Source organism: Lytechinus variegatus, chromosome 3, assembly GCF_018143015.1.
Source record: "Lytechinus variegatus isolate NC3 chromosome 3, Lvar_3.0, whole genome shotgun sequence".
Taxonomy (NCBI): domain Eukaryota; kingdom Metazoa; phylum Echinodermata; class Echinoidea; order Temnopleuroida; family Toxopneustidae; genus Lytechinus; species Lytechinus variegatus.
In genome coordinates, this window is record NC_054742.1 from 39,786,879 (window position 1) to 40,075,236 (window position 288,358).

At 35.6% G+C, this 288,358-nt stretch overlaps 5 protein-coding genes across 7 annotated transcripts in view; 2 read left to right on the top strand and 3 right to left on the bottom strand.

Annotated features, from left to right (window-relative positions):
• Positions 1–5,199: 5,199 nt before the first annotated feature.
• Positions 5,200–22,911, top strand: LOC121410998 (A disintegrin and metalloproteinase with thrombospondin motifs 9-like). Its single transcript, XM_041603452.1, has 3 exons — positions 5,200–5,588; positions 6,742–7,097; positions 17,749–22,911. The coding sequence occupies exons 1-3, from the start codon at positions 5,495–5,497 to the stop codon at positions 18,034–18,036; spliced, it is 738 nt and encodes a 245-aa protein (XP_041459386.1). The 5' UTR covers positions 5,200–5,494; the 3' UTR covers positions 18,037–22,911.
• Positions 22,912–67,798: 44,887 nt separating this feature from the next.
• LOC121410999 (A disintegrin and metalloproteinase with thrombospondin motifs 9-like) lies at positions 67,799–204,535 on the top strand. Its single transcript, XM_041603454.1, has 35 exons — positions 67,799–67,952; positions 71,822–71,999; positions 76,149–76,232; positions 77,816–77,940; positions 106,887–106,927; positions 117,460–117,565; positions 130,853–130,999; positions 139,750–139,888; positions 150,542–150,649; positions 151,875–152,084; positions 152,430–152,547; positions 156,437–156,573; positions 157,273–157,390; positions 158,047–158,142; positions 160,245–160,411; positions 161,318–161,444; positions 162,409–162,535; positions 163,632–163,839; positions 164,681–164,845; positions 165,628–165,792; positions 168,101–168,418; positions 169,155–169,319; positions 169,787–170,017; positions 171,005–171,166; positions 171,784–171,951; positions 189,622–189,789; positions 191,565–191,732; positions 192,269–192,460; positions 192,863–193,051; positions 193,683–193,821; positions 195,565–195,751; positions 196,362–196,498; positions 197,002–197,198; positions 198,267–198,370; positions 198,852–204,535. Exons 2-34 carry the CDS (start codon positions 71,919–71,921, stop codon positions 198,363–198,365), a joined length of 4,989 nt encoding a protein of 1,662 aa, XP_041459388.1. The 5' UTR covers positions 67,799–67,952; positions 71,822–71,918; the 3' UTR covers positions 198,366–198,370; positions 198,852–204,535.
• A 4,745-nt stretch (positions 204,536–209,280) lies between these two features.
• On the bottom strand, positions 209,281–233,830 carry LOC121411000 (nischarin-like). Its single transcript, XM_041603455.1, has 14 exons — positions 233,724–233,830; positions 233,460–233,598; positions 222,990–223,250; positions 221,351–221,495; positions 219,595–219,662; positions 218,834–218,929; positions 218,123–218,218; positions 217,115–217,258; positions 216,256–216,510; positions 215,403–215,570; positions 214,783–214,863; positions 214,246–214,321; positions 211,720–211,900; positions 209,281–211,492 (listed from the first exon to the last, which is right to left on the bottom strand). The coding sequence occupies exons 2-14, from the start codon at positions 233,556–233,558 to the stop codon at positions 209,389–209,391; spliced, it is 3,774 nt and encodes a 1,257-aa protein (XP_041459389.1). The 5' UTR covers positions 233,559–233,598; positions 233,724–233,830; the 3' UTR covers positions 209,281–209,388.
• A 6,747-nt stretch (positions 233,831–240,577) lies between these two features.
• On the bottom strand, positions 240,578–255,283 carry LOC121411001 (alpha-N-acetylgalactosaminide alpha-2,6-sialyltransferase 1-like). 3 transcript variants are annotated; one of them, XM_041603458.1, is made up of 8 exons: positions 255,024–255,283; positions 250,883–251,032; positions 247,418–247,622; positions 244,869–245,046; positions 243,441–243,603; positions 242,472–242,589; positions 241,381–241,532; positions 240,578–240,957 (listed from the first exon to the last, which is right to left on the bottom strand). In XM_041603458.1, exons 2-8 carry the CDS (start codon positions 250,999–251,001, stop codon positions 240,693–240,695), a joined length of 1,200 nt encoding a protein of 399 aa, XP_041459392.1. In that variant the 5' UTR covers positions 251,002–251,032; positions 255,024–255,283; the 3' UTR covers positions 240,578–240,692. The 3 variants fall into 3 exon arrangements, with proteins under 3 accessions (XP_041459392.1, XP_041459391.1, XP_041459390.1); XM_041603457.1 differs by having other exon boundaries at positions 254,916–255,283; XM_041603456.1 differs by having other exon boundaries at positions 254,912–255,283.
• Positions 255,284–287,230: 31,947 nt separating this feature from the next.
• The window catches only part of LOC121412207 (tripartite motif-containing protein 45-like), a 2,776-nt gene continuing 1,648 nt past the window's right edge, over positions 287,231–288,358 (bottom strand). The window contains exon 1 of the mRNA XM_041605115.1: positions 287,231–288,358. This exon is cut by the window's right edge and continues 1,648 nt beyond it. Coding sequence (XP_041461049.1) covers positions 287,563–288,358 — 796 coding nt within the window. The 3' untranslated portion in view covers positions 287,231–287,562.

A 288,358-nucleotide genomic window follows, 5' to 3' on the forward strand; every position in this document is an offset into this window, starting at 1 on the left:
ACATATTTTCGCTCTCGAGCGACTTACAAAACATCCAACATTCGCCACGCGGTGCCTCTCAGAAAATTGGGCTCATTACGCCATTGATGACGGTGTATAGAAACAAGCACTTCATTAAGAAAACTATATTTGAAGACATGGATTACTGTACAAAAAAAAATAATAACAAAAATAAGAAAATGAGAATGAGCAAGTGTCACCCCTACATTTCATGGATTAAAAGCTGATTATCATCATTCTGTGCTACAACAATATGATCACTGCACTCTTCGAAAAAGGGTGCGCATTGGAATAATTTTGTTCCATATCTAAAGCCCTCGAGAAATGTCCCAAAAGGTTATTTACATTCTCAACAACCTTAATGATTTTTATTAAAAGAAACATAAAAACTGTCAAAGTGGCTTTTTACGTGAATTTAGAACCTTTTGGGATCCCTTTAAATGTTCCCAAAGGTGGAACAAGCATGGAACATCACCTTTTTTAAAATTCTATTGGTGTAGATTTTTATCATAAAGACTTCATTATGAAAAACAACCAATGTAGATTCAGAATAAATAACAAGTTTCACTGCTTATTAGCCATAGCTAACTTTCTGTTTAACCCCTGCCAATGTTGTTTCATTTATATATTTAAACTGATATGTGATTAAACTCGACTTCAAACTAACTATAACTAGTTGATCGAATAAAAATATCATTTATTTCCCGTTTTCAAACTCCTCAAAATCGTAAATTAGAGTGGTTTATCTATCGGCATGGGATTTGAAGCGGGGGTGCTGTGCTAGGGGTACTGGGTCCTGTCGATCGGCATATAGGAGAAAGGGCGTACGAAATATATAGATGTAATAATTAATTCAATTAGTATAAGTTTGGGATTGTCACTTTTTTTCAAGCAATCTGCTTATGACAATCCTCCTCCTGCAAATTGTGAATATCATATAGTTAATCATTTTTGTCTGGAATTATCTTTTTAGTACTCTTTATTTATGATTCATGCCAAGATGCTAACATTATGTTTATTATGTTATGGAAAATGTATTATACGAATGTTATGGATGCAGAAGAAAACAATATATCAAATCAAAATCAAATAAAAATATAGGCAAAGGTTGAAATAGGAAGAATGGAAAGATTGTGTAAAATGCATTTAGGAAAACGGAGGAGGGGGGGGGGGGGTAAACCTTTTCTGATGAAGAACAAGTGCCAGGGGGGGTAAACCTTTTCTGATGAAGAACAAGTGCCAGGAGGGGGGGGGGGGTAAACCTTTCCTGAAGAAGTACAAGTGCCTGATGTGAGAAATTGGAAGAAGAACGATTCAGTTTTATTATGCTTATTGCTTATTATGTAGTACTTGTATACTTTACTTTTTTATTTATTTTTTTTTAAATGAATAATACGCATTAATAATAAATCAAAATTCATCCAAGATGAAATTTATTGTTGGTATATTCATTGAGAATTATGTAGACGCAATCATCATTGTAGATGAATAGGCTTCACTCGTGCAGTTTTTTTTGTACTTAGTAGAGTAAGAGGCTATAAATCAACTGCAGTTTAAACGGAGTCTGCAAAATATGCCTAGACTCTGTATTGTTGGTAACGTAAAATCAATGATATTTGCACTTTGTTCAAGGAAAATTACACATTTGGAACAAGAAAGCTTGTGGGAAAACGTATAATAAAACAGATCAACGGAAATTAAAGAAAAATTGAATAAATAATAAGATAATAAAGAAAGTCATGAGCATTTGAAGTTTAGATCATTATTGTAATGTAGATCATCCAATTGGCAATGCGACAAAGGTGTGTGATGTCCACTGAGGGGAGATTAGTGGTGATGTCACATGTGAACAACTTTCCCATAACTCATGTATATATTTCACTTAAACTGCCTCTTTTATCACATACATATCAATAGATAATGTATTCTTTCTATAGGAGGGCATGTAATACAGATTTTTAAAGAATACATTATCGATGGAGAGTTTCTATCACCAAAGGAAAGAGCAAAAAGATACATTTTGGAGGTATTTTATAGTCCAACAAAGGGTAAGTTGTCCCCATGTTTTTCTTTGTCGCATTGCCAATGGGAGGTTCTCCATAATAGCATAAGTGATCACAATGTTCAAATGTTCATAACTCTCTCATTATTTGTCAAATTCTTATCAAACTTTCTTGATCTTATTCTTTGATTTTTTTTCAGTTTCAACACAAGCTCACTTGTTCCAAAACGTTTATTCCCCTAAAGAATGTTGATAAACTGTTATCTAGCGCCCTCTTGAGATAGATCTTAAAAAACATGGTTCTGTTGTCCTTGCAGTGGTCATGGTTCAAGAAGTTTTTAACTCTTAAAATGATGAAATGCCTCCTATCCCCCCAAAATACAACACGAGAAAAACAATTTAACCCCCATCCCCCCAAAAAAAACGGTGGGAATCATATCTAAAATGCATGTCGTATTCGAGGCTTACTTTATTATTAGAAATAATGTAGGCGTATAATCACATGTATCTCTTTCAAACACTCTTGATTAATTTGATGTCATCTAAATTTGAGGAGCAAATGAATGAAATTAAAAATAAGAAGAAAAGACCACGCATATTGTTTTTTTTTTTGGAGGGGATAGGCCACAGGTGGTTTGAGTATGTTGTCAGTTTCAGTAAGTTTTAAACGACCTTAATGTGACGCAATTTTTTCTAAATTGGATACACAATAGAGGCCATTTTATACCCTTCTTTTTCCTTTTTTAAGCCCCCTCACCCCCTCCCCGTTGTCTCCAGGCCTACTTGAAAAATCACAGGGGCCGTTGTCCCCTTTTGTGACTCCGCTTAAAACCTTTCTCATTCATGAAATGAACAAAAATATTCAGGTTATTTATTTATTCATATATTTATTTATTTTATAAGGCAGGGTAGGCCTGTTCAGTTAAAAGCGCCCTACTGTTTAACAAACAGCTCTACATCAATAGCAATTCAATGTATGTAAAAAAACAATAAAGTAAGAACAGAATATTATTATATACATATAGAGATCATAATCTTCCATACATTTTGTTAATCCACCTCCTCTCCTTTCTCCCCTCCCATTTTTCGTAACTTGAAAAAAAAAATGTTGTCACCCCTGCCCATCTCTAGATCTTCTATGTTACATTCAAAACCCATTGCTACTACTTCACCTATTTCGTTGTCTGGTTGTTTTGTTGTTTGGGTTCTTATACGGTGCTCTCATTTCAAAGAAGAAGAATATATTTTTTAAAGGTCAAGTCCACCTCAGAAAAATGTTGATTTGAACCTATAGAGAAAAATCAGACAAGCACAATGCTGAAAATTTCATCAAAATCGGATGTAAAATAAAAAAGTTATGACATTTCAAAGTTTCGCTTATTTTTAACAAAATAGTTATATGAACGAGCCAGTTACATCCAAATGAGAGAGTCGATGATGTCACTCACTCACTATTTCTTTTGTTTTTTATTGTTTGAATTATACAATATTTCAATTTTTACGAATTTGACGATTAGGACCTTCTTGCCTGAAGCACAAAATGTTAAAATAATGGAATTCCACGTGTTTAGGGAGGAATGAAACTTCATTTCAATGACAATGACGAGAAAATAAAAATATTTCATATTTCATATAATAAAATACAAAAGAAATAGTGAGTGAGTGATGTCATCAGTTCCTCATTTGCATACCGACCAAGATGTGCATATCACTGTTTTGTGAAATGAAGCAAAACTTTAAAATGCCATAACTTTCTTATTTTACATCCGATTTTGATGAAATTTTCAGTGTTATGCTTGTGGAATTTTTCCCTTTTTATTCAAATCAAGTTTTTGTTGGGGTGGACTTGTCCTTTAAGGGAGGGGGGGGGGGATGGGGGCAATGGCGGATGACTCTCCAATTTTCCTTCATTTGTCAAAATTTCGGGGAGGGGTGCTCCCATGCCCCCCCATCGGTGTCGCCACTAGAAAGTGGGGGTGGGCAGACCTAGTAAAATCTGAATCTGATGAGGGGAAATGTGGTGCGGATGGTGGTATTTGTGTGTGTGTGTGGGGGGGGGGGTGTCGCATAAGACGCCAACGTTTGTCGTTTGGACATTGTATATGCTCAATCTAAAAAAAAAGTTGGATAACATAGTGAAGCTCACAACTATTAATAAAAAAAACCTGTTAAACGAACGGGACAAAAAGTAAACAACAACATTTTATCGATTCGTATATTCTAATCATAATCATATTCATAATCATAATCCTAATCATTATCATTATCATAATTCTAATCACAATCACAATCCAAATAAAAATCACAATCACAATCGTAATAATATTCACAATTATAATCATAAGCTCAATCATAATTACAATCACAATTATGATGATTATAATAAGGAGAATCATAGTTATAATGATAATCATAGAAAAGAGATGAGGAAGAAGAGGAAAGATGGGAGGAGAAAAAAGAAGAAAAAGAAGAAGGAAGAAGAAAGACTTTGAAACCCTGAAACAGAGGATCGTGGGTTTGAATCCCGACCACTGCGTAATTACCTTCGGCAAAAAATTTACCCACATTGTGATACACTCTACCCAGGAGAGGTAAATGGGTACTTGACAGGAATTTATTTCTTGCCACCGCGCTGTAACAGGCTGCGGGGCTAAAGCCAGACAGTGTAATAATATCAAATTGAGCGCATAAGGACGCATTTTGCAGTGATAATCCCGGGTGATAATGCGCTATATAAGCATGTTCGTTATTTTCATTAAATAAAGCCCTAACATTATTTGCAAATCAAATGAATAAAACTCTAAGACTTACCTTTCAACATCTATATTAATGCATTTTATCTTACACAAATTTAAACTAGATTGTTAAGTAACTTTAGGATTTCCTTGTATCCAAATGTAGACCTGAATGGGTCTACATCTACACAGTTATTTTGAATAAAATTATTAAAAGTTTTGTGCCACGGGGGTTTGCTTCAATTTGCTTGATGTTTTTTTTTTTAACTTCCAATTTCTAAATATTTTGTTACCCCTTTTTCCACTTTTCGTAAATCTAGAATCTGATACCAGCGTCATCGAAAAAGTTTGGAAACTTTTTTCACTTCGGGCTTGTGATTGGTTACGTACCAAGTTAGAGGCGTGGTTTTGAGTTATGCCACTCCCCTTATTCAGCCATGCGTTTGTGCACAGCGAAGCTCTGAGTCTGGTCATGTTTGCATGGAGCACTTTGTATACACTCTGTACGAGGAGTATTCCCCGGGATCGTCGCAGGCGATATGGGTCCTTGTTCGGTGTGAATAACCCGGTACCGGTGAAACAGTTTGAGAGCTTCTCTATCGTTTTCTTTGGAGAGTTGCCATTAGGATTTTCAGGAGTGTAGTAGACCCCGTTTTCTTGGCTCTGGGCCTAGCTAGCTCTATTACCTCAGCTGATTGGTTTATGAATGGATGGATTTGTAGTGTAGTATGCAGTGTAGAAAACAATTCCAACAATCATGAATGGAAAGCAATTTGTGTGGTGTTGGATGCTAATGTGCTGCGCTTGTGTACTTTTTGATGCTGTCTCTGGATCAAACAAGAAATTTACCGGTAAGTGACCTAAATCCAGGGGGTACCTTGTACTTGTATGCAACGTTTATCTAATTAATCATGGACTCTAGATTAATGTGAGCCATGCATGACCAGGAGATAATTTTGATAACTATATAAACCACACAGTGTTTACTGAGCTATTTTAAGAAACATTATTGGAGTTGATTTAGTTTTGGGTGATTTATCAATATCAATACTAGTGCATGAGCATGATGGAGTGTTATCAATGCTCATTTGAATGACTTTGTTCTCAAACCCAGCTGGATTAAAATTGATGAGGTGACTAAAAAAAAAAAGATGATCACAATAATTGGTGACAGCATTTTCAAACCATGCATGTATCGGGGGAGGGGGATCATGTGTCAAACTCTAAGTATGAAAAACTCTGTTCAAGCTCGCCCAAGCTACAAGTCTTGAATTGCCAAAGGCACAGGAGAAAAAGCAGACAAATACTTTGCTTACAATTGATTTTCTCTGTTACCAGTTAAAGAAATTTGGTATTCTTGATCTGTTCATTCATTGACATGTTATGGATTGAAGGTTCACATACTGGTCATATGTTTTATTGCATGCGAGGGGAATCGTATACAAGCGGCCAATGATATGGAAGACAATATTTTGTTGCCAGGGTGGACGTTTCCCACATTCATGCTTTATCATTATACTGGGAATGACCTTGAGGTCTAAAGTTCCCAACAATGTACACAATAAAATAAGTATTATGATCTTCAGATGTCATATTTGACTGATCAAATAGCACCAATCATTCATTGTTTTGTCAATAATCTTGCGTGTCAATATTGCCATGTTCCATTGCATGACCCTTCCTATGCCCTTGTTTAATTGCACACAATCGGTCTACAGGTCGTCTGGATCTGATTTATGGGCATTCATTCATTTTCTTCAGTATTATTTACTTTACTATCATGACGATAGCCTACCCTTTTTGGAGATTGCTGTATGGCTTGAGAATACCTGATAATCTCAACACATGAAATTGCTGTGAGTTTGTAAGTCCTTGTACCTGTACTTGATATAGGCGTTAAAGATAAAGCTTTATTAATCACTGTCACACGAAGATAAGATTGGATTTCTTTGATTCGTTACCTTTTTAATTGTATGTCTTTTCTTTGTATTTGTTTGTATCCAGGATTACACCCACCGTCATGGACTTTGTCAGAAATAGTGACGCCCGTCCGCTTGGAACATGGCGACGTCCATAAAGGGGAGCGTCACTTTCAAAAACGAAGTGCAACGTTGCCAGAGCAGCATGAGGCACGTGACAGCGAACAATCGACTCAATACCGTGTTGAAGCATTTGGAGAAGAGTTTATATTGGATTTGAACCATGACATATCGTTTCTATCACCTTCTTTTAATGTTCATGTGTCTGGAGAAGCCAATTTGGATATTCATGATGAGGATAATAGCATTCATTGTTTCTATGCAGGGCATGTAAATGGACACTCAGAATCCAGTGCTGTGGTCAGTCTCTGTGGTGGTATGGTAAGTATCTATGTTGGTATTAAGTGTCTGACAAATGGTCAATAGAGTCCTCATGGAAAAAGTCATTGATTTACTTCCAAAGTTTGCACTCTTAATTAAGCCCATCCTGTTTATTCATTTTAACAAGTATCCATGCAAGAAGTTAAAGTATTTAATCTAAGGGAGGTCAACATAAGGGAAATATTTAGGTGTTCATGAAGAAGAAACAACAAAAAGTCTAATTAATATTTTTATCAGTTTTGATTGATTGGTAAATGTTTTTTAAATAGTTCAGAAAGTGTATTCCTTCAGAAAATACCCTAACTTAACATTTGACCATTTTGACCCAAACAACTCTTGTGACATAATGAAAATCACAAAGTGTGACGTTTGTGGGTCTTTTTATCCATAAGTGACAGTTTGCATTGATGAATGATATTAGAAATTATAAATTTGAATTGGTAATAGACTGACAAACATCGACTTGCACGGCAAGTGGCAATAGAAACTAATGTTCCTTGGAAAGACTCTTTCATGAAACTGGGACCAGGTTGCTGAAGTTGATAATGTGTTCTTTTGCAAAATAAAAGAGATTTGTAGCATACAAATCATTGCAAACAAAGTCTAAACGTATGATATTTTATTTCATGAATTGCATGAAGTGTTGATACTGGATACTGATACACCTATGTTGTTAGGCATGCTTCGTATGGTAAAAAATAGCTGAATCACTTATCTCTAGGTTTCTGATCTGTGCATGTTAGTCAGTATTTGGATAGGCCTGTGTCATGTACATGTATGCATGATACTAGAAATATGTCTGAGTGGCGAATGGGGGGGGGGGTTCCTCACAGATCTCCAACAATAAGATATTGAGAAGAAAAAAAATCAAGTAATCTGGTCTGGTGCACACTTAAGCTGGGAATTTTACATTTTGTAAACATGCTTCAAATGTTTTTATGTCTCTGCCTATATGCACCTCCATTGGAGGCCTTTTTCTATCAAGTGGAGCGTGATATAGATAATTCCCCAAATATCGAGAGGGATGAAATAATGTAGCCTACCTTTATATAGATTTGTCTTCGTTTTATGTTTCAGTTTGAGCCTAATCATTTATCATTAGCATAGTTATTCAAAGTTTGCTCAGGATTTGTGCTTGCATACACAGAGATTTACACACCATTCAAATAGAACCAAGCTCAGCTCTGACCACTATTTGACCCTTCACAGTCTGTTGGGTAGTCCTTCTGTTGGACCAACTTTATGTAATTTCGATCTCTACCCTGTTCTCTTGTTCTCCTTTCTGATCTGTCTCGCTGTTTCTTGATTTACATTTCCCTTCTATTTTTCTTTATCTCTGTTCCTTTATCTTTCCTAATTTAATGATATATCATTTTGAAATTTTTATTGCTGCATATCATCTTTTCTCCCATAGGTATATAATTGAGTCTAAAAATTAAGATCAGCATTCTTTTTTTTGTATGGTAGAAGGCCATGTAGAAAGTAGAAAGTGCCTACCTTTTGTTTTGTTACATGATGCCCTGGATTTGCACTAGATCATCCTCCACTTTAATTTCATTTAGTAATGAGGGTCCTTTGTAAAAAAAAAAATCAGGAAAAATTGTTCCCTGAATCGTTAAAAACATTTATTTGCAATAAAATACTAATTTCAATAATTAAATAATTGTGATTGTTTGCCATTTGGTATTTTGAACAAAATGCACAATCAACTGAAGTTAGATAGTCATTGCAAGTTTTCTGTTTAATTAGGCCTACTACTTTCAGGTTACAGAGCCTTGGATATAGCAAATCGAGTTTCACTTGGCAACATGCACAGATGATAATATGGAAGTTCATAGCTTGAGTAATATAGACAGTCCATGTTTAATACCTATTTCTTGTACTTATCTTTTTTTTCCAAATCACAAGCAAAATAATTGTGACTATTGTCCTACACAGTCATTTACAATGTAGGTTTGAAATAAGAAGGCACTGACTGTACAACTGTTGCAAGATTGTCATTCGTGTGAAGGCCCATTTAAAATGGCTGGAGGAGAAAGCAACTGATTAATGGTCTAATTTTGCTCAGTATGGTTTCTGGCTTGTCTTGAGTTTAGCTTACAAGTGTTGTCCAGATGTGAGCATATCAATCAAGGAGTTCTACATCTGCAGTTCAAAGGAGTGAAATATTAGTCTCTTCCTATAGACGCTAATCAGTAGTTCATTGCTACAAGTGCATACATATTGTATATAAAAGAATAGCAGGCCCAATAAAGTATCCAGACCTGAGTTTCCACTTTTCATCACAAACTTAAAAACAATGCATCTCTTCCACTACTTCCCTGTATTATTTCCTATAATTTCCCCCATTACCTTTACCCAAGTCTCTGGAAGAAAAAAAATTACAGCACTCAGGCTTCCAGTTCTGAATTCAGTGTCATCTTCTATCTTTTAATTGGATTGATGTGCTTTTAGTATCTTCCGGCACTGAGTGGTAGTCTTCTGATTCAGTTTTAAAGATGTTTTAAAAACAATCCCTCATGATCCAATTCCAAATAAATAACTTTAAAGATATGTTTCAGATTATTTGCAGGTAAATGAATATGTGCAATGGAAAGAGGTGGAACATAGATGATTGTGTATTCTGGACTTGCCTCTTCTTTCACCCACAAACCCAGTGAGTCCTACCGGGCTACTTTTAAACAAAAAATGCTTTCATATTTTCCTTTCCTCTATACATTTTTGTCACCTCCCTGGTACTTGGAGTTGGAGAGATCTATGTGAGAGTGGTCCCCTACTTGAAGACTGTGATATCGAGGGCAAAAAGAGGTCAAATAGGAAGTGCTGTAGAGTAGGTAATAGCTAGCTTGCAGCAGCACTGAAGGAACTCTTTTTGTTTTCTATGATAACAGTTCATATTTGCTTTTCTCCAATGATCACTACCATACAGTCCATAATAGCCCCCTTGATTCCTCCTCACCCGTTCCCCAATGTACCCCTCCCTCACCCCCTTGGAGGCATGTCATAGCAATGAGGAAGGGGTAAGAAATTCCCCCTTTGGCCTATTTATCGCCAGTATACTACTTATAGGCTACATGGTATATAAAGCCTAATCACTATTCATGGGGGAAGATTTCATGTGTTTCAAACACAGGAGGTCCATGCAAAGTTGGCCAAGGTTGAAAGAAAATGAGAAGTGAAACCCAAGATGTATCCTAGTTTTCTGCAATTTGCTGGAAATTGGAGCAAACCTCATGAACCTTAATATGTATAACACTGGCTTTTATTATATTCTTCAGCCAATTCCTACGTTCTGGATTGCTTCATGTGAAGAAGCATTATATTTACTAGTATTAATCTGTCTGATGTGAATATTGGAAAATTGTAAGCCACACAAGATTTAAATGTGGTCTTAAAATTTGGTTTGTGAATGTTATTTACTTAAAGAACTGATTAGGCATGGTCAAATCATGGAAAGAAATCCGCCTTTCTCTATGAAGATAGTCAATGTCAACATTCTCAATGTCTGTTTTCATATTGAACATAGGTGTAAGTATAGTTTGACACAATTATGTCATCTATGAAGGATCAGACAATGAAAAAATGCAACTTTTGTAACTGTGCACCTGACCAACAGCTATCGGCAAAGATGCAATTTCAGTTTGTTTTGGTATGAACTTGGCAAACAACTCCAGACACAATCATTCTTTTGTGCTTGGGCAATATCATGTTTTAAAGAAGGGTTTTATTCTATTCAGGTGGAGTGCATTGCTATGAGAGGAAAGGTTTTTGATGTTAAGTCCCAATGGGCAAATTGATCAATGGGATCCTCTATATTGGATTTATGTGATAAATGATGAAATCATTTTTCAAGGTGATTTCTGATATTTTGTTTTTAAAGAATACAATGCAACAAACAATCTGTTATTAAAAGGCTCGAAAATAGTATCAGGCATATTAAAATTTGCAACAATGAATTTCTATCATTGCCATACACTTATATGTAGGCATGCCTATTGTAAAAAAGAAGACACAACTCGTATAAAAGGGGAGTCACTTCAGCTATAAGCTGTTCTTTCAGGGGGCTCTGTAATAGTAGGCCTACCCTTCTCCAATCTAACACTACGAGGGCTTTTTGAGGGGGAAGTTCACCCAAAAAGTTCATTGTAAAAGTTAGTTTTTTCAGGTAATCATTTTGCTTACAAGACTTAGCTAATGATTTGTGTGAATAGTCTATCTTGAATATGTACACAAACAATTTCATTTTCTATTTTTCTATGAACCATCCTCCTGTGCCTTCTTTACACCCAGATTTATTCTGCAGGAGTCTTAATACTGAACAATTATTGATATTGTTTAATCACAAAACTTTTTAAGTTAGATTCAAGATTCAGATTCTAAAGTCATCACTTAACGCACCGCAATAGTGGTATCACTAAAACCGTGACATTGATATGTGCTAGTTTTATTTCATGATGGCCTTACATTTGTACATTACAGGAGTGAATAGTTTGATTGAAGCCATGAATGAAATTGACAGTGGGGCCTGTCAACACTGTAGTTCTCAATCATGAATATATGTTCCCTTGTAATACATGAAAAATCAGGATTTTTCTTCCAACCGCGATGGTTGGTCCATCTCTTCCTGTCTGATGCAGCTGCTCAACTTTCATACATGCGTAACTGCACTTGCCGGTACCATCCAACCACCTACAGACCTGTGACCACCCCATGACTTGTTCTACCCAGGGCTCCCAGGCTCTCATGATGTCAAAGGTCAAATTCATGTCACTTTGGCTCAAAACTTTCTACCTTTATCTCCCCTTCGCTCCCTGTCTCTCTACTTGGGAGAGGGATGAAGAATGACTCATGGTGGGAGTGACGTCACAGATTAACAGAGGAAAGGCTGGATGAAATTGGATAGAGAAGGAGAGAAGGAACAATGAGACATGCAGGAAATTGGGAAAAAATCAATCAGGATGTATGCTTAAATGTAGGCCGTGACAATTATTTCTCCTAATCATCAGTGACCTTAGCATTACCTGTTCTCAATGAAATATTGAGATGAATTGAGAGTGGACACTATTGCAGTTTGTTTTTACTATTCTGTCACAAAAATTGCAAACATTTTACACACAAAAAAAAACCATGGTCACAATGACAGCTATTCCGTTATTAAAATGACCACATTTAAGAACTTTGAAGGTCTGAGAGAAATGATAAATTTCTATAAAATTATTTTTGACTGATTTTTATATTTTCTTGTCTGCTTAAACCCCCCCCCAACCCTTTCTGTTTCCACCTTTCCACAAAGATATAAAAAAAATGAGGAATCTTCTGTCTTCATTTGTGTGTCAGCTTCTTACGAGTTTTACCTCACCCCCCCATCTTAACCAGGCTGCCCCCTATTGACCAGACACATATGTAGGTGCCTATATATATCTACACCTATCTCGTTTCCACACCTGGGCAATATGGTAAAGGACTGTGATGGGTTACAAATGAAATGAGGTTAAACAAAATAGGAGGTCTGAGCACCAAAATGGATGCCCTTGGTTATGTACATGGAGACAGGTAAGGAAGGAAACAACCTTCCATCGGATGTCAATTGCTCTCATATTTAAGCACAGATTGTTAATATTTCCTGCTGAAGATGATGAGGGCCATCTCAATTTTTGACGTTCAGTTGAAGGTAAGGCAAGAAATTGCTAGGTAGAAAGTTTCAGCAAAAATCCAGATTCACTTTAGATGATTCCACACCCGCTCAATCAGGAAAATATTGGTAGATTTGAATTTGTTCAGGCTTCAAAATAGGAATGGATAAAGGAAATCCATAGTTCGGAGCGGCAAAATAGGCAATATTCATTTCTGCTTTCACACATGTAGTAGGCCTATACCCTATAAAGTTATTGTAGTTTTGAGCTACCAGGAGCTACTAGGAAGTGATGCACTTTCTTCTTATTACTTCATAATCAAATAAAATTATTCAAATTTTGCTTTCACATTGGAACTGCAGATATCTTAGTAAACCCCTGCAAACTTTGCAAAACCCCTACAAAGTTATGCAGCATTTGTAATTGAGAAAATTACCTTTTTATTTATTGGTACTGTCGCCTTCAGACATGTTACAAGTAGGCCCTACATGTACTTTGCTTTTATACTGGGTAACTGATTTTTTTTTGTGATTGGGTGGGTCGAGAGCAGCTTCTAATGTTCTTGAACAAACCTGAATTGGATTGTAGAAATACCAAAAAAGATATATGGCAAAACCTTCAGAGTCCTAATAATTATGCTTGAAAATTCAAGTAATGGAAATAATCATGAAAACTTTTTAAATTTTATTGATTTCATATTAGAATTCTTATGGAGTATGGGATAATTGCTGTTCAAAAATGGAGCTTATGATTACATTTTCTACATGTACGTTTATAGTGGATAATCCTTGTATTTCAAGTTGCAAATAATCAAAATATTACCTTCTCGAATAACTTATTTTCATTTGATAAGAAACAATCACTATGAATGTAATAAATAGTGTTTGTATATTATCTTTTAAAAAAAAATCTTGATTAGATGGTATGACATTTGTGTGAGTTTCATTCACATCACCTTTCCTGCTAATCTAGGGCAACTTGATTTTCCATACTGGTTATTTTTAAGATGAAAATATGAAAATGGATGAAACTATTCTTAGCAAATAGTTTGAATTGTATCTTTGTGATTGTTTTCTTCCATGGGAACATCTTTTCTTTGCTACCCTTACCTTCTCACTTGAATTTGATCATTCAGATTTAGAGCAACAATGAGAAATATTCGTACTTTTCAGGAACTAATGCACTTGGGATTTCATTGTGAAGCTAGTTGACATTGTTGCCATTTGTAGTATTATCCTTATATCAACAATGTGCTTCATTATTTTTCTGAAGAGATGCTTCTATTGGTTGACCTATTGGTTACAAGAAAAGTTAAGACAATTTTCAGAATATCACCCCTGGTTTACATTGTTGCCATTTGTAGTATTATCCTCCTATTTGAAAGGAAAAAAACTGCATCCATGCTTATATCAACATCATGCTCTGCAGTAAAATTATATCCTCACAAGTGCTATATATATTTCATAAATGCTATGCATTAAATTTAGTTTCAAGTTGAAAGACCATTAGGCCCACTAACTTCATCAGCTTCACCTTAATGTACTTAACTGAAGAGCTTTTCAAACATAATTTGAAAATAGAGATTATCATTAGCCTACCTAGTGCAGGCTCTTTTTTGTTAAATAAATATTAGGCCCAGGTGTATTTCAACAGTTTACAATATTCTGTACACTGAAATAGCATTAAATTATTTTTGGGGAAAATAGTTAACAAGATATGGACTTTATACTAGGTTTCTTGTTCTACGATATAGGCTAATGCCATCATTCTTTCTTGGAATTTATACATTTTTTAATAGATTGTTGTTGAAGTGTATTGCTGGAAGGAAAGGGTTAATTACAAAACTTTCGAGAAAAAACAAGAGACAGAGTTGCTGAGGGAATATTAGTTTTCTCTCTCGGGCAAGGATTAAAGTTTGATTCAAGATTTACCTGTCAGCAGCTTCTTATTTCTGCAGTTACGACTCCTAATATGGATATAACTATCCAGCAAGTACTTCAACAGGCAAAGATCATCTTTGCTACCATCATAACTGTGATATGTGACAATAACCAATGTAGGATGATTTAAAATCAGGCATTAATTTTACACGTTGCAAGATTTTTATTTTATTCATTTATTTACGTATTCATTTTATTTATTTCATTATTATTATTTTATCATTATTATTATTATTTTGTTGGGGGGTACATAGTGATAATACCCACTGAAAAAGATCACACAAGAAAATTGTAATAATTCAAACCATAGCCGATGGACTTACTTTTCAAAGTGAGTTCAACACAAAGTTGCACTCGCCCCCTCCTCCCTTTTACACATCCTAGCTTCAGATGTCATACCTCATTTTCATTAAAAAATTAGTTTTAGAAATATAATGTTATGTAGGCCTAGATAATATTTTGTTCACTATAGTTGATACCAAACAATCAGAAATATCCTCTGATTTTCAAGGTAATTTGATTTGCTAATGTGAGAATCCTGCATAATTATTTTCACATTGGATTGATCTGTGAATAGATTAATTTTAAAAATCTGATTTGGGGGATCTTATGATACTTTCCTGGAACCATTTTCTTTCTGGGCCAGGGTTTTATACTACAAAGTTATGTTTGATATGGAAGTCAAAAGGAGGTTCTACTAACATGTATTACAGTATCTAAACTGAGGATTGAGACCAGAATCTGACATGGGTAATGTTGCGATAGACCAGAGCTATGTAATCTAGCTACTGTGGCAGAAATAATTGTGTTTAGTCTGAGGCTAATTGTCTTTCACCAAGCCTTGATAATCACTTTTCTTTCTCTCCTTGTCTGAAATGGATTGAGTCTCCAGATTACAGGGGCCAAGTTTATCCTTGCACACTGCTCTCATTATCATGGCCTTGGGAAGTATGCTTTCAGAAGGGGGCAACAGGATGATAATCTTTTTCAATATTTCATGAAGTCCTCTGTACATTGTATGATGATTCTGGATACAACTTTTGATGTATATGGAACCGTTCCTTACCTCTTACAGGAGGAGGGGGGGGGGGCAGATTGTGAAGTATGTTATGAACTCTGTTTTGATTCATCTTTGATTTTGATGTTTTTGGTATCCGCTATATCCTTTGTCATTCGTCTAGTTTGTTCCCATCCCATGCTGGAGGCAAACCAAACTTCAAGCCATGCAGAAAATATGATTTGTTGAATATCGCATCGTCATGTTACTAGAAGGCTTAGGGCCTGGAGACGGATTGTCTCATCTTAGACCGGTGCCGCCCATCTCGAACCCCCAATGTCTTCAAAGAGATGTTGAATGAAGGATTCACTTGATTAGTCTGTCTAGGTCAAGAAGTTTGCCGCTCTGAACTATGGCTTTCCCTATATCCATTCCATCGTATCTTCTGGATCTTCATCTGTGCTGCTGTGTAACCTTCCCTTCAGCTCACAAAAAAGATCACTGATGACCTAGATCTTAAAAAAATTCAGTCCCACCTATTGTAATCTCTGTGACATCACTTCCAGTTGATGTTAGTATTTACTGAGTACCAGTACCTCCTTGTGAACAGTCCATGTAGGATTCTTACTTTAATTCAATGTAAACTTCTAACCCCACAAGAATAGAAGCAACTATCCCCTCATTTTTGTATTTGATTGTTCCTGTTCTTTGTAGTATAAAGCAGTGTTACCCTATTCTTTCTACACTCTCTTACCTCCAGTGCATATGACCCCGAAGCTTCGGTGACATGCTACTGATTAGGATTGTAGAGGTTGAATTGCCTTTGAATACAAACATTTTGATGATAGAATTAAGAAATTTAATTTGAAACCTTCTGAATAGTAATTGCTTAAGGGTGGAATCTGATACAATCACGATAAATGAACAATTACTGAACGTTTTTGTAGTTGAATTATTGGTTCATTGAAAGCAATATATGGTTTATAATCTTACTTCCTCATCAATTTTGACATAAATGCATTGAAGAATGAATTACCACCCAAGCATCATAAAAGAGTCTTTGTCGACTTTCAGAGGTAATAAAAGCCAGGTGAAACAATTTGTAGGAGAAAAAACATGAAGAAATGAAAAAAGGCTCTCTTTTGAAGTGACCGACTTCGACTTGACTTATGAATAGGCAGAGCACATGTGGGTAGCCCTCTGGCAATCACATCACATTCTATCAATCTTTATGTTTGGTGATCTGACAATGCATGTTATTTTAAGTCTTTTGTCGTTAAGCCGTACTGTAGTACGTAACCTCAGACAGGATACCACTAAAGGGTATTGACACAAATGTGATGCTTGTATACACACTTGCGCCCAACAAATCGGCACAGAATCCTGACTCTGAGCTCATTTAGACCCTCCCAGATCTACTTTGCACAAACTCCAAGATAGTCACACCCCTTGAGCAGAATTAATGACATGTGTAATGTGATATTATTGTCGGAATAATCGGTGGTTTTGTCAAGGAAGTTCTGAAGAATATGATTGAAGGTTCCCATGAATCACACTTGTAATCTTTCACACTACATGAATTCGAACATTTAAATTGTTTAATTTTCTTTGCTAAGTCATGCAATGAAGTAAAAATATTCATTTTTTTCATACCATTATAAATTTCTGCATCTCACAAGTCATAATATCTTTAAATGTGAGTGTTCCTAAGTTAGTCTGTTTTTGCACTTCTGGATATATGTGTTTGATGTTCTAGTGGTATTGTCTTTTTATTTAATGTTACCTAGGCCTTTGTGTAGGCCTACATGTAGGAGATCATGGTCGTACATACTAACTTTCTTTATACAAGATTAGATAAAATAATTATTAGACTTCTGAGTATTGAATGGTAGAGATACAAATGATTGTTTCTCCTGTTGTACATGTATAGGTTGCCATATATGAACAGAAATAGGCCAATTGTATATTTTCTATTATAGAATCCTGACCGGATGTAAATTAATTTAAATGAAGAGAAAATTTAATAATTTTATTTCATGATTAAAATGGTTTTATATCCCTCCATCATTCTCCCCCTGCAGTTTGGTCTATTCCACACTCACAATGGCACCCAGTTCTACATAGAGCCAGAGGGTGGGATCACCCATGGGGTAGAGACCAACACTAAACCCCACATCATCTACAGCAGTGGAACCCCACCAGACCACAGCACCCCGACCAGCCCCTCAGGTGGCTGTGGAGTCACAGGTAGGTCAAGCCAGGAAGACTTTGAACTTTTCAGAGCGTGCACAAGGGCAGAGAGTTTAAAGAGACAGTTTGTCTTAGCATTGAGTGTACATATGTACTTTCTGTTAAATCATGTAAATTGAGAAGTGGGTGCATGGTACCGATGTTGTCTGGTTGAAGATGTTAACTTTGTTGAATTGAAATCAAATTTGTATTGCATTAGTCATAAATATCTGGGAATTTAATAGGGGGTACAAGTATTAGAACAATGTAAAATAAATTACTTTTTACCTTTAGAAACTCTGAAAGACTTATGCCAAACTTTAGTATTGTTTCAACCGAGTGTCATTTCAATACCATTTTTTAAACATACATTAGTAATGGGTTATTTTCAAATCCTTCTAGTAACACTGATTCATTTTGACACTCCTCTGATAACCCTTTTAAAGGAAACAACCAAGCATCTGTACAATTGAAGTCATCATGGACGACTTTTCACTTCTTGTCAATTTGTCAAGTCAAGCAACTGTTTTTTCTTTCCATAAAGTTCAACTTTGGTATTGCTGTTGACCTCTTCAATCATAGATCTTATATGATTTCATGGATTAACCAGAAAGCAATTTTATAAAGCCCTGACTTTGTTCTAAGGGAGCTTTCTAATCCACTTTATCCTGCATCACTCATCCATTGGGATGTCCTAAGTTGATAGGCTTGTCTTCATCAGCCATAGTTTTCAACTTGTATCCTGTTCTTTCTCATGCAGCAAATGATTGTTATTAGGCTATTTCTTGGGTTATCCTCATCAACTTGTTGTTGTTGTTGCTATTAAATAAATGTCTGTTTAATGGATTATCCACAAACCACAACTGGCCCCCGTTGCATAAAAGTTATCATAGTAACTTTGCCATCCAATTGTAACTACCATGGTAATGCTGATCAACAGCCAATCAGAATCAAGCATTCCATGCAAGTTACCATTATGCAAACTCTTGTGCAACAGGGCCTTGATTTTCCTTAGGATGATTTAGTTATGTTGAATAGGTCTATATGCTTACTGTACTATGTATGGTACATGATGCTATAGTCCATAGTCACATTCTATACTTGCTACCCAAATTACCCCTATTGGGCTGATAAAAATAGGGCTTCTTGAACTTCATGGCCAGAATCGTGAGATAAACGAAGGAAAAGAAAAAACTCCTGGTTGATGAAGAGCTGACTATTGGGATGGGATGCCTTACGTTGCTGTGACTCATCACACTGTTTTGTATCCAGAAATGAATGGCGTCAGGTTTTTTACCTTGAAGATAAATTTAGCCTCTTTTAAAATTCTAATCCCCACTTGATAATCCTTCACCCCTTTACCCCTTCTCTGACAGTGATGAGGGGCATCTTTAATCTTAATCCCTGTAGATGGATGTGGGGAAGAAAGATTTCACCCTATTCTGTTGCTGTGATTCTGTGAACAATCGTACATTGTTATCTGGGGCTACTTGTTTCAATGCGTTGAATAATACCATACAGTGGCAAAAATTATAGTACTCATGGCTGGAGAGAATTTAACATATATGATTCAAGAATTTTTATTTTCACTATCACTTCAGTCATAAGTGATAATTTATTTTCCACTTTTGATTTCAATTAGGTGTTATTTCTGCAAATTGGTGACATTATAAAACTTTGATATAATTGCATAACCATAAGCTGAACAACCTTTACGAACATACTCATGGTAAGTTTGGAATATTAAATAAGAATGATTAAATGTCGAAAGTCAGATTGGGTTGGGTGAGATTTTGCATGATGTTTATCTTAAGTAAAGCTTTTTAAAATGCTATCGGGCATGACAGATCATTCACAAAATGCTTTAATGAGAATGTATGAGGAAGAAATGACGCTTCCATTCTGTAATTGAGTTTATGTCTTCACATACAAGCAGCAGACATTGCCCTCACTGAACCTCAATCAAGGAGGGCAAGAGAGACTTAACTCACAGCGTGTCTCATTACAACGAAAGCCTATTAAAACATTGACACTGCCAGACCTATTGCTAAATCGGGTTACTCGCTTGTACTCGGCAAGTCAGCGTGGGATACAGTCTTCCCCCTCCCTTATACTCCTGTATTACCGGCTTCCTTTTTCATCATCAATAGAAACTTTTGTGTCAGTTTAACATGGTTCATTCGGTTGGGTGAATCGGAGGAGAAAACTCTCTCTTTGGTCTGTCGAATTCGCTCACAAACGAGAGAGAAGTTATCTTTTGGTCTGTGAATCTTCTATGGATGTTTCTCAGTATTTGAATAGCTCTTCTGATTTCCACAAAAGGCCCATTCATAGGAAATGTATAGGTACTGCCTTAGAGTGTTACAGTTGATTGTGTAGGAATAAATATGTGTGCACATTAGGTGTGTATGATAATTCTTTAAATCTTGGTTAAGGGAGAGGAAGAAAGTACAGTGCAACTTCTCAAATTTCTATCAATAAAAGGTACCATAGGCGTAGCATTCCTTGTAATAAGAACAAAAAGAAGAACACTGTGCTAATAGTCTTTGAAAAATCAATAGTACTTTAACAGCAGTGAAAGAACGTTTTGGTACTTCAGAGATATTAGACTTAAATAGATGTATGGGTTGGTAATATAGCATTTCAACAGGTCAATACATTGATTTTTCCCCCATTCTCTTGTCTTCTTCTCTGACCTGCTAGTTCTCCTTGGAAGATGATATCTGGGTGCTCAATTGCAGTTTTGTGATGGTATTGGATTGAAGTTGACCCAACAAATTAACCCATTGAACCCTTTCTGACAGCATTGATTGAAGAACTCTGACCATTCAATAAATCTTTATATAGTTTATTTCTTTGATTGCCCAGGGGAGGGGTTGATATTGTGGATTTTCTCTCTATAGGTGCTTTTAGACCACCTCATGACATGAATATTTGTGAATTTCCGACGCTTGTTCAGGCCTCATGATACCCAATAATCCATGCATTCCTGCCTGCCCAAACCAAACTAAGTTTCTGCACATGTAGTTATCACGCTGTCTGATACAAGACTACTGCATAACAAATATGACCATTCATTCATTCTTTAGTGAAAATCCACTGTACTTTAGAGAAATTGGTGCAAAAGTTCCTGGAATGAAAAGTACATTTCTAACCTGTAAATAGGAAATATAAGACTATCTTAATAAATCAGTAAGCTAATTTTATGTTTGCTAAAATAAGGTTTAGCTGAATAGACTTAAGGTTTATGTTTCGGTTTATGTTTGAAATTTTGTGATGACACAAAATGTTGATTGATTCCATCTTTTAGTGTGACTCTGGCCTTTGTAATCTGTATCACTACATGTATTTAAACCCATGATCTAATTAATCAATAAAGTATCTTCTTTCAAGAATTTGATTGATTGTGTATGGTATGACTTTTGACTGCCTGATTCCATTAATCTTAGCAGTCAAGAGAATTCACAATTATAACTCTTTTGTGGTTACCCCCCACTTATTTATAGTGTTTAATAATGATAAGGGATTTGGAAATAATTAATACAATACATCGGCAATAAAGATTATAAGTGGACATCATTTCTGAAATAAGGTATAGTATAATGGGAATTTATTATCTATTTAAAAACGAGGGAAATAAATCAGTTTGATTATCTGAGATGAGTTAATTACGATTGTCTGGGTAGCTTTAGGATGGTGGTTAAGGGTGGTCTCAGGGGGGTCTATTGTATTTGATCAATGCTTTACAAACAACCATTGAAAGGCACAGGAAATGCAAATGACTTTTCTCAATCGCAAATTGATATGTTTCTAAATAGTATTCTATCATTAAAGCGTTCCCTAGGGACAAGAACTCTAGCACAATTGGGGTAGAGTTCCCTGGGTGAAACCAAGCTTACCCATATTTTGGTTGGCTAGACCGCAACAATTTTCCCCTTCCCTCCTCAGCCCTAAAATTTTAAAAATGAGGGCTGTTTCTCTCTCCCAGGTCACCATTTCACCTTATGCAGTACAACACGGGCTTTGTGGAGCAGTGCGTGCCCTTTCAAAGAAAAATTTTAAGAGCTCACTAGGTCGCAGTCACAAAGCAGTGAGGGAAAGAGGACAAGAATTGCATCCGGTCCTAACTTTAATTTGTTGTGAGCTGTGAAAAAGGGAAGAATGGATTTAGGAGTTATTTACTTGATCCAAATTGGAGAGTGTGTTCTACAGAATATTAGAACTTTAGGTGAATTGAGAGCCACATTGCGTCACTGTTCGACATGCGAAGACAATTTTTCCATCTATTTGTCTTAGGGTGTGTTCAATGTTGGTTTCAAACAGCAACATAAATCATGATTCAAAACGTGATTACAAATCACGGATATAATGAGAAACAAAGGGTGTGTTCAATGTCCTACATGTATATTCCTTGTTGTTGAAGTAAACGTCTTTAAAATCATGAAAATTTAAGCGTCAAAAAAGATGTGTTAGTAAACACGATCAGCTCAAATTTTACGATCGTGAGCATCACAAATGCGGCATTGAACACAAGTGAGTTTTGAAACGTCTTTAAATTTACCTTCGCAGTGGAAGCCTACACAAACAGGTGCCAGAACAGACTTTTCTTGTGATGGGTCAAACTGCGCACTAAAGCTGCGCTTACAAAAGCGGGAAAATTTAAAGATAATCGGCATATTATTTTTTTTAACGGCTTTATATTTTTTTACTCTGAACAGTGCACCACTGATCGCGTTTGTGTTCGGTGTTTTGCGATTGAATTTTCAATCACGATCCATGTTGCTGTTTAAATTTGGAAACCGACATTAAACACCCTTAGTGTGTTTTTCAGGGGTTACAATAATCTATTTTGGCCTATAGTCTTGCATCTCAACCTGCAAAGTTTTTATATAGGTGAATACTAAACAAAGGATACAGATGAATGAATGAAATAATTCATAACTAAATGATTTAATGAAATGAATGACCAAAGGGTTGAATTGATGAATTAATGATTGGATTTATGGATGGATGGTTGAATGAATGGATTGATGGCCAAATGAAAAAAAAACGAGTGAATATATAAAGTAAACAAATAAATATTGATATGCCCTGCAGGCAGTGTCTGATATAATAATATCCAATATGTTTATACCCAGTGTGTCTGTGATAATTGTATAGTATCTGCTTTGTTAAACATGTTGTTTTTGTGACAGTTCACTTAAGTTGTATGTTCCAAATGACAGGAATAGAATGCAAAATGCCCAAAGTGATTAGTGCTCTCATCAATCTAGTGGGGTACCAGCCAGAAGGATAGAAATGAACCATGAAATTAAGAAATGCTAGAGAGCTTGTTGGTCATAACTGGAGGTCAGTATCGATACTATCATGCATTGACATCTTTGGGGACTCAAATGCTGAGATAAATCTCTTTCAAGTTGAGACTCTGGGAGTATTTCTTGAAATCCAAAATATAATTAACACATTTTTTGTGTGATTTGTCATATTTGGTGAAAGTACATTTTATATCATCAAGGCTGTATTATTTGACAAGATCTTTGAACATATTGAAATCTGTTTTGACAGAAAAAAATGGAAACTTTGGGTCTGAGTCTAAGAATAGATTTCTTTTTCTTTTTTTTATTTGTGGTATCCTTGTTTTTGTTTATAAACATAAGGCTGTATGGTTATCCATCCATAACTTACTGCCTCTGTGCTGGTTTTGCCGCCTTTCGGTTTATCACGCTCTAAAACCTTGGGAACTGAGCTTTATTGACCGATTTTACACAAACTATTGGTCTGAAAAACCATTGAATCTCTAAAAAAAATCTTGGATGTACACAATATTCTTGTAGTTAGCTCTGGTGCCTTTTCAAGGGGATGTAGGAAGAAGTATGAAAAATGGAGGAGGGGAAAAATGTAGGGCCGGGTTACTTGTCTGTCATGCTGTGGATGGTGTTTCAACATCAAAGGCCTATTTGTTGACATCAATCCCTCCAGAGTTTTTTTTCTTCTCATCTTTGCATACTCCTGGGCCCCGTCTTATAAAGAGTTACAATTGATCCAATCAATCGTAACTCTATGGAAATCCATCAGTGTCATAATTTTTTCTACAGGAAATTTGCACAATGTCTTTTGTAAGCAAAGAGAAGGACAGCAAATTTTCAAGAGAACAATCAGTGCATGAATATATATCATAGTTAGAAAATATTTTGAACAAACATGCATAATAGATGTTGATGTTGCTGGCTTTCCATAGTTGCAATTGATTGGATCATTCGCAACATTTTGTAAGACAGGTGCAGGAGTGTATTTCTGAGCTTGCTTTCTTTCAAACTTTCCTCTCTTCTCTCTCCATCTCATCCTCTTTCTCTTTCCTCTATCTGTTACAATATATGTATTCAATATCTGGGGCTCTCACAGTACATGTAAATGCTTTGTTTCCTGTCTTCTTTATCTGTTTCTTTATCCATCTCTCTCCCTCTCTCTCTTGTTCGTATTCTCCTTCTGCATCTTCTACTTTACATTCTTTTCCACTCTCTGCCTCTCATTTTCCTACTTGTATTGATTGTTTGTGTGATGCTTGTCTTCGCTTTGAGTGAGTGGAAATCAAATTAAAAGGATAAATAAACTTTGTTGAAATAAAAAAAAGTTTGCAGAAGAAATGGAAGTCAATTCTATCTTAAAATGTGACTGAGAATACAGACATACCAAATAATACTAGAAAACCTTTTATCTGTTGATTTGCACTGAAAAGTAATAAGAGATTTTGTTGGGTTGATCGATAATCAGATCGATCAACCAAAGTTCAACAAAATTGATAATCAAAATAATTTAGAAAATAAGTTTTCGGTTTTCTTTTTAAGGGTTATCTATATCTTGTTTTGAAAATTAAGATTATTGACCTATACAACTATAGAAACATGTCTAAAAAATGTATGGGGATTAAAAGATTCACAGTTGAGTTAAATTAATTTGTAGTATGTCTAGCAATTGAGTCTTGGAACTCTTGTTGGAATTCTCTCTAGGGAGTGGAGAAAGTGCTTACATTGTGTGCGGGCATGTCAGGATCCGATGACCAGGGTAATAATAATTGCAATGTAAAGCGCTTAGAAACTAAGTGTAATAAGCGCTGTATAAATGTAACTATTTTTATTATTATTAATTAAAGCCTTAGCATATTGACTCAGGAAAAATATGGATTGATACTGTGAACTTTCATTTACATGTACTTATGGCACACCTGCACATTGTGTAGACCATTGGAATGTAAAGACAAAACATATGCAAGTTCAAGGATAGATTAGCCGGTGTTTGTCTGGAAGTTTGTTTGATGTTCACTTAAGAAGGGTCATATTACTTCCTTAGATAAAAAAAAAACTTAAGCTTTAAGTTCAGACCATACCTTCTACAAATATCCTTATGTAGACACTGATACCCTTTTCATAAACCTATCCTCCAATTAGCCGCCTAAGAGTAATGCGGATAATTCAATAAAAATTGCGTTCATAAACTCCGAAAATAAGCCGCATTATTTTTACGAGCGCTCGTCCTGAAAAAGGGGGATAATCGCCATGACAACTGGACACGCCCCCTCCAATGCGGTTGTGTTGGAAAAGGGTGACCTTGTGACCGCACCATGGCAATTATCCGCATAATTTGGAAATGCGTTCATAAACTCAAAATCTTGTCCCGATGCTGCTATTATGCGGATAATAGCAGCATCAGAGTAATGCGGATAACTCTTGTCCTCCTCCAATTTTACGACCAAATTATGCTGCTATTAGCCGCCTAATTCATTTTAATGGGGTTTATGAAAGGGGTATGAGATGCAGATGACAAATTCATAGGCTATTAGCTATTACATTTGATGTCACCAAAGGTTTTTCTTCAATGTGTTCATATAGTCATAAATTGCAGGTGTGGTAAAGAAAAACTAAAAGGAAAAGTGAGCAACTGAATCTAATTTGTTGGCTGCTGTGTCTGTCTGAATGGCTTGGTGCACCTACATGTATCTGCACAGAATACCAATTTAGCAATGGATATTTCTCGTGCTGTGCTGTAACTTTATTGATGGTTCATTTAGAATTCAATTTAGTCAATGACAATTTGTGCTTCAGCATTTATTTATGACTTGTGATATTTAAGGACATTTATGATTTTGCATTTTGCAAATGAAATGAAATTGGTCAATCCTTAAGTGTGTGGGTGGGTTTAGAGTAGAGTTCAGTCAACTTACATCTTCAGGATGTGATATGAAATAGGGTATAGTTCACTTTAGCATGCGAGCATTTGTTTTTATTTGAATACTTGCACTTTTTGTTTTCTATAGGTGTTATAGAGTTTACACAGCCCTTCCCTGTCTAACTAGGGAGATGTAAAAAAAATCACTTTTGCCTGCAAACTTAAACTTCAACCCATTCAGACTATCAAAATTCAGTGCTTTGTTTCTCCATAGATTTTTTTTTTTGGGGGGGGCTCATGCAAGCTCCTTCTGCAAAGCAATGTTTAGTGATGTAGGACTTGTTTTAATTTTGCCTTTGTGAAAAGATTACTAAACCTGTTATTAGTTTAAGAAATGTACCTGTTCTTTTTTCTCTCTCAAAACTGTACGTGACAGGTTTACATGTGTGTGTTTAATAGGGTCATGGGAAAATATTGGAAGCTGTTTTCAGGAAGATTGCCTGAGGATATGTCAAGTGTACACTCTCTCTTTCATCTAAAACCATCGTAATTGGCAGATGGTGGTGATTCCTTTGAAATAATGGATTGTTTACTATTAAAATGAATTGGATACCATTCTTCTCTTTGGAGGGTTTCCTGCGACTTGATACACACAGCTGTAACTGTAAGCTGTGATAATATCGAAAATCAACTCCATAATTTGTGATATTAGCAAAAACAGCAGGAGCCCTGCTCTTGTATGATTCAAAATGCATTGAGTATGACCATCTATTTAGTTGAATTTTGAATGTTTTTCATCAAGTCTGAACTCGAGAGAGACCACAGGTCAGCAAATGGGGTTACAGTGTGTAGGAATCTAGTTTTAGTCATTTTATATTGTTATATTTATTGAGACAAGTGTGCCAATACCTTGAAACATTTTTTTTGTCTTCAAATTGTTAGTTTTGTACTTGTTCTCTGAAAATAGTGACAACGTTTTCTTTTTCATTTTTGTACCTTTGGCATAGTTTTATTAATTATTTGAATTATTAATTTATCTAGTTTTACTTCTTGATTTAAAGTTTTCTTATGATTCTCTGCAACCTTACATGCAGGATGGTGATCCAGTGGTGAAAATGGTACTCAAATGTAATTATCTGTACAATTCAAAAGAACAATTCACCAACACTAGTTTGCTAGCATGAGATCAAAGGCCACGCTGGACTCCATGTCACAAGTCTCTGTTATTGCATTTACAAACAGTGATTTTGTGTACATTACTGCTTGTCTCTAGTAAACCAAGCCATGCCAGGCCAGATTTGCCACTTTCAGACTGATAAGTTCTGATATTTAGATTTAAATGAAATTTCATATAATTTAAATGTATTTCATGCAGGCTTACATATACCATTTTTTCGACCAAAATCACTTTCATTAGTAATGTAATTCATTATGGCACATGTATTTTCATTGTCATTTTGATCTATCCATGATCCAGTGTCCAAACTTATATGATTTTTTTTGTTTGGACTGTAAAATGTTTGAAATAAACTTGTTCAAATTAAAGTAAAGAATTTGATTTTAAAATCTAAGAGTGACAAACATTCAAGCTTTCTTTGAATTTCATGTTTGATAATTAAAAAATATATTCAAATTGTACTTCAAATATACATGTTAGAAATAAATTTGAATATATCATTTATATATATTTCAGAATCCTAAGCTGTATTTCCTGAATATTTTAAAGTCTGTAGATTTTGATAAATTGTTTCATTATTATCAATGAAAATAAATATATGGATTAAAGTTAAATTATGAAGTGGGCTTATACTGCGTTTCCTGACCAGGCCAGGTACTGTTGCAGTTTGTTGACATACAGTTTAGTCGTAAAGGGGCCCTTAAAATCACACCTGGGGCACTCCTATCTCCAGGTGTGTGAACATAAGGGTTCAAGTGATGAGCTCGCATCAATTCCACCTCATAACTAATCATGTCATGTCTTGGAAGTTGGTTCTAATGAGGAAGTATATATTTGCATTAGAAAATTTGGTTAGTTTGATTTCTGATAGGATTCTCAAATCAATTGATTGAATAACGGCTTTATTCAAGTTTATCTAAATCTGTAGAATTTGTGTGGGACATTATTCAAGTTGCCACATATTCAATTTTTTTTCATACCCGTGGACATGAACAGAATGAGGAAGTTTAACTGTTCATCTTTTATTGCAACAACACGGCAAAAGATAGATAAAATGTGACTTTGTCACATTTATTTGTGCATCAGTTGTTTCAAAATTTTATACCTACCTATTTGAATGAACAAGAAATTAGATTATTTTGATAAGGTTTACAAGAGAGAATGAAATGCATCTGTAACCATACTTGCACATTTGGAGCTCTTTGTTGCATATACCATAGAGAGTGTTAGCCATTTTGCGTAACAATAGTTTTCTGGTTTGTCTTTGATATATGAAGCAAGCTTTGACTGTTTTTGTATAGTTTGTTCGATGTGGTTATATCATAATCATACTTAATGGCAATGATGATGATTGTCATGAATAGTGGTTGTATTGTTATCAGGCTTTTTCGATAGATCTACTCTGGTCATGCTGGTCAATGCGACCAATTAATCTTCCATGTTGGTATTGGATGAGAATTGTATGGAATACAGCAGCAGACAAATTGAATAATTATTTTCAAAGGTTTGTGCTCCAACTCGTAATGCCCATAGCCACAGCAGGTCTGCCCCAGTTTCCGGTGTTGCGGATGAACAATGAAGGGGTGGGGTTGGGGCGGGATGAGACCTCTCTCATTATGATCTACTCAAGCCTATTGGTGTTGTGGATAGAGTGGGGATATTTGAAAGGGTCCGATAAAAAGGAACTGACAGATCAAATTATCACGCAAAATAGGATACTGTCGGTCTACGTGATATGGACGCACATTCTTCATTTGACCTTCATGATTCGCTGAATTCGGTGTTCTGGGCTAATATCCCAAAGTTCCTGCATGTTAATTTTGCATGAAAAATAATAACTGTCCATATTTTGAATAAAAGTTTGTAAGCTACATGTAGTAACAGGTTAACAACTTCAGATGACATTGACATGCATACTGTTATAACTCTTCCATAATTATTATATTGACATTCTGGAGATCAATACCAGGTATATTGGAAAATTGTGTCTCATTTGGTAGTTCCTTCTACCACTAAACTGAATCATGCTTCACTAGGTGGTTTCAGACCGCCTCGAAGTTCGTCAGTTCCAGGTATTCTCTGATCGGGAAATTTACCCCGATCAGAAAATACCAGGTATTTTGGTAATGTGAAAGCAAACTACGCGTAATTTCCCCGAAAGAAAATACCCGCTAAATAGTAGGTACTTGGCGAAATTACGAGAACTTTCGCGGGGATTTTTCCAAGGTCGCAGGTATTTTGGCGATGTGAAAGCAAATTACGGGAACTTTTAGCCCAGCGTGTCGTTGGGTGCGGCGGCGTGGGTGGCTGCTGGGCTAGTGATTTTGAATCTCGCGCCTTGCTTGCTTATCAGACCATAGTGCGCATGCTCGTAACTTCGGGAACTTATCCCGAAAGGGTATGTTTCAGGGCGGTGTGAATGCAGGAATAATTAATGGGTATTTTTTAGCCTAAAAAAGTTCTCGTAATTTAACGGGGATTCTTGTGATCGAGGCGGTTTGAAACCACCTATTGATATCCAGGATTATTGTACCTGTGAATCCATCCTGGTACCTTGACCAAAGAGCTAGGGGTCAGTGGGGCGTGTAATACTACAGCCCCATGCCAAGTAGCCAAGAGAAGGCCAGGGTGTCCCCTAAGCTGATCCTACCAATCTTTGGTTGATATGGCATGCCGATGTGAAGACAAATCTAGATAGAGAAGCACACGCACCTATGATCGGGCTAATTCTTTATTTGCTCTTTAAATGTTGACAAGGAAGGAGACATTTAAAGCCTTCCTGGTTAAGAATTAAAGCTCTCTCCTATCTACAGGGTATATATTACTCTTAAATCTTGTAAATGGCCTTTTTGGTATATAATTTTCCCCCTGCTGAATATAGGGCCTATCCTTTCGGACCTATGGTTATTTAAAGGACAAGTCCACCCCAACAAAAACTTGATTTGAATAAAAAGAGAAAAATTCAACAAGCATAACACTGAAAATTTCATCAAAATCGGATGTAAAATAAAAAGTTATGGCATTTTAAAGTTTCGCTTCATTTCACAAAACAGTTATATGCACATCTTGGTCGGTATGCAAATGAGGAACTGATGACATCACTCACTCACTATTTCTTTTGTATTTATGAAATATGAAATATTTTGATTTTCTCGTCATTGTCATGTGAAATGAAGTTTCATTCCTCCCTGAACATGTGGAATTCCATTATATTAACATTTTGTGCTTCAGGCAAGGAGGTCCTAATTGTCAAATTCGTAAAAATTGAAATATTGTATAATTCAAACAAAAAACAAAAGAACTAGTGAATGAGTGACATCATTGACTCTCTCATTTTGATGTAACTGGCTCGTTCATATAACTATTTTGTTAAAAATAAGCGAAACTTTGAAATGTCATAACTTTCTTATTTAACATCCAATTTTGATGAAATTTTCAGCATTGTTCTTGTCTGATTTTTCTCTATTGATTCAAATCAACATTTTTCTGAGGTGGACTTGACCATTAAGAGAATAAAAAGAACTCAGTCCCAGCATTTCTATATTTGATGTTCAAATATATGTCCAAATTAAAAATATTTGGCATTTCATTTTCAAATATTTTGAATATATTATCCATAAATTGTATATCATATAAATATGGACTACTTCGTAATAAATTGTATTTTTTTAGAAATCTGGATGATATGCCCCAAATTGAATAGATGCATGTAATAAATATTTTTTATTCTTCATCAGCTGAATACTATTTGAATTTAAATACATTGACAAGTATTACCTTCTACAGTTTATTTAGTTTATGAGCATAACATGTGAATAAAGAGCTGCTTTGGTATGTTTTACCATTTTTACTGGGATATTTTATGATGTTTTTCTCTGAAAAGGGCATAATACCCCAATTATTCAACTGGAAACAATACATTTGGAATTAGCATGTGGTAGGCCTATATATCATTTGTGATATTCCTTTCAAATTATTTTCAGGCTGATTTGGTCATTTTCTGATATTCCCCTCCAATTGGGGACCTGTGACATAAAAGCTACAATTAGGGGATGGGGGGGGGGGGCAATCAACCATAATGTTGTACAGATGCAACCAGAAAAAAGTACAAAAACACATGTGTTTTTTAAATACATATATCAAGGGTGGCAAATCCCCCCATGGAACAGGGTTTGTTTGTTTGTTTGGTAAGGGGCATACAGTATATATATCGAACCGGGGGGGGGGGGGGGGGGGTTGGGAGTAAACTATAAAAAAAAACCAACATTTGAAATGTATGAATGCAGCATGTTATAACAAATAAAGAATACATTTTACATTTGGTTAGTTTTAGAGAACCTGTGGTCAATTAGTAGAAACATGAATACAGTCAATGGGTACCATTCTAAAACCGCTGTTCCATGTATGTTGAGTCTTGACATTTTAAGACAATGTCTCTTCACAAAAAATGTCTCCGTACCAATTCATGTACAAAATTTACAATTGTAAATATTTAATATCATTGATTATGTAGGTCTAGGCCTTCATTAATCTTTATCTTACTGTATAGCATGTGTTCATATTTCAGATTTAACTAGCCGCAAATGCTTTTTTTGGGGGAGGGGCGGTGAAGACACTTAAAATTTGTATGATCTTTAATTTGAGAATTTTTGCCTGGCATACCTTCCCCTTTTCTGCTCTTATTTGATTTTCTACACCAGAGTTTGTTACTTGTATTTACATAGAGCATTGTAGATTGTATGAAAAGAACTGTTTACCTCATGTATACACACATTCTTCAAGACTAAAGAATATATAGGTTAAGCAAAATCCAAACTGGTTGGGCATTCTGAAACAGTGTCAAAAGTTCACAGGTTCTTCGGAATACTACATGCCTGTTTGAAGACTTTGGTCAAGAATGTGAAATTCTCTCAGCCTTTATGGTTAAATAAACATTATAGCTGACTATTTCTCAGAAGGTGCATTGATATTTGAAAAATGTTTATTCATCCAAATACTGTATTTTCTGTTATATTGAAAAATAATACATTTTTAGTATTTATTTAGATTAACAGTATAGGTACATATCATTTTCCTACCATGATCCCTCAAAGTCCTTCAACCTTTACTATTTGGAGTCTATTTTATGGTGATATTTATAACTGTAAATAAAAGAACTTCCATGCACCAGAGTGCTATTGCTAGTACTAGTTCTATGAATTATCTTTAGAAAAAGGAATTCTTCATGGAGCATGATCCAGTTGAAATTGCTTAAGCCCCTTGAGATGATGTTTCTCCCATTACAAATGCACTTTTGGGTGTGTAATTGGTTGGGATGGCATAAGGACTGGGAGTCGAAATCGCTGATAAAATGTCATTATCTTGATGGCGTAACCTGGTCATGCAGGTTCTCAAAAAGGTCAGGCAAACAGAGACCCATCTGTGAAAGTAAAGTAGAAGAAGCGTTATACTTAAGTGATTATCAGCGTCCAAGCAAATACCATGGACTTGATAACATTCTCCCCATTACATGCTGTGATATCGTCATCAAGCCTCGTCTGCTTCAAACCGTTCATTCAGATCACAAGTATAGCCGTGTAGTCACTCGCTCCACCATTTCATAGTCTGCAGTGAGTGATCTCATTTTCTAAGCATTATTTCACTTAAGAAATGGATACTAAATGAAAGTTTTACTTTTTTGCCATCTTTACGGCACATTCATATTACTATTTTAGCAACTTCAAACAGCTCATAGTCACCATGCATTGTATGTTGGTCAATCATCAGTTGCCTCAAGTTTTATTCAAAGGGAGTTTCTTGTAACATCATTATTATATACAAAATTGTTGTTTGAACACTTTATTGTAGAATAATTGAGTAAGTGTTATTTTTACTTTTATACATGAAAGTTCATTGTAGGCTGAACAATTTATCAGTCTGCTGGAGCCCACTCCCTTGTTGGTAATGCAATGGATGTATTTGATAAGCATCAAGGGTTATCTACTGCAGACCTGGGAACTTGCAGGACGTGCGATATAGTACGTTCATAACGAAATAGAGAGCAGCAGGTACAGTTCTACGCTAGCTCAGCAACATATTTTTTTCCTAATTTATAAAGTTTATGAGATTCTGTAATTCCGTTTGAGTATTTTTATGATGGACTCACTTATTTTACAACATTGAAAATAGGATTTTTAAATTATTGGTCATTATCTTGTGTGCTAATTATATGATTCTGTATACAAAGGTGATGTATTCAGTGAAACTTTAGGAGTAAAATAATCCAGAATCTAGAAGCAGTAGGCCTATGAACATATTAATTCTGAAATTGAGCTGTATGCCTATGTAATTGATTGCAGAAACTGAGCCATGACCGTTTGACCTGAACCATATACAGACATACATGTGTTTTATTTAGTTTATCACAACTTGTGATTTCCTATCAAAGGATTGATGGAAGTCCATGAAAATAAGAAGAACTAAGTTTCCTTTGTCTATTTTAGAGTTTTCTTCAAAGATAAAAGCCCTGTACGAGAGTGTCTTACATTTGGGAGGCATTCCCATAAAGGATGCCAGGGGGGGGGGGGGGGGGGGTTAGGGGTGGGGAGGGGGGGGGTTGGGGGAGGAAGAGTTTAAAGGCAAATAATATTGTCTGTAAAAGTGAAAACTTAATTTCTATAGCTACTGTGGTCATCTTGATTCCTGGTCTTGATTGCCAACCTTCAGGTCAGATCATTTTATAATATACTTTCTATCAAATTATTTGCTATGGAAGTTTAAAGTAGGCAAAGCTCTCTGTGTGTTGGCTGTTGCATGTCACTGCAACGGCCAAGCCACTGGGCTCTGTTAGGCAGATTGTTTGGTGAACCTCAATTATTAGTCACTGATTAGTTGGTTAATGACTTCAGTTTTATCTAAACTTTTAGATATTGTTCTGGGAAATGATGTACCTCTCAATTTGTCTGAAAATAATAAAAATTCCTTTATAATATAAAATTCACACCTTTTTAATGAATTGTAGAGGCCTATCAGTTCACATTTCAAGTCATAATGGTCAATTTCCAAGGACCTGTGCTAATGTTAAAAAATATGCATTGTTCAAGTTTTGATCAATTTTTCTTCATTTGCTTTTGAAAAAAGGGGCATTTTTATGAGAAAATTTCTCATAAAGACATGATAGAGTACAAACAGAGCAACAGGACTGGTGTACCTTTTAAAAAACTAGTGGCCCCTGAAATTAGGAACTTCATCCCCGATTTATGTATTTTTGCCTTTTCAAGTTCACCATTCAGTATGAATAAAGATATTATAACCATTGTAGCTGAAAAGCATTAAAATAATAGAAGACATAATAGAGTTTATTAGCTGTAGTTATATTGCTGTGCAGTATGACTAGATCAAATTACCAAGAGCCCAGCTAAACCCATTCTCATGAAACTGAAAGACATAAAATGAAGTTGAAAGACAAATTTATTCTTTGACGAACACAGCATAATCTCCCATGATGCACTCGTTAATTTTTTAAGGATATTTGGTTAAGATGTCAAGTTAATAAATTGGTGAGTAATGACTGGGAGCTCTTTGACAGTTTCTAGGAATATACAGGTCTTTCTAATTGGCAGCACAAACTTTATGTCCGTTTCTTTTCTATTTGATTTAGATTTTATATCAAGAAGCCTTTTTGGAACTTTCCAAATCTAAATGGCACAGCATCACATTATTTTTTGGTTCACTTGAGTCGAGACAATGAATAAAATACGGCTTATAGAGGTTTCTTCAGCTTGTCTGCTGTTGATTGTCACTTAATCCTCAAATTCTTCATTGAATTCCTTTTTGTAAGCTTATAAGAAATAATTTCAAGACTAGCCTCAGTATCTTGTTATAGACCACCATGACACAAGATTTGATAATTTGATTTTCATTGAGTTCCATCTTTGGGAAACCTTATGATTGAGGCAAGAAAGCAACCTTTCTCAGTGAAAGTAAAGCTGCTCTGGTCTCTGGCCATAGCTGGGAGCCACTTGACTTTCACAAACTAGAGTACATGTAGTAACCTCAAAGCTTATACTCGATACTCACAATCGACCAATTCACTTTGAACAACTGGGCTTCCTTCTTGTGCGGTATGATACATGAAAAGATGTTGGACACAACAATAGTTGGAATAATATATTCTCTATCCAGTACCTTTCTTTTTGTGTTACACTTTTGAAAATAATTTTGTCTTTCAACAGATAGAGAGCAAAGTGAGTTGTTTTTTAAGTAAGGAGATGAACGAGTTTCCATTCTGCTATTTCAGAAGTTTGGAGATTTATTGCCCGATTGTTAAGCTTTTGAAGGGAAATTCATGGTAAAATAATAAAGAAGCTTTACAATGAGACAAACAGCCATTGCAATGAAATTCAAGAAAATAAATGATAAAAAAGGTGTTATTGATTATTCAATCGAAATTTGCATTATGGCATGATATGTATGCCAGGTCAAATTCAATTTGCCCAGTGAATAAACGTGACCAAATCTTGAGAGAAATGTGTATATATGGGATTTGTTATTCCATGCATGGTTTGTAAAGAAATATATGCAAAAAATCTGTTGGTGAAAAAGTTTATATAAATGATATGCTCAGGAAGACTTGAACTTCTGATTTGTTTGTACAACTAAAAAAAGAAGCTAATTAGAGATGAGTTCCTCACTTCCTTCGTTACAACAGGGCCCAACAGAATTGGTGTTTTCTGTTTCATTGAATGCACTGTAAAATATCATAAACACGGTTGCAATAAGAATTAAGCTACATCTTTCACCTTTTCATTCTTCTCATTTATTAGAAACATACTTATTTTCAGCATGGACTTTTCCTTTAGTACTTTTGAAATGGAGTTGATGTACTGGGAGAAAAAAAATGTAATTGAGAGCATGGACTAAGTTGGTTTAAGTACATGAAAGAGAAATAAATGAAGTAGATTGAATTGATAGTGCTGCTACAGAGTGTGGGTCATGCGGAGTCCAAGGAGAATGGAAATATTGCTTCATTGCCATGGGTATTATAAAAAACCTTTTAGCTTGTCAAAAAGTCAAACTGGAGATGAACTTCACCAAATGCATTTCATGTTTTAAAATGTAAATGTTCACCAGTAACATTGAAAGAAACAATAAAAGTCATTCTGAAGATGTACTTTTCTCCCAGTATTTTATGACCATTGATTTTCAAGATTTACATTGAAATGTTTTCATGATCCTTCACATCTCATTTGATGAATGCAAGATTCAAGGGTCTGTGACATTTAAGGTGATTTGTGATGAATCGAATAAGTTGATGTTACTTTCTTAGTATTGTTATTGTAGCTTCAAAGTGAAAGATGCAGTGTCATTTCATTAAAATTTTCCCACATTTTGTTTGAATGTGGACTTTAGAGGAAAGCAACATATTCGGGAGAAACACAATTGGTAGCAAGTGCTAAAATTTTGCCCCTTCCATTATCTGATATGTCTAGCTTTTAAACCATTGACCATGTCTTCTAGTAGCATGTTTTTTTTCTTTAGATTAAACTGTCATATTAATTTTCTTTTTTCTTCTTTTCCCGTTTCATACCCACTGAAAGGAGCACCTTAGACACATGCCACCTTGCCTTTCAATGCTCCTTGATGTGGTAAGAGGGGTGAACTATGAAGGGTAGGAGCTGACTATTTAAAAAAAATTACAAGGTAGAACCTTTTTACAACTTTCTGTTTGTTTTAAGAGTTCTCACCTTAATCACATAGGTGCGTGCCTCCCAATTACGATATGTACATGCTGTGACAAACTACCTGTAGTATTATAGACTTGTTGGTTTTTGAAAAGGGGGAAGAAGAATAAAATGTCAGGCAGCCAGGGAGAGAGAATGAGATTAGCTTATTGTGGGAATGAAATCACTGGAAGAATTTACATGAAAGGAGTGACAGGAATAAAGTTCAAAAGTTGAGCTGTTGGAATAAAAGTGCATTTGAAATGCAATTGAATACAGTGTCTCGAGGCTTGGGGATCATCCCATCTCTATTCTCAAATGTCTTTACATGTTAGGTCTTTGCTTGAGGGAGATATATATATTTAAGGAGACAATGGGTTTTAAATGAGCTCATATGTCCATTGCAGACTCGCATATATCAAGTCAATTGAGCTTATTTCAACCCCATAAATCATCCAGTTGTCCTCCCATTGATTTTTCTATGTATTAAGATCCTGTTCACATTCACCTTCCTGAGCTGGTCCATGCTGGACCAAGCCAAGTTATCAAGTTCAGAGGTTCACTTCATTTGGTTTATTTTGTTAGAGTTTGTGATACTCCAGAATTTCCAGGATATCAATATGTACTAAATAATGACTGCTATTTATATGTAAGTCCTAGAAAATTGGAGATTGCAGCAATTGATTTGATAGTAAGTCTGTTTTCCACTGTTATACATCGTCATTGATTTTTACGAACTGGCTCTAACTGGTCTAAAAACATGATTTCGAGATAGTCACGTTCAAAGTTTGGATGTTTTTCAGGCATTCATAACTTTGCGCTTTGAAAGAAACCAGATCAATTATTTATACCAATTCAAACCATTCTTTCTATTCCTTTAAAATATCCAATATTTTGTCTGCAATTTGTATTCATTCTTTCAATACTTGAAATGAAGCACATTTTAGAAGCCCCTAAATTTGACAGAAAAACAGGATTTTAGTCAGTTTGTAAAATCAAGCGCACCATGCGCACTGTTTTTTAAGCGGTACAAACCACGGTTTGAGCCATTTTTGTCCTGCCCACCAGAGATGAAGGCGAGACTTAGGGATCCAAATGTCGTCCATCGTCCATCCGTCGTCCGTCCATCACAAATTTAATGACACATAACTCCACAACCGTAAGTTGCCTTTCAACCAAACATGGATGGTAGATGGACTTGGGGGGACCGGCATCTTATGCTGCAGTCAGAGTTCACATGGTAAGGTCAAAGGTCATTTTCAGGTCAACGTTAAAGTTTACATGCAAGACTCTCTTATGACACCTAACTCCGCAACCGTAAGTCGCTTTTCAACCAAACTTGGATGGTAGATGGACTTGGGGGACCTGCATGTTATACTGCAGTCGGAGGTCACATGGTAAGGTCCAAGGTCATTTTCAGGTCAACGTTAAAGTTTACATGCAAGACTCTCTTATGACACCTAACTCTGCAACCGTAAGTCACTTTTCAACCAAACTTGGATGGTAGATGGACTTGGGGGACCTGCATGTTATGTTGCAGTCGGAGGTCACATGGTAAGGTCAAAGGTCATTTTTTAGGTCAATGTTAAAGTTTACATGCAAGACTCTCTTATGACACCTAACTCCGCAACCGTAAGTCACTTTTCAACAAAACTTGGATGGTAGATGTACTTAGGCGACCTGCATGTTTTGCTGCAGTGGAAGGTCACATGGTAAGGTCAAAGGTCATTTTCAGGTCAACATTAAAGTTTACGTGCAAGGCTCTTATGACAATTCTGTTGCGTGCCCTCGCAAATCACGATATTTCTGGTTATTTTCATCAGTGGGCGAGATACAAAAATCGCTTTTGCCTTGTGTAAAATCATTTATGCAATGGGCATGTTTCATTAGAGGCACAACTCACATACGCGCAGCATCTAGGTCAGGTCTTTGACCTGTGCGCGCCTTTCCGGAAACTTTTTAGTACACAAAGAATGGTTTGAACCAGTTCGCAAAATCAATGTAGGGGGTTGAGCCGGTTCGTCAGAAATTTGAATATGCTCTTATTTAAATTGCATGAATTTCCATATGGAATTTTGCAAATCAATAGAGTGAATGACTGGCTTTCAGAATATGCAAAAAAAAAATTCTTCGAAATTTAGGTTTGAGGTTTTGTACAATGTACAATCAATCAATTTAAGACCTGTAAAGAGGATGCCTTATCATAATTTGTAAACGCTGTTTTTGTCTAAATTGTTGAAAAATTCTGTTTAATAAATGTTTCTTTCCAGTCTCTAAAGTTTCATATTCTCTTTGCATATTGAATTATTAATTTGGATATCAACAATTATTGATAGAGACAAAACAGGATGTGAAATTTAACTTTCTATCTGTAGGTTTTTTCAAATGTTAGTTAAGATGATGTTATCTGTTGAGATTCTGAAATTTTGTCTGTGTGATATTCGTCAACACACTTTATATTCTTGGTTGGTAAATGCCAAGGAGAACATGTCCTTCAATAAATGTTTTGATGGTATCATTTGGTGATATCTTGGAAAAATACTTGAAAGATCTGTATCAAAATAAGAAATCAACAAATGAAAAAGCGGTTTGTGGTTGTCCAGCCATCCAATTGTAGTTTGTCATTGATCCAGGGATATGTCTTGGCTCTTTTCACACCATCTTTATCTTTATCATTATTTATCTCTTTATGTATTTATTTATTTATTTATTATTATTATTTTTTTTTGGGGGGGGGGGTATTAGGCCTGTCATAGGCTTTCTCCACCAGCCTGAGGTTTTTTCCCCAATCTTGAGATTCAAGAAACCCCCATCTCCATCAGTAGAGGTTGTGTGCTTTGTGTTATGTAGAATATTCACTCAGGCCTACATATTTAAAGTGATTGTATTTTCTAGACTTAATTTGTCATGCCAAACCAGTGTGTGTCTTCACTTGAGAATTAGTTGAATAATTTACCAAATGTCATGTTATTTTGCAAAAAAAGTCTGAATTTGTCTGAGGATTTTAATGAAAGTCATGGAATAACCCACTTATTGCATCTTCCTTATGTGTGTAATCTTGGCTCTCGAGTTTGTTAGGCAAGTTTGCATGATCAGAAAAATAATTCATAACACTTTGGCTGATGGAGACACACCTAATAAAAGTGGTTCATCCAGAAATCAAGTCCCATTTCAATAGCATCTCTGAATGGAGTATCTGCTTGTTTGCGAAGTTTCACATTTTATGGAGTAGATAGACCTTGCCTTTTATAGCTGGTTCTTTCTTGGTAATCCCTTTTTAGGCACCAGCACATCTTCAGGGACAGGATATGTGAAGGATGATTCTAGTATGCCCCATGAAAGGGATTATATGGGACTAAGAGAAAAAAAATAATAATACATGTATCTCCTCATGTCTAGACAACATTCACAGAGTCCCCTTTTGTACAGGCAATGTCCAAAACTTCCATAGATAATCTCTATCACACTGCCCTTGAGTCATAAATGTGAAGGTCTCTGATACAGAACAAATGTGTGGTGATCTGAATATTTTTTGAGAGAGGACTTGAAAAAGTAAAACATTTGATATCTGTCCATTCTTTGTTATAAGGTTAAGTCTACATGTGTTCTGGATATTGCTAATTAGCAGTGTATATTTTCCTCCAGCAATTCATAACATGCTACATTGTAGATATTTTTTATTGCAGTAATAACAAAAATGAAACGTAATGACAGTACATAGAACCTCTGTTTACCATAGCTGACATTTAGGCCCTTTTTGTGCCTTTTCCAAGGAATGGATTACTGCTCAGTACCTGTGTACCTCACCTGGGTTCAGTGAGGAGATTATGTTGATATAGTTTGTGAATATGCATACTGGATGCCTGTAAGTTGTAACCAGTTAGAGACTGAGCCTGCATGTGCGTACTGGGGTCTATGGAAAGTCTTTCTTATACTATAGCATCATCAGCCAGTCATGAATGGGGAAAACGTGCCTGAATGTAAATGGGATGGACTTGTTAATCATGTAACTACCATGTCATAACTGTAACCTCTTAGGAGAGCAACTTGATGCACTGAAAGATTTCAAGAACTTCAAGAAATGAAGTACTTGCATGTCCCAGATGCATATATGCGCTCCTGGATCAAGAGAGGAAGGTAGTTATAAACACTGTGCCCAAGATAGTGGCATTATCCGCTGTGCACAGTGTTGTATTGAACAGACCTCTGATACATTGATACTGTCTGATCAACACTCAGAAAGGCACTTCAGAAGTAAAGGTCGGCAGTGTCTTTGAGAGGAGCAGTATTCAGTGTATGCTACAGATGGATGACACTCATAGCAATGTTGGTCATTTGGATTAACAAACATGTTTCTTTATCTCATTGGGGTACTGATTTGAGGATTATGTTTCCAACAATGTTTGCAGTCTCCTTCACCTGTTATTTACCTAGTTAACTCTGGTTTCTCCACATTCATGTAGATCATGGACCATGTGTAGATTAAACTGTCAGAAGATAGGGGTATACCTGATTCAAACAGAACCTCATTCAATCAGAAGCAGTCACCGTCATCTATCCATAGTTTCATACTATCACAAATACAGTTATTACTTTCTTGTATGTTAGGTGTATTACTTTCTTGTATGTTAGGTGTATAGGGGTATACCTGATTCAAACAGAACCTCATTCAATCAGAAGCAGTCACCGTCATCTATCCATAGTTTCATACTATCACAAATACAGTTATTACTTTCTTGTATGTTAGGTGTATTACTTTCTTGTATGTTAGGTGTATAGGGGTATACCTGATTCAAACAGAACCTCATTCAATCAGAAGCAGTCACCGTCATCTATCCATAGTTTCATACTATCACAAATACAGTTATTACTTTCCTGTATGTTAGGTGTATTGATAGTAATGGAACAGTTAGTGTAAGGTCAAATGTAATGAAGGATATTTTTTATGCATTCTTCTTTTTTTATCCCAGCAATTATCAGTGGCTGTACTTATCAGCATAGAAAGAAAGTACCTATTACAAGTGGATATGCTCAATTACATTCTAATCCTACAGCTCATAAAGCCCTAAATCAGTGAGCTGGTACATTGGATGCTCTTGTATTTTTGTGAAGATTTCACCCAGCTTGTGTAAATACTGGCAAATAGAGGAGACTCGTGATACATGTAGATAAAGGGAACATGACTGCAAAGATTGATGATCACAGGAAGTTTTTTTTATCCAAAATACCATTATATAGTGAACCAACCCCATTGTTCAGACAGCAAAAATCATACTCGAATGGTATGAGTATGTGAATGCTGACTTAAGAAGCATATAAGGAAACTCAGGTCAGAATAACTGATTTAAGTGGGGATATTTTATGAACATTAATGATTGTACATGGCCTATCATGAGCTGTGTATGTCATGGACGAGAGCAAGTGGTGATCATGAACATGTGCTGGAAAACTGGACAACTATTCTCCCCCCTCATATATTCGTGTTGGATAAGATATTCATGTAAATGGTTTTATGGTATTATGATGAAATATTTTATATGTTTTTGTTATCGAGTTTAGGTTCCATGTCTGAATTGGCTGAATATTTTATTTGATACACCAGATAGCTCAGGTTGAATTCTTGAATCAACTTGATAACATTCCTTGAACGATTATGTTTATTCTGCTATTCAGTGTTGAACTGTTCATCTCACCATCAATCTTTCTACCTCAATTGTTCCACCTTTTTATCCACCAATTTTTCAAACTTTTATATCTTTCTCTTTTGTCTCATTAAAAAGGGTTGGGTTGAAAAAGAAATACAAACAAGAAAGGCAGTTTAGCCCGGAGCGATATTGTTATTTGCTTCTCCATGCAACTAATTGTACACTTTATTCACGAGATTGAAGTGTATTCACAGGCAACTGCAAAAAGCATGGCTGAGGACGAGTACAGTGAATGCAGAGGTACTGAATCACAAGAATTGACAATTGATGTAACATTAGAACAAACATAGAATATCAAGATTATAGCCTACTCATCATCACCATGATTTGGCAGTAAGGACAACTCTCCTGGTAAGATGCATTGAGACGATAGAAATAGAAGTATTTTTTTTTTCTTCTGGGCACAACTAAAGTTGACAAAAACTGATTAAGATACTTTTGTAACTTTTCTATTCATGAAGACTATATATATAAAGTACCTTTGGTGATATCCAAATAATGTCTGTCAAATATCCAGGTCTCATTGATCAATTCCCAGGTCTCAGTTATGTTCTCCCAAAGGGTTAATCAAAAGAATTGTTTTAAAGCCATGAAGAATTTTGTCGAGCAAGCATTTATTTTGCGATAAAAATATTACCAGAAGTGTGTTGTAATTTGTGAAGTTATGTATGTTGATGTCATAGGATCAGCGTGATCCTCGTCTTGTGCCATTCCTACCTCAGCAGTCCGTCTGAGATGGGTGTGGTTCTTAGTGCATCGATCTTCGACCCGCTTTTTTTTTCTCTTCAATGATGGTCGTAGTATCCTATTTTGAAAGGATATATCCTGCACAATCTAAAGAGATAATATTAGTAGAAATGGAGTTTTAAGTACGTTTTATTGCAGAATTGCTCCAAAAGGATTGTTTGATTTCATATTACCTGATATAGCAACATATAATCTTAAAATATCTCACAAAATATCACCAGCACTTTACAAATGATTAACATCACTTGGAGATAAGATGGTAATCATCTCTGTTATACAGTTTAAAATTTTTTTTTTAGCAAAGGCAACTTGTATATATTTATGTAGCACAGCATGCCTGCTGATGTTGGTTCATCACATGTGAGAAGGTTGTAAAAGTTACTAGTGTAGATAAAAAGTTATTAAACTTTTCTAGAGGCAGTACACAGAAATAAAATTTTATATGAATCAATGATACATTGTCTTTTTGATGGCAAACTTTAGTTAGAGCTTCATTCACAATTCAGTGATATAATTGAATTAAATGCCTCTATGGGGTTCTAGACAGAAATAAAAATAAAAATTATCACAGATAGGAAAAATCACACATTAGCAATTTGGGCATTTTGATACTTCTTTGCACCAATTATTCATTTGGGTTTCATTAACATGTTTTTCTTGGACTGACTTATAGCTATTTAATGAAACTAAAAATATCATACAGAGTATAGGCCTAGTTGAATGATATGTTTATTCCAAAATTTAATCAAGCTTTGGGAAACTTAGCATCCCCATCTCTGTATCTTGTGATTTGGGGTAACCTGCTCGAAAATACATCTATTGAATTGAATTGAAAAAAATTGAATTGTAGAGGAAACACATTTTAAATGGCTAGAATGAATTTTAGGATGAATATTTTCGTAAGTACCTATCATGTATCGGTATAGGCCTACATTTCACACACACATCATATGAAAATATTATTTTCATATGCCTCAATATAGTTAGGTCTCTAATAATTTGTTTTGAACCCTTGATAGTTTGTGGAACATATTCTCTGCTCATTGTCATCATGCAGAGGAAACACAGTTTGGCTAACCCTATAGGATAAAGGTCAGGCTTGGTCAATTTGACCACTTTAGGGTCATCCAATCTCAAGAGGATTTCAATCATATAGGAATGTCAGGTGAAAGTCATGGCAAAGAGAGATAGCATGATGAGATAACACACTTATGAAGACATTGACTGAAGACTGTTGGTTTTAGTGGAAAATCAGTGGAACAAAACTTTCTTAAAAGTTCTATATGGCTTCAGGTAGCAGCCAATCAGCGAGTGTATCATTCGCATCAATGAACCCTGTATGACCTCGTACCACAGAAGTGAACGTTCCTGCGAATTGGCGCATTGGCTTGGTCATGAATAATCCATACATTCATGTCTCCTCCAGGTTTCTAAACGCCTCGCGATTCGGTTAACGTTGCTCGTTCTTGCGCTCACTTGGGTCGCATCGATTCTCTTCGTTAGCCACTAGCCTTGTCTTAGCCTCTACTTGATGAGAAATATAGCCAAGTCGCGAGGCCTTGTCAAAAGGCCACGAGACATATTTTCAACATATTTGCAATTTATTTTGTTTATTTCAATTGATGCCATCTGTGTTATGTGTTTTTAATAATCTGAAAAAAATAAACAACCAAATAAACAAATACAATTCCAACTCGATGAAATCTACATGCAATCTCAAAATTGAACTAGCTATCCACTGGACACAATGAAAAAAGTAAGTGTGCATTTTCTGTGTTTACATCTAGAGATCACTGTTGACATTTATCCCAGAGTTGCAATCAATCATGCGTTTTTCAAAGTTTGTTTTCATATCTTGACTATTTCTTTAGTAAGTTCGGAAGGGGAGGACCATTGAAATGACCCTGTGTCCCCAACACCCCACCCTCAGACCCTCTATTCCCCATATCGTACCACTCAAGTGTTTGTAAAGAGGAGGTGATGTGGGTTTGACGATATTCTCCCATATGAATGAAATCATATTGATATTACCTAATGAAGTGGAGAGGTGCATTATGAATGGTTGACTGGCCAACGAGAACAGTTGTTTAGACGATGTACTTGTAGATCTGGTGATATGGTTGTAAGATTAGATTGCATGCAGAGGATATGAAAAGACTTCCTGAAGTTATGATTACAATATAAAAAGGTACCTTCTCAGTCACATGTGAGGTTTGGTACCTGACAAATATGAATTTCATAATGAAAAAAAATCGCAATAAAAAAATGAAACACTAAAAAATTATTTTATGCATGTTGTTTAAACTTTTTAAACTGTTTAATCTTTTTAAACAAGTTGTTTAAAAAGTTTAAACAACTTGTTGTTTGAATGACAGGCTCAAACAATGCTATTTTTTTTACATTGCATGTACTACAAATAATTCATATTAAAACCAATCATTTTTACTATATGCAGAGCTGCCAATTAGTAGGATTTTAAAATCCTACTAAACACTCAAGGATTCTCCCCTAGAAATAGGGTTTTGAAACTTGTAAGAACAATTTTGGTATGTTTAACAAAATTTTAAAGAAAAATAGGATTTTAGATATGAAAACAAGATAAAAAGAAACAGAGAACAGGATTTTTTCACAAATTAATGTTGGCAGCTTTGTTCGTGTGAGTACTATAGTGGCACGTTGTTAAAAAGAATGTCTATTAGTTTGATTTTATTATGAAAAAGTTTTTGAAAATGACAATTGCTACATGTTTATGATTAAATAATATATGTTTTTGTTCATTAATACTGGCATTGGATCTATCTATCTATCTATCTATCTAATTTATCTACCCTTCATACCATTTTTTAGGGGGGGGGGGAATATATTAATGTGCTAATGAATGTGATTTATGCATGTTGTTATTAAATTTTGAAAATAATGTATACTAACTAACGGATGAGAGAGGGGTTTGCGAGTGTGTGATTAGTGTATATGTGGGTCTCGGAGAGAGAGGGTGTATTGGATGGGAAGGAAAAGAGAGAGAGAATTCTTACATGCATGAAGTGATGATAAGTGTGCATTGTTATGGGTTAGGTCAAGTTTGAGGTAATGGCTTGTCCCCTGTCAACATTAATAATTTGATTTATTCCACCTGCACACACAATGGCCTTCTAACTACAATCTTCATTCAATTGTTACAGGAACAAAAACTTTTTCAACTGATCAACATTCGTAAGAAATAATGTGATATTTGTACTTGTAACTTTTAACTTGTTTGATTTTGATTTTCTACTGATCAACTTTTATTGAACGATATGATTTTTTTCTTTTAACTATTTTTCTTGTTTGATTTTACTTTTCACTGTTTTTATTACAAAAACTAGGACTTTGCATTCATTTTTATTAGTGGGATTAAATTAAATAAAATTGTGTGTTTTACTTTCATGGGGGAACCTGGGTATGAAATTAAGACCATGTTTCTATAAAGAATCTCATTTAGAATAAATGTATTTTGTTGACTAAATTAGATCCTTAACCTTGGGGACTGCTGCAAGCTAAGGGGATTTGATCTATGGGCCTGCTTGCTACTGTTGAACAAACTCTGAAGTGCTCGAACCAATTGTATTTCTATGCTGTGAGATTATGTAGGGTATATAATCCTTCATTCAAAAGATGTCCATGCTTGAGGCCAACCAAATTTCTTTTGACTTTGGCTTGCTGTAGACAGTTACGTGGGAAGATGAGCTTCAATTCTGAAATGAAATGCCTTTGCACTTCAGGAGGGTTGTAGTAGGTCCATGATCTGATGAAGATCACCAAGTTGCAATAGTGATGTACATACTGTATGTGCTCATCCTTTATTTTTGTTTGCTTCACAGGATGTTGTGTGTGTCTGTTTAGAAGAAAATTTTGATGTATATCATTTTATATGTTCTAAATACCAATATTTTTTTCTACATCATTTTATTCAGGGTGGCTCAAGACCCTGTAGTCCAAGTTTTTTTTATTTTTTTATTTTTTTTTATTTCTGTTCGATGTCATTGTGATTACTGTTCTTTTGTTTTGTTTTGTTGGAAATGAACATAAGCAAATTTGAATTTTCAAATCCCAGATCTCAATATGAATAAAACTACTACTATGTCACAATAAAGGAAATAGTAAATGCATCAGATGCTGTGTTCCGGCACTAATGTATTCTTCTTTCTCCTGGATTCTTTGAGATTTCAGGACTTTTTGCCTAAGCAGCATTAAGATAAAGCTGTTTATATTTACCTTCATTACAATTCTGGGATGAAATTAATTTGTTAGAGTATAAAGTTTTAGATGAATAATTTATTTTTTCCAATTATAAACCTATAAACGGGGTCTAAAGACTTACTTTCACTCATGTAATCTTGTACAAAAGCATTTGTTGTGTGTTTGTATGAAATATAAAGTTGTGGATGAAAAGGTGTTGACTAAAAGAATGACTTTTCTATGACACAGTTGATCCTAGGTGTATATCATGATCACCCTAACTGTCCTGAGATGAGTCAACCATGATGAATGTCTTTAGAAAAGCTTGACCATTGTCAGCATGCTAAATGGGCATCTGATTAGGTGTGAGGGGGATTGGACAGATCCTATAGTTCATCTGGTCAGGGCCTAAATAGACTCAAAGAGAGGGAGAGACTCCATGAATAGGAGGAAGAAAAAGAAAGAACAATGGGTTTTCAATAGGATCAGTGAGGAGCGGCATAGTGGTCCAAAGACATGAGGACCACACGCAAGATAACACCCTGGATGTGGAGAGGTGTAAAGGGATTCATCGAGGTCCAGTCAGCTCCAGGGATCGGTGAGGTACTGGTGGGAGGGCTGTAGGTCAATATGTGTCCAGTAATCTGCTTATGAGACTCTTGAAGTATCTTCACAGAGTTCATCTTCAAGGGATAATCCATAAAATAATTTCTACAAAACTTGAATGTAGCTATAGCTGTTGCTTTGTCCATCAACAATTGCTTAAGTCTTTCACTGAACTCTCTCCATAGCCCCATACCATGCACCTGACATCTGGTATGTGAAACTAAAGAAACACTGCTCTGTGCTCTGATAGAATCCATATACAGTGACCATGGTGACTGTAACAGAAAAAGTTTCAATTTTCTACCTAACATCTGAAGTTTGTAAAATGAAAGTTTGATGAGACTTTTCAGAGATTTTTATAGGATAGAGATCATAATGAGGCACAGAGAGAGATTGTGTGGAAGAGATAGGTAAAGAGATTGGAGATCAAGAGCAGTAAAGGGGATGATGGAGTGTGGAATACTATGTGGTGGAGCCATTTGTAACGGAGACGAAGATAGAAGGATGGATAGATAGATGAAGAGACTAAGAAAGAGAGAGATATAGAGTAAGAGCATGAGAGAGCAAGAGAGACGATGGAAAGATGGAGACTACCAGACTGGAGGACCTGAGGCCAGAGTAAATCTTTAAGAAGCTAAAACTTCATCCTTTCTACAAACATCCACCTCTGGGCTCAAAAGAAGTATTATGACATGTTTCTCTTTCAACATTAGTGCAGTTTACACTGCAGACTGTATAAAGTTACTTGTTGGGACTGTGGACGAAAATTAATTTCTGGTTTGCCATTCAAGCCATCTCAAAATGATTAAGAAAAGTTAATTGTAACCCACTTTAATAGACAAAGGAAATGTGGCATTATTTTTGGAATCACCTAAATGATGAGATATCAATTGAAGTCCACTTAGAGTTGCCTGCATCAACTTGCACATTTTAGCTGTCTTATGGCATATTTTGAATATGCCTTTTTTATAAATAGACTTTTAATTTAGTTAAAATATTTATTTCCTAAATTTCCTGAAAAGAATTTATGAAAAGTTTATTGTTCTCACCTTTCCCCATGAAGCTAACTCTTCCTGAAGACTAAAATATCTTTTGTGTATCTTGGTGTGTAGACTTGAAGAAATCAAATACCTCACCATTTCAATAGGTTTTCATTATATCCTTGACTTTGTTTCATGTTATCTGGTGAAACATGATCTCCTGTTGAGATTCTACAAAAATTTTAATGGAAATTACTTGATAAAGAACCTTGAGTGATCCATGTATCAACTTGTTATTTTCAGAGATTTACTTAAATCTAACATTCCTGTGTGAATACATCTATGGCTCCACTTTGTTTTCATTTGGTCTTATTGCATATATGCTCACATAAGCTGGAACCAAGTTTATACAAAATGGAACCCAGCAAATATTCCCTAACATAGTGCACAGCCTGAAGAGGTGTATTGAATTCACTGAAGAAAGAAGTAGGTTTTAGGATTTAGATCATGTAAATAATTACATGAAGACTGAAACTTGAATTTGGCGAATAATAGCTAGTAGGATGTCTCCATAAATATTGGAAGTTGACCAAAAAAGTTTCTCTCCCATGGCATGTTCCATTAAGAATTGTAAGCCTCAAATGGATCTTTATAAAAAAAAGATTAGTAGGAAATCTTTTGCATACATTATGTGCTACAAAGATATAACTGTTCCCACAAATTTACAGAATTTTTTTATGATCTTGCCCGGTGTGCAAATTCAGACATATGTAATTCTTGTTTATAGAAACAATTTGCAACTCGGGTTTGGTATTTTTGTACCTTGATGTAGTGAGGTAAGATTCCAGTACTACCCAAACATACATATAAGTGTATAATTCAATAGAATTATCCAGCTATGTATAACAACCTATAGATCTTTTTTAATATTATCTTATTACCTATTCTCAAGTTGGTGACTGGTGCCAAGCTTATCGACTAATCAACATTGGCAAAGAGCAAATGCCCATTATCAAGGGCATAAACATGTTCATTAAATGCTTTCTGGCTTGGATGATAGATAGGTGCTAAAACTATAAAACAGGGTTAATGAAATCAGTGGTTAGTTTTGTGGTTTTGAAGTAAATGATCCAGACTTTGAAAAGATATTAACTGTCGGGAATTTATTGAAGTCATTGATTGACCATGTGCATTTTGTTGGTATCGATCGAATTTACTTATTTCGTTCACGCACTTTTTGAGTAAGTAGCTTGTTGACCAGAAATAGCTATTGAGCCATGAATTTACCTTTAAAAAATTCTCGTTCTCATGGAGAATCCAGCTTATCTTTTTTAAATACAGTTCAGGGGACTTAAGTATCAAGGAATATATTTCAAACTTTGTTTATGATATCTTTATAAAATGAAAATAATAGAAGAAATATTTTACCAAATCCTTCATCTTAGTCGTCACTTAGCCACACATGTTAGTCATGTCTGATGTAGAGCAAAGTGCAATCCAGAAGCAGCACTTGATGAAGTGGTACTGTCCTTATCATAGGTTGCAAAGGATTACCTGAACTTGTGTTTGAATGCTGCACAGAACATACTCTTGATATAGGATTAAAGGCTTTTAATATTGGATTAAGGACATGGTGTCAAATGGAAATCCTATATTACATGTACTAATAGTCATCCAGATGAACAGTCTGTTATTCTCAGTGTTGTAAGATGCTGGTATACCTTTCTAAGGAGCTAGGCTCTTTCATTTCTTGGATGGGTTCTCTGTGCCAGTCATTGGTTTGTTTCAGAAACCAGGTCCTCCCACAAACAAACTCTAGCCATACAACCTTTAGAAAAAGATAGGAAGTGGCACAAGTGGACAGAGAATACATGCTAATTGGCATAGGGATCTAAATCCTTAATCTTCAATGGATTTTATTTGATGATTGGGGAAAATTCTCCCCCTGTTTGTGGTCTATTGAATATAAGAATAGACCATGGCTGATGAGGACAATGGGATAGAAACTAATCAGTCCCCTTAATTCCATGGGATGTTGAGACTGGCTCTTCATGGTGGTACTAAATAGAAGATGCTTCAATAAAGGAAGAAACCAATAAATCAATTAGTGGTCTTTTTATTGGTATGATTAAAGAAATAAAAGAGACTGGTTGTAAAGATAGTGTTGTGAGTTTGTGACTTTGAGCTTCAGGGGTTGCATTGGTTGTGATACCTGGACAGGGATTCTTATGTTTGAGTCATGTTAAATACAATGAAAGAGATCAAGAAGAGATGGAATGCAGAAGCCATGGTTTGTGAAATTGCTTGATAAACAGCAGATGTATTTTGGTTTTGTACATGGTGCACATTGCATTGAAATATGATTCATAGAAGGTTTACCTATGTAGAGTAGTTTGCAAAGACATCTAGTTTAAAAACAGGGATTCTTTCAATCAATTTTTTTATGGCTATGAAAATAAGTGTCTTTCAAAGCGGCAAACATGAAATACATTAAAGATACATTTTGAAATGTGATTCTGTGAAACCAGTGTCTTCAAAATGAACTGAATGCAACTGAGATCTCAATTAGGACATCAGACAGATACCCTTTTTAGACAGGCTAAAATTTCCTTAACCCCGTACTATTGGTGGGGCTAAATGACAATTTAGCCCCACCTATAGTACGGGGTTAAGCTTAGCCCACTTTCGTTTTACACAGCGTTTTTGCAAAGTGGGCTAACCCCACCTATAGTACGGGATTATTTGGCCCTGCAAAAAAGCAGGGTTATCCCACCAATTGCGGTGCTAAGAGCAATAGTACGGGGTTAAGATCGCATGTGTAAAACGAAAGTGGGCTAAGCTTAACCCCGTACTATAGGTGGGGCTAAATGGCAATTTGGCCCCACCTATAGTACGGGGTTAAGGAAATTGTAGCGTGTGTTAAAAAGTGTACGAGTGAAGTACTTGTACTACGAATGATCGACAAAATCTACTAGTCCGGGGTTAGCGAGTTTCGTGTGTAAAAAGCAAGCATTCCTTATCCGGGGTTAGCAATAACAATTTGGCATGTGTGAAAAGGAAAAAAAATAGTACGGGGTTAAGGATAGTACGGGGTTAGCGATAGTCCGGGGTTAAGAAAATCCTGTGTAAAAAGGGCAAGAGTGCACTTAGTCTGCAGGTGCAGACCCTGATTGAAACTTTGATGAGCAAGTGGGTCTCCATGCAAAGACTAGGACATACAAAACTTGCTGTTTCAATCGAGGGCCTTCAGTATGCAATGCATTAATAGGCTGCGCATTCAGAACCTTAACTCGAGTGAAGGGTTTGCACAGCAGACTAGACTGCAGTGGCCTGCTACTAATTAAAAAATGCACTATGGGCACTTCAAGTTGACCAACATTTGTGTACCGTTTTTTCTAGGTCGTGTTGCATTGTACAGTATGCTATGGATAGGCTTGGAATGTTGGATAGAACAGCTTTGAAGAAAAGTCATGTCAACAGAATGCTTTCAAATAGAAGCAGTGTTTTGATTTATGATTCATGTGTAATATTCTAAAGAAATGAATAAAAAATACCCCTTCATACAGTGCTGTTTTGGCACTTGACTAAAGAGTTGTATCTTTCATGTAGGATTCTTGCAAGCATCTTGTCATCGCAAATCCTCATCTTAAGCATGCACAAACTGATAGGGATTGGTGGAAAACATGCTTCTAGCACCTTTGAATCCTGCTATAAGTGTGCTATCGTGACAGCTTCCCTGTACATCCAGCGTGAATGTGAGGATGAGCAATGAAAACATACTTGCAGGATTTGTGGGTAAAAGGTGTGACTCCAGCTTTGTAACGTCTAGGCCTGTAGCTGAACCCCCATTCTGTATCTGCTGTGAATACAGAATGACAACCAGTCTTTAGCTCTGCACAAGATGATCATTTTAAAACTAATGTTATGCAGTCTGCATGGTATCAATATTGTGACTGCCGAATGCAGATAATAGTTGTTTCCAATGATTTCATAACACCTTCTTTTATAAAGACATGAATGGGAAAATCATACAGTCTTTTTGATAAGAAGCATTTGATCTTGTTCACCTTTCTATTAAGTGTTGGCAAACTTACACCTGTATGGTACTTGCATACAGAACCCTGCTGCGAACATATATTCTGTATATTGAAGAGGACTATTTGGACATATACAATAATGTGGATGATTTAATCCTTTTATGATGAATGAAACAAGTGACCTTTATGGGGATTTGGAATCAAAAGAACCGGAATAAATTTCTCTATCATCAAGCCTTAGGTTTGTGTAAGCTGAAGCTATGAAGTGTTTCTAAGAGGATTGCGATTAGAATGTCAGAAACAAGAAAGGAGGGAAAATAAAGAGAAGAAGCCTGGGGTTTCTTTAGAAAGGAACCCCTGTAATCACTGGCCAAGGATAGGACATTGAGGGTTTAGTGAGGATTTGCGTCGTTACATTTTAAAATTTTTAAGGAGTTCACCAACCACGAGATTCAAAGTGTTAATTCTACCGTAACATTTAACAAAGCATGAAGGTGAGGAAATGGTAAACTGAAATTTTTTATTTTCAGTTTCCAGTTTCTGCAATGAATTAGTATCCTTCTTTCATATTGTTGTACATTGAGGGCCACAGAACCGAGTGAGGGTGGGCTTCAACCTCCACTTTATTCCAAAACAGTGCCCCATAACATAAAAAATGACCATCTGATTGTGATTTCTTGCATGGTCAGCCTCCCTCAAACTTTCAAAACTATTCCACAGCCTCTGTTTATGCATGTAAATTTATCCCGAAGTGATTTAAAGTTGATTGATAATTGTTAGGCTATATAATGTATTGTGATCATTTGCAACGGCTGAAAGTTTTAAGAACAGGCCCTTTGGGTTATAATCAAAGGAAGTCACATTAAATGGATATCATTCTTCATTTCAGTTTTACCTTATACCTTTTGATTCTGATTTCATTTAATCATTTAATTTCACACTTGTCATTTTACTTTTGTAGAACTGTCATTGTAGCGCCCTTACTATCATGTCACCATCGTCGTCTATCGTTATTCATCTTTTCTTCTGTATACATTCACTTTCTTTCTTAAGACTTTCTCTACCAATATCAGAATCCCATCCTTCATTCCATCCTCCAGCAGCCATCCTCTTGCCAAGCCCCTTTGTGTCCCACATCTGTCTGGGAGTTGATCCCGAAGCTCACCTCCCTGTGACCCACCGATCAGCTCGCCAGGTCAAGAGGTTTTTGGCGTCTTGCCATCTCGCTCATGTTTCCCACCTAACTTACACAGGGTAAGGTTACACCTCACATTTTTCACATTTGCAAGGTAATTTTCCTCCAATATTATACCAGTAGAAAACGATCAAATGTTCAATTGGTATGTGATGCCGGCAAATGTAGGGCATCATCGATATCCCTCCATGCACCACACTGTCCGGCAGATCAGAGTTTGAGTCCTGGGAACGTTGCTTTCTTGTGCCCCTCATTGAAGCAGCACCTTCTTCAGCGATGTGGGTCTGAAACCACAGCAGACAGTTGATTTCTAGTAGGTCCATGATGGTATGAATCAGATGGGTGTGAGAGGTTTACTTTATAAAACCGTTTCCAACCTCTAATTCACTAAATAGGGCTCATTTACATGTAACTACCCACAATTTGACTTGTTAAATGCATGGCAACCACAGTGGTTGAAAGAAACTATGACAGAATGCAGAGCTAGGTGCCAATGCTAAGGAAGTGGGATGTCTGGTCTACCTGGCTGGTGTACCCTCATTGCTCCACCAATGATCTCCAGGTCTCTGATGTTGATGATGACTGGCATGTGTTTAGATATTCTAATGGGTGGTATGCACATGAATGCATTAGCACATGTGTGGCTTGATTGTAACTCAACATCTAATGCTGAAAGCAGCGGCATGGAGCGTGGGGTCGTGACTTTGGCATAGTCACAAAATGTTATCCGTGGCATGGATTACTCTTGGGATAAATAGACCATTCTTTTTATAGCGGATGTTATTCTGTTAGATTTGTTATTGAGTAGAATTGAATTGGTGATTCCCACAGGTAAAATCAGAAGAACATAGGATAGTAACTTTTATAGAATGGAATGTTTTGGTATCAAGTAAGAAGAAAAATGGCAGGGATTGAGGGGGGGGGGTGGGCCTGGGCCTAGAATATAAGAATGAATAGAAAAGGAAGGGGGAAGAAAAGTAAGTGAGGGAGTTACAAGAGAGAAGATTTGCAGTGGGGTAGAATACAAAAAATGACAGCTAAAAATAATAAGTGAAAAGAGGAAGGTGAAAAATTATATGCAAATCCATGACATAAAAAAAGAACAAGAAAGAAATAGAATATATCGTCGGAAAAAGGGGATACAAAAAATTGCTGGCCCAACATGTCAGAAGTTCATGAGTATGTCTGCCTATTACCAGTGGACAATCCATCTCTTTCATCAGCATGGAGGTGAATGCCCAAACCAACTGGCAGCGTGTCACTACCTGGTCTTTCGCTCATCAAATAACATGTTTGACTGTGGCTTTTCTCTTGAAAACCCTTCCGCTCTTTCTTCCCATCTCCACCCATGTCCTGGTCCATAAAAAGAGGTTGGGGTCGGAAAAGACAAAGTGATGCAGTGTAATGTATCATCATCTTGTTGGTCTTTGCACTTGGTGTTCGTGCTTTAGGTGGAATGAGGATGACATGCACTTGGCAGGATGTGTTTTGTTTACCCAGTTTATGGTTTGGGCATGCTATTCTTGCACTTGGCCCAAAATACGGTTACTTTTCCAAGGAATAGATCACTTCAATTTTGTAGGTGATGAATGTTTGGTTATGACAATGGTAGTTTGTGAGGAAGTATTGAATGTTGTCTGTGCGTGAACATATCAGTTGAATTACTTCAGTCTACATGAATGTTTATATTACTGTTTACATTACTTTGAAAGTTAAACAAAAACTACATTTTCAGAGGAATGAATGAATAGTGAGCTTGAAGGCTAGTATTTCGAAGTATGAGAATGGTCTCCTTATTCATGTTGTCATTTGGAATTCAGTTGTTCATGAAATATTGAAATAACAAAAAACAGAACAAAAGAAATCATTGGTAGCAACACTTTTCAATCCATTTGAGGCAATTATTTTTTAGTTCAAGGGGGGGGGGGGAATCCATAGTGGAATTAAAAAGTCTTTTGAGGTTTGTATGTTTATTTTAAATGCAGAAGTTGAATAACGCTAATGAGATATTTGTCATAGGTTTTAGAGGTTATGGTGAGGACACCCAGTTAGGATGTATCTTCTTTGAATTGTTTTCTGAAGTGTTTTGGTGATGGGGTATATGCAGTTTGTATTTGCAAATACAAGAGGCTAATGAAATTTAACCTATAGGCATACCTCATTTTGCTCAAAGCAAAGATGGATATCCTTTGTTCTCCTCTTGGAGTATTACATTTACAAATTGACTTTAGTGCTGGAGGATTAGGTCTGTCACTCATGTGATTTGGAAATAATGCTTGGATTGCTGTTTAACAATTAAAAAAGTTAATTTCAAGCTTATTTATGAGAGAGTGTTCCCTTCAAATTGGTAAAAATCCATTGCTTTAGTCAACTGCTGCTGGTTATGACTTCTGGCTAGCTTTTAAAAAATAAATGACTTGGATAATCTCCATTACTCAAGGATGAGAAAATGCTTCTACTTGTAGTGAACAATTTGTTTCAGTGATTTAAAATAGTGTTTAGTTACTTTATATGTTAATAAGTAAGTTGTTAAAGAGTGGACCCATAGCTATATTGTATATGAATGGTTCGAACCAGAAGGAAGAGTGGACCCATAGCTAGCCTATATTGTATATATGAATGGTTCGAACCAGAAGGATGTTGTGACTTACTGCTTTTTGCTATGAAGAGGTAATGCAATTCATTTATGGTTTCTGTCTTATCAGTGGCTATGGAATCAAAATTGTTTTTTGATGTTGTTGAAATATTACTGATATAAATTCACTTTCAGGCAAGTAGACCAGACACATAAGCCTATTTATTTGTTGTGTCTATTCATAGGTTTTTGCAGACATTATTTGAGATTTGTTCTGAGGCATACAATTCTATTACCAACAAATAAACTGTGTATGCAATCTAATACAATATCAATGGAAAGTAAGGAATCAGTTGCAAGAAATCCTACTAACATGAATCTCTATATTAGTCATAGTGTAGATAATGTAGAGTTTGATTTATCCTCCCTGTTTGGGATAATTCCACAAGTGATGGACTTCAATGAAGCCAGATGATGTATATGATATTAATAACTCCCTGTTTGGGATAATTCCACAAGTGATGGACTTCAATCAAGCAAGGTGATGTATATGGTATTAATAACTCTTTACCCCTCCCCAATCTCTCCCAGTCTGTCTTTAAGTAAGCACCTTAAGTGGATTATTCTACACTTTATCCCACCTTTATGTTTGTTAGATTTGGGGGAAAGGGATGGGGTATGATCTGGCATGCTTGGTGAGTTTCATTCAATTGATGTTTGATGGAAGCACGACCTGTCAAGGAGTTGGATCTATATGCCGCTTTCCTTCAAAGGAAGGTTTCTTGAAGTATGACATCTTTATGACCCCTACTGATCTGATCAACAAGTAGAAACTGTCTTATCCGGCATGTCCACTTTTTATTCATTGTAATACCAATCATTAAGCCAATATGATTTGAAGTAGTTTCAGACAAGCCTTTTAGTTTGTATTATTGCACAAGGATTAAAAAAAAAATGCTTTAGAATGTTTCATTTTCGGCAGTATGAAGACCAATATAACTGCCATACCTATCTACAAGTCAATGTTATAATATAGGGTAAGGGGGACGGTCACATAAGTATGTATATAACAAAAATAGAGGAAAACTGGGGTGGGTCTTAGATGGGGGGGGGGGGGAATATCCTGGTTAAAATCCTTTGATTACATGGTTTGTCATTTGTATCCCTTCTAACGGCAAACCAGAAACGGACTGGTGATTGTAAATTTTAAGGTGGTCAAGTTGAGAAAATATTTGCATCCCGGCATCCCTCTGATGGCTTATAAACTTTGTCTTCTTTGTAAGCAAAGTTTACCCATAAATCCAGAGGGATGGGTCTGGAATGGAACCATAATCACTTTGTTGAAAGGATCACACTCTTCAGCTGCAAGTTCACCACTATGCATTTTGAGTAGCGACTCATGATGATGATGATGATGATGATGATGAAGCCCTTGCAAAGCACAGTCCTTGTGGCATGACCTCCCAAAATGGAACAGAAGTTCCTGGGTTCAGAGAATGGATTCCACATTGCAACACTTACTGACTATATGTGATCATGCTTCAGAGCTTGAGAAAAATGGATAATTATGTTAGGGCATTTTAGGATGTTCAATAGTTGTTTTTCCCCTGACCCAAGTTTCTTTGTCGTTTTTGTAATAAACTTGCATAAAAGAAATACCATTTATTTGGCTTCACAAGATATGCTCATTAACATATTTACCTGTCATGTTACATTCTTTAGTCAGAAAATAACAGACTGTTATTCCTTTAGGTGACTTTTGTTAGATGAAATATCAATTTGGTATGATAGGGATTCAGCAAACGGCAAACAAAGAAGTGTAAAATAGATTGATTATATATATTTTTTAAATCTCAGCATGTATGCAAACCCAGTGCTCCTGTATTCTGTCAATATAGTAATATTACTTGGGAGGGACGAAAATAAAGGCATAATCCTGTGAATGGGGTCAAAATCTTCAATCCACAAGCCAATTTTTCAAAGGTGTTGACAGTTTGATTGAAATAGGAAAGGGACAAGTAGCTGTGATAGAGAAAAGGAAGGTGTCTTTAAAAGTGAATGTCCTTTCTACACTTGTTCATTCACTGCAAAGTTTGATACCCCTTTTATAATGAGTCCTTCCCCAATGAACTTTGGTGGGGAAAGGCTGTAGTACATGGTGAAAGGCAAGGTATGACAGGCAAAGTTGAACACAGAGGAACAGTTTTCCTTTTTGAACTTTGCAGCATGAAAAGGATACTTAGAGATTCATTACAGAATGATCAGAGATAAAATCAACCATGTACTGCCTTTAAAGGGGAGGTTCACTCTGAATTTTATGTCAGACAAATCATTTCACATCCACTCCTGAAAGAAACAAATTTTTAGTCATCACGAACCATAAGAAAATTGAAATTTATGCATCTGATATTACATAATATATGGAGCAGCTGCTCACATCACAAATCAAAAAATAAAATTCTAATAACTTTCTCAATCTTAAAAGATTTTCATTAAACCTTCACCAATGTATTTTATTATTTTTTTGTATTTTCACAACGAACTTTTCATCAGTGTGAACTTGGCCTTTAATGATCCCAGCTTTCTGTACTTCTGGCAGAGCTAAAACGCACGCCTTGTATTTACCAGCAAAGAAAAGGTAGTCTGAAAGGGTATGCTTCTAGTTTTACTTCACTTGTGATGTGAGGACACAGGACGTCAATGGCCAATATGGAATAGCCCACTTTGAAAGGTGTATGAGAGGAGAAGGGAGTGGAGTGAAAGAGAGAGGGATTGATAGGGAGGAATTTTGAATGCTTGCTTGTTCAAAAAAAAAGAAAAGAAAGACAGATATGATCCCCCTTCTTCAGTAAAGGTACAGTTTGAAGCCATTAATACTAATAGTTGAGTACCCCCTCCTCTGAGTTTGAGATGCTCTTTTTACAGGTTGAAGAGTAGGTTATGTGAAAAGTGTATTGAAAAAGTAGCCCCAAGTGGCTTGTTCAGTGTGAAGCATTTTGTGGTCTCTTTTGGTCATTGATCTCCTAAAAATTTGTTCAATAATGTCAATCACTGAATAAATCCCTGGTTCAAACATTTTAGTCCCCTGGCAAATGACCAGGCTAAGGGTCTTTTCCAGGTCCTTGGGCGTCTGCCCTCCACTGACTGAAACCATGTTGGGGCATGTGTGAATGTCAGTGGGGCTTTGTCATCTGAAAATGAAATTAATCTGAAATAGTGGCCTATTCATATTTGATTTAAATGGAACTGAGAGAAATATGAAGTAAATGATAAATAAAATAGAGATGAAGTGAAACTGTACCTGAAGGAAGAAAGAATGTACCGCAGAGGGAATGAGCGCACCATAGTTCAAACAAAAGTTTTAACGGGGAAAGAGGTGAACAGAACAAGCTCTTTAGCTGTGAAAAGACAACAGGGGCTGGGGCAGTGGCGTCTGAGGCTAGTTTACTCTTCTCATGTTAACACTACTGGCAAACATTTGATCGATTGTGTAAAGTTTACTCAGACAAAATGTGACAATTGAAGATTGGTCTGCAAAGGATTAGTATGTCAGGGTTGTTGCCTTCAAGATGGTTCAAGTCAGGTGCAAGGCAAAGGGCAGGTCTTGCAGTGAGTAGAGAGCCAAAGGGAGGCTGGGATTTTGGAGAGGTGTCAAAAGTCTCATCCAGACAAAAAGACGTGTGTTCTTATAAAAAGGGAAGATGGCTCCAACAGAGATATGATATTTCTTTGTACACTCTCTACAGAAGTACATCAAATATTGATTGAACTATGATGAGTGAACTGTGAAATCTGATCTGATTGCTTAAATGCAAAATGTAATCTCAAGGGGAGGAACATGCTCTTCTTGTAACACAGAAGACTTTTTTCTTATACCGACCAAATGAGAAAAAATAACTACATAGAAATAATTATTCTCTCCTTGAATTAATTATCAATATTTATTTCCTACATTGATGCATTTACACATCCCTATAAAACATCAATAAGACTTTTTATGTTATGAGCAAGTGGGCATGAAAGCACCTTATGATACTGATCTATCAATAGTATGCCTTTGTCCACTCTTGCCAGGTGAATTTGCAATAATCTGTAACCAGATATTATAAATTTTAGACTTTTAAATAAAGAAATTGAATGAAGATGCTTCATCCAGGATATTACCTTGTTCCCACTTGATAGTGCTTGATTGCAATGACGCCAAAGGACCTATTAATTATCTGACTACGCACTTTCATAAATACATTGGTATCCCCGCAACACCTGTCTGGATAGGTTTTCCTATTTTTAAAAGAATTTGAGCTCTTGTTCCAAAAATGTGTTGAAAGATACAACGTGCATGTGGGCTCAATATTATTTCCATCCTGATCTACTTTTGCTATAGTTGGATAATAATAAATTGTCAAATTAAAAAAAAAAAAAAATCACATTCCAAAGTACAATTTCTTAAACTGGTGAATTTGCTGAAGTTTTGTTACTCCTGAGGTATATGAAAAGTGGAAAATTAGATGGTTTTATTTTTTAAGGCTTTTTATTATGTTTTGTGTGGTGCAGAATCAGATAAAATGACAGTAGTTTAATAATTAAAACCTTGTAAATGGTTGATCTCATTTGAATTCATTAGTATTATATCATTTTTAGTGCATACTATCAGCACTTTTGAGCTGATCGAAGATCATGAATGTAGACTGTTGGAATGAAGAGACACCTTGGGGGTCAAGCCAAGTCTGATTCAGGATTATGTTAAGGTATTCAGGTAGAGCCCTCCAACCTTGTCCTCTACCACCTGAGTATTTGACTTGCCAAGTTCACCTGTTCCTGTGTTAAGGGGAGATGAACATCCAAGGCAACAATAATTTCATTAATAGAACAACAGGCTCGATAACCTCTCTTCTTCTTTTGATAGTTAGTGAATCGGTATCTACAGGTGTACTGATTCATTTGGGATTTCATCAAAATAGCTTAGAAGTACGTTGTTCACAGTAATTTTTCTGGACTGATGTGGTCTAAAAAAATCTGCTATAAAGGTGTATTAAGCCTACTGTGCTTTCGTTCACAGTCGCATTGTCAGCATACTGGGAAACTCTAGACTAGTTGCTATGAGAAGATTTTGATTGTTGGGCAGTGGGGTCAAATATTTTTTGCACATTTTGACACTGTACTTATTTGTGTCACCCTTCAATACCTTTGAAATTTCCAGCAAAGTACACAACACCTTCAAGTGAAAATCCGCAAGCCCAAACCGTTCTATGAAATCTTGTAGATCATTTCAGAGGATTGCTTCCTGGATTAAATTTGCACGTTCATAGAGACAGAGTTGCCTTGGACTGGTCCTCCTAGATCGGCCTGGGGAAAGTGACTTAATGTTTGACTGCCCTTCAATATGGAAGATCAATGCAAGGTGCCCATCTTTAAAACAAATTAATTTGGCACAATGGCAGGTGAAAAACCTGATGTAATCATTGTCATTGAAACCGAACGTACCAAGGAGTTGCATACCTTGAGCCATGTGTCCTCCAGCATTACTGTACTCCAATGAAATGCCTTGTCAATATTTAGGGTGCAATGCTCTCTCTTTACTCCATTCATGGCTGCTGGAGGATATAAAGAAGATTGTTTCAATCATTATAGTATATTCCTGTAACTGAGCCATGACTGCTTGATAAAAGTACATCTGTAATCAGACACTCCCAGCAAAGCAGACACCCCAAATTCCCAAATTGTCATCAAAGAAAAGAAAAGGAGAATGTACGTGAGGAAAAAATGAAATAATAGGGCAAAAGGTAGAGAGGTGTCAGACTTAGTTTGGCAAAATTTCTTCTGACTGTATTACAACACCATGCAAATCCTCTTGGGTGATGCGGGTTGAACGTGATGAACACAGAAAAAAAGCTATGGAAACTTGATGAAAAGTAGAGCAAAAGACCACAGTAATGTCATTAGAGGATTAGATGGGCCTGCACGGACTGGACTTGACATTGAAAGAATGGGTACAAGTGCACGGTCAGAATGTGAGTAAGAACAGGAGGTTTATTGTGCATGAGTAATAGTGTGAAAACTTTTAAAGTGGCCAGCATGTACACTTTCTTTCTTCTTCCCCCTCCATAAAAAGAGGGGAGGATTTGAATCCACACTGCACTAAACTTTTAGAACCTTTTGGTTACTTTGAATATTGTTTGTTTGTTTGCTTGAAATTTATTGTGAAAGTGCATTCCCATTATTTCATCAAGGTGGAACATTATTTGAAACAATCCTGTCCATGATGTTTTCCACTTTCAAAGCATGTCCTTAACCAAATGACTAAAAAAAATCAAATGATTATTTTTTACCCTAATTAATTTTTTTTTGTATGGAAGAAAATAACTTTCGTGAGAGAAGTGAGTCGTTAGTAATGATTTGTGTTATTACACATCTAAATGGTTACATTTTTATAGACGTGAGCCTGCCTGTCTGAACTTTTTACGATGCAGAAGTAGTATGCCTAATTACGGTAGGAAGGGGGTAGTCTTCTTTTGATTGACATTTCCTGACATTTGCACTACAGAATCTCAACATACACCTGATGGGACATTACAGTGGTTAAAAATCTTTATACTTCTAAAGATGTTGACCAATTGACTTAGAATGAACTCTCTACATAATGTTTGCATGCTTAGGGTACTAGTGATTCTGTGTGAACTACTGATGATGTATGTATGTAGCACTCTCGTTTGTGATGACATACAAGATTTTCACCCGTATTTCATACCATTCAAACCCTAAAAAAACCCCTTCTTATCCAGTAGAGGCCTATTCGTAAACTGTTTATACCTTTAAGTTTTCAAGTTTTCAATGTATATCATTGGTCAAGCTACTTATACCCTTTTTAGACAGGCTAAAATTTCCTTAACCCCGTACTATTGGTGGGGCTAAATGGCAATTTAGCCCCACCTATAGTACGGGGTTAAGCTTAGCCCACTTTCGTTTTACACAGCGTTTTTGCAAAGTGGGCTAACCCCACCTATAGTACGGGATTATTTGGCCCTGCAAAAAAGCAGGGTTATCCCACCAATTGCGGTGCTAAGAACAATAGTACGGGGTTAAGATCGCATGTGTAAAACGAAAGTGGGCTAAGCTTAACCCCGTACTATAGGTGGGGCTAAATGGCAATTTGGCCCCACCTATAGTACGGGGTTAAGGAAATTGTAGCGTGTGTAAAAAGTGTACGAGTGAAGTAATGATCGACAAAATCCACTAGTCCGGGGTTAGCGAGTTTCGTGTGTAAAAAGCAAGCATTCCTTATCCGGGGTTAGCAATAACAATTTGGCATGTGTGAAAAGGAAAAAAAATAGTACGGGGTTAAGGATAGTACAGGGTTAGCGATAGTCCGGGGTAAAGAAAATCCTGTGTAAAAAGGGCATAAAGGTGCAGTATATCCTACTGCTTCATGCTTGCTTTATGGTGTACTATACAGAATTCCATCCTGTCATGCATTTTGATCATAACCTTGTAAACCCCGTACCACCTGAGTGACCTTGTTATCAAGAACATGCAGGGATGGTTGCTAGACTAGACAGGTGAATGGATCTAGGAACTAATCCCCATGCCACCCTGAGGATTCCCCTCTCTACAGGTGTCCATTCCCACTCACACTGCTACGTGGGGACACCAGCATCAAAGACCTGATGAAAAATGAGGTTGACAAGTAACCAAAGTATGAATCATCCACCCTATCAAGTTCAGTAGGACTGCTGTCCGTTAAAGCCTGTCTAAAATTTGGTAAAGGTTTATCACGGAATTATTTTTTAGCATGGTTCTATTTTCTTTTTTTCTGCCATTCCACTCCTACAGAAGTGTGATGGCCATTATATCACCTTCCATTGACAGATTCATTAAAAAATTGTATTTTCCTGTATACCTACTTTCCTGTTGAAGGAATTTATTTGGGAAAATATTTTTTTCATTAATTTCCATGGTTCAGACATGAATATAGGACTTATAATTCCTTGGTTGAGAAATAGTTTTAACCCCCCCCCTAAAAAAAAGATGATAAGATATCCTTTGTTGTCTGGGAACCTGGTGTTTGAAATAAATTGACATTTTAATCATCGATTTGATTGGTAAATGTTGTAATATAAATCAGATCTTGTGTTTTATGGCATAAGTGCTCTCTCACTTTGTCTGACTGTGAATTCAAACTTTTGAAAATGAATAATCTTTAATGTGGCAGATGTGCCACTTGTTGAGGAATAGAGAGTTAATGCAGTTTAGAATCATGATCTTTCTTCAGTTGGTTGCTACATTCAGGACAATCCCTCACGGAAGTTGGAAAGAAATTCACAGTTACATCAAGATGTACTGACTTTATGATGGGGCAGTAGATTTCATATGGTACTTGGTAATGGCAGCTATGTAGATTGGGTCATTGCATTTGAAAATGATCAACTGAAAAATAACTTATGATAAAAGTGGCCAGACTGAATGAAGGATTACCAATATAACATCAAAATTTTTTGTTCAAATATTTTTTTTCATACTTTGCTTACATCATTGAAGGTCATTTAGTAAAAAAAAATGCTTTATTCACATGGAGATCCTTATTACAAATTTGAGTTACAATGAAGAGGTAAGGGATAAGAATTGGCACATCATTCATAGAAGGTCACCTTGTCAAACAACACCAAGTACTGACACAAATTGGAAAGCATTTATCTGGTCTGTGGTCATTGCACTCAAGTTTTCTAATGAACATAATGGTTTCAAATATTGCACTTATTTTGACAGCTTATTAAACCTACAGTGTAACTAAATACCTTTATTTTAAAATACTGAAAATTTAAACATCATGTCAAGGAACAATACACTTCAAAGTTAATCAAATCACCATGATTCAAGGTGAGACCATTCATGTTGTGGTGCCAGCCACTCCTGGGGAAAAGTAACATATACCCAAGTTCCTCATAAAAAAAATCACCTTTTTGATTGCCAGCAGAAGATGAGTAAGGGGGTCCCTTCCTCTGATCAAGTTTCGTGTCCATGGTAACCATATGATTCTTTTCTGTTCTCCCTTCTCAGGAGCAATGGTGCATATAAGAATGTTGACAGAAAGTGTTTTAGATTTATATTGAATTTGAGTGTTGGTCAGGCCTAATATTTGTATTTACGAATATATTTATTTTTGTACTAATGATGAAAGATGATATGATATTTGCTGTATGAGTTTGTGTGTTTTAAGATGTTTTGAGTGAGTGTTTAGTATTTGAAATGTAAGATTTTATTCTTTTGTTTTGTGGAAAATATTTACTGATTTTAACACTACATAGCACGACGGTCTTTTTTAATGAAAATGAACCAAATTTGAGTTAGTACATAATGTATATTTTCTTGAATATGAAAATAATGTTAGCAAAAGATGCTGTGTATGATACATTTTGAGCTGTAGATTGACCATAACCACTTCACAGGTGTACCCTAAAAAAAGTATAAGAAAGTTATGAATTCTGGTAAATTCTAGAAGAAAACTTGAAATCCACAGTCTCAACTTTCATTGGACCATAAATTTTCAATTTCATTGGCACCTAGGAGGTACAAATCACAAACCTGTTGTGGATGTTGTTTACAATCATAGTAAGTCCATGAAGTGAAGGTTATATAAGAATGATTCAGTCTTATTTTCCCTAGGGTACATTGAGTATGATGTCTGCATAGATAAGAGCAAGTATGAGGTGTTGAAATTTAGAGGATAAAGGATTAATTAGATCTGTCAGGAGCTAATTGTCAAAATAAACAGATGAAGAAATAAAGAATAGTAGGACAAATCTGAAGAGGTTTCAAGGTGATTAGCCCCTAGCCAATTTGAATAATGGGAATTCAGAATATCCAGATCGCCTATTGTTTTTAACTCTAGATTTATTTTCAATCCTAAAGATATAACTCAAAATTCTGAATGATTTAGATTCAAATTTTCAAATTATTAAGGATATCATTTATATGATATCCATGTTCAGCCGGTCTCTAACTACAGCTTATTTCAATATATTTTGAATATAAATGTATGAAATTTATAATAAGGACCAATAGGGCCATCTGCACCATCCCGAGTTTTCAAATTAGCGCGCTATTTCTGATTTGGCAAATTATCCCGATCTCGAGATTATTTGCAATGCAGACGCATTTATCGCGCTATTTTGTAGGATTAATCTCGAGATTGCAATCCCAAGTCAACTTGGGATTATTTGCAAAATAGCGCACTATTTCACGAATTATCGCGCTAATTCGTAGGTGCAGACGCTCTCGGGATTATTTATACACGGCAATGCATCGATGCCTCGCTCAAGAAGGAATCGCTATTCTTGCGATGGTGGAGATGGGGGTTCTTGAATCTTGAGATTAATCGCGAAGAGGGCCGATCGGGCTAAAATCTTGAGATTGGGCAAACTCGGGATGGTGCAGCACCGCCTATAAAGACTTTGGAAATTTAATAGCTAGCAAAACAGTGAAGTGACAGTGATGCAATAGCCCATAATAAGATATTACATTGACAATTTCTTCATTTCAGATTTTCCTGGATATTCTTTTATTCAGTTTAGGTTCATATGTTTTGTCAAACACCAAGTTGCAGGGAGATGAAATAAAAAAGAAATAAAATGAAATGATACCCTACATAATTTTTTGTGACTTAAAAACCATTCATTTTGGGGATAAAGAATAATTATACCATATTTCTGGTATTTACACAAAGATAAAGAAGAGAGGAAATTGGGGATTTACCATTTTTAACTACAAGTATGAATATCAAGTTGACTTATTTGCAAAAGGTTCCAGGTTTACAACTCCATTATTATACCTAATCCAATTCTATATGTTATTTTATTTTTCCTTTCAGATGATGAGCCTGTGAAAGCTCCAACTTCTTCATCTACACAGGATGGTCTCGCAGGCCAGGTCTATGGACTTCTTCAAAGCATACAAAACAGGTAGATTACAGATTCAATCCAAGATTATTTCCTTAATTCAAACTAATTCATTGTTGTCAGCATTTTAAAGTGTCAACTTTATGTCATTCATATGCCAGAGCTTTGCTGGTTTCCTTTTGGAATTACAGTTTTTGTGGAATATATTGATATTTAATCATGGAGTTATAAACATTCATTTCCAGATAGCGGAAATAATTATAGAAGTGTAAAATGCAAATTCCCCTTGATTGTTTGCTTCTGATTAGAGTCACCTTCCCAGAATTCAAGGACAGGTTTGTTGATTATTGTTGTGCTCTAACAAAAGCAGTGTGATATTGAAACTTCATGCAGAAAGAATGCATTCATTATGGAATATTTTCATGTTTCAATTGTCCATGTAAATCCATGATTATCACTTACCATGTTCATTAAAGTGTTCAAATCTAGAACTGAATTCATTGTGTCTTTGATTGGTTTGCACTCCAAATGTCCTTTGCAAGGTCTGAAGCTATTTGTAAATGTATACCTTTTTTGTTCTACAAGGTGTTGAAACTATTTAATAACAAGCAATTTTGTTTGCTAATGGGTAAATGCCTCTTGATCATGAAAGTTGATAGCATGCTTCTCCTTGTAGCATCCAGACCAATGAAAAATAAGCTGGAATGCAGGACAAACATAATTTGTGTGAGGAAATCAAAAGGCAATAATCTACCGTGATAAATCAACACTTGACTCCTGTGTGTTATGTGAACTTTGTTTGTATTGTGCAGGGTCCTGTTTTCACAGTGCAGACTTATAATTAATGTTTGATGTTGAAAGAGTTGGTTGAATTTGAAACAGAAAAAAAATAAACAAAAACAAAACAAATGCACATATCCTCCAAATACTACATGTAGCCTATGCCTTAGAAGTAGGTCTAAATTATGATACACCACTATAATTAATTGATTGGTGGTAGTAATTGATTGGATATTGATATACTGCTTTATATTATATTTCATATTCAGATATAGGCCTATATCCCATTTTCTCAATTTTGGGGTGCACAGTGTGTAAATCCTAAAACATTGTATTATATGAAGCTTGTTTGAGCCAAAATCCAGGGACCCCACTGCAGTTGCATCAAGCCAACAACAGACATATTTTTTCATGCCATAATAAAGTACATGTAAAAGTGCAGCTTTGAAAGGAGTCTTTCTGCTTGGTATGATTATGTGCTCTGCTGAGTTTAATTCAATCATTCAAGATTTAAAGCTAGTATGATCCCACAGTTTTTCTAGTCACTATACTTAAAGTCAGTCTGAATTCATTTTAAATCTTTTTTATTTATATAGGCCTATATCACTTTCTAAAACTTTTTAATATTTCTTAGGCTTACTTGAAGATATTTACTTCAAAAAAGTATTTATTGCATTTATAATGATGTTGAGCCATGCAAGGGCTATATGCTCCCCTGCTATCGTGAATAGAAAACAAGTTTGAAGTTACATTTTGCTACCATATTGACTTTTTCATGGCCATTTTTATTATTTAACTCTTATCAAAGAATTTCTCCTGACATTAATGTATACCTATTAGAGGTGGACTCTTTGTAGAATTGAAATAAATATCTGGTATTTCAAGTGTAAGGTGAAGGAAAAGTCAAGTCATTGTCAGACTCGGGAGGAGGTCTTTCCCATCAGCAACGCTTCACTTCCTGACAATTTCAAAGTTAAATTCTCATCTTTGTCATTTTTAATCTTTGCCAACCCCTCCTAACACTCAAAATATAATTGGGCTGTGATTAAGCCACTGTATTTCTCCCACCTCGTGACCACTCACTTGCTGGTTGACATTCCCTGTTGTTCCTGCATTTGTTGCTTTCTTCACTGAAACGCTCATTCAGTAGGGTCATTCTCATTTGCAAATATTACTAAATTTTTCAACTTAAAAAAGATTTCTTGAAGTCAGCATTCACATTCACTCAATACCAGTATAAATCAGCTTGCCAGGAAACTTTTGATCTTTTGCGTGTGTGCTACAGATGTGCTGAACTGTACCAACTTATGATAGACAAGAGGAAGTGTTGGATGTCATAATAAATATTCATGCAGTTAAAACTACTGAATTTACCAAGAAATGAAAAACAATGCTAGAGGACTTGTAAGTTAAGTCCCTTGCTTTATTTAATACGCTTTTTATGTCTCTATTGGAAGAAAATAAATATATCTTCTTTACAGCAATTTTTCACTGTCGGTGAGAATGGTCCCTTGTGTGGTGTCAACAAAAATGTTGAATTATGGCATTGCAATAACAAAGCATTTCTTTGTATAAAATATCAATATTTGGCTTTAGCACCTCAAAACCAATGCCAGGATAGGCCTATATATCGTTGGCGGTCTTCCAAACCGATGTATCAGTAAATTTTGGTCAAAAAAGTTGATTCAAGATTTTTTCATGAAATGAAAGTACAAGTCCTACTCTATTTATAACTAAATTTCTAGGCAGCAATTTATTCAATTTTCTGAGATCTGAGAGGATTTTCACCACGATGCCATACAAATCTTTAAAAAAATGCACAAATCCCATTAAAAAATGTGTGCTGTAACAGAGTGAGACAACGTTTTGACTGATCGCGATTTCAATGCACCCAGTCAGCCAAACCGTCATATAGGCACTAGGAACTGCATTGACTTTGCGCGAGAAAAGCGATACGAGGTTTTGACCAACCACGCGCATTGAAATCGCGGTCAAGGTTATTGTATTCCCTATGGCGTTTTTGTAAAGGGAAAATCTAAACCGCTCAAACCCAAATAACACGTACGTAGCTCTTTTGCGATATTTTCTGGGATGCTTGGTTTTGTGTAAAATAAATACACTAATGTCAGGCAACTGTCTTGGTCCTTCCAACCATGTTTTTTTCTAGCAATGAATACGTTGTAAGGCTGGGAAATTAAGTGTGAAAATTATAATTAACTTTGAAGTCGATTTTCTCTAAAATGGGTTTGCTCCATCCGTATGTGTGATAGGACACGGTTCGGATGACCGCCGACGATATGTTATTTAACAATTTGTCTGCCTTTGAATAGAAATCACAATGAATAAATTGAATATATTTTGGCTTCTTTGTGCATTTTATGAAGTCATTTATTTTGAGTTTTATTACAAGCTCACAGTGCATGTTCTCAACTTCACAAGTTCAGCCAAGCTATCAATTTTAGTACACCACTAATAATTTTGACACATTTTCAACACACCATTTAGATTAATTGGATAGCCATTTTAGATGTTATTTTGTTTTAATAGATTATTGTGATAGCCATTTTAGATATTATATTTTGTTGAATTATTTAATTTGATGTAACCTCTAAATTGTAGTAACATAAACAATATGAATAGTAAATGATTTTATATCTGAAAAAGAAACTGTTCCAACACACCTTGCCAAACCGTAGAAAATAAGCAAGTTTTTGGTAATTGATTACCAAACATCTGCTCCTGAAAACAGTCCATGACCATTGGCATCAAAACTCCACAAGTGTTCAATGAGTCTACACTAAGCAGTTTACGCCAGTGTAAAATTAATCATGCATGGTGTTATTTGTTATTTAAACTTTATTTGGTGTTATAATATACAAACCCCATAGTATATTTTGTACACTTGAGGTTGTAGTCCTCTCAGCACATTGACTGGTGTTGTTATTAACACTGTGTAGCTTTTAAAGTGTAGCGTTATCATCAGGGTTATGGTTAGGGTATAGCTTGTTATTGTATTTTGGTTAATCAGTATGTGATTGGTTAGTATCGGGTATGAGGTCAGTATCTATGTTTGTTTTGATAGCAATTGTCACTGTTTCAATCATGGAATCCATTAATCAGAAATTTAAACCTCTTACTTCGTTTATTTTTAGCCTCAAATGGAAAGAAAGAGATGCAGAGGATGCAACAGATTCCAGCCGACCGCATCATCGAGGGAAACGTTTCATCTCTTATGAGAGATACCTGGAGATGATGGTGGTTGCCGATCATAAGATGGTGGAACATCATGGAAGAGGAGTTCAACTCTATGTCTTGACATTGGTTGCAGTGGTATGTTCCACTTTTGTAGACATTATATTAATCAATGCACCTTTTGCATGATAGATCTTTATGAGCTCTTGTACATTTGAAAATCTATTGCAAACTTTTTGTACTTCTCCAATTATTTCATGCTGGCATGGACATTGTCCATACTGGCATGGACAACACAAAGATCATTGCAGTGTGACTTTGATCACATGAATTCCTTCAAATTATGACAAGTGCTAAATTGATCACGCTACAGCTTGTCAGTTTCAGTTTGTCACTTGTCAGTTTTGTCAGAGACTTAAGAATACCTTTTTTTATGATTGTGGAAATGTCACAAGAAAGTTTTGAATAATGACAGAATCATTAAACTGAAACTTTGTAATTCTCATTAATCAACTGCTAAGGTTAAAGGTATTGTTTAACATTGTGAGCAGCTGATTTAAAAAATTACAAGTACATGTATTAGAACTAATAAACCCTGAAAACAACCATTATTGAGAATGAAAAGCTAAAACTGCAATGCGAACCCCGATTTTGTAAATAGGCGTCTTATAGACACATAAATAGTACACATAAGTGTATGGGATGAAATTGAGATGGTGTTTCTGGTCACTTTATTTTTCAATTTTTGAACCACTAAATGATTATTTTCGAACACAATTTTTTCTGGGCTTCATTTTTGTAACATATCACAGACACAGGTGACAAGTGTGACCTTCTAGCTTAGATTTTTTTAAAGTCAAACCAATGTTAACCAATCACTTTAATGTTAAAAAATATGAATTTTTAGGAGTCATTTTAGGGTAATCAAGTATCAATGATAGCACCCAGCACAGGTGAATTGCAAAGAAACCATTAGTCTTTAAAATATTGTTTTATTTTATGTCACAAATTGATAAATTTGTGAATTATTCACACATTGAGTTGATTAATACATTTCCTTACACAATAGGGTAATTGTGTTGGTTGGTTGGTTACCATCTCCAAAGAGCGTGTCAACCAATAGTGAATGAAACATTCCTCAATTGACCTCTGTCAAGTCATTAAGCTATAAATTCTCACATTCTCATGTGAAATGCCTTCAATATTTCAATATTTTGAATGGCATATCATGCATGATATTTTACCTTCCTAAGGTAAGAACCACTTCACATAAACACTTGACCCCCTACCTTGCATCTTGAGGCTTCCCCCATCTTCCCTTGGTCTGGGACTGCATCTCTCGGGTCATCCAAGGCAAAATTCATCCAATGGGATGTCTTGTATACCTGGGCGATATTTTTGTTATTTCCCACCCCAAACCTGGCTTTAATTTTTGACACCATTCTTTTCCGTTTCTCCCCTTCAAAGCTCATGTCTGATGTGGCGAAAGGAATGTGGAGTGAGTTTAGAAAGAGATCAAACTTCATAATTTGTCTAACGATGTGTCAAGTGGGGTCATCGGTCTTGATTGAGATTGGTTTAGGTAGTGTTTTAGGGGAGGGTGAGAGGTACCAAGCAGACCTACATGTGGGAAATCAGATACCTGCTCTCTGAGGACACACTAAGTAGGACATCCCTCAAGCTTCCACATTGTAGTCTCTTCTTAGCTACTTGGTCTCTTCCACTGTCATTCACACGTGTGCAGCTCAATTTGAGATTGTATAGTCTTGATAAAAAAGCTTTTGAAAACTTGTTGAAGTGAGTAATAACTATTACAAATAAATATTTGCACCAGAAAGGAAAGAAACCTCAAAACAATGGTATTCCACAAGGTGACAAGGTTCTCACATTAACCTAAATTCAGGGCAATGAGTTTGTAAAATATGACAAGTATTTTATTATTCTTCTACGAGAAGAGAAACCCCCCCAAAGCCTGTTTTCCAGTCATTTTTTTTGTAGTTTGTTGTGATCCGCCACACATGTTGAATTGATGACCCAGAAATGAAAATCATTTTTAAGTGGTTCCATTCCCATGTACTCTGATTACAAACAAGTTTGCCTATTGAGGGTGTTCTCTGGTTCACCCACGGTGTCAGTAGACACTGTTTGGCCATGCAGCGTAAAATCAAAACAAAAAAACTTGGAAGTGTTACAAAAGTTGTACCTCACAGTACTGGACAGTGACAAAGTCATTTATCATATATCAACAAAGGTGGATAAATGAATGTCGACAATTTGAAAAAACAAAGTCTGGTGGTTAGATTTCAAATATGGAATCTGTAATTGCTGTTGTAAAGATTTCCCAAGCGACTTGTCCTGTCACTATACTCAGTCTTAAACATTTAAATGGGTTGAAACTTATTTTCAACTTTATATTGGTAAGCATTTTGTCAAAGTGTAATGTTAGAGCAATGTTTAATTTGAACCAGGATAATGGAATGTACAATATACATATATGTATAGTTTTAGTAGGATAGGATCCTTTGTTTTCACAAATTCTATTTTGAAAATTCCATTTTGAACATAATCGACGTGTTTCTACAGAGAATCGTTAAACAGATGCAATGCGGTTTATTGATAACCGTATCGCGCAAGTACGGTTTCTCATAACCACCTCTGTTAGGTGGTTATTGCCGTGTAAATCCATTTGTTTGCAACGCGGAATGTGAGTTAATCAGATTATTCCCTCTGTAGAAACAGGTTAGTTTAAGGGCGATATGGTTTTTTGAATCAATATTTAACGATTCTCTCCAGAAACACACCAAATGACTGCACCATCATCTTTCTAATTAAGGTACATCCTGCAAGTTACACATCTATGTCAAAATAAGGACCGTTATGGTGAAATCTTATGTCAAACAATATCCCAAGAGTATATTCTCCTGTATGATTTTTAGTCTGCACTGCAAGTCCATAGGACTTTTCATAAGTTAAGGTCTTAGCTGGTTTGATGAGGATGGACGTCTTGCAGAGTACGTTTCCTCGACTCGCACCATGTGGCTCCGTCATGCTATACCACCTGTTCCAGACCCACATGGTCAAAGCTAACACAGATCTTGACCTCTAGGATTAACCCCTGACCAGCAGGGTGACCCCCAATCCTTTGACTCCCTCTATTGTGCGTTCAGTAATGACGAATGATCGCAGCAAGAGAGAGGGGAAGAGGGCGAGAGTAAAAGAGAGAAGTGTTGGCCTATCGATACGGATTAATGAGCTAAAGTGACCACAAGTTAACCAGACCAATTTAATCCTAATTTGGGGCTATTCACGAAAATGCCTTTGCGGTGGGCGAGGGCAGTTCTTTCTGTACTCGAAAATTCCATATATCTGTCAAGAAATAAGCATTTATCATTGAACGAGTATATGGTTTTCATCCATGTGTTTTATTAATGATAATTCCAACTCCTGGTAATTATTGGTGAAGTCCCTGGGATACTCCAAATACTTAAAGACTTCTTTTTAATATATAGCCAATTTTTATAAAGCGCTTTTCCCAGAATGCCCAAAGCGCATTACAGCATATTATTACCCCGGTCATTGGATTCATTTCAATCAAGCATGAAACGTGCACAATTTCCACTCCCTGGGGAGCATTCTTTGCATTCGTCACAGCCACATTATGGCGCTGACAAAATCAAACATACAATATCTTTCGCATCCTACCAGGTACCCATTTAGCACCTGGGTCGAGAGTGGCAAAGTGTGGATTAACGCCTTGCCAAAGGACGCTAGACTGCAGTGGGATTCGAACACACGACCCTCTGTTTACAAGGCGAGAGTCAGAACCACTACACCACGGCTCTTCCACTTTTTTTTTATTTCGTCAATATCATTTTGCATTAGGCCTATATCATCAAAGGCCCTATAAATCACCATGATATCAAAGTTTGGTATCTCTTTGTAAAGGAATTATTCGAGATTAGATTGGCAGATATATGTTAGGTATATTGGAATTGCTGTTCACATTTTTGTTACAATGCATTATTCATTTTTGAATAAGTATTAACTTTTTATATACCGTTATACATATATATGTATATACTCACCGCTTTTTTTTCCTTCAGTGTTTTTGAGATGTAGATATATATCTTTAAACCCCAATAGCAACAGCTTAATGGCAGTTCACATTCATTATTCAATTTCAAAAGGAATTATATTGACTGATTTGTATTTATTATTATTAATATAACAATTATTTTTAAAGGTAATATTATCTAATCTCTGTTTAATGGATTTTTCTTATGACAGGTCAGCAGGATATTTCGTGATCCCAGTATAGGCAATGCCATCAATGTTACATTAGTGGAGCTCAGAATACTACAAAGTGTGAATGTAAGTTACCATGGTGACCATTAAAATGGATGATTGAAGCATTGTGTACATAATAATCCTCAATAACATGATGTAGATTTTAATCCGTCCAATTACAGTTTGATTGCAAGCTTTACAATGAAATTCAATTTGAGTTAGATTAATTTTCATTCACAAATGACTTAACGAAATGATATAGAAAACAGAGCGGTGAATGACTTTTGCCTGGGTGGTAAATGAAAGTTAATCGTTCACGGTCTTAATCATAAGGAGGCTTTTTTGTAAGAGACTGGCTGAGAATCTGTATCATGATTAGTTTTTTGATCACTTTTTAATGCTACTCATTGGTTATCATACATTGGAAAAACATGACTCACCTGCATTATTTTCTGCTTTTCAGAGAGAATTTGCCCAAGGTGCTTTAGATGAAATAATTACATTAAATCTGTTAGAATAAGATATGCCATTATCCTGAAAAATGAAATTATTTTAAGTTGAGATTTATATCGATCGCTACCTTAGGATCCTGTTTTTTTTTTTTTTTAGATTAGCCTTGATGCTCTAAGGTATAATGCCGCTGACATCAAATTGTAAAATGTAAAAAAATTCAGATCGCATGATTTAATCAGTGGATCCGCCTCTGCATGTCTCTCAAATTTGGTAACCCACATATCCCATTGGCAGTCCAAATAAAGTTCAAAACTTTGATGAGAGAGATAAAATTATGTTGTGGTGAGCTGACGGTTTCAGCTTCGGGCATGAATGAGATTATGTACTTATGGGATGCAGCGATATATCTGTCGCTTGAGTCATGATATTTCTTTAAAAATGTGAAGATGTATTTACAACACCTCATCCCGTTCCCACCTTGCTGGTCGGAAATTGAGAGGCATCCATTGATTGTCCAGGAAACTGATGTGGTATTTGGGCCATCACTCATAGAGGAAGGTATTAATAACTTGAGGAAAGACAGCAAAGTTGAGAAGAAAAACGATGAGTGTATCAGTGAAGTTCATGAACAGCCCCATCATTGAACATACTGATTGAAAGGAAAGAACAAAGAGATAATAGCATTAGGTCCCCCTCCTTGCAAGACTTTCAGGGATCACAAAGAGTACTTACAGTATCTTTTCATTGAGGAAGAATTTGGGGTCTATGATAAGAAAGGTTGGATATTAGTTATTCCTAATAAGTTTTATTGAAATCAGATCACATTTAGTCATCCTAGGCTACATCTTTCTGCCATTCAAACATCTGTGAGGAAACATTAATCCATTCAAATATTTAGGATGGTTACTTCATTTAGCAATATGATATTGAGGAAAGACTGAAGATATATCATATTATAAGGAATATAGATTCATCTTTGTGAATATGATGTAAATTAAGGTAATGGGATAGAAATGTAGATAGAGGGGTGAACTACACAGGATACCTTTTCTGAGCAATAGCTACTTGAAAAAGAAACTTTAAAGAAAAGAAACAACAACAACAAAAACAACAAGAACAATAAAGAACAATCAAATTATCTTCAAAGTTCCTATATGCAAGATTGTTCCCATCTTTTGGTGTATCATTCTTTATATCTGATGATCCTTCTGCAGGATGGACCACACATTTCCTCCAATGCTCCTGCGACCCTCAAGAACTTCTGCACCTGGCAACAGCAGCAGAACCAGGCAGAGGACAGTCATCCCCATCACTACGACACTGCCATCCTCCTCACCAGGTATGTCATACATTGTAATAGAACAGCTACCCTGTGAAGACAAAGTCCTTCTGGATAGGATTCTTGTATGAAAACAATCTTCTGGAGCATATCTCAACCAGAGGAGAGCCTCCTGAAAAATTGTTTGAGGAAAATTGGCCAGTCCCTGGATTTGTTGTAGGGGAGTTGTCCTCAAAACAGATACAGATCTTTATTAAGGCTTTGTTTTCATAAGAAATATAACCATTAGTGAATTATAGATAGAAGACATTGAAATTGACTCCTTTGAGACTGAATCTTTCATAAGATTATAGTTTATGATGATGTCTTCGAGTTCAATGCCTTGATGAATTCATCTGTTGTCATATGATTCTGTGATGTCTTTGTGATGTGAAGCAAATCATGAGAGCTATTTGCATAAATGTATTAATGACATGTTGTGCATTGTATAGGTATGATTGTAAGTATTTCCATATATGTTTGGTTATGATGTCATGAAATCAATGTTTACGTAAGTGTTAACCCATTGCCGACTGAATCAGAGTGGTCCCTGTACAAAGACTATACAGATGACACACTTGATAAAGTTCTGCATGTGTTCAAGAGTCCTCTAAGGATACCAATAGCTGGAAAGCCAAGAAGATAATTAGGACACTTGTGGAGTGGGCAGTCATAAAACACTTGAAGACACCAGATAGGAATGTGTGAATGATGACACTTTGAAATGAATGAAGGTGAAGGGTCAGGGCTATTGCCGCAGACACTGAAGAGCGATGAGTTATTTTGAATTGACTGTTGGTGAAAATTGATACAAGTTGTAAGTAAGAAGTCTAGGTGAGACTTGAATAAGGGGAATGTTTCCTCTATTGTGTGATGCTTGCCTATCTATGTATATCACATTAAAATCCCCAATATAATCATGAGAGAGTCAGAAATGAAAAAAATTACAGTGTCAAGTTCCACAATCATATTGTTATTCCGGAGAACTTTGTTTTCTTTAAATGCAATTAATAGGTAACAATTAACACAAAGCAGGACATAATACAATCCTAGAAAATTATGAAAATCAAATCTTGGTCAAAAGAGCACAACATTAGATTTTCAAGATTGTTTTAATGTAGAGAATCTTCTTGCCAGAATGTAAAGTGGTTGTTAAGTTCAAGATCTTTGAATGTTCAGAGGTCTGTAACATGCCATAGGATACATGCAATTTTCTTCTAAGCTCTTCGCGTCATACCCTCTTCTATAATGTCTTTGTGGATTGATGCCTGTTTAATCTTTGTCAAATACCGTGGCACCAAGGCATCTTGGATGCCAGACAGTATCCGTGATAGAGAGAACCGGTGCCGTGGCACAAAGTACTAATTGCATTATAACGTGCATACTTTATTCACCTGAAGATGAACTTGAAGATGAACGAGTCTGATTGAATTTCCCTGTGGCACCGACGTGACATTAGCGCGCCTGTCATCAAGGCTTACTCATGCATGCAGCGATCGTCTGCCTTGGTGTGTGACTATCCAGGAATGTGACAAAGGTGTTGCCGCCACCGTTGCGTCTTGGCCAGACCATCAGGTTGAGAAATGATAATGGATATTACTTGGAAAAACTGTTTGACTTTTTCCCTCTTACATCTAATGATGGACTTTTGAAACTGAACTTGATTACATCTGCACATTAATCTTCAAGTAACATCAGTCTTGCTGTCAGTGGGCTGGTGATCATTGAATTTTGTTAGACATGTAGGTCTTTGCGTCATCTGAACTTGCCTCAGAGAACATTAAACGTAACTTCCAGGTCTGGTAATGATCATAAAATGAATTAGAATATAATTCTAGCAAAATGAACATCAAGTCTTTGTATTTATAAATAATATGTCACCAAATGATTCAGGTAGAAAATGAGTACATTAGTTGCGAGAAATAAGCAAAATAACCTTTTCAATTGATCAGATTTACATAATTTTTATCCAAGCAATGTAAATACAAGTGCCGATGTGTGCTTACTACTTACCTTTATTGTTGATTTTCAGTGTACACTCTTTTAATTCAACTATTTCACAGCTTTGAATGACTTGTAAATATCTTTCTATTGGTATTGATTTGTCGTTTACATGTTATCAAAAGTCAGAAGAAATGCTAGTTGAAAATAATCAAGCTGTAGTGCTATTGTAAAGATTCAATATTTTTTTTTTACTGTGATTACTGTGTCATGCAGGAGATTTGGTAGCATTTTCAATGGTTGCTGTTTTACCCTCTTTGTACTGCATTTAACAAACTGTACCAGGTGTATTTGTCCAATTGTCTTGTGGTTTCTTAGTATTTTATGACATTTTTTGTCACAAAGAAGCTGCTGACCTGTTACAGGTTAACCAGCTAGGTGATAACTGGTTGATTAATTTGTAGGAGTAAATAGGTAATTAGCACCCACCATCAAGATTAATGAAGAAGGTACACAGTATAAGTATGGATAATGCGGCAATGGAAGGTGTGAATGATGACTCTGGTTTTGAATTCCAGGATATCATTACCTTCTTATTAAATCCATTGCTCATTACTGAGATGACTCACTCTATGATCCCTGGACCACAAATATTTGTTTATTTGAATTTTGAAGTAACAAAAATGCAGCTGGGAATATAGAGATGTTGATTTAAGAAAAGGAAATTTAGATTGTTGATTGGATTAATTAACTTGAATTGATTAATTTTATTCTCTTTATCTAATGCTATTCCACTGATTTCGCTATAAAGTGCAAAAGGTAAATGTATGAAATACTAGTTTTGATCTTTAGAATGCGTGGAGATTCTTTTCTTAATTTCATATTGATATTTTTCTTGAAGGCATCTTTCTGCAATAGTGTATTTTTATACCTTCAAACCCTCTAGTCCTTTAGTTCTGTTGACCTTTGACCTTTATTCCATCCTACATTTTGTCAACACAATGGAGATAAAATCTGTAAGCTCATTTTGGAAAGGGGAAACTTGAGTTTATTTTTTAACGAGGATGAATTTCTGTAATTGTTCAAAGTTTTGGAAACGACATACCTGGAATATAATCCAAACCATATTTTTCCAAATGAACCCCATTGCTCTTTCTCTCTCATGCCTGGGAGATATATTGGTTCTGTTTTTGCTGCAGAGATTGTTTATGTCCAATACATGTTGGCCTGCTGATGTTCTTGAGTAACCCTTTCCATTGGCTTTACTTGTTTCCATGGTAACTGCACATCTTCATACCACCAGTGAACCGATAAACAGGTTCATTTGGTGCCCTGACCGCTGTCCTACTTTTGATTTCTACACGTTGTCTTGGTGGTGAGGGCCTTTGAGCTGACGTTCGTTTGTCCATCCCTCTGGCCTGTCACGGTGATGTAGGACGAGGCTGCCTCGGAGGGAACATTCCTTCACATTAGGGCTGTAGGTAATATTGAACAATCCAATAGGGAAAATTCAAAAGGAATTTCTCTCTATTCAGTCCAATGCAAACAGGAAACTTATCCCAGTACAGCTCTTAATCGTCTCCAATGAATAAAGCCAAGTTTGTATTGTGCCTACTAAAGGGTGTGATTCAATACATCATTATCCCTAGCAAAGTACACAATCTTGTGATTGATAATTTTACTTGATTTTTCTGAAAATTATATTGAAAAAGACGAATGTATGCCTATCAGTCAATTATGTATCCCTCTGATACCTCTGAGTCTTTGGATAATTTCATTGTTGCAGTTCTAAAGATAATATTTATATCAATATAGAAAAGAACTGTCAGAATATTTTCTGAAGATTTATTGTGCTATTTGAAGAGATTCGTGAATGAATGGGTGAAGAGCAAGTGCCAATCTGTCTTGAGTGATTTTATTGGAATTCAACTTATTACACCAAGTTGATATTGATACCCTGGATAATCGTTTTTAGTTACCAGATATGTATCATTAATCAAGCGAAGAGATTGAGTAGTAGTAGAAAAGTGTGAGATATGTAGGCCTATGTATTTATAGACTGATTGATTCATCTTTCTATCTATCTATATATCTATCGATCTATCTATCTATATATCTATCTATCTATCTATCAGTATTGATAGAGAGACTGGAGAGATTGATGAGAAAGAGAGACATAGAGACAGGGAAATGAAAGAAATAATTATATTTGTGTTCAAAGTATGAATATTTCTTTAAAAATAGTGTGGGAAGAGCCCACCCAAGCAATGAGGCAGGCTCATTCAGCTAAATTGACTTTTAAGAAAAAAAGAAAATGATTTGTGAGTGAACAATTGTACAACATGATTTGCAAGGTTAGGTTGCTTCAATGCAGTTGTAATTCATAAAAATCTGATGTAAATTAGATAGGTTAGGGACTGCTTTGATTTGAAAAGGACATTGCAAATGTGTGTGTGATTATTTATGTGCTGCTTGTTTGCCTTTTGTTTTGAAAAAGTATATTCATACTTATACTACAACGCAGTATAGGGTCCTTTTCTCTCTCTTTAAACTATTCTGTCTCCTTCCCAAACCCCTAATTACCAAAGAAAATGAAGTGATTGAAAAAGCTCTCTATCTTGATGAGTGAGCTGACGTATTGAAGTTTTATGAGTAGGAGTTCAGTTTTGAATATTCATTGTTGTGGTAAAAACAGAATGGAGAAATCTCATAACATACATGTATGTAAGTAGATGTGGGTTCACAAACTGTGATATTGATATATGATAGGCCTACATGTAAATGGATAAGATTGTATATCAGGTATTTTATCCAAAATTGCTGCTTGTGTGTGTATATATAGGCCTACATATTTTGTAAGGGTGCAGAATGTGTACTTGTGTGTGGTCTCATCAATTGTCTACCATTTTGACTGTTGATTGATCAATTCAATAGTTGAAAGAAAGGGTGTTAAAGAATATTAAGTTGATGTCCATGAGTAGTGTTTGTAATGACCCTGAAACTTGTTTCAATTGTCTCAGCTCCCCCTTAGGATGTTTTTACCTCTTATGCACTACCAAACATCTTGCTCCAATCAAAAGAAACTATTTTACAGACCTTATATAGCACACATTTCAAAGAGTCTGTTTTTACCTATTTGATGTAAACACCCAGCTATCAAAATTACCACTTTGGGCATGTTACAGATTGTTTTTTCAAATATGGAGGAGAATCAAATATATTTGGAATGAAAACAGAACTTCAAACACATTCCTGCTTGTAATTGATGGAGGAATGGAAAAGAAGTCAGATATGATTGTTTTCTTTTGTACTGCTTTGTGTGAATTTGATTTGTATGAATGTTGATGTCTGGGAGAGCGTGTGTTCAGGAAATATTTACATCGGACCAGTGACAGACGGGCATTCTCAGCTCTGTTTGAATTTCGCACCAGGGTTTATTGCTGCCTATTGCTTAAACCATGGACCTATTATGCAGGGATATCTAAGAGAACGAGGTAAAACATGCTAAAGCTAAAAACATGAAGGCGCAAGGCCTAAACGTTATATTATTCAGGCCTGTGCTAGACAATGCTTGATAGTTTCAAAATATCTAGACTGCTACCCTCAAATTAAGCTGCACATACTGAGTTCGGCTCCATACAATTAACTTTAAGCACAGCAATACTGAGCTGTGAGACCGTGGTATAAGTTAAATATTAGTTTTTCTTGTGACCAGAACTCTATCCACCTTTCGGGCTCAACTGAATATATAATTTTTTTTGATTACCTTTTTCTAGTGGTAATATTATTTTTCTCAATTTAAAACACAAATAGATATACATGTATTTTGGGTTTTTTTTAGTCACATCAGCACCTTTGATTAAGCAACTAGATTTTGATGCTGTAGATATCCCTGGATCATATTGAATAATCTGAGGTACTATAAAATGCAAAGAAAATCTGACCCCTCGATTGTGTTTATTTAGAGAAATAGTATGAGTTTTTGGGCTGTGTAAATAAGCCTGGTTTTTCATTCAACAATCATTTTGCTAAGTTTGCTCTTTTTAGTCCATCTGAAACAGCACGCTATATAGAACCTGGTTTTCAATGTTACTTCTGACCTCTTATCAATCTGCGATTCAAACATTATGTTTCCTATTGTTGTTAGAAGAACATGATTCTAGTTAATGTACCTTGAGCGAATTTCCTGTAGTGTACCTATTGCATTGAACCACATATGTGTGTCTTTCTGTTGAGACACTCCTTTGACTATATATTGCTGTCAAAAAAAGACCAGTGTGTGTCCTAAGATAAGAACGCAGCGGGATGCTCTTCTGCATATTTAGTCCATTAAAATCAAGGAACTGTAGATTTATCTAGTTCCTAAAGCAATTGAAACTACATGAGTAAATGTAGACCTAGGAGCTACCTTGTAGCGCCAAGCATTGCAGGCAGCTGGCGATATAATATCCCAGCTTGGTGTCATTACATTCTAATTGTATCTGATCCACTATATTAAGTTGGCAACAGTAGCTAAAATTGAATGGAGAGTGGGTTTGTCTACTTTTCTCATCAGTACTAATGCTGGCGTAATTAGAAAAAGTTAAAAGGTGACTATAGGGAATGATCATCGAAACGTCTTGTTTGAAATACCTCAATCTGTTCTGTTAGTGCATTAATTCCAGTAGGTATTTCAGATCCTTGTAATACTATCTGCTTTACTACCCTGGTACCCATGGGTGATATTAGGGTAATACTCCATAGTACATGTAGTTATACCTCCTTGGTAAGACACAGATAATCTTCCTCTCCTGATGAAATAATAGATCTTGATGCGACCAACACAATATTTTTGGATCATTGCTTATATATGCTATTAGCCCATGTCATTATACTTGCTTGTCTTATCTAGTCTTGACATGATTACTTGCATCAGAATGAGATTACATCTTATTAAGGGAATCCTATAGATCATTCCACTTGATCAATTTTTCATTGTAATGACAGTTGTGCCTTCAAATTGTATGAAGCTCAATCCATACTAAGCAAGCATATATGTTGGATGATTGCTAAATGCAGGCCTATATGTTTGTTAACCATTTCTTATATTTATTTACTTTAATCCTGCTATGTCAGGCAACTGTATTGCCATTGGTCTCATTTGACAGCTAAGCTGTGTTGTTCTCCCATGTGATATTTATTTAGCTGTTTATCGTAGGTCTTTGCATTTTACCAACTTCCATTGACCCACTCCATATCTTCTGCCTGAGACTACTATAGACAGTAGAGACCTATGGTTTTTATAGAGCTCCATCCAATGGTCTTGCTTGACCAGCTTCAAATCATGAGGATGACAATGAAAGCAATGGAGCTTATTTCCTGTTAACTAGACGAGGCTAGAAAACATAATTCTTTGACATGGAAAGCTACATCTTGATTTTTTCCATTACAAACTGGTAAATAATATGGAAAATAAGGAGCAGCTTTAAAACAATATAAAATAGAAATAGGAGATACATGAAGAGGGTCTGCTACTGCATGAGAGATATTGTAAATAATGCTCCTTGTAGTGCAAAGAATTTTGTTAAAAAGTCACTTTCCCATGCCAGTGCTCCTGTACATCAAGACAGACATAGATTTATGGGGGTTAAGACTGAGGCTTTAGTAGGGCAGTAATCCTCTTTTAGGTTTTAAACCTAAGAAATGATAGGTGGGTTTTCTTGGTTTGACTGCAGTCAGAGAAGCCCCCTTCCATCTGGGAGAATGAGAGCATTGGGGTAGAGAGGTTAAAGATGAAATATACTTTTGGTAGGTCCTCCCAAAATGGATGATGATGATATCATACTTACTGATCAGTAGCAATACAATTTAGTAAGACTATTGATGCTGTGGAAATTTCCCTCTTGGGTTGAATGTTAGGGGCAAAAGGTGTGTTAGGCTAAGAGCTCAGTCTCTTCAGACTTCAGATAATGTTGTAGTTATTACAATGCTTAGGTGGTGGTGTGATGGTAGTTGCAATGCAGACCATGTGGATATGTAGGCATATAGTTGGATTTGACTTAATTATTTAATACAGTTCCAATCAGAGCCTGGGCCTGCAGACTAGCATAACCAGGCACAAGTTTGGGCCAGAAAGACTGAAGTTCACCTGAATTTATGTAAGAAGCTATTACACATTCATGAATCTTCTTGCATTACAGACAATTCGGACTGCTGTCAGAGTTGCTAATATTTTGCTAGTACCAAAACAGAATATCAGCTTTAATATTTGACTGAGAGAGATCCTAAGAATAGCAAAAAGGAAGAGAGAAGCATATAAATGATGGATAGGGATAGAAAATCACCATTGAAGGACTCAAGATAGTCTTTTGTATTCATCATTAATTTTTTTGTTCCTTTATTTACACATCATTAGCCTACTACAAGAAGGCCATCAGAACGATATATCTTGTGGATGGAAGAAAGGCTTTCTTGAGAAGCCATTCATATATCTTCATGCATGAAGTAGGTTTTTGTGTAGAAAGATAGTGTGCTCTTCTTGTTAGAGCGATAAGGTCATAGCATCAGTGATAGATTTTGTGGCATTCTGATTTTAGACATGAGACATAGAGATAGGCCCTATGATACAGTAATTACTGAATGTTATGTATTAGAATAGATTGAATTATTGCATTGATCAAAAGGAGCAGGATCATGTGTTATTCCTTTCACCACCTTTCGTTCATAGCACCCAGCTACTGACTGAAATAGTTTGAGTCATATACCCCTAGAGCTAGGCATGCAGGTGTCAAAGCTGTTTCAATAATGTACCATGTGTCGCTTCCTGTAACGTTGATCCGTCCCGAGCATACTTTGGCAGGGACCAACAGGAAAAAAAGGGGAAAACAAGAATAAAAGCATATATACCCGGTCCAGAAATACTGTAACCATTGCCGATTCTGGGTCAGAGCAACACATGATCAAATCCTGATAATATTTTGACAAATGCCTTCGTCTGAGCCCAACCTTCCCTCTTTGGGTATCGGCTTACCTTCTGGCACCTGTACCTGCAAGGGAATGGCATGATATTCAGGTGCGCAGGGGCAACATTACACAGGCTAGCTGGAGGTCTATTTTAGGTGTGGTGAAAGGGGATCGTGGTGTGGAGGGGAGGGGGCTAGAGTATATTACAGGGTTTGAGGTTTAGGGTGGTGCATGATTTAGTGAATTGTGTATGATGGATGGTTGGGGTGGGGTTAAACCTGAGAAGGTATGATGTTATGGCAAGGGAGGAACATGTAATCAGATGGAGACAGTGGCCAGGTACACATCTTCTTGATATTCAAAATATCACCCATCCATGACTATTTCAGTTTGATTAAACCAAATTTCCCCCATTACTGAGTATACAACAAGTTTTCAATGAATCGGTACTAATGGTCCGTATCAACCTATAGGCCTATTCTCCTGTCAAACTGACGGTTTTATGACAGTTATATAAAATTCATCTTTCACCTGATTGATTTCTGTTGTTTATCTTTATGTATTTTGTTCAGTGCATATCAGTCTCTATCCATGTAGGGCCTACATCTTCATCCTCCTCCAAGGTTGATGACAATCCTACAATGACTTTATATACTCTTGCCTGATTGATTATATAGGCCTACCTATTACAAGAACTCCTTGTAAAAGGAGGGAAAATATATATGCTATTTTCAGAATCATTTTCAGAGAAGAAACAACATGAAATTTATTGAGAATCAGAGATTGTATCCTGGCAATTCATGTGAATTAAATGCTTTGTTTGGACATTGATCCTATATTGTTTGGAGCATATAAGATGTAGGCCCTTCATTTTTGTGAGTTGGGTTGTGGGGGGGGGGGGGGGTATTACCTCACACCATCCAGGTTGGTATTGCAATTGCCATTGATTACAGAAAGTAGGTTATGAACCCGAGGCACTCCTAGATGTCCTAAATGAAAAGTAGACAGAAATATGTCATCCTGATAAATGATTTTCAGTCCAATAACCATACTCAATGACTTGCACTTCAAGATGAACCAATGTAGTTTACCTTTTTATTTCATCATTCATCTTGGCTTTAATGACATTCTGAATAATTTGAATCAGTTTCCAGTGATGTTTCTTGCAAGGTCATGATGGGAAGAGCACTCTGAAACAGACAACCTGCAAATCGTGAAAATGAAGATTTTCCTCCCAGGAAGATTGGTTCTTGGATTGAAAATATTGCAACACTTCCCTAGAAGGTTTTATTTTGGATGAAGCATGAAAACTAAGTAATTGATATTCTGAGGCAGGGAACACTGAAAGTATGTAAAAAAAAAAGGTATATGATCCTTTTTTTTTCAAAACTCACAACATCCAAAATGTAAATACATGTATCAGTTTATCCAATGAGTTTCACTCATCTTCTCTCTCAATCACTCTCTGTCTTCATTTATTTATGTCTCTTTATCTTTGTCATTATCTCTTTGTCTCTGCTCCCATTCTCAACCATATAATTATCTTTTTACAATTTTTCTCTCCTCTGCATTTCATTACCACCCCCTTTTTTTAAAGAAAATAAATTAAGTTCCTATTTAACTTTAAGGAAAATTTCAATATTCACAACACCCTTTCAATTTTTGTATAGGATTGTAACATGGCACTGTTATTTTCCTATATAATTACAAAAATAAGGTTGCAGTGCATAAACTCCAAATCTGCCAATGTGATGTCTGAAATTAAAAATGACTTTGCAAAGTGGGGTAATGCATGCAGCTGCAATATCCTATGTATCATACTTCCTATAAATCAGGGTTAGTATTGAACCCCATGAATGGGTTATTCATCAATCAGTTTGTATTAATTCTGATAGTGTGGGATATTGTCTCTTCTTTGAGTTTCTAAGAAAACTAAAGGAAGTTCGGTCCAAACAAAACTTGTTTCTTTGAGTTGTGTGAACACCACAATTGGCAGAAATAAATGGATTTGTGTCAGACCATGGGCAATAAAATATCTGTCAAAGGTGACCCTGGTCATAAACTACTCCCCATTACTCCCATCTAAATACTAACAATTTATCCAAGCAAGAAATGGAATAATGCTTTTATTATTGGCAGAGTTTAAAAGGTTCACCGCCAAGTTCAGTTCGCAGCTCTTGACAGAGATGTGGTTTGGCCAAATCAGACATTTATTTTTCCTCTTTCATATTGATGTGGTAGAGCTGAAGGGAAGTTTCTGGACTTGAAGATTGAGCCCTTGATAATCATGTAGGCCTTCTTGTGTATAGGCCTTCTTTACTCAAGAGGTGGATGATAGAGTTTAACCTTTAGTAACCCTGAACTTAGCCTTGGGTATGAACTATTAATAATCTAGTGAAGAGTAGATAGAATTTGTATTGAGCTTTGCTCTATGAAGTATTATGATTATCACTTTTGTGATACCTGGATAGAAGTAGTGGTTATGATCATGTTGTATTATTAGTAATGGAAGAAGTAGGCATATTAGTTTGATTGGTGGTAGTAGTAGTAGTAGTAGCAGTAGTTGTAGTGATCACATATTCCTAACAAGAAAATGATAAAAATTATGAAATAATGAATAAAAAGCCTACATTATGAGGACAGTGGTTTGTGATTGAGTATAACTTCATGCAAACAATGGTATAGGCCTTTATCATTTGGTCTGCAACAAAATTAGTATGTTGAACTTCTGCTATTTTACAAATAGCTACGTATCAAGACTTGCATATATATGCATGTGCAGTCCAACCTGCATAGTCCATCGTGTATGGGACATCTGGTCAAGGTATCACCATTAATACCTGTCACTCTCTCAATTCCATTTCGGAAACGGTATTCTGTAAAATAATTGATGAAATGATTGGCAGGACATGGGATGGAAGTCCAATGCTAAAGTGACCTCCATGAATGCTTCAGCTCATAACTCCCACCTCCACCAGCCCAAGTCTTCACATATCCCGGCCGTTTACTGGTCGGGCAAACTGTCCCAATGAGGATGAAAATGCAAATGGTGATGCTGTTTAGCTCATCTTGATATCAAAATCCTGACTTTTTAATAGTTGCACGTTTATGGGTGACAATTTTAACAAATTTGCATGTGAAGATAGTTGTTTTCATCTCTACTATCACACACTACTAGAAAACAGGAACCCATACATAAGTGCGGATTCTGTCATTTGGATTGATTAGGATGAGGGTTTCTTAAAAGAGGGCTTGCCAGGCTAGAATCTTGAGATAAAGCAAAGTCAGGGCTGATAGAGAACCAGTTTCACATTGGCTAGACTGTTCATTTCACGGTCATCTGTGGGTCAAGACCAGATCAATTCTTTGCTACATGATCTGTACATATGGGTTACCTGGCTAATAGACGAGGGCCCCCTGTTGCCGAAATTAAGTACTTCCTTCAAACATAGTGCCAAAGATAAAAGTTGAATGTCAAAGTCGGTGGAAACATTCATAGCTACAATATTGCATTCTGTAACCATACAGGTATGAAAATACATGGAAATGAAGTGTTGGTATTTGTGATATGAATAGATGTAAAATAATTTTATTTTTTTCATTGTATTTATGTGCCTGATAGCTATAGAAGCAGAGGTTTCTAGATTGTCCAAGGTAGGTTTCCACAAAGTGGCATACCAAGGAAATTGATGCGCAAGGAAATGGTGAACTACCCCTACCCTTTTCCAGGTCTAACATCATCATGATAATCTGATGCTGAAGTCACAAACCTTCAAAATTCTGACATTAGGTGTGACTTTTGTTAAGATGAAACATTTTTGTACCCCACCTGAAAATGGGGTCTGGGGCACATGCCCCTTCTCCCCACTTTCTACACCTCTGTCATTTGGTATATCTAGACTATATAAATCTTGTTCAAGTTTCACTGTTTTCTCACCAATCATCAAGAAGGCATTGACTCCAGACCTAGGGACCAATGAGCAGGAGTGGTAATAACTTCCTTGCACTTACCCTATTTCCTATACTTCTGCTCTAAAATAGAGCATTCACACTTGAACAAAAACAATGATCGACTCTAGGTAAAAATAGTTTGCCATTTTGCAGCGATAGAGTGTTCCATATATTTGTTTTGGTGTGAGCTGTGGAGCTCTGTGAAGTAAATTTTGCTTTGTTTGTTTGTATAAAATCTTGATTAAATTAATACAGTCCAAAATGACATTTAAACCATTTTCAGTCTTTTGCTTTCTGCTAGGACCAAAAGTTATGAACATATGTTTTGTTATATGGCTGGTGATCTTGAGCAATTTGCATTACAGTCATAGTATTTGGCCAGCTAAATCCAAAAACATCATGATAGCCAAATAAATACTAAACAACTGGTTAACTAAAAAATCAGGTTGCTAAAACTAAACAATATCCAGATACTATGACACTACATCTCGCAAGGTAAGCAAGCAGCAAATGTTGCTGGAACATTGATTCCCTTTTCCACCACTTTTATCATTTAGGCCTGCTCTAGGCAAGCCAAAAAGTAGGCCTAAAAGTAAGCCTACCAGTTACAAATATTAAGATTGTCTTTACTTCTCGACCAACCCAATTGCTTTCACATGAAGGATTAAGACATCCCAAATGATCTTGATTTGAAAGTGTCATGATTGTTCCTACCTAAATTTCCTAAAAGCCAATTTTCTAATTTGAAAACCTGACTGATACCCTCAATCATTGATGTTTACAATAAATTATTTTGACTCCTTCCCTTTTTTTCTCTTCATACATGTACTTTAAGTCACCAGATGGATATGCTTCCTTTGTTTTTAAAACTATTTTTAGTAGGATTTTAATTAGGACTGGGTGGGTTGGTTTGGGAATTGGAGTGATTGTACACATTGTGGATATTGATGGCTGCTCTCTTTCATTCAACTCACAAAAGAATAAAAGATTAGAAATATTTTGACAGTTGAGTCATTTTAGGATTGTTATTCACAATGGTGATAAAGAACTTTAGCCTAAATGTCATTTGATTTACACTCCATTGCAGTCACACACACAAAAAAAAACTCTGAATAGATATATTTGAACAAAGCTGAATGTTTTCCTATTGTGTTTTATATTTTAAAGGTAAAACCCTGAATATTCTATATATTGAAGGGTAGTAATCAAATTTGTGGAAACCTAATGAAGCCCTTGGTTATGGGGAAAATGTATTCTGCAGAACTATTCTACAAAATGATGTGCAGTATATATTTTTTTATTTTAATGACAAACATCAAATCATTATGAATCATGGATTCAAGTTCTATTGAAACACTCTTTCAACTTTTTTAAATTTCATATATAACACAAAAATTTTTAATACCATAATTGCAACGGTCAAAGTAGTTTCCTCAAGTCAAGTTTCTTCACAAGAAACCAGATAATAAAAGTACAGAGAGAGAGCAAGAGCTCATGGGCGTGGGTTGAAGGCCGAAGCTTGTAACAGGAGCCCTCACTTGACCTAAAACATACATCAAGGTAAATCTGTCAATTTCATAGTGCAATCAATTATACTGAAAGTATATTGAGCTAATGATCATGTCATTGAAATCAATTTTTGTTTTAAACTTGTCTATATTTCACACTCCTCAAATTCAAGTCTACAAATCTTAATGTATTGGTAAATTATATGTATTTAAGATAAATGATAATTCTATGCACTATGCTATGGGGGAAATCTATGATTTACCCCATTGACATTTCATCAGTGAATGCAGAGTGTTAGTGGGTCATGATTTGTAGAAAAAGCAGAAACGATTTTGATGTTTATATCTGAAGAGAAGTTCAATTTTTAACCTATAGAATTGATTTATTGTAGATTCTATTTTGTGAATTTACCATTAAAATGATTGTTGGTGGGGGGGGGGGGGTTAAATTGATGACTGTTATTGACAGTGCAAGGTGTTAATTGTGATATTTGTAGGGTTTCTATTGAAGAAAATATCAGGCTTATCACAGCATGATGTCTGTTGTATTTTCCAAACTTTGTAGATCATGGCCAATTTAGGTACTCTCTTCCGGTTTTGACTCTTAAGCTTCAAAACTATGCGACGTCATTTAAACAATGGGTTTAAAGAACTGGATAAAATCCATGTTTTGTAAAATAAAACTATTGTTTCTCTTGTTTTCATGTTCAGCCTGCATAAGAAAGTGTGGTTATGCTTGTGACATGTTTTTCTTCACCATTGTTCTGTAAGGTTCAAATGTACTTTCTTTTGATTCAGTAGTCAATGGACTAATGGTATTAATTCATTGTTCAGATTAATTTTACGTAATAAAAAAGAAAGAAAAAGATGAATTTTAACAAATCAATGGAAGGTATGGGGGCAAAAAAGGCAAAAACTGTTTGATAAGTACCTCAAGTACCTGAAATCACCCAAACAGGCATAATGCAAGGGTTGCCTTGCCAGCGCATACACTACACACAAAGACCATATGAATTGGAATGATTTTCTCATCCCTCCATTGTTGATATCTTGATGAATAAGTGATTTGCTTTATTTTGCTTGGCTTATGAATCTCTGGGCATTCATTTTTTACCTAAAGAATTGCAACTCTGATTTAGTTATGAGCTGAATCAGTGAATTTGATTTTGAATTCTGGAAAAGGTTGCTGAAAACTGCCTTAACTGTCCATGAAACATGGGAGCTCAAAATTTCAAGGTTGAACCACGCAAACATTTCCACAAGTGTTGATGCATAAAATCTGAATTAAGCTGGAATGAAAACAGAATTAGTCTAAATGAAGGTAATCTGTAAATTACTTGCAATATCACTGATGTTTTTAAGGAACAATCCATTGGCTTATCCCCAGTATTGGTCCTAATCAGATTTCTTAAACACTTCTCCACCATGTTATTTGCTGTAAATGCATTTGAAATTAATCTTGCTTTTTGTTAATACTTTTTGTTTTATATTGTTCATACTTTTCAGATTTTATCGACCATAAATCCTTGTGGAATTCAGTAAATGAAAAGTTTTCAAAGATTTTTGTTTTGGCAGGATTTAATTCTGGTGTTTTTATGTCAGGTCTAGTCAATAATGGCAGACTTGTCATTTTGAAGTTCAGGCAGTGATCAATAGGGGATTTTTTGTAGTGGTTTCCTGCTGCAGACGAATGACATGACATCTTTTCTTGAATGAAATAGTTTGGGTTTTTCTGTAATAAAGGTTTTCTTGTAGAAGAAAAATGCAGTGGCATGATGAAAGAGATTTGTTTGTATGCTCCAAAGTCTCATGGAATCGAGTTCCACCCACCAAGCTGGTATTCACCAAACTGCCATTTTGGTCTCTTTTTATCTCGATGACTCATGGTCTACACAAACACTTTAGAATGGAATACCCTCTGTTTATGTTTACAGTCTGTCAAACAGGTATGCAAATGAAAACCTTAAAAATAGCTGAAATTGATTAGAAATATTCATAAAAAGTTTTGTAAAGAGTTTTGAACAAGAGGGAAAATCGCTCGTGTTTCATTCTTATTAAAGGAGTCATCAAGTCGGCAGAGCAGGCTTTGTGAAGTTGATTCTTTATACTGAGATTTCAACCACAGGATAAGGTAGAAAAGGGATGAATAAATGGAAAGACAGAAAATGACATAAAAGTATAACCACTAAAACCACAAAAAATGTTCTTTTGTGATGACGATGATCTATCACATTGTAAATCTGTGAACAAAGAACTGTCCAATAAATGACATCCCCAAAAGAAATTATATATAGTTTTAAGAGGAGTGTTTTCATTACTCCTAAATCTTTTGCATAGTAAAACTTAGAAGGCTTGATGTATGATATATATTTTCTATGGAGTAAAAGTACAAAGATACTTTTATAGCTTTAAGCATCCAAAACTTGCAACTATACCGACTTCAGTAAACCATGACAATGGCTTTGAAAGACTGGAAGTTTTGCTAGAGCTTCATATGTTGACAGAGTCACATGTATGTTTGCTAAGGTCCCTTAAGTCGGTGTGGAACCAGTGTTGCAGGTGAAAGTGATACGCCTCCAAACAATAGACCTAATCATTACCTCTTTTGGTTCCATCAACCGCCTCCCTGACATGCAATTCCTTCAATACTCTCAGGCGAAAAAAAAATAGGATTGTTTAGTGTGCACTCAATCATTAATTCCTGTTCTCCTCTAATAAACTTGTGCTCAAATCTATTAGACTTCAAATTACATCTTTATGGGGAAGTTGTTTTCTTGTCTGGGCAATTTTATAAGCCTGAAAGTGCAAGATGTGGAAAGAGTATAAAAGGTTTCAGATGTCGATTAGGATTAAAAGGAGAGGGAACTACTGCTGCCAAGCTAAGTTTGGACTGCTTGTGTTCCGTTTTTTTAAATCTGGATAGCCTGTTGAAGTTGGTCGATGGTATAATGCATGTTTCCTTTACACCTCAAGCAAGTTTCTTTAATGTCACTTGACTTGATTGATACTAAATGAATGAAACAAACAGCCACTTAATTCATTTGAAATACTGATTGTGTGTGGCCTGATATATTTTGGCTCAATTTTATTGAGTAAGGCCAATTGATTTGACCTCCCAACTCCCTGTCTGATATTAAATTTTCAAGAGCTTTAAAGAGAAATTCCAGTAGTTGCAGTTAACACTGATTTCATGAGAAAGTCTGTAAAACAAGGCTTAATTGCCAGTATATCATCGAGGATCTAGATCTGGTACAGTTACATTAACTGGACTTTGTGAAATCTTGAAATCTACGCTGAAAAATATTCACACCGAAATTCCCAACACAGATAAGCGCACGTGGGACAATGTATAATTATTGCTCAGGGCGTCGGGCCCGACGCCCTACCCGAATCCAGTGCTTATTTGCTGATTTCTCAGCAATTACACAATTTCTTCCAGAATCCTTTGGCACATGCGTTTTATTTATACAAACGGACACTTTAGTGGTCATTTCATTGGATTCTGTACGAACTCATTTTGATATCGTTACCAAAACTAGCATTTACCTTTAAGGCCTGCAAGATGTGTCCCTTCTCTTGAAATTAACGATGGTGTGAGTCACCTTTTCCCTTAATGAATACTTTGCAAAAGAACTAAAAAAATGCATGTCCCCCATTGAAATTAGAAATTATTTACAGTAGGTTTTACCTTTGGTATTTTTGTTTATCCTTATTAATGATGCCAAGGTCGTTCAAATCCTCTTACATCTATTTGCTTCTATAAGATGAGGCTCAGTTTATTGCATATTCTGTTGGAAATTGTGATAAACATCTTTAATACCAACAAAGTTTTTTTCCCTACAGGCCAATAAAGTCGATCAAAATCTAATGTTTGATAATATAACTTTGAGTAATCACAAAACAGATTTAAGCCTATAGGTATGTGATGTTGATTTTTTTGGTGAGATTTATGTTAGCGGAAGAGGTAAGCCTGGAGACTTACAGAAACCGATATTTTAAGGGGGTGTGTCCATGCACCCATGCCCAGCCGCACCCAACAAAAAAAGGTAGTGATGGAGGATGCCATTCCCCCTAGTTAGCTCCTTTACCATCCTAATCATTGCAGTCATAACATGCCCCTATGTTGACCTCATAATGGTTTCTGGTCTAGGATGTGGATATCTTCCCCATGATGATTTTGGCACAATGCCCTACCCTGTCTACCAGCCAACCAACCAGGGCTAAGATCCCGTTCACAATTACTATCCTGATCCGGGCCCCCACTTAACCAATTTAGTGTGAATTGGTTCAGCCTGACTTGCCAATACTGGAAACGATCTTAAGTGATCTTTGAAACCTGTTTATACAAAACAACTCGCAATTTATTATTCGTGATCGCTTTACTTCCCTTTGAAAGGTACCATTGCAGGAAGAAACCTTCACCCAGAAGTATTTCAAGCATGTTGTGCTGGTAATATGTGTATTTCGAGAGGCGAGACAAACATATATGGCTTAAGATTAAGCCTGAACCTTTGACCCCACTGCCAGGCACTGCAAATGTTCATACAGCATCAAGATTGATCTTGGTGGCAATTTGATTGTGAAGAATAACAGAACAATCTTCTAAACTAATTCATTGATTTGGTTTGGTGGGAACGGGTTTAGAAAAGTGAATGTGAACAGGTACCTAGACTCGAAGATCCAGCTTATTCCAAGTTGGTAGACAAGTATGCCCTCTGGTTGCATCTCACTAGTCCTTCAAAATTGAAATCTTTATCCATCCTGAGGAAGTTGATAGAACTTTATCCACCATGTGATGGAATGCCAAACCGGAGCATGGGGTTGCTCTTTAAAACCGGTGTGTTGGCTCAGTTGGTAGAGCGTCCGTCTCACAACCAGGAGGTCGGGGGTTCAAACCCCGGCCGTGTCAGACCAAAAGACGTTAAAAGATGGGAGTTGCTGCTACCCTGTTTGGCGTTCAACGATTAAAGGGATAGAGCCTTGTCGATCTGGCGCTGCACAGTGGCTGCCGGGCCCACGATCAATTGGGCAAAGCAAATTTTCTGAGTATTTCATGTCTATTTCGAACAATAAATTATGGATTTTCAGTTTCAATACACGTGTGATCATAGTCATAGAAAAATGAGGGTTATAAAGGTATTCATTGGTCTATGCACACCATCCAGTGGTAGTAAAGATGAAATTCTGATTCCAATTGCTTTCAACCATGCATGGATGGGGGGGGGGTGGGGTCAGACAAAGGGGGCATGTCATTTTATCATTTGATTAGTGCCCCCCCCCACATTTGAATGAGAGCATGGCCTTTTGGAATTAGAGAAGCAAGTTCCAATTTGTGTGGGATTTTCATTACTTGTATGGAATTTTTTGGAGATATTTATTTACTTTCTTTGCTTCTAATATAATGACACTATTGATCTCTTCTCAAACTACACCTTGTCAAACTTTTAGATTAAAGTTGTATTAAGACCTATTTATAGACAGTATTTAGTTTTAGATAGAATGTTTGTTTAAATTCAAATGAAATGTAAATGAGAATCAAAATGCTCTGTCCATGGTAGATGTCAGAGCGTGAGCTTGATTAAAAAGATCTTTTTAAAGAAGATTATGGGAAAAATAAATCAGTATAGCAAGTCATGACCTACTTTCTATTACTTTTTTTACTCATAATATGAAAATTTGAGAAGGAAAGCTGACCCATTTCTCATTCAAATGGGATAAGTTAGAATTACAAATGAAGAAGGGTAGCCGCCATCCACGTCTGTGCTGACGGAGTAAGGTAGTGACGCCTCGACAATGGCTGGAATCCTGGCTATGTCATCTATGTACTCAGACCGCTCCTACATGTCACTATCATTCTCAACATCGGCTTGATTCCTGCGTCACACCCCCCTTCTTCATGTCCCGACATCACTTCATCCAGGCATTAATGGACCTGACGAGTCTGGTAGAGCCATCAAACAAGACCAGTCAATTAACAAATGTACATCATCATCATCTTTAGCTGGGGATATACATGTGTATCTATGTTTATTAAAGAGAGCCCCCCTGGAAGATGTCACTGTATTGCCATGTCAAATTCAGTCTAATGCTACATGTTGCAATGCCAATATAACAATAATGGTCATTAATAAAAAGTTTACAAACCATTAAAAAATCTTATAGGATTTTAGTGAGAAATAAATATGTACCAGCAAACAGATCGTATATACTGCATTATTTCTTTTACTAGTTTTACACTTTTGATTCATACTTTTTAAAGAATATTCATATCTGTTACTTCATAGAGCATTCTTAAATTTCATCTTCCATTGGAAGGGTACTCAAAGTGATCTCATTTAGAGATGGATGTTTTTCAGGAACTTTGTTTTATTTTGATTCACTTATTAAAATAAAGCATTAGAAAGAACTAAGTGTGGATATCTGAGGAGCCTTTCTTAAATAATAGAATTACTGATCATCCTACAACTGTCTATATTCATTTTCTAATCCCACAATTGAGATCTATCCTAAATCCATGTCTGCAATGTGTCTGATTCATAGAGGGTATGACTGAATCATGGTTAATATCAACTCACATTGTGGTTAATGTTCTATTGTCCGACATCACGCACATCTGATTATTTTGTCGATGATCCATGCTCTGTGAGGACAGGGAACATGAGTGTGACCATGTTTTTTTTTAGGTTGTGAATATCATTCTGTGCAGAAAAACAGGTCTGGCCTTCATTTGCCAGAATTTGTATCATATGAAAGATAATTAGAACTTTCCGTGTTTACCCTGATATCGTGATACTTTCATTGTTCTGTAATTGACTTAGGAAGGTCTTCCATGTGTAATTGGGGGTATTCATTACAGGAGAGTTCAATAACAAAGAAAATCTCCTGGGGTAAATTCTTTTAAATCAACAATTCTTTTTATCCATGTGTACATATTTTTGTAATCTCAAAGGCCTTGTTTATTTAGAATCTAAATCAGATTAATTCAGAATTTGTGTGTTTGTGTGTTTAGGTGATGATATTCATTAATATCTTTGTGTTGTAATTTGTAAAGGTTAATTGCTAAATGTTGCCTTCATTGAAGGCTAATTGGTAATAATTTTAAAGAGATTCTGACCTCTTTTGCAAATACTCAATGTCAACCTTTGTAAATTCCACCGTATTATTTGTAATTCAACCTTTCTATTCGCAGACTTGAATAATGATTATGTAGAAATACTAATAAGTTACAATAAAACGATTTAACCTGCCTTTGGGACTGATTACGAATGGAGATTACCACCATTTATAGGGCTGCATTCAGTCAATGGTTTTTAACCCTAGAAACATAGTTTTGGAAGATGTTTAACAATAATTCAAACCACAGTTTTGTGTGATCAATTTTTCAGTGGTGAAAAAGGATCTTTCAAAACACAAGCAGGAATCTCTGAAATGATATGGTTTTGAAAGGTTTGATTCTACAGCAGCAAGATTGTTAGAAATCATTCAACACACACTTCTATGTATCAAGTTGAAATTAACTTTGTGGGTTTATAAAGTAGAAAGACCTGAATTTTGGAGTTGATTAAAATTCACTCAATGCTTGCCTGAAGTGAATATGATTTGTGTTTGCATATTCTGTACTAGAGCCTAGCAAAGGTGATTATTACCATCCATCCATAATTTATTGTTCAAAATAGACATGAAATGAAATACTCCGAAAATTTGCTTTGCCCAATTGATCGTGGGCCCGGCAGCCACTGTGCAGCGCCAGATCGACGAGGCTCTATCCCTTTAATCGTTGAACACCAAACAGGGTAGCAGCAACTCCCATCTTTTAAAGTCTTTTGGTCTGACGCGGCCGGGTTTGAACCCCCGACCTCCCGGTTGTGAGATGGACGCTCAACCAACTGAGCCAACACACCGGTCAACACACCATTACATACATTTATGCATAGGTATGTGACTGGGAATGATCCGATGAAATGTTTAGTGTCATGGATAAGGCCTAGTCATGAGTTCAAAGGTCACAGAGGTCTTGACATACATGAAAATGTCTTGTTTTTGCGATAAGAAAATAACCTGTTGAAGGATGAACTTAAAACTTGACTTGCATGAATATTTACATAATAATGATCTGATTAGATTGTTGGGTCAAATGTCAATGGTCAAAGGTGATAGACATATTTTTTTTTAAGGTAGGAGATGGGTAATAGCCCCATTTATCTGGCAATGGCAGAAACATAAATTTTGGCATAGCAGTAAAAAAAAACCATCTAGTCTTATTTGATTTTCCATCTTAATGTATTTGATGAATAGTGCAATAATTTCTCTGAATATATATCTAAAAAACACACTGATACTTGAAACATAGGATTCTGGAGGAACTCTGATATTCTTGCTGAGAACTTACTATGGCACTTAGCAAACTGTCAGTCACTCAGAAGGAGAAAGGCTGAAAGGGTGGAGGAAGGGGTTTGTGAAGAGCGGAAAATTGGAGATGAAACTTGGGAAGGGTCACTTGCAGAGAGGAAGAAGAGGAAAAATATTGCGAGCTGTGAGATTAGTTTACAGGAGGCAAGTTTGAATACTAGGTCATCCAACTCAAAATGCGTGTGAGATAAAGAAAAAGAGAGGGTAAAAAGTTTCTTAGGTGATCATGGTGATTGTATAAAAGTTGAAGAAGAAGCTATAGAAATTTTAGCACATTTAAAAAAAAAGAAGCAATTGCAATATTTGTCATATACCCTAATTTTGATTGCCCTGGGAGTCATAAGATTAACTCCGTTTAAGAAATAAGCTTAGTAATCCAGTTGTAATATTGTAAGGCTTCAGAACTTTTCCATTTCTACCTGTAGAGATAATTTTCTACTTATCCACGTTAAAGACCTATGGTCCATTGTCAGAAAGTAAGAAGAGATTATTGTAACATTACCAGCCAACAATGATGTAGGTTGGGTTGAATGAAATTAAATTTGATTTATATTGATGAAGTCATTCTCCTGGCTGTGATTGCACGTAACTGAGCTTGTTGATTTGAACTGGAATGGTGTAATTATACTTAAAAAGTCAAATGAATGGTTTTTCTTTTCTCACTAGGTTAATATAGATCTACATGTGTGATGGTAGTGGTGGTCTTCAATAGGCTCTATACCTTTACATATGGAGTAAATGTCTTTGTGATTACTTCTCTGAATCTCAAGATAATCTGATGATAGCTTGACTCTATTATCGCATTACTTCCATGGACATTAATACCTTCTAGTATCTAGTTACTTTTCAGGTGAAAATTGATGTTCAGTTTCTAGAGATGTAACTCAAACAGTATTTTCTTCACCAGAGAATGGGCCTACAAAATATAGGAGAGCAGACCTACATGAAGGTTCATGCATGTTTTGTCAATTTTTAACAGCTCCAGAAATAGTGTCAAATTCTGTATTCTTAGATTTGACGGTTATAACAAACTTTCAGTTACTCTTGGTCAATAAAAAGGTCATGAGTCTCCTCATTTTGTCATCCATTTTTATACAGGCCTTTGGAAATGATACAAACTTTAATTTACATAAATAGATTATTTTATTTGATTTCTGATTTCTTCCAGTGTCGTAAAATGTATTTTATCAAAATTTATAATAGCAAAGATTTCTGTTAAAGACTTCATAAATCTGATTATAACTGTAGAACCATGGTCATGGATTTTACAAATCTTTTAAAAACAACAGAGATCTCATTAATTTAGAACATCACTGCATTTGTCTGTTTTTGGTCTTGACATTCATAGCTACATTCCAAGATGACCTGTACTACCTGGGTCACATTGTGAAATGAGAAATATTAATTATATTATAATTGAAAATCTTAGGAAGGTTTGAGGAAAGTTTGTTAATGATTAAGAAAGTTATTGGAATTTTAAGTTTCAAATTTGTTACATCATAAACGAGCAGCTGCTCCATATGTTATGGAATATAAAATGGATGAATTTCATTTTTCAAATGATTCCTGATGACTTATCTTTGTTTTCTCTTCATGATCGGGTGTGAAATGATTTTTCTATCGATATACCAAAAGGTACAGTACATTTCATAGATTTTTTACTATTTCTATGTAGGAATGCTGCTCGCATATGATGTAACAAATGAGATAATTTGAATTCTAATAAATTTTTTATTCTGTGATGTATTTTTCTCAAACCTTTAGCAATATTTTTAAATGATCTTTCCACTATTTTGTTGGGGTGAGCAGCGTTGACCATTTAATTGTTTCTAAATACTGTCCACTGTATAAGATTCAGTTAATTGATGAAAGAAAGTGATCTGGCAGTGTATGTCCACCTTCAACCATTGATTTGTAGGACGGCAGGTCACAAACGTGAAGATTTGCCCTGATTCATTGATGATCTTCTCCATCCTAGTCGCATATGTTAAAGATTGTTAGCAGTCTGAAGACAAGGGTATGACCTCTTAAGATCCTCCAGATGAAAGATACTCATTATGATACCAAGCATCCTGAACTCTCATTCCTTAAAGATAACGTCCAACCATGGCAACAGAAAGAATATTGATCTGAAGCAGACTAGATAGAGATGAATATACATGCATGTGTAAGATTTTACTCTGGTGAAGTACAGTGTACATTTCTGAAATGTAATATGTAGCCTAATGGTCAATTTTGACTTTTGCAAGGGTTTTTAAGTTGACCATTTGGATCATTTGATTCTCAGTGCTTTGCTTGAGGCTTTGAGCAGAGGGGTCTCTCATTTGTTTCTTTCTACGCCGATGTGTATGCATAAGATCTGGACATTAATGGTAATGGATACATTTATTGTAGACTCTATATCTGGACAGCAATGATTTTTACTGATTATTTGATATTAGCTATTGAAAATATTTGTATCAGATTGGCTCAGAGTGAATTTGTCGGTAAAAATCAATGATAATATGCTTCATCATAAGACACTCCTCACCTCTTGTTTGTTGAATATATAATGGTAACTATATCTTTATTTTATTTGCTGCAACTAAGAATCTCCTACAAATCATTTTTGAGACTCGACCAAATCCAGACTTTGGCTTTAACCAGGACCTTTGTTGGTAAGATGTTTATCTTCATTTAGCAAGAGATTTAGGGTCTGGAGACAGGAAGAGATCTAAAGAAGGAAATCTTTGTGGACCGCATCTCTCCAGCTGATACCTGAAGCTCTCTAAATTGAGGCAAATCTGCTGTTGTAGTGATCATTGTGCATGGCAACCCATATAACCTAATGGAGTAATACAGAAAATAATCACTCCTTGTTATGTCTTTGTTGTTTGAAAGATTAAGGGTAGGAAATGAAATTGTAAAGTCTTTAGAACAGAGCAGGTTAAATGTGATGTCTTTTTTTTCATATCCTCCATTGGTTATCATCATCTCAACGAATGTCCTCTTAAAAGTGTCTTTCCAATATCATTCATTGATTATTGTAATCACAAACACATTTGTCTTTTTAATATGATCTTTTTAATATCATTTATCGTTTATCATCTCCTTTCTCTTTTATGATTTTAAAAAAGAAAAAGAAAAATAAGATGTTCATTGTTTGACCATTCTGTGTGTTCCTTTTGTTTCCAAAGAAAGGCTAACTCTAGTGCTTAAAGCATAGTGTAAAAACCTTTAATTTTGCTTTAAAAAACAAACGACATCTACTTTGCCACAGAGCAAAGTGAGTACATACATGAGGCAGACGGATCGCGGCAAACTCCTCTTCGACCGATGTCAACAGGAAAATGAGTTAGCATTATCCCACAAAGTACATGACAAGGATAATCCAGACGTTGTGTCAGGTGGAATAATGTCTGAGGTTTATGTATCAACTACAAGGAGACAACATGGTTGATATATTGACGTAATTAGGGGTATGAACTTTGTGAACTCTTAAGATAAACTGATCATCCTTCTTGTTAGTGCCTGGTGAGGGAAAAATGAGAAGTAAGATGCATTAACGGATGGTTTTTCTTTATTTAACATTTAGAAGGGAAATGTTGGGAGATAGAAGATTCATTTATTTTCATTTGATTAAGAGAAATATACACACATGCCTACCGATAAACTGCATTAAAAAATCAATGCATTCATTTGCAATGTGAGTGCCTGCATGCAATAGACCAAAGACAGTGTTACTCGGAACATTTTTGTTTGCTCTGTATGAACATTATGAGCAATTTATGTTTACCTACGAAATTGATATAGGGTGTTGATTTCCTAAATAAATAGTTGTTGAGAGAAAGGCATATTTACATTTCAAATCAGTATCTACACCAGTATTCAAGTAATGTTATCTCTCAAAGGGAAGAAGTACTTTGCATTGGTCTTTGAAAAGAAGCCTCTCTCTTTCTCTTGGTACTGTCGGAAATGGTGGGAGCAGATTACTTCCCTCAGAATGCGCAACATTCTCAGCATGTAATTGGCACCTTGTGAGGTCATGCCTATGTTACATTACTACCGACATGTAAAGCTATGTGTGGGACTATACCTCACCCCACATTCCTGTGATTAGGTGCAGAATACAGCTGCTGTAATGCTCTCAGCGGGATCTAGTCTATCGCTGAAGAGCTCAACCTCACTCACAGTCACTTCACATCAAAGCCATGGGTCTTGTCTCCTCATCTTATATCTTCTATCCATTGAGCTCTATCTACATTACCAATAGCACCCACAACATGCAATGTTGTTGTTTAACATGCTATTAAGCCTCCTGTCCATTTAACCTTGGATCTGAGAGGTCCCCAGGAAATATTGATGGTATCCTTGAGAAGAGTTTATTTTCCTTTCTTAAAAAGTTTAGATTATACTTGCCACATTCTCTCTTGAATCCTTGAAACTAAAGACATCTAAAAACTGGCCTCTAGTGAACTTTGTCTAGAATTTACACAGATGTATAAATATTCTTACTGATAACCACGGTAGTTGCATAAGGAGGGAACATCAATTTGCATAACAATGAAATTAAAAAACAGTGTTTATCATTCATGTATTTCCTTCCCTCACATTTAAGCTACAGTATGTACTCCTATCACAAATGCTTCAAGTCAAATAAATGACCATACTGTGATTTCTCCTTAATATTAATGAAGCACTCTTACTCTGTCTTACAATTCTGACACTCCTCTAAGTTTACTTTTCTGTGTAAGTGATTAAGACAGAAGGATAAACGAGGAAATGAGGGGGCCTGCTCACTTGAGGCCCCGCCCTGCTTATTGACCTTCAAACTTGACCCATGAGAATGAAGTAATTGAACTCCCAGTGGGTGCTGGGAAACTTGTGGTTACCAAATTAGCACCAGTGGTTGATCCCTATTCCTTTTCTTAACAAGAATCCATACCTTATGGTTGAAACATGTGGTTTTGTTTGATGATATTCAAGCAATTTAGAGAATGCCAAAACAAGAGTACAGGCCGAAAATTCTTTAGATCAAAATTATTCGTTTGCGTAATCATTCAAAGATTGTAATATGGATATAAATGAATTAAATACGAACATGTTTAATTGGTTGACACTTAAAAATTAGTGACTGAGGCAGTTTGGAAATTTGAGTGAGAATGTTGCTCATTGAACAGATATACTTTCAAACCCCTTTTACACACTTCTTGGCCTTGGCAACTCAAAAATTGAATACAGATTTGATTAATTATTGCAGTCAGTCATGAAAAACAGTCCTGTGATCAAAAGTGGGGTCTGTTTAAATGGCCATGCATGGTTTAAAGTGTTCATGTACATTGCCTAATACACGATCTTCATTAGATGTTGAAGAATTGTATGCTTTCGTATGATGTGCACATTACTGGCTGTGTACTTTCCTTGATTATGGCAGTCCCTTTAAATTCCTGAGGAATCTTCCCAAGCAAACTGTGGTCTGCCACTGGTTGGTTTGTCGCCATGATATATGATTTTAGGAGCAACCCAAATAAACTTTGCCTTGCTAGTTTGAGCCAGTCAACCTGGCCGTGGCATGCTAACAACCCCCAACAAGAATGTCTCTGGATTTCAGCCTGACCCAGATCAGGCGGTTGAAAAGTGTCACAGTTACAGGCTCCCCTACACATCATACACATCCCTCTCATCCCCTATTTCCTATTTTCTTTCTATCAGTTTGAAGAATGTGTTCATGTTGTGTGGGTTTTTGTGGGTGTGTATGTGTGTGTATGCGTATGAAGAATTAAATGACCATGCTTTGTGTCACGTAGCCATGTTTACAAGATTCCAGAAGACAGCTCCAGATTAAGGAAAAGAATAGTATAATCTGAATAAGTCTCCCCATAATGTCAAAGACAATGTCTCCGGAAGCTGATATGATCATTTGTATTGTAAAATCATATATGAGCTTTGATTTCTATAAATATAGGTGAAGTTGTTACTACTCAGAGTGTCCTAGTGCTCATAATTGTGATTTTTTGTTAAATTAAACCTAATGTCAAATATTTTCATTTCACTATGCGAAATACCATATACTGGCATTTTTGAGCCAAGATAAATAATTTTCATTGTTAATATATTTTTTTATGAAATGAACTTTGTTAATTTCAGAATAGTGATGATATGACTGCAGTATATTATGACCTACAATTCATTGTTTCATGTAATGATATTACTATCATTTTTCTTGTCTACTTGCAGGGAAGATATATGTCGCTCAGGGCCTGATTGTGACACGTTAGGTAAGTTGTCAATACCCCTCTGCATTTTCTCTTCAGAGGCATAGAAGTGGCATACATGTAGTAAAGGAAGGACCATAACTTTGACATTCACTATGATTCAAGTCTTGGAATTTTGACTTCAGATATCATTCATGCTAAGATTCTGATTTCGAGATGGGAATGAAGTATATTCATGCCCTTTTCGACCAGTTGGCGACAACTTGACGCTGTGTGAATGGACTGTCTCTTTTCAGTCAGTTGTATCATATGAGTCATGTGATATCTCATGCCCTCTCCAAAGGTGATAATAGATTAACAAAGTAATTACCCATGTTAAATCAATTGTTACATTTGAGGATTGGTCATTCAGTCTAGATTGATAATGAAACTGTAAAACCTTGATCATTAGTCTTCCTTTGTCGGCACTTTATGAATTTTGATAAGCAATTTAACTGTACCCTTGGTAGTAAAAGCAATGGGGACAAATTAGATTAAGCCTGATATTATTAGTAGGATCAGTGTTGAATTATTTGAATAATGACCATGAAAGTCCTCTTCTGGCCATGATAAAACAGTGTGGCAATAGCATATAAGTAAAGAATACAGAGATGATTACACCAATTATGATAGTGTCCTTGATGATCAAAGTGTAAAGTTAATTCACAACCTCCATGTATATTCCTTTTGAAATATTTATAGTATCATTACTTTGAGCTTTTTGAAATAAGTGGATTTTATTTTGAGCTGTATTAATCTGCTGATCACCAAATCCTGGAATTCCCATAGGTTATGCAGAGAAATCACCGGTTCCAGTTGACAATGGGTTAAAAAAGGTTATCTTCATCTGATGTGAAGTTACCATTCTATTAAATGGGAGTCAGGGGGATGTTGTTTTCTTTTTCTCATTCCTCTGGCCAGTTCAAAATGTTTGTTATGTTTTTCAAGTGTTGATCAATTGTAAGGACACAATTTTATATGAGGTGAGACAATGTCACTGTCTCATTGTAATTCAGGGGGATGTGGACACGTTCCTCATTCATCCTGTGTTCTGAATCTGTCACTAAATCTGTCACTAATATGCAACGGTCTGTTCATATCGAGCATTACCTTTAATAGGATATCCAACAGGGAGCTCATTAGTGTACTGTTAGTTGCTCTATGTGGGTTATAATGATGTTAGGAGGGATGGGGTATGGAGATTGCAAGAGATCTGCCTGTCGCACATTGCAAGTCATATAATCCCTGCTGGGGTAAATGCCTAGAAACAGTGGACCTATGTTCACATTTTACAGATAATCGTGCTCCAATTCATGACTAGAAATAGAGGAGCTAGGTTCACATTCTACAGATAATTGTGCTTCATTTCATGCCTAGAAACAGTGGAGCCATGTTCACATTCTGCAGAATAAAATAGTGAAATGAAGATCAAGTTTTCAGGTCAGATCGACAGTACCAACATCAAATTATCCACGTCTGACAAGGGTATCCCTTTTAACTTGGCGGAGTATTACTTTAACTGTTTGTCAAAGTTCCTCTTTGCTGGCTTCAAACTTATTCCTCTAGTTAGGAGGATCCTCCCCTAATTCTGTGATTTATTGCTGAATCATGACTCATGCTTTCATATATTCATCACACTTTGATTCATGTGGTTATGGACAAAGGATAGTGTATGCAACTGTGACATTTGTCTATCAGAACAGATGTCAAAGAGGCATTGAAAACCAGTAATGACTAAAATAGGGTTAGGGGGAGTGCACAAGGTTATCATGTGACCTTATTGGTGTATGGTAGATGGGTAATTGTAGTCTTTTCAGAACCAGATGGTAAATTTATCATTTTATACTAGCTTATGCCTTTAAATTAGGCCTTGCAAGAACCAAATCTTGTATCAGCTACATTATATAAGTTTTGGAATTAGATTTAATAGCAATGTGACTAATTACTATACTAGTTGGTAGGCATGGGTTGGGTTATGAAAATCATATACTCCCTTTGTATAAAATCCAGTTAACCTAACCCATTGTCTTGAATAAATTTCCTATTTAATCCAGCAATGAAGATTGGGGCATTGGAATACCTGGAAACGCTAATCTAGGAGCACTTTCCCCGTTGAAACCTTCTGACAAAAACAAACAAAAATAAAAACAAAAAAGGCAAACCCCCAAGTCATCAGATGGGGGGGGGGGTATTTAAATTTAGAAAGAGAGTTATGATCATTGTGAATTCTGGTAATATAATGAGAATATATGAAGACCCTGGGAGGTCTGTAGGTAGTTTCTTCATTAAACAAACCCCCTCAAAGTTCTTTCTATTTAATCATAATCTCTTATATCTCTTTAGAAATATTGCCTTGTTTCATCCCCAAGATTATGAGAAAAGAATAATGCAAACAGTGATTTCTAAATGTATGTCAGAGGAATATGACACAGTAACCTTTGACATTTTTGAAATAAATTTGTAAGTTTTAATTTTCCGAGGATGGGCCACATGATTTGTTAGCAATAGATTGAGGAAAATATTAAAGTTCTGACGACAAAGCTGGGTCTTTCCTTGTCATTGCCTCCTTGCTTGCCTTGTAGAATGGTACATTGTTCTAAATTTCTATTGTAACAAAACACCTGTAGGGAAATATCATTTATTAGTCGATTAACTACATGGGCATAAAGGAAAGGACTGTTCTTTGTGATTCATCGAATGATAAATTAGTGCTGGAAACATTCTGGTACAGGTTTGAAGATTATTTGATGTCCTCTTAATTTCATTGACCTGTTGGTTACTTTCTTGTTTAGTTAACTCATCAAGATTGTTGGCCTTATCATTCAGCGAGTAGGTTTGTATTAACCCCTTCAATGTACTGAAGTTGCAGTCATAAAAGATAAGTTGTCACATGTGTATAAAATATGGGGGGGGATGTACCTCAACTATATTGCCATTTATATATCTGTGACAAGAGAAAAAGGTAAGAAAGACAGTTTTTGCTAGTTCAGCTAATGATGCATTTACAAGGTGAAATATGCTATTCATTGAAAATTCTGTGTTTTTTAAGTCAAAAGTTAAATTGAAGAAAAAAAAAGTGTTTTCTGGAATTCATTTGAATTCAGCTTGTTTTTTTCTAAATGATAAGTTTATTGAGACTAGTCAAAGTTAACTGGGGTAAACCAGACAATAAGAACTGTATCAAACACAGACCGAGGCATTTATCATCCTAATGTCAATTGGTTATCCCTATTTGTGCTCTTTCAGGGGAGTAAGGGGGGGTGGGGCTATTTCTTATACACTTAACATTCCATAAGTGTGAATCACCTACCATTTTACACCTTCAAGTGGTCAGAAATTCATTGATACAAAAATTGTGATTTTGTTTGTTGAGTTTCTGTAAATTGTCCCCATTGTGATTGAAATATGACCACCTGGAGTGGTTTCAGTAGAAAATTGGAGCTTCTGGAGAACTTTGAAAGTTTTATGCCTGAGGTTGCCTTTCTGGGAATCAAGCGTATCTTTATTAGAAAGTCGCAAAACTTGCCCATCGTGAATTGAATTGAATTTGACAGATATATCAAGTCAAGGAATGTTTGAATTTCTTAAAGTACTGGTCCTAGGTATTTAATTTTTTACAGGAAAAGGCTTTGTGTCTAATGCTACTACAGCCACCTCCATCACACCATTGTTAAAATGTCTTTAAAAAAATTGGATGAAAGATGTAAACAAAATATCTAACAAAACTTAAAGTTTTAAGAGTTACCATAAGGAAATTTATATTTTCATAATTGTCTGTACAAAATATGACAATAAAATAGCAGAAATGAGTCTAAAAGCTTCTGGGACCAAGTTTCTTCATAAAAAAATCATAGTATTGTAGGCTACTTCAGTCAATTGAAACATTTTTTTTAATTATTTATGTTTGAAGTTATATACAGATACCATGGACCTACTAGCTAGTAGGTCCATGGTATCTGTAAGTGGATTCCAACTCCTTCAAACAAAGGTATACCGGTGAGTCAGCAGTGGATATCGCAAAGTTTGTAAGATATATCACTGTTTGTTTGTGTGGAAACAAGCCAAAGTAAATACAATAATATGTAATATAAGAATAAAATGGACTGTTTTTGCCCCGAAGCCAATGTTTGCCTGTGGTTTGATTCCAACCTGTTTTGTTCAATCAAACCCTTACTCGGATAGTGGTCAAGTAATAGCCTCTATAAATCCTAACAGGGAGAGAAGGAAAGGGAGAAAATGCTAGGATAAAAAGCATGTTTAGTTACGAGAAAACCATGGTTTCTTATGGTGGGTAGAGTTTGCCTTTTCTATGGGTATTTAGAACCATTAACTGGAGTTTCAAATCAAATTGATTCATTGCCTACCCACCAGAAAGCTACTTGTATTATCAGCTGTGTGGTTTGGGAATAACTGGAAAAATCAACCAAATCAAAACTTTATGGAAGGACTAAATTCTTGTCAACTTGGAGGTTGCAAAGTTTTGATAATCACACCTCCATCCCTGTGGTGTTAACAACTCAATAATGCATATCAGTATTCACCCTGGGATGGAACACTGACTGTCAGAATGCAAAGCTCTCACGAAAGTTTTGTCTTCACACACAGTTTTAATAACTAATAAAAATAAATTGATCCTGCTTCACAGGAAAACATTACAGTCTCCTGGAAAAAGTGACACCAAGGTCCTTCATATCTTGGTATTTTATTGGAGTTTATGTTGAAATGATAATCAAATAAAGAATCTTCGGATTCAGGTCATCTATCAATACTATCACCTTTGTATGAATTCATACCATTGCTCATCAAGGAAATGCATGCATTTATAAGGTATGGAACACAGACAGGCTATTCTTTCCACATCATTCTTATTTTAATCCTTATCAATGTGTGTATTTTTCCATTGATCTAACCTGATTGTTACACCTTTTTTATAGCATTAATGCTCCTCCCTATTCTGGATCTGGCCTGATGATCATTTGGTCTAAATAGCAAAGACCTGTCTCATGTCTGATCAGGGTCAACTTAGATTTGTCATGCGTGCATGTATGATGGCTTTAGCTAGATGTTAAGGCTGATCAAATGATGATGCAATGCAAAATGTTTGGCTGGCCGAAATCTTTACAATGTGAAAGTATTGTATCTGGTAGATGTTGAGTGGCCAAAATGATGTGTTGGATAATAAAATCTTGATCTTGATCCAAGTTTTTGTCTCACCTGCGAAGCAAAGTGAGACTATAGGCGCCGCTTTTCCGAAGGCGGCGGTGGCGGCGTCAACATCAAATCTTAACCTGAGGTTAAGTTTTTGAAATGACATCATAACTTAGAAAGTATATGGACCTAGTTCATGAAACTTGGCCATAAGGTTAATCAAGTATTACTGAACATCCTATTAGAGTTTCATGTCACATGACCAAGGTCAAAGGTCATTTAGGGTCAATGAACTTAGACCATGTTGGAGGAATCAACATCGAAATCTTAACCTGTGGTTAAGTTTTTGAAATGTCATCATAACTTAGAAAATATATGGACCTAGTTCATGAAACTTGGACATAAGGTTAATCAAGTATCACTAAACATCCTGCATGAGTTTCACGTCACATGACCAAGGTCAAAGGTCATTTAGGGTCAATGAACTTTGGCCGAATTGGGGATATCTGTTGAATTCCCATCATAACTTTGAAAGTTTATGGATCTGATTCATGAAACTTGGACATAATAGTAATCAAGCATCACTGAAAATTTTGTGCAAGTTTCAGGTCTCATGATTAAGGTCAAAGGTCATTTAGGGTCAATGAACTTTGGCCGAATCGGGGGTATCTGTTGAATTACCATCATAACTTTGAAAGTTTATTGGTCTAGTTCATTAAACTTGGACATTAGAGTAATCAAGTATCACTGAACATCCTGTGCACGTTTCAGGTCACATGACCCAGGTCAAACTTGTACATAAGAGTAATCAAGTATCACTGAACATCCTGTTCGAGTTTCAGGTCACATGATCAAGGTCAAAGGTCATGTAAGGTCAATGAACTTTGGCCATGTTGGGGTTTTTTGTTGAATAACCATCATATCTCTGTAAGTTTATTGGTCTAGTTCATAAAAAGTGGACATAAGAGTAACCATGTATCACTGAACATCTTGTGCGAGTTAGAGTAGTATTCAAAGTCAGCACTGCTGCTACATTGAACCGCGTGATGCAGGTGAGACGGCCAGAGGCATTCCACTTGTTATCCAAAACTTACCCCATTCAACTGATTTTTTTTTTTTTTTACTGATCCACTCTGGACTGATCAGATGAAGATTGGTCTAGTTCGACTGAGCGCCTTAAGTCAATCCTAAGCAGTACTCCGGACCAGTCCAGAATATCACCTCAAGATGTGGTCTTTGAGATTGTGACTGAAAATATGGTCTTGTCCTCCTTGGCAAGGACCACATTAGAAGTACAACATAATTTGTCTTCCCTTGATGATGAACATTGTAACAACTAGCAGTTCAGACACATCTTTAACCTTTGACCCATGAACGATCAGGCATTTGACCTGTATGTGCCTCATGTCAGCTTTCAGTAGTCATTATGGAGACATCCTTAATCAATAATCATCTTCGCTTAAACTCATGCTTCTCACATTTTCTGATTCTTTTAAAGGGGAAGTTGCCCCTGATGTAATGTTGGTTTTGATAAAAGCAGAAAACGACAAATTAGTCCATGAAGTTGTTAAAATTCATTAAAGAATAATTTTGTATATTCTAGATTTGTGAAGTCACATCAGAACAGCTCAACTTATATAACATAAAAGCGTCATATTCCCTGATAATTATGAATTATTTTGTGTTCTATCATCAGGCACCGTATTTCATAGTGCTTCGATTAGAAATATTATTAGACCTAAACCATTAAAAATTGGAATTTATTGCATTTTTAAAAGGAAAAACAAGTCTTATTTGACATAAAAGCTGTAACAACTTTTAAAGTCCATTGCTCTGAAATTCTTTGAAGCCTAAGAGCAAAAGAATAAACTTCTTGAATATAAAGAATTAAGTTTCATCTCCTTTGTAAAGAATTTGTTTGCATTTCTTGATAAAGTTAAGCATTCTTAAGAATTGCAATCAAAGAAATATGAATGTAAACTCAATAATGATTATATAAGCATGCACATATGGTCATTTCCAAACATTTTCACAAAGTCATACGTTTAATCCATACAGTAAAGTAGAATCCAGGAATATATGTCAGCAGAAAAGTTTTAGATATTGAAAGTTCAGGATATTCCAGAAAATGAATTATAACATAGCCTTTAAATATACCAACCCTTACTGGCAAAGCTTCAACACATCTTAAAGCATGTCAATACCCTCATAAATGTGTTACTTTTGTCCTAAAAGGTTTATTTTAGATTACCAGGGTTGGTCTTTAACATTTCCTAGGGGAATCATCTTGTCTCTCATGTCAGCACTTGTACTCCAAATACATATCCCACGGGATGGGTGAATTCAAATCATATGAAGTTCATCTCAAATGTTTCAGGAGATCCGATTTGCTGATGACTCAGATCTAAACCTGACAGCAGAAAGAAAAGATAGGTTTTACTCTCTATAATGACAGAATAAATTAAGAAATTACAATAGAGACAGGGGGAACTTGATACACTTGCACTGTATGCAAGACAGCAATGAAAAATTGTAACAAAGTAGACTTATTTCATATGAATTCACTTGCAACTTGATACATTGTAATGTCACCCTGTGAATTTGAAATCTTTAGGGACGTGAAAACTATAGGATTGTCAAGGACAGTCCTGTTCCTTAGTAGAATTTTTTACAAACTTCTTGAGATTTAAGTTTTTTTCACAAGTTTTCAACTTCCATGCTGCCTTATAAACTTTATGCTAATTTTCACCCATATCATCCTGTTACATGGAAAGTTAAAAAGCAACTATTGTTGAATCTGAAGGACTCTAAAGTTGTCAAAATTACCCAAGAATCATGTTTTCTTTTAAAGGTCACAAATAATTTGACTATTTTATAGTGTAACATTTATGCTTGAAGTCTAAAAAAGATCAGTGATTCTATTTTCTTTCATGATTATGGCTCAGAATGTTAAGATACTTCCAATTATTTATCAGACACTCAATCAAGATCAAGAAGTATTTATTTATCCGTCTCATTCTTACAATATCCTTCTTTTAAAAATATCCTTCAACTTGCTCTCTTTCTGATCTCCAGCTGGCAGCAATCATGTAAAACGTTTCCCCTGAAAATATCATATTAATAGCATCTGGAAATAAAAGAGTTTTGTCTATGACTGAGCAATCACAGTGTGATGCTGTCAGTGATGATTGGTAAAGACAGGAAAGCTATCATTCACATCATCAAGATGGATGCTTAGAAATCAATTTACCAAGAGGAAATGTTCTTTGGTGACTGATTCTCCTTATCTCATCTCTGTCTTTATGACTTATTCCTGCAAAGGCTCCCCCAAGAGCAATCTTCTAAAATTTATTTAGCTTCTTTTTTTCCAGCTTTTTTTTATATAAAGAAATACCTACGTTCTTGCTCCACTAACCTAGTTTTTTGTTGTTGGTTGATTCCCCCCTTCATGACACTATGTTCTATTTTTTCTTTTAATGTGGTTGTAACAACATGATCCTCTGTCCATCCCTGTCTGGCAACAAGGCCTAAATTCAGACTGTTACCCGAGGGGAGGAATTCCCTGTGCCTAAGAAAATACTCTTTTAATAGAGAACTATCCCCCCCCACACTCTTTTCACAATTTATAGATTTTCTCACAAAATTTGGAGGAGAGAGTGCAACATGGAGTGCATATAAATCGGACAGCTGTTTTCATTTAATGTAAAGTGCATAAAATGCTTAGGGTGGGATGGGGATTTTGTGCCATTGCCATCTGCTTTGAACCCTTTGTATACAATCAGCAAATTTGCTAGCAAAAATTGGCATGAACTAGGGGGTTAAAAAGACAAGACTAGTCCCCATCGCTTGAACAATAGTCTGAACAGGGAGTATTTTCCTCTCTTATTGCTTCCTTCCCATTGATCGATCAGATACCTTGCAGTGTATTATCCTTTGATTGCTTCATCAGGATTAGTACGCCCTCCCTAGAGGGGGCTATACAGGGCATTCTAGACTCATCAACAATTAGCCGACATGATGAAGACATGATGACGATGATTAACTTTGCATGATCTTCTGAGGATTGCTAGAGAACTGGCAAAGTGGATGAATAGAAGTTACTACTGATAATGGGGTTTGACTTCTTGGAGGAAACGATGAAGAAATTGGATGGGGGGGGGGCCTTGAATATGTAAAAAGACAACCTTGTTTATTGGACTTGTTGTTAGACATGACTTATCCATGACAGAATACTGATTTCCACCCTGAGGATATGTTCTTCTCATATTCCTTGACTCTAGAGTGTACTTGATTCATATGACTTTGATGCATGGTGGTTTAGAGGGGCTTCCTGATTCATGTTTTCATCCACATTCTTGGACTACCGCTGAAACGGAAAGAATAGGGGATGCATTTTATCAGGAACTATAAATCTATTGTTCTGAATGCTAAATCGCTATGGGGATGCAAGATTAAGGTATTAATCCTTTAAAAGGCGAATATTTTGGCTAGTCACCAGCAAAGGATGGGGTAGATCGGAATTGAAAACAAATTTCAATTATAGTATGATATTGGAAAAAATGGAGGTATCATAAAATCTTGATAAAAGCTGTTATTGATGGTCTATGAATTATGATGTCATCTTTAGAATCCTTGGTAGTTGTATGATTGTGTGATAACAAAAAGCCCTTTTTATTACGGGAAACCCAACAATCTACCCCATTGGATGATCTATTTTGCTTTATTTGACATTGATTGACGGTGACTTTAATTTCTTTTTTTAACATGGATGTGAAATATTTAATGCCTGCATGAATAGTAGTAGAATATGATGAAGAAAATGGCAAGGGGCTTTCAAATACAAGGGAGTGGTTGAACCCAATAACCCATAGAATTTTGATATGAAGATTTGTTTTTTTTTTCAAACATAAATGAGAATGTGTAATGACAAGATCTCAATCTTGACTGAGAAACTGATCATTTCATAATTTGTTGGTTAAAATTCTGAAAGAAAATCATCTCGGGGTAATTTTGATGCCCTTGATGTTACCTCCATAAATCAATTTACCAGTTATATATCATTGTCATATCCATACATTTCAATGGATGACACTCTGTGATATTGAAAATCTGATTTTTTTTGTGTGTAATATAAACTTTGTAATGGACAAAAAAAATGAGAAAGATGACAATTTAATTTGTAAGCTTGATGATTGAAATGTATGAGTTGTGTTTTTTTAAAGCTTGATAATGTAAATTTGTAATAATGATTCTTACAAGCAAAATACTATTTCATTTTTTATAAGTAAAAAGTTCAATCCATCAGTAAAGATTGAGGTTGTAAATCAGGATACACACAACTAATGAATATATAAGAAAATGAATTATTTTAAATTATTGATATTCTTTGTATGTTTTTTATTTGACAGGTCTTGCTGAGCTTGGGACTGTGTGTGACCCTCTTAGGAGCTGCTCAATTGTAGAAGACAATGGTTTAAGTGCTGCTTTCACTATGGCTCATGAACTTGGGCATGTGTAAGTTCTCACCCCATACCCCCTCCCTTATTTAATCAGTTCTCTTTTAATATACTTATCAGGCAAGCTCCCTATATGGGTTTGCATGTAAATACTTTGCTTGATGCATCCCGCCCCCATCCTTTGAGGAAAAAAAAACGTTTTAAAAATCCTTGATATTCCATTGTATTGGCAGTTTTTCAGGAAGTTTATAAGATATCATTCACATGCAATATGTTAGCATGTACATTAATAGAGAATTGATTAGGTTGCAATTTTTGGAGGAATATTTTGATAATTATGCTTAAATGAATGCATTTGTGAAGAGTTTGGTTTTAGTTGAATTGAGAGGACATTAGATTTGGATTTGCATACCACAAGTCAAATCAATGATTGTTTTGATCTTTGTGGAGGAATTCAGAAAGTCAAACTGTCAAAATAAGTCTTTTTGACCATGATGGATCTTGATGCATTTCTTTACAACTCTTTAAAATCCCAACTGTGATATTTGCTCATATTTCAAGTTTGATCTCATAACCTGCCTTTGTGTTTGATGTTTGAAATATTGACCTTTTGTTAAAAGTCCCATTCTTGACAAATCTGGCAGTCTTATTCCCCTGACCCAATATTAATACCAACCTATTTATCATAATCACTTTGGTGGCAGTGAGTTGGCTTGTGCAAATCAAGACAAATTTCTTTTAGAAAGAAAGTATGTATCTATTAAGTCAGCAAGGAGGATGGTAACTGCTTTCATGTACTTTTTAAAAAGACTTTTGTAATGCCTTCATTGCTGTTGTAGCTAGGTTCCAATGACCTATTGATCGTGGATTTGCAGGGGGATCATCAAGTTTAGTTCTCCGCAATCCTTTCCATCATTGAACTGACCCATATGGACCCTTTCGTTGCCTGTCTCGCTTCCAAATCTGCTCGGGGAGAGGTTTCGGTTTTGCTGGCTGCTGTGACCGTCTCGGACCACCTCTGACCATTGAGTGGACATGAAGGGAAGCTCCAATATTTAGGCCAACAATTCCCTGTGCTTTTGGTGACTGGCACATGAAGTATAGTTTAGTGTTTATGTATTCTCCCAGTCCCACCTGTATTCTATTCATGCTGGCTATCGAGAGGAGATTTCTCACTCCCTAGAGGAGAGGAGTTGGGGTGGGTGACCTACAAAAGTTGAATTTATCAGGGCTGACAGTTTCTAGCTGGTGAAGAATAGGACAATGGTTTGATGACAGAAACAAAAGGGTAAAATGGCATTAAAATGAATGCAATTCAGTCATCATCTCTGAGAACTAGACCATTGTTGGTGAGTGTTAGATGAGCCATCTCACTGAAAGGATGGCCATTCCAGTGGTTTGATCATCAGCCTAGTAGTAGGAGTAGTAATAACAACATCAGCAGCAGATACTTTAAACAAATCTCATTCCTCTTCTCCAACATGCTTTATGGTGATAATTACCAATAGCTTTCTGTTATTTTCTATTAAAAAGTTTAGCTTTCAAATGTCAATTTTATCAGCCTATATCCTTTTAAATATACTTGCTTATTAAGCTCATACTCAATGTTGAAACCCTCATACTTTTTAAATTTGGTGATAAAACTAATCACTTGATTTTAAATTAGAGGTAAGCAACTAGTCTGTATCCTTGTCCTATAACTGTGGGTTTGTGATATTGCATTGAAAATCAAGTAAAAAAAGGATATTGTGATATTTCACTCTCTTTCCCATCTGCTGAAAGTGTTGCAATAATTGGATGACACAACACTGCTCCTGCAAGAATTAGTCCAATCTTAATTCTTAGGGTAAGTTAGAGTTAAAGGGTTGTTTCAGATAACAGAAAGTGTCAAAAATATCCATTGCCTCTCAGCTTAATGCTAACCTTTTATTTGAAACAGTATGAAAATAAGCTATTGCTTGTAAGAAAATCTGTTGCTTGCCTTAAAACGGGTACTGGTCAGGTTGGTGTTAAAAAATGAAGGCATGTTGCAGCTATTGATTTGCACATGCTAAAAGCCCTCTTCTGTTTATAATCAAAATTGGTGATGATTTGATGACAACTGATATAAGCAAGTACTTCTGATTATAAGCAATTGTATGGTAAAAACCCTTGATTATACCTATTTGAAGTAGGAACTTTCAAGCTTTTGCTATTTATATGTATTAATTCATCCCAGAGTTGTGGTTCAGGTTAATGTGAGGATTAGGATTAACGTTAAGGGCTAATTTGGGGGTTAAGATTAAAATTTAGAATTTAGTTTCATTTGCAAACTTAGAGTTGCTCCATCAGAGCAGATTAGGATAGAGCAAACTTCATGCAGTTCTCATTCGTAATGGATTAGGAAGTATAGAAAAGATGAAAGAATGAAGAGATAGTTATTGAATAAGCTTTTTTGCCCATTCCTGCTACTATTGTGAAATAAAGTGCAGGATAAGCTTATTGAGAGCCAGCTATATTATTACCCTGAAACTTAGTCATGAAGTTGTTATCACAAAATTAAAAGGACAAAGTTCCAGCCAAACAAATGTCAGTTACTCAATTGTTGGTTATGAAGGTCTACAACAGGTAGTGTACTAATAATAGAAAACCACAGACAGGAAGTTATGTCATTCTGATAAACCAAGTCCATAGTTACCATGTACACAAGTGGTCAAGTTGGGGAGGCGGCCATCTTGAATCCAGTCTGTATGTAACCTCTGAGTGACCATCGGAATTCCTGTTTGTTGACTAGTCTGCTAGTTTGGACCTTCCTTCATTGGTATTTACTTGCAGGGCCGTCACCAGCTTTTTTCTAGGGGGGTGCTTTTTATGAAAAAAAAACACAAAAAACAACGTATTAACTCAATTTCATGCAGTTATATAGCCCGCCGGCCAGAATGGATATAGAAAGTACATACTGGTCAACATGCCTATTGTTCCTCAATGCAGTTTCGGTGTATCCCTACCCCCCCCCCCTCGGTTTTTTTTTTTTTTTTTTTATTTATTTATTTTTTTTTTGGTTCTGAAGGGGGGTGCGTTCACACCCTCTGCACCCCCCCTGGCGACGGCCCGGACTTGAAATTTAAAAATGTCAAGAGAGATCTGTTCCTAAATTATTGTATTACAATATTTGCTACCTAATATTCTGGAATGTAGTGGTGGGTGGTGATATGTTACAGGTAAATTTGGTGCAAAATGTGTGAAGTAAGAATAAACTTTTGGGGAAAAAACCTTGATAAAAATCTTTGATAGTTTTATTTGATGCTCAACCAAAGAGGGCAACAGCATCAGAAAATGGAAGAAGCTTGATCTCAGTAATTGCCCTGGCTGTATCTGATGTGATGTTTCAGGGGGCACAGTTTCCTGGGGCACAGTTTCTGAAATGTATGGTTCTTCTGTTGATCAAGTGAACAGTTGCACAGTCCATGGACTTGTGCCTTGCAGCTCAATTGCACTTTCACCTGTCTGGGATAGAATCATTATAGTGGTAATGTACTTCTTTGAATCAGGAAATGAATAAAATATAAGCACATACACATATGTTGTGGCTATGCAGAAGGACATTATATACCCTTGGTTGACTTCTGTTGTGAACTTGTGATAATACAAATAAAATTTGTGTGGTTTTCTATTTCTGTAGGGCCTGTTTATTTGAATTTTGAAGAAATGTTTTAAAATATTTGAAGGAGACAAACATTTTCATTGGAAGTAGTTACTGCTATGATTCTGGCAGTCTTCGGCAATTAGGGAAGGCTAAATCAGTAAATCTCTGTATCATTTCAAATACACTGTAGGGCAGGATTATGAGTAGCCAATGACACAAATAACATTTCAATGAATCCCTAATCATGACCAAACTCTTATATGGGCATTGTAGAGGTATCCAGGAGGGTGTATCGAAGCGCAATTAGGGGAATTTAGATAGTAATTTGTCGGATGCTATTACCCGCAGTCCAAACATACTGAGAGCATTACATTACATCAGTGCCCATTATTTCTGATGGAACATCTATCTTGCCTTGCATCCCAACCCAACCTCTGCTCAGGTGATAACAGAGTCCTCTTTTATCTGGCCCAGACCTCCAAGTAGTTCAGTACCCGGGGATATTTTTGCTCATAATGTGAGTCAACATGGCAATGGGTTGCAAGGTTCTGGATGAACATGAAGGAGAGAGTAAGATGGGGTTTAGGTTTACAATCCTACCCTGATCCAAAGTTTTCTTTCTGTTAAGAGTTGCCGAGATGGATAAGGACGCTTTTAAATGCTCAAGATTGTCCGGTAGAGGGAAAGGGAGGCTGGGCAGCCATTTTGAAGTAGGAATCGGGGAGAATACTTCACATGGAAGACCTCCTGTCTTATGGTCTATTGAAATTGATGCATCCCAAATTTCCCCTTGTACACTTAAAACAATTGCTACATTAGTGCTACTGGAATTGAAATTATGTAACAATGATTTTAAATCTATGAAGCATGACAGTTATGGAGGCAGGAGAACATTCTGCAAACATTTAAAGGGGAAGTTCACCCAGACAAAAAGTTTATTGTAAAAATAGCAGAAAAAATAATAAAAAATATTGCCGAATGTTTGAGAAAAATTCATCAAATAATTAAAAAGTTATTAGAAATTCAATTATTTGATTTGTGACGTCATATGCGAGCAGCATTCCTACATAGCGAATGGTAAAAAATCAATGAAATGTCATTTTCTCAGAAAATTGAAAATGGTTTTCACTCTAACTTTTGTATATCAATAGACAAATCATTTCACACCCGATCATGAAAAGAAAACAAAATTAAGTCATCAGGAACCATACAAAATTTGAAATTCATACATTTTATATTACATAACACATGGGGTAGCTGCTCGTTTATGACGTCACAAATCCAAAATTTTGAACTCTAATAACTTTCTTACCCTTTAACGGATTTTCCTCAAACCTTCACCAATATTTTTTACTATTTTTTCTGCTATTTTTACAACAAAGTTTTCTTCAGGGTGAACTTCCCCTTTAATAAAGCAACGTAAAATGAAAATATAAAACAAACAAAGAAAATAGGAAACAAGATAATGAATGAAAGAGTGGGGGGGGGGGATAAGTATTAACAATTTTGATCATCCTGTTCAAAATCGAAATCATTGTTCCAAAGTCAAATGAATAAACTCCAGAATTCCTAAGTTATGACTTACCCCCTTTACTGATACTGATATCAACATGTATTTAGGTTAAGTTTTTCTACTAAAAAGGTTCTTTGTGGCATGTCATTATATCGGAAAATGGCACGATGTTCAATCTATGATCAGTCAGAATAGGATGAAAATACAGTCTTAGCAAAGATATGAGGGATATCCATCACTTTAACAGAAGTGAGAATATTTTGTATAGGCCTCATTAGGAGTGTTACAGGAAACAATGTGGATTATTTTATGGTGATATTCTATTTATAAAGAAAAAAAATAAACAAATAAAATTTGGAATAGATGCCAAGAGGTCAAGAAAGGGAAAGTCGGTTATTCGATTGCAATTCTATCATTCATGTTTCCATTACAACTGTTGACTTACATCATTACTTACATGGTCACTGATGAATCACAAATAGATTATTTCATAGCAAAAAACTTCTTTGGGAACACCCCAGACATTTTAGCTCAGACCAAAGAGTTACTGCTCAGACTGCCCAGACAAAGGTAATGTCAGTTATTCGCTCGCTGACATTTTTAATGAATGTTTGAAGGTCAATTTTTGTCCAGACAGGATCGAGACATGTTAATCAGCACATTGAATATATTTATCATGTTTAATGTGTGTAAATGAATAACCTAGATGTAAAACCCCAGAGGCTGTGTATTTTGAGCTAATGTTACAGTTTTATGAAAATTTGATTTGTAGCCAATATAGAAGGGGCTGGTTTGTGATTTCATTCTTGCTATTTATATACCCTGGCAGTGAGATTCCAGCCTTTTCTGGATCTCATAGGATTAGGATAATTTTAGTTGAAATTATGAATTTGGTCTTTGTAAATCAGTGCAAGTCTGGGAGGCCAATTTCAGTCAGAACCTACAATCCTAACCTGACTGATAATGATATTGAATGGTCCTACATGATTTAAGGAAAGTAAGAACATAGAGCCTATATTTTGCTCTTAATATCATTATTTTTTTCTCTCTACAAAATCAGGTCTTGAAGGCTACTCATAATGATGTAATACAGTTAAGTTTAAATTCTTCACATTCTATTCTTGGTTACAAGTTAAGTGTTAAATGGGCATTTAGTACGAATTGGACATCAGAGGTAGAAAGTGAGTCTCTCCTAGTGTAAGTCCATGCTCCAATCATAGAGCTATGTTAGCTCCATGCTCCAATCAAAGACCTTGCTATGTGTTGTGGTGTAGAGGGTGTCAAATTGTCCATCTTGCCAAAATAAGTTGAGGAAGATGGGAGCTCGTCCCTCGATAGTCTGCCCTCAAACCATGCAGGAAATCGTAGGTTACCGTGGGGGCTTCATTCCACTATTGTCAGCAATAACAGGAAGGAATTCCAAAAAGAGATGTCCTCATAAGAACGCCATTCAGATGGAAGCAAGGGGACCGCATCACCCATTTCACCTGTATGACCCCCGTTAAACATCAAGCTGACATCTAATCTGATTTTAAACTACCGGTATTCTCCCTGGGATCAAAGAATAGCTACTCCTCGGATTGAGAGGGGGTATTTTTGTTTACAGAGAATGTTAGCAATTCATAGCTTTTATCTTGATTAAAATCTGTATTTCTCGTCTGCTTGTAGGTATAGCCCGGCCTAAAATTGAGAGCATTGACCTGGCATGTGTGCTCATTCATATTTTTGAGCTGTCTTCAGCTAGCTCTCCATATCTAGCTGTCTGTTTTAAGTTAGTGTCATTTTTTTCCCAATCTGATCAATGACTACAACCTATATTCATTTAAAAATTCCCAAATTTTGCTATATCTTTGCTACATGCTTCACAAATTACAATTAAAAAGAAGAAATATTTCTATCTTTAATAGTTTTATACAAAGATTCAGAAAAATCCTGAAAATATTCTGAATTGAAATGATTGAAATGACTGCAGTCAAGATTTACATCTTATTTCGCCTAATCATTTGATAAGAAGCTATATTTACATTATGATATGAAAAGAATAACAATTCATACATCATTCAGTTCTTTAGGGAAGATAGTAATATTGGGTGAATCAGCAATAGAAGAAATGACCCTTATGAAGGCTAATCGTGTGTACGTGATAAACACAAGTCTGTCTGGCCGTGTTTTATCACTGAAGATCCAGGACAAAGACCTTTGACCTCTCAAACATTGAACCTGAACATGGAGGACAAGGCAGCCATAGTCCCTATGGAGACACATCACTCTCCCTAGGGCATGATGGGATACATCTTTCTCCTCCCAGCCTTTTGGTTCACTGTGACCCCATTTGACCTGAGCTATCTCTTGTGTGTCTGTGAGCAGATGACCTTCCTCTTGGGAGGATATACAAACAATAGTGACTGGACAGTGGCCACTTGTTGGTCAGGGTCACTGTCAATGGCATTGACTAGTCTTTGCATCACAGACTTTTTACCTGGTCAGATGATAGTCCTTTCCAAGCTGTTTTGCCAGCCAAAATCTGCATGTGATTGTGAAAGCTGTTTTGATTGCCAAAATGTTTAAGCCAGGCAAAAAGGTGGATAAGGGTATGTGATAGCTCACTTGGTCTCACCATGGCCCTACTAGGTCCAAGGTCTCACGATCCAGTTTCTAGGTTCAATACCCAGTCTGTACGCTTACTCACTTTGAGAGGGTATTCATCCTCATTACCAGGTCCCTCAGAGTAGAAACTTGCATTGTTAATTACAAACTTTCATGCCTTTTAGCAGCAGCTGCATTAAACATCCAAGACATAATAATATATTCTTAAATCCACGGTCTCATGAGATTTCAAAACTTGCACCAGCTATTGGGCAGCCCAAATTTCATGAAGATTTTGGTCAACCTGAATCTTTGCTGTTGGAAAGACAACAAAAATATAAACGTTACTGCTCAATGTATATATAAAAAATCACATTCACACTAATACTATAAAGAATCCATGAATGAAAAAAAAACAATTAAAATTACTACATGTAAGATAGAATTATGAAATAATACTAGAGGATTATTCACATTACTGACCCATAACTTGAGGTTTTGACAGGCTTTAACCAAGGATACTCCATTTTCAGGTTTTTTTTATAGATTATTTAGAAAAGAGTCTGAACCTGAGAATTTGTTCACTCTGTAGAATCACTGGACATGGTGCAGTCACTTTTCATCAATGGACAATATGACATTGTATACCGGTTGAGTATTTGCCAACCAACTGTTATATGGTTGCCTTTGGTTTGAGGTTTTATACCAATCTATTATCAAGTGTGTAATCTGGTGTTAATCAGGCTTCAAACAAATTTTGGACTCAAAGATGTCATCGGTCATTTTACTTGAATGAGTTCTGTTGTGCTTTTCCTTTTTTTCTCTCTCTCATTTTGATAAGACTTGTGTAGGTTTTCTGATTTTCATCAGCAGTTAGCAACTCAGCTGGGATGAAGTTGTCTTCATAAGATGAGGAAAGGTTAATTTTAAAAAATTAAAGATGAGGGGTTTTTTTGTATTTACCCTGATGTCCCCTATTGTACCATTTTTATTTTGATTTCCTGATGAAAGATTTTATCAGTTTTATTCAATTCCATTTCCTGCAATATAAAATGTAATAACAATTTTCTCTTATGTTGCAGGTTAAACAGTGACCTCCTTTCTATAATTTGTTTTTTAACCTTTCATATTTCCACATGTACTTGACAAATCTATTAAAAAGGACAATTTTTACGTCCTTTGAAAATATCATTGTATACTTGTTGAGTCCAAGAAGTGATTTTTTTAAAACACGCTGTAAAAATCACTAATAGAATCTAGTATGATGGGAGGATATCTCAAGTTTGTTGTCCTGAAACTAACTCTGTAATGATAAAATCCTGAAAATGTGGCTCCAATTTTGAGAGTGTAAGTGATTTCAATTATCACTTCGCCATCCTAGTTTCAGAACCCTTCGGCATGGTATTATCTAATACAATATCTTCATGATATAATATGTCCTTGTGTGTATGTGATAGGAGTTATGAGAAAGCAATTTTAAAGTAAAGGTATTCATCATAAATACATCTTATTGTACCTGAGGTAATTGTTGATGTCTAGTTTATGGAGATTTTATGAATTAGTCAAGGAGGGTGCTTAACAAAGAGTTAAGCATGATCTGAAAATCGCACTTAAATTCCAAGTTGCATGCAGTGAACACGGCACCACATTTGCAGATTATGCTTGAGGAATGCATGCTACTATGTAGAACTGTTATAAGTAATAAGTATCACACACATGCATTGGCAGTTAAGCAATCTATGAAGTGATACTTTACCCCCTGTGAAAAACCCCATGGTAGTTTATAAACTGTGTTGGGAAGGTATGAATTGGGAAATAAAAACTTAATACAATGTTCCATAATGAAAATATCCTGTGATATTATAAATCTGATACTCAAAATAGAACCAAAATTTATGAATTTACTCTTTGTTGTTTCATTCCCCTGACATTTGGCTCAAGCTAGATAGAAAAACATACAAAAAGCATCTTCACCATTTAAAATGTAAATTACAAATATCCTGGTATTTATCAACTGGATAATCTTTCATGCGTCATTTTCATTCAATGAAATTCATTTGTAGGCCCTATAGGACTTCTGTTGGAGGATATTGTACAAAAGGCAAAAAAAAAGGCTTTTGTTTTCTTCAAAGTTTTAAGAATTTTTGTTTTTGTTTCATAAAGAAATGAAAGCATTTTGAAGGTCATTATTTCGTTTGAATGTGATGGTCAATAACATTTCGTGGGGATTTATATTTGTTTCTTTAAAAGAAGTTGCTCACTAAGGGATTTTCCACCAATATTTTGCTTCTACTCTGATTTCTTTTGCTCAATGTATGAAGGTGCTTTCTTATTTAGAGCATGAAGTTTTCACATATGGAAAACTTTTACCAAAAAACCTTGAATCAGTTTTAAAAATGAGCCCCTCTTGATGTAATATTGATATATTGGTTATTATATGATCATAAAAAGGAATTTGTGAGGGAGGGAAGTTGCAATAAACCTTGAAGCTTTTTTCTTTGAGTAAGATGAGTAGCCTATGATGTGATGAATGAGAAGGCTTTGTGGAGGAATTTACAGAAAAACACTGAATTTCCTCTTTAATGATGGCCCGATTTTCATCCTTATATGATGACACAAGACTGGAGCTTCCATCCATATTTCATTTAAATTGACAATTTTTTTCCATGGCCATATTTTAGGGTCAAGAAGGGTAGGTCTGGAGACTCCATTTTTGGGATGGTATGGTTACCATGGCAATAGTTTAGTCTCTTTGCTTTCTTAAATATTTGTTGTCAAAATAGGCATTTTTGTTTTGAAATAGGGAGTATCACCCTCTTGCTCAATGTTGTATTAACCTCATATGAATTCTTTGGGTCAAGATAAGTATGACAATCAGGCAAAGATTTTTTTTTGTCCACCTGTTTTTATTATAGGTTTCTGATGACCATTGTTTAAAGATCTAACAAAGATGACAGATCAAAGATGAAACAAAACATTCCTGAGAGGGGTAAAATTTGAAAGAATAAATGAAAAATGGTCTTAGTGAAAGACAATGAACTAGGGGACCGTTTCTTCAACATTTTTGTCCGACAAGTTGTCAGATCTGACATCTTTCCTTGATTCTGATTGCCTGAGAGGCACTTTTACTATAGTAACTGTCGGATAAAACGTCCGACAAGTCCTTTCATGAAACTCTCCCCAGAAATGGTAGTCAACATATGGGATTTCTTATAAGAATGAAATCAATCAATGAAGAAAATCAATGGTGACTTCACATTTGTGACATTGAATTGTTGGGAAGGATAGTCCAATGTGATGAAAACAATATATGGTCTGGCTTTAGAACATGATTTATTGTTTTACCATCTTTACTGTTGGTAGTTTCCTAAGGAATTTGATGTTTGTCACTGATTTGAGCCAAAATGTTGGATGATTAAAATCATTACACAAATGATTCAAAGGACAACCTTGGCCATTGATTGTACTAACATGGCATCCTCCCTACAACAAAGGCACAAAATAACAATACTAGAATAAACAAGTGATCGGTGAATAAAATAAAACCACAGTTAATTGATATTAAAGTAAATTATAGAATGAATATTCATTTAGGGAGTTCAAAAGTGTGGAGAAGGTATGATGCAAGCGATATCTTTAACAGAGTCCATCCTCTCCAGAGCATGTGGTGAATTGGTTAAATAAAAATCAATTTGGTTTCTATCACTTTAGGTCAAGTACATACTATGCCTGATTTCAACCATGTTCACAGTGGTCCATTAATGGACCATGGCCTCATAAATTTCATGCTCTTTTGAACTTGTTTGCGTCAGTTTGGTTTCCTAGATGACATTGAGATGTAACACCGTTTTGGTTTAGCAAGCCCCCCTAAGTTTTACGATGTGACAAATTGACTTTCAACTTGGTTGGCAGTTTTGATTTCATCCTCTTGTTTGACGGGTTAGCACTGCTGAGCTAGGCTCATTTTTTTTAACGATTGTCACTTGAAAGTGAGAGTTTTGTTACAAATTGACAGTATTAAAGAACTCATGAATTATGCTTATGATCTTTCAAAATGACATTAGTATTTTCTTTGAAACTTTACTTAAAGGTCAAGCCCACCTTTAGAAAAATGTTGACTTGAATAAATAGAAGAAAATCAAACAAGCATAATGCTAAAAATTGCATAAAAATTGGATATGGAATAAGAAAGATATGACATTTTAAATTTTTGGTAATTTTTCACAAACAGTTATATGCACGATTAGTCACATGCAAATGAGAGAAACGATGATGTCCCTCACTCATTATTTCTTTTGTTTTTTATTGTTTGAATTACACAATATTTCCATTTTTACAGATTTGACAATATAAGACCAAATTGACAACCATAAACTGTTAAACAATTGTAATTCTACATGTTCAGGGAGCCACAAAACTTTGTTTCCCAGGATAATGGGGAGAAAATTAGAACAGCGAGTGATGTCATCAGTTCTAGTTTTTGTGAGCATATAACTGGTTTTTTTTATTAAGCAAAATTTTGAAATGTCATAACTTTATTTTACATCCGATTTTGATCAAATTTCATTGTTATTCTTGTTGGATTTTTCTCTTTTTATTCAAATCAACTTGTTGTTGGGGTGAACTTGTCCTTTAAGATATAAATTACAATATTCATATTTTCAAATTTGTTTACTGCTAAAGGTATTTTATTACTGAAAATAATACTAACATGAACTTTGTACTTTTGGTTTATAAATTTGTTATGAAACTTTTCAGATTTTTAAAAGAAAACTAATTTTGTAGTTTTACACCAATTAGAATTCTTCTCTGTTTTCAACCAGGCAATATGATTTTATTGTTTTGATACTGAATTATTCAAAATGATAGTGGTACCCCTTCTCTGTCCAAAGAGATCACCTACATCACAGAAAATATCAAGAAATTCATTTTCAGTCAATGTCATTTGTACAGAAAGCAATATGTTTAATATGAAAGGTGAATGATCACATTTAATGTTTATTTTCGAAAATGGATATCAAGAAATTCATTTTCAGTCAATGTCTTTGTACAGAAAGAAATATGTTTAATATGAAAGGTGAATGATCACATTTAATGTTTATTTTGGAAAATGGACATAATTATTAACATTACTCTTTTCAGTGGACTGATTGAAAATTTTGACCATTTTTTGCAATCTCCTTTAACTCTGACTCAGTCCAAGTGGGAGATCTCTACCGATAATACAAATAGAAACAAGTTATGTTGATGGAAAGGATTTCATACTGAGGATTGAGGAGGAGTTACTCTATCAATCCCAGGATATTTTCTTTGGAGGTTGTTCCTGCAAAGATGTTTGTCAATTTTCTGATTTGTTGAAGAAAGTTTCTTCGAACAGTATCTACATTGAGTCAGGAGAGAAAATGAAATATACCTATAGATGACCGTAGGGACAATATTTTTTACATCAAGATTAAATGGTGCCATTCGATATGTGTTTTGAAATCTACAATTTGAAAAAAAGAGAATTTCTAGCACGGTGAAGAACAATTATGGATATGGTATGCCATTTTGATACATAAATATTCAATTTAAATAAGCTGTTTTTTTCCTTCTTTTTTTCAACTATCTTTGCATTCTAGATTCAATATGCTTCATGACAGTAACTACAAATGTCAGAATGACATTGTTGCAGGTAAATATGCTGTAATGGCTCCAACACTAAACTACGACTCTAGCCCATGGAAATGGTCCAAGTGCAGCAGAAACCAACTTACAGAATTCTTAGAGTAAGTATTTACGGAAATGAATATTCTATATAATTCAGAACTCATTAGACACATATTTAGAATATCTTCTCTTATCTTCTCGCTCTCCTCATTTTTACTTCATTTTCCCCTTTTCCACCTCCCCTCCTCCCCTTTCCCCTCCTCCCATTTACCGTCCTCCTCATTTCCCCCCTTCTCCTATTGTTCAATGTCCCTTTTTTCCCCATCCATATTTTGATGTATTTCCTTCTACCTCTGTTCTGCTTCTCCCTCTATTTTCTCTCCTCATTTTTCTTCCATTCTCCTTTCTTCTCCCCCTCTTCCATTCTCCTCTCTTCTCCCCCTCTTCCATTCTCCTCTCTTTTCCCCCTCTTCCATTTCATTTTTTCCCTGCTCCCATGCTCCACCCCTGTTTACCTCTTACTTATCCTGCTCTGCTGGTCTTCAACCTATCTTAATACTCTTCCTTCCTATACTTCCTTTATCATCTTATCCCTCACTTCCCTCTTCATTCCCCCCCCCCTTCCGCATACTTGTCATATTCTACATCTTAATGACTTTACGTCTACTTTAGATCTTCATGACTATTTGAAAACGACTGTCCTTTCTCTCATTACCATTGGAATATTTTTCTTAGTGATTACTGCTTCGAAATATTAGACTATAATTTTTTGAAAAATTGTTCTATCAAAACTTGTATGATTTCTTCAGTCTGACCATGTGTATAGGGATAGCTATAGGCCCTAAATATGTATAAATATATTGTCTTTTTCCTTGTGACATGGGGATATTGAATTCATTTAGAAATGTCATAAGTCAGAATTTTATTGAGACATTGCTTAATGTGCCAAGAGCTGTAAATGGATAATGCTGTGTGGGCAGCTTGATGAAGTTTGAACTCTAGTTCACATTTGGGAGATACTTTTGAAAAAATTGTTCAACCAAAACTTGTATGATTTCTCCAGTCTGACCATGTGTATGGGGATAGCTATAGGCCCTAAATATGTATAAATATATTGTCTTTTTCCTTGTGACATGGGGATATTGAATTCATTTAGAAATGTCATAATTCAGAATTTTTTGAGACATTGCTTAATGTGCCAAGAGCTGTAAATGGATAATGCTGTGTGGGCAGCTTGATGAAGTTTGAACTCTAGTTCACATTTGGGAGATATTTCTTTCCTTGGGCAAAATAAGACCCCTCAGTTGCCCTTTTATGCCGATTTCTGACAATGTGAAAATGGGTGAATGAACAGTCTTTGAAGCAAGCCTCACAATACATACTACCTACTAAAGCATGGAAAATGTGTTTGGTTTTTGTTGCATACTACAAAAGATGTAATGAGGTTAAAGATGATTAGGAGGAGGATATTATGTTCCCCATTCTTCAGGCTTCCTTTTGATTCTTTTCTTTGGGCTCAAAGCCAATATCAACACTTGTTGTCCTGGGTTTTCAACTGCAGCCACTTCATGGCTGATTTGCTAAATAACCTGATGAAGAATTCAGTTTTCACCTGCTCGTTGACTCATTTGTTTTGCTGCAAAAGGAAAATGATGGAATGAATGAATAGACATAAAAATGATGACTGGCTGACCGAAATCCTGTATGTTTGAATTTATTGCATTTTATCACATAAATGCACTTTGGATAACCTTTCCTGTACTTTTCAAATTTTTCATTTCATAGATCCCTAAAAAGTTTGAACAATTTTCCTCCAAATGATTGGCTTGTCTCAAGCACTCAGTCATGGATGACCCAGTATGGATATAAATTTAAGGAAATGACTAGGATATGAAATCCATTGTCACTGGGCCCCCGGAGGAGGGATTTGAAATGTAATAATTCCTTATTTTATTCATCTCTGATTTTCATTCAAATTTTGTGTGTGGCTCGGATGACAATTGCGTGTTGATATTGGGTGATATTGTTGATGGGCTATATCCCTGGGGCCTGCCTACCATAGGGGTTTTCAATCGGGGGATCAAACAGGAAAATGATAATACTCTGCCCAACGAAAGACGCTACAAGCTCAAATCACTCACAAATACAATTGCGGCTTAGGGATTCGCTCATCAGCCTTTGTCCTGTAAATTGATTCCAAAGTACTCCCAATTTGACGAATCTTGAAGAGGAATTTCTCCACGTTATTCAAGGCATTTTCATATTTATTTTTGTCACTCTTTTTGAAATATGAGAAATTTGATGTGGGATCATGTTACACAATATCTACCATTATAAGGGCAATTTATGTTGTCATAAACACTGTGCTTGGAGTTGTAAGCCCATCTACAAAGCGCTATCTTTATCAATGACCCAATTTCCACAGTGGAATTTTTATATGACCATGACTCTTTGCTCTCTAGAATCTATCAAAGACATCCCGAAATTTCTGCACGGATCTTGTTTGACGGGATGTTCACTGATGTCTTACAATATGAACTTTTCAAAGCATTGCTTCACACTCAACCCCTCCCCCCATTCATCATATTCATATGACATCTCTTGTTGAACTTCAGAAAATTGAGCTAGGTCTACATAACACAAAGCTTTGTAATCAATCACAAACTGGAAATGGCCAATGAAGGTCATAGTAGAATGCTTAAATTGTTCAACACACCCACTATCACCCAATCGGGATCACTATTTAAAACTTCCAATTGATTTCAAATCTTTGTTTTTCCGGGCCCTGTTCTATTTTGGCTGTATGATTAAACTCTTGCAACTGGAGATCAGAATCTTGTTCTCAAATCCTAGAATACATGTATATCGCAATTTGTTTGGTACTCTTTTGAACCAATTGGTCTGTTTTGTCCTGTGACTTGTTATCTCCGGAAGATCTATCCATGAAAAAAGGGTTCCAATTTTGAATCTACAATGGGAATGAGTGACGTGTATTAAGAGGTTGAATATCTTTCCATGATTTGATACTGTGGTGATTCTCTTTTCATAAATGGAAATACATCTTTAATGAATGAAAATAGATTTTGAATACCACAAAGGGTTTGTCATAAGTGAGACAGTAAAGTTATGGGACTGGATCATGGAGTGCCAGAATCCTGCAACTTTTCTAGAAGTAAAAATGAGTAACATCTTTCTACAAAAACAAAAAAACATTTTGCATAAAAAATATGTGTTTGCAATAAGAATATTAATCCATGCCATTGCTATTGATAAGTTTAATTCATGATAAATATAATTGAGGGAAGTTACAATCCTTTTCACATTCCATCATAAGGTATTAAACTTTAAGATCAGTTTTATTTAGCACCAACAGGACTTGCTTGGAAATAACCCCTATTAATAAGTGTCAGCAAATTTACCAGCAAATAAGTGATCGAACATGCATATATGGCATGAATTAATATGTGACTAAATAATTAAAGGAGACACTCGAAGAATCCAAAGTATTTTATAATGCCTTTTTGTGGTCATCATTGTAAAGGGGAAGTATTACTAATCAGATATATAACTTCACTTTTCAAAATAGTCATTAGAGTTTGCAGAAATCAGCTCTCAAAAATGATTTATTTTCATGCCATATTTCTGCCTTCCATCGGTCCTCTTGCGAGCTCCAGCTGAGTGACGTCACACAATGAGCGTGAGCAGCTGAGCTGACAGCAGCCCATTGAAGACGATCTTTCCAATCAGCGTTTTTTTGCTCTTAGAATTGTTTATTCCTCACAAGATTGGTCTTGTTATATAGATAAAAGTTTGAATTTACTGAACAGTGAAATAAAGCGCACATTTAACGTATTTTGGTAACCGATATTTAGCTTAGAAAAAATGATTTTTTTTCAAGAAATATATTTGAATAAACAAAGCATATTTTCACTTAGAAATCACACTTGCGACAAATTGATATTATAATCAATATAAAGCATAGACATTCTTCGTCACGACTGAAAAAAAATTATGAAATTTCATTACGTAACAAAGTCAGGAACCACAAAATAACATGGCAATATCCATCGCGAAATGATTGAAATTGCAGTTGAATTGCCGAAACATGATTAGCCCACAGCGGCGAGCGGACTTTGTTTAATATCTTAAAAGCACACCACAATGTAGGGAGTGGTCTGTGGCCAAACGTGTTGGCCATCGTTTTGTCGTGTGCGAGGACCCTGGTTCAAAACTCGGATTACCTTGGTTATTTTTTTTTTATTCCTTCTCGTCCCTACCCAGCTTTTTTTTCTTGTGAAATCCCATTCAGACCTGTATTTATCAAATCTTATTTAATTGCTGCTTTTGATTTTCAAGTTCTTGATTAGATTCTACTCTTATTTGGGATGGGAGGGGTACAGGATGAGTTAAAAGTCAAGTCCACATCAACTAAAAATTATTTGAATAAAATAATTTCCCTTGCTGTTTTTACTAAAACAGTCACAAAACAATGATATGCAAATTAGTGTTGTCACATCACATTCGTTTCTAATTTTTTTGTGGCATTTTTTTTTTTAATTCTTTGCAGATTTGAGTATAGGAATTTCTTCATCCGAACACAATAGGTTACATTTACGGAACTGTAACTCTAAATGTTATTTGGAGGAATTAAAATCCCTCTGAAAATTTTTCAGAAAATAAATAGAAAATTAAATATCAAATCTACATGTCATGTAAATATATCAAACAACAAAATACAAAAGAACTTAGTGCGTGTGACATAACGGTTAGTGTAATTTGCACATCGACACAGATGAGCATATCATCGTTTTATAAATTAGGCAAAATTTCTCAATGTTAGAGTAGTAATTATATTAATTTGAATCAAAGTTTTTATGAAATTTCCTGCAATATCTTATTTTTCTTTAAATTCAAATGAATTTTTGATTGTGTGGACTTCTCCTTTACTCTTAATGTAGGGAATGCATAGCAATATTTATCCAGAAACAAAATTGTCTTAAAATATGCAAATCTGTAATTGGGCACATGTTCACTTTTCTTTCATCCAGGCCACTTCCTCACACCCACCAGGCTTACAGTCTTAGAACAAAACAAAATGATGAACCATCACACAACAGCACACAACATTCAGTGCTTCACAATAAATATTTCACTTCTGTTCATACATGTACATGCAATAAATATTGTGGAAAACAAATAAAAGGCGTACCCATATTCAAATACCGTTTAAAAGGACAAATATATTATACCTTTCGAGAAAAATCAGCACGTTAGATATCTGATAACAAAACACAAATATGGGGCACTGCAAGAAACTTATGTTCCATTGCAAATCAAGCGTAAGTCTTAAATTCAAATTCAAGCGTAATAAGGTTGAGTTGCAATAGCAGTTCAACTACATGTACATGTTTGTCTTTAATCAAAGGACTTACCCTTGATTTGGGACGTGTGATTGATTAGAAAATTTCTTGCAAAATGCCCTAATAACATTAAAATTGTTTTTTTCGTTTTAAGTTGTGTGTTCTTATTTTCGACAAGCTGTATTCCTGTCCAAGTCAATTTTTTTAGTTCTCTCCAAAACTGTGCTCAAAATCGTTTCCAAGATCGATAAAGATAAATTTTCTGTTGCATCATTATCAGTCCAAAACTTGCATCGTAGCTCCTGGAAAGAGTGAAAAAAAAATGGCTATATCCAAATCAGTAAGAAGACATGATGGAATCTCCCAGATTGAAGTAGCGAGCAGAGACCAGAAGTCACCAGAGTCAGCAAGTGTGCAGATCTGTGTGTAGAAGAGAGAAAAAATAAAGAAATAATTTAAATAATCAAATCAAAGTATGAATTTCATTATCTTGATGATTGACGACGTGCGGTGGCATGTAATTCCCGGTCAACAACAAATAATAGTAGGTTTAGACACCTGAAAAATTCCACTCAGAACACTGGTGCTCTACCTCAACGCTCAAGTGATGTTTGTGTAGGCCCCACTCTACTTACCACTTAGCGGTAGTGAATCACTTGAGGTACGGTACTCTGTGTCATTACAAAGAGTGCATTTATCTTCATTGTTTTATGTTGAAGGCACTACGCATTCATATGTAGAAGCACTCTAATCAGAAAGAAACACCAGACTCTAGTTTTGGCCAGGAATCAGCATGATCAGGGTAACCACTGCTGAAAATTTGTCTTGCTTCATGACATCGGCATTATGGTGATATAATTCTGTGTATCTGGATGTATACGATACAGGGCCCTCCTGAGCATAAACGCATTGGGTACTAGACCTGTGTATAATAAAAACTTAAAAACTTAAAAACTTAAACATTTGGCCTTATCGTGAAAACATTCGGCCTTATCGTGAAATTTGGTGTTTGTGCGCTCGTTGTGTACAAAGTCAATGGGAGTGGATCACCGCCGTTGACGAAATAAACGGCAGTGAATGGACTGGTGACAAAAACTACGATAATGCCAAACATTCCTCTGAAACAGCATATTTTCAGCCATGGTCCATGCCAGTGCTCCTAAATAATTTAATCGCCTGAGTCCTGACCAGTTTATTTAGAAATCTGACTGAAGTCTTTGTGAAGAAAAATCTGCTGGAATTGTGCAAAAACATTATTTCTAAAATAAAGACTTTTTAATTTTAATAGTAGTCATGCCAAAATGCATGATTCTAAAATTATATCAGATCTGTATCTGTCATCTGACCTGAATGCATCGTCAGAACAAGTACAGACTACAGTTTCCAAACATGCTTACCTTGACTTTTGACTGGATCAAACAGCGTAACCTGCATCGGCAGCAAGTGAATGGGACCGTACAGCTTGGAATCAGAGCAACACAACGAAGACTGTCGAGTGGACAAAATCGGTCTTTCCAGTTCATAATTCAATAAAAATGGACAAAGTAACACAGTTCTGGTTCTCTTATAGTCTGAAGATGTCGAAATCGGATATCACAACACATGAAGAAAACGGTAAATTCGAAGAAAAATAGAGACCAGGAAGGTGTATCAGTGTATTATGCACAGAGAGATAGTGTGTAGTCGATCATGTGACGTCATTATTCTCGACTGTTTTCGATCGCGTGAATGTCTGCCTGGGGGCGGCTGGGGGGCTGAGAAGGGTCTCTATTAATGTCATTTCTTGCATTTCCACAACATCTGTAAGACTTTTTAGTGACATATTTGTGTATAAAAAGACAAGACCTTTCCATTCATATATAATTTGTCTATAATCATCACTTTCGTGAATTTTCTTTGTGTGTATCCTTTAAGTGATAAATAAATAAGTTGTAAAATTCATTTTGGTATTTATTCCCCAACTTCGTTTTCACACTTTTAAAGATAGTAGTAATATTTTTGTGTATTGTTTTAATGTATTAAATCGATATGAAAAGAAGAGTTTTCCTTAATAGATGCACAAAAGAACTTTGTGTTTCTCTGCCATGTACACCTCATTTTTGCAGTTTTCTATATACAACTAAGAAAATCAAACTAGTATGTTTCTAGGTGGAAGGTCAATTGAAATAATGAGATAAACCATGACATGGTGTGAAAGGTGTAATTTCATAGAATTTATGTGAAACCTACATATGAATTTCATAAACTGTGCTGTCAACTAAACTTTTCTTTGCATGTTCTGTCAAAAGATGGCATTTGAGACAATAATTCAGAAATGTATGGTAGAAGGGAAACTGAATACCACATTGGTGTCTTAATCTGTAGAAAGAACAGCTTTTAAACAGCTTTTATTCCCTGCATAGAGAATACATACATTTTATCATATTGCCAATCATTTGCTGCATACACTTTGATAATATTTAATCAAATTTAAAAGTATACTTAAGGCCCAGACATGTAAGCAGCTAGAAAAAAAGCCTACTGTACTTTGCTTTGCAGTTTACAATTCATGCGCTTGGAATGTTACATACTCTTATTCAACCTGATTAAGTCGTCTCGGAGAGATTAAAGGAAATCTTTTTCATGACAGTTGTGTGGGAGAATATTATGACTGCTCAGGGATGTATTATTGTGTGCTTACATCTGACATGTATTAAACTTGGATTGTTTTTTAGCAATTGTCGTCTGTGCATTAGAATTGATTTCTCCTGAGGACATTCCAATAGAGGAATAAAGACCTCTGCCTTTCCAGGTCTGATTAGTTTTGAAGTGTTTTGATGGCCAGTGTCGGCAGACAATGACGGAAGGAGTTAGTGCTTGGCGCAACTCATTTGGAGAATAATTTTGTTTCTATCGTGATGGATAAAATATGATTGGGATGAGTTAGTGGATTCTTGAATGCGTGATGGATTGATGGTGATTACAAGTGATAGGTTACAGTATAGGTGGGCTGGAGTTGAGAGTACATAATTTGAAGATTGTTTCAGAGCTGAAATTAGATTTTGCTGACTGCTCTAGTTTCACATCATCTAGGTTATATGGTTGAAAGTCCTGTATTTACAGGCAGGGAATATGATACATTTGGGCTTATATGCATCAGCCTAGTATGAACTTTCTGCTATTATCAGAGAATAGAGTAGTGTTTTATGAATAGTAATTGTATTAAATATTATTCTGGTTCCAAGAAAAAAGAAGTGTCAAATATGACTTAAATTGAATCAGTAAATGTAAATGTTTCATTTTATTACGATTTGAATCCTTAAGATCCAAATTTAGGAGTTTAGTTTATAACATGAAACTGTGGACCACAAATTATCTAATTCCCTTGGCCCACTGGATTCAGAATACAATGGGTTAGTGGGGTATGGAAAGAATGTATTGTGGTGCTCAAGGTAATATAGGTCTGCATGTAATCTGAATGTTTTTTCACCACTATTTCTTTCTCAATCCATTTCTTTTCAAATCTGCAGTCTTGGCTATGGTGAATGCTTATTGGACAAACCAACAGGAGCCCGCCCACTGCCTGTTAGATTACCTGGAGAGGTGTTCAATATTACCCGGCAATGTGAACTGGTCTTTGGCTCAGGATCAACTCTGTGCACCTATATGGTGAGTATTGAAAGCACAGGATGCGAGATACCTCAATTGTACCAAGACGTCTTCAACAAAAACGTTTTAATAGCATTAACAATAAGATATATGATTACTCAATACGTAATACGTACCAGGATTAGCAACAGTTTACATTTTTTATATGTAATTCTTAGGAATTTTGGATGGCTTTGTTTTGTACAAATTAATCATGGATTTAAATCTATATAGAATTTCCTTTTAGCCAATCATAGTGCAGAATTTCAGTATCTTTTAACAGATGCATTGAAACTTGCTCTTACTAACAAGCTGTATGCGACATGGCACAGCGGCTGTTTAAGTTCTCCCCTGATGAACTGTACAGTGTGAGCTGAGCTCCCAGGCATGAGTCCTGGTATCCAAGAGATTTATGACATAGTCAATTCCATCTTGATCTCAATATGCAAAGAAAGACATTTATGTTGGGCATAACCAAAACAAATAGTCACAGTGAGTGGTAGATGTGCAGGTAGTTAAATGGTTAAAGGGAAAGTTTGACTTTGGTTTTCAAACAATTTGACAAGAAACGGAAAACATTTTGACCTCCTTTGAGGTTCGGTCCCAATGCACTTATGGATGCGTAGAGGATGTAAAATGGAAAAAAATCTTGCCATCTGTTGGGAAATGCTGTGCATCCATGGTGTACTCATTGCATACGTGCTTCATGTGTTTTATCCATTGAGCATCCGTCCACTGTTATTTCATCCGCGCAAAAAGTTTTGAGCTGCCAAAACTTTTAGTACAGATAAACTTTCTGCCGTGCACAATGTTAATCCGCAACATATACGAGCAATAAACGTCCCATGTACATTATCATCTGTTAAACGTCTGCTGTCCTCTCTACATGCTCTGGGCATCCTCGCAACTCACATCCACTGCAGCTTGATCTTTTTATTAAAATGATTTGAAGTGAATGAATGAAATATAGGGACAGTAATTTTCCGCGATCGCGGAAAACAGACGGAATTCACGGAAAGGGCCTTTTGAAACGGAAATTGGCATTTCAAACGGAAAATCACGGAAAACATATTTTCCCTCAAAATACACAGAATAGCAACAGAAATTACTCCAAAATCACAACAAAATGAGAATATTAAATGGCCACAAAACCCCAGAAAACATGATCTGACTTCGCTACAATCATGACAATTCACACATCGTGACAGCAATCGACATCAGCACACTCGATTCTACCCCGGCCCAGCGCCCGTACCCGGCTGCCGGCCGGGTTGGGCTTCATATGCACTCGTATCGTTCCAACAACACGGTCGTGTGTTGCTGCCCTCTACGTTCGAAGACGTAACATCATGATATCATGGTCTTAAAATTCAAGATGGCGGATTGGCAAAAGTCGTTGACTGATGATAACGAAGTCCAAAAAACCCTAAAATTATCGATGAAATTTCAGTTCACCTAAAAAAATGCTAATAATGTGAAAGGTGAGGATGTATGCATGCTAAATGTGCTTTGAAAAATACTTAATGTACCCGCATAGATCCGATTAGAACGGATTCTATTGTCTTGTTGGTACAGTGGCATATATACAAATTTCGACCAGTGCGAGTGTACGTGTTGTGATTATATGTAAACGGAATTGTCACCTTTCCGTGTGTACAAAGTCTATGGGAGACGGAATTTCCGTTTTCGGACATGCTGAAACGGAATTTGAGATTTTCCGAAACGGAAAACGCAATTTTTTGAAACGGAAAATCACTGTCCCTAGAAATATTTTCATTTTGATCAGGAACCAACCCAGCTGCTTATCATTGTAACATGAGTTTTCTACTGGGATGCCTTCTGTACTCTTGAAGATGTATTTTTATGTTCTGCAATTCAAGTTGGACTACCTTATTGTTGTGCAAGGTTGAACTTCAATTTTAAAATGGTTGACAACTTTTTTAGGGAGGGGTTGTTGTGGTGAGAAGAGGTCATTATATTTTGTTTAAATTTATGTTTCTTGTAAAAATAAATCTTTTTATACAGCATTTTTACTCATCTGACTATTGTAAGCAAAAGGGGACTGAAGATATCTTTTGTGCCTCCATGACAGAATGCTGAAAATTCTTTCTATTCTTTCTGAAGCTTTTCTCTTTAAATTGTTGAGCTATGCATGTCATACAGCCTGCATGTCGTAAAACATGTGCATTAAAAAGTCATGTGCATCACCCCAGCAGTGTTTGCCCAATTACTGAATGTCAAAACTATCAATTTGCACCCAAGTGCAATCTGATGACTGAAAGTTTACATAATACTGAGGGGGTTGAGGCAAAGGTTAGCAAAAGTTGCCCTTGATTTGTTGGAAACATTGTCTCGCCAGGGAGTGGATGATTAATGGACGTCATTTCTCAAATGTAATAATGGGATAGTTCATCAGTCAAGTGTGCCTTCAACTATCCTGGGACTTTTTTGAAAAAAAAAAGGGTCTTGATTTGAAGGAAAGGAATGGTGAAGGTAGGACTGTGTGCAATGGAATTGGGATGAAGACAGACAAGATGAGGAAGGATGAGGGGGAAAAGGAAGGAAAGTGAAGATTGGGTAACAAGGAAGGGGATAGAGTGACAGAACTGGAGGTCGAGAAGAGTTGATAATGGAGATAGTTCAAGTGAAAATATTGGGATGCTTACACATCATGTCACTCATTATGGATGAAGTTAAGTTTTTATCTTAAGATCCTGTCAGATACTGGAGTTGCCTTCATCTTCAGGTTATTGCCATACGGTTAAGTGTAAGATGCTGTAAAATCGGTTTTAAACATGTCAAAAACTTAAAAAAGGCTAGAGCCTTCTTACTATATAAACCAGCTAGAGAATTAATTTACACACTCATTTCTCTGAGGGTGTCAGATGCCAGTATGTGACAGGGGCGTAAGATGTGTTGGATCATTCAGATGAAACAAGTGATGATGACATTGATGATGGTGATGATGATGTTGATGATGATGATGATGTTGATGATGATGATGATGATGTTGATGATGATGATGATGATGATGATGATGATGATGTTGATGATGATGATGATGATGATGGTGATGATGATGATGATGTTGATGATGATGATGATGATGATGGTGATGATGATGATGGTGATATGATACAAATTTTTAGGCAGATGAGGCAAGAAAGTTTGCATTATCAAGGGACAGAAAGTTCAAGTAGAGCTTGTGGCAGGAATGAATGTATCTCTAAGTTGGGGGGGGGGGGGGAACTCCTATGATTGATACCCCTTCTCATATTTATGCTAATATTTTCATTTATTCATCTCTGTTTTTATTTAATGTGACTTTTATGGAGTATGGGTGACTCTTTGTATGGTACTACCTAAACAAACCCCATGTGGTTCAGATCATTTATCTAGCACCCAGCCAAGGTGATAACTCATTGTTCATCAGTTACATCAGCAATGAACACAGGTTACATAGTGGAAGCAATAAGCATGCAAGTAAAGTGCACTAGTATTCACAGACCACCTTACATATTGCTGTCACAGTTTAGTCTGTGAACTTGCAGCGATCATCCTTTGATCCCTAGTTCAAAATTTTGACAATTTCCTATCAGTTTCACAATTGATCACATGAAAATTTGCAGATGAAATAACAATGACGACCCCCCAAACTAGGAGTCTGCTTTTAATGCATTAAACAGGACAGGGGTTTCCTGCATCTTGTACTAGTCACCTTAAATGCAGGCGAAGTATCAGTCTGTCTGAGAGGGAATTTTCATGAAAGTTGCAATCATATTCAAGTCAATTTATTCCTTACAATCAATCATGAGATTGATTTCTGCATTTTGCAACAGAACAGATGAATTTATGTTTTATTGTTACAAGAGAACTATCAATTATGAAATTGTAAACGTTCTCGCTACATCCCTCAAGGCCATGATCTTGTACATACCTTACTTGTATATTTAATATTATTTGATGCACACATTCCAGCTTGCTCTTATGACCTCGGGATACTCACATGGATCTCCCTCAAACAAACATGAATACTGGACATGATATGAAATCCAGTTTGATGAAATGCAGAGAGACTTTTATCATGATTGTCCAAATATTGACATGGCGGCAAGAAGAGGGGTTAAGATCTGGTAGGTCCGTAGAAAGAAACAGACCAGGCGGAAGCCAGAGAAAAGATGGAGAAATGAAGCAGAAGAATGTAAACCCTTGAAACTGCTTCAGGGTCTTGAATGTTGTACCTTTTGAGTCAGACCCAATTCTCTTCATTGTCGATGTAGGTTATGTCATTATACATTCATACTTGATTCAATCAGTCGCAATATTCAACTTTCTAGTAATTGCTCAACACAGTTTTCTTTTTTCTTTCTTTTGTTGGAGAAACAAGAAAGTGGATCAAATGAAATTGGATTAAGCAGTTTTGTGTGCAAGACAAAATGAAAAAAAAATGTTGCAGACCGTGTATATACCCTGAAGTGGGATAATGGGTGCTTTGATATTTAACTCCTTTGTCAGCAAGAATGAAAATGACTACATATATGATATTAGATTCTAATTTCAAACACAAGTAACATTTAGTTGAAGGAATCTGGTTTGAAAATAGTTCAACTACATGAAGTATAGGCCTATGTAGGTATCATACCAGAGATGATGATGCTGTATAAAAGAATGAAACTTTTTTTCTTGCAAATGTAGGAGATCCATGAGCACAATGTGGAGGAAACTGCTTGCAGAAATTATTGGAGAATACATTGTACAATATAGGCCTATACATATCAATATTCCAACACAAAAATGTATTTTATAAAACAACAAATTGGAATCTAAACAATACTGATTTACAAAGAGATAAGAAATGAAACAAATGAATATATTATCAAATGATGGCTCAGATTAATGTTTTCATTGAAACTAGATAATGTGAGACCATTTATAACTATTTATAGACAAATTTTATCCTTTAGCTACCACAACTTATTCACAACCTGTTAGAAAAAGAAAGAATAGTTTTTATCATGGAGGTAAAGAAGTTACCTCCATGGTTTAATCATAGCCAAACTATATATTAAATGTTTCTTCTACAACAACCATCTCCATTTTATATTTCACATATTTAGTGCTGATTTACATCATAAAAGTACATTCATGACATAAATCAATCTCAGTTAGGATTCCTTGACCTCCAGTAAACCCTCCCTCACCCAAAGTTCTCTGAAAGAATCAAACAAGGATGAAACAATGCTCCATCAAAAACTTTTTTGATTGATAACTTTTCCATATCAAACAATGGTGTTGGTTTGACAGGTAGGTAGGCATCACAATTAAATGAAGTCGAATAGGATTTTTGTTCTTGGAATCTTGGGAGTTTAATGTATATGGTTGCATTCAATTTACACCATTTTACACCAAACCATGTTTTTAAAGATGTTCAGAAAAATTTGTCTATGTTCAAGCAATTTTAAATAAATTAAAGATCTGCCATTTGTTACAAGATTTTGTGGGAATACAGTTGTTAAAATTTGTTAAAAGTTTGAACACAATAAAGATCTCAGTTTTTATATGATATTATTAATGTTATTACTATAGTGGCCTTCTTTCAGTTTGTACATGCATGGCGTTCACTCCAAGTTGACCAATGCTTAGCAGGTCTAACTGTGCTTCATATTGAGCAGCAGCTGGGGTTGAAATGCATGAGGAAGAATCAGCTTTTATGAAAATTCATGTGAATGCTAACTGGGTATTAGCCATGTTTGTGTCTGTGCTTTAATTTGCGATTCATGAATATGATTCTATCGTTAAAAAAATGTGGGAACACATACTGAGATGCTGTACAAGTGAGAGGAGTTTCCCCAATCTTCTTAAAAAACCCAAACTTTGATGGAGTGACCTGTCAAGGTACTAATGATCCCTCAGAAACCATTGCTGTACATTTACTTATGTTCCATTTGACAGTTATAGAATACAACACTCAATAAAATGTCTCCTTTCATTGGTAATTGATGGTAAAAGTACTGTTTGTGCCATGGAGAATTTGTGCTTTTCTTTTTGAATGATTAATGCCGATTGTTATGTGGTTTTGCTTGGTTGGTAATGATTAGCTTACTAAGTGCCCAATTTTTCTTCCCCTGTACCTAAAATGACACATTTTGTTCATGTAGTAATTGATAATAATTACCCACCCTTTATTTTCTAGTGGAATTACGATAGATGTGATTTAATTTTGATGGATGTTTCTTTTTCACATCTCGCCCTTCCCACCGCTCTTTACTCTCCTTATTCTTTTGCTCTGTCCAACTTGCTCTTATTTTTTTTTTTATGTATCGTTCTTCAAGTTACATGTTTTGTCTTTCTTTTTTTCTAGCACCTTAATCATTTTTATCATTGTGAATTGTTCCACCCAAGATGATGAAATACCGGTACATGTAGTATCAAGAATGAACCGGAAGGTTTTATTTTCAAGTGTTACATTCTTATGTGAGAAAAAAAGTTACTTTTTAATATTTCAAATTTGCTTCTACCTGATAATGGATGATTACACTGGAAGATTACACATCTATCTTGTCCCCAAAGTGAGATTCTGTTCCATGTCACTTTGTGGTAAAATAACAATAGGGCAAGAAATGTCCCTATATCCATCAAAATGCTTCTAAATTTTCTTTCAAGATTGTTGTCATTTGGTATCCTACCTTCAAGGAGTAAGGGAAGTGAGGGTGTTCATAACATTGTTGCCATGGAAACCAAGACAATCAATCTCTTGAATGTGATAGGAAAGTAATCATCACTTGATCTTATGTTTCACTATCTATGAGTGAGTCACTACAACATTTTCCTCTTTAGTAATGTGAGATGGGAAGACATTGTTTACACCTAATCTACTTTCTATTCTCCAATGGTGGGTGAGGAATAGATGTTGATCCAGAGATCTAAAGTGCTTGTCTGCTTGTTTTTTGGAGACTAATCTGTTTTCAGATTTTCACATTAAGTTTATATTTCACATACTTAACATGTTCTGAAGACCTAAGATGAAGAAGAACATCAAGAAATGAAGAATGCTGGTGCATGATGAAACTCTGTCCCACTGTTTTCTTGTAGTTTAAAATGGCTTTCATCTCATGGTTTAAGATCTTTGTGTGAGACATCTGTGTTTATTAAAACTACACGAATTCAGGGTTATTGTCTCTTGTTCTAGAACTAGGTTGACATTTCTGAAGAAGGACTAAACCTTTTAAAAATCAAAATCTATAATAAAGATCAAATTTAGCCAGAAAAGTAGCATGGTTTGATGAAATATTAATGAAATTGATTGAGTTTTAGGATTAAATGTTCAATTGTTTCTGTATACTGTAATATACATTCCATTTATGAAACTTCTTTGAGCAACTAAAATAAAAATCAGTTGATGGAAGTCTACCTAAATATCAATCTTTTCCCCTTTCCTCCAAAAATATGACTCTGGCTCAGGAAATGTGCAAATTGCTGCAACAATTTTCCAATACACACAGGAATTGTGGGTAACAAGTGATTAGATGACCTTAGGTTGACCTTACCCACAATTCAGGAGGGACCTGATTGGCTTGAGGTCATTGACCTTTTGGCACTCTTGTAATCTCCAGGGGTGGTATTCTGAAAACGTTCTTATCTTTGTTCTTATCTTTTATCTTATCTCACTGAGATAAGAAGACGCTAAAATCATTGCAAATCGGTATTCTGAAAATCTTCTTAACGCGTTCTTATCTCTGTAAGGACTGCCCCCTTCTTATCTCCAACACGCCCATTTTTTAAGATTTTACCAATCAAAATGCGCGTTATATTGGCAGTTTAACCAATAGAAGCGTACCTTATGTGAAGAGAATATCATGGGCGCTGCGCGTACACTGTTTCTGGCGCATTGCGCGAAATAGGCATTTTATACGCAATGACTGATTTTATTATTTCGAGACGTCCACGTGCACAAAATAAAGAAAGAAAAAAGTAAATAAAGCAGGTACGAATAAAGAATAAAATATGAAGAAAGAAAGTAAGTAGGTATTAAAGTAAGAAGACAGAAAAGGGTCAGAATGAAGCAGAAAAAAAGATGAAAGGAACAAAGCAGAAAATAATGAAAAATAAAGAGTAAACGAAAGAAAGCAAGCAAAAAGGACTTAAAAATAAAAAAGAAAGAAAAATAAAATAAATAAAAGAAGGAAAAGGATGAAAGAAATAAAACAATTATCAATGATAAAGTGAAGGAACAAAAAGAAAAAGAAAAGAAAGAAACTAAAAGGAACACACACACAAAAGAAAAAGGTCAAACTAAAAAGATTAAAAAAAGTAACATGGAACCGAAAAAGAAAATAGTCTAAAAGCGAATAAAAGAAAGTTAGAAAGAAAAAAAAGGAGAAAAAGGGAATAAAATGTAAAAAGTGAAGGAAGAGAAAAAAAAGGGAAATGAAACAAAGAAATAAAATTGAGAGAGAAAAAATGAAAGGAAAATTAACGCAAACATGAAGACTACAAAAAGATAAAGGAAAGAAAGGTAAATTCAAAGAAAGAAAGAAAGAAAAAGAAAAAAAACGAAAAGGGAAAATAAAGAGTTAAGAGAAGAAAGACAGAGAGAAGAAACAAAGTAAAGAAAAAGGGTAAATAAAGAATGAACGAAAAAAGAATGAGCGACGAAATAAAGAAAAAAAAAAGAAAGTAAAAAAAGACACAAAAATTTCAGAAAGCAGAAATAAAATAAATTTAGAAAGAAAAATTAAGAATTATTAAAGGGAAGGAAGCAAAAGGGGGAAAAATAAAATGAATGATTAAAAAAGGAAAAGCATATATAAAAACGAAAGAATTGAAGAAAAAATAAGGAAGAAAAATAAAAAGATTACAAAAAAGTGAAGGAAGAAAGAAACAAAAAAGGAAAAGCACATATAAAAACGAAAGAATGGACGAAAAAATAAGGAAGAAAAATATAAAGATGACAAAAAAGTGAAGGTAGAAAGAAAGAAAAGGAAGAGAAAAGGGGGAAAATAAGAAATAAAGACTCAGTAGCTATAAAGAAATAAGAAAGGGATAAAACGAAAAGGGAAAATAAAAATGGAAGAAAGATGAAGTATAAATGAAACAAAGCAAAAGAAAAAAATAAAAGATTTAAACAGAACAAAAGAAAAGATATAAATGAAGAATTAAATAAAAGAAGAAAGACATGCAGATAGAAAGGAAGAAAAAAAGAAAAAGGATAGAAAAAATAGACGGGCAAAATAAAGGGTGAATGAAAGAAATGGTGGGAGTAATACTTGTGGGTACTTATTACTACTAGTGGCCATCGATTTTGAGCAAGAAAAAACGCAGACATCGTGAGATGTGATAACCCTCTAGCTATCTTAAATATTATCTTAAATACCGTGAAAGATAAGAAAGAAAAAAGATAAGAACGTTTTCAGAATACCACTTATCTTGATTTTGTTCTTATCTTTTTAGCGCACTTTTGTATTATATGCGCGAGTGGTAAATTTACGCGCTCAGCATTGGGGGTGGAGAGCAAGATAAGAACAAAGATAAGAACAAAAGATAAGAAAAAGATAAGAACGTTTTCAGAATACCAATTTAAGAAAGTGACGTAGATAAGAACAAAATTAAGATAAGAACGTTTTCAGAATACCGCCCCAGGATCTTGGTTGCTTTCTCCAATTCACTGTCACTCTCCTGGAAAATGGGAAAACTTAAAGAAACGATGGCTAATATTTCCAAATTATAGCAGAGTAAATGGCGCATTAATCAATCTCACTCAGCCTGAGGCATCAGAAATGACATCTGGCCAAGTTTGGCATCCATTTTTCTTCCATTCTTAAGAAGATGTCCCTATCCCTGCTGATGCAATGTGGAGTTTTTCAAAAGAAGAATCCTGAAACTTGAATTGACAGTAATGATAGAAGCACTTTAGGTCCTATTTACCCCAAGACAATGCTGGTCTATATCAGACCCAATTTCTTGGTATTTATCTTTGGCAGGACTGTAATTCACCCAATTTTGTGAGCTGACAGTCAAATTTGGGAAAGCAATGTTTGTAATGACTTGTGTTGAAAGCAAAGATGGTTGGATCTCTACACAGTAATTCACTTTCGCATTCTGGATCGACTACAAAATAAAGATAATGGAAAGTATCAAGGGGAAGGGAAAAAAATCTTAATTTTCTACTGAGAGACATTTTCATTGTAAACTACACGTACAGTGATTTAAAACCAGATAGAACTAATCATTCACACAATCTTGAGACATGTGATCATACTCTAGTCATAATCTAACTGATATAAGTGATATTTTCTCCTATTTTGTAAATTACGAAAATGGCTCTGGTATCTTAAAAATGGCTATCCAAAATTGAGAAATGGCTCTCATGGATTATGTTGTGTGTACTGTTTTTTTTTGTTTGTTTGTTTTTTTTTGGGGGGGGGGGCAATATAAGCAATAAAAGACGGCAAAATAAACTCAAGACTTTTTTTTTTCTCTCTATTTTTTTTTGGGTGGGGGCCAGTAAATTTTAGGTTCGGGCCAGTAAAAGATGAAAAACTGGTTATCTACTGGCCTGACAAACAGGTTTGACCTGTAGAAAAAAAAATTGGGTGAGTGTGGAGCCCTGGTTAGAGCAAGACATCAACTATGATATTATTCTTACTCTATGCACTTTCTTTATTTGAATTTCAGAGAACATGTAAGAGGTTATGGTGTACTGGATACTCAAGAGGTGTTCAGACTGGGTGCCGAACACAGCACATGCCATGGGCAGATGGTACACCTTGTGGCAGCCATCATGTAAGTGTGAACATACTAATAGAATTCATATGGATCAACCTCAGATGTGACATTAAAAACTAAACCTGATGGATAAAAATAATATTTAGAAATTAATTGGTTACTTTTTGGTAACAGAGTGTAGGAAGGAGATTGTTTCAGAAATGTTGGTTTTCATATTAATTTGATGGTACTAAATTTATTTTAAAATAAAAAAAAAATGGTCTGTATCAATTTATAGAATGGTTCTTGGTGCTATCAGTCAAATCAATTAAGATTGAATTTAGATAAAATGTTTCCACATCTCTAGGAAGCACAGGAATATGGAATGCTTTACTGTATGTCCATGGTAACCCACCAAATCAGTCACTCATGATGTTAGTGCCCTCCGGTATTCCATTACCATTTTAAATGGATGATGAAGATACCATTAAAACAGTGAGAATGTTAATTTGCCATCAAATAGGCTCATCACTTAATAGTCGAAAGCATGCTCCTAAGGGGACTTCTTCACTCCTGGATCAATGTCTTCAGAAGATAGAGGAGGAATTGTCTATGTCAAATCAGCTGTGACCATCTCAGGCTCATGGGGATATTGACTCTTGATTTAACCTTTGACCTTGTGCAGGGTTCAAATGTAGCAATGTGAAACAGTGTGAGAACTGTTGGTCTAGACATGTCAAACATTATTTATACTTGTGTAACCATGTTTAGTAATGTTTAATACATAGATGGTTGTTGTTGAAGGGTCAGGTAATGATTCTACTATAAGGACCAAATTACAGTGTCTTTAGTTTATCAGAGCTGTGATGACACTACATGTCATCACAATCTATCAAATTTATACAAGAAGAATTGAAGCTGTACCAACAGTTCAGTTGGAATGGTACAATTAAAAAGAATTCAAAGTAATGTTAACCGGGTTTTAATCTTGTTTAGTACAAAATATTTGGGGTTACATGACTTACCCCTCCCCCCCCCCCCGCCCATCCCCTCCAAAGGAATTTCTTTTACCCCTGTCTTTTCATTTGTCTCTATTCATGGTATCCCCCTTCTTCTTCCATGGCAAAGACTATTTCATGTTGTGAACTTGATGATATGATATCTTATTTGTCATTTATACAAATAAGTAGTTTATATGATGTATTCTATGACATTTAAATGATTTATTTCATAACCATTGAGAACTAGAATTAGAAACTGAATAAAAGTCATCTTTGTAACCCTTCTTTTAAAAATCTTACAGTGGTGCACCCATGGTGAGTGTCGAGAGAGGGATCAATACACAGAGATAGTGGATGGCCAGTGGGGCAAGTGGGGCGAGTATAGCGAGTGCTCCAGGACTTGTGGAGGCGGGGTCAAAGAGGCCATGAGGAATTGTGATAACCCTGCCCCAGCTAATGGAGGGAAATACTGCATTGGACGAAGGCTACGGTTCAGGTCTTGTAACACACAGGTATATGGTTCAAGGAATTCATACAGAATATGGAAGACAGACTTTGACGAAAGATGATCACCAAAAATTTCATTTTAATTGTCTCTCATGTATTGAGTGACATATCTAAGAATAAAGATCCATACTTTGTCACAATTTCATTTGCTATGGCATTGCTTTTTAGGATGATATTAGCATTACTCAGTGACTGTTCAACAGTGACAAAGAATGAAGGGGCAGCTATTTAAATCTTTTGAATATTAAAACTAATTTAGCTATAGTTTTTATGTATTTCATGTTTTTTCTGTATATATTTTAGTGATATTATATATTTACTTTTCGTTCCATGATTTTCCCCCTTTTTAGGATTGTCCAGAAGGTTCCCAAGATTTCCGAGAGAAGCAATGTTCAGAGTTCAATGGTCGTAATCCTCCTATCAGTGGTGTTCCTCCCAATGTCAGATGGGTACCTAAATATGAAGGAGGTAAAAGCTTGAATCAACTATTTCTTGTGAATTAAAACTGAAACAATCATGAAAATAAAGGTAGTCACTGAAAGTGATGTTAAATGGGCTATATGGTATGCTCTCATTCTGTTAATTTGCCATGGGGTTTTATTAACTTCCAGTAATTCAGTATGCCTCAGTGACTCATGTTCACAGTAAAGCTTTGACAAAACTGTGGGAATTATATAATGTATAATCAAGTGGAATTACAGAGCATTTTTCCTTTCTTGGGTATGATATTTGTAGATGTTAGCACAATGATGTTCATTTTTACATGGACTGAAAACCATTAGAAAATTTGAAATGTATTCATATTCAATGGGATTAAGGAAATCTTTAAGAATAGAATGAAGAAGATCTTCATGTTTTGAGAAAGTTATTCAGAGATATGTTTTTACCTTTCATTCAACATTGTGTCCAATTTGTGTTGGTTTAGACAAAAAGTTAATTTGGTGACTATTTCATTACTAAAGCGATATGAATGATGTAGATCAGAGAACAGTTTCTGCTAACTCACCAAGCCTTTTAAAGGAGAGCTAGGCCCCTTCCTAGTATGACGGCAATGTTTTCATATTTCGTTAGAGATGATCCTCAGTAACAATCTCAAGGACAATGACACATTTTGTCAGGGTGCGATTGGCTCTTTTTCTCAGGAAACGTTTATGATTTTCGGAGATCACTCATAATTGGGTATGATTGATTGACAGGTTATGTGTTGTGAATGTTCTGCTGTGGACATATTATCTTTATCCCCTTCCTTTGCCATCGGCAGGACAACATGCCCCAGTATTGAAATGCTCCACTGCCTGTTTGGACTGAGAAAATGCTGTTTTTAGTCTCTCTGAAGTGGAGGAAGTTTATTCACATACAGGATATGTTATGATAAATTTAACAAAATACAGGGTTTAGTGAAATAACATTACACTGTAATGTTACTGAGTTCAGTGATGTCAAGTTTCTTTCTTTACTCTCTTGAACTACTTCACATCACCCTGGGAATGGTTCAGTAATAGCATTATAAGTTTCTTTTGAAAAAAATCATGTTGAAGGAAAAGAAAAATGATAATGATTCATATTTTTGATAATTCCATCAATTAATCAAATTTCTAAAGGAGTACTTCTGATGCCATATGAAGTTATGACATCATAGACCTGTCTTAAATTCCAGTAGTGGTAATGATCACAAAATTATAGCTTGGATGTAGATGGAAAAATTATGTGCTAGATGATTCATAGAGAAAAAGGTTAATCGCTCAGCAATTGGTAAAAAAATCATATTCTCCCACTAGACAGGATATTTCTCTCACATCAAAATACTCTTATACCGAAGCGCATTTACTGATTTTGTGATTTTCAGACGTCTTTGCAGTTAGCTTTAATTAGTATTATTTCACAAGGTTTTGGCTTGCATAATCATAACTTACAAGATCTAGATCTACAATGATATGAGAAAGCATCTTTCAAAATTAAAGCTCGGTGGAATTTCTCTACTTTTGCTTTAATGAGGAGAGTGAAGCATCATTTAGGATAAATGGATCTAGACAGCCTAGTCATGATAGCACTTCAAAAAGGACAGATTAATGTTATCAGTTCTGTAGTACTTACAGTATCAAAGGAGATTGGTCTTGACACTGTCGACTAAGAGCAAAGATTAAGTTGCCTAAAATGGTTTTGGTGATCAATTTTTCCTGTCATATTATCCTTGGCACTTAATTGCTTACTGTGTCAGGGATTAGTCAGGCTTGGGTGTGAATACAGTGATGGTACAGAGTATCAAGGCGAGGGGTATAGTTCTTCCTTGTTGAGAAGACAATTTGTGAAAAATGGTTTGATTAACAGTCTCATGAATGTATACAGTCTTATGCCTCGCAAGGGTGGTAAATGATTGAAATCAACTTTGATATTGATCAGAAAGATCTAATTTAACAGATAGGAGTTAAGAGAGACTTTATAATTACAATTGATTTTAAATAATCACAGGACACTAAAAATGAGATGATTCATGATTCCTGCCCCATCTGAGCAACAAATGTTTTCCTTAATATAGCTATTTTGAAACCTACATGACTCATAACCCCCAAAAGGTTTAGTGAACATAGCATTAATGCCTTTGTGACACTTAAGTGAATTTGAGAGCTAATCAAGAAAGGAACACCTGTTATTCGTCAAGAAAAATGAATTGATAAAATTCATGTAGGACTGTTAGTCCTTCATCAGCACATTTCGCCCACGTCATTATACTGAAATTTAATGTTTTCCACCTTAACATGGTATTGTCACATTGCGGGAGCTTCCATATTATTTCCCCCAAGACAGTCAGCTACCTACACACCAAAGAAAAGTCCTTCAAATCATTGAAGACAAGAAACCGAAAATGGAATTGGGAAGTCAAAGAGCATTATGGGAATAGGAATCATTGAGTATATACACAATGAGGGAGGCCCCAGTCGATGAAACAGTAGAGGAAAACATGTGTTACATGTCATTAAACCTTGGCATCAACATCTTCACCTTCTCAAGAATAGTTTTTACTTCAAGTAGACTTGTTTTCTTCCATCCTGTGGGGGCTGTTGAACTGTAGAATCAGGAGCAGGTCTTGTGTGGCATGTCTGATGAGGCTTTTCACACTTGTTGATCAGTCGGATGGAAAGAGGAGTATGTAAAGTGATCAGGAATACATGCATGTGGATAAGCATATCTCTTTAGATTAAATAAGAGAATGGTCAATTAATTGATTTTTGTAATGCCAGTTGATTTTAAACAAAGTATTTAGGGCTCCAGAGATCTATTCTAAAAATTGTATAAGTATATCCTTGGTTGATGCAGAATATAAAGTGATTTTAAAGAAGATAACTGTTTGACTCGAACCCTAAGTTGTATCAAACATGGATGGGATGTCAATGAAATTAGACTAATTGCAAGAAAATTTAAGAAAAAAAACTATTAACCTGTTCATAAAGCCTCTAATATGAAGTTTTATTAAATGAACAAACCAAATAAATGAGCAAACTCAGTAATAAAAGTGATAAATCAGAGAACTTGAAAGGGAGTATGGATAAAAAGAAAGGAACTGAAGCCTAGCAGAATTTCTATAAATCAGAAACCACAAGAGAAAGCAGCATGGATTTGTCAGACTGTACACTCTCTTTATAAAGCTGTCTGAATGCACCCGTAATTCAATATGAACTTAAACTGAACAGGTGTCTTTTGTAATGGGTTATTTGTACCAAGGGTCCTTTGTAAAAGTCACTGATTTTCATAGTTTGCTGCATTTGTTTACTATTTAATATGTGTGGGCATACCAAATATAGAAAAAAAAGGGGGAAGCTAGTCATATTGCAAGAATTGTTTAGTTTCCTTGTTGACAGAAACATCCAATGCTGCTGCTCAAGAGAACAATTTAGATTGTTTGTGACCTTTGGTTAAGGTCACGAAGGTCATCGTAAAAGTGATGTAGACATGAATTGAATAGAGTGCCAAAGACAAGTTTCATATGCTGCAAAATGGTTTCTATTTTTCTGATTTTTTTGTTCCAGTAGGATATTTCGTTTTTTTTATGGTTAAAATTTTATGCCCCTTTGCTGCGAGATATAAAAATTCAATACCATGACTGGGTACTCTAGGAAACATATTGTTCTTGTGGGTGCCTTTTACCCCTTTTCTGTCCATAACAATCAAAATCGAAATAATTCCACAGAATCAAAATGCAAGATTTTCTATATGTTTTGTTCCCTAATTGTTCCCTATTTGATATGTCTCTTTTGTACCCAGAGTTGTTATTCTTACACCATCATATTATATTGATTAAGAATAACATGTCATCAAATTTATCAAATCATGTATTCTTGTTTTTTTCTTTTGTTTGTAGTTCAACTCCATGACAGGTGTAAACTTTATTGTCGAGTGAGCCAATCCAGTGCATACTATGAACTAAAGAAAAAGGTTATAGATGGGACTAAATGTGATCCTGATACAGATGATATATGTGTGCAAGGACAATGTAGGGTAAGTTTTATTTATGTTTGTTTACTCTTACTTTCTTTCTTTATTTACTTTCCTACTTAACTGACATACAAGGTAACAATAAAGGATCTTGATTTCCACCAACTCTGTATGTCATCCAGATGTTTCTCTGGTTTTATCTGAGGCACTAGTTAACCTTAAAAATGTATTTTGATAATAAATGTTGATGAGTAATTACAATAATAATGGTATCATGAGATCTCATAAAGTACATATATGTCTTTATATGAAGAAAAACAAAGAAAGATAAAACCAATTAACATTACAGAACAGTGTTTTATTTTATGAACATGCATTAAATGCTTTAATGTTCTATTTGAATTTTAATGATATTAAAACAACAATTATAATTTGTATACAAACTCTATGGCCCATATTCCAAACTCGGGTTTAAAGTTGTAGTTTAACTATGGAGAGCCAATTGGGGCACAAATCTCTGTTAGTACATGTTGTAACTGTCTCATAATGAAAACTGAAATGTTTTCTTCATCATGAAAAACAAAGGGAAACAAAATTGTAAATACAAGAAATATACAATATAAGCAGACTTTTTTTAGTTTTTGGCTCCCCTTAATTTTAGCACAGAGTTAGACCATGGTCTAAGTTAAACCTGACTTCAGAATATGTGCCTATATCAACATATTAATGACTAAAAAATCTGATGTTTTCCAATACTTTCAGCAAGCAGGATGTGATCATATACTGAGCTCCAACACCAAGCGAGATGAATGCGGAGTGTGTGGAGGAGATAACTCAGCATGTAGGAGGGAAAGAAGAACTTATAATCATGTTAGACATGGTAAGTCATCAGAAGACATATTGTTACACTCAACTATTTTGTGTTAGCTAAGGACATGGACTATGCCTACAAGCATTGACTGGAAATCTCTTAATGCCAGTCATTCAATTTCCTAATATATAAAATGTGATTGAACTAACTTGAAGTTATTAACGGATACAGTAGTGCCTTCTTGTTTGTATTGATAGTATGACAGGGCCTATATTCAGAATACGTGTCCCAACTCTTCCACCAATTACCACAATAACATAACTCTCCTATCATGGAAGTTTCCATGACAATTTCAATGTTGAATACAATATTTACATGACATTACCTAGAATTCAAGCAATGTATACTTTCTATAGATTTTAGGCCTTTTCTCTCTGAGACAAAAGGAGATAATGGATTGTTCACATTTAAATATGGTTTTTCATCAGTCATACTCATCACATAGATTTATAAATATATTTTGTATCTCATTAATAAGGAGATACAGTCTAGCCCTGTCTGGATTGGAAAGGAAAATCATATATGAACTTGAAATTGAAAAAAAAATTAAGATGATGATGAAAAGCTATTGCAAAACTAACTGAATGAGCTTCGATTTTTTGTCATAGCATGATATTGCTCAGATATGAATGAATCCAACTTTTTATTTCTTGTTTCTCTTTCAGGATATACAAAAATAATTACTATACCATCAGGATCAACGAAAATTGAAATTAAACAGTATTCTTTTAATGGAAGAGCTGAGGATGATAATTATCTTGGTAAGTAAATGTTAGGTGCATTATTTTCAGAACTTAACATCCTGTTTTATACTTTTATCTAAAATTTGTTATCAAGGGAAAAGCTCTAGTATTTTAAAGTCAGATGGGCATCAGCTTTCATTGGGATTTTGTGAAAAGCACTGGGAATGCCTGTAACAGATACATCTTTGAGGGAAAGCAAACTTAGTTTTCCATTGATAAATTCTTTGGCAAAACCTGCCTAGCCTTGGTCAACTGTCAGACCGGGATAAATAACAAATTCAGCAATACATAGGCAATTTTCAGTGGCATTACCCAAAGTCTGCTGGTCATGAATCTGGTTCTACTCTGGGTGATTTATTTCTGAATAGTGTTGAATTCCTCTCTGAAAACACAGAATAATTTACCATTATTATTAGAGTTAACCCTATCTAGGCCGGGGGGGCGTCGGAGGCCCCCCCCTCAACGAATCGCGCGATATTTTTGCCGTGCGAAATTTTTTGACTGCGCCGCTCCCTGACTTTTTTTTAAAGTCTTGTGCAACTTTTGAGACCAATTTTGCGTCACCCGAGTATGTGGTTCCGAAATTACGCAACATTATGTAAGTGCAAGTCAGACCGAAAATTGCTCAAAAACATGATTTCGTGTACAAAGTCAATGCAAATTATGTTTCCAACCAAAATTCATAAATGTATGATTATTTTTTAGTGTTGCTAGTCTAAATGTATTAATTTTATGCTTTTTATGATCACAGTAGAGTCCCCAACAAATTTCATTGAAAAAACAATGAAAAACAAAAGGTTAAAAAAACAGAGAAATACATAAGAAATTGCAAAAAAACAATATAATACATAAGAAAATGATTTGATATCACAATTTTTTTCATGTACACTTGGTAAGGACACCACAAAGAGTTTCTATACCAAAAATTAGTACATTTAGAGCTTTATTTAGGGAGTTATAGGGAAAAGTATGATTTCGCATACTAATGCATAAATTAGCATAATCACTTAATAGCGATTTGCATGAAATAAATTTGTATACAATCTTGTAGATTATGTCCCAGGCAACCCGCGTGCCAATTTTCAGCGCGATTGCGTGGTTGACGGCCAAGATCTTAGGGGGGGCCTGGGAGGCCCCCCCCCCCCGGCCATAGGAACTCCCAAAATACCCCGGCCAAGATAGGGTTAATGTTTATGTCCACAAGGAAATAGAAATCATTGTAAAAATGCCAAACAAGCATTCTCTTCCTTGTTCTCTTTGGATGATGTTAAAGGTGGATGTATTTTGAAATAAGTATGATTCAAATGTAGATATGACTTGATGTACTACAATACATGATATTAACACATAGTTCTTAATTTTTTTTCTCGATTATTGTACCAAGTGAGCTCAGCCTAACTATATAGATCAAAACACTAATTTGATTAAACATTGGTCTGAAGTTAAACATGATTTAAAGTGAGCCGTTAGTGGTGAAGGCATTAATCCTCATTATTTCTACTCTTTAAAGCTAAATTACAGTAGTTGCAGTAAAACACTGATTTTGTGAGAAAGTATGGAAAAACCAAGGTTAAGTAATACTATATCATCATCGATCTAGATCTGGTACAGTTACATAAACTGCACTACGTGAAATCATAAAATCTAAGCTGAAAAACAATCACACTGAAGATCGCCAGCACAGATAGGCACACTTGGGACAGTGTATATTATATTGCTGGAATAAAGACCCGACGGAAGTGCCAGAATCCACGCTTATTTTGCTTATTTCTAAGCAATTACACAATTTCTACCAGAATCCTTCGGCACATATTTTTTATTCACATAAACAGACACTTGGGTGGTAAAAAGTCATTTTGAGATCGTTACCACAACTGGCATTTATCTTTAATCAATAATGTATATTAATGTAAAAATATTACAATCAATTGTAATTCTAAGTACAAAGTTTGCTATAAAATCTGTGATTGATATCGAACTTTTGATTTACATTTCATAGATCTTGTAGATGACTTCAAATTTTTAGCCTTCGGTTTACATATTTCCAATCTTAAAATGAGGCTAAACAACCTCATATATAACCATACAAATAATTTATTTTCTATTGTTTTTATTTACAGCTTTATCTAATGACCAGGATGAGTTCATTCTCAATGGTAATTTTATTGTCAGCATGTATGCCAGAGAAATCCATATAAACAAGACTGTACTACAATATAGTGGTTCAAACAGCGCGGTAGAAACCATCATTAGCGACGATAAACTACAGAGAGCCATTAATTTATATGTGAGTATATTGGTAACCAGTCTGAATTCAACCCTTGAGGCTTGTTCAGACATAGTGCAACTCAGCAACACTTTTGTGTACAAAACTGGTCTATGAGCATCCAAGAAAATGTTGCAGAAGCAAGTGACAAAAACTGCAAACTAATCAATTTTAGTGCAAATCAGTCGCACTGATAACCCCATAGTGAAATTCAATATGCTTCATGATGTAATAAAGAACAATTTTGATTTCATATATTATGTTTATGGTATCAGAAAGGGATCATTTTGATTGATTTTGTCCACACACTGTTGGACTACCTTTGAACCTCGAAGAGCCTCTTTCATCCTGCACAATAGCTACTGTTATTTAGTGCAATGTATAGAAAAACTATAAGTATCAAGACTTATTTGTATCATTTTATCTGAAGTATTTATTTTCACATGTTCTTGTAAATTACTCAGTTTTAAATGTTTGTGTATTGGTGGCAGCATTTAATAAGAACTCAATGTTCTTACAAGCTGTCTCCACTATTTCTATTTTATTGTATATATATTTTTACCTTGTAATTGTTTTTAATTTTGAAAGAAATAAATTGAACTTGAATTGAAATTGAAAGTGAGGAAAGCAACATATTGATAACAAGTCAGTTGTCATTGTGATACCCTCAGAATAATATTAACAATTGTATGAATAACGTGTGGAGCTTTACATCCAACATTCATACATACATCAGATTTATGCCATTTTGGTGATGAATTAATGAAATTGGTTGGTACTTCACGAGTTATTATACAAAGTAGCATTATAATGGTTTTATGATTTTAATTTGAATGCTTTTCTACTGCAGTAAATTGCTTTTGCATATAGGCATTCAAGTCAAGCCTGAATCAATAATTAACCTATTTTTAATATCTTTTCACCTAGATTTTATCTGTTGGTGATCTTCATCCACCTAACGTGTCATACTCCTTCAATGTACCACGTGTCAACTTCCCTATCTATGTATGGGATCGATCAGGACCATGGACAGAATGTGATCGAGATTGCTATGGTATGTATGTGTACAGGATGAATCTAGGGGCATAGAGTAGAATTAACAAAAGTGGTCTACGTTTAGACCAGTGACTAATCAAATTTCTGTGGCATAGGTATGCTTTATAAAGTGTAAGCACTTGGTCAAGAATGTTTATGTTTGGTGGTAAAATAATTTTTATAATTGTTGCTTGTGGAGCGTTGTGGCCCAGTGGATTAGTCTTCGGACTTTGAAACAGAGGGTCGTGGGTTCCAATCCCGGCTATGGCGTAATTTCCTTCAGCAAGAAACTGATCCACAATGTGCTGCACTCAACCCAGGTAAGAATGGGTACCGGTAGGAAGTAATTCCTTAAAAAGCTGTGTGTGCTATGAACGCCCAGCTCAGCTGAGCACCTAACAAGATGGATATGTGCACAATATATACCCTATATCGTTGGCATCGTTTTGACCATGTACTAACTTGGGTTTAGGCAAATTATATTTTACTACACCTGTACTAGCCCCTGGTTAAAACCATCAGACCAACAAGATGAATCTTTTTAGGGAATTGTATTGTACAGATTATGACAAAATAAATGTTATCTTGAATACAGAAGTATGGAAAATATAATTAAGAAAATTTGGTCAGTCTTGCCCTACATATCTTCCATTCCTTCCTTGGGAGTATTACAGCCATGTAGTTGCTGTGTGAGATGCCGATAGTGCTGGGCAAATACAATGACCTCAGACCTAGGATGTACCCATTTCACACCTGGATGGAAGTTGAAAATGATGCTAGTGCTGCAGTGTCATTTGAAGACTACTGAATGAAAAGCAAGAACCAGAACCGTTGCTCCATGATCCTTTGACTGGGTTTAGATGTCAGCGGAAACAAAAATTATCTGAATGAAATATGGTTGAGTCAAGGATTTAATTCTAATATGTTCTGGTACGAATTGACACCTCAAATTCATCTTCTCTCCACTGTTATAATCTTTGCAGGTATGAAGCGTAGAGCCATACGCTGCATGGATGCCAATGATAACAGATTAGTAGATGACTCTATGTGTGACGGACCTAGGCCAACTAACCCTATCGAGGAAGAATGCAATACAAGATGTATAGTTAGGTAAGAAATGTGTCCAATATTATACAGATTTTACTGTCGTTGGATAAATCATGATGTAAATCTTTAAATAAATAGCACAATACCTCGGTTGTATTCCAGGAAAGCGTTTTATCAATGACTATTTTTTATTAGGTAATACAAATCCTTGTATCTGATTAGCTCGGACCTGACTGTTTGATTAATGAAACACTCCCCTTCCAGTTAATCCAGTTAATTCCAGTTTCACAGAAAATTGCTGCAATACTAAATGCACAATTTCTATAAGAAAATTACTGTCAGCCAATCAAATCAAATAAAATGTTTTCAATCTAAGTTTTATACAACTATTGCAAATCTGTCTTATATTATAACTGGAAAAAAAAACAGATCCCTCGGGCCTGTATCACAAAGCGCAGCAATGATCATATAACATTTTTCTATGATTGATTCCATTAACTGCAATGTAAATTCAATCAAGAAAATTGAGCGTATGATTAATCGCTAACCTCTGTGTAACAGGACCCAAGTTGCTTGATCATGATTCAAAGGCATCAGCCACCTGGATGATTAATAACAAGCAATTTAAGCATCTATACACTCCCATCAGTCAAGAAAAATGTTTTTCCATTGACCATTGGGTCATAAAATGCAGATTACTTTAATTGCTGTATGAATGTGAATGTTCTGTGGAATCTGAATTTGGATTTCTATCTACAAAGCTTTAATGATGGAATGGATATGCCAGTAATTGATTTGAGAGTACAATATTTGGAAGGATAATAAATACAATTGGTCACGAGACTGGTATGGACTTTGAACAATGAAGAGGCTGATTTTTGTGTGTGTTAATCTTTGTCAGGTTTCAAACTTTCTGCTCTTGATAAAATTTCCATCAAATTAATGTAGAATTAAGGTGAACAAAATGTAAATTCAGACAAGATGTCCTAAATTCTGATGGTGGCTTGTTCAGTATTTCTTTAAATCTCACTTTATTATTTCACTCATTTATATATCCTTTCTGATATTGGGAGTAATTCATTCTGAAGGTATATTGACAATTAGCTAATAACAGTAGTTAATATCATTGTGGATATTTCATTATTCCCACCTTCAATAGATGGCATGTGATGAGAGAATCTGAATGCGATGAACAATGTAAGAAAACTAGACTGATCAAATGCCTCAAAAGGAAGAGAAAAGGAGAGGAATATTCACAGGTATCTGATGAATACTGTAATGCTGAAGAGCGCCCTCCTGAGACCATTGATTGCCAGGATTCATGCAGGACCAGTCGTTACAGATGGGAATATTCACTTTGGTCTCAGGTAAAGTATGAATTTTTGGACTTCATGTACTCATTGTGTGTTGGTAAAGGTTCTTTTTTTTGAGAGAGAGAGAGATTTAGGATAAGAATTTACTTTATCTGAATATTAAATTTTTGATTCTGTGGCCAGAATATTTGAGGCAGTTCAGCCTTTGAGTGATTTAAAACTAATGATTTATCAGATTTATAATATAAATGTCTTATACTTTAATGATAATAATAACAATATAGGTATATTTATCCAGGGAAGCCACTTCAGTTATGAAAACTGTCCTCCCAGTGGGCTTTGCTATTATTACCCCGACTTTAGCTGGGCTGCCTAGGAGCTCCAAGCATTCAAGGAATTTCTTCTTACCGGGTACCCATTCACCTCACCTGGATTGAGTGCAGCACAGTGTGGATAAATTTCTTGCTAAATGACATTGCACCATGGCTGGGATTACTTTCTTCATCAATGCTATAGCAAAAATGAAGAGATAGGATTTCTCTTACCTGGTGTCTATTTTAGAAATCTTTCAATTTATTCATCATAAAAAGCAAAACTAATCCACAAGACCAATCAAGAGGACATATATGGCTATGTCCTGGGATTAATTTAAGCTATGAAATCCCCTATTTCAATAAACTATTGAAAGTTATTACCATGGTAGCTAATTTTGGATGGCAATACCATAATAGATAGATTTATAGAAGAATTGTTGGATAATATTTTAACAGAATAAAATTTTTAACAAAATATGTAATCATCTTTTAAGGAATTGAAGCTCCTAGGATTCCAGATACGTGTGTGATGCATATTTGTCAACTGGTCTCTCAATATCAAATTTGTTTTTCTTTGACAGTGTTCTAGATCTTGTAACACAGGAACAAGGTCCAGAGGTGCATCATGTCGCTATGGCGAAGGGTACATCGCTGATGATAGTCGTTGTGATCCATCATTACTTCATGTTATAGAAGATTGTAACTTCAATGCATGCCCAGAATGGTCAGCTCTAGAATGGAGTGCTGTAAGTCATGTTCATCATTGTCGTTAGTTGTAAGGGTTAAAAAATAGTGCATACTGCACCTACTGTATGATTTAATAAACTATTAAAATTGAAATATACATATGTTGATTTGAAAGTTACTGATCTGCTTCATGACAGGAAATCCTTCTTGCTCACTTATATAATTGGCTTATCAGTGTTAATGTACTTGAAAGCAAATTCTTTGGACATTTTCCCAATATTTGGAAATAATCTTTAACAGCCACTAGTACTTCAGATATAATATTACAGTGTATTATTCTATCACCACTTCAACACATCTGGAAAGCAGAATAATGTATATAAAAAACAAACAGTAGTCACAATGACATATGTATACCCCTATTTGTATTGCAGGCTTTGGACCATATTGCGGTATTATCTAATCTATTGCAAGTCGAGAGGTCTGATTGATTTATAATAAGAAACAATCAAAATGACAATCATAGCATTTCATGGTTCAAATCACATTCCAATCCTGGGCAAGTCAGATTTAATTGATTTAAATCTGATTTAAATTTGACTAGATTTATTTTTTTAAATGATAAAATGTCCATCTTGATTTCATGAGACACTGATTTTTTGCAAATTTGATACAACAATTCTGATAAGGTACTTGTCATTCTTATGATGGAAAATATTTCAATGCAAGTTTCACAATTGATAACTTTTGTATTCCAGAGCCCAAATAATATATCTAATCATTTTCTTATCTAGCAAACTTAAGCAAAGGTTCTCAAAATTTCTATTTTGTTTTTAATCAGTGTTCAGTGACATGCGGTGTAGGTGAAGAACTTCGAGAGGTAGCTTGCTATCAGGAAGGCTCAAAGGTAGATTCCCGGCTCTGTGATGGTCTCACTAAACCTGATTCAAGGAGGAGATGTGAGCAACAAAGGTGTCCCCACTGGGCACCGGGTCAGTGGGACTCGGTAAGGAAACAAAATAAGTTCAAGTACAAGATCAGAGTGATTTTTCATAAAAGTTGTTAACCTTACAACCTACTGGTCACCTAATAGAAGGGTTTATGGTATATCACCATTTTGTATTCCTTTAAAGGAATATTTGTGATCTTTTGTGTGTTTTTGGTATTTTTTTTAACTTACAAAAGATCACAAACAGTCCTATTCAGGACTATGACATGGTGATATACTGTGAACCCTTTAATTATATGTGCACCGTTATGTCAACTTTTGTTCTGTTCTTGAATGCAAATCATTTTCTCAATCATTTTAATCCCTATGGAACATCATCCTGATATGTTTTTAATTTTGGAGTACTGATGAATACTATAGAATTTAGTTGTTACTAAAAATAAAACAGATCCCAAATGATTATATTGATTGATTATTTTATTTCCATGCAACAATTGAACATACAACATAAAACGAATTAACAATATTTAAATATCAGAACAATCATTACATGGGAGGGGACAGTCATAAGCACAGAGGCTTGAAAAGGACACCCCTCAAGAAATGACTATACGGCCCTGAATGCGTCTTTTTTTTTTTTTTTTAAATAAAAATAAAATAACATTTACATTCTCCATATACGCAGCAGGGCCAAAATGAAAAACATCAAGCATGCCACAAAGACATAAAAATAAATAATATTACATAATTATAATGATGATATGTCAGCCGTGTATCGAAAGATAGTAATTTATTTATTTTTTGTAAGTATTAAACAAAAAAAACAATGACTTAGATCGAATAGCTGTTAATAATAAAATGTTTGAAATCGAACTTAAATTTATTCAATGTAGAAGCGTAACGTATTGTTATGGGTATATTATTCCAGGTATCAGGACCAGTATGTCTTATTGACCTATGAGCTAAAGCGGTTATTGGGTTTAATAAATGAACATTTGTTGAAGTTCTCGTAGGATAATTATGAATGAAAGAATTTAAAACGAACATATGATTAAACGTGGTTGGTAATTGACGACAGTAAAATCGATACATAAACAAAGCAATTTGAAATATATGTATGTCATCCATTTTCAAAGTTTTAAAACGATTAAAGAGGGGATCAGTATTTTCATAATAACCAACACCAGCACATAAACGAACAGCTTTCTTTTGCAATAAGAAGATATGATGATTTTTTTATTTGAATGAGCCCCAAACAATATTACAGTAAGTTACATGTGGCAGTAAAATAGAATTATAAATTGAGAGTAATGCTTGAATAGGCAAATAGTATTTTACTTTAAACATTATCCCTATGCATTGTGACATAGATGTGAGTATTTTAGATATATGATCATCCCACGTTAAGAACTCATCTATAATGACACCTAAAAACCTCACATTGTTTCTTTGTGCTATAGAAATATTACTTATTTTTATTTCTTCTGTATATTGATCAGATAATGCTTTAGAGCTCTTGAAATTAACATAATATGTTTTTTGCAAGTTTAACGATAATTTATTACTTTGGAACCATGTGGATATTTTGGGCAATTCATTATTCAAAATTTCAAAAAGCCTTTTTTTATCAGAGCTCGAAGAAATAACTGTAGTGTCATCAGCAAAGAGGATATATTGCAATAGAGGTGAAGAATAAACAATATCATTAATATAAAGAAGAAATAAAAGGGGGCCTAAGATTGAACCTTGTGGTACACCACAATTTATATACTGCAAACGAGAACTAACTGAATTTATACACGTAAATTGTTGCCTATTAGAAATATAACTTTTAAACCAATTAAGGGTAGTACCTCTGACTCCGAAATATTTTAATTCATAAAGTAAGATATTATGATCCAGGGTGTCGAAGGCTTTGCTTAAGTCCATGAAAACACAAATTACATGCTCCTTTTTTGCCAGAAGAGAAGATATTTTATCATAAAGATCAACAAGAGCTAAATCAGCAGAATGAAGTTTACAAAAACCATATTGGGATGGATTAAATAAGTTATGTAATGACAAAAATGAGACTAATCTGTTGTAAACAAGGCGTTCTAATATTTTTGAAAATGATGAGAGAACAGAAATGGGGCGATAATTCCCAATAAGTGTATGGTCGTCCTTTTTATATATAGGAGTGACTTTTGCAACTTTCATGTCACAAGGAAAAACTCCAGATGACATTGAAATATTACATATATGACCAAGCAAGATATCAATGAATTTTAACCCTTACTAGTGATGGATAAATTTTAGAATTTCTAGTCTATCTCAAAATATTGACCAGAAAAAGTGCATGACCTCTTCCCACATTTCCTCACAGTGCTCTGTTAGCTGTGGCAATGGGTATCAGGGTAGAACCGTCCGCTGTCGAACCTACGACGGCCAGTGGCTGGATGACTCTGAATGCAGTGCTGGGGCCAAGCCCATCACCGAACAGGAATGCAAGCTCTCAGATTGTCCCATACCTACCACGACCCTAGCTCCAACAACTACCACTGAAGCCTCTACTCTACCTATCAGGGACATCATCACCATACCGGTCTTTGATGAGATCGTTGACAGGGGGAATCCTGGGATGTCTCCCTCAGCCAGGAGAAGGATATTCAGGAGCCATTGGAGGACTGGGGCATGGACACCAGTAAGCTAATGACTAACTTGTTTAACCATCAATTGCTTTGTACCATGATCCAGTAGGCAACTGATAGATATGCTGAAGTCACCAAACCCTATTATTCCTTACCATATGATATACATGCATCCCACTATGCTGCAGGATAGATCTATTGATATTTATCAAATCCACCAAGGCATGGACTGTTTCATCATGGTTTGCTGGAACTGTTTGGTTATCATTCAATGATAAATCTTGTACTAAAGCAATAGCCATGTTCTATTACTGTTACTAGTTAGTGACTGATAATTATCAGTATTGACAATCTTCATGAAATGGGGACCTGTCTACCCTTTACAGAATTCAGCCAAACATTTTTATGAAATTAATGATACACATGAGACACTTTTATTTTACAGCTGTATGTATGTTACATACTTGTTACATACTTGTAACATACATATAGTTGTATGTTTGTTATACAAGAAATATATCTCAGTAATTGTTGCATTTCTTATTAAATAAGAAATGCTTTGGGATTAAGGAAACTACATTTGTCATCAATGGTAATATTATATTTTCTTTGACACTATGTTTTTCTCAGTAATGTTTTTTGTGCCCTTTTCTTGTTCAAGAGTAGTTTAAAAAGTATTTGCTAAATGGTTATTTTGGCTATTGTTAACAATTTTTTTTGGATGGAAATGGTTGAAATATATATCAGCTGAAGAAATAATATTTTGGCTAATGTACTTTGTTTCTCCAGTGTTCAATGACTTGTGGGCCAGGCATTAGGGAGAGATATGTAAGTTGCCGTGACAGCAAAGGTAATATTGACAACACAGACTGTGACCCTGATCGTCGACCTCCATCAATGGAGATGTGTGAGATCAAATCTTGCCCACATTGGAGGACAGGAGACTGGAGAGAGGTAAGTTTTTCAAACATATCTCACTTACTTGCATAAAGTATTGTCATCAGCAATGAATCAGAATTATTTCTTTTGATTTCAGATATCATTTTCTTTCTAACTTGTTCTTTTTGTCTGCTCTTTTCTTTGTCTACCCCTGTTCTTTACAACTTTCTTGACAGAAAAAAAGTTAAATGTCTTCCTTCTGTTATTTTTCAATTTTTGTTTGACAATTTTTACTTATGATATTGAACCTTCCTTTTCCCTAATGTGGTATAATTTGAAAAAGAAGAAAAATAGATTTTTGATGAAACAAATTGAATACATTTTATGCTTTGTTTGTTCTGAGATTATCATTAGGAATATGACATAATGTAAGAAACGTTGTCTGTGTTTGTTGGCTTTATTTAAATTTTGATAAATTCCTCACATTAATGACAACCAAATTTTCAGAAGTAATTCAGAATTCAAATCTATCTTGCCAACAGTGCCCAGTCTCTTGTGGAGAAGGTGTAACAACACGCTATGTTGCATGTGTTTACAATGATGATACAATAACATCCAATTCAGAGTGTGATCCTGAAGTCAAACCTAGCAGAGAACATGCCTGCAATAGCCAAGACTGTCCTACCAATAGACCAAGAGGGCGTACTTTACATGACAATTATGATAATAGGATTGGAACAAGATATAGCTGGAGGACTAGCACATGGAGTTCAGTGAGTACTTAAGTGTCCCCCTTTTTAAAATAATTAATTTTCTAGTAAATCTGATCCTGATTTGTTTGTCAATATTCTATAGTGTTGATTGAAACGAAACATGAGCCAAATTAGACTATCTTACTGAAAATGTGGGTAAACATTTCTGATTTCCTTTATTTTTCTCTGTGTAATGATATATTTTCAGCACTAAAATGGGTGATTTCAAGTACGGTGTTCGGTGTTGGTGTTGGTGTTGAGAGCGTGAAAAGGCTGCTGAACCGAGCCCCAACACCGAGCTGAGTTTAGAGGAGCGATAGCGATCGCGTTATCGATATCCTATGACGTCACGCCTCTGCGCTGCGCTGCTGATCATCTCAACTTTACGCGAGAAATTCTCGACGACGAAAGTGAAATCGGGAAGAAATTGCAGTAAAATCTTATCGTACAGAATGCACAGGTTAAAATCAGAAAGAATGAATAATATTTTTCATTAAAATGTGTAAAACTGTAATGATTTGCGCTCATCTTAACTGTAATAGATAATTTTACGGGGGTGTTTCATCGTGTTCGCCTCCTGTTCGTGAACTACAGTTCATCAACACCAACACCGAACTTGAAATCACGATTTTCCCAATCCCTGGGGGTTGGTGTTGGTGAATAGGGAACTTGCACGTAGATCGTCAACACCAGCTGTAATGCTCGGTTCAGCAGACGACATTCAACACCAGAGCTCAACACAAACTGCCGGAAATACGTCATATTTTCCGAGGTCAATCCCAACACCAGCGTGATTTCAAGTACGGTGTTGTAGCTGGTGTTGGTGTTGTCCCAACACCAACACCAGATTTCAACACCGTACTTGAAATCACCCAATGTACATCTAAAAAAATAGAATTTTTTTATTTGCACATTTAGGAAATTGCCCTAATAATAAATCTTTTCTAACTTCTCTATGATATCATCCAGCATACTCATGTATTTTTCTGCTTCCTTTCACACCCACAGTGCAGTGTTTCTTGCGGTGAGGGTCTGAGGCAACGCAGAGTGGAATGCTTGGACGATGGCAACAGGATATCATCATACTGTGACCAGAACTCTAGACCACCTGATACTGAGTCCTGTGAGGTGGAGCCTTGCCCCTCTTGGGACTATGGGGAATGGGGTCAGGTGAGTTTGTTGTGAAGGAAACGAGAGTGGAGAGGGGAAAGGCAGGGGGATTTCCCTGTGGTCATAGGGGAAGGCCTTTGGTGCAATTGTAGAACTTGTGATTAGGACACTTGATCTGCCCAAAGCCTTGTTAAGTCATGCAGTTACACGATTACCTAGTTGAAATATAATTGGTAGCTATGGTCTACAAAAATCTAAATTGCATTTTAAATTAATATATTAGTGTCCATTTCTTTTGATAGATTTTACAGTTATGATTACAATCTGTCAAATTAATGCTGTATTATACAAACGTACACGTAAAACTTGTTTTTGTTATTTTTAAGTTATAATGTATAAATCTTGCATTGTAGGTATGGGCATGCTCCACATGGTATAGCTAGCTATCTTAAAAATCATGGGAAGTTAAGAAAAAGTATTCAGTCAGGGGAAAGTTGAAGGTTCATCCTTTTGTCTGATAAAAAAAATGATGACTGCTTATTCTACCTTTAGATATTATGGCAAGCTAGTATTATATTTAGAAATATCAGGGGTATTCTTTATGAAATGCTTGAACTCTTAAGAACCTAGTGATCTGATCTTAAGCTTTTATATTATTGTTTTCTTTGTGTTTATAGTGCTCCAGAACTTGTGGTGGAGGGGTCAAGTCCAGGGTTGTAAAGTGCAGGAGACGAAATGGTCAAACTGTATCAGACAGCTGGTGTAACCAGAGGAAACCAGCAAATTCCACCACTTGCAATAATGAACGGTGCCAGGCACGTTGGCATACTGGATCATACTCCACGGTAAAATGACATGCCTCAAATTTTCTCTTAAAGTTATCTCTGCTCATGTTCTCCCTTTCCTGTTATTTCAATGAGATTATTGTGTCCGATTGATAAAAGGCTGCATTGATTTGAAACTGTGAATGTGTATCTATAGAAAGAATTGTATTCATGTAATTGCATTTGGAGGTGGATGGTCATTCACAGTTGTATGGATTACACTTTGATTCAAATCACATTTCAAATTGATGAAAAGTTGCATTCAAGTGCAGGTTTATGGCAAATCACATTCTTTGTATTGGATTGCAAATCTCATTTTCATACAGTATTATGAATCACAATCTTCTCGTTGTTTTGTTGATTTGGTAATACTGTAGAATTTTCTATGGTGTTTGGAAAGTGAGTTGTTTTCTCATTCTGTGTTCAGCTTTTTTTTTTTTTTTTTGGGTGGGGGGGAATGATGACTACACACATAATGTGTTTTTAGTATGTAGAGTGCATTGTATGTTAATGTTAGGCTCTATGCACACTAAAAAACTTGGTATTAATAATCACACACTTATAGAATGAGCTCATCAATAGAGAACTGTGAAATCTCAATAACTTAAATTTATGACAAAATAGAAACTAACGGTTATGGGTGTCATGCGAATGCTGACACTCAAACAGAAGCCATCTACTTCTTTTGTTTTTGTGAATTATATCTTGGAACAAGTTTTCAGATGAATTTACGATAATTAACATCAATGCTGCAACTGAAATCTGGCATGATATCAATGTGTACCTCATTACAGTGTATTCATCCAACTTGGTAACATGGTCAACAATCACTGAAGAGACCTCAAACAAAAATGCATAGACTACAATATTTTTTTATCATCATCTTGTGTTGCTTTGATGTGACATCAATGACAAGAATCATTACACCTCACCTGACTACCTCTTTTCTTTACCTCCTGATGTAGGTCAGGATATTTGCAGAGTTTTCAGAAGGCTCTAAAAAGGCTCTCAATAAAGCTTTGCTAATATTTGAAACTTTATTTATTCAAGGAGGTTAGTCTGCTGCGAAAATATTACATGAGCAGTTGGTCATGTAAATGTATAAAATATAGAATGTATGGATCCGTCATCTCTGGAAAACTGAATGTTCACACCAACTCATCACTGTTGCCGCAATGAAAAGAATTTCAGTTAATAGTCAACATATCTCAACTCTGCCAATAACAAAAAACTTAACAATGTAGGTTTCAAGAAAGCTGCTACCTCTCTCAAAAGGAAAGCATTCATTATAATTGAGTCTACTTTCTCTTTAAATGAATAATCAACAGTATTACAATTTCTTTTTATCTTGCCATGGCTAGGTAGTAAGGAACCAAATGGCATTCCAATTCTGTTTTTACTGCTGCCCCCTCACATGGAGAAACCAATAAAACATCAGCAGAGCTTATTATCACTTTATATCCCACCGCTGCCACCAAAAGTAATGTGTCAAATATACAAAAAGGTTCAAAAGGTCCTACTCACATTGCCTTGCCAGGAAGGAATTAGAAATTAATTGCAAAAAAATCTTCACTGCTGTCACCACACCAAAGGAACTACCTCACTGATGGTCAAGATTTTTTATTGCTGCCACCTTTATTCTTGAGATCCAATTTGGCAGTCAGCAAACCCCACTCTTGTCACCTCACCAAAAGAAACAAAATAAAAATTCCATGGAACTCATTGCTGCCTCAGTAATTAGGACCAAATTGGTAGTCAATCTCCTACCACTGCCACCATGAGAGCTATTGGCCAAATTTACAGTCAGCAGATTCCATTTGACATCGATTGGATAGAAATAGATTAAGAATTAAATGTAAAAAATTTCCCTACTTCCCACACAGTAAAGGAACATCCACATTAATGGTCAAGAATTATTGCTGCCAACTTTATCCACAAGTAACCAATTTAGCAGTCAACAAACTCCAATAATAGAGAAACATTGCTTGCTGGTACCATCTCATTAACTTTCCCATCAACATTCCATAGTTTCTGCTTTCTGGAGCTCAGACATTCAGGAACCAGACAGAATTTGGCAGGTTTTTCTTGTACCACCAAAAAACATGAAGTTGCATTGAGAATCCCACAGATCTCACACAGAATAATACTACAGCAATATGTTTATAGTCGATATATTTTACGGCTCTCATTAATAAAAAGCAACATTATGTGGTTGAAAATCCAACTGTTTCCTCAGTGATGAGCCAAATTGACACTCATTATAGTCTAGATAGTAAAGAACCCAATTGATTGCTCACAGGTCTTTATGCAGCAGCCCTTTAACAATCATATGAACAATCAATAAATGCAGAGATATCCTCAACAATAAGGAATAGAGAACAACATAAACAATCTATATATGACACTGGACTATAGAGGGAGATATTAGAGCAATTCATGCTCATAATTCTTCTTGATTGCTTTCATTTGCATTTGATATGTCATTTGTATTTTGTAGCTGTTCAACAAAGCAGTATGTCTAGATTGGATTCGTTTATCACAGATTCTTTTTTTCCGAATTGGAATTATTTTTCAAAGTTTTCTTGTTTGCAGAGAGAGGACAGAAATTTGTAATGGTTGTTTTAACTGAAGATTTGAATTATCCTAAAACTTTGTCAACGATTGCATTCTGCTGTTCGATGTGTTCTTTCTTGTTGGAGAAAAAGAAGATATTAGGTTACTAGGAATTAGTCCCTGGTTCACATACTGCCAGACAAACCCTTTCTTTGGATAGATGAAAAAAATATTCAAAGAAATGTGTATTAACCTTTATACATTTTCAACAGGATTGTATGTATGAGTCCAGTTAGGTAATTTGAAAATGGATTTATTCATTCATAAATCATTGAAAGATTTGTCTGTCTTTTTATCAATGGAAAGGGATAAAATATTTCATCTATGTATTATCTAGCAAGTGATGCGCACTGTAGTTGCTGATGCATTGTAGTTGATTGATGATCTATATTTTATTTTGAACTGGACAGATCAGTGTGTGAGGGTGTGATGTCTACCTGTGTTTGTGTGTGTTAAATTATGTATATTGCATTTGATCTTTTTCTCTCTCACTTCTATTTCTTGTTTCTTTTATTATAATTTTTTTTATATATATGATGGACCGATATGTGAGATATATGCTGCATGGAATCGATAGAACAAAATCATGTCATGTTTTATATTTGTTTACTCTACCTCTATAGTAGTAACTTGTTTAACAGCAAATAGTTTGAATTAATAGGTATTTTTCCCGATTATGTGAAATCCATGTACATTCAAGTCAACACCCCAGTTAACACATCACAAATAGTATGTAAGAGCTGTGTTTGTGTTAATATGAAAATAATTTATATTATATATAAAATATCAATCAGTTAGTTCTTATTTTTTAATTCATATCGGATGATTTGAATTATAGTTTTATCATAACACCTATTCTAAAACAATGAATAATAAGAGCTGTGTTGTTTGTACCCTACCATAAGGAGTCTTACATTTTGATACTAGAAATACTACATCATTTAATCAAAGTTTCATGGATTGACAATTGTATAATTTGTGCATGACTTTGTTCCCTTTTGCTTCTAGGATGTAATGTTTGCCATGTGTAGCTTTTCACAGTGAGTTTGATCTAGTTTATTATTGTGCAATGTTTCCCCCTTGCCACTAAATTTGGTGTTATTGAACTACTGCCATGTCTTGCTATAACTTAAGGCTAGTAATGATGATGTTCATTTTGCAAACATTAACCTTGAATACTGAACTACAGTTCATGAATCTTTAAATGAACATGTTTATGAGTGTTGTATTAATGTTTATCAATAGTTGAGTATAATTATTTAATTGAAAGAGTTTGTAGAAGTAAAATGTTGCAAGATCTACTCTCATTTGATTCTTTGATTTCCCCTTCTAATTATATTACACAAACGTTTTTAATCAAGTACTTTCTTATTGCACAGATACGAATTGATTTGATATAAGACCTTTGACTTGTTATCTTCCAAAGAAATGTTATTTACTTAAACACCATGAAATCATACTAAATGGTAGGTCTACATTCTTATCTTTTCATGAGAAAATAAATCATCAATTGAAAAGTCAGCAAAATATCTGTGCACACTCTCACCATGTGAGCTGTGATGGCCATAAGTAGGTCATTTATTACCATGGTCAATGACGGCTATTTCATGGGTCAGAACACCCAACTGAGAGTCAAGTTTTGATATGAAAAATCAAACTAGGATGGTCATGAAAAACAACTAGCGCTTTGTTAGCCTGTACTTTGATACAGTTGTCAAAAATTGTCTTTAGATATACTTATTGCAGTTATTGTAATTATTAACAATTTGACCTTATGATATGCATTTAATTTAGGCCAGATATATTCCCTTGGTATCTGTCTTTGATATGAACACAAGGATATATTTTCAAATGACTTGAAATAAGAGTTGTGCATTTATCAAGGATCTTGGAGAATTATGTACTATCCCTAAATGTGTCATATATCGATTTACCTGTCCTTCAACATGAAAATGCTGCTGTGGAATTGCATTAGTTGGTAATTGTATACACCATTGCCTTTTTTATAGGTTAGAAGTCAAGTTTAAAAGTAGACCCTTCTCCCCGATGGCAGGATGAAATGAATAGAGGCATCTGTAGTAGAAAGTAGATACATGTCCCTCAAGATTTGATGACATCAAACTTGAAAGCTTAGGTGTCAGTGACTTCATTTCTTAAGATAATTGAAAGGAGTACTTGAGTTCAGTGAACCAATGCTGCCATGAAGTGCTTCAAGTGCATGGTTATCACCATGCTATGGATGATTGGCGAGGTGTGACAGGGTGTGTTCAAGCCATTCTATAAAGAGAATCACAAACATGAATAAAAATCCAAACAGCAACTCAAAAACATTGTCTTTGTTGGACAGTGTTCCTGCAATTCGCAAGCATTGCTGATTCTCATTAATTTCAAGATGTGACTCTGTGCATCGTTCCTCTTTTTGACCAAGGAAGAAAGTGGTTAGTCATGTTATGAAATGCGCCCCCCCCCCCCCCAGTAATTCATGTTTGCATTTTGAAAGATGTTTTATTTTTTCACAACTGATGAAAAATTGCTTGAATTCAACCACGATTTTTACTGAGCATCTTTATTAACAGCAATGCTAGGATGGAAATAGTTGCTTGAACATAACCACAGAGGGAAACATCTGTAGCCTGGAGGAGATAATGCTGAAGAGGGGATATTTATAGTCTACCCTCCCTCATAGGTCAGATATGAATTGATGGAAGCTGTATAAAGGACAGTGCTGGCATTTCAACTTTTATCAAGGAAGAATTTTCATATGAAAGGGTAGAGGGATGAGCTAAATGACTTGAATTACATAGGAAGATTCATGTTTGAGGTAATAGGTTAGGAGAATAAATATGATAGTTTCATTTTTGTCAATAATTTTGTTTTAGGTTTTTGTTTCTTCTCTTGAAAATAATAGAACAATGCAGATATTTGCCATTGGTTTTTCTTTTAGTGATGTTTATATTGGATGATCAAAATATAGTCCTGAAACAAATGCTTGCAAATTTTACTGATATCTTTTGTACTAATTCTTATTCAAATATCATTGAGGTCATGTTATTCTTGTGAAAGACTTGAAGTTATATTTGTAGTCTAAATGACCAACAGAAAAAGAGAAATCAACCTTCAGCTGCATAATGATTGTAATGTTTTGTATTGTAAATAGTTATTCACTTTTTAAACATATGTAGGTTATAAATGTATATAAACCAAACTGGAGTGATTATTTATTTCTTCTTCTTTTGAGATTACTATGCAGTTATTGTCAAAACCATTGTCACATCTTGTCATTTTTTTAAATCTATGTCTCTTATATATCCTGTGTAGATGCAATCTTTGTAGGCTGCTAATATGCTTGAAAATGCAATGAGTATGATATTCCTGTGAGTCTGCATTTTTATGCAAAGCAGTTGTTATCATTTACTTGCAAATGGATATTAGAGACTTGTAAAAAAATCATTGTAATTAATGTGAATAGTGAAAATAGTAATATTGTTTTTAAAAATGTGAAAGGATTGCAGGGGTTTGCTAGGAAACAATTGATGTATTGAATTTGTACCGTGGATATATTTGCAACTAGATGCCGTGTAATCTGCCCTGTACTGACATCAAATGATATTGTCTGCCTCTGTCTAACATATCGATAGATGGCATTAGACAATTGAAATTCATTTTTGTTTGTCATGAATGATTAATAGAAAAGCACTGTCTATCGATGTCTAAATATGATCATAGACAGGCTGAACAATGTTTTAAATTGTAAAATTTTGACACATCACTATTTGTATAATGATCCAGCTGCTCTTTAAAACATCATCAGACATATTGTAGGCCTATGTGTGGTAGAAAGAGAGAAGGAAATGGGTTCTGTGTTGTACAGGTAGGCAGTGGCATATTTAGGCAAAATCTACAAGATTTTCTCCCTTTCCAACATCTGACAATGGGGGCAAGCATTGAAAGATCACCACCTTCTAATATCTTATGCCAGGGGTAGTGCCAAAATCAAAGTCCTTCAAACTGTTGACATGGTTGCATCTTTACTTGCAAGTCAAAACTAAATGTTAAGTTTTATAATTTTGGGGTATGATTTTCCCTTTATCCCCCTTTTTGTACTTAAAATTATTTTTTAAAAATACCATTCCCTTTTTCACCAGTCCCTAAAAGGTGTCCAAGCAATATGCCCCAACCCCCTTACCTTTATCACTTGATATGCCACTGCAAGTTGGTCTCATGCTGTGTATGTTAACCAGAAGGCTTTGGTCTGGCCCTAAGCCAGAGGCAACAAGTTCAGGGCTGGGTTTTAGAGCTGGCGGCTAGCCGGCTTGCCCTGTAAATTGATCGTTTGTGTTGGGTCACACGAGCTCCTGTAGTGTGCTGTAATAGGAGCTCTTTTCCCAGGGGGTCTTATACTAGGTCTCTTCCTTCTCTCTTGCTCTCTTTCTTTCCTTCTTTCTCTGTCTCTCACTCTCTCTCTTTTGATCTCTCTCTATTCCCATCTTCCTTTCTTTCTATATTTTCTCACTCTCCATTTTCTCTCTCTGTCTTTATCTCTCTCTCCCCTCACTCTCTGACTGTCTCTGTCTCCGTCTCTCACCCCTACTTTCTTTCTCTGTCTCTCCCTCTTGCTATTCTGATTGATAGCTTGCCAATACTAGGCTGTAGTGTAGTAATAAGAAGAATAAGGAGAGATTATTTGCAGGCACAGCTGAGTGGCTGGCAGACGGCATGACGTAAACATAGCCGATGCCGAATCACAGCAGACTCTGTGTGTAGCTCCACCTGCCCCAGCCGGCAGACAGGGGGGCTGCGCACAAGCTACCATTTTTTTAAAACTTGAAATGGATGACCTTTGAACTATGCAAATGAGAATATTATCAGTTTCATCGTAATTAATCATTGGTCCACGTCCTTCGTTGTCTCCGCCCCCTTTGTAGAGAAATTCATGATGTCCAGCATAGCATGCCATTGATTGGATGAGAGTGAGGGAACATCACCCAGGTTTTTTGCCTATTCATGAAGCATGTCATATATTTGCATTCATTCATGCTGAAAATGTGCGATATCTTCCCCTACAAGTTCTTTCAAGAATGGAAATTGGAAAACAAAATGATGAAAGGATATCAATAGATGTGCTATTGTTTACATGAGGAGGATGGAAAAGACGTGCATTTTGAATAGCTATTATTCACTGATTTCTGTTTTACTTATGATATTCCAAATGCTGTACATAGCAATAATGTTGGATGGACAATCTATTGCATATGGTTAGAGGTAAGTCTGCCTAGATTTATTCTCATATTGACTATGTAACGAGAATATTGATTTGTTAAGACCTGTATTCTTGAAAAACTGGGATGAGTTTGAGTTTCCCCTGCCTGTGTTTTGAAATCAGCAGGAGGTATTTACATAGTGATGTATTTCAGTCATTTTGAGTCTATGATATGAGGAGGAAATCCGAGAAGGGTTTCTTGAATGTGGATGGAATATGTTACAAATGGACATATTGTCTTTAATGCCATGAAATGAATTTTATGATAAGATACCTTTATTTTGAAAGGAAAAAACAGCTCTCGCCAAATTAACTCATTGAATTCAGAGATAATGATCTTCTTTAGATGGTAAAATGTCCACCGTAGCATTGAGTCAACAAATTGTTAAAAAAGGAATAAAGGATGCAAATGAAGGGCACATAGGAACCAATGACAATAGTTTCATGGATGACAAGATAAGTGAGAGATTCATTTCAATAATAAAAAAAAGGAGTAGGCCCTATATGCCATGAAATTTCTTCAATTTTCCCTTCTCCAACAAAATTATATTGGATAACGGAGGGACTAGCTGCCTGGATTTTTTCCAGATTAAAAATGTGTCATGGTTGACTTCTACTGAGTTTGTCATATAAAATAAATCACCATCTTAAAAGATCCATTTAACAATCATTTGAGTAGAATCAGTGCATGATAATATCAGATTGAAATTTGTCAATAGTTTACCCAAATTCCATCTTGGATTTAAAGAGCAGTAAATTATTTGATTTGGATGTGATGATTGTCAACAATAGTTTTACCCAAGGTTCGTAGATGAGTATTGAGTTGAGAGCGGTTGGGATTGAGGAGTTGTGACCTACCTCATTCTTAGATGGACTATGGCCTCAATCCCAGGGAAATCAAGTAATCAAGTTAGGAAGTACATAAAGGCAAGTTAAAGGAAACGTGGTCATCATTATTATTATCCCAGTTGTTAGAATTTATTGGATTGATGAGATATGGAATTAAGCAGAGGGTTATCCCCATTTTTCTACTATTAAGAGTTGAGTTAAATATTCTTTATTTCAAGAAAATATTTCTTAACTTATCGCTTAAGATTCTCTTTACATTTCAATGCTAAAAAAAATCAGGTTCATGTCCTATTGGAAAGGAGAGCATTTTTTTGCATACTTACACAACCCTGTTCACATTTGAAATTTAAGTACATGTGCTCTTCAATGTGAAGGTACAAGGATGTCTGAAAGTGCACTTCTGCTGGAATATCTTTCTGATCCAGGGTCCAGCTGTAGCGATTCTTTACAAAGCATATTCAAATGAGGCATATGATTAAAAGGTGCTGTAAATATAAATGAAGTATTTCAATTATTAGATTTTTTATAGTTGCTTCCAACTGCTCTTGATAAAAGAACTTCCAAGTTTGAAATGTGAATGACATTTGCAATGTGGAGGTTCATCCGGTTCTGAAAAAGATACCAATATTGTTGCAGCGGGAAATGATTGTGATCTTTCAGCCCTGTCCCCATTTGATTGTCTAGGGGCCCCCTTATGAATCAAAACACTGTGTAAGGTTTTGAACCCATCCGACAGATATTGCCTTCATCGCTGTGTATTTACAGGTTTATTAATTCAGTAGACATCACAAAAGGTCGTCTTGATTGTATCTGTGTGGTATCTATTGATGACAAGCCATCCATAATAAGTAGGTGATGATGTGTCTTAGTGGATACGTTATGGAGGCATGGGGGCATCACTGCAATGATGGTACTTGGTAACAGGGACCTCACATTATCATAGCATATTATGTCTTAGTATCCATATTCTTTTCCAGCTTTACAGATTCTATTCATTTCTGGTGAAATACCTCTGATTTAAAATGTTATATTATTGTTATTACATAAACTAAATGTATGTTCACTCTATGGTAATAATATCAGGCTTACACATTTTGCCTCTATTTCCAAGGGGGATGATTTATTAAAACACTTATTTTTTTTCTCCATATTTTGGAATTGAGTTGAATATAGGAACAGCAGCTAGCAGCTATGTCTCTGGCTGTGCATGATTTATGCCATGCTAGAAGTGTGCAAAAAAAGGATAGATGTTGGGACAAAATGCATATATGTATCATCATGATGAACAAAACATATGTTGAAACTTGACAACTTTGGATTCTTCTTGCATGTAGCTGCATATTAGCCCCCCTTGTGATGTTTTATTTGACTTGCAGGGTATTTAGATTGAAAATTTACAATGGTATAGTATGCTCTCACAATACTTTCACACACAGCCTTTAGTTTTGCTGAGATGTAGCAAGGAGGATAATGATCATAATCTAGAACATGACTTCACATGAGGTTGTCATCACATGGAATGTTGATAGTTGATGTCATCTATTGAAACTCTCATATATCAAGACAGTAAGCAGGTTGGTCCGTCTGGATCAGTTCCTATTCTTCCTTCTCCTCTTCATCTTATTTTTAAAGATGAAAACATGGTCTATTCCAGGGTTTCATGTTTGAACTGGAACGACCTGATTTTGTAATTACTGTTTTCAGTAGAAAAATAATTGGAGCATTATTATGTTATTATTTTTAGGTTCATTTCATTTTCTGCTGTAGATTTTCTCTACACTTTGCTAAGAGTCAACACATTTTGATTGCTACAAGAAGATTAACCCTCAACTTGAATGTTTCTGCATTGTTTTTAAAAATGTAGGATAGCTCATGCAAGGATACAATCAATAGTTTTAATCAAATCAAGGATTGGTTGCAATGTGCCATGGTTGTATGTATCTGATAAGGTCTGAGCATGAACTTTTGCCAGAGATTTTTGTTTCTTCAAAAACATGTTTTCTCCTGCAGATGTACAAACTTTTGAAATGAAATCAACTTTGGGAACCATTGAATAGGACACCTGTAGGAAACTCTAGATGTAATGAAATTAAAGTATCACCCTGCTTGTAATGGGCCTGATTTTGTTAGTTCAATTCCTAGCTACTGAAATGGTCATTAGCGTCACAATAATTTATTATTCATTTAGTTATATCTGTAAAAGGGGGAGGGGCATAGAATTTGTTAGTTTTTAGGTATGCCCCATTCGTCTTAGGTTTGTTGATTATCCCTTTTTCTTGACGAGTTTTCATATCAAACTTATAAATCAGCTATTACCCTTTTCTCAAACCTGACTTTTTTTTATTGCACAACTTGTAGGTAAATTTCGGAGGGGGTTAAGTACAGTGCACTAGTGTACCTGACCTGTAATAAGTCTTGGATTTCTCTACCAACTGCTATCTTGTCACCTTTCATTTGTGTTTTCTGTCAAGTATTCTGATTGATTTCAGACATACATTTCCTCAGCCTCTAGCTCTTATTGCAAGACTTGATATAATGTGGTTTGGTTTCAAGCACGGAGCTGCAGGATACGCCATCATCTGCTGTTTAATCAACTTTAGTCAAGGAAATTTTCTGAGCTTCCAGCAAAATATGGGCTATTAGCCCTTTACCTCCAAAATGATGTAGAGTTACCTCAGTGCATATCTGGAAATTTCCACTAGTATATATTAAACTTTTCATATATGAAGTATGTTTTCCCTCAGAGTTCCAGTAGAAGTGCTATTTTTTATAATTTGTTCGATAGGAAAATTATAATGTATTCTATGCAAATTAATGCAGGAAAAAGAATTAAAATTGAAGTAATATTAAAATTTAAAACACTGGTTATTCCACAATGAGTGAGGATTTGGGCTGATATTACTTTAAAAATTTTTAAATACATGTTCTATGAAGCTTAGATGCCATACCTTGCTTTTAAAATATGCTCTCCACTAGAACTATTTTTTTTAATAAGTTAATTAAAGACCTCAATGATTTAAAGGATTTCATGATTATGTGAGAAACAAATTACAACCGTTTTTATTTTACATTCTGCATGGTTCTTGCCATTTTTTCTTTAATAATGTGCTGGCCTTTTATTTTAGAGTGTATAACATAAGACAATATTTTCTTCTGATATTGATAAGGAACAGCTGCTACAAACTTAGTGGATATAGATGATGGTTCATATCTCTGTGATATTGATAGTTCTCACATTTAAAGGTTTGCCATTTGCCATTGGTGAAGCGTTGCTTTGATTACAGTGTGTACTTCCATACTCTATGAAAGTCACATAGGCCTATATACCTATGGATTGTACAACTTTATACAACACCTGAGAGGAATCTGATTCCCTTTGCTGTTTCAATAGCACCAATAATCCATAAATTACCTTCGAATAGTTTTATTCAAGTCCATATACAAACTCATGAGGGTTGGGGGTCAATATGGCATGATTTTTATAATAAATTTTTTGCAACTCCTGCAATATATCGATCATGGTATTAATGGAGGAGTTGATATAAAACTTTCTGAAAGTTGACCCTTCAATGAGTGATGTTGAAAAGATAAATAGTTTGTTGGACTAGAATTCCCTTATTGGCCAGAAATTTGAGTGTCTGTGTTTACTTTATATTGGTTGTGGTTGCATTTTACCTGATATTTTTAAATTGTTGTTTTTAGTGCCATTGATATGATTCTTACTGAAGAGAACATCGTGTGACCCTTGTATGCTGCTTTGCATGACATATTTCAAAGATGGCCTGCTTATTTTTCGACAGCCCATTTCAGCTGACAAGGTGGGCCATAGGGAGGGGAAGAATAGGTGATGAAAGTTTGGGTTTGGGGTGCAAGTTTACAACCTGACCTCACAACCCTCATATCAGGGTTCAAGTAGGCATGCCAAAGTGGGATTGCCAGGGCAGATAAACAGCTGTCTTACGTGTATCCCAGCATGCATCACAGCTTGCAGAGCTGCTCACCCTGATGTTGAAAGGCCATGGGCCATTTAAATTGGGTATATTTCAATCCATTTAATACCCCTGAAGTCCCAAGTGAAAGGAATTCAATTCGTTTATTTTGTGGATGAGGGTAAAAATTTGTTTTGAACTCTTTAGATACATTTATTTAAATCTAAAAAAGGAATTTTGATAAAAACTAAATGAATGTATATGAAATCAATCAATCACATTGGCCCGATCCTTCATTTAGTGAAATCTTTAAAACCTTCTTTGAATTATACAAAAATTGAAAGATATTGTCTTATTCACACAAATTGGCAATCCTTTAACCAGACAATGATAATGTTGCAAGCTATAGTATCCATGGTAATATGCAATCTAAACCTCACCAGTCTAGGGCAGACTGGGGGCGGAGTCTTAAAGAATGGTCTGCCTAGTCACCTGCTGCTGCCTGACATCATGTATGATGTCAAGTTATCTCTTTATTTCTAGTTACCATGGCAATGTCATTTCTCATCTATGAAGAGCCTAAGTAACAGGTAATGTTAAGGACCAGATTCATAAAGATTCATGAGTAAACTAACTCCTGATGATTTATTTTTCTGGTAATCACTGAATGAAAGCACAGATTTGATTTCTCTTTACTAGTTATCTCTGTGGTTTACTAATGGCAGAGATATAGGGATATGATTTGAGTTTAGATATCAATCCATTTGTTTCTTTAAGATTAGAAGTCTGACACTGGTAAATTTACAATTTCATTATAGATATAATGTAGTTCTTGAAACTTCTTATCCTATTTTGTAAATTTTCAAATTCCATGTTTTCATGATTACTGAATATTTGGGGGCTATGTTTTCATATCCATAAACTGCTGTGTTTGGTATGGTTATAAACTTGACCATGTTTACTCTATTGGAATAACAGACATTAAGAGACAATCCACAGGAAAGCAAACATGTTTGGAGGGGAGATTTGTGTATAAGATCTGTGAGAATTCCTTGTTAAATCCTCCCGAGATGATGAGATCAACTTTGAGACTGCTGCTCTGGTATTTCATCTTAGTTGGCATTAGCCAATCAGACTTTAAAGGTACAAATGGATTTATTCTGAGTCAGTCATACTTAAAGAATTGTGTGCTTTAAGAAAGAGAAAATGACAAGGGATTGTCTCAGCTACTGTTCACCACATGTGTCATTCATCTTAATTTTACTCAGCACATTTTACATTGTAATCTTCCCATTTCAGCTCACATACAAACACGAGATGAACAAGGCATTTTGAGATTTTTGGTTCAGTTTAAGTTGATGGGAAAATTATTGAAACTATCGTAGTGTAAAGGATAACACAAGTTGAATGTCTTTGCATGCAATTCATACAAGTATTATTTCTCATATAGTGTTTAATTAGTGAGTTTTATGAATCCATAGATCTCTTGGTTTAAATGTATTGCATCAAGATTAACCCATTTACTATTGTACATATGTGTTGCCTAAGGAATTAAAGATATCAGTTGTCAACAGGTTAACATCTACTATAGATTATACCATTATAGGCTACTATCTCTCTCCTTGTTTGAGTGTAGGGTAGATATAATGATACATGGTTGAATGTGCATAATACAAAGGATTATATCTTGGTTCCATCAGGTACAATGTACTCTATCTATTTTCCAATGAAAATTAGTTACCCCATTCACATACACTGGCTTTGAAAACAAATTTTGTAATGTAACTTTCTTTTCTATAAATCCCTATATGATATTACATGTATTTTTTTCTGTAAATGAATAAAGATGGCTTTGTACCCTTTGACATCAAGGTCTTCAAACAAGTACTGGGGAAGAAAACAAGGGGGGATTTTGATTAAAATGAGAGAAAGGTATAATGTGCAATCTTTGGTGCTACCTTCGACACAGAACAGCCTTGATCAGTGATTCATCTTCTTCCACTTTGAGTTCAATTAGCAACTGTCAACTTTTGGAATGTTTGTACTCTTTGATAAGAGAGGCCCTATCTCATGGAGGTGTGGATTGATTCATCTCTTTACACAACTCTGTTTCAACTCATTCTCACTAGTTTTCTCAGTTTATTTGAACAGTCTCTTCATTCTTGCAGATCACTATTGGAGCCTGTTTCATAAAACTTGTTAGAAGAGATCAGATTTACAATGTGCCATATCCATTCCGCAGGTTGCTCAAGGGGCTAATTCTAAAGATAGATAAAGAAGATACATGTAGGCCTGTATATCCAGATATACATTTAAGAAAGACTCAGGGCAATTCTTAACGATTAAGAATAGGAAGCAATATATAGGTTATCAATAGTGATTAACTTTATATACTGTGCAATTCAATAGGCCAAGAGCAAATATATTCCTGATTTCTAATATCCATTATCAATTTCAAGTTTTATGAAATTTTATGAATTCATAAATCAATTCCACTCTTTCCTTTAAAGAAAGAAGGCAATCAGTAGGGGAAGGCGGGGTAAGTTGTGACAGTTTTTGCTTTTTGCATGTTAGAATTGATATGATTAATAATCTTGTCGAAATAAGTACCTTGCCTTGAAATTTAATTCTTCTGAAATATTTTCCACCTATATATAACTTTCTATCCCCACACTGAAAGTCATCGTGACCTTTGAAAAAAACGATGTCAAATGGCTCAACTTGCCCCATATATGGGGTAAGTTTGAGCCACCTTTTGGGGTAAGTTGAGCCACAAAAACTATGTACAAAATGTATGAGGGGAGAACCAGCATGTCAATTTTTTGTTTAAAGTCTTTTCACTTGCTAATTCTCTATAAATACTAACATTCTTTAAAAGGAAAAGAGCAGCCATGTAAATTTACTCCTTTCAGCCAGCATTTCAATCGATTTTTATGGTTTGTTTGTTTTTTAAGATACATTACCATAGGAATTACCATGGCTCAACTTGCCCCATGCTGTTTGGCTCAACTTACCCCAGTCCGAACTTAGAGCGATAATTTTGTATCCACACATTTATTATGCATCCATCATATAAAAGACTATGACAAGAATGAAGATCCATACCTGGACTAATAATGTTGTTATCATGTCTTTATTATATTTAAAGACGTGTGTGTTTATAAAGCACTTATCTATTGAACACTCTTTTTTACTTTTTTGGCTGAAATTCATATTTTTCCCTCTAAAAAACTACTTTTTGTTTCAAAGTTGAAAACAATATGGTGGGGTTAGGGGTTATGCTATGGGTCATCAATACATGACACCACCACAATGCCTGACTCATTCATTATTGGCCTGGGGCTGGTGGCTCAACTTGCCCCTATGCTCAACTTACCCGCCTTCCCGTACTTTTGTTCATTAATCTGACAGTCTGGGTTTGTACATTCTTGTGGATCACCTCCATACTTCCGTTCTCCCAGCATGCCTCTCACTCTCAATAGAGGTACCGCCCCATCTGGTTAGCAGATGGGGCTGAAAGGTCTGTGGGTTAGCTAAAGCAGTGTTGGTAGCACTGGAAAGGCAATTTTACAAATTGACTGTTGTTGAGATGTACGCTCCAATGTTTGGTATTCAGGGAGTAATTTTATGAAGTATCATGGAGTTTGGAAGAAGCTGATTAGTTGCTGATATCATTTGCACATTTCCCTTTTCCCTGTTGCAAATCAATAAATACTTTGCTTTGCATGAATCAGGCTAGCCACCATTTATAAATTTAAATTGATTGAGAGACTTATTGACTAACATTTGACTTGCAATTAATCATAAAAGTCAGTTGTTCTGGTGCCTCTAGTCCAGTCTCCTTGAAACTTTGATAGAATTGATACATTGTTTGTATGGGATGTTTCATATTTAGACTCTTTCATGTTAAATAGGCCACTGATTTTGGGGAGAAAATGTCTAAATTTTAAACATAGATCCTATTGAAAGGAAAATTTGTTTTAATAACAGGTTCATGATTATAAGAGTGACATTTTTTTAATACAGTCTTTGCAGCTATTTTTCTTCATTTATCTCTGTAGGCCTTTCTGTCTTTATGGTCCTCTTCTATGGGTTGATTTGAGGCTGTTGATATCACAATCCAGGGTCTCGTACAAATAATTGAATTAACATTTTGTTCCATTTCCTTGCAAATGCTACAATACCATACTTGTGTAACTCTTCAATCTATGAATTCATCTTCAACAATATCGGCTTTCACATCTAATCTCCATCTGTACATGTACCTCTTCCATTTGAGTTTAAGGTGTTTGGCCTTCTGACACTGCAGACCCAGTGTTTGTTTGGACGACCAAGAGATGGTTTATTGAGACACAATAAACAATGTGCGTTGTAACAGTTTGGAATTCCTTGGGCCCCCTCCAGTCTGTCTATTATCAGTTTGTGAAAGCATCAAGGAGATCATCTTCATGGCAGTTCATCATGTTAGCAATTTGTTATCCTAAGTCACCATCGGTCATTACCATGTTTGAAAATGTAAATTGAACTGTGCTTGAACTTGAAAGACTTCATCTAGCTCTGTTATGAGACTGTTTTTATTTGATATCAGTCAACCATCATTTAGATTATTTTGATATGTTTGGAATTAACTATGTGCTTGATTGTTGTCAAACAAGTGTGTTACACATGTAAAACTAGAATGATCTTATAATATATTGTAATTTATTGTATAATATCAACTCTTGCATACATGCATTTTAAAGTTTATTTCTGAATATAATTTTTGTTACTAATCAATATGAAGATAAAACATAATATAGTGTTGTATGCAGAATATCTTTATTTCTATTTGCTCTAAATTTTCCAGGGATTGAATATCTTGTTCAAAATGCTGTCATTACTACTTAGAAATTGACCCAATTTCCTATTAAGAAATCTCCATTGAGAAATTTTTCCACTAAGTCTAACACTCAGATTATGCTTTCTGTTCATCAGCAGCTATTTGATGAAAAAATAACATTAAAAAAAATATATTCTCTTCTATCTTATCTCACTATACAGTGCTCTGTAACTTGTGGAAAGGGAGTAAAGACTCGTCTAACTTTCTGTCAGTACGACGATGGTAGTCTGACTATAGACTCTGATTGTGAGGAAGAGAAGAGACCACCAACTCAACGAGAATGTAGGAAACCAGCCTGTGCTAAATGGAGATCAGGAGAGTGGGGAGAGGTATGTTGCTTTATATGATCCCAGTATTATCTAGAATAAACAAGATATCAGAGTCAGACCAAATAACTTCATTAAAATTATCGAAGTGGAAAACTTATATTTTTATTGCCTTATGAGTTCAGTGGAATGCAAAATTATACTCTTCCATGTGATCAGGGGACTATATCACAAGGAGTTATGATTAACCCAACCGTTACTGTCCATATTTGATTGTATTACATGTAGTTGAAACTTGTAAGACAGTGTCCAAATCCTCAAGCCATTATGATTTTATGCCATGTTGTTATTTTTTGGATTATCTCAAGAAAGGATTGTTTGGGCAGAAGTCTGGTGATATGAATTTTTTTCTGTTGAATATTTTTCACCAACACTGATGAGGTAAAATTTTGCCTAAGTGAATTATGCTATCTGTTGAGATCTTGTTATGAGATGAAAAAAGCAAAAGCAGTGGTTACAAGTGGTCTAAAAAGTGATTTCTATGGCAACTGTATTACTAACGCTGTTTGAGGTCCTCGTTTGAGAGTAGATCCATGGTGAGATCTCAACTGGACTACATTCCTTGTCTTTATCATTGAAGGAAAGGAATCTGTGTAGATCTCATACTGAAAATAATTTGTGAAAATAGGTTTGTTGTGATCTGTTGAAGGTGAAGGAAAGTTCACTTGAATTTAAAGCTTTTGTTGTTTTGAGAAGGATTGGCATAAGAAGAGACACCATTTAATGTGGTTTAGTATAGCCTACGCCGGTTACAGATTTTCAAACAAAGTAATGGTTATTCAGTTATTTGTATACATTATTTTTAATAACACATTTTGGTATCTCAATCATTAGATAACACTCCAGACAAGAGTACAATATTACATTCTCTAAATTTGGGTATTTTCTGTCTCTATATTGGAATTGCAGAATGTGATGTCAAGGAGTGTGAAGTGTTTAAAGGAATGGCCCAATGTATATGCAGAGACATAAATTTGATTTTGCAATGATATTAGGGCAATGTAATTGTCAATAAACTTGGAGCTTGTGTTATTGATTACTGTCAGCAACAGACTTTAAATCTCGCCATTATCTGTCTTTTGATTGTCTAATTTAATTTTTGAAATTTTTAAGTGTTTATCAAATATTCTACAAAATTTTCACCTTTAAATGTGTATACTAGCTATCTGTGTGCCCATCTGATCAACCCAGACACACTCTTTATCCCCTCTCTGCATCTTGGTTGAACTCATCCCAAGTATGTGAGAATGACACTTTGAGTTGAATGCTGATATATGGGGCTTCAAACCAACCCCATGGGGTCTCATATGATGACATGATGGCCCTCCTTACAACATTCTCTACAGGTCAGAGTTCAACCCATTCCTCTTCATCATGTCTCAAGTCAGCTCTTGGCATCCTCCATCTTCTTTTCCCTGAGGGAATCATCTTGAATGTTCTCCCCTCTCTCTCTCTATCCTCCTCAGGGGACATGATCCAGAATGTTCCTCTCTCCATATATTTAGAGTTAATAGCATCAACATGTCAAGAGACCAAAACAAACTAATTTGTTTTCTCTCATTTTATATCCCAAATAAGGGGAAGGGTTAAGTACCAATAAATAGCATTTCCCATCTCCATTGTCTTTAAAGTATTCATTGTCACTGAAAGTGCATTTAGTGATTAAAAAAAAGACAAAAACATGAAATATCAGGGATCTGCCAATTAACAAGAAAGTACTTATACAAATGAATGTTAATGTGTTTCTTTTACTACATCTTTGATTGATATCATTGCAGTGTTCTGTGACTTGTGGGCGGGGCATCCAGGAAAGGGAGGTGGCTTGTTTTAGTAACAACATAGAAGTCAATTCAAGCCTGTGCCCAAGGGAGCTGCCAAGAACCAGTAAGGGGTGCAGAAGATCCACCTGCTCAACCTATAGGTGGAAGAAGGGGCGATGGTCCCAGGTAAGATGCAATTTTAGGCCTGCAGGGGTAAAATAAAATCATTGATAATGATGTGAATGATGGTGATGGTGGTAATGGTGACTATATCGATGGTGGTGGAGATGATATCTGTGAGAGTAATAATGGTGTTGGTGATGATGATGATGATGATGATGGTGATGATGATGGTGATGATGATGATGCAAATGATGACAGATGATGATTATTATGATGGTAATAATGATCGGTCTCCTATTTGGGATAATGATTAGGATGATGGTGATATTATTTTATTTTCTTTAGTGTGTAGATTAGTTGTGACAGGAATGTAGAAAGCATTGATAGTTATCAATCCAAGAATCCATATCATGGACCTCTATCTAGGAGTCTCTTTGAAGCATACATGGTGCTTTTTCTTGGATCTTATGTCATAATGGAGAACATGCTATTCTTAAAATCTATTAACAAAGTGGCCTTTCTTGCCAATTGGGTTATGTTATTTTGCCTTTACATTTCTTTAAAGTCATAAATGGTCTTTTATTATATCTCTCTTATAGTGCAATGAGACTTGTGGAGGAGGTGTGAAGTTGAGAGAAGTGTGGTGTCAAGATAACAAAGGAAATAGAGCTACTGATGAATATTGTGCGGCAACCCGAAAGAAACCCACTCACAAGAGGAAGTGCAATATTGAACCTTGCATTCCGAAATACAGTCCAGGTGCATTCTGGGTAGAAGGATTATGGGGAGAGGTGAGTTTGCCTTCGTAATCAGTTCATTACAGCACTGTGATGAAAAGTTTGAATTGCAAGAATCATTGGTAACACATGTCATATCCCAAACATTTCATCAGGTTTTTTTTAATTCATGCTCTTGTATACATTGATTTGGATAACAGATGTGTTTTTTTTTATAGCAATAATGAATAAATAATGCAGAAACACGTGGGTGTGATCATATATATTGTCATAGATTATATGTATTGAAAAAAATATGTAGATTTAACTTCTCATTATCAAAGATAGACTTTACTTCTCATTTTTATAAATTGATTTTCTTATTGCAGTGAAAATCCTATTTTTCCAACTGTTGTACTGAAATATATCGTAAAAAAAATATTTTAGTTTGAAACAATCGATGTTCATTATTTCTAGTGTACAAGAACATGTGGTGCTGGAGAGCAGAGTCGAGAGATCACATGTCAGATGCTGAGCGGAGACGGTTGGCGTATCCCAGCAGACCTCAGTGCATGTAACCCGGCAACCAAGCCAGAATCAACAAGAAGATGTAACATGGGAACATGCTTTGGCGATGTCCATTGGAAAATTGGAGAATGGACAACGGTATGTGCCTATCAAAACAATATTTTATTAAGATATATTGTTTCCACTATTGGAAAAGAAGCATGAAATGAAAGCTGATGAAAATATTAGCTTCAAGATAAAAAAATATTATATTATTGTACAGAATCATAACCAATTATAATTCATCCAATTTCTTGAACACTCAATACATGTACTGTTGATATGGGATAACTTTATCTTTATCTCTTCTGCTTGTCATCTCTTTGATTATTCAATATATCCTAATTTTTTAGCCTTTTGGGGGAAGGGAAGAGAGATCTTTTTTTATTAACACAGGTTATTCAAAGATAATTCACAAATGTATAATCTTAAGTTTTCTGTCATTATTAAGCATTTGAAAAATAATTAAGAAATCAACAGATTCTGTATATTAGATATATGTATATCATTAGATTATTTCCAGGTGTTATGAAATAACATAAAACGTTATGAAATAACATAAAAAACTACCAATTAACAATGAACTCCTACAATGGCCCTAATGAAAATATACCCACATCTGTGGTGTATACTTTTTTTTCATTAATATTTCAATCTCTAATTCATTAAAATAAAACAATGTTCATACCCTTAAACAGAGTCCATCTTTAATATCACTTTGATTCTCTAGTGTTCTAAGTCATGTGGAGATGGTGTACAGCGTCGTAAGGTCCAGTGCCAGGCTCGTCATGGTAAGGTCATGCCAGACCGTTTCTGCCGCCATCCTGCCATCAAACCAGAACCAGAGAGGATATGTAACACTAGACCATGTAAGTATAGTATTTTAAATGGGAAATAAAACACAGTGTTACCAGATTATATATTGAAGTAAGCCAGTACAGCGATTGAAAAAAATGATTTCATTGTGAATGGAAACTACTGTCCCATGACGCCTAATTCTAAAATGGATCTAGTGCATGTTATTCAACCTTCATGTTTCACGCTTCCTTTCCTTTAAAGCAAATTGCCAACAAATATGTTTTCTCTCACTCAAATTTTCTGTTGTAGGACCTGATGCATTTAGATGATAAGAAAAGCTATTCCTGTTAGATGTTTTCCTAAAAAAGAATTCTAGATATGATTCAATCTGTGCAAGAATGTTAGGTCATACATTAGTATTGTTTTTTGTAATATAATCTTTAAACAATTGTTTTCATTTTTAAGACATGAAAAAAAAAGAATGAAATCAAATCCTCATTCTTTGATATCAAGAAATGAATATCAAACCATTTCACCTTGATTTTGTACCTCTCCTCCACCTTATGTGAGTTCATTGTCATTGTATCAAATCACATGCAGGCCCACATATTTCATTGTAATGGGGCCCTATTAGAGGAACCTTGCCTTAGGTTTCTTGGTAATATAATCTTCCCACCAATTGAGGCACATTATGTCTCCTTAGGGTGCATTCTTTACAGCAAACCCTATGGGGGTTTACAAGAGCCCAATTCCCATCGCAAGTGAAGTGCAGTGAGGGGTCATAAGACGATGATTGGGTGCGATTGTTAGCCCAGGGAGAGTTTGAGGGGTTAACCTTTTCACCCCTAGGGGGATTTGTCTCCCCTCTTCTGATGCCAATAGGAGCTGAGAGTTGGTGAGATTTCACACCACTGCCATTGCAATGCACTGCTATGTAGTATTCATGATGATTACAAAAGATGGAGGAAGGTGGTGGTATTTAGTTTAAGTGAAGTGAAAAAAAAAGTTCTGAAAAAAATTAACTGGCCTTAAGACTCCTTGTACACTTGCTCCCAAACATTGCAATGCCTTTTGTTCTTTAATTGTAGTATCCAGATTGGTGCATTTTCTTTCTTTATCTATAGTATTTAGAGGAATTTTTTTTTTATCTATGAGCGCATTTGATGGAGAGTGAAATTTATATTCTTCAGTTTGAAAAATCTAATGTTAAGAAGTGGGATATTGGAATGTGTTTAGGGTTGAAGTATTTTTAGAAATTATTGATATACACACCATCCAATAATAGTTCGGCTTTTTCACTCTGGGGCCAACTGTAACAAATCTTAAATCTTTAACATCACTTTATAAAAATATATGATATAAAATGAGCATGCATGTATAGATGTTGAAAAACTTGGACCTATAGGCTTATCATGAATTCAATATATGCCAAATTATGTTCATAGAGATCTCAGTTGCTGAATAACGATCAATTGTGACAAGGGTAAGAAGATATTTTTTAATGAAAAGCATCATTGTCTGCTATTTCTATTGAACCCTCATACTGCCATATCTATTGGGAGATTGTGTAAGAAGAGATGCATTGCTCTGTAATAGAAGTGCCAATGACCTTCAAATCTACACTATAAGTAACCGGATCCATACCAATGTACTTCAAAATTGTGAGATTTTTTAGTTTGCAACATGTTTTGTTGTTAAAAATACAACCTGTTAATAGTTTTCCAGAATGTAATATAATTTTGAATTGTGATTCATTTGTATCATGGTGCTATAGTATTATAAATTTTGTCATTATTTTTTTCTTTCGTCATCAGGTCCACCAACAAGTTGTAAAGATTTACAAGAAATCCAGAAGATTGATGAAGATGGGGACTATTCCATGTTAATACAGGGTAGATTGCTGCATATATTCTGTCATGGGATGGCAGGGAGTAATCCAGCTGAATATCTTACACTTCCAGCTTCAGAAGCTGAAAATTATTCTGAAATTTATCCAAAAAGGTGAGAATTTGACCTAAGCTATTTTTATACTTTCCATTGATGTTATTATTATTCTCATTGTTAAATGGTTTATATTTTGTTCATTCATTTCTTTTGCAAACAAGCACACTACTCTGATTTACAAACTGTTTAAATCATTTATTGATAATCTATCCACAGCTGAGATTTTTTTTCTATCTTCAAAGAAATAAACAAGAAATTCATAAAAATAATTGACTGTTTTGCAAACACCTAAAACTAGAACTCATTGCGATAAACATCTATATGCCTAGATGGCTATGTATTAGAATTTGATACTGAAAAATTGGGACAATAAAATGCCATACATCTTTTGTACATTCATTTTCAAGTTTGGGCAGTGCGATCATAATCATGGAAATATTAATTGTGATTGACTAGGGTCCTTTCAGTCTCATTCATTTCCTATTCTGCCCCCCCCCCCCCCAAGAAGAAACCACTAAAAATACCATATTGTTTTTGTGATAGGATATTAAGACCCTTTTTTATCAAGTAATCAAAAGGAATAAGAAATTTATTTTTTATTAATCTGTTTTTGTTACGTGAAATCTTGTAACACAGTGAATTAATGGTGACTTTTATCTACTTACAGGTTATTAAATCCAATCCATTGTCCCAACAATGGGGCAAGAAATGACAACTGTGAATGTACAAACTATGGACATCGGTATCCAGGGCTTACATCATTCAACAAAATTAGAATAAATGTTACAACATTAGAAGTTATAAGTAAGTTGTATCACACTTTGATAAAACCTTAATACTTTGTGACTGTAATTGAACAGAATGTCTGATTAAGCATTGTTCTGAACATGGAATTTTGTTGAAAATGTTCAAAATTTTACTTGATGGCAGATGATTGTGCATGAATTTTGTCAAATTCAATATGGCTGAAAATCATTTGAAGCTATTGTTTGTCATTTTGATTATTTCCTTTGAGCTTATGTATATTTCCTGTATATAAAGGCCTGTTTTTATATCATTTATTTGTTTGGATGATAAGTTAAGGATTTAAGTGTTAAATTTAACTTTAACTTCAGTGCCCATTTCATGCATCACAATATGAACTACTCTAGGGTGATGATGACTACACTGTATCACTTCAAGGGAGCATAATTCTGAATATGCATAATTCGGTTGATAGCAAAGACAGTTGGATTTGAAAAACAACTTGCTCTAGCTTCAAACAAACTAACTCTTAGTCATCTTTTCTACCCTCCTTCAAATAACAGCTGATGATCCAACATTTGCCACAGTGCATCATGGTCATTTTATACCATACGCTACGGCAGGGGACTGCTTTAGTGCCGTCCCCTGTCCCCAGGGCCGCTTTCATGTGAGCCTAAATGGGACGGGGCTTGTGGTGGCGCCAGACGTAGACTGGTCAACAGATGGCCACTCAGTATCAAGACAAATATCAAGAGATGCTGTAAGTTATTTTTTTTTCCAGAGGTCTTGTGTTAAAGGTCAAGTCCACCCCAGAAAATTGTTGATTTGAATTGATAGAGAAAAATCAAACAAACATAACGCTGCAAATTTCATCGAAATCGGATGTAAAATAAGAGAGTTATGATATTTTCAAGTTTCGCTCATTTTTCACAAAACAGTTCAATGCGCAACTCAGCGATATGCAAATGAGAGAGTCGATGATGTTCATCACTCACTATTTCTTTTGTTTTTTAATGTTCGAATAATACAATATTTCATTTTTTTCAGATTTGACAATAAGGACCAACTTAACTTAACCATAAACTGTTAAAATGATGGTAATTGCACATGTTCAGGGAGAAATAAAACTTTGTTTCACCTGACAAGGAGGAGAAAATTGTAATATTTCATTTTTCATATAATAAAATACAAAAGGAATAGTGAGTGGGTGACGTCATCAGTCTGCCAATTTGCACACCGACCAGGATGTGCATATAACTGTTTTGTAAAATGAAGTGAAACTTTAAAATGTCATAACTTTCTTATTTTACGTCGGATTTTGATGAAATTTTCAGTGTTTTGCGTGTTAGATTTTTATTCTTTTTTTTAAATCAACTTTTTGTTGGGGTGGACTTGTCCTTTAAATATATATGCTTTTCCTTTTTATATGGTGATGTTAGTGAGTATAAAGGAAGTTTTGGATGCATGGAGATGAAAAGCTGTATCTTCCTCCCCCCCCCCCCCTTAAAAAAAAGGTGTTATACTAACTGTCCTTCCAAATACAAATGGTAGCTTTATAATTTTATTTGGTTTGGGTTTAAAGACAGTGTATTAGAATGTACTTTCCACTTGAATCTATTTGATGAAATTTTCATATGGAAAAGCCATAATTGGCTGTTGCATAATAAATTTGATTTCAGTTCTGAATTTCATTCAAAATTGAAAGGGATTAGTTAAGAACAATGAAGTGGGAGGGGGTTAACTTACAACCTTTAACAAATAGCAACACTATATAATTTCACTTGAATAAATGTAATTAGTTATATATTTCTTGCTTGAATGCTTTCAGATTAATCAAAGAGTTAGTGGTATCTGTGGTGGATATTGTGGAAGATGTTTTCCAGACAGGGGAGAAGGAAGATTATTACCTCTAACATTCCAATCATGACTCAGGTGAGTTATCTATTGTCTCTATTTCATTCTGATTTTTTTAACACTCCCCCAGAAAAATAAAGAAGTTTATTATTAATTTGCCATCTGCTTTTGCAACATACTACCTCCACTGTTTGATCACAGGAAGTCATATAAATTAAGATATATATTTAATTCATCCTTTTATAATATTGAATTGTTTTATTGTTACTTCTTGTTTGTTTGGCATCTTTTACCGACTGTTTTATCTCTTTCATTGGCCATACCATGTCTTAAAAAAAAAAATTATGCTGTTGAATTAACATTAGCTCACCTAAGACTTTAATACCACCATATCAAATAGTTGATGGCTATGAGTAGACCTGTAAAGCTTATTTGTATAAAGTGACTGATTCAGGAATTTTTTTCTCATTGAAAAACACTATAGATTGTCTTCTTTGAAGTAACTTGTATATTTTTTTCTCTTTCTTTCCATATTCCTCCCATCTCTTCTCATCCACAGGGACATGTAGATTATTCCAATTTCTGTACATGGTGTAAATACTATTTTTATTATTTATCACAAGATGTATTATAGTAAACCAGAGATAATTTATATTTTATATTCAGCACTTTGATATAAGAGACGGAAACTCAATATTTTTGTGTAAGATGTGGGCATTGGGGTAAGAAGATAAGAAAAGGGACTATTAAAATGGTGGGATGGGATGTATAGAGAGGCTTTTATTGTTATGGCCAACTACCGTGGCGGGCTAACCTTGGTATATGGACCAACGCTGGCTGGACTTTCTTGCAGGATCTTCTGAATCTCAACAAAAAAATGCTGCAACTGTAATTGTGTTTTGCTGTTGTGTTAAGCCTTGTTCAGATGTAATGTGCCGGGCTCAGGAGCATTTTTTTGTAGTTTTCAGTTATGGTGGGACTAATTGCTCCACTTATGCTTATAATTGTGCTTATTATCACATATACTTATATGTTCAGAATGGTCCACAATTGTGGGAACAAACTCAAGAAATAATGATTTTATTGCCATTAGTCATGTCACATGTTATAATACTTTCATTATTACTTCACAATCAATGCCTTTGTCCATGCATCTTTTGAAATGTTTTTCTTGCTTACTTTTAAAAGAATCTGATTTGTTTGCAATTTTCCCCACCTTGTAACAAAAAAAGTAGTTTGCCCCTGCAAGACTTTTGCTGTTGACTTTGTATACAAGATGTTGCTGAGCTCTGCCACATCATGTCTGAACAAGCTTTCATTAAGACTACCTGAAACTGTGAACTTACAGCTTAATATGCAAGGTATTTTTATACCATGCTTTTCTGACTCTTTTATAACATTTTATGTAGCCCAAGATTAGCAATGTGCATTAACATGTACCTCAACTCACTTGTAAGTTTATGAATATTTTTATCAATATTAATGGAATCTATTTGAATTTTGCTATTGTTCCATTTTTATACAAGTGGTTTAGACTCTTGCAAACTAGGACTTAATTCATTTCATGTACATTATCCTATGTTTGGATTGTTTTTTATGTCCTTTGTAGAAGAGGAAAATTTTCTAAGCTAGTTATGTGAACTAGATGTTTTGATATTCTACAAACCATTACATCAAAGTCTACCTCTGTATAGTTCGTACAGATGCAAAACATTTTCAATATCATGATTTGAATATAAATGTAAGGTGGTAGTATATGATGGGCTGTTAATTTCTCATTTGTATTCCATATTTTTGTCTGGTGACCAATTGGAAGGTCTCAAGTAAAAAAAAGTTGATTTTTAATACTTGACATTGTTTGTAACTTCATAATGTTTGAGGGAAAATATGAAAATTTCAATCTGCATGTTTTATATTTATAACCTTTAAGGTCATTAATGATATCAATTTTGCAAAAGTTTATTTAAAATACATTGAAATGCACAAAGAAATACAAAGAAATCACTATTACTATGCAAATGCACCACCCCTAAAAATACTGCCCTAGTTTGATACCTCATTCAATGTCACAAATGCAAAGATGCTGCTTTTTAACTTGAAGTGTATGCAGTATACGTTTGTGTCTGCGGTATATATTCAACTCAGGATGCTTTTTAATAACTGCTGAAGAAATCTCAATTTGGCAGAAAAGGGTCTATATTCAATAAGATCCAAGCACTGATTCAAAATAATGTTTTGTTTTAATGGCAGACGTTTAGTAAATTTGTGTTCGTGTGTGTACGTAGTAGTGATCTGACAAATATTTGTATTTACATTGCACTTTGATAGTAGTTCAGAGGTGATGGTAGATGAAAATGGTAGAATATATGCAGGGTTTTTAGATGCTTTCTTGCCTTTGCAGTTATTAAATGTATGTTGTGTCCCCTACTCTAATGTTTTAAAGTATATCATACCTTCTGCTTTATATTGTTGATTTTATTATTATTTTTAAAACTTTAACTCAGTTTTCATCCATTGTAACAACAAATGTTATGATGCAAATGTATTTTTTAATTATATGGAATTTGAAGGGATCATACTTCTTTTATGATGTTGAAAATATGATTGAATTATTCTTATCAATGCTCTATGACCTTGTCAATTATTTAGATGTGATATTGAGACATTCTTGTATTAAATACCTATGTTACTCTCAATATTTACAAACTGTACATGTTTCATTTAGGGCAACAAGGGAATGCTTATATGCAAGATAAAACGGAAAGAACTCTTAGGTCTTATGCCGAGTGTTCTCTGTTCAAAATTAAATTTGGGTGTAGTTGAATGCTTCTTGTAAAAGTTATGCACAACTGGTGACATGTATTTGAGTGCCAAATCATATAAATACATGGATTAGAATTCTCACTTGTTACAAGCATCTGAACAGAGATTTCAATATTTTGCCAAGTTTAGTTTAGGTAATAAAGTGATATTATGTTGAAACGTAATATTTTTGGGTATCTCATCAAGCACAGAAAAGGTTCAACGAATTTGCATAGTGTCATGCAGAACCTTGTGCATAACTTATGAACAGCTTTATGAAAAGCCCCCCAGTACATGGAGATCTATGCATTTCTTGCTATTAAAGCATGTAGTAATGATTCAAATCATTCAATTTATTAGAATGTACCTAGATTTTAACACAAATGCTTAGTATTGTCTTTACGCTGTTATGATACGAGAAATGTGTTGTATTTTGTCAAGAAACCTCATAGTAGTTAAGGGTGTCTGTGTATTATTTATTTTTGTTATAATGTTTGAATTTTCACCCCTAATTCTTGCAATGTGGTGGAAAGCGAGGGGAAAAGATTATTTTTTAATACATGTTATGTCAAATGGTGCTGCTCATTCGATGCAAGTACAGACTTAAAGTATGGTACTTGAATCTTTTGTGTGATGTACATATGTATATTCATTAACTTAAAAAAACAGTATTCTCTAGAGCTATGCAATGTTATACAGGAGTTATTATTATGCTCCCAAGCTCGTAAATGATGCTTGTCACTTTTATAGAAGTCTTTTTCATCATTATTTATAATCATTCTGCCATCTCTTTTCTATACAAAAAATGGTACACAATCCCTTTGCAGGGCATTGCATAAAAATGGGATAGCTAATAGGTATATTTTTAGCCATTATGTTCCATATTTGGATCATCTGTATAACAATGAACATTATATTTCTCCAAATACTTGTTTACAGTGTGTATCAATAAAAAGGAAACTTATATTTTCCTCATTGTTTTTTCAGCAGATTGATAATCACATAACATATTTTATCTGAAAGTATGACTTATTATCATTCCCAAAATAGCTGATTTTAGGTTTCTATGATTAAGCATCACTGAACACCGCTATTCAAAAAAAAAAAAAAGCTCAAGGCTTTCAGTGACCATAGATAAGGCAAATTGTGAATTTTTTCAACAAGATTTAGTTTTATACATTAAATTCATTCAATATGATAAAATAATGTTCTTGAATAAAATGAGACATTAAAAAGTGCCAACTGCCAAGATTTTTATTGTTTTATTTCTTTCATTTTCACATTGTTCATTGTGTCCACTGAGCTGAGCATGCAAGTGAACCAAGTGCATTTTTGCACAATATTTTCAAAGCAATGGTGTTCAATGTGGTCCTAGATTACCATCAAGTCTCATTTTATTGCCAATAAAATGTAATTTAAGGAAATATGGTATTTGTTGGTACTGATTACATTTTCTTAGGAAAAAAACATGTAAGTTGGGTTTCCTTTTTTCTGATACACCCTGTATATGTATATTAAATTCAATGATCAGACACAATAGCTAGGAACAATAAACTTGATATCACATCAAAAGATTTACAATCATGGTAACATTGCTATTATATGCATGGTACATAGATACCTGGTAGATACCATGGAAATCATTATTTTGTTTGGTCACTATAAAAGCCATGATCCTATGGTAGTTTTTGTTGATTTATCTTTGATATTGAATTCACCCCCCAAAAATACATGATGTTGCTTATCATGAATTCTTTACCCAACAGGTATAAAGCCAAGTTAAACAAATGATTTACAAAGAATAGCAATAACTGTTAGCTCATTATAAAATGTAATCATAGATAGCACAAACTTTGTGATCAATTATCATTCTCAACTTTATACGAGAGACATATGAGGCATTGTCAATGTTATTATATCTTTATTCACTCAACATAATCTGTGTAGATCATTAAGAATGTTTTCATGTCTATGGTGCTTTTACCTGTATATTATTTTTAACCATTATATCAGAAGTTTGCTACTGCCAATATATGCATTGAACTCTCTTTCATACTGAGATTATTTCATGCTGATTGTTAAAACCAACTTGCAATTTCTATTTATCTGTGTTTCTTAAAACTTTGCATGTGCAACACAATCAATGTTTGTTAAAAGAAGAAATTATCTGACAAACTTATTGCCAAAGATCAGACTAAAACCAGTCAGTGGTAAATTCTTGAATTTTCTTGGATATGAAAATTATGATATAAAGTTAAGGAAACCAATCATGTTGACAAAGTCTATATTAAAAATTGAAAGTCAAGAATTGGAGATTCCAAACATTTATGTTAATTTCAATCATGTAGACAAAATTCATACCCCAGTGGTTGGTTCATCAAATTTGAAAGTTACAAGATAATGATGGAATGTTATTGACAGAGAGAAAATGATACTGTGTGATTATGGATCAAGGGCCCTGTATCACAAATTGCAATGAACTACAAGTTTCAAATGATGATTCCGGTTGGGGAATAGAAGGTATATTATAGAATAGATGCATTTTCAAATTTAATTGGCCATTAATATTTGTATGCTTGACTGAACTTTGTGGGAAAGACCCTCAGTTTATTTTCATTTTTACTGATGGTGCCATACAACTAACAAGGCCCATGCAACAGGGTAGTTGATGCAGTGCACAGCAAATGAAGGAAACAGTCCAAGATGACAATAAAGTGGAATTTCATGAACAATTTGTCAAAAAATGTGAGCTGAATATCAGATGATCTCATAGATTTTATCATTCCATTGGTTTTTACTAGGGAATGTACGATCTTCTCTGGTGCTTCTAATGTCTCTTTGCTGCATATTTAGCTGTAAGGCTTAAACTACTGTGATAGTGCATCAACGATTACAAAAGACTATCTTGAGGGCATAGGGTTATTTTTAGTGGAGTGCATGGCGATTGTTATTGCCATTTCCCACATGGGAATATCTCTTGTATCTGTCAAAATATTTTTCTTTTGCTCACAAAATTACATTCAAAAGCTGCAGTCATGGCGATCTTTCAGTGTTCAAAGTACTTAATCCAGTTAGATCAACATTGATTCTAGTCGCACTTCATTTTTGGAAACAAATTCACCAACTGAATAAAGCATGAAATTTGTCTTAGAACCATCAATATATGAATCCACATAGAGCCATTGTTGCAATGTTTGAAAATATGGAAGGAAGAAGATATTAAGCAAAACTTACATACACTGGCAATGTATCCCAGGTCTATCTTTATACATGTACATGCTGCAAAAGACTGATGCCTCAAACTTACATTGTATTTCATGTTAATTCATTCATTTACTGCCAGAGAATGTGTGATCTGTATATAGTCCTAAATAAGAGAAATAAAATGAACATTTAAAAGGTTGAAAGAAAAAAAAATCAATAAACAATGATGAAAAGGAATATGATAATCTTTCCAGTTTGAATTCAATATTTTTTATTGTGTTATTGAGCTGCATGGAAGAAAAAAGATGAGTGAAAGTTCAGTTTAAGAAGACATCAGGGGAGTGTTTCATCAACATACTTCGTCCAACAAGTTGTCAGATCTGACATATTTCCTCAATTCTAATTGGCTTAGAAGCACTGTTACTATGGTAACTGTCAGATAAAACAAGAAATGTCTGATAAATCCTTTCATGAAACTCTCCCCTGATGAGAATTAATATAACCCAAAATAAAACCAGTCTCCTCCCCTTTCTCAGTACCTTCTCTCCCCATATAGCAACACAATTTACAACCACTCGGTAACAAAGAAAAATAAAAGCCTTACCAAGAAATAATTGTATGATATAGTCTGGTAAATATAAAGTTTAATAAGATTGCATATAAAACTCTGTATATACAGGTCACTATTGGAACCACATAAAATCTCTTAATTATAAAGAAAATGTGTATGAAATTAAAATTTATGCCAGTTTTATACAACACTAATTCTATGCATGCCTAGATCGCTACTCACTTGTGTGCACAACAGACATTTTTCTTCACAGAAGCTGTTTCACAAATCTTTGTAATCTTGGTAATCATCATTAAACACATAATATGCATCTTGTTCCTAATAAAATAAATCTTAAATAAGCTGATCTTCATTTAAAAAATACTAGAAGCCTTTTATAACCTTGTCAATATATCTGCTAATAAATAAGAATCAGAAATTTGTATAAGTATAAAATAAGTATAAAATTACAAAGCATGCATTCATAGTATCCTGAATCTCGTATTTCAACTTGCATAAAAAATGCTTGGTACAGATTTTATGTTTGTAATTTGTTTTACCTTCATATTGTGCTTCACAATATATAGATACTTCACAAGTATCTAGATGCAACATCTCATCACATACACACTGCCGCATCATCTTTAAAAAAATGGTTTGTGTTCTCAACGAGACGGAAATTCCAGGAGATTAATCAGACACCTCGAAGTGTGTGTCAAATGACCTTGAAAAGTACTGGCAGGTCTCTGATACCCCTTTCATAAACCCAATTATGCGGCTAATAGCAGCATAATTTGGTCGTAAAATCAGAGGAGGACCAGAGTTATCCGCATTATTTTGATGCTGCAATTATCCGCATAATAGCAGCATCGGGACCAGATTTTGACTTTATGAACGCATTTCGAAAGTAATGCGGATAATTGCCATAGAGCAGTCACAAGGTCACCCTTTTCTAACGCAACCGCATCGGAGGGGGTGTGTGCGGTTGCCATGACGATTATCCTCCTTTTTCAAGACGGGTGCTCGTAAAAATAGTGTGGATTATTTTCGGAGTTTATGAACACAATTTTTATTGAATTATCCGCATTACTCTTAGGCGGCTAATAGGTTTATAAAAGGGGTATGAGATGCAACATCTGAGACCTGCCTCTAAGACATCTCCAATAGTAATATGACAGTCTTCAAACAGTCTTTAAAAAAAATTGGCATGTTTAAAGTGAGATACTAGGAAATGGATTTTCTCCGATCTCAGAATATATTTATAGGTGATGATGAGCTTGTTTAATTTCAGATAGTAGTTGCAAACAATCACTCCATATTACAAGATGTTGGGTGATGAAAACTAAAGTAAATGAAAACACTTCATGAAAACAGACATTAAAAATAAACATAAAAAAACATCAACATGCAGTAGATTGCAGTTTCATGTTTGGCATTTGGCATAATATAATATGTTACTATTTGTCTATAACAAAACAGTGTAATTTGATACATGTAATAATAATAATAATAATAATAGGCATTTATATAGCGCCATCTATCTAGAAATATTCTATTCCGAGGCGCACAAGAAAAGAAAGAAAGAGAAAGTTTGGATGAGTGTCAAAGTGCCAATAACTAATACTGTTAGAAAAGATAAGATTTCAGTTTGGATTTAAAGGTCTCCAGTGATTGTATAATTCTTAAATTTAATGGCAAATTATTCCAGAGAGAAGGTGCTGAGGCAGAGAAAGCTCGTGCACCATATGCTACACGTGTCTTGGGAGTCTTAAGAAGTTGCTGGTGTGATGATCTCAGACTTCTAGCTGGTGCATAAGGCGTGACAAGCTCTTGTAGATATTTTGGTGCCAAACCATTATACACTTTACATCATACATAGTACAAATTCACCATGGATTATAAAGTAACTTCATCATGATTTCTGTGAAACAAATAATTTGCTAAATTCTTGTGTGGAAAAAATCCAGAAGTATCATGATACAAAGAGCTGAATAATTCCTCCATATATTTTTTCACTTTGCAATTACTAACTGTGACTAAAACCACCTACTACTAGCTAGCACATGTACAGTTGAGGCCTGAAGTTAACATACAGTATGCCCAGGAAATTTAAAGAAAAGTTGACACTTGCCAAATATCATAAAATTTACTGTATCTTATTGAATATATTTGTGCTTTTGTGACGAATCTGATACCAAACAAATGAGTATGTCGTGCCCCCTCATCACATTGCTTTGTCATCAGGAACTGAAAAATATTTAGGTGTCATTTTTCAGCAAAAAATCTTTATATTTTAGACAAACCCAAAAATTAAAACTTGCAGAAACTTTTCTTTGTGCTACCTACTTCTCATCGAAAACATTTCAGATTAGAATTTTTTGTTCAGTGGTGACATATCATAATAGAAAATGTAAATAAATCATAGATTTGGCATTTATATATTTCTATGAAACAATGTTTGAAAATATAAGAACAAAAAACTGAACTCATTTGGTACAATATTACTTTGTTTTCACCTGAAATATACTTAAATCCTATCGGCATGCCATCCAAATTCATCATTGTAGCTTTTATATATTTGAAGATATACATGTAGTAACATTTTTACGATGTTTGGCAAGATAACAATTTTCACTGAATTCCATGGGTGTATGTAAATTTTTTGCCTCAAACTGTATATCATGTTGTGAGCAGTTGAGCCAGCAAAGTCACTATACACTGACACATGTAACAAACATCATCATATCACAATGCAAAACACTATGAATATACAACATTCCCATTCTTTTCACTGTATAGATCGATTTATGCTGGCCTTTTTCACCAGTATAAATTGGTAATGCTAGTGGGGCTGTATTTTCGACTCTTATCATATTATGCTAATTATTTGTGGGATGGCATTGCTTTTGCTTGGAAGAGTGGCACCTACAAGTTACTAAGAGAGATGGACAGTCAATGGTGAATTCCCTAACATTTAACTGTCAATGTATTCTTCACATTTACACATTGGCGGTGGAAGCCAACAAATTAAGGGGATGTCCACCTGAATTTTTGGGATGGACACAGGTAAAAAATTTGACAAGTGCCCCCATAAAATGTTATCAACCTAAATTTTAGGAGTTGCTAACCAAAATTTTTTGACAAGCAAAAAAAAAAAAAAAAAGGTCATCAACCTAAATTTTAGGGGGGGGGGGCAACACACGTTTCAGGGGGGGGGGTCCACTTGAATTTAGGGGGGGGATGCAGGAAAAAAAATTGACAAGCCAAAAAAATAAAAGTTATCAAAAAAATTTAGGGGGGGGGACATGTCCCCCCGCTTCCGCCGCCTATGCATTTACATGAATGTACTTTGATCCTACATACATGTACCATGTCCTCCGTCAATTCGCTGTGTGAGTGTAGAAAGGCCCTTAGTACCATACCTACTTTTTTGTCATCTGCTATTTAAAAAAAAAAGAAATTGGATTCCATAATATTCTGAAATATAAAATCATTAAGAAATATTAGGGGAGACCAGGGAGAAATGGGATACTCTTGTAACTTGAAAAATAATTAGCCAATCAGCAATCAGCATTTCTCCCCATACTGTCCCATTTCCCATAACACGTAATTATGATCTACAGTCATAAGCATGAATGTGTACAACAAGAAATTAATAAACAGTGCAACTATCAAAGCTGCAAGCAACGAACGTAGAGGGCAGCAACACACAGCAGTCTTGCTTTTAGGAAGGTCCACTTCGCTCAGATTTTGTGACCATTTTTTCCCAGAGCACTTTTTTGGAGGATTCAGACTTGACAAGGGGGTCACACATCCCATGTGTACAGATACAGGTCACATTGATTAAAAGAAACAAAACAATTAGAATACATAAATTTTAACATACTTGGTTTCCACATCTATACAATTGTCTACAAAACTTTTTTGTAAAAAATATTTAGAAAAATATTTAAAAAACAATCAAAATCAACAAAAATCTCTCTGGTTTTGATGTAATGGTGATATATTGGGCATGCTTCAGTACTAATCTTTAAAGTGATATCTTACAAAGGAAAATCCATTTTCTTATTTTAATAAATCTTTGAGACAGTAATGAATTGTCTAAGAAACATAAGTTCATTCACACATGTTAGATGAAACGACCTCACTACATGTGCATACATGTAAATTTTACACATCACTTTCATTACAAATTAATTACAAAAGAAACAATGAAGAACATTTACTAGTGTACAATATGGATACATTTGGTTTGTATTTTTATAAATATTTGTTTTAAAAAGTACCAATGACAACAGATAAATATGTGAAAGAGAAACTATGAGGTTCGGCATTACAACACATTAGCTGGCTTGCAGAAAACATGCATAAATCTTATCATATTACGACAAAGCCTCCTTCAAAATAAATCATAAATTTCTGAATCATACATATCTCTGAAATTCATCAGAAATTAGAATATCAACAATATCGTACATATTCATCATATATATACTATGAAACTGAAATAGCAGGTGTTTCTTGGCATGTCTCCTTAAGTTTATGCACTAACCTGAATAGATAGTTCCTTATTATGCTTATCTCTCCATTGTCCACAAATCATTTTCATCAACCTCTCCCTGTCTTCAAGAGAAGGAAGTAATAGGGTCCAGACTATGTCTGGAGTGTGATGCTTCTCACCTTCCTGGAGATCATCTGATGTAAAGTACTCTCTGCTTATATCTACCTCCACAGTGATGACTTCAAAGATAAGGGTGATGTCGCAAGAAGAGAAGTCACTGACCACCAGTCGCTTCAGGTTGAAGATGGGTTGGACATCACTGACCGAGTACTGAGGACTCTCTGGTAGTAACTTTGAGAAGTTTGGGATTGGGTAGCACACATGATCTTCATGACAAAGTGCCACGTGAGTGTTGGTGATGATGAGGGATCGAGGATGAAGTGATGCTGTTTCGATGGACGGTGGAACATACTCATTGTTGCTGATGACATCACCGACCTGATGGAGAAGCATGTACATCAGAAGATGGACATCAAGGATTCCAAAGGACGGACTCTTTACCTTCTCCACAACAAGGTATGTTAAGTCACTGATCGTTTCTTCATTGGCATAGACAAACTTGACACCTGCAGGATGCTTGTATTCTGTGATGACTGCTTCTTGTCTGGCTTTCATCGCTTCCTGATAGAGGTCAATTGGTGACCCTGGTCTCTGATCAGATTTACAAGGACTTTCTGGATGAGGCAGAGCCAGCATCAGCTGCTGCTGGAACTTGTGGGTTTCCTTAAAATTTCTTGTTATCAAGGTCAAAGTGTCATCTGGTGTGTGTCCAGTCAGACGTATCTTCTGGTCAAAGAGCCCGACCACCACTTCATCTATGTCGCCAAGAGAAATGACATGCTGGCAGCACACTCTGTTTGCCTCTAACTCTGAAGAAGTGTGGATCACACCACTGGCATGAGATTGCTGATCAGGCCTTCCTGATCTGAGTTTGGATTTGCGCACGGCAGAGTCACTGGATATACGACGATGAGTCTTCCAAGATTCCCGATGACACATCAATGTCTGATCTGATAATACATACAGAGCAAGAGAGCTAAGCATAACACAGGACATCACCTCCTCTTTAGGAACAGCATATGTAATCACCTTTGTCCACACAACATGGGTAAGATTTTCCCTCTCACCACTATTTTTGTGGGCTACATTCTCATGAAAGTATTTAATCATTTCACTGGTAGACATTGTGGCAAGACATTGCATTGATGGAGAGAGCTTGAGACCTTTTCTTAGCCCACAGGATGATAAATGGTCCATAACTGTTTGGTCATAGTCTGGGACAACCACAAATGTAGGAACCTCTGGGGCAGTGGTAGGTAATGACACCATACCTTTGAATCCAAAATCTTTTTGATTCAAGGGCACTGGCTGTTCTGGAAGCATTGGTGCTTGAGAGGATTCATCAGGTTTACTGCACAGCAGAGACGATTCTGTCATCCTTCCATCTTTCTGTTCATCTACTACAGAAATGATGCTTACTTCTCTGACTTTTGAAGATAGATCATTTACCGATGGGTTTTTACTATTATCCCCATTCTCTGTCCTTGATTCTTCCTCTCGGCTTCCATCAATTTCAGCAACAATTTCAGGTCTTACGGATTCCTTATCAGGAACAAGATAAACATTCTCTGCCTCCTTTTCCTTCTCCACGACATCATTCCTACCTAACAATGTCTGGACATGCTTCCAGACCTCCTCTGCTTCTGCCTCAGAAGGGAACTTGTTGGACAACTGCAGGGTTCCACTGAGTACACTTCTTAATACTTCTATCAACTCATCCTGCTCATCTGGGCTCATTTGACCCAGGTAACCCTTTAGGGTAGGTCCATTGACATCTGGAGGGGGCATCCCAGCCGCCTTATGACGAGGACCATACGTGAACAGCTTAGGTCCCTGGAAGTACATGGTGAGCTGCGAGAAGATGGTGGATACATCCGCAATACCTGCCTGGTTGTGCCGACTGATTTCATCAAAGATATGATATGCAAATCCTTTAGGACTTAACTTTATTTCCTGCACAGGGAGGGTTTTATCTGTTGCTGAATTGGGCTTGGGACGTGGAGAGCGGGATCTTGATCTTGCCCTAAGAAAGAACAAAAAAAAAAAATAATGCTGCTTAAGAAGCAGTTGGATCAGCTGAAGTGGAAAATCATTATTTATCTTAAATAGCACTAGCACAAAATGTCATTTATGTCTACAACCAATAGTTTTGAAAACATGTGAATAAAAGACACTGTATGAAAAAGGAACTACACCCCAGAGTGAATTTGTTTATAATCAATTAATATCAGATAAAATGGCAAATTGTACCTTTTTGTTTTATCTTTCTTAGCTCCTTTATCTGTATTCTTCTGTCCATCTTGTTGTGTTGCCACAGCAGCTGAGGCTTCTTCCTCTGCAGGATCAGACATCTCATTGAATATACTAAGCCATGCCTTGCCACCTTGTCTGCGCAGTGATTCTACTTTAGCTTTGAATTCAGCACTTTCTCCTGAACAAACAAATATTGATAAAGACAGTTAACGGACAAGTCCACCCCAACAAAGAGTTGATTTTAATAAAAAGAGAACGATCCAACGAGCATAACACTGAAAATTTCGTCAAAAATCGGATGTAAAATAAGAAAGTTATGACATTTTAAAGTTTAGTTTAATTTAACAAAATAGTTATACGCACATCCAGGTCAGTATGCAAATGAGGAGACTGATGACATCATCCACTCACAATTTCTTTTTTTTATTTTATGAAATATGATATTTTCCAAATTTCTTCTCAATTTCAAGTGAAACGATGATTAATTTCTCCCTGAAAATGTGGAATTAGGATTGTTCAATACTATATGGTTCAGTCATGTTGGCCCTTATTGAGTGGAGGAGCCGTGGTGTAGTGGTTCTGACTCTCGCCTTGTAAACAGAGGGTCGTGTGTTCGAATCCCACCGCGGTCTGGCATCCTTTGGCAAGGCGTTAATCCACACTTTGCCACTCTCGACCCAGGTGCTAAATGGGTACCCGGTAGGATGTGAAAGTCATTGTAGCTTGACCAGTATTGTGTGCGCCTCACAGGCGACTGACTGGAATACTCCCCAGGGAGTGGAGGATGTGCACACATTGTGTGCGGGAATGACTGATTGAATCCGATGACCGGGGTAATAATATATCTGTAAAGCGCTTAGAAACGTCGTTCCGATGGATTAAGCGCTATATAAAAGCGGATTATTATTATTATTATTATTGTCAAATCTACAAAAAAATGAAATAACTTATAATTCAAACAATAAAAACAAAATAGTGAGTGAGGGACATCATTGACTGTCTCATTTCCATGGCACTGAGTTGTGCACATCAATGTTTTGTGAAAAATAAGCAAAACTTTGAAATGTCATAAATATCTTATTTTAGATCCGATTTTTGATGAAATTTTCAGCATTATGCTAGTTTGATTTTTCTCTATTTATTCAAATACACATTTTTCTGTGGTGGTTTTGACCTTTAAATGATTGAATTATGATGCAAATGGTGGGAGAAATTCAAATTGCAAATTAAAGGTAAATGCTAGTTTTGGTAACGATATCAAAATGAGTTTGTACAGAATCCAATGAAATGACCACCAAAGTGTCTGTTTGTATAAATAAAACGCATGTGCCAAAGGATTCTGGAAGAAATTGTGTAATTGCTGAGAAATCAGCAAATAAGCACAGGATTCGGGTAGAGCGTCGGGCCCGACGCTCTAAGCAATAATTATACATTGTCCCACGTGCGCTTATCTGTGTTGGGGATCTTCGGTGTGAACATTTTTCAGCGTAGATTTCAAGATTCACAAAATTCAGTTAATGTAACTGTACCAGATCTAGATCCTCGATGATATACTGACAATTAAGCCTTGTTTTACAGACTTTCTCATGAAATCAGTGTTTACTGCAACTACTGGAATTTCTCTTTAAATTCTACAGGTACTATGCCAAAGGAATAAGAAGTATATGAGATTTATTATGCAATACCTATTGGTGATTGTGGATTGTCAATAACTATAAATAAAATAATAAAAGAGAAGCCTGTTAAGGAAATATAGTAATGCACTCATAAGAATAAAATTATGCATTATCAGTAAGTTCTGTGGGGGCATTATGGTCATCATCATCATTATTAAGAAGATTCAACAAAGCTTTTAAACAATACAATTTGACATACAGGTAACTCTGACAATCTTTTGGGGTCACAGAAATTAGAATTTGTTGGATGCAAATTAAACATAATCAGGTCTGAATAATTGCTTCAATTTGGTGATTATTCAACTTACTGCAGGTCAATTACATTTAACCAAACTGGCTGGATATGTCTGTGACATTCAAATTTCAAAGTGCTTACTAGATATTTTGGTACAGGGTGTTGTCTAGTCCAGATTGGACCTTGTTGTTTGGAAGTGCCCTTTTCCCAAAGCTAACATAGAGGGCACATGTCTCCCAATCTCTAATCGGCGCCAATCCACTCATCTTCCCTCCCCAACAAGATGAGTGGATTGGCGCTGATTAGAGATTGGGAGACATGTGCCCTCTATGTTAGCTTTGGGAAAAGGGCACTTCCAAACAACAAGGTCCAATCTGGACTAGGTGTTGTCTAGATACAAATCAATTAAAGCAACATGCCAGTATATATGCAGATTTGTGCAAATGACAAAAATATAACTGTAATTTAATTAAAAACAAAAAAACCCCCTAGATATCTACATGTAGTTTGTCCACGATAGAATGTACATAAAACAAATTTTAAAAAGTGCGAGGTACACTATGAAGAAAACAAAATTGCACTCAAATAAGTTACGTATTTTATACTATTCACCTGTTAGACTAGGACCCATTGGTGATGCTTGTTTTGATGCACTGGGGTCAGCTATAGCTGCCTCATGAACTACTCTCTGTGCATAAATCCAGCATTTCAAAGAAAACAAAATAAAAATAAACATAAGACTATGTCTGGTGCATGAATGTATGAGAGTGATGAAATCATATCCAAAAGAGTATGTGGATATGTGCTCTTCAATTTATATTTCTTGATGTAAGATTGATATTCTAAATATAATGCATATGTCTCAAGACTGCATAGATGCAGTAATTTCTTTAGACTCTACTTGATGCCAGGATGTACTTTCCATCTATTCAAAGTCAAATCAATGTGAACAAAAGAACTCATATGGTTACATTAACAATGAAATAGGTTTAAGTAGTTAGTACCACATAAATATCTTAAGCCTGCTGTGATGTGTTAGCTGTGGAATGAATTGAATTATCTTCTCTAGATTAAAAATCATCTAAAGCTCATATACTGCAAGGTAAAATAAGTGTGCCTCAAATGTAAAGAAATAAAAAACAAACATACCTTTGGTGAGTTGTGTTTTGATCCAACAAAAGGCCTGTAATCTTTGGATTTCTTGATAGCTTTCAGAATGTTGACTGTATCCTATTATTCAAATATAGACACCAAGAAAATATTGACAATTAAAAAAGAAAATCAGAGAGAGGGGGATCATGATTCAAGCATCAGCAGGAGAAACAAAATATACAGATTTGGGCTCATTGTGAGACCTCTTTGTGGAAACATTGTGCAGCTATGTGATATGAAGGTGTGCAATCCCTCCTAAATATATTCATGATGGTCATTGACAATTTTCGTCTGTCTCTCATGATACTTGGATTAGTCATTGTCAATTTGCAATTTACATCAAAGCTTATATGCATAGGGGATCACTGTGGAAAAGCAAATTGGACAGACACATTGCAACAGTGCCACATAATTACTAGGTCTGACATTTTAAATCCTTTGTGTTCTTAAACAAAGTACACTTCAATTTTCCACATTTGTTCGAAATCCACATGGGGTCTCATAGACCTGGCAAATAAGCCCTTCTCAAAAAGTTATCAATAAACATTAAGTACTCCACTGTCAACAAAACTTTGCCTTAAACAAATCATTTGAAGCCTTGGAAAAGACAAACAAACCTTCTCCTTCTCAGTGGCCTTATGTCCATCTAGACTAATTTCTGTAAATCGGTCTTCAAAGAGCTCCAGGACTTTTGTTCTGTAGTCTACCACATTAGTAACAGGGTTTTCACTCAGCAGTAAATGCTCTAAACAAGGTAGATTGCACACATGTTGTACCTCTAGTACCTGTTAAGTATAGGAAGAAGAATCAGTGGAAATATTTTATGATACACTGTTCCAAGACAACTGTTTGATAGTAATACAGAATTACTTACTAAAATTACATAGAAATATCCCTGCTATTGATTGATACCCCTGACCTCACATGTATGTCACATTTCAAGTACATTCACTCCAAACAGGAAGAAGTTTCATCTGTAATACCATACACCTCCCTAATTTATTGGGTGAATATATACATCTTGTTACCATGGAGATGGAGTTAATAAGCATAAATTATGCACTGTTCATCTTAGTCCCATGATCAATAGTTGCTACAAATTTAATGAATATTGCTTAAAATATATCCACACTGATTCTTAGATGTACAGAGATGTTCCAAACTTGTTCAATTTGGTATAATATGAACTCTAACATTTCATCTGATTCTGCCACCAAAGCTAACCACACAACCTTTGCAAAATAATACTCCAAATTTTCACTGGGATCTTACTATCTCTGTACTTCTAAACAACCATGTAAAGCATGCTCTTCTACATATGGCAAGGGTATCTCCATCTAAAGCCTCTGTAATGTAGCCTCTGAGAATATATGTGACATCTTACTCTATCAATCGTCCTGTCTTTACTCTACATATCACCATTAATTTGTCTTCTTAATCAATCATTACATCCTTCCCCTTCTTCCTTACATGTTCAATAATATTTGACCTGACGTCCAGTTTGACCAGTGAGTATAGCTTGGCCAAGCCATATAGACTGGAGAGATCATTGTTGGTGAGTAGGAGTGTATGGACATTGCCTAGTCTGGTATTCATGTCATCCAGGGAGTGGAGTTGGTTGTAGGAAAGATTGAGATGTGTCATGGCAGAGAGATGATGAAGGTGGTTGACAGATCGTAACTGATTGTGACTCAGGTCAAGCTGCTCCACGTTGGGTAAGAGGCACTGGCAATCAGAGGGATAATAAAAAGTGGCTGGATAGAATCAAAGTTCGATACCTTGTAAAAAAAAGCACTCTTTAAAGAGACACTTGACATGAAAGGTGAAACTCAAAGTCGAAAGTATAAACAATTTTTGTGAGCTTTCAAATTATTTCATGTTTATTTTGGAAGAACATTAAGGTAAAAAGATGTACTGTTTGCACTGCAAATGCCCACACATTCAAGAATATATTTTAAGAAATATAAACAAGAAATGAAATGTGGCACAAATATTAATGTGCAGTGACTGCAGTGCAATTATCACTATGCTTCCAGTAAAACTTAGAACAAAGAAATGATTCATGGAGAATGATGTTTCAAAATAACACACATACAAAAATGTTGATGAAAAACAAACATATAAATGAAGAAACAAGAGATGCAGTAACAGTATCAACTATTGCAAATTAATTCTGAATCATTGGCCATTAAATTTGCGTGCATATCAGGGCCATTCCAAACACTTTTATTCTAAGAAAAAAATAACAATATAAAACAAAACAATCTAAACTCCCTCAGCACCCACTCCCCTATAATGAAAATAATACATGGCATAGTGCTTGACTTACAATTGACCTGTCGATTTCATTAAGATCATTGTAGCTGAAATCTACTAGCTTGACCCTTGCCCATGGTGGGACAATCTCCATTACATCCTGACCACTAGAGCTGGCAAGAGATTCCCATTGAGTAAGATTTGGTAGTAACATATCCTGAAAATTATAGAAGTTCATTCAATTATTACAGCAAGTACAAAAATACAAGTGTGCTTTACAATAAAGATATGCCAATGATCAGATATACGTAATGTGAATATAAAGGAGTAAGCATACCAGAGATAATTCCTGGCTTTAAAGATACATGTGCCCTTCATCAGGTATCAATGTATTAGCTTATATTGTCAAAAAAAAGGGTGAATATGCTTGAGAAATAGCAGAAATTCTATTTTCTGATGAAACTATCAAAGGAAACATCTCAATTCACAATTAAAAATATGATGAGCATGAAGAGCTTCTAAAAGAGGTCAAAAAGTACTATATCCTCTTTTGAATGATCCTAATTTGAATCATTGAAATAAGACTAAAATTCCGGTAAGGACCACTCTTTTGATGTAAATTATCCATACACTTTCTTCTGAGTTGGTCACCACAACAAAGGTAAAGTAATCAAATAACTTTGTCAAAATAAAAAAAAATACATCTGACATAATGAAAGATATATATCTCTTGCTTGTGTATGACAAAAAGAGCCTGAATTGTCTAGATTAAATGAAGCTCAATGAGTAACCAATCATCCAATTTTGACATACACAGTGCACGAGAGCACAAAGCCAAGCAACAGGCAAAACACAAAGACCATGCCTGCTGGAAGAATTCTTAAAGGTATCATATCACAAAATTATAGACATCTTGATGAATTATTGACCACATGGCCAATGAAGCTCCAGTCATTCCCATCTTACCTAAGTGTAGTAGCAGCTGGGTCAATGAGGTTGGTTTTGAAAACCATTTCAAACATTTAGGACATCACTCCTCTCATTTTGAAACAAGCAAATGAAAACTTTGATGAAAGCTCACCTGTATTGAATTGAAAGATTTGTGCACAGCCAGGAAACTGACATGGGTCTTTGCTTCTTCAATTCCTGATATACATCTTGCATTGCAAACCTCAATCTGGTGGTTAGATAAAAATGGTCAGGGTAACAATCTAATACAGTGAAAACCCTGTCAAGACCACACAAGGGAGACAAGACATGCAGACTTTGTGAGCAGCTGGTCTTTAAGGACAAGTCCCTTCAGTACATGTTTCGATGGGAAACATATTTCAAGGATAACAAATGCAATCTTTTTTGTCAGCTGGTACATGTAGCTATTAGTTTGACTGTACACATTTTTTAGATTAACTCTAAATAGCTTTTGTAAAATATTGGAATTTCCTTCTCTTCCACCTCATAAAAAGTGTCCCAAAGGATACTCAAAGACATGTATTGTTTCTACATATGAAATATAATTTTCTTTAAATTGAATTTAATTCACAATAGTCTTGTATTTCAAAATTGTTTGAGTTGTGGATCTAGAATTTCAATATTTCTAGGACAAAGCCATTTTTCAAAAGGGGAACATTTTCATATTACAGCACAAATGGGAATATTAAAAAGGACACACACATATCTAAGGCCAGTGAGAGGAGCAATGAAGCCAATCAACAATGTCATGGCATTGGATGACCTTGGAGTACTTAAGCCCTGGTAGATCATTGTATTAAATGGAATATTACCACAAGATTACCTGAAGATGTCTAATTGACTTGAAGTATGAGAGGTCAAAGGGCAAGTCACCAACTTTACGAGTGCTGGACCCAAGTCTGGATGTGGAGCCAACGATCTATGGAAAGGAAAAGGGGGAATAATGTAATTTCTGGTTTAATAAGCAAATCTTCAGAATTTGAACAACAAAGCATTTTGAAGACCAAAAAGGAGCATTTGGGGGGTAAAAACATGATGCCTATCTTATTTGAAAAAGACAGGTATAGTTCATTACATTTCATTACATGCAAAAAAGAAGGATTAAAAGCGAACCAAAAAAAAAAAAAAAACATGTCCACTACACTACGGGTCTGATGATGTGGTCTCATTCTCATTCCACTTTTCGCTTTGCTTGTGACAAACATGTATGTATCGCCATGTTTTTCTCACTCATATTTATTTAAATTGGAAAGTTCCTTCCAGGACTCATTTTGCTTGTGATGTGGTTAATTTTTATCTATGTAACATTATATTATCATATTATAAAACATACTTGTTGCTCACTGACATTCATTAAAGTTTGGAAAGGAAATACTGGTAATAAGTCACCAAAACAAAAGTCCCAAGCCAAGAATCACTACAGCATTTTCACAGTGATCCCACTCAGCATCTTTTCCCTTCCAATCCTCAGATGTCTGCTTTGACATTTCAAAACAATGGGGCATTAGGAAAATCACTGTGCAATGCTGAATATGGCACGGCGGTAAATGAGATTATTTTATGTATGTAATGAATTAAACTTACCCTGAGGAATTTCAGTCTGGACATGAAGTCCATGATATGACCAATGTCACTATGAGCATCATCAGAATCTGAAATACGGTAAAGGAGAAGATAAAGGAACAATAATGGACCCTTCACTGAAGTTACCACAGCAGTTGTAATAATGAAAACTATCATACCTGTAAACACAAAAAACATGAGAACTAATTTTTTTTAAAGATTGATTTGCATTAAATAAGCATACAAATAATTGAAAGACTTTTTGACATCAATCTTGAAAGCATAGAACAGAAAATCTTAATCTAAAATGGATGAATTCATTTTACAAAACTAGCACATCAATGATGTGGAGCTCATCCGGCATCTTTCAACAAAATTTAACACAATTTTAATTTCAGCCCAGTTGACACTGTAGTGAATGATATTGGTGACATAAATTGAGGATATAGAATTGAAATTGATGAAGAAATGACATAGAAACATTTTTGTGATCTATGAATAAATTTCATATAAATTAGCATCAATAATTTTCTAGTCAAAATTTCTAAACTCTTGTGTAGAACCTTGGTAAACCTCATGTAGCTCTCAGATGGAACAAAAATAATCAAAATCAAGTATTTTTTGTGAGTTTTGAAAATACATGAATAAATTAGCATATTAATGAGTTTCAAAATTCTGTGTTGAAATTTTGTATCACCACCTAGAGCTATCATATAAAGTGAACAAAATTGAAACTGAACAACAAATGAAGGAGAAAAATCATTTTTTGTGATTTATGTAATTTTGCATAAATTAGCAAAAATAATTTTTTAGACAAAAGTGAACCTCATAAAGTGCTACCCAAAGGAAGCCAAAAGAGCAAAATTGGTGAATAAACAATGAAGGAGAAACATTTTTTTGTGAATTTTGAAAAATGCACGTAAATTAGCATAATTAATGAGTTTCAAAATTCTGTGTATAGAAGTTTTGAATCCCCCACCTAATATCATAGAAAGCAAACAGAATTGAAATCAGACTTGAAATGATGGAGAAGAAGCATTTTGAAATTCAGTCAACAAATAAAGAGGTATTTTCTGTGATTTATGAATTTTGCATAAATTAGCATAAATAATTTTTTAGCCAAATTTCAAAATTCTGTGAACATAATTGGTGAACCTCATGAAGCTCTACCTGATGGAAGAAAAAAATCAAAATGGGTCAACAAATTATTAAGAAGCATTTTGTGTGAATGATTTAAAATATGCATAAATTTCGCATAAATTAGCATAAAAATTGTTCTAGTCAAACTGTCAAAATTCTGTGTAGAAGATCGGTGAACCTCATGAAGCTCTACCAGATGGAAGCAAAAAATTCAAAATCGGTCAACAAATAAAGAAGAAGCATTTTGAAATTGTGGACGGATGACAGACGACACGCCACGGCATAAGCTCATCTTGCTCTTCGCGCCGGATGAGCTAACAATTAACAGCCGTTGTGTGATCGTGGTGGCACAGATGTGAGTGTGATAGAGGTCATACAGCTAAGAATATTAGCATAACGCTTTTGAATACAATGTATCAACCTCTTCAACAGCAAGCCTAAAAGCCTAAAGGCTAAAATACGTCATGTTTTTACTTTTATATCCGGGTATATTTTCATCTTAATCATCGATAGACTTACATGTAACATTGGTTAACAGCACCATCATTGCTGTTAATGATAGTGATGATAAAGACACACCACAAAGCTTAGTGAAATATACAATTAGAGTTTAAGGTTAAAATGAGAGAACACTCACCACATGTAGGTAGGGGTAACTTTAGCCTTTCTGTGATAGCAAAGAGTTGCATCGGTGTCATTTCACACACATCCTGGCTAGCCAGAATAAGATCTCCCTTATCAAACAACTCTGCAGCTAAAGCTTGTGAAACACCATTAATATCCTGAAAATAATTACATGTTAGAGGGGGAAATCAAATATCTTTCTGATGAAACAACTTTTTGTGGAATGGTTACACTTGATATGATATATAAACCATTGAAAAAAATCTGAACTCATTGATAACAAATTTTGGGAGATGTACAAATGCATCAGATGTATATTTGAAAATTGTTGCATTTTCAATTTGTGGATCAGAATGCTTAGTAGAAGTGCAAGCATTGAACAACAAGATGCAATGACGAAAACATGATAATTGAATTATTGGAGGTGAAATAGCTCAATTGGTAGAGCTATTGTCTAATCCCTGTGACCTGGGGGGTGTTTCATAAAGCTGTTCGTAAGTTAAGAGCAACTTAAGAACGACTGGTGAACCTTTCTTTTGGTAAATGGTATTTTCATCGTCAATGCTTTGGCTTGTAAGAAAGGATCACCAGTCATTCTTAAAGTTGCTCTTAACTTACAAACAGCTTTATGAAACACCAACCTGGGCTCAAAACAAACTGGGGGGGGGGGGGGGCTTGTGCCATTTTAAAAGGTATTCATCATTATTCAGGGGTAGTGGAATGGTTTTTGAAATGGAAGGGGGGGGGGCTGACCATGCTAAAAAGTAACAAGTGGAATGCCTCTGGCCGTCTCACCTGCATCACGCGGTTCAATATAGCATCAGTGCTGACTTTGAAAACTACTCTAACTCGCACAAGATGTTCAGTGATACATGGTTACTTTTATGTCCACTTTTTATGAACTAGACCAATAAACTTACAGAGATATGATGGTTATTCAACAAAAAAAACCCAACATGGCCAAAGTTCATTGACCTTACATGACCTTTGAACTTGATCATGTGACTTGAAACTCGCACAGGATGTTCAGTGATACTTGATTACTCTAATGTCCAAGTTCAACGAACTAGACCAATAAACTTTCAAAGTTATGATGGTAATTCAACAGATACCCCCAATTCGGTCAAAGTTCATTGACCCTAAATGACCTTTGACCTTGGTCATGTGACATATGTTATGATGACATTTCAAAAACTTAACCTCAGGTTAAGATTTCGATGCTGATTCCTCCAACATGGTCTAAGTTCATTGACCCTAAATGACCTTTGACCTTGGTCATGTGACATGAAACTCTAATAGGATGTTCAGTAATACTTGATTGACCTATGGCCAACTTTCATGAACTAGGTCCATATACTTTTTAAGTTATGTCATTTCAAAAACTTAACCTCAGGTTAAGATTTGATGTTGACGCCGCCGCCGCCTCCGGGAAAAGCGGCGCCTATAGTCTCACTCTGCTATGCAGGTGAGATAAAAACACAATCAGATACTCATTTCTTTCCCTTTTTGTACATTGAAAGTACTATATTTTCCCACAATTCCAATCACTGATTGATTGAACCCAATGGCAATTCACCAGAGCTATTTTTTACATGTGCCCCCATATTTCACCGTATAATCAAGTACATAATAAATGGACTCCAAATACTCACATAGATATCAAACTCCAGGAAAAGAAGTAATGGCCTTGGCAGTATCCGACTGCTACTGACCTTCTGCAGGTAAGCTTCTAGGTCACGCTGTCGCTTCTCAATGAAGCTCTTTGACATGTTGCCAAGGATACGCTTGGGAGGTAGCAGGGATCTTTCCACCCTGCCAAGAGCAACTAGTTTCTCATGTAAGTCGTGGAACTCACTGTATCTGTGCTGAACTGTCCACTGGCAGTCATCGACACTGACCTGAATGGTATATACCTGTAGCAAATGATATGAAAGATACAGGAGTAAAATACATATACATCAGCAATTTCTTTTAAGTTAGGAAACCAAAACCCAAGAAGAGAAGTAATACTATTGGAAAGAGTAAAATGAGAGTCCTGAACAATTAAGAGTTTCATCAAAATCGGTTATGAAATAAGCAAGTTATGGGAGTTTGAAAACTCTTGTTGTACTTTCTATGGGCTTCCTCCAATTGGCAAACGTGCTTCAAAATGGCTGATTTTGTGGACAACTCTCCATTTGTTTTGTACACAAATTTTCAGATTTTCCTCATTATCTTTCAAATTGCATCTTGCCTCCTTCTGAGCAAAACATATGCCATGGGAAAATATAATCCACACCATATATGTCAAGGTCAGGAGGAGATAATGTGAAATATGTAAAATAAAGGGGAAAATCTGAAAATGTGTACAAAACAAATTGAGAGTTGCCAACAAAATCAGACATTTTGAAGCACATTTGCCAATTTGAGGATCCACATAGTAAGTACAACAAGACTTTTTAATCGTCCATAACTTGCTTATTTCATAACCGATTTTGATGAAACTTTTTTTAAATTGTTCCTCTCATTTTACTTTTTCCAATAAGATTGCTTCTCTTCTTGGCTTTTGGTTTCCTTTAAGTTATGTTTCTAGAACACGCCTCTGTCATTGCCAGATCAAGAATATCTAGGTCCGACAATAACAAAGATATGAAATTTCACAACAAACAATATCACATCCTGGTCAGTATGCAAATCATGGGATTGACGACATCACCCACTATTTCTTTTGTAATTCATCATATGAAATATCTCAATTTTCTCCTCCTTGCCAAGTGAAACAAAATTCTATTCCTCCCTGAACATGTGGAAATACCATTTTGTGGTTCAATCAAGACTCAAGAGGGTATTTAATATCAAATCTGTAAAAATTGAAATATTCTGTAATTAATTTCAAACAATTAAAAAACGAAGAAGATACAGTGAGTGAGTGACATCATGACTCTCATTTGCATATCACTGAGTTGTGCAAATAAATCTATGAAAAATAAGCAAAACTTAAAAATGTCATAACTTTACATCAGATTTTGATGACATTTTCAACGTTTTCAACGCAGCAGATAAAAATTTGTGTGAAAGATCATCTGAAATTCACACACAATTTCCTATAAATTTCAGAATAAAATCATTGAAATATTTGCAATAGTTCAGCTTAAAATAAAGGTAAATTTGATTCCATGCAAATTTAGCCATTAATCTCTCGACATTCCACTAAGTGCTGTGGGCAAAGCAAAGAAGACTCTCTTTGATTTCACATGTGCATATGGGCAATTCCACAGGTTGGTGGACATGAGCTTAAAAATTCAAATTCAATATTTTCTTGAATTTTTTAATACTTTAAGTCCTTCATACATGATAGTTTCAGGAACAAGAAATAAAAAGTTTATTTTCATATGTATACTTTGGAAAAAAATGGTCAAAAGTTGTGCTTCCATTGTGTACCAAAATACAAGAAAAATAGTGAAAAATTAAATATGCCTTATTACCATTTTGTTGTTGCAACAACATACCACTTTATATATTTCTGAAGTTTAGAAGAGTCAAATTACTTAAAATACACAACCGCTTTTCAAGTTAATTTGTAGTACTCATTCAAAAATAAATATTGCAACCTGTTCAGGTGATGTAACGTGAGTAACCGAAAAAACGGTTACACTTCGTAATTCCGAAGCTTCGTAATTCCGAAGGTTCTTTATTCCGAAGGTTCGTAATTCCGAAACACGTAAATTGCCTATACCTCGATGTTCGTTAATCCGAAAACAAAAAAGGGTTCGTTAATCCGAACATTTGTGGCGTAATTCCGACGATTCGTTATTCCGAAGGTTCGACAATCCGAAAACGAAATAAGGTTCGTTGTTCCGAAGGTTCGTTAATCCGAAAACGAAATAAGGTTCGTTGTTCCGAAGGTTCGTTAATCCGAAAACGAAAAAAGGTTCGTTGTTCCGAAGGTTCGTTGATCCGAAAACGAAATAAGGTTCGTTTTTCCGAAGGTTCGTTAATCCGAAAACGAAATAAGGTTCGTTTTTCCGAAGGTTCGTTAATCCGAAAACTAAATAAGGTTCGTTAATCCGAAAACAAAATAAGGTTCGTTAATCCGAAAAATGAAAACCGGGAAAGCAGAGGCAGAGGCAAGGGGATGGGGGCGGGGGACACTTGCCGTTCAATTATTATGAGGATGGGAAGGCAAGGGCGGCCGAACGAATTTTCGTTGGGGGTAAAGCCAAAAAATGAAACTCATACGTCAAAATGGGCACTTTGGTGATATTTTCACCTTAAGATTATCATCTGCTTGAAGTCATTGTGTGTTTGATAGTGATTAAGTAGAGAAAAACTTTTTTGAAGTGACTTCTTATTATGGCAAAATGTATATTTAGGCTTTATTTTTCGGGAGAGAGTATAATGAGCGAGCGGCTTGGTAAAACAAATTCAAGGGTGAAGTTGTATAACGTTTTTTGTGGTCAATTATTCTTAAAATGGCATTATTGCGAGGTGTTGCGAGCGTGAATCACAAGCTAAAACTTAAGGTTATTTCAATAAAAAATGAAAATTAGATTTTAAAAATCCGAGCAGATTTCTGCTGTCATTAAAAAGATGTGCATCTAACTAAAGAATTAACACGAGCGCAAAACGCGAGCTTAAACATACTGACCAGAAAAAGGAACCTGTTAAAGAAAGCATTTAGTGACCTTTTTAGGATGCATATTTCACCAATCGAATGAGAGTGCGAAGCGCAAGCTGAAAATTTTCAATATTCCAGCCTGAAAACTTAATTTAACTTGTATACTTTAAAAAGAGTATTTTATTTCGAAAAAAACATGAAAAACGGCATATTTATTTTTGAAAAAGGAACTTTCCCATTTTGGAAAATATTAATTCCCCTGTTTTTTATTTCATTTTTGATGCCTCCTGCCTCCCTCCCGGCGGATCCAACTTTCGTCAAATAGAGGGGGGGGGGTCAATTTTTTAGCCATATTTTCATTTATCGGCAGTTTAAAGTTGATTTTTGTTTGTTTCTTTGAAAGGGTAGTCCTAACAGTCAATAATTAGCTTTATCCTTATAAATAAAGTAAATATGTAATAACATGATAAACCCTTTTTAAATAATGCGAGCGCGAGCTATATATTTTTGTTAATATGATGGGCAATATGTTTGTGATATTCAAAGCGAGATGCCTATGTAACTAAGTTTAGACAATAACTGCTAAAAGAAGCGCGAACAGAATTTTTAAATATATAAGCTCTGACCTGATCTAAAGGGGACATTTTAAGAACTTTTTGCAGTTATCCATGAAGACGATGCGTGTTTTAACCAATGGCGGCGGAACATATTTTTTTTTTTGGGGGGGGGGCAAAGAAAAAGGGGCCAATAGGGGCAATTTAGTGCAAACGGATATGTTCACCATTAGATTATCATCTGTGTAAAGAGGTTGTGTGTTTTAGTAACTAAATTGAGCACAATTTTTTAAGTGATTACTAAAGTTATATATTTACGTTTCATTTCTGCGAGCGTAGAGAGCAAGCGGTTTGGGGGAAAAAAGTCAAATCTGAAGATGTAAAATTCACCTTTTTGGTCAATTACTGTTAAAAGGGCATCCTTGTGAGATGTTGCGAGCGAATCACGTGCTCAAACTTTTGGAAATTTCATGTGGGCCTAGAATGATATTGATATAGATATTATTTACCCAGGGAAGCCACTTCAGTTCTGAAAACTATTCTCCCAGCTATTATTATTTCCAGTTTTCAGGTTGGAAAATCAGAAAAATTTGGCTCACGTTTCTCGCTCGCATCAAGTATTGTTTATTGAGGAACTCATTCTATTCCTGGTTACAAAAAAGAAGTATGAAATGTCCAGTTTTCAGGTTGGAATATCACAAATTTTAAGCTTGCGGTTCGCGCTCTCATTATTTAGTTCGTGAGATATATATTCTATTCATGAGTCACTAAATGCAGTCCTTAAAAGATTACTTTCTGAAGCCTGTTGCATAAAACTTTTTACCTGAGAAAACTCTGGTAAAAAATGAAAACTAAGGTTAGTCTGATTTCCGCCATTGATAGCACAGGGCAAAAACTCCTGTAAAAACAACCTGAGTTTTCTCAGGTAAGAAGATTAATTGCATAATATCGTGTAATCTTGTAATGACAACATCATTTTTGTTACCAAAATGAATTATTTTCATTTTCGGAAATACGAACCTTATTTCATTTTCGGATTAACGAACCTTATTTCGTTTTCGGATTAACGAACCTTATTTCGTTTTCGGATTAACGAACCTTCGGAATTACGAACCTTATTTCGTTTTCGGATTAACGAACCTTCGGAATTACGGACCTTATTTTGTTTTCGGATTAACGAACCTTCGGAATTACGAACCTTATTTCGTTTTCGGATTAACGAACCTTCGGAATTACGAACCTTATTTCGTTTTCGGATTGACGAACCTTCGGAATTACGAACCTTCGGAATTACGAACCTTCGGAAATACGAACCTTCGGAATAACCGAACCTTCGGAATTACGAAGCTTCGGAATTACGAATGTATGCGGAAAAAACTGACTTTGTTTTCTGAGAGAAAAATTCTTCACAGTTAATTGGTGGGATTTTAAATTCTCTTCCTTCAAACAATCTTTGACACAGTGATGACTATCAAAATCATTAAAAAGTACAATTTTTTTAAAAATTGATGAAGAAAAACTGTAACGTGAGTAACTTTGTAACGTGAGTAACCATCATGTAATGTGAGTAACCAGTAAAAATTATTCAGTTCAGTAACATTTTCTGTGGGATGTCAAGTTTTAAGTCTCATGGTTAGTTGTGAAGTTATTTTTGATTAATTAAAAGCAAAATGAGGGTACATCTCTTTGATGCGACTCTTTGTTCATCAAAATATCAGTGGTCATACAATCACACAAAAAAATTGAATATTAGTAGAAGTATTCACAATGCGAGAGTGCATTAGTAAGACTTGGTTTTGATTAACCAAACTTTAAAGAGTGTTTGAATGCCCTTACCTGTAACCCTATCTAGGCGGGGGCTCCCAGGCCCCCCTTGAGATCTCGGCCATTGGCCGCACGATCACGCCAAAAATTTGCATGCAGGTTGTCTTGGACATAATCTACAATACTATACAGCAATTTATTTCATGCAAATTGGTATTAAGCGATTATGCTAATTTATGCATAATTAGTAAGCGAAATCATACTTTTCCCTCCTACTCCCTAATAAAGCTCCAATTGTTCCAATTTTTGGTATAAAATCTCTTTTAGATGTTCCTAGCAATGAATTTTACACACATTATTGAATTTTTAATGACATGTGTGTTGTTAACCATACATGGACAAAATGTAACGTGAGTAACCGTAACGTGAGTAACCATATTATCTGCACCCCAAGTAAAAACCATGTGTTCTTTATTTTTTTAATTATATACAAAGTTTGTCTCCCTAATATACTTCTTTGAAATGGATATAATCAACTTTCATAAAAGCCTTGTATGAGGAGACTTTTCACTTATGTTGACTTTTCATTTTATGCATGTCCAAATCATGTAACGTGAGTAACCGACACATTCCAAAGATTTGCCAGGAGCATAATAGAATTTCCCAAGTTTTGTTTTTATACGAAGGATAGTCAGACTGTGTACTTTGTTGTGATAAGGAGATGTTTAGTTCCTATCAATAATAATGGAGTTACAGCTCCAAGTATGAGTCAAGGTGTCTCCAAATGTAACGTGAGTAACCGTGGAATAGCCCATATGCTCATTTAATTAAGGTTGGATTCAGACTTTTTTGTCGGGAGTATGGGATAATTTTTTGCTCTTAATACAGGTATTCAATAGATACCTAGCATTTGTGTTTGTAATCTACATAACATAGGCTAATATCTTAGTAAAGCGCACATCTGGTTTCCTTTCATGAAGATAGGTTAAGGTCAACAATCAGGTCATGTGGACTCAGTTTCCTGTGAAACAGAAGACTTCTTTCCTATGGATAATATTTTGGCTGAGCTCCAACAAGATATCATGTAACTTGTTGGGGTGATTAGAAATTCAATTTCTGATTTTGGGGAAAATCCTTATTGTGTTTAAATTCAATCATAATCAAGTGAGCTAGGTTCTGCATTAAATCTCTCCACAAAATGAAATCACTGTACTGGTTTCCCTCCTGAAAATTTCATCAGTTTTAGTGATAAAAGGTTTTTTAATATTTTGATTTCTGACAAATGAAGGCCTTCTAAAAGGCTTTCTTGATTAATCAATCTAAAGAAGCTCCTACAAATTTTGTGTTGGTTTTAGGGTTTGATTAGCGATGAATTGTATCTAAATAGAGCAAAGCAAAGGCATCTATAGAATTTCTATAGAATGGAGGTATAAAGACTTTAGTAGACACAAATTTGCTGTCAGGTGCACTTGGTTAAAATCTATGCTGCAATGGCAAGGGTTTGAATCCTGCTCTTGACGGCTAATAATAATTTTTATGAATTCATAATTTTTTCAGTTAATTTATAATGTTTCATCTACTGAAGAACCGACAATTAATGGATTTCAACAATAAAAACATATTGACTTGGACCGGTCACTCTTGTGGATTTGATGACAGCTGAACATAAAAAAAGAAAAAAATTGGCCCAGGGTTTTCACAATTCACACAGCTTGGAAGTATTATCGAAATTAAAATACAATCAAGGAAAAGTTTTATCTTTAACTTGATAGTGAGGATGCCAAGGTACTTAATTTTGTAGCTTTTGACATGGAGATCAACATGAAACAGGACCAACTTCACCATGTTGTTGGTGAAAAAAAAGAAAACAAACCAACAACACCCTGTTAGGGTTTTACATCAACATCATGTTCAGGCAAAATTGTTCTTGGTGAAAAGCCATCAGATCAAGTGAGTATTTAATCAAGCTTCTTGTTTTTGCCATAATCATCTATTGTTAGGTCTAATTTAAACATTATCACCATCATTATCAATTTGTAACTGAGAAAATAATATCATTAATAATATCAGCCATCAAGAGCGGGATTATGATAGAGCAGTGCAGAACTCCTTTACCACTCAACAAGCACTTGACAGGAAGAATGTTGGAAGGTTTTATACCTCAGTTCTATAGAAATTGTATGCTTTTTATTGCTATATTTTTTTATATTCCTAATCCTAGATAGAATTCTTGCTGATTAGAGGCTAAGTCGGCATGAAGGGGGCCCCAATGTCTGCACAGCATCTAAAATTTCAACTTAAAGATTAAACATGAATTTCTCTATTCATTCTACAAAAAATTTCAATTGATCATATTCCTTATTTTAAGTGTGCCAAAACTCTCATAAAAATTTGAGAGAAATGTATGACTTTCTTTGAGAAGACCCTGGCCAGTCATTTTCAGATTGAACAACAAAATTGTGCCCAGAGTCTGTTCTCGAATTCACTTCACACTCGATTCGGGGATTTTGACAAGAAATGCTGCATATTAAGGCTGGAACACAAAATGTCTGAAATTCAATATTTCTTCCACCATTTTTAGTCATATTTTAAAATGAATATCTGTCTACATATTGAAAGTGTTAAGTTTATAGTGGTTGTGTATCTTCTTTTATTAGAATCCTGCAGATACACGCACACCTGGGCCCTTGGGGCACCTTACCACTAACGTTATGGTAAGGTCCCCCAAGTCTGCACAGTCCCCCTTGCCTGCACTCATGCATATGTGCGTGATTCTAGTAAAGGATATGCAGCAACCACAAGCTTTACACTTGCAATATATAGACATTCATTAAAAAAATGACTCGAAATGGTGGAAAATATTTAAAATTCAGGCATTTCATAGGATGGCCTCAAAATGCAGCCTTTCTGATCAAAACCCCTGAATCGTGTGTTAAGTCAAGCTGACAAGAGCACCATTTTTTGTTCAATCTGAATATTACTGGCCGAGATTTATTTTCCAAGAAAATCATATTTATGAGACTTTTTGGCACACTTACTCATAATAAAGAACATTATCAACTGAAAATTTGTGTAAAAGAAATTCATGTTAAATCTTCAGTGCGAAGACATGGGCCTAGCTCCCTTTCATATCAATAATTTATTGTTTTAGACCCAATTTTTTTAAATACCAAATCTAAATTGCAGGATTGTTCCTATCTGTGGATTATACCTAGTTATTGTGTGTATAGACAGGTTGGGTATCCATCCCTTCCTACTGTGCATATGATGGTGGTCTCCGAGTCTGCACACCAAATGATTGGAGTCAAGATTTAACATGATTTTCTTTTCATTTCAGAAAATCATTCATTTGATAATGTTCCTTATGTTATAATGAGTAAGTGTGCCAAATATCTTATAAAAATTTAAAAGAAATAGGCCTAGATCTATAACTTGTTATGATTTTATTTTGTTATGATTAAACCTCTGGCAGTCATTTCAGATTGAAATTTGCACGCCATTCAGGAATTTTTATGAAAAAGGCTGCATTTTGATAATGAGGCTATCACATAAAATGCCCTCAATTCATTATTTTTCCACTATTTAAATTGAGTCAGATTTTTTATTGAATATTTATTGCATACACTAGTCTACAGTAACAGTGGTCGTTGTGTATTTCTCTGTGATCTTCTTGTAATAGAATTGTGCAGACAAGACAAGGGGGACTGTGTAGACTTGGGGGAACTTGCTATAGGCCCACTTGTTCACTGCTACCACCCTGCCTGTGGTGAATCTACAGGTAGGACTATACTATGCCAATGTTGTACAGGGCACACACTTTAAAAAATAATTAAAATATCACTTTGTGAACAAAATTACTTATTTCCATACAGTTGCAATTTATTTTTCAATAGTAACTTGGGAATAATTTTTGTATTCACCAGAGCGCTCAAAAACTTGAATTTTGGGCATATTTTTGTGTACGCCCTCTATTGGTGGAAAGTAAGATGGCAAGAAAATTTTCATTTTTTGATCTCTATTTTTAATTAAGAAAAAATGATTTAAAGAATCAAATTTAAAGGTCAAGTCCACCTCAGAAAAATGTTGATTTGAATCAATAGAGAAAAATCAGACAAGCACAATGCTAAACATTTCATCAAAATCGGATGTAAAATAAGTTATGACATTTCAAAGTTTCGCTTATTTTTAACAAAATAGTTATATGAACGAGCCAGTTACATCTAAATGAGAGAGTTGATGATGTCATTCACTCACTATTTCTTTTGTTTTTTATTGTTTGAATTATACAATATTTCAATTTTAACGAATTTGACGATTAGGACCTCCTTGCCTGAAGCACAAAATGTTAAAAGAATGGAATTCCACACGCGTTCAGGGAGGAATGAAACTTCATTTCATATGACAATGACAAGAAAATACAAATATTTCATATAATGAAATACAAAAGAAAGAAATACTGAGTGAGTGATGTCATCAGTTCCTCATTTCCATACTGACCGAGATGTGCATATAACTGTTTTTTTAAATGAAGCGAAACTTTAAAATGCCATAACTTTCTTATTTTACATCCGATTTTGATGAAATTTTCAGTGTTATGCTTGTTGCATTTTTCTCTTTTTATTTAAATCAAGTTTTTGTTGGGGTGGACTTGTCCTTATAATAAGAGCCAAGTTGTATGAATAATAGGTGTAATGGAAACTGTCAGTGTAAAAAAATCAAGAATTTGCCCCAAAGAAAAAGAGAAAATAAGCCAAACATTGCCACCCTTATTTTGCCACAAATGGAGAAATAACTGAGAACAAGGTATAACCTTGTTCATTGAATGAGTGTATAGGCCTTGGCCTACATATATTTCAACATCATCAAACATTCAAGCCCTCGCGCCCCATCACTGGCAGGGCTGTTGACCAGCCACACCCACTTTGTCATATCCCATTGTAGGCCTAATTGCCCCCAACTTACTCAAGTCAAGAGTCAGGCCAAGGAAAAAGTTGGCCCCCCCCCCTTGCCCCATGGACCCTGACACATCTTCAGACAGTGCCGAACAAAGTACGTGTTCGGACGGCCGCAGTAAGCCCCCCCCCAAAAAAAAAAAGATATGTCTAAATGACGTAGACTTAGGCCTAGTTTTATGCCCCGGGTTTATGCCTTATGTGAGATATTAAGGCTGATAAGCAATAGAATGGATAGCTAATTATCCAAGTTACCGTATGCTTCTCAACTTCTGCTGTTGAAATAATGCGGACATCTCTTGTGAAACTGAGACTGGAATCATCTTGCACAGCGGTGCCAGCGGGAGTTGTCATGTTGATCACGGGCGACTACAGGCTGATTCTCAATCAAGTTCTGTACGGAAGGGAAAATTTGCAGTCTTCAGACATGTCAGATAACCCAGCTCATAAGTCATAACCCCGTCTGCTTTGGCTAGCTATACACTTGAGCAAGTTGCGAAGGAAATCTTATTCTCTCACCGATACCTTCCTCAAAACTTATCATTAACTGATTACAATACGCGAAGATTATGAAATTATGGTTGTATTATTATCAAATACACAAAACTCGGGATCTGGCCAAATTAACCTTCGTGCGTCACAAGATGGCGCTAAAGAACTATTAACAAGGCCAAATATATATTAACTTCCCCCTCCCCAAAAAATTGTTGATTAATTAACCTATTAAAGCTATGTTTTTTATGACCTATGCGGTTTTCCTCAATGTGGGCAAGAAAAAAAAACAAGGTAATCATTAAGGCTTAATCTATCCAGAAATCATCCCTTTTTTTAAAATGAAAACATTATATGGAGGTTTGGCAAAAATCCGTAAAAGAACTTCCGAAGTTAAAAAAAGAAGTTTAGCTTTTATTAGGTCCCGATTAGGTCATACATTGTATGCTAGCCATTCTCCCCATAACACCACATAATTTCATAGAATTGGTTCATGATGTTAATGTGTATATATATATATAAGATATCTCAATTGCTATGTCACAGACGTGATCACGGACGTCAGATTTACTTTTACTTACAATGGGTTTAGTACCACCCCACACACCTTGCCCAAGTCAGACCCTAAATACAGTGTTGGCGCAAAAAATATAATCCTTTATAAAGTATTTTAGTCTTTTTATACCCTCGCATATTTGACCGTTAAGACTTAGTTTTCCTAGTGATACATATACTTTTTTCATTATTTTAGTGTTTTCAACATCCTTATTACATTACGAATGTAATGTGCCCTATCTTGAAAAAAAAAATGTTTTTTGGGGTCACCCACTCAATGGAAAATAGCCCCCGCAGGGTCAGGACATCATGCATTTACGCTGATGGCAAGACGACTTTAAATTTGCCATATTTGCAGACATCACTATACATTTTTTATTAAGTATTAGTATAAGTTCAGACTTCACTACCTACAGTCTGCAGAGTAACTTTAATGTATGTGTAGGCTGAAATTGTGTTTAAAATTGGCTTCCAAGTTGGTAATCATTGTTCGACTATGTTCCAAAAGAAAATGTCCACCACACATTAGTTTTGATTAAAGTTGAACTAGTTTCATATTCCACTAGAGTTTATCTTTCTCACCCCTCCTCTCCCAACAACCCCCCAAAACAAAGGTAAAAAATAAAGAAAAGAGCAACATAACAATACTATTTATAAAAATTGATTTATTCAAAATCACACAATTCACAGGATTACAGAATATGCATGTAAGGAAAAAAAACAATATTTGGTTTTGCAATAAATTTCACATTCTTAAAATTGATAATAATAATAATGCACAATTGCAAATTAACATAATTTTCAAGTGCACCTGAAGAAATGACTTTCTTTTTTTATTTACTATAGAAATCTTTGATTTTGATGTCATTAGGCAATAGGCCATACATTTAGAATTCTGTCCAGGCGTCAAGCTGGTTTACTTGAATATGCAAAAAATTATATATTGGGAGTAATAGAAATGTGGAACTTAACTTACATTACTATGTAATTCCAACTGTAAGATTGGCTCTAACTTGTGTTATGTTTTAATCACATGGACCAAGTTCAATCTATTACAACATATTTTCCCATAAAATGTGTTTTTGACCTGAAAGATCCAAGTCATCTAAACACACTGATTACATAAGATCATGTATCTTGTGAAGCAAGATTGATTGTAATTACTGTTTGCAAAGCATGGAGCTGAATGCATAAAATCATGGTAGCTTTGTTATAATGGTAATTATCCTAGCAAACTTGATTCTAATTAATGTTTGCAAAGCATAGGGCTGAATGCATGAAATCATGGTAGTTTTGCTATAATGGTAATTATCCTAGTAACAGGGCTCAGTGGCCAATCACATACAAGGTGTACATAGTACTAGTAGTTACCAGGGAGGGAGTTGGTTGTTCTGAGTCACAATACTGATGAAACAAAGTTTCTCCCATAGAGGTTAGTTTGAGTCTGACAAAAGAAAAATATGGGCTCAGGTCAGTATAAACTCATCCCTGGATTAGCTACACTTACAGTAAGTTTTAACTGAATGATCTTAATCCCTTCCTTTTACAATTTACCAATCCATATAAATGAATAAGAAATAATCTGTATATTAAGTAAAGTACATAATAAAGCAATTTTTAATTAAAAATGGTATTATATGAGTAAATACCACAGCAATGGGCATTTAGGGTTTTTATTTTCTATCCACAACATGTTACCTTCAATCTCATACTAACTAATCTCTTATGGAGTGAGTAGAATGAGATGAGTTGCTAAATGAACTGTAAAATTTACTAAAACAGTATAATGTTATTTCTAATATTGCAATATATTTTATATTCCAAGTGAGTTTTTTTTATCAGCTTAATACCATGGTCACATTTGTTCTACGGCGGCCGTACGGCGAGTCGAAAACAGCCGTTTTATCAATTTTGATTCAAACCACCTATATGTAGTTGGACAAAAAATGTTAAAACGGCTGTTTTCGACTCGCCGTACGGCCGCCGTAGAACAAATGTGACCATGGCATTACTGCATTAGGTAATTAATGCTTCATGAGATGTACACATTATTAATATCAAGTAAATATAAGAACAGCATTTAACAAATGCTTAAAATGTATCTTTTTGTTGCTGAGTATATACTATACTTCTGCATTATGAAAATTTAGTCTATAAACAGCAGACATATAGACATAGCATTCTTTCAAATTGAATGTCTAATTCAAACTAAAGAGGTTGAAAATCATGTTCATGGTTATGGTTTCAACCTCTATATGAGGACTGAAATAAGTACCGTACTTCATACACACATATCATCATTGAGCAAAGGCAGTTAAAAACATAAGCAAAGAAAACAAAATCTAAGAGGAACTGGAAAATGAAGATTTTAGCTAGTTCTGATAAAATATAAGAACTTTTTTAATTTTGGAAGGAATAATTAATCTATCACCTTATAGTATTATGTGACCGATGCAAGAAAGCATAAAATTTTCTCTCCAAATAAAATTTATTAAATTGTTTTTGTCACTGATAACAAACATTCACTCTTTCCATGTTATTTGGGCTACTTAGTCTTGAAAAAAAAAGACTGCTTGAGGTAAAGTATCGTTGTATTCTACAAATTAACTACTAAACTTTTGCAATCACTCAAACTTTGCTATGTATTCTCATGCTTCTTTTAACAACCTTAATATCACAAAGGAATTTCACCTAAAAGAAAATAATGCCACTGCAATAATAAAGAATTTCGACACAAAGTCCCAAAACAGTTCTACATCAACCAACAATATTGATGACAGGTCTAGGCTTGCTGATCTTCATCGACAGAAGTGAGTACCATTAAAATATCATAATGAAAATAATGATTTGGAAATAAATGTTAAATTAAATTCTAATCTAATCTAATATGAAAAAATACATGTACCACTATTTTCTGCTCAACTACGGTTGCACAAACATTCTCTTTAGGAAGAAGGCCATTAGCCAAGGCATTAAAGTTCTAAAATCTTATAAACAACTATTGCAACCTAACTTACTCTTATTCACTACAGTAAATGAAACTATATACAACTATTGCACTCCTTAAAAAAATCATATTTTAGATTTTGCACATCTAAATTGTCTTGATGGCAATTTGGGTGGAATTTTTCAACATTGATATTTTTTTCTCATGAAATTGTCCAATCTTCTTTCAAAATTCAATTAAGTATCATATTTGTCCAATATCATTTTTATAATTTGCCCCATGCATATTGCTATTATTTTCAAGTACATAATACATGTACAATACTACTCGTAATAAAGTAAGATGCACTCTGACATTCAGGATATTGGTACCATACTCATTATCAAACAAATAATGCACATGTGAGAGTACACTGTGTAAAGAGGTGATGCAGCCATCAATTCATTTTTTTTTTCAATTTTGAATATTGTAGCTACCAGAAAAGCCTGGACAACCACTCACCTGACAAACTCTTAAAGCTGCGCATTATTTACCAAGCATTGTACATCCCTCTTCCTCTGGCACTGACAGGTCTACATAACCATAATATAGGCATATCATCATGAACTAGATTTGTATGCATAACAGATATCCTGCTCGATACATGCTATACTTTATGCTGTGCACATCTTTGCCATCTGGCGCATAGTGAAAAAAATAAAACCAACCACACATAGCTCATTCAAAGTGCATCTCATTGGCTACATTCTTAAGTATATTTTATAAGTATCACAATTGGGATTTACAGAGTAACATGCATGCATTGCTGATCAGTTATACCAGGGACATGAGAGTACATCTGGGCACATGGCCTCTTAAATGGTTCACCAGTGAAACAATTTGTCATGTGTGTAAAACCAATAAGAGAAATGAGGAGACTTCCACCTCCCTAAATCAATTGAGTTTCTAGATTTCTCATCATACAAAACAAAGAACTTCTCACTACATCTAAATACACTGTAACAGACTGCATGTCTTGGAGGCAGTACCGTTATCGGAACTTCAAACATTAGCCGAATCTTGAAGTTGAACTGAATTGAGATAAGATCCGGCAATGAAGAAAAGAACCTAGGCTGCCACTCCCTAGATCGGTAATGGTATTTTCTTTTGAGGAACATGAGATAATGTGGTAGTGATTTGGGGGGCTTTAAACGATTTATGAACCCTAGATCTGCCCAAGGGTTGGGCAATCAGATATAGGCTTCTTCATGAGCACTATATGTATAACAAATCACAATGAATTGTATTCAAATTGCAAGAAACCGAATGCTGATTTTTTTTTGTCTTATACTGTATAATGTCAGACATAGCCATCCTGCCTGTACATAAACATATATTTCAAAGCTTTCTCTTGAATGCTAGTAGTGTGAAGTATTGATTCCATAATGTGCATACTAAGAACAATATCTTTAAAATGTAACAATGCTATCTACACACATCTACTGGTAGCACTCTGAATAAATGAGAGTATTCATAAACATTTCAACATAAAATCTGTATCAATTCCAATAGCACTTGCACTTAAAAAAAGAAGCTTGCAGTGTCGACGACAGCCAAAGGTACAGAAGTTTTCATATCATAAATTATAATTACATGTAGTACTTTTATATAGTCAGCACCATATATTGTAATCTTCCAGAAAATCCACCGACCTGTCCAAATTCCATTTGTCTAGCCTTTATCATTATGTCTGTGCAAATATGCGTGTGTAATGTTGATAATGGGGAAAAAACCCAAATGGCAAGAGTTGTTTGAACCCGTTGCCGACGAGAGTAGGGTGGTCTTGAGCAAAGCCTACAATAGTTAATAGGTCCATAGAAAATCAGAAAAGTGGATCTAGATGAAGGTTTGATATCTGAATAAAAATAAGGTTATGAAATCTAAAAAAATTGTAATCACTATATCAATATTTCAATTAGACTATATAAATGTAGGTAATATCATTATTATTTATTATATATATAACATCATTTTGATGTAGTGGTATGGTGGGGGGGGGGGGGCAATTTCTCCTTTGCACAAATACAAGCATTTAATGAAATATCAGCTTTGTACAAATGTTGGTAAAAGACAAAAGATAATTTTCTTGTAATGTGTATTTATAACAATTTATATATAAGTCATATTCAGATTACTATCCCAAGAAGAAAATATGCTATGATGAAAAACACAAATTCCTAATAAATGGAAGTTAGAAGTTGGATTCCCCATTAAGATCTATTTCGATATATTCGTTTTTAATGTGTTTCAGTCACTAAACAAAATATTTCATTTCATGTTATTCTGTATCATAGACAATAAACATTCACTGCAAACAGCACTACTGTTACTTCAAGATACTGCTGGCCAATTCCATAAAATAATCAACCTTTTTGTACGTCCAACTCCCATTCTTCTCAATTCTTCACTTCATAAACTAAGTAACTGTCCTTTGAGAACATTACACTGATTACAGACTGTCAAAAGAACAAGAAATAATCAGAGACAGAAAATTTCATTAAGGTCCCACATATAGACGTACATATTTTGGAATTGCTCTACTGTAGCAATTATCAGTATTCTATCATTGATTGACCATACAGCACATTGAATGTAATACAATATACATGTACCTGTATATTTTCCAATGATATGCGTTGTAACACCATTCACGTTTCGGGGTTACTTGTATTTATCATCTTCACTCTCATTATAACCCAAATAAAGAGAATTCATATATAATATTTTTTGAGGTAGATATTTTTATGTGAACTCTGTTGATTAGTACAGTTTTATTTTGTTTGAAAATGAATATGTAATAAATATGAAAAATTTATACATATTGTTATATCGGTTATTTCATTTGGTTGGAGCCATGTTGGTGATATACCAGAACTAATAATCAGAGCAAATATCTGCCAATATTCACTTCTGGTAAAATTTGGTGTCCCACTAAGATGTACAAATCAAGTACCATAATGCATTGCAAGATCAGACCAGAGAGTATATTGTTGATAATATAAAAATGTGGTGTCCATGTAACATTGTTAAAAAAAATTGAACTACAACAAATCCATAATCAGTATCTTTCAAATCAAAAGAGGAATTAGTATGGTAGGAGACTCACCTCACATAGGCACATAAAAACTTATCCAAATCTGAATTGATATTCATTATGAAATCAAATGGTTGATATCTCTGTTCCATGGACATCTGCCCCCAAACTGTGATGAAATGACCCATAGATCAACATTTAAAAGTACTTCATCTTTCTCCCAATATTTAAACATACAAATGGCATATATTCTTCTCTTCAACAATAAATCTGCAGAAAATATAACAAATTGACATTCAAAAACAAAATACCTGTATTTCATCATGAATTGGATTTCAGTGTGACAGATCATAAATATTCAAATTGAAAAGACTAAAAAGGCATATAATTAGCATGTGACCTGTATCATAGCAACAGTTTGCTATGAGAGGAATTCAGGTACATCTCTCTTGTACCATTTAATAACACCAGCTTTGTCCAATTCCTTCATAATCTCGATCTCTCTGGCAAAATCATGGCTTCCTTTGACATTCTTGTAGACACTGAATGTTTTATCATAGTAGTGTTCTGTGTACTTCACATTGAATCCCATACCATACACACTAAGAGAATCACATCCACTGTGGAGAGCAGTCATGAACATCATGGCACCGGTACTTGGACGGAAAGACTTGGTCCGCATCCATCTGAAATCATCAATGAAGAACGAAATTCTTGCAATGTGTGCAAATGTATGACCTAGACTCCAAAAGCTAAAATCTATCCCTAATACAGGGTGCTTCTAAAAAAAGATATCTGAAGTTCAAAAGTAAGCTATTTTAAGAATACATGATTAATACTTGTGATTCTTAATACTACAGTACAAAATAACTCATCGGCTTTAATTTGACAACTTGCTTGCTCCGCCATTGTCATGGACCACATAGTTACTTGTGAACCTCCACCCTCCCCCCTAGCATTGCATGAAACAAATAATCAGTGATTTTCACTTAAAATTTTGTTTTGAGCCAATAAGATAGGATTTCAGTGGCTTATAACAAAAAGTTGTTTCATGAAATGCCCCCCCCCCCCCGATATCAGGATAGATTATCCATTCAAAGAGTACTCACATTTTGTGAATATATCTGACAAAATCTGGATGCAGGAGCCTGATGTCTGCAGCATTAGCTTTCAGCTTCTGTTTAGGATTGGTTCCTTTGGCAACTTCTGAGATGTAATGATAATCATTTATTCTACAAGGCAGGAAGATCCACTTGATACCCTGTCAGAACAGAGAAGATAATCAGATCACAACACAACATACAAACAAAAAATATTGACAATTTTTTTTTTCTGTCTGCACAGCAACTAAACAGTCTCAAAAGAATAATGAATGAATATGTCTATAGGAAGTGGCTTCATGTGAATGATTCCATTACAGAGTTGAAACCAAATCGAACCCAATCAAATCAAATATATAGAGAAAAGAATCAAGTACATTCTGCATTGTTTTAATTAGACAATCATATTACATGCAACTGTAATTTTCAATGAGCCCTCTTTTTATTATGGTCAAACAAATTCAACACTAAGGATTATAAAATAGGTATTTAATATATCAAATTGCAAACAGCTTTGATAGATTCCTAGAATCAGATCTTATCCACCAATAAATAATGAATACAAAAATTGTATTCTGACACTTTAGAATGAGAATACCATTAGCATAAATTAATTCTATCAAGGTCGAATGAAAATTGCTTTATCAAATCAATAACTACATGCATATGCATGTTATTATTTATTATTCATTTCATTATTTATGTTTTCATTTATTTATTTATTTATTTATGTATCTATGCATCCATCCATCCATCCATCCATTCATTCATTCATTTATTCATTCATTTATTTATTTATTCATTTATTTACTTATTTCACAAATTTTATAAAGATTAGCCCAATCTGCACAAACTCTGGTTTTCATTAGGGCCCTTTCAAATACAAAGTGTCATAAGCACCTTTATAATTAAATGTTTGTTGTTAGAACTTATTAATCATTATGGAAATAAAAACAAAATAAACACAAATAAGAATTAAATTTGGCAGGTGAATATAAAAGCTGATTACACTTTGAATCAATTCATTTTCATGTTGAGTTACACATGAAAAATAGACAACTATTGTCAAAGAATGTGTCAAGGCATCCATTGTCTCATACCTTGTCTTTAGGTATATCAGCCTGTTGTGTGTGAATGAGGGATCTGTCCATGAATACATAGTGAGTTGTCCGGGTACCAACATCATGTTCATAGCCTCTCCTGATGCAGTGATTCACTCTGAAAGGAAAGAGGCAATCACTCTTTAAAACCTAATTTCATTCTTCACAATCATACCTCACTAGCCATATGAATTCATTTCAGGGGTTTCGGGTAGAGGGGAGGGAGCAAGAGTGCATAAACTTTTCAAAAACATAAGTATGCATTGGGGAGAGCAAAACAGAGCTAACTTCAATGGCGTACATGTATGTATGTGCATTCCTTGCAAAGATTAAAAGTCAGGTGGATTGTTGTGACACAAACAAAATTAATGAGTAGCTTCTGAGCATTTCTATGAGGGGAAACTGCCTCACACGCCCTTCTTTCATGTCTGTTTGTCAGTGAAATCTAAAAAATTTGTAAGAAGTGAATGATGATAATCAATATGTAATGTTATCTGCTCTTTGTACTCATTCGGTGTAATTCTGATTTCAATTATTGAATGGAAGTGTCACTGATGTTGGATCTGAAATTTCAAACACTTGTCAAGTTGTGATATTTTTGGAGCAAAATTAGGACAAAAATGACCATAGGTAGGTATTATATGAAGCTACTAATGTGTAAAACCAACCAGATTTCAATTGGGCTGCAAATGTTTGTGATCCATGAGCACATTCTATACATGAAGCTTCCTGTAGAGATCACTTAAGTGATGCATAAACTCTGACCATTGATATGTGAAATTTGAATTATCTTATTAAAAAAGTCAACAGTGGGAGAAATGTCCAATGATTCCAACAGTATCTAGATAATGTGATACCATTTCAAATCATTTTTATACCAATATAGTAAAAGCTACCAGTACCAACTTCACATGACAAACTTATTGCAGAACATTAATAGCCTACATATCTAAATGATTTCTATTTTACCTGAAAATCATGTCATGGTTATCAATTTCCTTTCCCATGCCAGATCCGTTCAGCATTCCTCCATTTCCTACGATTGCACAGCTCACACATCGAGGTCTTTCATTACTCCCAAATCCTAATATAGATTCCTCATTAGAAAATTGTTTCAAAGTTTTTGAGAGCTCTGATGAGAAAACAAACAAACCATAAAATCAAACTATATCATTATTTCTTTTTATTTTATCTGTTTGACATCCAAAATACATCTAAAAACAAATTTTATGATTTAAATAATAAATGTGTCAGAGTTTACGAGTCAAAGGATGCAGAAAATTTCACATTAAATGAAATAAGAGAAAAACTATACTGCCAACAGAAGTGCCCTCTTTCACATTATTGGTCCTGATCTAAGAATTGGACATACAATTAATAATGATTTTTAAGAAAATTATGATTATACATGTAGTCCGACCTCGATATCTGGCTGCCTTTGGACGACTATAAAAGAGTAATGCAGTGGGACATCATTGACATAGAAATCGACAGGATTGAGGAGTCTATTGTTATAATGTATATATTCTGTCAGGTTGTCGATAATTCTAGATCATTGATCATGTCACTTTGTCTGAACATGATGAAATTAAATAGAATCATCTTTATGGTTAAGGACCACAAAGGGTGTACATGTCAGGATAAATGAAAATGCACTGTATTCATATCAATAATTCTATGTAAATTCATCTAATATTAAATGAAAATCTGGTTTAGTATTATGCTCAATCATAAGCTAAATTCATAAAGCACTTTTCAAAATTAGATAAGCACAAAGTACAAATACAAACAAGGAGAGGAATGATAGAATGACATTATCAATCATCAAGAACATGCAATATTATGTGTTGTCAAACCTGAGCACAGAAAAATCAACTCGATAAGATATGCTAAATTGGAGTTTCATGGGACAAACAATGGTGTGACAAAAGATATATTCAAATGCTATCCCTAGTGCAAAAAGGGAAATTGAAAAATAGTTTTTCCAAATTTCCGTTACAAATTGAACAAAAAAATATTCGAACTTAGATACAAATATATCATTATTCTGAAGATCCGAAAACAAATGGAATCTTCGAATCTAGGGTCTGATGGAGAAAGAATTTCATTCAAATGCAACTTGAAAACAAAACACACCGACACCATCAATGCATGCTTCTGATGGGTTGTCATGTAAAAATCAAATTTGGAACTGGATTTGACTGTATTTCTTCTGAAACATGACCTTAAGCACCATTTCCTAAACGGTTTGCTGACATGATTGGTTACCATTCACTGACAATTTAAATGGGATCCTTGGGTTTTGATTGGAAAGGAAAAATTGGTACAATGGTAACTCAGTGAATGATTATACTGCTAATGATGCAAATTTTCATAAATCTGTTAAAGTACTCTTACCATCAAACGTGAGCTCATTTTTATAATGGAATCCAAACGGCATATGATATGTTTTCATGCGTTCATATTCTTCCTGGTTAATATTGTCATCTGTCATGGTCATCTGTATGGTTGGGTGATAATACTGGGAAGCCCATTGGGACTCTTGGAGTTTGCCTTGCAGAGAATATGGACATGACTGTTTGATGGAAGAAAGTGTATGGATTATGAACAATTAAAGCAATATTAGCATACGATTCACAGGGAACTAAATATAATTTGAGAGCCAATTATATCATCCAAACCAGGTCAAAAGAATGTTATGATAAATTAATGTGATAAGCACTGTATATTCTCTAAATTCTATGAATATCCTCAAGAATTGACATGTTTGTTGGAGAAAATTTCATTCATTTGCACAGAAATTTAGCTGGCTTCACTAATTTCTTATAACCTATTTGCAGTTATTATTGAATAACAAATAATCATCATCTCCCTATAAAAGATGACAATTGTGGGCCTTTTCATTTATTAAGCGTGCAGTACTAAATAGGCACACCTTTAGATATTTTTAAAATGGTGCTATCAGCAATGTATTTGACCTCTAAATCGAGCCAAGCTTGGGGCATGATAGAATGTACATCATTCATGTATCCAATAAAAGGTCTGGGATTGTTGATTAGCAACTAAGGTTTAAAAAAATCCTTTAATATAACTTGGTATAACAAATTTAGAGAGAGGGAGGGAAAGAGAAATGAAGTGAAGATGGCAATTGACAAGTTGCAACATGTACATTTGGCAATGGTGCAATGTGTTACACCAGGGGTTCTCAAACTTTTTCTTTGAAGGGCCAGATGAGAAACCAAGTAAACCTAAAAGGGCCTGGGTGAAGTGGATACTAAGAAAAAATGTGCGCGAAGCGCAAAGACCCTTGTGGTCAGGATCCTAGATGCTCTCTTGTGCAATATGGCCCTTATTTTGGGAGCATTTAATCCAACAGATTTATAACAGTTTCATATGGAACGCAGGCAAAATTAGAAAAGATTTCAAAATACAGCCAGAGTCAATATTAATGATAACAAATTTGTAGTACTTTGTTAAAAGGAATCTAGATTGTACCTGTAAATACCTGGTATTGGGGAGACAGATAATGTCCTTGAAGTAACATTATTTTTTGAAGTCAAAGAAGAATGAATGATAGAGCATGTCTATAGTAGTCTCTAACAAGGATGTCAGTCTCCTAATCACTTTCAATATGGAAAAATTGACAGTCTGTCAGCAACAAGTTGCTTGAACCTTGGCACAAATGGTGCAATTGCCAGACGAAGGCAGGCACTGGTGCAAATGTTCACTGGTCAAGCAGGGGCCGCAGAAGCGGGGGGGGTTCAAAACCATGAACAAAAACGTAAAAATGACCATATGATTGTGATTTTGTTTTTGCATGGCCAGCCCCCCCCCCCCGCACGTTGAAAACCGTTTCGCGGCCCCTCTCAAGCTACTTCGGTATGAGTTAGTTCTTTAAAAATGTTCATTGTGGAAAATGCACTTTCGCACCTGGATGTAGATCCAAACATGGTGAGAACAGCACTGGTCATCTAATAAGAAAGTAGATCGACCAGACAGAAAAAGTCCACTAAACTTTGTTTAAAAGTCAATTAATTTGACTGCCATTACTTTTATTACGGTTAGGTCTACACAATGTAACCATATTGAGCCATGTTACATATTGTGACTTAAAGTGATTTTAAAAAATCCAGCAGAGTCTCGCGGCCGGATTGGGAAGCTCTGCGGGCCGGATCCGGCCCACGGGCCGTAGTTTGAGAACCCCTGTGTTACACTATTGCTTAATGAATAAATTTTAATTTAACTCTTAAAAATGTTGCAAATCAAAGGGCAAGTCCACCCCAATGAAAAAGTTCATTTGAATAAACAGTTAAAAACAAATAAGCATTATACTGAAAATTTATCAAAATTAGATGTCAGAGAATTGTGCAGTTTTGCTACATTTCACAAAACAGTCATGGACATCAGAAGCATTATCCAAAAAAAGGGAAAGAAATCAACTTTTCTCTTGCATTTCTTCATGTGAAATATGAAATATTTCAATTTGTCCTCTTTTTAGTGTGTGTATAACATGGGTTGACTCTGCTATGAACATGTGGAACTATCATTATTGTAGCTGTTAATAAATAAGGATATTTTTTTATTATCAAATCTAAATAATCAAAATAATCAATTTTTTATATAAAAGAAATTGTGTCTTAAGTCATCATGCCATTCATCTGAGTATCACTAATATTTTTCTTACTTTCTTTACATTTGATTTTTTTTTGTTTTCTTTTAATAGTCTCCTTTTATATTCAAAGCCAATTCTTTTTGGGGTCAATGATCTTGACTGTTAGCCTTTATATTCATAATGATTTTATGAAAGAAATTGCATATTTTGTATACTTAAAAAAAATATTTCTTGGGTCTACTGAAAAAAAAAAAAAAAAAAACATTCACCATGATAAACATTGAAACGCAAATGAACTATAACCATTCTAAGAAGAAAACATGAGTGAACTCACAGAAAATTTAAATTTTGGATTCATCCTGAAAGACAGCTCAGTGTTATTAGGAGCAATGGTTATGTAAGGGTGAAGATTTTGTAATCTTGACCTCTGCTCCTTAAAATCATTGAAGAGATGATCCAATTGATGCTCCTTTCCCAAGAATGAAACATCATGTTCTAAGTCAGCTAAATGAGATTCAGCTAAATCATCACCAGAAAATCTGCAAATGAATCAGTTCAACAACAAACTAGCACATTAATGATGTGGAGCTCATCCCGCATCTCGCAACACAATTTAACACAATTTCAATTTCAGCCCAGTTGACACTGTAGTGAATTATATTGGTGACATAAATTGAGGATATAGAATTGAAATTGATGAAGAAATGACATAGAAGCATTTTGGTGATCTATGAATAAATTTCATATGAATAAGTATTAATTATTATCTAGTCAAAATTTCTTAACTCTGTGTAGAACCTTGGTGAACCTAATGTAGCTCTCAGATGGAACAAAAATAACCCAAATCAATCAACAAATAAGTAAGCAATTTTTGTGAGTTTTGAAAATATATGAATAAATAGCAGATTCAATGAGTTTCAAAATTCTATGTTTAAATTTTGTATCACCACCTCGAGCTATCATATAAAGCAAACAAAACTGAAATTGATGAACAAATGAAGAAGAAAAAACATTTTTTGTGATTTATGAATAAATTTTGCATAAATTAGAATGAATAATTTTCCAGACAAAATTTCAAAATTTTGTGTACAAGTTTGGTGAACCTCATGCAGCTCTACCAGATGGAAGAAAAAAAATCAAAATCTGTCAACAAATAAAGAAGAGGAATTTTCTGTGATTTATGAATACATTTCGCATAAATTAGCATAAATAATTTTCTACTGAAAATTTTCAAAATTCTGTGTAGAAGTTTGGTGGGCCTCATGAAGTCTACCGGATGGAAGAAGAAATATCAAAATCTGTCAACATATAAAGAAGAAGAGGCATTTTCTGTGATTTCTGAATAAATTTCGCATAAATTAGCATAAAAATTGTTCTAGTCAAAATTTCAAAATTCTGTGTACAAGATTGGTGAACCTCATGAAGCTCTACCAGATGGAAGAAAAAAAATCAAAATCGGTCAACAAATAAAGAAGCATTTCATGTGAATTTATAAAAATATGCATAAATTAATTTTGCATAAATTAGCATAAAAATTGTTCTGGTCAAAATTTCTAAATTCTGTGTAGATGATTGGTGAACCTCATGAAGCCCTCCCAGATGCAAGAAAAAATCCAAAATCGGTCAACAAATAAAGAAGAAGCATTTTATGTGAATTTTTAAAAAATGCATAAATTAGCATAAAAATTGTTCTGGTCAGAATTTCAGAATTCTGTGTAGAAATTTGGTGAACCTCATGAAGCTCTACCAGATGGAAGCAAAAAAATCAAAATTGGTCAACAAATAAAGAAGAAGTAGCATTTTTTGTGAATTTTGAAAAATGCACATAAATTAGCATATTTAATGAATTTCAAAATTCTGTTTTGAATGCCCCACCTAGTGCTATCATATAAAGCAAACAGAATTGAAATCGGACTTGAAATGGCGAAGTAGTAGCATTTTGAAATTGTGGATGGAGGACAGACGACACGCCACGGCATAAGCTCATCTTGCCCTTCAGGCCGGATGAGCTAAAAACATGAATGTCATGTTATGTGTATTCACAAAGAGAATGATAAAATAACGAAATAACACACAAAATAACTTCACACCCCTAACATTTGCAATGATCATCACTGCTGTGCAGCAATTGTGCTTGATGATGGGGGTCATTCAACCTATATCCACATACATTGCCAACTACAAAAAAAAAATATTACTTTATTTACAAGGGCTCCTTTTCAGAACTTAAATGCACTGCCTAAATCTGTAATATTGGATAAGTTTTCACATTGCAATGAATGCAGATTTCCAGGGCTACTTATTTTAGTTTCTAGAGCTATTTTGGATCATTTCAAGGTTAGATCGACTTAGCTCCTGTGTATTTTCCCTCTTATTTTTTATCATTTTTTTTTCCTTGTGTCAGAGGCTCTTTATTCATTCAATTGCCAAATTAACATGTATTCAATAACATCTGGGTCTTAGAGACAACATCCGAGATGTAAAGAATTTTATATTAAACACATGCCATATAAAATAACTGTTGTATGGTTTACCTTGAAAATAATTAATCATAATACATCAAATAAATTGCATATTGAGCATACACAAGTACTGTATTTATATCTGTTGCTTTTTCACGTGTGAAATCAAAACGAACTATTAATAATTTTTCATTTAATATAAGTTTTTTTTTAAAACATTAAATTAATCAAATCCACAATACGTTTCCAGAAAGGCTTTACACTTGGGCATTCTAAAACAACATGAACAAAAGATTCTGTTGTTTTACAGAAAATACATAAGTTGTCTGTTACAATTTTCCACCTCCACAAGTTGTATCTAAACGGTAAAATCCTATGAACAGTTTTGAAGTTGAGTTGCTTTATTTTATTGTTTTTCAATGTCTTAAACTTAAATTTCAATGTGTCTTTCCAGTCAAAATCAATTGCAAGGTTCAATTTACCTTCTAAGAATGCTAAAACAGCCGGTTCTCTTTTCTTAAATTCACACAATAAACTATAGAAATTTTTCCCTCTTCTAGAGATACATGATATCACCATTGTATCATAATATTCAAATATTGCAACTTTAACCCTATTGAACCCAAAAGGGGTGAGTGAGGCAAACACAGCCCCTCGATATAATTTCACGATAAATCTGTAATGCAAAAAAAGGAGGGGGGGACCTGTTTTCAGCCCCCTCCCCCCTAAATTTGAGGTGGGGGGACAGTCCTCCCTAAATTTTTTGTTGAGAACCATTTTTTTTTTGCTTGTCGATTTTAGCTGAGATTGAAGGGAGGGGGGTTGTTTTTGCTCCCCCCCGGCTATGCAATTTCAAAATAGCTCGGGTGGGTGTTTCATAAAACTGTTCGTAAGTTAAGAGCAACTTTAAGAACGTCTGGTGATCCTTTCTTGTGGTAAATGATGTATTCATTGGCGATGGTTAAACGCATATAAGAAAGGATCACCAGTGGTTCTTAAAGTCGCACTTAACTTACGAACAGCTTTATGAAACGGCCCCCAGGCTATGTAGGGTTTATAGATAGACTTTGAAAATAGATGGTATAATCATAATAGCTTCCGCAATACAAATGGGAATTTTATTTTGTTAAAGACATCAAAAACTCATATCACAATGAAAAGTTTCAAACATTAAACGACCCCCCCCCCTTCCTTCCTAATGGAAGATGTATGTAAAGTGACTGGCCATGGTGGGGGGGATTCATTAAGATTGTGATAGTCTAAAACCAAACGTATAAAATCATGCAGGCCTATTGCTGTATTCCCACATACAGCCAGAAAAATAATTTTGTACCCACCTGTCTCTCTTGTACGGTTCATCAGATTTATTCTGGGCAATATACACAATAGCGCCTACTGAAGCCCCAACAAGAATGGGAAGCAGCTTAACAAATGCTTTCTTGGGGAAACGCATCATATCTGCCTACATTTTATTCCAGATTGAAAATCTAGGAAAGAACAAAAAATACATGAAATGTTTAAAATATAAGAAAAAAAATCTTGGCTATTAGCAAGTTAAAATTACATGCAAATGGGTTATGATTGTGTTCGAACCCATCTCAGTTCACTTGCAATAGTTTCCCAATAAGTTTGTCAATAGTGGTGTAATGATAGTACCAAATAGAAGAGTTGTAGGTGGAATATGGAGTGTAGCTACATGTACATCTACTACTACAGTGCATATAAATAAGTTTACACTTAGAAATAATCGTACAAATAATATAATCGTAATATCTTGGAGCTTTTCCACATGTATACATTGGTACATGTCTCTTTAATGGAATGACAATATAACTATTGAAAAAACTTTCCACTTCAGTGGGCACCACTTACTTTTGCAAAGTTTGTGAAAAATGATTTGCGCAGAAATTGTAAATACTGTACATGTAGTTACTTGGATAAAAGTAAATGTTAATAATAAAGCTCATATTAGCTGAGAAGAATTATTTGAAGATATCTTTTACCTGTTTAACATGTTTCCTTGCCCAAAACACTTCCATCGAACGGCAATGGCCCCCCTCCCCCCATCCCCACACACACCAAAGCCATAGTGATGATATGGGCCCCGTCGTAATTCTATAGAACCATTAGTGTCAAAAAAATTTCTACAGGAAATTTGCACAATGTCCTTTGTAAACAGAGAAGCACAGTGAATTTTCAAGAAAAAAATGTGTTGTGCATGGATATCTATCAAAGCTACAAAATTTTGAACAAACATGCATAATAGATGTTGACGTTGCTGTCTGTCCATAGTTGTAATTGATCGCATCAATCACAACTCTTTGTAAGACAGGGCTCAGATTTACACAGCACAGTGATTCATGTGAAATGGCTTAGGCTTGTTTTTCTTCAAATTAATCCTTGTCATGCTTGAAAAAAAAATTTGTGGAGAAACAATAATTAAAATTAAATATGAAATGCAAACACACATTAGATAAAAAAATGCTGGAAATGCGTCAAATAAGCTTTCATTTAATAATGAGCATTTCTGCGAGCTTTACAAAAATGGACAGTGCTAACTCAAGTGCAACATACTAACATTCTGCCAATTTTTTTCATTTTATTTGATAAATGAGACTAAAACCCAAGAATATGTGAAAAAATATCCCCATGTTGTAGCTTTTTCAATTCCCAGGACTTTTCAAAGTATAAACTTTTATTGATAATGCACTGTATAACAAATCAATGTCCAAAATATTGATACATACAATGTACAGTCTACGCCTTTTCTATACCACTTCCATATCCTCAAATCCTCACTTTCAAAGTTTCTCAAAGTTTAAATAAGGGTCTGTGTCTTCAGATTGACTGTGGTCAGGAAATTGAAAACTATACTTTGGGACTGACCTAAATTTCTGTGATGTTGCGATGAAATTCTTTTCAAGACATGGGGGTGTTTCACAATTCACAAAGATTTAAAGAGATGCTCCGGGCTGAAAATATTTATATCTAAAATTCACAGAGCAAAATGTTGAAAATTTCATCAAAATCTGGTAACAAATAGTAAAGTTATTGAATTTCAAAGAACTTCTAGCAATATGGGAGTGGGGTAAATAAGGCCACCTTTTTTATAATTCCAATTAGGGGAGAGTGGGGTGAATATTAAAGGCCACAGGGTAAATACAGTCAGACGGGAGGTCCCAAGAAAGTGGCTTCTTTCATCCAAGTGATATTCATGACTTGAGATGTTTTGCATATTCAAAGAGCTTGATGCGGACCAAAACACCTCTTTTTATTCGGTCATTGCTGATCTAATTGTGCATCAAATTTCATGATTCTGGTATCATTGCAAAGAAGAAGAATCATTCTTTTAGGTCATGTGTTTAAATTTATTCAAAGATTTTGTAATATCGGTTAAAATTTTGATCTAAAATATGCTACAAAATAATTATTTTCACCTGACAAAAGCTGCTATTTTCACACTTTATTTTTGTCTGAGCCCAAATGACTTTTAGATCATAATAAAGCTGAATATGTATGCTTGAAAATGGTATATACGCGATGCAAGCGTCCGTATCATGGGTGAAGAACAATAGAAAACAAGATGGCGGCGTAAACATCGGGCAAGTCTCTTCCTTCTTTTCATATTTTTCTCACTTTTTAAAATGAATTCTTGTCTAAAAATAAAATCCATAGCGTAGAAATGTCGGAAATGAAGTTGTATCCAATGTACAAGATTTAGGGCTAGATCTTTTAGAGAGATAGTAGAAATCTCGGGGGCGAAAGTTTCAGGTTTTTTTTCAGGTGGTACACACACATGTATAGAATAGAAGACCTGGCTTCGTATGAGAGTAACCTTACGTTAGTAAATGATTTCTACTCTTTAGAAGCCTCCTGGCTACCCCCCCTCCCTGAGTAAATTTCACCACTTTCTTTCTTTTTGAACTGAATATTCATGAAGATGTGCCTAGAACCGGAATAAAGCAAATCTTTAAAATGCCATAACGTTGTTATTCCTTGCCTGATTTGGTGGAAAGTAAAATTTTAAGTCATATCTATCTATATCTATCAGTATCATCAATCTCTAAAAAAATTTATTCAGAAAATTAACAAATAGACTTCAAATGTATGGCAGTGTATCCTACTGCCGGACACCTTTATTTCAGTGCTTTAAAAATGACAACTAGAGGAAATACAATCAAGAAAAATTATCACTTGCTATTCCAAATATTCTGAAAATTATGAATATGACAAAATTATTTCATATTTTCCAACCGTTTTCTTTGCACCGCACTTGCCGCATTCCCTTCGCGAAAAACAATTATTTTTGTGCGTGACAAATTACATCATAATTCCGGAGGCGCGCCGGATGGGTAAAAATATTCTTGATTATATTGATGTAAGAAAGAATTGCATGTGATTGTTTCATGATATATCATATCATGAGTAATTTCTAAGTTTTTGTTTGCTTTCTTATATCGATTCTTAACAGATCTTTGTAATAAATTTGTGTTTGCTAACCAATTTCATTTTTTTTATCGTGCGTGCACTTTCCAGTACTATTAATGCTCATTCATATCGTGACCCTTAGTCATCAAGTTCTATCGATGCGCTGTCGATCGTCAATGGCTCTTATCACGGTAAACCTCGCGCACGGCCGGGCTACTGAGTACCTTGCTTGAGAACTAGCCGTCGAAGATCTGAGCGATGGAGCGGACGAGATTGAAATTCGGCAAATAATTAGGCCCGTATTTCCTTCAGAAATTAGATCAATTGTTAATGCAAAACTATGTTATATGATTTTTAAGCGTTTTCTGTCATTTTAGAGAAAAATAAGGTAAAAGTTGATTTTTTCGCCTTGTTTTTGCAATCTTGTTCTTTGAATTGATCTGTGAAATTGATCTGCGGAAGTCTTACGGAACAAAATTGATTTCGTACGCAGTAATATGCGCGTCCGGAAATATGATAGTGTCCGGTAATACAATGCGTGCCTATAGGCTATAGTACTTAAAATTATTTTTTAAAAGTTATATGATGAATAGATCTAGTTGTAATGGAAACCGACAGTGTAAAAAAAACCCAAGCATTTGTCCCCCAAAACAAGAGAAAATAAGCCATTGCCAAACTTATTTCCCCACAGGGAATAGCAAGCATAACCTTGTTGAAGTTCATTGAAATTGAATGAGAAATGACAAATATGAGTGACCGATTGTTATTTAAAAAAAAATAACATGAACCTTATTTTGAAAAAATCAGATAGATCTAGGATCTAATGAGTAAAAGTTAGGACCTAACGTTAGTGCAGGGATGGAGGCACTAAGGAAGAATTCAAACAATGAATGAGAAAAAGAACTTAAAAAAAAGAGTAAAAACTTGATGTCGCTTACTAACACAAAATGACGCATTTGGGACTGAATCTCTGACTCTGCTGCTGTGGCTTATCAAGGATTCCCGCTAGCGCTAGTAACAACCGGTAATATCAGTCACGGCCGCGCCTACCAAATTTGTGTCTCTGGTCGAGGTCTCGATCATTCAGTTTACACGAACAGTTCTTCTTCCCCTCCTCGTTAGATATCCAGATTGATCGGGCTAGAGTTGTTTACCATTGCCATTTTAAGGTACCAGTCTTTAAAGTGCGACATAGCACAGAGCGGGCGCCGCGCCATCGGAGCTCGACACGGCAGCAGTCGCCACGCCACGCCGACCCCCGCGGGGCCGGCCGGGGCGGCAGATCCTGCGCCACTGCCACAGAGTTTGTGCTTGCAGACTAGCCAGGGGCCACATTTTTTGAGGGGGCCGGGCGCGCGTTTCCGTTTTACACCCTGGCGAAGGCATTTTCCGGAAAAGTAGCCAAAAAGCGACTAGTGAAGAGTCTACGTTTACGTTTGTTTACATTATCAGCTGGGCGCGCGATCCAAAGTCCGCACCGAAGTTATCCGCATAGCATGTTGCAAATGCAGCTGAGCTTATATGAATGTTTGCCTTGATCATTTGCCTTGCCGATTTGCTGATGTCTGTCTTCCTCTCTATCTGTCTATATATCTCTCTCTCAAATTCTATCTCTATCTATCTATGTAACTGCAGTATCTATCTATCTAATAATCTTCTCTGTCTCTCTCATTCTTTATCTTACATCTATCTATCTCAAATTCTCTATCTCTCTCTCTCTCTATCCATCCATCTGTCTGCCTTTCTCTATTTCTCTCTCTCTACCTACCTATGTAACTACGGTATCTATCTCTTAATTTGTCGCTCTTCTCTCTCATTCTTGATCTATCTGACATCTATCTATCTCTCAAATTCTCCAGCTCTCTCTCTCTCTATCCATCTGTCTGTCTTTCTTCTATCTATTTATCTATCTAGTATCTATGAAACTACAGTATCGGTTAATTTGTCTATCTTCTCTGTTTCTCTCATTCTTTATCTATCTAACATCTATTTATCTCTCAAATTCTCTATCTATCTCTCTATCCATCTATCTATCCATCTGTCTGTCTTTCTCTATTTCTCTCTATCTATTTATCTATTTTTTAAACTAGAGTATCTATGATCTATCTGTTAATTTGTTAATAATCTTCTCTGTCTCTTTCATTCTTTATCTATTTAATATCTATCTCTCTATCTATCTATCTGTCTTTCTCTCATTCTCTCTATCTATTTATCTATCTATTTTTTTTTAAGGCTAGAGTATCTATCTATCTGTTAATATTCTTTGTCTCTCTCCCTCTTTATCTCTAACATCTATCTATCTCTCAAATCCTCTATCTATCCATCTGTCTGTCTTTCTCTATTTCTCTCTATCTATATATCTATCTATGTATCTATCTATCTGTTAATTTGTCTATCTTCTCTGTCTCTCTCATTCTTTATCTTTCTATATATCTGTCTCTCAAATTCTCTCTCTCTCTCCTTCTATAGCATCTGTCTGTCTTTTCTCTCTTTCTCTTTGTCCGTCCATATTTCTATCTATAACATCTCTCTCTCTCTCAGTCTCTCTATCTATCTATCGATCTATCAATCATTCTCTCTCTCTTTCTCTCTCTCTCCCTCTATATATCGACCTCTCTGTCTCTCCCCCTCTCTCTATTCATCCATCTCTCCCTCTTTCTCTCTCTTTCTATCTATCTATCCACCTCTCTCTCTGTCTCTCTATTTCTATCTATCTGTCTATCGATCTATTTATCAGTCTTCTATATCTATCTTTCGGCAGCTTCTAAGTGTATCAATCCATCAAACTTCAATTTGTCTTTCCATCATAAGTATCTGTTTATTTTGATTTTGTCTGTCATTCTATTCATTTAGTTAATAATTTATTTTTAGAAAAAAAAAACTATCATAAACAACACGACTGCAAAAGCATGTTCGGATTTCACTCGATCCTGACTGCCGCTCTCTCTGTACATGAAGTGCCGAGGAACTCTGTACTCTGATCAGTAACTGTGCAAATTGCATGCGGTGGTGGACTCGCTGTGTCGCACGCTGCATGCAACCAGCGACGTGTGTAGACTCTTCACTAGTCGCTTTTTGGCTACTTTTCCGGAAAATGCCTTCGCCAGGGTGTAAAACGGAAGCTTAGCGCGGGCCGCGCGGGGGGGGGGGGTTAAAGTATATTTAAGTGATTCTTTCAGAGACATTTACAAACAGCAGTGAAATACAAAGAACTGACCGGGGCACATTTTTTCGAGGAAAATTTTGACATGCAAGAAAAAAAAAAGGCTTTCAACAAAAAATAAGGACATTTCGTCACGAAAAAAATATTTTTACCCCGATACGAGCAAAAAAAAGTCTTCAGTTTCAAAAGGGGGCCACATTTCTGTTTTAACGGCATTTATACATTGCAAATTTTAAGCCTAGCTCTCAAGGGGAGGGAGTCACGGGCCGTCCCCCCCCCCCCCGCCTGGCTCCGCCAGTTACGGTGAAGCTGACAAATAACTACATAAGACATCAAGGTATAGTGAAATAGGATTTGATAAAGATAATGTACACAAATTTATAAATCAATTTAATTGGTCCATTATTTTTTCTAATTCCCTGAAAGAAACTTTAGAAATATGATAAAGAAATAAAGAAAACCAAACCGCAACCCCACATACAAAAAAATCCTTCGCATCTTTCGGTCAGGTCTCCGCGTTCCCCGCCCCATGCACCTTCACCCCACCCTTGATCCGGCCCCCTCGATCCCTATTGATTAAAGGCGAGGAAACCATGACAACACAGACGCTAGTGCAGGCCCATGGCTAACCTTACTCTTTAAATCACAGGATATGCATGGTTTCTTTTTTTTTTTTGGGGGGGGTCCATTTTGACTGATAGTTTATCCCGGGATCTCATGTACGAGCTTAGACCTACATGGTGCCAACCATGCCTATATCAAACTTGGCCCAAAACAATGAAACACGAGAGCTAAATTTTAGGAAATGTTATCGTTATTCGTGCACGTATTCGGGGGGGGGGGCTTTAGGTGCCCAGCCCCTCCCCTCCCGCGTGCGAAGGCGGAAAGGGGGTGCCAAAAAGAGGGAGAAAAAGAGTGCTTGGAAAGTCCAAATTTAGGTCAGAATTAAAAACATTTATCTCGATCTTCGCGTTCGCTTCAATAATAATTATTGTCTAGTAAGGTGACGATTCTGTTCATGATAAAAGTGCTTAGAATGTCCAACTTTGGTTCGGAATATCAAAAATTTTGAAACGATTTGGTAGATACCCATCCTGTTCATGATTACCCATAATGTCCAGATTTTAGGTTAGAATATCAAAATTTTCATCTCGCTCTTCGCGCCCGCATCAGTTGATTAGTAAGGTATAACGATCCCGTTCAGGGTTAGATAAAATGCTCATAGAATGTCCAACTTTGGGTCCAAATATCAAATATTTTTAGCTCGCACTCGCATAAAAAGTTTCGTTAGATACATATACTCATCCTGTAAAATACTTTAAAACTGAATGTCCAAGTTTTAAATCCGAATATAAAAAAAATTCAGTTCGCGCTTCCTGATCGCTTAGATTTATTAGATTCCCATCCTGTTCATGATTACAGAAAGAGCATAGGATGTCCAATTGCTTAAATAGATACCCATCCTGTTCATGGTTACAAATAAGTGCTTAGAATGTCCAGTTTTGGGTCGGATATTATAAAATTGTCAGCTCGCGCTTCGCGCTCGCATAAAAAGTGGAGAAGGTGACATCAATGAAAATATATGCTTCGGACTGTATAGTCCAATATTGGTAAACACACACAGGGGCAGCGCCAATGTATTTTGAGATGATGAAGACGACCACTGTGTTTCACTGTGGTTGAAAATTAATTGTAGACCGCCCCTGCCTACACAAGTCTCCTTCGATAAGATACTTATAAATTGTCATTCTCGAGCCAAAATAATATTTGGTTGCCTCATTGTTTTGTCCCGGGGTAAACTGAATAACACTCTCTTAGAATGCAGTTTTTAAATAACTAGTAGTATTCAATATGTATATTTGAGATAATTACCAATGATACAGAGAATGAATTAGCCTATGGTTTCAATTATATAAGCCTATACAGAGAATCGAAAAAAAAGTTCAGAGGAAATTGATTACTTGTTTTGCGACTTGGTAAAATAATACAATGTAGTAAGAATGTACTGAGTAGTGAATTACATGTAGTGTGTTATCATTCAAGTGGTTCTATATGACAAGACGACACAGCTCAGAATGCTGCATAATGCTGGCCAGATGGAAGTTGTTGAGGACTTGAGATAGTGGCGCTACTAAAAGGCTGCTGGTTCTTTTCTGCTTTCTGATTACTAATGAAATTTGATTTTTTAAAACAATTAATGATAATTATACATCATGGACCTGGCTACGGAGGATTATACTGGGGGTGCTGTGACAATAGACCAGTTCGTAGTTACTTCATGGACAATTTTGGTCAAATGACCTTTCATTTTTTTCATTATGATAAGCAGATTTCAAAGCAAGATATAACGTAATCTTGCCTTACATAGCAGAATGAAGAAATTGAATAGACAAGGTGACTAGAATAACACACCAATGAACACTCCTGAGGTTCTTGCCATTGATAACTCTGCCTTATGCAATGTAGAAAGTATAAAAATTCTTGGAGTCATTATCTGATTTGAAATCGAATTTACATGTCAATGACTTGGTTAAAATGTGCAATAGAAAATTATACATGTTAAGGAAACTGAAAAAGTTCAATTTCCCGGGGGGGGGGCACTCGACCAAAAAAGTGGTAGGGGTGTGCCGCGGGCGAGACAAAAAACGGGGGCCTTGGAAGCTTGGAGCGGGCTAATTGTAAAAAGGAGGGTCCTCGGAACGGGCTTCGGAACTACAATTTTGTGAAAACGGGACACCTTTGAAGGATTTAGTGACAATATATATGGGTTATATACTATCAATTTTAGAATATTGTGCTCCAGTTTTCCATAGCAGTCTTACAGCAAAACAAAATAATACTATTGAAATAATACTTTTCCATTCTTAATGGACTTCATATCTCAAAGGTTGTGTTTTTTTTTAAATGTTCTATAACTATGATTGATTATGTTGCAATAACTGGATTCTAAATCTTTATTTCATAACTTCACAATAGAAATCAAATCTAAATTATTTTTCTGACCTTTTTGTTGTATGATTTTTCCCCCAATTCACAATTAATTGAATACCATGCTAGTACTATTATTGTTTTGTTTGTTTGTTTGCATTTATTTCTGCGTTCAAAAACACAATACAAAATTATTTATAATTACAAAATACAAAATAATTCATAATATAAACAATGTGGTCATATTACATAATAAATACAAATAAGGATGTGAGTATAAATTAATCTTTTATAAATGTAAACATATACATATAATGTAATAAATGAACGCAGGAGACCGCCATCGTGAGCGGTTAGGCTTGAATTTATGGCGGCCTCATTATCTACTGAAATCTGACTTATGCATGACTCAATCAACCAACTGTGTCTCATTTATATGTGAATTTTTTAAATATATATATATATATAATGTTCAAATGTAAATAATATTCAATGTAAACTTTGCACAATTAGTCTTCGGACTACAGCATTGTAATCTTTTTTATATCTAATAAACCGGATTGAATTGAATTGAAATTGAAAGAATACAACGGAGAGTAAGTAAAATTATCTTAGGACATAATTACATCACATACACAAATGCATGTCAGGTATAATTTACCAACACTTGAGGAGAGAAGACTATGTAAAAAAATTGCAAAATCACTTTCAACTCATCCTCAGTGTAAGACGTGGCTACCTAGAAAAAAAACCATACAAACATATCTCTTCGTCGTACAAACAACTATCAACAATTTCCAATAAGAACGAGATTTAAAAACAGTCCATTGCCTTTTGATGAATGTGCCGACCAGGAAGGGCAATGCAAAAGGGTCATCCTCACCCCATACAATCATTTCATTTTTTTCATTATAATATTAAGTGTTAGTCTCCTCTCCTTCAAGTCTGCCATTATCATATTACATTCATTCATTCATTCGGTCATTTCATTCATTCATTCCTTCATTCATTCCTTCCTTCATTAATTCATTGCCTTTTAAGCTTTATCTAAGTTGTATTAACTTTTAAATATATAGCCTTTTAATGCATTTTATTATGGTTTTTACAATGTATTTACTCGTGCCAACACCAACTTGATTTTTCCAGCTCTTGCTGTGTTTCATGTATGATTGTTTGATTATCAATAAGGGGTCCACCCGCCAGTCATAAGGACCACTGGTCATAATACCCGCTAGTTATAAGGACCGCTAGTCATAATAGTCATAAGGGTCGCTATTCATAAGGGGCTTTGTTCATAGAGGTCGCAAGTCATAATCAACGATGGGGGTCGCCATTCATAATCAAACAAGAGGGTTGCTAGTCATAATAAAGTAAAAGGGTCGCCAGTCATAAGGAGGAAAAGGGTTCGTTGATCATAAGGGTCGCCATTCATAATAGTGGATGAGGGTCGCCAGTCATAATAGTAGAAGGGGTTCGCCAGTCATAATGGTAGATGAGGGTCGCTATTCATAATAGTAGAAAGGGTTCGCCAGTCATAATAATGGATGAGGGTCGCCAGTCATAATATTAGAAGGGGTTCGCCAGTCATAATGGTAGATGAGGGTCGCTAGTCATAATAGCAGATGGGGTTCGCCAGTCATAATAATGGATGAGGGTCGCCAGTCATAATATTAGAAGGGGTTCGCCAGTCATAATAGTGGATGAGGGTCGCTATTCATAATAATGGATGAGGGTCGCCAGTCATAATAATGGATGAGGGTCGCCAGTCATAATAGAAGATGGGTTCTCCAGTCATAATAATGGATGAGGGTCGCCAGTCATAATATTAGAAGGGGTTCGCCAGTCATAATGGTAGATGAGGGTCGCTAGTCATAATAGTAGATGGGGTTCGCCAGTCATAATAATGGATGAGGGTCGCCAGTCATAATAGTGGATGAGGGTCGCTATTCATAATAGTAGAAGGGGTTTGCCAGTCATAATGGTAGATGAGGGTCGCTATTCATAAGAGTAGAGAGGGTTCGCCAGTCATAATAATGGATGAGGGTCGCCAGTCATAATAGTAGAAGGGGTTCGCCAGTCATAATGGTAGATGAGGGTCGCTAGTCATAATAGTAGATGGGGTTCGCCAGTCATAATAATGGATGAGGGTCGCCAGTCATAATAGTGGATGAGGGTCGCTATTCATAATAGTAGAAGGGGTTTGCCAGTCATAATGGTAGATGAGGGTCGCTATTCATAAGAGTAGAGAGGGTTCGCCAGTCATAATAATGGATGAGGGTCGCCAGTCATAATAGTAGAAGGGGTTCGCCAGTCATAATGGTAGATGAGGGTCGCTAGTCATAATAGCAGATGGGGTTCGCCAGTCATAATAATGGATGAGGGTCGCCAGTCATAATTTTAGAAGGGGTTTGCCAGTCATAATAGTGGATGAGGGTCGCTATTCATAATAGTAGAAAGGGTTCGCCAGTCATAATAATGGATGAGGGTCGCCAGTCATAATAGTAGAAGGGGTTTGCCAGTCATAATGGTAGATGAGGGTCGCTATTCATAAGAGTAGAGAGGGTTCGCCAGTCATAATAATGGATGAGGGTCGCCAGTCATAATAGTAGAAGGGGTTCGCCAGTCATAATGTTAGATGAGGGTCGCTACTCATAATAATGGATGAGGGTCGCCAGTCATAATATTAGAAGGGGTTCGCCAGTCATAATAGTGGATGAGGGTCGCTATTCATAATGGTAGAAAGGGTTCGCCAGTCATAATAATGGATGAGGGTCGCCAGTCATAATAGTAGAAGGGGTTTGCCAGTCATAATGGTAGATGAGGGTCGCTATTCATAAGAGTAGAGAGGGTTCGCCAGTCATAATAATGGATGAGGGTCGCCAGTCATAATAATGGATGAGGGTCGCCAGTCATAATAGTAGAAGGGGTTCGCCAGTCATAATGGTAGATGAGGGTCGCTTGTCATAATATTAGATTGGGTTCTCCAGTCATAATAACGGATGAGGGTCGCCAGTCATAATAGTAGATGGGGTTCGCCAGTCATAATAATGGATGAGGGTCGCTTGTCATAATAGTAGATTGGGTTCGCCAGTCATAATAACGGATGAGGGTCGCCAGTCATAATAGTAGAAAGGGTTTGCCAGTCATAATAATGGATGAGGGTCGCCAGTCATAATATTAGAAGGGGTTCGCCAGTCATAATGGTAGATGAGGGTCGCTAGTCATAATAATGGATGAGGGTCGTCAGTCATAATAGTGGAAGGGGTGCGCCAGTCATAATGGTAGATGAGGGTCGGTAGTCATAATAGAAGATGGGGTTCTCCAGTCATAATAATGGATGAGGGTCGCCAGTCATAATATTGGAAGGGGTTCGCCAGTCATAATGGTAGATGAGGGTCGCTAGTCATAATAGTAGATGGGGTTCGCCAGTCATAATAATGGATGAGGGTCGCCAGTCATAATAGTGGATGAGGGTCGCTATTCATAATAGTAGAAAGGGTTCGCCAGTCATAATAATGGATGAGGGTCGCCAGTCATAATAATGGATGAGGGTCGCCAGTCATAATAGTAGATGGGGTTCGCCAGTCATAATAGTCGATGAGGGTCGCTATTCATAATAGTAGAAAGGGTTCGCCAGTCATAATAATGGATGAGGGTCGCCAGTCATAATAGTGGATGAGGGTCGCTTGTCATAATATTAGATTGGGTTCTCCAGTCATTATAACGGATGAGGGTCGCCAGTCATAATAGTAGATGGGGTTCGCCAGTCATAATAATGGATGAGGGTCGCCAGTCATAATAGTAGAAGGGGTTCGCCAGTCATAGTGGTAGATGAGGGTCGCTATTCATAATAGTAGAAAGGGTTTGCCAGTCATAATAATGGATGAGGGTCGCCAGTCATAATATTAGAAGGGGTTCGCCAGTCATAATGGTAGATGAGGGTCGCTTGTCATAATATTAGATTGGGTTCTCCAGTCATAATAACGGATGAGGGTCGCCAGTCATTATAGTAGATGGGGTTCGCCAGTCATAATAATGGATGAGGGTCGCCAGTCATAATAGTAGAAGGGGTTCGCCAGTCATAGTGGTAGATGAGGGTCGCTATTCATAATAGTAGAAAGGGTTTGCCAGTCATAATAATGGATGAGGGTCGCCAGTCATAATATTAGAAGGGGTTCGCCAGTCATAATGGTAGATGAGGGTCGCTAGGCATAATAATGGATGAGGGTCGTCAGTCATAATAGTGGAAGGGGCTCGCCAGTCATAATGGTAGATGAGGGTCGGTAGTCATAATAGAAGATGGGGTTCTCCAGTCATAATAATGGATGAGGGTCGCCAGTCATAATATTAGAAGGGGTTCGCCAGTCATAATGGTAGATGAGGGTCGCTAGTCATAATAATGGATGAGGGTCGTCAGTCATAATAGTGGAAGGGGTTCGCCAGTCATAATGGTAGATGAGGGTCGGTAGTCATAATAGAAGATGGGGTTCTCCAGTCATAATAATGGATGAGGGTCGCCAGTCATAATATTAGAAGGGGTTCGCCAGTCATAATGGTAGATGAGGGTCGCTAGTCATAATAGTAGATGGGGTTCGCCAGTCATAATAATGGATGAGGGTCGCCAGTCATAATAGTGGATGAGGGTCGCTATTCATAATAGTAGAAAGGGTTCGCCAGTCATAATAATGGATGAGGGTCTCCAGTCATAATGATGGATGAGGGTCGCCAGTCATAATAGTAGATGGGGTTCGCCAGTCATAATAGTCGATGAGGGTCGCTATTCATAATAGTAGAAAGGGTTCGCCAGTCATAATAATGGATTAGGGTCGCCAGTCATAATAGTGGATGAGGGTCGCTATTCATAATAGTAGAAAGGGTTCGCCAGTCATAATAATGGATGAGGGTCGCCAGTCATAATAGTGGAAGGGGTTCGCCAGTCATAATGGTAGATGAGGGTCGGTAGTCATAATAGAAGATGGGGTTCTCCAGTCATAATAATGGATGAGGGTCGCCAGTCATAATATTAGAAGGGGTTCGCCAGTCATAATGGTAGATGAGGGTCGCTAGTCATAATAGTAGATGGGGTTCGCCAGTCATAATAATGGATGAGGGTCGCCAGTCATAATAGTGGATGAGGGTCGCTATTCATAATAGTAGAAAGGGTTCGCCAGTCATAATAATGGATAAGGGTCGCCAGTCATAATAATGGATGAGGGTCGCCAGTCATAATAGTAGATGGGGTTCGCCAGTCATAATAGTCGATGAGGGTCGCTATTCATAATAGTAGAAAGGGTTCGCCAGTCATAATAATGGATGAGGGTCGCCAGTCATAATAGTGGATGAGGGTCGCTATTCATAATAGTAGAAAGGGTTCGCCAGTCATAATAATGGATGAGGGTCGCCAGTCATAATAGTAGAAGGGGTTCGCCAGTCATAATGGTAGATGAGGGTCGCTATTCATAATAGTAGAAAGGGTTCGCCAGTCATAATAATGGATGAGGGTCGGCAGTCATAATATTAGAAGGGGTTCGCCAGTCATAATGGTAGACGAGGGTCGCTAGTCATAATAGTAGATGGGGTTCGCCAGTCATAATAATGGATGAGGGTCGGCAGTCATAATAATGGATGAGGGTCGCCAGTCATAATAGTGGAAGGGGTTCGCCAGTCATAATGGTAGATGAGGGTCGGTAGTCATAATAGAAGATGGGGTTCTCCAGTCATAATAATGGATGAGGGTCGCCAGTCATAATATTAGAAGGGGTTCGCCAGTCATAATGGTAGATGAGGGTCGCTAGTCATAATAGTAGATGGGGTTCGCCAGTCATAATAATGGATGAGGGTCGCCAGTGATAATAGTGGATGAGGGTCGCTATTCATAATAGTAGAAAGGGTTCGCCAGTCATAATAATGGAAGAGGGTCGCCAGTCATAATAATGGATGAGGGTCGCCAGTCAAAATAGTAGATGGGGTTCGCCAGTCATAATAGTGGATGAGGGTTGCTATTCATAATAGTAGAAAGGGTTCGCCAGTCATAATAATGGATGAGGGTCGCCAGTAATAATAGTGGATGAGGGTCGCCAGTCATAATAATGGATGAGGGTCGCTATTCATAATAGTAGAAAGGGTTCGCCAGTCATAATAATGGATGAGGGTCGCCAGTCATAATATTACAAGGGGTTCGCCAGTCATAATGGTAGATGAGGGTCGCTTGTCATAATATTAGATTGGGTTCTCCAGTCATAATAACGGATGAGGGTCGCCAGTCATAATAGTGGATGAGGGTCGCTATTCATAATAGTAGAAAGGGTTCGCCAGTCATAATAATGGATGAGGGTCGCCAGTCATAATAATGGATGAGGGTCGCCAGTCATAATAGTAGATGGGGTTCGCCAGTCATAATAGTCGATGAGGGTCGCTATTCATAATAGTAGAAAGGGTTCGCCAGTCATAATAATGGATGAGGGTCGCCAGTCATAATAGTGGATGAGGGTCGCTATTCATAATAGTAGAAAGGGTTCGCCAGTCATAATAATGGATGAGGGTCGCCAGTCATAATAGTAGAAGGGGTTCGCCAGTCATAATGGTAGATGAGGGTCGCTATTCATAATAGTAGAAAGGGTTCGCCAGTCATAATAATGGATGAGGGTCGGCAGTCATAATATTAGAAGGGGTTCGCCAGTCATAATGGTAGACGAGGGTCGCTAGTCATAATAGTAGATGGGGTTCGCCAGTCATAATAATGGATGAGGGTCGGCAGTCATAATAATGGATGAGGGTCGCCAGTCATAATAGTGGAAGGGGTTCACCAGTCATAATGGTAGATGAGGGTCGGTAGTCATAATAGAAGATGGGGTTCTCCAGTCATAATAATGGATGAGGGTCGCCAGTCATAAAATTAGAAGGGGTTCGCCAGTCATAATGGTAGATGAGGGTCGCTAGTCATAATAATGGATGAGGGTCGCCAGTAATAATAGTGGATGAGGGTCGCTATTCATAATAGTAGAAAGGGTTCGCCAGTCATAATAATGGAAGAGGGTCGCCAGTCATAATAATGGATGAGGGTCGCCAGTCATAATAGTAGATGGGGTTCGCCAGTCATAATAGTGGATGAGGGTTGCTATTCATAATAGTAGAAAGGGTTCGCCAGTCATAATAATGGATGAGGGTCGCCAGTAATAATAGTGGATGAGGGTCGCCAGTCATAATAATGGATGAGGGTCGCTATTCATAATAGTAGAAAGGGTTCGCCAGTCATAATAATGGATGAAGGTCGCCAGTCATAATAGTAGAAGGGGTTCGCCAGTCATAATGGTAGATGAGGGTCGCTATTCATAATAGTAGAAAGGGTTCGCCAGTCATAATAATGGATGAGGGTCGGCAGACATAATATTAGAAGGGGTTCGCCAGTCATAATGGTAGATGAGGGTCGCTAGTCATAATAGTAGATGGGGTTCGCCAGTCATAATAATGGATGAGGGTCGCCAGTCATAATAATGGATGAAGGTCGCCAGTCATAATAGTAGAAGGTGTTCGCCAGTCATAAATGGAAGATGAGGGTCGCTAGTCATAATAGTAGATGGGGTTCGCCAGTCATAATAATGGATGAGGATCTCCAGTCATAATAGTACATTGTAAAAAATGAGGTGCTAATTTAGCGCTTACAGTGCTTTTATAGTGACTGCACCGGGAGTGTTGATTTTCTAGTTTAAATGTGAACTAGAAAATCAGCACTACTAGTGCAGTCACTATACAAGCACTGTAAGTGCTGAATTAGCAATTCATTTTTACAGTGTAGTAGGGGTTTGCTAATCATAATAGTAGATGAGGGTCGCTAGTCTTATTAGTAGAAGAGGGTCGCTAGTCTTATTAGTAGAAGAGGGTCGCTAGCCATGATAGAGGAAGTGGTTTGCCTGTCAGTAGAAGGGAACTTTGCTACATAATAGCTGAGGTGGGCGCAAAGCGTGAGAACACAAAAACGGTGATTTTCAAGCCTAATATGTATTATGTTGTAGTTCAAAAAAGGTATTTAATTTCGAATAAGAGCACATTTTTATTTTGAAAAATGGGAATTTTTTTTAAATCATAACCAGGAGCTATTAAAAATGACACCCTTTAAAAAGATAAATTATCTAATGTTATTGACATTACTTTTGTGACCATCCTGAAATGTTTTATGTTGGACTTCAAGAACAGTATTTAGTTTTGAAAAAAGAGCACATTTCATTTTGCCAAAAGGCTTTTTACTTTTGAAAAAGGGCATTTTTTTTTACCTACGGTAATTTTTTTTCATCATAACCAGCGGAAGTTGTTAGAAATGACACCCTCCCCTAAAAAATTAAATTATCTTTAGGCGAAAAGGTGTAAATTGTGAATAATTCCAATAACAAGGAAATCTTCTTTGAATATATGCATTTAAGATAGTGTTGACCTAAACCTGTACGACAGTATTTTCTAAAAGCCCTTTTTTCAATAGAGGTTTTTTTTTTACAGAAAAATGTCTTTTCTATCTATATTATATTTTCTTTTAGTTGATGTTGAATATGATATGAGCATGAAATTATTCCTTCATATTATACATTTCATTTTTTGAAAAGGAAAAAAAAAACAAATATCAATTGTTTACAGGACACTCATTTTGTCAAGGATTTGGAAGAAAACATATTAAAGGAGTGGGAGGAAGGTTTTTTTTTCTCATATAAATCATCTAATGCAATGCTATATTATTTGATAAAAATATACAACTTGTTATTAAGAGAGTAAAATGCGATACTGATGGAAACTATGTTGCTTATTTCATTGATATCATTGTATGGGCAAAATGACCCTAAATTTTTTAGATGTATAGAAAATATCTTATTGGACTATGATGATCCTCATAAAATCCTATGTGGTGATTGGAACCTGGTCCAAAGTTTTGAGTCAGTGAGTTAATTTAGTTGATCCATGGCGTCAGTTAAATCCAAATTCAAAATGTTATACTTGGAGACAGTCCACACCATTGAAGCAAAGTAGAAAACATTATTTTTTGATATCTGCAGATATTATTTCTTTGGTTAGAAAATGTGAAATTGATTTAGGATATCGTACCGATCACACAATGATCAGTTTAGAGATTGTGTTAGATAAATGTTTTTACAGTATCTTGATATTGATTGTCTTCATGGTAAAGCTTTTGAAACTGTTAGAAAAGAGAAACTCAGATTTATTATTGAATATCAGTTGTTTTGTTTATACACTGTTCATAGGCGGATCTAGGGGGCCCGAGGGGCCCACCCCTCCCCCATTGGCGGAGCAAAAAAAGTAAAAGGAAGAAGAAAGAAAGAAAGAAAGAAAGAAAGAAAAAGAAGGGAAAAGAGAGGAGAAAAAAGAAGGGGAAACACAAGAAGAGGAAGACGAGTGAATAAAATAAGATGAGGGGAAGCCTAGGAAAATGATTTTTAAAATCCTTAATGTCACTATAAAAAATCGCTTGCGCTTCGCGCTCGCATTGCATGTTAGTTGATTTACATATCAATATGGAGATTGAAATATCAAAATTTGAAGTCAACATAGAAAATATATTTCAGCTCAGAAATCGTACTTTCATTATTTTGTTTGATTTACAAATTGATTTTTAAAAAGTGCTCTGCAAAACTTTTTGTATTATGGTCTGAATTTTTAAAAATTTCGGCTCGCGATTCGCGCTCGCATTGATTGTTGAAAATCTATCAACTCACGCATCTTCTTCATAAATCATAAATACAAAAGTGCTTTAAATGTACAGTTTCCAGGCCATAATATTAATAGATTTCACGCTCTCACATTAGGCTTATTAGGTTAATAAATAAGATATTAATTTAAGAATCAAATTGTCCCTTTTTTCAGGATGCAATATCGACAAGTTTTATCTTGCGCTTAGGAAGAGAAATAAGAAGATATAGTCATAATTTTCATATGATGACATAATGCTCTTGGAATGTCCTGGTCCTATGTCAAAACTCAAAGTAATAATAATGAAACTTTTGAATGAAATTAAAATAATGAAACTCTTTTTTTTAATGTCATCCATACCCACCTCACAATTTTTCCTACAAAGTGCTTGAAATACAGAGCTTAAATTGACCCTTTTCAGATCGGAATATCAAATGTTTTAAGCTCCGTCTTCGCGCTCACTTTATCGATTTTAACGATGAAAAAAGGTATTTAGAATGCCCATTCAGATTCTAGGTCTAAATCTGAAACACGCGCGCGTTTATTCAGATACGCAGCTTGTTCTCTGCATAAATCATTATCCAGTTTTAATCCCGGGTTTTAATCCGCAATATGAAAAAAATTGTGCTCGGGCTTTGCGCTCGCAATATCAATGTAGAAAGATATCCAATTACTCATCCTTTTCACGATTTACAAAACATGAATGGAGTGTCCCGTTTTTAGGTGTAAACAGCGGCGTAACAGGGGTCGGTGGCCAAGGGGGGGGGGCAAGAGCCAAAAATTTCCCGGTCATATCATGGTATAAACAGGCGCAATGGTGTAATTAGGCGACGATTTCGAAAGGGCCAGACATTGTGTATCAGGCAGAATTTATCTTTTAAAAAAAAGTTGCGAGAGAGCGATGCGAGCGAGCGAGCAAAAATTTTGACATTTTTAATACAAAAATCCAATTTTGTGATAGATTTTGACATGATATCCAGAGAATATATTTCACTCTTTTCTCTTTCCATCCCTTTTTTGTGATCTGTACGCCACTGTTAACAGGATTATTTGTGGCAGTAGCGTGCAGAGTAAACAAAACAAAAATCAAGGGGCGCAGTATGGCGCATGTGCTAAAAAGCTGGTTAATATAAGTCCCGAGCGAGCGAAGCGAGAAAACAATCACCTTTTCATGAGAATCTAACTTTGAGATATGTTTTTTTACATGGTAAAACTTTTGGGGACCATGGCCCAACCCATCCATACTCATATACGACAGTGCTATGCGGTTGGGGTCTGGGGCGGAGCCCCCAGAACTTCTTGATCTCAAAGCCATTTAAACCTCGCAGATTGCCGCTATTTAATCAAATTGCGGGTATATACAGAATATAGCTTTTACACAACACATTTATTCAACTCAGTTGAACCAAATATTTTGAGGGGGCAAAACATAGCAATGTGGGGGGGGGGGGGGAGTCGCCAGCGAGCAAAGTGAGCTGGGAAAAAATTGCCTATTGAACTTAAATTCTAATTATTTCTCCATTATATTCAGCAAATAACATATTTCATTATACGTTGTCTCCCATAAATTCTTTTATTTCCTCTTGGGTGTTGAACCAAGACCCCCCCGCCTGTACACCAGTGATTGAACGTAAAGCTTAATGTAGGAAGGGTCCCTAAGGGGGAGGGGGGCGTAATAGAGCCATTTGAAGGTCATAGATGAAGAGCCCCCCACTGCTTGGGGTCTGGGGCAAAGCCCCGGTAGCTTTTTTTGCATAAAATTTAGCAAGCTAATATCACAATGTTGTATGCAGTTCCTCTTTCTTCCTGCTCTCTATTTTCTATCCTCGTCAGCCCGGTCGTGTTATTAAGTTTTTATTTCTTGTCCCTTTTCTTTGTTTTCCAATTTAGCTTTGGACTAATTCCATTCTACCTTCATTTCCCGTTATTGTTTGCCATCTTTTAATTTATTTCCCATCATGCTATTGCACTATATAGGTCTATTTCAGAATGATTTGTTCTTTCTCAAATGTTTTTCTTTCGTTCTTCTTCCCGCTTTCCTTCCTTTTCTATTTCAAAAAATATATTTTTCCTTGTTTTCTTTCCACTTTTCCCTTTCTCTTTCCTTTTCCTCCTTTCCTTTCTCTCTTTCCTTCCCTTTCCCTTTCTTTCTCCATCCCTTTTATTTTTCCCGTTTTTTTTATTTTCCAGGTGAAATCCGCCGGGGGGCAGCTTGCCCCCTGCCCCCCCCCCCCGCCTGTTACGCCACTGGTGTAAATCTCGAATTTTTCCGCTCGCACTTCGCGCTCGCATCAATTGTTTAGTTACGTACTTATCCTTTTTACGATGACAAAAAGTGCTCAGAATTTCGTTTTTCAGGTAAAAATGTCAAACTTTTTAGCGCGTCGCATCATTTGATTATTATTGAAATATATAACGTTCTTAGGCTAACTGCAAGCAGCCGTTAACAGATCATTTTTCATAACATCAAAACGTATATATTAAAAATTTCTGCTCGCGCTTTGCGCTCGCTATATTAAAGGTCAAGTCCACCTCAGAAAAATGTTGATTTGAATCAATAGAGAAAAATCAGACAAGCACAATGATGAAAAATTCATCAAAATCGGATGTAAGATAAAAAAAGTTATGACATTTCAAAGTTTCGCTTGTTTTCAACAAAATAGTTATATAAACGAGCCAGTTACATCCAAATGAGAGAGTCGATGATGTCACTCACTCACTATTTCTTTTGTTTTTTATCTTTCGAATTATACAATATTTCAATTTTTTCGAATTTGACGATTAGGACCTCCTTGCGTGAAGCACAAAATGTTAAAATAATGGAATTCCACGTGTTCAGGGAAGAATGAAACTTCATTTCACAGACAATGACGAGAAAATAAAAATATTTCATATTTCATTTAACAAAATACAAAAGAAATAGTGAGTGAGTGATGTCATCAACTCTCTCATTTGGATTTAACTGGCTCGTTCATATAACTATTTTGTTGAAAATTTAAGCGAAACTTTAAAATGCCCTAACTTTCTTAATTTACATCCGATTTTTATGAAATTTTCAGTGTTATGCTTGTTGAATTTTTCTCTTTTTATCCAAATCAAGTTTTTGTTGGGGTGGACTTGTCCTTTAAAGGAAACCAAAACCCAAGAAGAGAGGCAATTTTACTTGAAAGAGTAAAATATGAAAGGATCAATTTTTAAAAAGTATCATCAAAATCGGTTATGAAATAAGCAAGTTATGGGAGTTTGAAAACTCTTGTTGTACTTTCTATCGGCATCCTCAAATTGGCAAACGTGCTTCAATATGGCTGATTTTGTGGACAACTCTCCATTTGTTTTGTACACAAATGTTCAGATTTTCCTCATTATCTTTCAAGTTGCACCTTGCCTCCTTCTGAGCACAACATATGTCATGGGAAAATATAATCCACACCATATATGTCAAGGTCAGGAGGTGATAATGTGAAATATGTAAAATAAAGGGGGAAATCTGAAAATATGTGTACAAAACAAATGGAGAGTTGTCCACAAAATCAGCCATTCAGTCATTTTTGCTCGCGCTTCACGTTTGTAGTAGTTATTCATTTGCATGCACATCTTTTTCAGAAAAAATACAAAAGATTCCCCAAAAAATTAGCTCGCGCTTTGCGCTCACATTATATAAATAAAGATATGATATTGTCTATAAATGTTTATTCATAGGAATAAAGCTAAGAAGTGAGTATTAGGATTACCCCTTCAAAGAAACCAAAAATCATCTTCGAGTGGCCGATCGGGGAAAATATGTCTGAAAAAATTCCACCCCCCCCCCCTATTGGCGAAGGCTAGATCCACCCCTGCTGTTGATGGAGTTAAGAGCAGCGACTATATTGTATGTAATAAGAGAGAAGAGAAAAGTGTAGAAAAAACCTCGAAATTGAAATACTTAACTCAGAAAAACTTCTAGACCAAAATATAAATACTGGAGAAAATTTACAAAAAATTAGGCTACTTAGGAAATAATTAGAACAATTTAGATAAGACTTCAAATAATGCAATATGGAGAAAAACCGTCTAAATATTTTTTTATCTTGAAAAGCAGAGGATAGCAGAAATAAACATTTGTTGAATTGATTCATGATAATGGTACAGTATTGCAAAACAAACAGACATTTTAAGAGAAATTGACTCATATAATGAACAGTTATATAAATATCATGCAAATAGTGATGCTGAAGAACTTTTTTTTCATCTTATTAGACATGTTGGAGAAGAGAGTTTCCATAGTCTTACAGAGGAAGACGATTCTTCTTAAGGAGAAATATCTTACAGTGAAGTTGATTTTGCATTAAAAAAATATGAAAAATAATAAGCCTCCTGGACGAGACGGATTTACAACTGATTTTTTTTTAAGCATTCTTTCAGGACTTAGGTATATTCTTGGTACGAAGTATGAATTTTGCTTATATTTCTGGAAAATTATCAATCTCACAAACAATAATGGCTTGATAACATTAATTCCTTAAGGTGACAAAGTAAGACATTTCATCAAAAATTGGAAATCAATTTCATTGTTGAATGTTGTTTATAAACTGTTGTAAAGTTGTATTGTTCACAGACTTTAAAAAGTATTACCATATAATTATTCATGTTAATCAATCAGGATTCTTGTCTGGACGATTTATTGGTGAAAATAGGAAAATTTTGTATGATTTAATTGTGTATACGGAGAAGAAACATATTCCTGATTTCTGATTTTTCATGATTTTTTTGTTTAAAACGCTTTCCATTTTTAAATTTGGCAAATCTTTCATGACATGAATAAAAATACTTTATCAAAATGCATATTCTAGTGTTATAGTCATTGGGCAAATGACATTAAGATTCGCTTTTGCTATGCTCTAAAATTCTTGGGTTGTTAATTCGAAATTCACACTCTGTCAAATGAATTTATGTTGGCTTAAAAGAATACAAAGTTCTTTCATATGCGGATGACACAGTTTTATTTCTCGATGGTACAGCTGCCAGTTTCTGTAATGTACTAAATATTTTGGATTCATTTGCTAAATGTAGTGGGTTGAAGGTCAATACGCAAAATCTACCATCTACCTCAGCTACCATTATGACTATCGACCCATCTACTATTATGACTGGCGAACCCTTTCTTCTATTATGACTGCATGCGACCCTCATCCATTATTATGACTGGCGAACCCTTTCTACTATTATGAATAGCGACCCTCATCTACCATTATGACTGGCGAACCCTTTCTACTATTATGACTAGCGACCCTCATCTACCATTATGACTGGCGAACCCCTTCTACTTTTATGACTGGCGAACTCCTTTAAGTATTATGACTGGCGACCCTCATCCATTATTATGACTGGCGAACCCTTTCTCCTATTATGACTGGCGACCCTCATCCATTATTATGACTGGCGAACCCTTTGTTCTCTTGTGAATAGCGACCCTCATCCACTATTATGACTGGCGAACCCCTTGTACCATTATGACTGGCGACCCTCATCCATTGTTATGACTGGCGACCCTCATCCATTATTATGACTGGCGAACCCCTTCTACTATTATGACTGGCGACCCTCATCCATTATTATGACTGGCGACCCTCATCCATTATTATGAATAGCGACCCTCATCCACTATTATGACTGGCGAACCCCTTCTAATATTATGACTGGCGAACCCTTTCTACTATTATGAATAGCGAACACCTTCTACTATTATGAATAGCGACCCTCATCCACTATTATGACTGGCGACCCTCATCTATCATTATGACTGGCGAACCCTTTCTACTATTATGAATAGCGACCCTCATCTACCATTATGACTGGCGACCCTCATCCACTATTATGACTGGCGAACCCCATCCATTGTTATGAATAGCGACCCTCATCCAGTATTATGACTGGCGAACCCCATCCATTATTATGAATAGCGACCCTCATCCATTATTATGACTGGCGAACCCCTTCTACTATTATGATTGGCGACCCTCTTCCACTATTATGAAAGGCGACCCTCATCCATTATTATGAATAGCGACCCTCATCCAGTATTATGACTGGCGACCCTCATCCATTATTATGACTGGCGAACCCTTTCTCCTATTATGACTGGCGACCCTCATTCATTATTATGACTGGCGAACCCTTTCTCCTATTATGACTGGCGACCCTCATCTACCATTATGACTAGCGAACCCCTTCTACTATTATGACTGGCGACCCTCATCTATTATTATGACTGGCGAACCCTTTCTACTATTATGAATAGCGACCCTCATCTACCATTATGACTGGCGAACCCTTTCTACTTTTATGAATAGCGACCCTCATCTACCATTATGACTGGCGAACCCTTCTACTATTAGGACTGGCGACCCTCATCCATTATTATGACTGGCGAACCCTTTGTTCTATTGTGAATAGCGACCCTCATCCACTATTATTACTGGCGAACCCCTTCTACCATTATGACTGGCGACCCTCATCCATTGTTATGACTGGCGACCCTCATCCATTATTATGACTGGCGAACCCCTTCTAAAATTATGACTGGCGACCCTCATCCACTATTATGACTGGCGAACCCCATCCATTATTATGAATAGCGACCCTCATCCAGTATTATGACTGGCGAACCCCATCCATTATTATGAATAGCGACCCTCATCCATTATTATGACTGGCGAACCCCTTCTACTATTATGATTGGCGACCCTCTTCCACTATTATGACTTGCGACCCTCATCCATTATTATGAATAGCGACCCTCATCCAGTATTATGACTGGCGAACCCCATCTACTATTATGACTAGCGACCCTCATCTATTATTATGACTGGCGAACCCCTTTTAGTATTATGACTGGCAATCCTCATCCATTATTATGACTGGCGAACCCTTTCTCCTATTATGACTGGCGACCCTCATCCATTATTATGACTGGCGAACCCTTTCTCCTATTATGACTGGCGACCCTCATCCATTATTATGACTGGCGAACCCTTTCTCCTATTATGACTGGCGACCCTCATTCATTATTATGACTGGCGAACCCTTTCTCCTATTATGACTAGCGACCCTCATCTACCATTACGACTGGCGAACCCCTTCTACTATTATGACTGGCGACCCTCATCTATCATTTTGACTGGCGAACCCTTTCTACTATTATGAATAGCGACCCTCATCTACCATTATTACTGGCGAACCCCTTCTACTATTATGAATAGCGACCCTCATCTACCATTATGACTGGCGAACCCCTTTTAGTATTATGACTGGCGACCCTTATCCATTATTATGACTGGCGAACCCCTGCTACTATTATGAATAGCGACCCTCATCCACTATTATGACTGGCGAACCTCATCTATTATTATGACTAGCGACCCTCATCCATTATTACGACTGGCGAACACCTTCTACTATTATGAATAGCGACCCTCATCCACTATTATGACTGGCGACCCTCATCTATCATTATGACTGGCGAACCCTTTCTACTATTATGAATAGCGACCCTCATCTACCATTATGACTGGCGAACCCTTTCTACTATTATGACTAGCGACCCTCATCTACCATTATGACTGGCGAACCCCTTCTACTTTTATGACTGGCGAACTCCTTTAAGTATTATGACTGGCGACCCTCATCCATTATTATGACTGGCGAACCCTTTCTCCTATTATGACTGGCGACCCTCATCCATTATTATGACTGGCGAACCCTTTGTTCTCTTGTGAATAGCGACCCTCATCCACTATTATGACTGGCGAACCCCTTGTACCATTATGACTGGCGACCCTCATCCATTGTTATGACTGGCGACCCTCATCCATTATTATGACTGGCGAACCCCTTCTACTATTATGACTGGCGACCCTCATCCATTATTATGACTGGCGACCCTCATCCATTATTATGAATAGCGACCCTCATCCACTATTATGACTGGCGAACCCCTTCTAATATTATGACTGGCGAACCCTTTCTACTATTATGAATAGCGAACACCTTCTACTATTATGAATAGCGACCCTCATCCACTATTATGACTGGCGACCCTCATCTATCATTATGACTGGCGAACCCTTTCTACTATTATGAATAGCGACCCTCATCTACCATTATGACTGGCGACCCTCATCCACTATTATGACTGGCGAACCCCATCCATTGTTATGAATAGCGACCGTCATCCAGTATTATGACTGGCGAACCCCATCCATTATTATGAATAGCGACCCTCATCCATTATTATGACTGGCGAACCCCTTCTACTATTATGATTGGCGACCCTCTTCCACTATTATGACTGGCGACCCTCATCCATTATTATGAATAGCGACCCTCATCCAGTATTATGACTGGCGACCCTCATCCATTATTATGACTGGCGAACCCTTTCTCCTATTATGACTGGCGACCCTCATTCATTATTATGACTGGCGAACCCTTTCTCCTATTATGACTGGCGACCCTCATCTACCATTATGACTAGCGAACCCCTTCTACTATTATGACTGGCGACCCTCATCTATTATTATGACTGGCGAACCCTTTCTACTATTATGAATAGCGACCCTCATCTACCATTATGACTGGCGAACCCTTTCTACTTTTATGAATAGCGACCCTCATCTACCATTATGACTGGCGAACCCCTTCTACTATTAGGACTGGCGACCCTCATCCATTATTATGACTGGCGAACCCTTTGTTCTATTGTGAATAGCGACCCTCATCCACTATTATTACTGGCGAACCCCTTCTACCATTATGACTGGCGACCCTCATCCATTGTTATGACTGGCGACCCTCATCCATTATTATGACTGGCGAACCCCTTCTAAAATTATGACTGGCGACCCTCATCCACTATTATGACTGGCGAACCCCATCCATTATTATGAATAGCGACCCTCATCCAGTATTATGACTGGCGAACCCCATCCATTATTATGAATAGCGACCCTCATCCATTATTATGACTGGCGTACCCCTTCTACTATTATGATTGGCGACCCTCTTCCACTATTATGACTTGCGACCCTCATCCATTATTATGAATAGCGACCCTCATCCAGTATTATGACTGGCGAACCCCATCTACTATTATGACTAGCGACCCTCATCTATTATTATGACTGGCGAACCCCTTTTAGTATTATGACTGGCAATCCTCATCCATTATTATGACTGGCGAACCCTTTCTCCTATTATGACTGGCGACCCTCATCCATTATTATGACTGGCGAACCCTTTCTCCTATTATGACTGGCGACCCTCATCCATTATTATGACTGGCGAACCCTTTCTCCTATTATGACTGGCGACCCTCATTCATTATTATGACTGGCGAACCCTTTCTCCTATTATGACTAGCGACCCTCATCTACCATTACGACTGGCGAACCCCTTCTACTATTATGACTGGCGACCCTCATCTATCATTTTGACTGGCGAACCCTTTCTACTATTATGAATAGCGACCCTCATCTACCATTATTACTGGCGAACCCCTTCTACTATTATGAATAGCGACCCTCATCTACCATTATGACTGGCGAACCCCTTTTAGTATTATGACTGGCGACCCTTATCCATTATTATGACTGGCGAACCCCTGCTACTATTATGAATAGCGACCCTCATCCACTATTATGACTGGCGAACCTCATCTATTATTATGACTAGCGACCCTCATCCATTATTATGACTGGCGACCCTCATCCATTATTATGACTGGCGACCCTCATCCATTATTATGACTGGCGAACCTCTTCTACCATTATGACTGGCGACCCTCATCCATTATTATGACTGGCGAACCTCTTCTACCATTATGACTGGCGACCCTCATCCCCTATTATGACTGGCGACCCTTATGATCAATGTAGCCTCTTCCTTTTTATGACTAGTGACCCTCATCTAGTATTATGAATTCCGACCCTCATTGTTGATTATGACTGGCGATCCTTATGATCAATTACCCTTATGGTCCATTATGAATAGCAACCCTTATCTTGCATTATGAAAATCGGACCTTATGACTTATGGTCCTTATGACCTTATGACTAGCGACCCCTTTTGCCTATTATGACTAGCGAGCTTTTGGGTATAGGATTTTACACGTTATGACTAGCGGTCCTTATGACCAGTTAGTATTATGACTTATGGTCCTTATGACTGACGGGCTTATCCCATCAATAATATCAATAAAGACCATTTTTTAATTGAATTGAAAAAACGGTTTTGTTGCATTCCTACTTTGAATGCATACCGTAGCATAATAAATGTACTTGGCAAACTGTGAAATACCAGTCGTTTGTGGACGCATTGTTGTTTTTTGTGGATGTAAATGAAAACCACAATTCAAAAGAATATATGAATACTAGTAATCAAGACATCAAAGTTGGTGCATATATCTAATTAGACTTTAAACCACCATTTCACTTTAGTACAAATGACCTTCCTCTGATCATGCGTAGAATCTTTTGATCATGCGCTGAAAGGAACTACGAACTGGCTTAACCATGCTCAGCACCCCAGTAACAATACCGGTAATCCTTCGTGGCCAGGTCCATGTTTACATGACCCAGGCGCGTAGCCAGGGGGCGGTCGCCCCCAAAACGTCCCCAACAAGAAAAAAAAGGAAAAAAGAGGGGAGAAAAGGAAAAGCGAAGGGAGGAAAGAGAAGAAAGGTAGCTTTGTGAGTGTTTCTTTTATTTTAATTGTCTTTTTCTAAAAAGAAAAACTCATTTACTCTTGCTCTCAATTTATGTATATGAATTTTGCTTTCGCGCTGCGCGCAGATAAATGTCAATATTGCAGCTAGCTCTCCTTTGTTTCCCTCACGTTTTCTCTAACTCTGTTTTTTCCACCTCAGCTATACGTGTTTTTGCCAGTTCAAGTTCAAATGTATACATGAGGGCATGGAATTAGGGTAAGGTTAGGCCGAAGAGTGTGCAGTTTTTTTTTTCAAATTCATTGCGCAACTGGTCGGGTCGGCTCCGGGCTGGTCAAATCTTTATATCAATCTCTGCCGTCACCTCCATATAGGCAACTTTTCCTGCTTTTCAGCTCATTACTAAAAAACATAATTTGAGGGTAAACAGGTTTCTAATTTAAAAAGAGGAAGATATAAAATTCTATCAAATTTCATGTCATTTCTCTGCACATTCATCTCCTGTCCTATTTTGCGCCCTCAGTTTGAAATTTTGAATGACAGTTAAGTTTCTTTTCATTCAAAATGAAGCGCTTCAGGATTAGTAAAAAATCATATATTATCCTTTTTTTTAAATATAATTTCAATAAATCACAGAAGCTTCAACTTTTTGAGCGGCGTTTACCTTGTAATAAAGTTCAATAATCTTAGAAAATCAATTGAATCAGAGGTATAAGAGATATATGCATTTGATGAAACGTCCGCCCTTTGAAATTTTAGAGTTTCGAATTGCTCTGCGCGGGGAGGAATATTTTCCTCCCGGCATACACCCTTTTTCTCCTCTGTTGTGCGAGTTAAATATGCACTGTGGCTAAATTGTTTGTAATCAAACCTGATCTTTCCAAGGAAAGCATTCAATATGACTTAGAGAATACCCTCTTCTCGGGATTCTTTTCTTTGCAAAAAATTGATAAAACGCTTTAGCTTCCGCGCTTCGCGCGGAGTAATTATTATTATAATTTCCTCCATTTTATCCCTTTCTTGTGCGCTCACATGTTTTTTTAGAGGGTTCAAAATCACAATATACTAAACTGAATTGGAGCTGATATAGGTAATAGAGGCAAGAGAGACGGCTCCTTTTCATTTTAATTTATGAATCACCGAAAGCTTCGCGCTTCCCACCCACCCCCTAGGGAGCACGCTCAGCGCGCTCTGTAAGTGTTGACACGCTTCGCGTGCATTTACCGCCCCCTCCAAAATGAAATCCTGGCCACGCGGTTGACATGACCATCAATACAATTTGATTCTCCATTTAATTTTTAATATTTACATAAAACTATAAGTGATAGACTTGACAATGGCAGAAGAAAAACATGAAACAAAAATAAACCATGTTATTTAAAAGACCTCAGTAAAAATCATGTAACAAAACAGGCCACTGTGCTTATACTAACATAGGAATTTATAAAACTTTATTTCATTGATAATTCACTACTGAAATTGATCAAAACAAAATGAAACATAATTATTCAAATTGAAAAAAAGAGAAATATTTTGCACAGTTTACAAGGCAAGGAGTATGCCAACACCACGACTGGGGATCCATCTTTCTTTCATTTTTACAGTTCGAATTCATAAAATACAAACAACAAGAAGTTACACTCTAAAAAACGAAGAGCTACGAGTGTATAGTGACTGCACTTCGTTCAGATTTGAACTAGACATATCAGCACTCCGAAGTGCAGTCACTATACACGCTCTTTAAGAACTAAATTAACTCTTCGTTTTTTAGAGTGCACATACAGGAACATTATCATGATTTATTGTTTAAACAAGTGGAATGCCTCTGGCCGTCTCACCTGCACGCGGTTCAATATAGCAGCAGTGCTGACTTTGAATACTACTCTAACTCGCACAAGATGTTCAGTGATACATGGTTACTCTTATGTCCACTTTTATGAACTAGACCAATAAACTTACAGAGATATGATGGTTATTCAACAAAAAACCCCAACATGGCCAAAGTTCATTGACCTTACATGACCTTCGACCTTGATCATGTGACCTGAAACTCGAACAGGATGTTCAGTGATACTTGATTACTCTTATGTACAAGTTTCATGAATCAGATCCATAAACTTTCAAAGTTATGATGGTAATTCAACAGATACACCCAATTCGGCCAAAGTTCATTGACCTTTGACCTTGGTCATGTGACCTGAAACGCGCACAGGATGTTCAGTGATACTTGATTACTCTAATGTCCAAGTTAAATGAACTAGACCAATAAACTTTCAAAGTTATGATGGTAATTCAACAGATACCCCCGATTCGGCCAAAGTTCATTGACCCTAAATGACCTTTGATCTCAATCATGAGACCTGAAACTTGCACAAAATTTTCAGTGATGCTTGATTACTATTATGTCTAAGTTTCATGAATCAGATCCATAAACTTTCAAAGTTATGATGGGAATTCAACAGATATCCCCAATTCGGCCAAAGTTCATTGACCCTAAATGACCTTTGACCTTGGTCATGTGATGTGAAACTCATGCAGGATGTTTAGTGATAGGCCTACTTGATTAACCTTATGTCCAATTTTCATGAACTAGGTCCATATATTTTCTAAGTTATGATGACATTTCAAAAACTTAACCTCAGGTTAAGATTTCGATGTTGATTCCTCCAACATGGTCTAAGTTCATTGACCCTAAATGACCTTTGACCTTGGTCATGTGACATGAAACTCTAATAGAATGTTCAGTAATACTTGATTAACCTTATGGCCAAGTTTTATTAACTAGGTCCATATACTTTCTAAGTTATGACGTCATTTCAAAAACTTAACCTCAGGTTAAGATTTGATGTTGACGCCGCCGCCGCCGTCGGAAAAGCGGCGCCTATAGTCTCACTTTGCTTCGCAGGTGAGACAAAAATCGCTGTATGAGTATGGATGAAGATTACACAACGCCACAGAATGTGGCCATGAAATAGAGGCAATGTATGGGTATTGTAACCCTTGCCACGTATTGTATACAAAAATAAATCTATTGCATGTCAACGAGTAACAAGCAACCTTTCATGTCGTTTCTTTCTTTCTTTCTCTCGGGGTAGAACAAATAGAGGACAGTATTGACAATGTTGAACAAATGCATGTTATTACTATTTTAAACATCGGTTTAAAAAAAATCACACTCTTGGGTGAATTACGCAATCGTGGCAATGAATTGTCAAACTGCATTAATTGGTTTTTAAAGTATAGCGGTACCAATTAAGCACGAGAAATATAATACGTTCTAAATATGAAATAGTGGTGCAAAATAATCGAAGTCATTCCTCAAAATTCACCACATCAAGGAATAACACATTATCATTTTGATAAACCTATCCAGGGAAATGGAAAGTTACATCTGAAAAAGTACACCTCCGACATTCTTCTTCACCCCTTTATTATTATCATCATTATTTTTATTTATCATTATTATTATTACTATTATTTTGGGTTCATACTTCTAGAGAATTCTAGAGAAATATATTCTGAAGCAAAACAATTTTCCGAGCCCTACTATGGAGCTGTCACATGAAGGCAAACTATGATACAGTACATACGTATGTCATTATTGAAAGTGGAGCAACATGTATTTTACTTGCGAGTAAAAACAATAATCGTGATATCTAAATGCAAATAAATACAGCAGTCAAATTAACAGTAAATTGATTTAATTCACCTTCCCTAATTTTCAGTTTCATTTTCTGATAACGGTCGGTACTTGAAAGTTAAAATTATAACTGACTTCATAAAATCAAATTCAACATTAAACAAATTAATTTCCAAAAGAAAAACAAATATGATACATACATGTGCAATACAACTCAATAACAACATATTTAGAAATGTACAAACATCGAATACTTTACAAACAATTAATAAAACACATTTTGAATAGAAATACACCGATGAGGGATAAAAACAAACACAACCCCTCCCCGCCCCCCCCCCCCCAAAATAAAAATCAATTGCTATTTGCCTACGAAGATATCCTGATAACAAAAAAAAAAACGAAAAGAAGAAACATGTAAGTAAAAGAGAACGAATAAAAACATGGTCAAAGAAGGCTACTTCATAGAAGAAATGTTGCTATCTTATGAATGTAAGCAAATGAATACTTAGTTGGATATAATAAGGAGCCTAAGATATAACACGAAGGAAAGGTGACCTTTCTGCTTTAATTGATATCAATAGAGCACTGAGTGTGAAGATTCAAAACCAATGAAACACAACAATTACTGTTGAAGTTATATTCCTGTCCCTTTTTGCGTTTTCTGAACGACAAATATTAATCTGATGAAGTAAACAACCTTTAATATAAGTTAACACAAAAAATGGAAAAGAATGTAATTTCATAATCGTGCTCCTTGGCCCTCAAGAGTGCAAATCAACCAATTGCATTACCAGATAAGGGAATATTTTTTTTTTCCTTACTGGGTCATAATTTTCAAGCCAATCAATGAAATCTCGATACATTTGGAATTAAAGTTCAGAACATTAAGCTCGTCTTGAATGCATTTATTGGCAATTCATTTCACTATATATTGATAGTGTTTATACCATGCACATATACGAAAAAAAGAAAGAAATAAATCAAAATTGAGGCATATGAATTGTGTGGCTTGTTTCATCACATCGGCTTGGGTCGGGCAATCGCGTATACCAGGCTGACTTTGCTATCATTTTCACAAAACATCGGATAAACTGGATCTGTCTTTTCGGGAATTTAGGGTGCCCTTTTCTCAAATGGTTGGGTCAATTGAACTCGAGTCGGAGATTGAGGTGGCCATTTTCTCGAATGGTCGGGTCTCCTCGCGATTGCCCGACCCGATGACGTGATGACACAAGCCGAGTTTGGTGAAGAAGTGGAGGAAGACTGGAATATAGAGATAGCCTTAATTCAGGACCCTTGAAAAGGAAATGAGTCTCTCACTATCATTCTCTATCGATATTCTTTTTAATGTGGAAGTAACATTACTCCACCCGGGGGGGGGAGGCACTTACATTGACGAGTGCATGGATACCATGCGCGACCATACCTAAACACGTATTTTCCATATTCTGAAAATGCATGTGAAACCCTACCCTTAACAATTATTGGAAACAATTCGATACTCTTGACAAGTATTCCCTGAAATGAACCCCTAAGCAATTAAGTACAGCGATGTCACAGGTCCGTCGGTCGTCGATCGGTTTTACTTTTACACATCATTGGTTTAGTCCGGCCCAACCTTCCACACGTCGCGCAAATCGGACTCTAAACACGTAGTGTTGGGGCAAAAAGGACATCCTTTATAAAACATTGTAATTTTGTTTTATCATCCCCGCAAATTTGACCCTAAACACGTAGCTTTCCTAACGAAATAGACACCCTTTTTTCATTATTTTTGTGTTCTTGACACCCTTATCACGTTACGTATATACGTAACGTGCCCTATCTTGAAAAAGACATTTTTTTACGTGTTTTTTTTTTTGGTCGCGCATGGTATCCTCTCGTCAGTGTACGTGCCCCCCCCCCCCCCGGTACTCCACCTGTTGTCTAGCCATCCTTAAAGGAGAATGAAACTTTGAGAACAAGATAGCTCGTGTGAAAACAAAAAAAAAATCAAAGAAACAGATCTACGAAAGTTTGAGAAAAATCGGACAAATAATGAGAAAGTTATCAGCATTTGAATATTGTGATCACTAATGCTATAAGGATCCTCAAATTGGCAATGCGACAAATATGTGTGATGTCACTTGTGAACAACTCTCCCCATTACTTTAGTATATATTTCACTTATGTTGCCTCTTTTATCACATCTATCAGTAGATCATGTGTTCTTTCTATAGGAGGGAATGTAATCCCGGCATGTAATACAGATTTTCAAAGAATACATCATGGATAAAGAGTTTGTATCACCATAAGAAAAAAGCAAAAAAATACATTTTGAGGGTATTTTATATCCATCAAAGGGAAAGTTGTTCACATGTGACGTCACACATCCTTGTCGCATTGCCAATGGGAGGATCTCCATAGCATTAGTGATTGCAATAATCGAATGCTCATAACTTTGTCATTATTTGTCCAATTTTTCTCAAACTTTCTTGGTTCTTATTCTTTGATTTTTCTGTTTCGTCAAGGCAAGCCTACTTGTTCCAAAGGGTTCATTCCCCTTTAAATGTGGCATTATTTCTCTGTATTGCCTCAATCTATGAAGAAATAAGACGTCTACCCCACAAAAAGTTTATTTGAATAAAAAGAGAAAATTCCAACAAGCACGACACTGAAAATTTCATCAAAATCGGATGTAAAATGAAAGTTATGACATTTTAAAGCTTCACTCAATTTTTCAAAAAATGCTTATATGCACATCCTTGTCGGTATGCAAATGAGGAGACCGATGACATCATCCACTCACTATTCATTTTGTATTTCATTATATGAAATATGAAATATTATAATTTTCTCTTTATTGCCAGGTGAAATAATGATTAATTCCTCCCTGAACATGTAGAATTAGCATTGTTTGATATCATAATTCAGTCAAGTTTGTCCTCATTGTCAAATCTGTAAAAAAATATTGTATAATTCAAACAATACAAAACAAAATAAATAGTGAGTGAGGGATATCAGCGTCTGTCTCGTATGCTTTTCACCGAGTTGTGCATATCACTGTTTTGTAAAAAAAAAAATAAGCGAAACTTTAAAATGTCAAAACTTTCTTATTTTACATCCGACGTTGATGAAATTTTCAGCGTTATACTAGTTTGATTTTTCTCTATTAATTCAACTTAACATTTTTTCTGGGGTGGACTTGACCTTTAATATTGTACATTACTGCTTTTGACATGTTAGAATAATAATGGTGTTCTCTGATATGTCCAAAACTCTTAAAACCGATCCAAGACACCATTCAAATGTTAATAGACCTAAATGGTACTTTCAAGTGATATATTTGTTGTCACTGATTTTTCATAAAGAGATATGAATATTGGGTTCATTGGTTATATACCAAGTGGAAGTCCATTCGATACTAACAATAAGTTTAGGCGAAGCTCCAATAGCCTTTTTTTAATAAGGACCATGGAGCCTATTTTCAATCTTTGAAAATATCACTTTCCTCAAGAGTGATCAACATGAGTTCATTTTCGCCAAGAACTACACACATGTCTCCATTCGACGCAACAGTAATGGACAAACGGGTTCGCTGGTGGGTTGATTGAGAACTTTGACTTGTTGATCCAAATCCGGAATTAGACGTAAATGTGGTTGCTGTCTCATGTTGTGGATTGGGACTGTAGGGTGAACCGAGCACCGTAGATCTTCTAATCCTACGTCCACTGAGCATTGATGCCTGCCCGTGTGCCGACATGAGTGTACGTCTCACAGCAGTGTTGGTTTGTGGTAGTTTAGGAGGATCTTTTGATTCTCTATTCCTGAAAATAGTTTCTTGAAGATTCCCTTCCTTGTCCAAAATTCGGAGAGAAATTTTGGATTCTTGACTTGAAAGGAGGAATATTCGTCCCTCCTGTCCGCATGCTAATGCCGCACTTTCCCAGACAACTCCTCTATCACTGAAGATGCATCTATTGTGTTCACTGTCGATGAGATATACTGAAGATGGTTTGCAGGCAATAAGGAAGGTTTCACACGGGCTTGTATTGCGGGTAGTGATCGCCAAAGGAACAATGCTACCAAAAATGGGTTGGCTTGTCAAGACAGTATTATCCGGTGCTATTTCAAGCAGGTAGTCCAAACCTTCACTGACAATGTAAATGTATCCGTTCATGTTGACAGTCAGACAGGATTCTTGACAGATGTCAGCCTTGGGTTTGCGGTATTCCTCGATCTGTTGAAGTAGTAAAGATGAAGCCCCTTTCCATAGTTCGTTT

Coding starts and splice junctions, on each gene's coding strand:
- LOC121410998 (XM_041603452.1), top strand. CDS start 5,495: ATGAATGGAAAGCAATTTGTGTGGTGTTGGATGCTAATGTGCTGCGCT. Junction 5,589..6,741: donor ATCAAACAAGAAATTTACCG/GTAAGTGACCTA, acceptor GTTTGTATCCAG/GATTACACCCACCGTCATGG. Junction 7,098..17,748: donor TCAGTCTCTGTGGTGGTATG/GTAAGTATCTAT, acceptor CTCCCCCTGCAG/TTTGGTCTATTCCACACTCA.
- LOC121410999 (XM_041603454.1), top strand. CDS start 71,919: ATGATGGTGGTTGCCGATCATAAGATGGTGGAACATCATGGAAGAGGA. Junction 168,419..169,154: donor GGACTGGGGCATGGACACCA/GTAAGCTAATGA, acceptor TTGTTTCTCCAG/TGTTCAATGACTTGTGGGCC. Junction 196,499..197,001: donor TACAACATTAGAAGTTATAA/GTAAGTTGTATC, acceptor TTCAAATAACAG/CTGATGATCCAACATTTGCC.
- LOC121411000 (XM_041603455.1), bottom strand. CDS start 233,558: ATGACAACTCCCGCTGGCACCGCTGTGCAAGATGATTCCAGTCTCAGT. Junction 218,930..219,594: donor CCAGACTGAAATTCCTCAGG/GTAAGTTTAATT, acceptor TCCTTTCCATAG/ATCGTTGGCTCCACATCCAG. Junction 214,322..214,782: donor CAAAACACAACTCACCAAAG/GTATGTTTGTTT, acceptor ATTTATGCACAG/AGAGTAGTTCATGAGGCAGC.
- LOC121411001 (XM_041603458.1), bottom strand. CDS start 251,001: ATGATGCGTTTCCCCAAGAAAGCATTTGTTAAGCTGCTTCCCATTCTT. Junction 247,623..250,882: donor GAACCGTACAAGAGAGACAG/GTGGGTACAAAA, acceptor ATTCATTTGCAG/ATTTTCTGGTGATGATTTAG. Junction 242,590..243,440: donor AACCATGACATGATTTTCAG/GTAAAATAGAAA, acceptor CTTTCCTTTCAG/AGTGAATCACTGCATCAGGA.